Source organism: Microtus pennsylvanicus, chromosome 1 (genome assembly GCF_037038515.1).
Source record: "Microtus pennsylvanicus isolate mMicPen1 chromosome 1, mMicPen1.hap1, whole genome shotgun sequence".
Classification (NCBI taxonomy): Eukaryota; Metazoa; Chordata; class Mammalia; order Rodentia; family Cricetidae; genus Microtus; species Microtus pennsylvanicus.
In genome coordinates, this window is record NC_134579.1 from 144,052,051 (window position 1) to 144,306,953 (window position 254,903).

Sequence of the window (254,903 nt, forward strand, 5' to 3'; positions counted from 1 at the left end):
TCTGTGGCCATGGTGAGATCCGTTACTTCCAAAGCTGTTAAAAAGGAATACACACTGGTAGATTTTTTCCGTCACCAAATCAGAAGAGGATCATTAGTTATGTTATCTCACAAAAAGAACAGAATCCAAGACCTGTGCCTTTGCCCCGGTAGAGGGTCAGGGTTCCATCAACCCTGGTAGTAACCTGTTAGGAGAGATAGTAAGACTCTTCGCCAGATCTCCCTCTTGTGGCCCATGAGTGAACTGCAGGACACCTTTTGGACTTGTACGCTCAGCATTGCCTGTGCCCCCCCCCCCCCAGGTTCTCCGCCTAACAGAGAGGTTAAAAGTCTTCTGCCTGAAATCACACAGACAGGAACCAAAGGAGTGATTATTTCCATATTTAAACCCAGGTCTCGGGACTGGAAACATGGCTCCGCAATTAAGAGCTCTGGCAGCTCTCTCAGAGGACCCAGACTCAAGCCCCAGCACACACGGTGGCTCACAGCTGCCTATAACTCCAGTCTCTGAGATCTGATGCTTTCTTCTGGCCTCCAAGGGCTCCAGGCACGCACATGGTGCACAGTCATATATCCAGGCAAAACACCCACACAGATGGGATAAAAATAAGAAAGTAAATAAATAAAGATACAGATTTTAAAAAGCAAAACACAAGAAACTCGGGTCTCTCTGATAGAGCACTTCACACATATACTTTACAGGGGTCACAGCAGACAACTCTGTTGGCAAGGAGACACTCAACAGCCGGACAGCTAAGGTTGTCATAAATTATGTTCTGAGATGTTACATCCCAAGAATACAGTCCCATTAAATCCTCCTGATAATTTTTGGGAGAAAAATTATTGCAGTACCCATTTCACAGAGAAAGAGACTGAGGTTCAGAGATGCCTGTGAAATCCCTAAAGATCACATAACCAACAAGACTGGGAACTCGCCATAAACCTCTGCTCTCCCTAACACTGTTTAGGAAGGGACGTGGACAGTGAACCAAGTGTGAAGCTGACTCAATGTAAAAAGTGATCTCGGAGCTGAGAGTGGTGGCTCCCACCTGTTATCCCAGGGCTCAGGAAGCTGAGATAGGAGGATTGGCTGTGAGTTCAAGGACAAGGACTACAGAAAAAAAGAAAAGGAGAGGAAAGAATGGAGGAGAACACAGCAGAATTAGTAACTTGTATATATCTAATTTGCATATATCTAATTGCAGTGTACTATCAAGAATAGATTGTGAAACACTTGAGAGGTAGAGTCTCTGTGCATTCCAGGCCAGCTAGGGCCACACAGCAGGACCGTGTGTCAGAAACAAGCAAAAAGACTATATTGGGGGCTGGAGAAATTGCACAGTGGTTAAGAGCATTTACTTCTTCAGTTCCACTCCCAGAATCCACATCAGGTAGCTTACAACTGCCAGGTCTCATTATAGATGGTTGTGAGCCACCATGTGCTTGCTGGGAATTAAACACAGGACCTCTGAAAGAGCAGCCAGTGCTCTTAACCACTGAGCCATCTCTCCAGCCCCCAAAATTTTAGTATTGTATTTATTTGCTTTTAATTTGTTTTATATCTGTGTGGAAGCAATATGGACATGTGGCTGCTAGTGTCTAGAGAAACCAGAGGTGGATCAGGTGCTGGCTAGTTTTATGTCAACTTGACACAAGCTGGAGTCATCTGGGAAGAGGGACCCTCAACTGAGAAGATGCCCCCACCAGACTGGCCTGTAGGAAAGCCTGTGTTGAATTTCTTTTTTTTTTAATATTTATTTATTATGTATACAATATTCTGTCTGTGTGTGTATCTGCAGGACAGAAGAGGGCACCAAACTTCATTACAGATGGTTGTGAGCCACCATGTGGTTGCCGGGAATTGAACTCATGACCTTTGGAAGAGCAGGCAATGCTCTTAACCACTGAGCCATCTCTCCAGCCCCTGAATTTCTTGAATGATGATTAAGGCAGGAGGGCCTGGTTCACAGTAGGTGGAGCCATTCCTAGGGTGCTGATCCTGGATTCTATAAGAAAACAGGCTGAGGGGCTGGAGAGATGCCTCAGAGGTTAAGAGCCCAGGCTGCTCTACCAGAGGTCCTGAGTTCAATTCCCAGTGACTACCACCATCTATAATATCTCACAACCATCTATAATGAGATCTGGTGTCCTCTTCTGGCCTACAAGCATATATGCAGGCAGAATACTGTATATATACATACATACATACATAAATCTTTAAAAAAGATGTATTTACTTATTATGTATATAGTGTTCTGCCTGCATGTATGCCTGTATGTCAGAAGAGGCACCAGATCTCATTATAGATGTTTGTGAGCCACCATGTGGTTGCTGGGAATTGAACTCAGGACTGCTGGAAAAACAGGCAGTGCTCTTAACCTCTGAGCCATCTCTCCAGCCCAAGAAACAAAACTTTTAAAGAAAGAAATAATCTGCTATGACATTTGCTTAAAGAAACTTCCTTTTGGAGCTGAAGAGATGGCTCAGTGGTTAAGAGCATTGCCTGATCTTCTTGAGTACCTGGTTCAATTCCCACATTTACATAGCAGTTCACAAACATCTGTGACTCCAATCCTACGAGATTCAAAGCCCTCTTCTGGCCTCCTCAAGTACCAGGCATAAATGTTGTGCACAGAGATACATGCAGGCAAAATACCCACAGACATAGAAATAAATTAATAAAATAATTTTTAAAAACTTCCCTTTGACACCTGAGCCCAGGTGACCTCAGATTTTCAGACCTCTTGTTTCAAAACAAAACAAAAACTGAACATGGGATTACACGCTTTTAATCCCAGCACTCAGGAGGCAGAGGCAGGAGGATCTCTGAGTTCGAGGCCAGCCTGGTCTACAGAGGTAGTTCCAGGACAGCCAGGGCTACACAAAGAAACTCTGTCTCCAAAATAAAGGGAAGGGGAGACAAGAAAAGAGAAAATAAAAGAAAGAACAGAAACTGCCCCCCCCCAAAAGCTATCACACTCTCTTTTAAAGGTATTGTCCAGAAATTGGACATATAATTTCCACTTGCATACTTCAGTAGAATTCCATCTAGGAGTCACACCTAACTGGCAGGTCATTTGGGAAATGTTGGTTTTACGCTGGTTAGCAATGCAGCTAGCAAAACCATCAATTATTCTGGAAAGTGGGAGGACAAGACATCAGAGAAAAATACGTGTGCTGCTCCTGGGATCCCTCACAGCAAAGACTGGCAGCTCAAATTCAGGCTTAGAGCCGGAACATGACAGCCTCAGTAGAGTGTTTGCCTAGCATGCAGACGGTCCTGAGTTCAATCTAAGTCTTGATTAAACCAGGCACAGAAGAGTGAGAAGATCAAGATCATTTTTGATATGTTGTGAGTTAGAGTATATATATATATATATCCATGAGGTGCACACCTTTAATCCCAGTACTAGGGAGGCAGAGGCAGGGGGATTTCTGTGAGTTTAAGGCCAGCTTGGTCTACAGAGTGAGTTCTAGAACATCCAGCCAGGACTGTTAAACAGAGAAACCTTGTCTCGAAAAACAAAAACAAAGGGGGGGGGCAGGCTGGAAAGCCATAAGGAGCAAGCCAGGACAAGGGTTCCTCCATGGCCTCTACTTCAGTTCCTGCCCTGAGCTGTGGCTTTGACTTCCCTTCAAAAAGGACTGTAGCTAATAAACCCTTTCCTCCTCCTCAGGCTGCTTTTGGACATGGCCTCTATTACAGCAGTAGAAACCAAACTAAGATGCCATTATTCAAAAAGGTATGGGGACATTTTATTGGTTGTGAACCTAGCTTTTAACGACTGGGTCATCTCTACAGCCTGGAGGGCACAGTTTAATGGCATATCTCAGCGGTTCTCAACCTTCTTAATGCTGCGTCCCTTTAATACAGTTCCTCACGTTGTGGTGACCCCCCCAACCATAAAATTATTTTTGTAGCTACTTCATAACGGTAATTTTGCTACTGTTATGAATCATATGTAAATATCTGATATGCAACCCCCAAGGGGTCGCGACCCACGTGCTGAGAATCGCTGTCATATGTAGTCATTCTTGCGTTAGAGGCTGCGGTTTAAGCCCAAGATCCATCCCTCCTCCTCTCTGCCTCTGCTCTATGTCAGTTTATTCCCTTCTGCTCTAGACGTTTTCTTTCCTAAGATGAGAGCAGATTTGGGAGGAGGCCAAAGGCAGCATCTACAGAAAGAATGAATTCTCCCATGGCCTCCCTCTACCTCAAAAGAGAGATTTCTGATCCCAAAAGTTCCAGAGACAGAAATCCAGGGCAGGGTTCTCATTGGTTCAGCCTACATCCTATTCTGGATGGGGCGTTATGTTGTCTGACCAGATTAACACGTCTGTCTCTCAGCCAATCACAGTGGCGAGAAGCTGATGGACAACAAAGAGTCAACTCTGGCCGCGCAATGTGGTGCACACCTTTTCTCCCAGCACTCGGGAGGCCAGCCTTAAGCCTTATCTGCAGAGCGAGTTTCAGGACAGCTACGACTACACAGAGAAACCCTGTCTCGAAAAGGAGGAGGGGGAAGGAGGAGAGAGGAAGAATGAATGAATGAGGAGGAGGAGAAGAGAGAATTAATAAGAAGCAGGAGGTGGAGAGAAGGAATAAATGACGGGGGGAGAGAGAGAATGAATGAGGAGGAGGAGGAAGAGAAGGAGAGAGAATTAATGAATAAGGAGCAGGAGGAGGAGAGAGAGAATGAACGAATGTCACCTCCTATTCTTTTGTTGTTGTTTTTGAGACAGGGTTTCTCTGTAGCTTTGGAGCCTGTCCTGGAACTAGCTCTTGTGGACCAGGCTGGCCTCGAACTCAGAGATCCGCCTGCCTCTGCCTCCCGAGTGCTGGGATTAAAGGCACCACCACCGCCCGGCGTCACTGCCTATTCTAAACGAAGGAACTGTATAGTAGTTAGTATACGGTACCATATACTGTGCTATACAGTACAGTAGTCTCTGCTACCCTTATATAAGTTCTTTTCCCTTCTGTGTCTTGAATCCTAGAATAAGGAGTCACACTGTGATGTCCCCAGCCCAGTCAAGCACCAAATCTCTGCATACAGCAGTGCCCAATGAATGAATGAAAAGGTTTTGCATCCAGAGACTGTCCTGGGTACAGATCCTGAGAGGGTCAAGAGTCAAGTGGAGATTCCTACATATTGCTCTAGTGCACCTTTTAAATTCCCATGTTTGTTTACATTTATACAGCGTGCAAATGGAGGTCAGAGGAATATTTGTGGGAGTCTGGTTCCCCTTCTGCCACGTGAGTCCTCAGAATCGAACTCATATCATCGTACTTGACGGCAAGCGCCTTCACCCGCTGAGTCATCCCAGCATACTGTACCGGCAGAGGATGGAACCCTCAGGAGAGGGACGGAACCTAGAAGACCCAGCCACTGTGAAGAGCCGGGCCAGGCAAGGCTCCCAGACCCCAAGGTTTTGGATTAAACCATCTTGTATCTGCTCAAGGGGAGAGAGAAGAAAGTCCTGCGTCTTTCTCCAGCCTTTTTGCTACTTCCAAGCCTCAGAGACAACGTATTTGCGTCTGCAACACCCACATCGCTTCCGTCTTCGCCTCTTTATGCCGCGCGGCCCCACAGAGCCACACAGCTCCTGCAGTTCCCCCCACACACACCGCTCAGTGGCTCGCCCCGGTTTGACGCATTGCAGGGAAGGCCGGACCAATCGGCGTTGCGTTCTCATTTCCGCCACGAGGCGGGTCCAATAGCTGCGTGGCTCACAGAGGGACGCGTCACTCTCCGCCACCCGGTGCCCCTCCGCCAAAGAGGAAAGCTGAGCGGATAGAAGAGGCTGAGAGCGCGGAGACCGAAAGTAGTCCTCGTGGCGGGGAGCGCGCGTGCGCGTGCCCGGCGGCTAATTCCCGGGGCGAAGAGCGCGGTCCTGGCGCGGAGGGATCCCGAGAAAGCCGCAGTGCAGCGGGAGCGCGCGGGCCGGGTGGGGCGGGGCCGGGCGAGGCGGGGCGCGCGAGGCTGCCGTTGAGGGACCGTTGGGGCGGGCGGCGGCGGCGGCGGCGCGCGCTGCGGGCAAAGAGTGTGGAGGCGCGGACGCGCGGCGGAGCTCGAGCTGCTGCAGCTGCTGCCGCCGCCAGAGTAACCTCGATCCCCGAGCTCCGGACACCCGGTGCCTCGCCATGGTGAGTGAGGCGGCCGATGTCGGGAGGGGACCCCCCGAGATGACGAGCGAACCTTGGGGGACAGAGACCGGGCCCCTCGGGATCTCCCAGGCGGCCCTTGGGACTTCTAGAAGCTACTTTATCACCAGGTTGAATTGGTGGGACCCCCAAACAGATAATCTGAGACTTCAAATAGGGGAACACTGGACACCCTCCCCCCCGCGCGCGCAAGGAGCATTCGGATCTATCACGGGACGATTGATCTCAGAATCACATCCTTACCCCCCCGAGCAAGGGAGGAGAAAATAGAAAACGCCGGCGTTGAAGGCGTTAGTTTCTGGAAGAATGCAGGAGGCTGTTCCTGGAGGGGTGGCCGTGGGTAGCTGAGCCTGAGTGGGAGAGGGGGCCGATCGGCTCCTCAGGGGTATTCTGCATAGGAGAGAATAGATGGAGATGGGATCCGGGGTCACTTCTGCCTACTAGACCCCGGTGGGGGAGGGGTCTCTCCAAGGACAAGCATTGCCGAGGAGGAGGGTCAGGTGCAGGCTGAGGTAAGGAGGAGCCGAGGTGGGTGGCTGCAGAGGCTAGAAGATGCTCTTGGAGCTTGCGGGGACCCACATGGGGACTGAGGAGGATTGGGGTCTTAGAGATGTTTTAAAGGAGTAGGAATGTGATCAGGGGTAGTGGGGGAACCAGGGAGCCTTGTGGAGAACTTGGTAGGGGATAGCTAGGAAGGATTCTGAGGTTAAGGTTGTTGCACTACGAAGAGGGATTGAAGGGAGGGTTGATGAGGCGTGTTTTGTTTGGGTCGGTGAAAAACGGGGTTTCCAAGGTGAGGGATGGGGGAGGACTTGCGTTTGGGTGGTGGGGTGAGATTGGGCAGGCTTCTAGAGGAATGGTGGAGGAGACAATGAATGGTAACTGAGGTAGGCCTAGGTTTAGAGGTGGCTGTCTCCAGGGAAAGGTCCCACACAAAAGCTGATGTTGGTAGTGGGCTCCTGCAGAGGATCTGAAGGAATGGCTGCGCGCCCCCCTTTCCCTGGGAAGAATGGGGCTAGGCCAGGCTGAAGGCACCATGGCAGCAGGAGCGGGTGGGCGGAGTTGTTCGGATCCCTATTGCGCACTGAAACTGCGTGAAATGAGAGTGGGGTCAAAGTTTGGGGTGCACCAGATAAGCTATCTTGCTTAAGCCAGGAAGCCTGGCCCCCTCGTTGTCCCCTGTAAGCCAGGAGAACTGCCTTTTTCCTCCAGCTCCATGCACCTGCTTCTCCTCACTGTGCCAAATGACAGTGCAATACAGTACAGTGTGGTGTCAGTGACAGACGCCTAGTCCCATCCCTCAGGGTGGGGGCTGCAGTGCTTCTCCAGAGAAGACCTTCAAGGGACCCTCTCATTGGCTTGAGGGCCACTTGTTCTTTAAAGGCCTCTTGCCCAGCTCCCCACAGCTAGAGCTTCTAGAGGCAAAACAGCAGACTACTTCTCTCCTGGTCCTGCCACCCACAACATCCCCAGCCCCCCCAGGCTCAGCCTGGGAACCGTGTGCACCACCCTCCCTGGCAAAGCTGGGGAGGACAGGCAGCCGCCACCATGTATCAGATCTCATACTGCTGACACAGACCTGAGGGCTCCTCTTGCCGCCACCCCATTTCCCCCCCCCCAGCAGAACCTTGCTAAAGGGGCCCTGCAGCTTGGGCAGCTGCCAGCAACCCCCATTCCCCACCTCCAAAGGAGGGTCCCAGCTTTGGCCCTGACCAGCTTTTCTCTTTCTGTTTGTAGTCAGCAGGATATTGGAGGGAAGAATCCCTGGTAACTGGCCTTGGACTTTGGCCTGAGCTCTGTGGCTCCTCCTTGGCCCCGGTGAGGGGCCCTGGTCTTGGTTTCTGAGCTCATTTAACAGGGATTTTCTGGCACCCGCTGGGGACTGGGACAAGACAGAGAAATAATCCCCTCTTCCCTCCCCACCCCAAGTTGCTTTTTCTTGTCCAGCCTCTCTCTGGAGCCTGAGATGAAGCTTTGGGAAAACGCAGGGTTATTCTTCGGTGAAAGCCAATGATCTGGGCTGGGAAGGGCCTCCAGCAATAGTCAGCCTTACTTCTTGGGCCATTCGTTTTCCAGGCCAACAGCCCTGCCGGGATATCTTGTGGCCTTTCCTTGATGGAGCAGGGGAAAGGGCTCCCGGATGTCAGGGAGAGCGTCTGACAGGCCCTCCACAGAGCCAGAGCCACGCCTATTTGCAGCAACCGTGACAGTGCCTCTGCAGCTTCCAGCTCTTTGGGGAGAAATGGCACATAGCAGCCTCCAGGGCCGGGCATCCTTGGCTCTTCGGCAACCTGCCTTGGCCTTCTTGCCCCCATTTCCCCTTTAGTGTCACCAAAAGGGCGAGAAAGCAGGGCTTCTTGCAGACAGCACTGTGTGATGGGAAGGTCCCGAGTGGGCTGTCTTTTCCCATACTAGGCCCATGGAAGAGAATGAAAAGCAGATGGGCTCCATAGCTGTCCTCCCTGCTCCTCTCTGCTTCCTCCTCCCCTCCCCCAGCACAGACTGGCCTCGGTAACCAGAAGCCCATTCTCTTCTCACTTTCTGGGAGCAGCCAGCAGCAGTGTCCTCAGGTGTCAGAACCACGGGGTGGGCCTGGGTGCCTTCTCCAGCAGCAGTGTCCTCAGGTGTCAGAACCACGGGGTGGGCCTGGGCGCCTTCTCCCACTCTTGAGCTCCGGAGGGCAGCTAGAGCAAGGGCTCCTTGGCCCAGGCCACCAGGGCAGGGTTAGGAAGCCCACCACTCTGAGTCATTTCTGATAGCCTTTGCTATCTCTACTCCCCACTCTCACCCCCACAGGCATCTCCCCACTGTCTCCATCACTTTGACTCCTCTGATACTTTATGTTTGGGGCTTGGTCGCAGGTTCTCGTCCTCCAGATTAAACAGTATCCTCCAGTGTGCATCATTATGAATATGGAGTGGGGTGGGCTAGTGTTTGCAAGACCTGCTCAAGGGGTAAGGGTGGGCAGTGTTTGTGGCTTTGCTAGAAGCTCCAGAACCTTAGTAGAATGATATGTATGCCTGCCATAGTTCATTCTGTTTCTTGGGCCTCCAAGCTCAGGCTGGGACCCTGCTGCGGCCTTCGTACTCCTTGCCCTCATGGAAAAAGGAAAGGAAGTGTCGTGGACTACAGTGGCCCAGGGATTCTCACAGCAAAAATAAAATTAGCCTTATAGTTTAGAAGTTGGGATCCAACCCCCATTCACTCCTCCCTTTAGGACCTCTGCACTGCAAACAACCAGGGCTGTAGTGAGGAAGAGCTGAGCACTTTACCTCCTCCATGCAACCCTAGATGAAGCGGGTGCTGAAGCCTGGACTGAAAAGGGTTAAAAACTGCAGTGCTGAATTGGAAAGGCTGAAGCCCAAGCAGACTTCAGTCCTTTGCCACCGTGGTTGCCTGCTGCAGTCACTTCCTGTCGCTTGCCCCTCTTACCCAAAAGTAACAGAACAGAATGGTGCCCTGTTCCTACCTGGCACGTGAGTGGCTAGAGCAGCCTCTCTCCTGACCAGGGTTCTTTCAGGCCCTGGAGCAACTTGGAGACACCAGTTAAAAGAAGTGTTGACAGTCTAGTATCTCCAGATGAGAAGCTAGCGAAGATAGCCCCAGGCAGCTTCCCTCCACCCTACCCAAGGACTGGCCTGGAGCCTTCTAGAGCACTTGATGAGGCCTCTAGGGCAGCTGCTTCTTGCCTCGGCCTCTGGGGCAGCTGCTTCTTGCCTCGGCCTCTGGGGCTCCCTAAGCACAGCCTCAGCACTGCATGCTCTGTATCCAGGTTGGCGTTGGAGCAGCCCTGCTCCCGGGCTGGGTGCTTCCTCAGCCTGCCTGTGGTTGCAGCCCACCCTAGCACCTGACTTGTGGGTCCTGACTGTCCTAGGCCCTGACTCGGACACGCGCTTCCCTCGCCCAGCAGGTGCACCTTATGAAAGTGGCCTTAGCAGAGAGGTCTGGGCAGGGGCAGGATGCCACATCCCAGGTGGGTGGCTTAGCCCTGAGACTTACTCTCCTTCCTCCTTTTCCAGGCTGACCAGCTGACTGAAGAACAGATTGCAGGTGAGTGCCACTCTGAAGCAGGATCTTAGCTAGCCCCTGATCTGATGACGTGTGTCCAGGCCTGCAGCTAGAATGCTGGTGAACGTGCAGAAAAGCTTAGCAGGCATTGCCACACCTTCCCCACAGCCCTGGGCCAGGCTACAAGGGCTGTCCGTCTCCTCCTGGGGCCTTGAAATGACGTTCTCCTGCACACCCCACCCAGCTGGCCCTCCCAGTTCGGGCCAACCAAACTGAGGAGGTGTACCCCTACCTCCCTTGCTATTGGCTGGCCACTCCCACCTCCACTGCTCACTTGCTTCCTTTTTCCTCTTCCTACCCAGCCTCTGATAGATCTTAGCTTCCCTGACCCCACCTCAAGCAGGGCGCTTCTTTCTCTCCATCACTCCTGCCTGTGTGGTACAGGCCTGTCTGATGTTCTGTTTGTTTTTTTGTCCCTGTTATTGCCTGGCACCAGGAATCAGTTCCTAGAACATAGCAATTGGTTGTATTAGCTGCTACCATATCCTCAATGCCTGGAGCATAGTGGGCACCCCATAAATTCTTCCTGCATAAACAACAGTCTCCTGCCTCACATAAGCTAAACAACCCCCCCTAGACCCCATATGGCTTTATTTTTGTGGCTCTGCCCCCAACCCAAGCCCCCAGGAAGACCAGCTACAGGACTGATGGAGCTATGGACTAGGTTTCCATGCTTCTGCCCCTCCCCCTCCACAGCCTGAGGCACTCCTGGGATATCTCCTAACCACAGGTTGCCACACAACTGACCTGAGGCCAAAGTAAGAGAAGAGAAGGTCTCTGCCCTCAGCTTTGCTGTCCATGACCTATTAGAAGAGGACCTGTTTTCTCAGAGTCACACTTTGGCCCTGAGCAGCTAGAGACCCACCAAGGAAAGCTGAAAGATTAGAATTGTTTATTGGTCATGAGCTCATGGGTCACATGACCCGCTCTCGACTGCCTGCCCCACTACCAGCATTCCCAAGGAGACTTGGACTATTTCCCCAGCCCAGAAGCTCAGGTCACAGCTGCCCAGCAGTGTGTGTCCCTTCCATCCCCAGCCCAGCCCTCCTATAACACAAACACCTCGCTTTTCAACCTGAGCCCATTAGCAAAACGTCCACCACCCCCCTCCACCACCCCCGCCCCCAGCCCACACCCTCTTGAGAACAGGCTGCCAGGCATCTGTTCTCAGAGGGTTTGGGGGTGGGGAGCTCTGGGTGCCAAAGTGGGCCCAGTGGGAGGGCAGGAGCCACATGCTTCTCTCCCTTCTCCTGATGCGGCCCCAGCTGTGGCCTTCCCACTCAGCACCACACTCCTGGTCCTCCTGACTTGGCAGGCATCCCCCTTTGCCTCCCAGCCCCTCAGCCCCACATACTGCCCATCAACCAAGCCCTGCTGCAGACTGCCCCACATGTCACCGCCCCCACAGGCTTGACGCCTCCTCTGGAAGCTGGTAGCACCCACGGCTGGGGACTGGGCTGGCAGTGCACAACAGAAGGAATTTGATGTAACATTTCCCTTTGAGGTTGACACAAAACCTCTGCAGTCTCCCCTTCTCCTCCTGCCAGTTGACCATGGCTAGTGAACTTCAGATGGAGAATTGTCTTGCCTCTTATCCGCTCCATCACTTTGGTCCAGTGCATCATTTGAGAGAGAGGCCAAAGCCAGGGACCACAAAGAAATGGAGAACTATGAGAGGACAGCTGTCAGGCCAGATCACTTGGCTTGATGGGCTGAGGAGGAAAGAGTGAAAGAAGGCAGGGGTACACTGAAGAGTGGGAGCCCTGAGCCCTGTGTCTTCCTCCTCCATCTGAAAATAGGTGACTACTGTAACCCTTGGCTGCTGGTACATTCCTTTCTTTTCCCAGAGTTCAAGGAAGCCTTCTCCCTCTTTGACAAGGATGGAGATGGCACCATTACCACCAAGGAGCTGGGGACTGTGATGAGATCGCTGGGGCAGAACCCTACTGAGGCTGAACTGCAGGACATGATCAATGAGGTGGACGCTGATGGTGAGCTCCTAAGAGTGTGCTCACCCACTCTGCTCTCTTGTGACCTCGGGGAACTGTTACCTCTCCTACAGGGCTCTGGGTAACACCTACCTCTCTGCACTTCCAGGCAATGGGACCATTGACTTCCCAGAGTTCCTGACCATGATGGCCAGAAAGATGAAGGATACAGACAGTGAGGAGGAGATCCGAGAGGCCTTCCGTGTCTTTGACAAGGTAAGCAGTCAGTCCCTATGACAGATGCCTAAACAGTAAAGCCAGAGTCTCCTCTGCACTTCCAGAACCCCTTCTCCCAGTATGTGGGGGAGGCCACTACAGCTCTCCAAGCAGGGGAAGCTGAGTGACAAGCCTTGGTCCCCAAACCCCAGGATGGGAATGGCTATATCAGTGCCGCCGAGCTGCGTCACGTCATGACGAACCTGGGGGAGAAGCTGACGGATGAGGAAGTGGACGAGATGATCCGAGAGGCTGACATTGATGGAGATGGCCAGGTCAATTATGAAGGTGAGTTGTGTTGAGCAGGTCCTCCATGCCCTGGAGCTGGGAGGCTCACAGGGGTTTAGCTTGTGGTGGACTCAACTCCACATCTCTTGACAGAGTTTGTACAGATGATGACTGCGAAGTGAAGGCCCGGGCAGCTGGCCATGCCCGTTCTCCTGATCTCTTCTCGCGCTCTCCTCTCTTCAACACTCCCCTGCGTACCCGGTTCTAGCAAACACCAATTGATCGACTGAGAATCTGATAAAGCAACAAAAGATTTGTCCCAAGCTGCATGACTGCTCTTTCCCCGTCCTCCTGACTGTCCCTCCATGCCCCTCATCGCTTCCTTTGGCCTCCCCCCTTCCGTTCCCATTTTCCAGGCCTGATGCATTCATAAGGTGAACCCCATTGCCCTGGGGAGCCTCTGCCCTCCTCCTCCAGCCCGGATGGCTCTCCTCTGTTTTTGGTTTGTTTCCTTCTGTTTGCCCTTCTTTGGGTGCTGGGGTGACCACCATTCCTGTCCCTGCCCAGTGGGGAGGGGAGCCAGGCTTTTGCCATGTGGAGGAGCATGTCCTCTGCCACTGTTGCATGCACCCCAGCCCTGTGATTCTATGTGCAAACCCAGCCGTCTGTGGGGCGGGGTGCCAAGAGGGGGTGTTCCAGGACTGAGAGTCGAGGAAGTGTGGCAGTGACAGGATGGGACCCAGGATGGGGGGTGGGGGGTGGGAGGGTTGGGAAGGGGCAGGAAGGTCTTGGAAGCTAACATGCTTTCACTACTGGAGGGGGACGGACAGAGCGGACAGCACTCGGGTCTGTTCTGAAACCATCTGGCTGGCTTTCTGAGGTCAAGCTGGGTGGGGGACTGTCATTGGCCATGATGCCGATCACACTTGCCCTCATCCCTCCAGCGATCTCACGCTGTTCTGTAAATACCTGGTGCTAACATCCCATGCCGCTCCCCCATGGCGCCCCCAGCCACCTGCCCAGCTCAGGGCTGGTTCAAGAATGATGTGGGGGATGGTCGCTGTGTAATGTGCTGGTGATCTTTTTTCTTCTTCCCCTTTATGCCCCTTAAAACTTTGATTTTTGTCCCTAACATGCCGGGCCAACTAAAGGAAGGGTGGGGAGAGGGGAGATGAGCCCCACCATGCTCACAAGAACCAACCTGCAATAAACACTTCTGTGGGCCACCGCGCAGAGCACGCAGCGGGCACCTCCTGCCCCTCTGTGGTGACTTGGCATTGCTTTCTGCCCGCCTCTGCCCTCCTCACCCTGCCTGCCCCACTCCCCGGCGGAGAGCATGATCCGCGCCCTTGCTTCTGACTCTAGCCTCTGGGACATATGTCAGTCAACATGGGCAGTTCAGTCTGGGTTCGTTTCCTTTCTCTGTTCTCATCTGGCCCCCCAGGGCAATCACGTTGCTTTTGCTGGGACCTGCCCAGCTTTGAGACTCCTTTCCACCCCTTGGCACCAGCCTTGAGGGAGGGAGGGACAGGGCATATCGGGAGACCCAGCCAAGAGCTGAGGGTAAGGGCAGGTAGGCGTGAGGCTGTGGACTTTGCGGAATGTTTCGGTTTTTGTTTTTTTGTTTTGTTTTTTTATTTTTGTTTTTGTTTTTAAACCGGGCAATATTGTGTTCAGTTCAAGCTGTGAAGAAAAATATATATCAATGTTTTCCAATAAAATACAGTGACTACCTGTCTGGACTCTTCCTTCCATCTGCCCTCAACCTTCCTCTGTGGACAGGTCACCGAGGATAAGTACTACCCTGGCCCAGAAGTCTGGATCTGTCTGGGTGAGGACTTCAGCGAGAGGCCCACCATCAGGAGAGCTCCCAGAGGCACCTGACCCAACATGAAGAAAGGGTACTACAGGCAAAGGGAAGTAGGGAAGCCTTGTGACTGGGGAACAGAGGGTGACAGGTTCTTCATGGGTGAGTCTCCCTGGTGGCCTCCCAACTATGACACCAGTTAATCACTGGCAGCATATGTAATAGCAGGAGTGCCCCAGAGGATCTTGAGCAGTTGTGGCTCACCCCTAGGGCCATGTTCAGGGCCAGCCTGGACTTCAGAGAGACCCAGTCTCATTTGAAAAAACAAAAACTCCAATCAGTTGCAAGGCACAGCTGCTCACTGACTTCCTGCACTTTGTGAGGCTGTGGAGAGAGGCCTCCAGTTCTCTGGAGCTGCAGCAGAGGGATGTGGTAGGTAGGGTGTGCATAAAGAGCTCCCAGCTGCAGGCCCCTCTCGCCTCCCGATTTCAAGGGGGCCAGAGAGGTGGCTCAGCAGCTAAGAGCCTGACAGCCACATAAGCCCATTGCTGTAGGGCACGTCTGTAGTCCCAACACTCCTATGGTGAGATCAGAGAGTCTGCTGAGAGACAGGTGGAGAAGAACCTGCTGGCCACACCTGTACTCCTACAAGGATAGATGGGGCCACATCGTACTGAGTGGAGCAGTGGCTTTTCCCCTGGGCCTCAGTTTACTAAAATGGAAAGTAATTCCTGAACCACTAGAAATAAGCTCCAGGTTGTGCCACCATGTGTCCATATCCTCACCTGCTTCAGCTTAGGAGCTGGAGACTTGGTTTGTTTTTTCCCTGACAGGAAGCCTGAGCAGGTAAAGCCTGCCACTTGGAAGTGACAGTAGAATCACACTTTCCTCTTCTCACTGGGCTTCCAGATGCCGAGCGTTTGACCACAGCATACCCCCAGTCCACCCCCACCACAATGAATCCTTACCAATGTTTGGGAAAACTTACTACTTGAAGACAGGTCACATTATTAAATAGCCATCACACTGCCCCCTCTTATCTTTTACAAAACAAAGACACCCCACACAGAGCTTCTAACAGTCCCAGGGTGAACAGTGAGGCCAGGCAGCTAGCTACAACTCCAGGCCAAGGAAGCACTTAAGGGGAGCAGTCGTGTCCAGATCAGGCTCCCAGATCTAGGTCCCTGGCCTGAGACGGGGGAGCCAAGGAGGTGCCAGGCAGAGTCCCCTCAGAGTCCAAGCAGCCACCTCTGTCATTCTCAATATGATCAGCAGGTGGAGCCATGAGGCCAGAGGCCTGCTGCTCAGGCCCTTGGGACTGGTACTTATTAGTGTTGCGTTCTTTAACAGTTTTTTACAACTTAGCTCGATTAGCAACCTAGGAAGCCGTCAGCCACCACTGTCTGCAGTTCAGTGCAATTGGAAGATGGGTGGTATGACTGGCCTTGGAGCTGAAGCACATGCTCGCCTTGGCTAGGCTCACCCTCTGGCCTCGCTGGTTTCCTTCTCAGCAAACTGGCCCTGCACCTCAGCATGGCTCCTGCTGTTCCTGATGCGGGTCTGTTCTCTCTGCAATAGAGCCACAACTAGAAGATGCTAATGAGCCAGTGGCCGCTGCCTCCACAGCCTCCATCCATCCATCATGCTCCTAGAAAGTGGTAACTTCTGTGTACACGACCTTAGTCAGCTCCCCCATAGGTTCTGGGTCACTGTGGAGTTACTCCCATCAGGTCACAGCCCTGTCTGTAGTCTGTCCTTTTCTGTGCTGGGCATGGAACCCATGGTCACGAGCATGGGAAGCAAGCCATCTCCCTCTGAGTCACGTTTCCAGACCTTAGTGGTGTGCTGCTTTTTTAAAAAGTCATTTCTGTATTTGTTTGTTTTATTGAGACAGGGTTTCTCTGTATATCCCTGACTATCCTGGAACTTGCTCTGTAGACCGGGATGGCCTCAAACTCAGAGAGCTACCTGCCTCTGCCTCCCAAGCTCTGGGATTAAAGGCAGGTGCCACCACCACCCAGCTACTTTTTATTTTCTTTGGTTTGGTTTGAGAGCGGGTCTCATGTAGCCCAGGCTGGTCTAGAACTCACTATGCAACTGAAGATGACCTTAAACTCCTGATGCTCCTGCCTCTACCTTGAGTGCTGGCATTACAAACCTGTACCACCACACCCAGCTTCAAAAGGTGCTGGAGATGGAGGCTTTGAGTATTTGAGTATGCTAAGTCAGCAGCTCTATCAGCTGAGCCACATCCTCAGACTGCCTTTGATTTTCTTGAGACAAGATCTTGCTGAGTAACTTAGGCTAGCCTCCAGCTTCAGGCAATTCTGCCTCAGCCTTCCAAGTGCAGAAATGAAAGGTATTTGTCATACGCCCAGCTTGTACGGGTTGTCAGTTCAGTGCTAGGAAGAAAAGAAAGAGGGCTGGCAAGATGGTTCAGCAGATAAAGGTGCTTGCCACCAAGCCTGAAACCTAAGTTCAATTCCTGGAACCGACATAGTAGAGAGAGAATTGGTTCCTGAAAGTTGTTTTCTGACCACTGTATGCTCACTGTGGCATATGTACACACACACACACACACACACACACACGCATGCAAAGTAAGTCTAAAAGACTTGTAAAGAAATGACTAGAGAAGTCTTATCATTAATAAAGTCAAAGACATAGAATTGAAAGGGGTTAATTGGGAGAAGCGGGTCCAAAGAGTGGGAGAGGGTGAGAGAGGGTTCTGGGGTGAATTGACTGCGCTACTTTGTACATGTTATAAAATGGTGACAGACCCACCCCCAACAGGTGCCTGGGACTTTTTTCCCCACTATCCATGTCCGATGTCCTATCTGTCCACAGCACAACTTGTGATTTCATGTGTAAGATGCTTCCTCTAGCACATATTGATGTGATTATTCAGTCGTTGCCCCTCTGGACTGTGAGCAAAGTTAGGGCCAAGGCTCTGTTCTTTTTGCTCCATCAGACACTGAGTAGCCTCTGGCTCACAGTGGACCCAAGGGAAAGTATGACGAATTAGTAACACATGAGAGGCCCAAGAAACCGGTGAGGCATTGGATCTCAAAGTCAGAACTTACAACAAAACAGAAACACTCCCTGCTACTCGGCTGGATTGCTTCCTAAATCCTTAGCCCAGTGCAGACACCACCTCCAAGAAGCCCTCACTGCTGTCCTGTGCCCTTCCCGAGCCCTGACCACATGAACACAGGGCTGTGAGCCCCAGAAGAGCAGAATCAGGGTTGTGTCTGCCACTGGCGTGTCCCCAGCGTCACAACGGACGGGTCAAGATGGGTGAGAGGGTAGACGCAGGTATATCCTGGCAGGCTGCCATCGTGGCACTGAAAGGGGTCAGAAAGCGGTGGGGGAGGAAGCAAAGTTTAAGTGATCTTTTTTCCATTTTTTAGGGCGCTAAGCGTTGACACCCAAGGCTCACACTTGTGAAATGCACACTCCACCCCTGAGCAGGAAAGCCCCTCCTCCACCCAGTTCTGAAGATGAATATAGAGCCCAGGGCCCCAACTAGGCAAGCGGTGGCTACTGAACCACATTTTTGTTTGTTTGGTCTGGTTTTCGAGACAGGGTTTCTCTGTGTAACTTTGGAGCCTGTCCTGGAACTCACTCTGTAGACCAAGCTGGCCTCGAACTCAGATCCGCCTGCCTCTGCCAGGGCTGGGATTAAAGGCGTGCACCACCACCACTCCTCTTGAACCACATTCTTTCAAGCCAGAGCTGGCCTTACATTCTCCGTTGCTGGGGATAGACCTGGACCTCCTACTCTATTGCCAAAACCGAGACCACAGGTGTGCGCCACCCTGCTCTGCTGCTTTGTTCTTAGACAGTGCCTTCCTGTATAGTCTAAATTGGCTCAACCTCTCCAGCACTAAGACTATAGGTGTAAGCCCCTGTGCCCAGCTGCCCTTTTGTTTTGTTTTGTTCAAGACAGGGTTTCTCTATGTAACCTTCCTGGCTGTCCTGGAACTTGTTCTGTAGATCAAGCTGGCCTCGAACTCACAAAGATCCACCTGCCTCTGTCTCCCGAGAGCTGGGGTTAAAGGCATGTGGTACCACCACCCAGCCAGCTAACTTTATGTTAATAACTTCAGCTAATATACTGTGATTCTGCTGGGATTGATTTGAAGCTAGGCATGGTGACCTATACCTATAACTCCAGCCTAGGGAGGTAGAAGGATTGGGAATCCAAGCTTATCCTCTGCTACCTGGCAAGTTCCAGACTAGCCTGGGCTCCATGAGACCCTATCTAAAGATGTTTAGAGTGCTCTGGGATGATGGTTCAGTGAGTGAGAGCCCTGGCAGTGCAATCATGAGCTCCAGATGCTAGCACCCGCAAAGCAAGCTGGGGGTCCCAAAGCACCTGTAGCTCCAGTCCCAAGGAATCCAGTGCCCTCTTCTGGCTTCTGAACATGCAAAGATGCACAAATGCACACCCGAGCACATGTGCATGCATGCACACACACGCGCACACACACGCACATGCGCGCGCGCGCACACACGCACACACATGCTAAGAAAATAGCATGAACGTTTCTAGAAGCTTTCATTATTTTTCAGCATTACATTTTTTTATTCTGTTAAAATACCCGTAAATAAAAATGACCATTTTAACCATTTGCTATTCACAGACAACTATAGATTCAATGGTGTTTAGACCATTTACAGTCAGCAGTACTGACATCCTGTACCTTCCAGTACCTTCAGACCAAGCACCTCAGCCTAGTTGGTTTTATGATTTTGTTTGTTTGCTTATTTGGTTTCGTTTTTCGAGACAGGCTTTCTCTGTGTAACAGTCCTGGCTGTCCAGGATCTCGCTCTGTAGACCAGGCTGGCCTTGAACTCAGAGATCTGCCCACCTCTGCCTCCCAGGTGCGCACCACCATACCCAGCTTGTTTTAGGGTTTTATCCATTGCTACTTGGGTTTGGAGAGCGAGTCTCAAATGCCCCAGGCTGACCTTGAACACCCTATGTAATACTTGAGGATGACCTTGAACTGCACCCCTCCCGCCTGAGCACAAGCATGCTGGAATCACAGGCCTGCAGCTCTGCACCCAGCTTACCTGTTTCCACCTCTCCTGGCACGCCTGCCTCTTCCTGAGAGTGATCAGAAACATATTTACTAGGGGTAAGAAAAGTTAAAACAAATCCTTTTTTTCTAACTGTGCTTGCCCATTTGACAGTATTGACAGCAACTTCCTTCCAGGTCCCGTGCTAAGTTGCTGTTTTTGGGAGGAGGGTGGCATTCGATCCTCACAGCATTCCTGTCAGATAATAATGAAAAGGAAGCCGAGAGAGAGGCCTAAGAAAACGGTAGACATAGGCTACTCCACATTTCCGTTGTCTATTGACTATTCCACATTCCTGGTCAGGCTAGGAGACTGGCCTCTCTGGGCTTTGGTCCCCGCTGCCCCTAAAGGCTCCGTTAATATGGTTAATATGCTGCCAAGCAGATGGAGTGGGAGGGTGAATGACCTGAGTAGCTGAGAAATGGGAACCAGGGCAGCAGTGAGGAGCATCACTGTGCACCCTCCCTCCAGCTGACTGACTCACTTCCCTTCATGCTAGTCAACTCATTCCCAGGCTCCCTGGCTTCTTTGCTTGGAGGCCGAGGAGAGTGGATGCCTGCTACCTTCAGGCTCCCGCAGGAGTTTGTTGAGTGAATGAGTGAAATCTTTGTGGTGGTTCCGAAGATGGTGAGTTGAGGTCCAGTTCTAAAAAGAGGCAGTTGTTTGTTCCAGGATGGAGAGACGGGCTTGGGACATGCATTAGCACCATCTCTGGCTTGCCCCCTGCCCCACCCCCAAAGTTCACATAGCATACATCTCCCGAGCTGTGGTGTTTCTCAGGCCATTTCTGTGCCAGACACATGTCCAGCAATGTCACTGACAGAGCAGTGGCCTTCCCTTCTCACTTCCTTTTGCGGTTGAGGACCCCCAAGTCAGATAGCTGATGGGAAATGGAGGAGGGCAGGAACGGTTCTGAGAGAGGTTGCTGGAATGGCTTGGGACAGGGCATGACTGTGTGTCCCCTGGGGACCCGGGGTAGGCATCCAGGGGTCCCTTTGGTGGAAGTGGAGAGCAGCATACTGGAGTCCACAGAAGCCACTGGAAACTTTTCTGCTCCCTAAATATTTGGACAGTGAGATAGATGGGAGAGCTCAGGGCCAGAGCAGCCCGGCCAGGCCCCAGTTATTTTGAGAGAATCTTTCTTGAGAGCCACAGAACGTGCCTCCAGAATCCTTCGCCCTCTTCCCAAGGCCTCTAGCCTCTGTCCCAAAGGAGGAAAGCAGCAGCAGACACTCCCAGACTTTGAGGATTAGATATGTGGCGCCCACCATCAGTTGAGTCCCTGATCTTCTGGCTTCTGATCCTGTGACACTGGGCCCAGGATGGCATGCAGGACCAGCTTAGATGTCAGCAGAGGGAGCAAGCAACCATGGCTTCTCTTTTGGATGGCTTTCCCACGGAGCAGCTGTCGCCCCCAGACAGAGGCACAGCAGTCAATGGTGCCACCTGCCCAGTGCCCCAGGATGTCAGGGGCACCCAGTTCCCTTCCTTAGCCTGGAGAGCAGTGGGAGCCAGCGGGTCTCTTCTCCCCGATGAGGGCCGGGAAAGGGTTGTCTGTAAGTCCCCATGGACAGAACGGGCACATAAACAACATAGCCAGAGCTTGAGGCGTTGGAAGACAGCCTTTCGGAAAAGGATGAAGACCCAGGGGTCCAGGATGGGGTTGAAGGCATTGAAGCGGAAGGCGAGGAGGTCCCCCATCTCACTGCTGTCCGGGGCAATGGCCTGGGTGAAGCCTCGGATCTGAGGGGCAGGGCAGATGCATCATGGGTTTGTCCTCCCTCATCCCTGTACCCTGCCTCCCATGTCTTGCCCACAGGGATGAGGAGTTGTGGCAGGTCGGAGGGGAAGGAAATGAGATACGGTGAAGAAAGATGCAGACTGGATTGCCAGTGTGTGCATGCATCCGGAGAGCGGCAGACAGAAAAGCCCCCAGGAAACAGCTAACGGCAGGCAGAGGAAAGATGGGGTTGGGGCAAAGGTTACCCATCTACCAGACCCACCTTTTGCAGCTAAAATGACCTCCCCCAACCCTCACAGATGCCTAAGCCCTCTAGGGCTCCCCAAACCTCATGTAGAGCCACCCTTGGGGGTGGGTTTGGCAGTCACTGTTAGCCCTCAGAAGGTTGAAACTCTCTAAATCCATCCCAGTCCCCATTCTGAGACCCGGCCTGGAAGTGTGTCTAGAGGGTGTCACCCACACTGGCTGTTGTAGCAGGAGGGGACAGCACACGGTCCCTGTGGGGAGCAGCGAGAGTGGGAAGCCGAAAGGGTGGGGAAGACAAGGGTGGGGTCTGGGCTCAGAGAATGGGAGCTCGTGGTTGTATGGTTAGATGAGAGAGCAGGATGGAGGCTCCGTTCGTGTGATCGCGGGCAACACTCGCTACCATCCTCCTGTAAAAGAGGATGGGACTTTGGTGTCATTTCCTGCCTGGTGCTTCTGAAACGATTGTGCAAGGTCAACTTCAATTTATCTGAAGAGGCGTTTGGAAGCCTTTAAGCATTGTGTTGGCAGAAAGCAAGTGTTCATGAATTGTGTGGATCCTGTTCTCTCCATAATGGTGTGTTTGATCGGGAAGCGGGACTGGGGGGGGGGAGTCTAGTGGAGAAAAGAAAGTGGGGAGACTTCTTAGAGTGGTCAGTTGTTGGGTGGAGCACACAGTTACTGTCTCACCCTTTGTGAGCCTCGGTTTCCACATCTGCCAAGTGGGCGTGACAGATGAAGAACAGAGCTGCCCTCCTCCTCTCCTCCTGCACCTCAGTTCCAAGAGACACTCACCGTGAGAGGCAGGGAGCACACAGCCATGATGCCTGTCATGAGGGCCAGCAGAATCAGGTGGTCAACTTCGTCCTCCCGGGCCCGAGAGGTCGGCACCAACGAGCCATGGTGGCGTCTCTGCTGGCGGTACATGTGGCAGAGGCTGAGGGTGACGGAGCCATTGCAGAAGAAGATGGAAGTCACCAGCAGGGCCACGAGACTGGCATAGGCCAGGGAGAAGGCACAGCCACCAGGCTGGGTGGAGCGCATACGGATGAAGCACCAGCTCCCGGGACAGTACTGCTGATGCTCGCCCAGGCCCAGCAGGGGCAGAGAGCAGAAGAGGCAACAGAAAGCATAGATGGCAGGCAGGGCCAAGCGGGCACAGCGTGGCCCGTCCAGCTGGGCGTACAGGTAAGGATGACTGAGTGCCAGGCATCGCTCCACAGCCATGGCAAAGAGAATGAGCGTGGAGGCCAGGCCAAAGAAAGTCATGGCAAAGGCAAACGTGTCACACAGCGCCGACCCACCGTGGGCCAGGCCCAGCAGGGAGCTGTTTCGAGCATAGGCCACGAACACTGCGGGGCTCAAGAAGCACGTGCCCAGAAGGTCTGTCACCGCCAGCCCAGTGACCAGCACCGCAAAGGCCGATGGGTGTGACTTCCGTCTCGCACCCAGGATGCCCAGTGCCAGCCCGTTGCCCACCACGCCGGCCACGAACATCAGGGTGCTGGTGGCAGGTCCTACCGAGTCTCGCACGTAGGTGAGGTTCCGGCAAGAATCTGCCATACCCTGCCACTCTCTGACACCCAGGGGTGGCAGGTGGGTGAGTGGTACCAGGATGTCCACTGCTGGCCTCAGTCGTCACAGCAACCAGGATCTGCCAGTCGGTCCCCAGTTTCCCGAGTGCTTCTCAGTCTTCGTGTTTTGTCTTCTCTAGTGATTGTCACTCTCCTGTTTCTGCCCTTCCTTCTCCTGATGTCTCTCCCTCGTCCCCGTGTACACTTGAGTTCCCACTACCCCAGTCCCTCGCTCTACAGTTCTCTGCCTACGCTTTACATTTCTGCTTTCCGGACCCTTCAGCACTTCTGCCTTCTCTGCCGGTCCGGCCCCTCAGTCTCCTGTCTGCGGGTCTGTGTAGGTCTCAGTCAGCTTCTCCCTCCCAGGGCCCGCCCTCCTCCTCATCTTGCCTGCTGCCCCAGCTTTTTTTCATTTCCTCTCCGCCCCGCCCTCCTCCTCTGTGCTGGTCTCTAGAGGCCCCCTTGGGCTCCCTGCCTGCTTTCCCTGGCTTGTACCCCATCCCCTTCTCTGAGCATCCATCCCTTGCCTCTGTCCAGTCCCCTCCTCACACAATCCCCCTCCTCCGTGTCACCTGCTGCCACCACCCCACACTCAGCCTCTGCTGTTTTTCACACCCTCTAGCATCTGTGTGTGTCTCTGTGTGTGTGTGTGTGTCTCTCTGTGTGTGTCTGTGTGTGTGTCTCTTTCTGTGTGTTTGTATCTGTGTCTCTTTCTGTGTGTGTGTCTCTGTGTGTGTCTCTTTCTGTGTCTGTGTGTCTATGTGTCTCTGTGTGTCTGTGTGTCTCTGTGTGTCTGTGTGTGTGCTCTTTCTGTGTGTGTGTGTCTGTGTGTGTGTCTCTTTCTGTGTGTGTGTCTGTGTGTGTGTCTGTGTGTGTGTGTCTCTATTCAGATATAAGTCCCTGTTCATGTCACTGGGGTTCAGCGCCCCTGTGGGAGCCAGGCAGGCCCTAGTACTGAGTGGTTCTCCAGCTTAACTATGCCTGAACTGTCTGTGAGTGGCCTGTGAGAGTTATTCTGGGCTTCAGGCCCTGGGGTTAGGGCCTGGCCCTGGGATTGAGAAATGATCAGGAAATTCCTCCATGATGTAGTGTTTTCCAGGCATCACAGAGAGCCCTGGTCCCTGGACATAATTCACTCCTTCCAGGAGTTGAGGAAGGAGGCAGCCTGGCCAGACCTCATTCCGGGGTCCCTAGTCCTGTGTTGAGACACCATCTCCAGTTTACAGGGCTTTGGTGACCTCTTGCTTCTCATCACAGCACATTCAGGCCCCAGGCCAGGGCTAATGACACTGACCTCCAGCCATGACACTTTGACACAGATGGCCACCCCAGGCTGCAGCATTGATCCCACACACAAGGCTGCGCTCATCCTCCCTCAGGCCAGTGTGTCAGCCCAGCTGTTCTCCCTGACCGCACAGTTCCTGTCGTCTCACTGTTGAGGCACAAAGGGGACCTTGGAGACCCCCCCTTCCCCCGTCACCCTTGGTGGCTTTTTGTTTTGTTTTGTTTTTTTGAGACAGGGTTTCTCTGTGTAGCCCTAGCTGTCCTAGAACTTGTTTTGTAGACCAGGCTGGTCTTGAACTCACAGACATCCACCTGCCTCTGCCTTCTAAGTGCTGGGATTAAAGGCGTGCGCCACCTTTGTGGCTCTTTGATCTTTACTTGTTGTTCTGCTGTTTTTGTTTTTTTTTTGTTGTTGTTTTTTTTTTTTTTTGTTTTTTTGTTTTTTTTTTTGTTTTTTCGAGACAGGGTTTCTCTGTGGCTTTTGGAGCCTATCCTGGAACTAGCTCTGTAGACCAGGCTGGTCTCAAACTCACAGAGATCCGCCTGCCTCTGCCTCCCGAGTGCTGGGATTAAAGGCGTGCGCCACCATCGCCCGGCTTGTTCTGCTGTTTTTGAGACAGGATCTCATGTGACATAGGTTGGCCTCTAATTCTCTATGTGACCAAAAATGATCTTAAACTTTTTTTTAAAATGATGCATATATGTGTGTATGTATATACGTATGTATGTATGTATATGTTTATGTGTGGGTGCACCCATGCCACGTGCATATGTAGAACTCAGAAGACAGCTTGCAGGAGTCAGTTCTCTCTCTCTCTCTCTCTCTCTCTCTCTCTCTCTCTCTCTCTCTCTTCCCCGCCTTACGGGGATCAAACTCAAATCTTCTACTTGGCAGCAAGCCCAGTTTTGTTTTGTTTTCTGTTCTTGTTTATGTGAGGTGAGTTCTCACTATGTAGCCCAGGCTGGCCTCAAACTCTCAGCAATTCTCTTGTCTCCGTCCACAGCATGTTAGCATTAAAATTCTGCACCCAGCCCACCCGGGTGTGACCCCTTGTTTTTCAGGAAGACATTTACTAAAAAGATTTTAAAGCCATTTAACTTTCATTTCTATACCTTCCTGATGCATGACGGTTGGTACCAGGCAAGGGCAGAAGGCTGATTTGCTCCAGTCTCCTCCTCCATGGCACGGGTCCCACTAACTCCCGCCCCCAGGCATGTGGCTGAGTGTGGCCAGCCTCCCACCCACCCCAGGCTTGCCTTGTAGCAGGGAAAAGGCCTGCTCAGAACTGTTTCAGGAGTGTTCCTGACGCCAAGGCTAGACTTCAGGCCGCTGCTGCTTGCCCTCTGCGTCCCACCCCCATGACCACATCTTCCTATCACCCCTGGCCAGCTGCCACCCAGCTGGTATCCCTAGTTTCCGACAGGATGGATCCCCAGTCCCAGGCACTCTGGGGATCCCTAAGGACCACCCAGCTCTGCTCTGGGGGGTGGAAAGCCCGAGGCAGGGAGGCAGGCCCGAGGGCCATGTGGTCCCTGTCATAGTCTCTGGTTCCCAGGAAGAGCAGAGAGAGCTCAGGAAGTCATATCATATTAATGAAGGATGATGCCTGGCAGGCTCGGCGTCCTGTCTTGGCATCAGGGGAGTTCCTAGCAGGAGGTGGGACCTCCATTTCCCGGAGCTCTCTCGTGCCGATTTCCTGTCCCCATCACCATCAGCATTTGGGAAGTCCCCTGGCTGCTATGCCCAGGGACCTCAGTCAAGCCCCTGCACCCGCCTAGGCCATGATGTCCCCTCATACCCAGTGCATGCCAGCCTCTGCTCTAGGTGCCGCTGCCCTGTCCCTGGGTCAGAAGTAGATCTCTCAGGGCGTAGGACTGTGTACCCGTGATACTGCCCCTCCAGGGGTGTGGGAAAGAGGATCAGAAAAGTTCAAGGTCATCCTTAGCTACAACCCAGAGCATCGCAGGCCAGCTTGGGCTACACAGGGCTCTGTCTCATAAGGTCAGAAAATAAACAGAAGCAAGTAGGGTAACAGCAACCATAGCGCTCTCCTGATGAGGGGACAGAGGGGCCCGGGAATCTATGCCAAGGTTACCCATGGCTCTATGTACCAGATGTCTTCGTGTGAGGGGTGGGCCATCTGCACCCTCACGTGGCTTCTAAGAACAGAGCATGGTGTGGGAGACTACCCTGGGAGCGTGATTCAGCAGATCGCTTTCTGCCCACCACAGGCAAGAGGACTCAACCTCCCCAAGGGACCCCAGGGCTCTCAGAGAGGAAAGACAGGACAGAGAATGGTGACTGACTCAGAGACACAGTCCCCAGAGGTGAGGGAAATGGGAAATGGGGATCAAAGAGAGAGGAGGATGGGAGCCGGGAACTTGGCACGTGAGACTGTAAGTTAAGGTGAGTGGTGTGTGTGTGTGTGTGTGTGTGTGTGTGTGTGTGTGTGTGTGTTTGTGTGTAACACTGTACAGCTTCTATGGATGGTTTCTCCAGGTCTTCATTGGCCAGGTTCATAGCTGCCTACTTTGTGAGGTGGACGTAGGGCTCACAGGTAGGGTGTACAGAGATATGGCCAGATGGTACATAGGTATGGACAGGTATACAGAGATATAATTTGGCCCCCCAAATAGGTTTATTCACTTTTTGTTGTATGACTGTTTGCTCACTTGTATGTCTGTGCACCATGTGCTTGTCCGGTGCCCAATGAGGTCAGAAGCAGATGTTGGATCCCCTGGAAGTGCAGTTCCATGTGGGTGCTGGGAATCAAACCCAGGTACTCTGCAAGAACAAGTGTTCTTATCCGATGAGCCCTCTCCCCAGCTCTCTGTGGATATAGTTTTGCTTCTGTGTATTGTGCTTGGAGAGATATGTGTGAGGGTGTATATACTGCCAGTTCATAGGTATGTTTGCAGACATGTATCAAGATGTCATAGCTCACAATGTCTGTTGTTTCTTTTTCTTTGTTTAGTTTGGTTTTTCGAGACAGGGTTTCTCTGTGCAGCCTTGGCTGTTGTGGCACTCCCTTTGCAAACCAGGCTGGCCTCGAACTCACAGAGGTCCACTTGTCTCCCAAGTGTCGAGATTAAAGGTTAAATTTTATATCGTGTTTATTGAGCTTGTGTATGCTTTGGCATACTGAAGTCAGAGGACAGCTTGTGGGGTGGTTCTTTCATTACACCATGTGAGTCCTGGGAATTGAACTCAGGTCCCTGGGCTTGCTGGCAGGTGCCCCACCACTCACCACTCACTGCGTGATCTTACCACTCACTGCGTGATCTTAGGAAAAGGCTTCCCCTGATTTTCAACAAATGCCTAAGCTGTGGAGTATTATGTAAAATAAGACTCTTTATCCTGCCTTCTTCTCAGATAGCTGCTGGCACTATTATTGGCTTGACAAACCTAACAATCACTGTGTACCAAGGTCAGAGAGACAGAGGGGTTCGGAAGGCGCTGCACACTGAGGGTGTGCATTGCCACGTGGTGTATAGAAGCCCGGCTGAGCCATTTGCCCTGGGCCCACCTGTCCTGACTCCTCAGTCCCCGCCCCTTTCTTCCTGGTGCAGGCCCTGGAAGCTTGTGCTCCACTCAACCCATGCAGTCCATATCCACGCCACCAGCTGCCCGTGCCTGCTGTTAGGCCTGGCTTGTCTGGCTCTGCCCTGGCCCCACTTCAAGAAGCTGCTAGACCCTTCCGGGCTGTGTCTGCCTGGCTCAGCCTGATTTAGGGCTTTCCTATTCCTTCACTCCCAGGTCTCCCGAGCCAGTCCAGCAAGGCTCGGCTCACACACGGGGAGAATGAAGAGCAGGAAACAAGTGAGAAAGGACAAGGAGAGCCAAGGACGGGAGGCTGGGAGGGACAGATAGGAAGCAAGCACTACCACCACACACCTCTTGACCTGGGTCTGACCCCAGCTAGATCCTGGTCCCCAAAGCTGACCTCACAAAGCTGGTGGCAGGAAGGAGCAGGGGTGACCAGAGACAATACCATCAGGAGTCTATAGCTAATGAGATAATTAATCCAGCACTTCTGGCGGCTGGTAACTCTAGGACCAGCCTTGTCTCCCTGCCCCCACTTCAGGTTTCTGGATCTTCCCAGTTTCTATCACTCTTCCCCCAAGTCTCCTGGCTTCCCTTCTGCTGGCCAGCCCCCAGAGCTTTCTCAACAGCCTCACCAAGGCCAACAACATGCAGCAAGGAAGTTCAAACCACACAGATTCCAGTCTGGAAGGGCCCTACATCCCAATAGTCTACACTGGTGGTACTCAACATCCCTAACGCTGCGGCCCTTCAACATGAGTTCCTCATGTTGTAGTGACCTCCAACCATAAAGTTATCTTCGTGCCAGGTGGTGGTGGTGCATACTTTTAATCCCAGCACTTGGGAAGCAGAGACCGGAGGATCTCTGTGAGTTCGAGGCCAGCCTGATCTACAGAGCAAGTTCCAGGAAAGGCTCCAAAGTTACATAGAGAAACCCTGTCTCAAAAACAAAACAAAAAAAATTGTTTTCATTGCTATAATGTAGTTACTGTTATGAATTGTAATGTAAATATCTGTGTTTTCCGATGGTCCCAAAGGGTAGAGACCTACAGGTTAAGTAAGAACCAATATTCTAGGCTTCCTTCCTCATGGGACTGGAAGACCTGGAATGTAAGAGCCTGGTGGAGTCTACAACTCCAGTCCCAGCATTTGGGCTGGGCAGTGGTGGTGTACGACTTTAACGCCAGCACTCAGGAGGCAGAGGCAGGTGGATCTCTGTGAGTTCGACACCAGCCTGGTCTACAAGAGCTAGTTCCAGGACAGGCTCCAAAGCTACAGAGAAACCCTGTATCAAAAGAAAAAAAAGAAAGAAAAAACAGCATTTGTGAGGCTGAGGAGGCAGAAGGATTGCTCTGAGTTCAAGGCCAACTTGGGCTACAGAGTGAGAAACTGTCGAAAAGAAAGAAAGAAAGAAAGAAAGAAAGAAAGAAAGAAAGAAAGAAAGAAAGAAAGAACTGGGCAGTGGTGGTGCACACCTTTAATCCCAGCACTCTGGAGGCAGAGGCAGGTGAATCTCTGTGAGTTCGAGACCAGCCTGGTCTACAGAATGAGTTCCAGGACAGTCAGTGCTACCCAGAAAAACTGTCTTGGAAAACCAAAAGAAAAGGAAAAAAAAGATGAGGTATAATGATTTTATCTGTAATCATAGCATCAGTGAAGCTGAGGCAGCAAGAGGATTGCTGGGGGCTTTGAGGCAAACAAGACTACAACGCTAGATCCTACCTGGGGCGGGGCAAGATTTCTTACCCCCACCTGTAATCCCAGCATTCGGGAGGCAGAAGCAAAAGGATCCATGAGTTCTCTGTCAGCTGGGACTGCAGAGCAAGCTCCATATCAGCCAGGGCTAAACTGTAAAGTAAAACCTTGTGGAAAGAAGATGAGGGAGGGAGGGAGGGAGGGAGGGAGGGAGGGACGGACGGACGGACGGACGGACGGACGGACGGAGGAAAAATGGGAGGGCTAGTGAGATGGCTCTTCAGGGGAAGGCGCCTGCCACCAAGCCTAGTTAATGGCTTGAGTTTCATTCCTCTGGACCCATATGGTGGAAGGAGAGAACCAACTCTCACAAGCTATCCCGTGACCTCCATATATACTCTCATACGTATAAATTAAAATGTAAAATGAAAGAAACAAATAAAATTTGGGCTCAAATTCCTTCAGGTTCTAAGCTGCGAAGGGCTGGGTTTCTGGCGATCCAGAAGTCTTGTAGTCTGAGCCCTGTATCCTTCCCCACCCCCAGTTCATCCTTGGCTCTCTCTCTGTCCCCCTTCTCCCCTGTGGCTCCCACAGACATGATGCAAGCAGGCTGGAGCGGACTGAGAGGCAGGAGCAGGAGCGAGATGTAATTACAGCTGCTTCTGTCTCCATTCTACAGGAAGCTCAGAGTTGGGGCCCAGGGGACCCTAATCCGATGCATTTGCCAGACTCCCCCAAGACCTCCTGGGGAGGTAACCCCAGTAAGCCACTTCAGGAGTCTGAGAGTCCCGTCTCCATCAGCAAAAAATGCCTGATTCTGGAATGGGGTGGAGTCTAAGGGAGTCTGAGGAGAGTAAAGCCTTTTCCCCCTGGTTTTGTGTGTGTATATGCATATGTTCATGTGTGCATAGGTGCATGTTTGCTCATGCGTGCATGCATGCACACGTGCGTGCAAAGGTGTGCAAGCATGTCCTTGTGTGCACAGTAAATGTTCACGTGCAGGTGCATATACACACACGTGTGTGTGCATGTGGAGGCCAGAAAACAACCTCAGATATTGTTCTTCAAAAACCATTTCTTTTTTTTTTCCTTTGTTTTGTTTTGAGATAGGGCTTTTCTGTGTAGCCCTGGCTGTCATGGAACTAACAGAAATCTGCCTGCCTCTGCCTCCCTAGTCCTAGGATAAAGGCGTGCACTGCCACAGTCCCCCCCCCCCTTTTTTTGTGACAGGGCCTCTCCTTAGAACTAGGGCTTGCCAGTTTAGCTAGACTGCATGGCCAGTGAGTCTCAGCAACCTGTCTGTCTCTGCCTGGGATTACAACTGTGTTCCACCATTCCCAGACTTTTTTAAAATAAAGATTTATTTATTTATTATGTATGCATTGTTCTGCCTGCATGTATGCCTGCACACCAGAAGGGGGCACCAGATCTCATTAAAGGTGGTTGTGAGCCACCATGTTGTGGTTGCTCGGTATTGAACCCAGGTCCTCTGAGCCATCTCTCCAACCCCCTATTCCCAGATCTCTTTTTGTTGTTGTTGTTGTTTTGTTTTTGTTTTTTCGAGACAGGGTTTCCCTGTGTAACAGTCCTAGATGTCCTGGAACTAGCTCTTGTAGACCAGGCTGACCTGGAACTCACAGGGCCTCTCCCAGGTGCTGGGATTAAAGGCATGCGCCACCACCGCCTGGCCTCATTTCCAGCTCTTTATTGCTAGGGATTAAACTCTGGTCCATTTATTCCTGTGACAAACACTTCACTACCTGAGCCATTGTCCTAGTCCCTTAACTAGTTTCTTCTTCCTCTTGTTGTTCTTCTTCTTTTGTTTGGTTTGGTTGTTTTGCTTTGTTTGTTTGTTTTGAGACAGAGTTTCTCTGTTTCTCTCTGTAGCTTTGGAGCCTGTCCTGGAACTCGCTCTGTAGACCAGGCTGGCATCGAACTCACAGAGATCCTCCTGCCTCTGCCTCCCAAGCGCTGGGATTAAAGCCTTGTGCCCCTACTGCCCAGCCCCTCGCTAGTTTCAATGGCAACAGTTCCTTTTCCAGTCCACTGTAAGTCCTTAAGCAGCCCCCAAGGGGAATGACAACTCACGCTCCTCAGCCTACTGCTCTGTAACTCTTCCTCAGCCAAAGTCATCCTCCGGAGAAGGAGAGAACATCCTAAGACACAGGAAACTTCGAGGCACAGGAAGCTCAGAAACTCAGTAAATTCCCAAGGCCCCTCTGCGGGGAAGAGAAGAAGTGAACAGCTGCTGGGGAAGGAGCCCCTTCGTGGAGCTGACCACACATGGGGATGGGAGCTCCAGAGACACAGCTTTCCTGAGTCATCACCCACACCATGGTGGATTTTTGGTGATGTGGCCGGCTTTGAGTCACTAACGTTCCTGTAAGTGACCTCGATAAACTAATTGACTCCCCAAGCTAGATCCAGGTGCAATCATTTCTTTTGTCTGTCACTGATAAAACAGATATTTGTTTGTGGGTGCCTCCCAAGGAAGAGCCACATGGCAAGGGCTCACCGAGGCACCGTGGGAGATTTGTCCAGCTTGAAGCCTTATAAAGTTCCAGGGAAGGCCAGGCATGTTGACACACACCGGTAATCCTAACATTCGAAGGGTCGAGGCAAGAAGATAGTGAGTCTGAAGCTAGTCTGGACTGCATAGCAAAACCCCATGTTTTTTAAAAATAAAAAAGAACCTGGCAGTGGTGGTGCACGCCTTTGATCCCAACACTCAGGAGGCAGAAGCAGGTGGATCTCTGTGAGTTAGAGGCCAGCCTAGTCTGCAGTGTGAGTTCCAGGACAGGCTCCAAAGCTACACAGAGAAACCCTGTCTTGAAAAACAAAACAAAAACATTACCCTCAGGGAAGCCGGAAAAACGTACTTTGATGAGAAATATCATTTCTGTGTCGCAACCAAATCAACATATTTAACCATTATCCAGGCCAAAAATAGCCTCCAACCACAAGGGCAAGCCACATACATACTGCTCCAGAGAGTGCCTTGGGAAGTGCAGCAGGGGTCCTCTGTCCTCACAGTTAGAAAAAATAGCTGAGTTGGGGCCCACAGGACCCCAAATTAGGATAACAGCAGGGGGATGCAGAGGGGAGCTCGAGAGTGACTGTCTGTCTTCATTTGCTCCTCCTGTCATCTAACCACGTGGCTCTTATCCAGGTTCCCAAATTTTATCAACCCTGCACCCCAGCCCAGGACTATTCACAGAGCGTGTATCCAGGGGCGCTTTGGAAGAGTGGATGGGTGGGCGCGTGGGTGGATTGAAGACAGGAGAAGGTGAGAGGAGAGAGGCCTGCAGCACCAGCTGCTCCGTGAAACCCATCTCTAAACAAGAAGAGGAGAGCCAGTGTGTGGTGGCGCACGCCTTTAATCCCAGCACTCAGGAGGAAGAAGCAGGTGGATCCCTGAGTTCCGGGCCAGCCTAGTCTACAGAGCGAGTTCCAGGACAGCCAGGGCTATACAAAGAAACCCTGTCTCAAGAGAAAACCAAAACTGAAAAAAAAGAAAGGGTAAAATGAGGACTGGTAAAATCGCTAAACAGGAAGCGTTTGCCTAGAATCCCCCAGTGAGTCGCTATGGCATGACTCAGTAGCAAATAACTTACTTGTTTGCCCTGGGTTCAAATCCTGAGTACCTAGAAGTTGGGAAGGCTGGGCATGTTGGTGCACTCCTTTAATCCCAGCACTCAGGAGGCAGAGACAGGCAGATCTCTGTAAATTCGAGGTTTGCCTGGATTAAAAAGAAAGTTTCAGGACAGCCAGGTCTATGAAATGAGATCCTGCCCCCCAAAAGGGGGGGGGGCTCAGGAAAGTTTGTTCGGTGCTTAAGAGCAAATACTGCTTTTCCAAAGGATCAGGGTTTGATTCCCAGCACCCACATAGTACAGCTTCAGGGGATCTGACACCCTCTCCTCGGGCCTCTCTAGACACCCGCACTCATGTGCACATACCCCCCACAGACACACCTATGCATAATTAAAATATTTTAAGTAAGCCGGTGGTAGGTGCAACAAGATGTGAAACCTGGACGGATTTTTCAGGGGCTGAGCAGAGGTCCGTAAGTCCCCGCTAGGAGGGAGTGCGGGAGATGAGGCAGCTAGGCTACAGGGAACGCCTCAGTCTTGACCTCTCAGCTGTGAAACTAAGAGGACCGCCCTTGACTCAGTTCCTTCAGCTATTCTCAAGCTGATGGGAAACGAAAAAAAGGAGAAACGCTGAGTACTCGTTTCTTGTGGGGGTGCAGTGCTTCTCATCCACACAGCTCACACTCCACACTCGCTCAGAAAGAAAGAGAAGGGACGGACTCAGGCTCCCCCAAAGGTGGCCCCTATGCTCTGCCCGTGCCTCCGTTTCCCCTAAAGTGCAGGCACCACCAAGTCATCAAATTTATTGGATTCATACTTCGGCGGGGGAGGATAAAGCTGTCTTGAGGGCTCAGAGCAAGATGCAAAAGAGTCGCTTGTCACGGAAGGGATTCTCGGTGGCGGGAACAGGTGTCACTAGTGGATCATCCTTAGCGTGCGTCTCGCAGAAAGCCAGAAGCTCAGCAGCCGCCTGCGACACCTGCAGGCGAGGTGTAGAGATGCAGTTGACCCGCCCTAATGACTTGGTCCCTGGGCGAACGCCCAAATCCCCGCCCCGTATTTTGACCACGCCTTGTCTGACCACGCCCCCTGGCCTAGCCCCACCCTCCCACTCCTCATTTCCCAGGCTCCTCCCCCAACAGAGCCTGGCGCAGATCCCCACCCCCCACAACAAACGATTTCCCCCACGGTTCTGTGCACCTTCATGCGATCGATGTTCACTTCCAGCTTCAGCTGCTCCACGGTCTTGCGAGCTTCAGCGATTTTAGCCATGTTGTTGGACATGGCTGCAGCAGAAAAGGGGTTAAATGCCTGGCAGGAGTGGGGCCTGGGGCCTGGAACGCGTCTGGATTCCCCCGGGGAGTAGTGAGAAGCAGTGGTGCGACCCAGTAACAGGAGAAGTGGTTGGGGTGACGACTCAAGAGGAGGACAGGAAGATGGAGGGGTACCCGGATGGGGATACCCACCAAGAGGCCGCTGGAGGAAGAGCAGAGGGGCCGGGGAAGGAAGAAGGGAGACACAGATGGAAGGCTGAGAGGCAGGTGGAGGAGGCAGGGCCAGAAGGACAGGGCCACAGGTGCTTGATCAGAATCTACTGATCCAGGTGCCCTCACCCCCTGGGGATAGAGCTTGAGCGAGGAAGGGGGGTAGCTCCCCAGGCCAATTAGCCGCGACTCCAGGGAGAACTGAGAATTAAGATCTCGGCGGGAGGGGCGCAGAGGGGGCCTCATTAGGGCCTCAGCTGCAGCTGCCCCCCTCTGCCACCCTCAGGGACCCACCCCCGCCCCAGCCTTGGCTACCTCAAAGGCTCCTCTGCTCATTAGCAGGCCACAGAGAGGGCTGGGGCAAGTCAACCCAGCCAGCTCTGCAAAGGGGTGTTGAGGATAGAGAGAGGGACAAGAGGAAGAGCCGGGGGAGGGGGCAGAGTGACAAGACACACAGGCATGGAGAATAGACTGAAGATGGAGACAGAGATATTGGGGGAGAGATGATGAAGGAAGACGATAGGGAGAGGAGGGGAAAAAGAGGGTATAGGGAAGAAAGAGATACAGGGAAATCGGGAACAGAGGAACAGAGGAGACAGGGAGACAGGAGAGAAGGGACCCGGACAGAGGAGGACACGGCAGGGCTAGAAGGGAAATGGAACAAGGCTAGAGGAGAGAGGCAGTGAGGAATGAGTAGAAGGACAGAGAGGATGATGGACACACAGAACTATAAAGTCATTGATTCCTTCCTTCACCCATTCACCCATTCAATCGCGGACGGACAGATGGCAGCCACCAAGCAGCTACTGGACCGGGACAGGAGCCTCCTACCTGTTGCAGCTCAGGGTTGGGATGACTGGCGGGCGACAGAGGCTGAGAGAGGCAGCGGCTGGTCCCCTTCTCAGTCCCGCCCTCTCCCCTGGGGTGCAGGCCCTCAGGACCGCCTCCTTCTCCTAGGCACCACCTGTCTCCACGCCCTAGGTCTGTTTCTCTGGGTCCTCTCCTTGCTATGTATCTCCTTTTCTCCCTCTCTCTCCCTGTTTTCCCGTCACTCTTACTTCCCACGTGTCTTTCTCTGGAGTCCCTCTTTCACACTGGCAGGAAAAGATGCACCCTTTAGGTGTGTGTGCCTCTCCTGGGTGTCCCATGCAGCTTCTCAGTGCTTCACACGCAAAGCAGTCCCCTCAGCATCCCCCCATCTCAGTGACTCACTCAGCGGCACACAAACTCAAGTCACCCACACAGGGATGCTCACTACCTTGCTGGGCCACTGGATAGTGCTACCGTGCTCAACGCACGCGTAATGCCAAAGGTCTCGACTCATGATGTCTCAGAGCACAGCACACCATCGCCAGTGACGGCTTGCACCACTGCAGTCAGGTACCTATCTTAGAGTGTCAAGCATATGTGTTGTCACCCACACGTGCAGTTTTAGCTTCTCTTGAAGGTCCCATTCACTTTCTCAACATCTCACACGGTGACATACAATAACTCCTTCAGAATGTCTGCCAAGCGCTCCATTGCTTAATGTGGCACAGGACCACATGGTTTTCTTTCCACGGGTGCCTGTGTGTGGCCATGTTTACTCTTGGTCAGTTTCCTGATACACATGGCACACAGTCCTCACACACACACACATACACACGGGTCTTTGTTGGGCCTCACAGTCTGTATTACAAATGCTCACACGCTGTCTCTCTATTCCTCACTCACCTTTGAGTTCCTAACCACCACTTTTGCAAAGGCAATCGCAAACACAGGCCAACCTCTCGGTGTCACGTGATCACCAGTGTAGCAGACACACTTTTACATTCACACAGTTGACCACACCAGGTTCCCCTCGTGCCATCACTTGGGTGACTTCACTCTGCTCCTGTAACGCATGTGGATTTCCTTACATACAGATGACAGCACGGGCAGGCTCCAGGAAGTTTCTCTCTCAGACCCAGTGCCACACACAGTGGCCCACAGTCTCACCGATAATCTCAGTGTCACATGACACCTCACTCTGACAGTCCCACTTAATCCCTCCTTGTCATTCCTAATCTCACTGTGTCACACAGTCCCACACCACATCTGGGACGTGCCCTCACACTGGCGTGGGTAGCACTACCTCTGGATGTCGCGTGGGACACCACAGCCATCACTTGCTTAGTTGCTCACCCTCGCCGCCCTCAAGGCCCCACTGCTGGCCACACGGTGGCGCCCTCGAGCCAAAGTCACTGGAGGAGCACGAGAGCAGAAGCAGCTAAGACAAGGCATCTCCGGCCAGCTTTGCAGAAGATAGAAACCGGAGATCTGGGGGACCCGAGAAGCATGTGAGAGAGGGGAGGTGGGTTCCTACGAAGGTGAAAGAAGTGCGGGATTAGAGGGAAAGGAAGAGAACTTCAGAGAGAGGTGAGAGGGGCAGAGAAACTAAGTACGGAGAGAGACAGAAGGACAGACAGGAGGTACAGGGAGAGGTGGCAGGAGACAGATACACAGACTGGGACTTGGAGACAGACACTCAGAGAACGAGCCTGGCCGGCCAAAGGACAAGAAATTCATAGTGCGACTTCCCTGCCGGACCACACGGCGGGGCGGGGCTGTAGGAGGGGATAGCGTTGTGGGTGTGGTCAAGGGCGGGGCTTAGTTGGGTGTGTTGGGCGAGGCGTGGCCTGTAGGGGGTGAGGGCGGGGCTTGACGCTCCTTCCCTTTTTGGCTCTCAGGGATCCTGGAACCCTGGGAAGAGGTGGAGTAGGGAGAGGTGTCTCTGTACCGGGAAGCCAGACTGGTCGGGGGAAAGATATCAGTCTCTGATAGCTCCCGCCCTCCCAGTACTGGGGACTGACTCCAAAGTCTTACTCGTGCTAAGCAAGAGCTCTGTCACTGAGCTACATCTACAGCCCTCTGTTGACTTTTTCATTTTGAGACTGTTTCCTTTAGTTGCGCTAGAATGGCCTTGAACTCACTCTGTGGCCCAGGCGACCCTCCTGCCACGTCAATCCCTAGGGAGCTGGGATGACAGGCCTGAGCCGCCTTGATGGCTTTTTGGAACTGGGAGTATGGGACCCTGGCTCCCTGCCCCCTCCCTCGTGGGCTCACAGGGCCAGGTTGGAAGGAGAACACGGCCCACATCTGGAAAGCATCAGGCGCGCCGGACGTGCCAGGGCCCCAGCCGGGGCTGCGGGAGGGGGAGGGGAGCCAAGGAGCTCCCCCTCCACACACACACACCAGCCAAGCGGTGTCTGCCGGCGCCGAGGAGGGGCCTGGGCTTGCCCCGAGCCCGGCGCCTCCTGCAGCTGGTTTTCATCCCCAGATCTGGCCTAGGGTGCCCCAGAGGAGGAAACCTAGCTAGCTAACTTAATGCTGGAAAGACAGGGTGACGACCCCGTCTCCCGACCAAAGGCTAGAGGAAGAAGGGAGGACAGACGGACACGGAATGGATAACCTCCAGCTCCTTCCTAATCCACAGACCTCAGCAGCCTCTCCATTATTTAAATATATATATATTTAAATTATATGAACTTATATTTATATATATTTATATTTTACTTATTTATTGTGTGTATGCGGAGATGTGTGACTACACCACAGCCTCGGTGGTGTAGGAGTCAGGGTCACCTTGTGAACTTTAGTCCTCTTCCCATCATGTGGGTCCCAGGGTGGAACCCAAGTCCTCAGGCTGGTGGCAAAGGCCTTCAACCGGCTGAGCCATCTCCAAGTCCTTAAGTATTATAAGCATCTTAAACACATCCAGAACCCACAAACTCCCTCCAGCTTCACTCTTTTTTTGGCTCCCACATCTGGCCTTTTTCCTCTGACCCTGTCGGCCTGTTTCTTGCAGAGAAGTCACAAGGCCTTTGTCTCAAAACAAGTCTCAGGGTACCTGTAATCCCGGCACTAAAGGGCACTGAGGAGGATGAGCCTGGAAGTCTGGAAATCCCAGGATAGCCTGGACTACACAGTGAATCCCATCTTAGCCGGTGCTAGAGAGTGGGACTAGCCTAGAAAGGGTGGTGGGAGAGGGGACTGGGGGTGTGTCTCTGCAGGTAGAGTGTTTCCTAGCATGTAGGAAACCCTGGGTACCACATACCTGTAATGCCAGCATTCAGCATGGAGCCAGCCTTAGTTACAGTGTTCTGCCTGCATGTATGCCTGCAGGCCAGAAGAGGGCAGCAGATCCCATTACAGATGGTTGTGAGCCACCATGAGGTTGCTGGAAATTGAACTCAGGACCTCTGGAAGAGCAGCCAGTGCTCTTAACTGCTGAGCCATCTCTCCAGCCCCACATTTCATTTTCTTTTTTTTTAATATTTATTTTTATTTATTCGTTCATTCATTATGTATACAATATTCTGTCTGTATGTATATCTGCAGGCCAGAAGAGGGCACCAGACCTCATTCCAGATGGTTGTGAGCCACCATGTGGTTGCTGGGAATTGAACTCAGGACCTTTGGAAGAGCAGGCAATGCTCTTAACCACTGAGCCATCTCTCCAGCCCCCACATTTCATTTTCTTAAAGATTTATTTTATGTGTAAAAGCGTTTTGTTGTATATATGTATGTGCACCATGCAGGTACCCATGAACAGTAAATTGTGAGCCACCATGTGGGTGCTGAGAATTGAACCCAGGTCCTCTGCAATCACAGAAAGTGCTCTTAACCACTGAGCCATTTCTCCTTCCCCCAAAGATTAATTTTTTTAAATATTTATTTATTATGTATACAATATTCTGTGTGTATGTCTGCAGGCCAGAAGAGGGCACCAGACCCCATTACAGATGGTTGTGAGCCACCATGTGGTTGCTGGGAATTGAACTCAGAACCTTTGGAAGAGCAGGCAATGCTCTTAACCTCCAAGCCATCTCTCCAGTCCCCAAGATTAATTTTTATTATTAAATGTTTTTTTAGTTTTATTTTTGAGTATGAGTGTTCTGTTTGAATGTATGCCTGTGCACATGTGTGTCTCATGCCCATGAAGGTCAGAAGATGGTGTTAGATCCCCTGGAGCTGGAGTTATAGACAGTTGTGAGTCACCATGTGGGTGCTGGGAATCGAACCCGGGTTCTCTGCAAGAAGTGCTCTTAACCACTTAGCCAAATTTCCAGCTCCCATTGAAGGCTTAAGAGGATCAGAACAAGAAGTGTCATCAAGAGGCTGGTGAGGTGGCCACCCTGGAACTCACTGTGTACACTGGGCTGGCAATAAACTCAGGAGATTCTCCTGTCTTCACCTCCTGATCACTGGAATGGGCACCCACCGTCACTCCTGGTCTGAACTGTATACTTTATATGGGTGGATTTTATAGTGTACAAATTACATTTCAATGAGGCTTTTAATTTCTCTCACAAAACGAAACAAAACTGAAAACTGACTGGCAAAATGAAAAACAAGTTTCTCTTCCGCCTAGGATTCTCCAGTGTCTTCCATACTTAAAACTCTGTGTGTGGCCAGGCAGGGGTGGCACACACCTTTAATCGCAGCATTTGGGAGGCAGAGGCAGGCGGATCTTTGTGAGTTCAAGGCCAACCTGGTCTACAGAATGAGTTCCAGGACAGCCAGGACTGTTACACAGAGAAACCCTGTCTTGAAAAACTAAAAAAAGGAAAAGAAAAGAAAAAGAAGAATGAGCCCTGCCTATGGCTTCAGGTTCCCACTCAGTGCCCAACAAGGCTGGTGTCTCTTTTACTCCTCTTCATTCCTTTTGATTCTGACATCCTGGCCTTGGTGCCATCTACTTAATCTGCTTGGTACAGCATTGCCTCAGGGCCTTTGCACAGCCTCTTCCTGTGGAACCTATCCAGAGCCTGACTTCCCTAGGCAGCCACTCAAACGTTGCTGTGCCTCCTTTTGAGGGGATGGAGTATGGAGACAGGATCTCCCTGTGTGGCTCAGGCTGGCTAGCTCACCAAATTCAAAACAATTCTTCTGCCTCTGTCTTCTGAGTGCTGGGATAACAAGAACATGTCACCATGCCTATCTGCTGTCCCCTCCCCACGTTCCTCATCAACTTTTAAGTCACTCGTCCCCGCCCCCGCCTGAAAATTCCGCCCCTCTCCCCCTCCCCCCCGCCTGAAAATCACTGTGACCAAGGAAGAGATGAGTATAGCAGACATGTTGAGGGCAGAATCAAGAACATGGCCACTAGCCAGGCATGGAAATACCTCAAGAAGGTTGAGGCAGGAGGATTGCCTGTTCAAGGCCAGCCTGTCCCCAGAGTGAGTGAGACCCCATTTCAAACACATACATACAAAGAGGGGAAGGAAGATATGCTTAGCGGTATAAACCTACAATCCCAGATGCCACCAGCTGGGAGAGGGAGGAGGGAGGATCAGGAGTTTAAAGTCAGCCTCAGCTACGTAGAAAGTTCCATGGGCACTTGAGAAGAGGCAGGTGGATCTTTGTGAGTTCAAGGCCAGCCTGGTCTACAGAAGGAGTTCCAGAACAGCCAGAACTACACAGAGAAACTCTGTCTTGGGGGGAAAAAAAGTTCATTGGGGCTGGGAGGGAGTGGTATAACCATTCCTATTTATTTGGACCATCGCTAAGGACCTGTGAAATCCTGGCCAAGTCCCTTCCTCCTCTGACCTCAGCTGCCTCTCGGTGGAACAAACACTATCCGTGGCCTTATGAGCAACAACTTTTGAAAATAAACAGCGTTCCCACTCCCTAGCGCCGAGGGTCAAAGAAAAGGCCAGCATCTGCTAAATACGGAGTCTATCTTCGGGCCACACCTCCAGCTCCCAGCCCCTAAACATCCATCCAGCTACCTACTGACCTAGTTATCTATGAGTTTCAGGTAGCTGTGGCCAGCTCACTAGGAAACTGAGGGTGACCTTAAACTTCAGACCCTCCACCTCTCAAGAGCTGGGATTACAGACCTGGGCAGCCATGCCTGGTTTCTGGGTGCTGAGTTGGAGCCTAGAGCTTTATCCATGCTAGACAAGTGCTCTCCCTACTGAGCCCAACCCCAGCCCATCATTTCCTATTCTGGTCTCCTCTGTCCTCACTACAGTGGGGCAGAGACTCCAGGGTGTGGCAAACCTGGATCCTTTCAGTGCTGGAAGGGACATGAACCTTCCCGGACAGATACACATATCCCCCGACTGTGGAAGCAGGTGGGCATTGGCTCTGAACCCTGATGGTACTAAGGCCTTGTGCCAGGGCTAGTGATAGCCTCTCCAGGTGTCTGTTTACCCATCCATGAAATGGGCATAGTTTCTGGGCTTATTCAGTAGAAAAAAAATGTGTAAAGGATATGAACAGGCAAAAAAAAAAAAAGAAAAGAAAAAGAAAAGAAACACAAGGGCCAAACTCTGCAGATGGCTGTGCCAAAGCAGAGAAATAGGGGCTGGAGAGATGGCTCAGTGGTTAAGAGCACTGGCTGCTCTTCCAAAGGACCTGAATTCAATTCCAAGGGATCTATCTGATGACTTCTGGCCTCTGTGGGCACCAGGTATACATCAAGGCAAAAAACCCATATATATAAGAATAAAAAGGAAAAATAGCAGGGTAGTATAGTGTATCACTTTAGTCCCAGCTAGGGAGAGAGAGGCAGGCAGATCTCTGAGTTCAAGGCCAGCCTGGTCTATAGAGTGAGTTCCAGAACAGCTATGGCAGTTACACAGAGAAACTTTGTCTTGAAAAAAACAACAAAAGTAAAATGAAAAGCAGATTGGCAGACATGCTAGTTAACACAATACTTCCACCCCTATGAGATTGTCAAGATGTGGTGGGGGCATACCTGTGGTTCCAAACTCCAGAGGCTGAAGCAGGAGGAGCTCCAGCTTTGGGCCAATGTGGGGTATATAACAGGTTCAGCCAGCTTGGGGTGCCCAGGAACAACCCTGACTCAATAAACCAGCAGTTGATTACTATTATCATTATTATTATTATTAAATGTTATTTTGAGACAGGGCTATGTAGCCCAGGCTAGCCTGGAGCTCACTATGTAGCCCAGGCTGGCCTGGAGCTCACATAGATCTGCTCACCTCTAGCTCCCTAGCTTTTCCCACCATGCCTGGCTTCTACAAGAGTGTTAGTGATACAAACTCAGGTCCTCATGCTTGTAGAGCGGCCAGCTTCCCAGCCCCTGATGACTGCTTTATAACTGTGTGTGTGTGTGAAGTGCGCACAAGCAATGCTGCAAGCATGGAGGCTGGAGGACAATCTAGCATGTCAGCCCTTGGCTTCTCCCTTGCTCGTCTGTGTCACTGCACACACCAGTGTGGCAGGCTTTGAGCACTGGGGTCACTCTACAGACTGGGGCTTCCATGGGGCTTTCCAAGGGTTCTAAAGACCTGAACTCAGGTCCTCACACCTGAGAAGCCATCGTCTCAGTCCTGCCCTCCACGACTTGCCATTTTTATGAAAACATAACGATGTCCAAGTATAACTCAGAGGTCAGTCACCAGAGACCCGGCCCTAGGATACGCACGTCGCTGGTTCCACAGCAGACTGAAGATGCTCCAGGGACACTGGCTGGAAAGAAAAAGGTAACATCTCTCATTTTAACAGGGAACAAAAATCCAGGGAATATGTAACATTGTGCATTTATTTACAAAGAGGTTAGAGAAACACACAGAATCTGGCCCCCCATGCACCGGGGAGTCACCATTGTCATAATAAATACAGTAATTTCTTTTTAAATCAAAAAACAAATAAAAAAAACCCACTGGATTGGAACAGCTGAGGGTCATTCAGCTTTCCCCACCCCCCGTGGGGAGAGGCACGAGATTGAAACCATCTTCCTTCCTCTCTCTAACCTCCCAATCCTCCATAAATGTCCAGGGATGGAGCAGAAAGAGTCCTTTCCAGGTGTTGGCAACTCCTATTTGACCCTCAAAGCCCCTAAAACCGTGCCACTTCCAGGGCACTCTGCAGGCATAACCTGAGTCAGAGTCTCTGACCGGGGCCCCAGGGCATATCCTAAGGGTCCAGGGACATGGAGGGGGCACTTTGTGAATGAGAAGGGAGCCCTGTCTGGGCAAGGAAAAGAGGAATGAGAAAGCCATGTGAGAGCAATGGAGGGGGAACAGACTAAACCTCTGAACGAAAACTGGGTGGGGAACCCGAACCGAATTACTTCTTTTGCATACACGGACATCCATTGTACAGATGGGGAGAGCGAGGCCCACGGAGGGCACTTCCTGGTCCAAGACTTTGAAAACCAGCTGTACTCGGACAATCTGGGCTCCTCTCAGTGTGGGGAGAGGAGCAGCCTTCCCAGGACGGCTATGGATGGCGGGAAGAGACTGAGGAGGGTCTTTGGAAGCAGAGAAAACCGGTGGTCTTTGGAAGGTGGGCGTGGAGGGGGTTGAGGATGAGAAGTGTGGGGGTGAAGAGGCCATGGAGGTGGATCCCAAGCCCATGCACCCCCCAACTCACACAGTCGTCATGACCTTCAGAGAACCCGATCTGAAACGCAGGATCTTTTTCTTCAGCGCGTGCGATGCCTTGATCTTCACGAAGACCTTGGCGGGGCCCGCGGGGGTCGCAACACCTGCCGCACCCCCGGGCCCCGACGGCGAGGCCCCGGCGGCCGCCACCAGCTGCTGAGGCCACACGAGGCCTCCACTGCCGTCGGAGTCGCTGGAGGCAGAGCTGAAGGCAGGCGACTCGCCCTCGCTGGCGCTCGACTCGCTCTCGCCATAACCTCCCGGGCCGCACGCCGACGGAATCCGACGACCCAGGGGCACCGGCCTCCCTGCGGCTGAGCACTCGGAGTCGCTGCCCGCGCAGCCATACAGTAGCCGACGCGAGGGCGCGGACGGCGAGGGCACGGGGCCGCGCTGCGCGGGCACGCGGGCTCGTGCGCGCCGGCTGTCAGGCGCATCGATCTCTGCGGTGGAGCGCCACCGACGGCAGGCCTGGACGGTCGGTGTGGGTGCGGGACCGCGCCGGGGTCGGGGCGGCCGGGGCTCGTCTCGCTCGGCCGTGGGGTACTTGGGCGGCGGAGCGGCGTGCGCGCGGCCCAGCAGGCTGGTCTCGGACTGCGAGCGTGCTGCTTTCCTCGCCCTCGGTGATCCCCGACGCCCCGACGGCTCTGCCAGGCGGCCCCGTCGGCCCGCAGCACGTGGCCTCTCCCTGGGCGGGGACTGCTCCACGCTGCGACCTCGCGTGAGCGGCGGAGCCCGGCGGCGTGCGGCGCGGCCCGGGAGGCCCCTGGAGGCTGCAGGCGCGCCCGGGATGTACTGTGCCTTTACGAGACGACCCTCAGCCGGGCTGGAGGGCGGCGACGCGGCGGCTGGAGGCACGGGTTCGGGCACAACCTCCGCCTCCCACGCCGTGGCCCAGGCGCGCTCCGTCGACGGCTCCCGCGCGGGTCGCGCGCCTCCGGGGGGCGGGGACGCTTCGGGCGGCCGCGGGCGCGCGCCGTTCTGACGCCGCGCGCCCCCGTCCGCGCCCCCGGGACTCGTACGCGGTTGGCCCGCCCCCCGGCGGCGGCGCCTGCGCAGGAGCGCCGAGATGTAGCCGTCCAGGGGCCGACGGGCCGCCCCGTCGGGGGAGCCACAGGGCGCGCGTCCGCTTGGCCGTGGGCTGCGCAGTGCCACCGCGTGCAGTGGGCTGGGCGTCAGGAAGGGCCCCGCGCGCGCACGCCGCTCAGCGGAGGAACAGGCCTCGGCACCTGCTGCCGTCGGGTAGGGAGCTGAGAAGGAGCGAGGCACAGCAGCCCGGGCCCCCACCGACTCTGGAGCGCTGGGACTGGCGTCACCTGCGGGAGGGAGAAAGAGTGGGGCACTCAAAGGCCTTTCTTAAGAAGCCTAAAACTCAAGCAGCCGAGGCAGGAGGATTGCCTCCAGTTCCGAGCAAGCCTGAGCTATGTATTAATAGTGTTGTAAAATAGATAAACGAATAATGGTCTTGGTGGTGCACCTCTGTGATCCACCCAGGACTGAGGAGGTGGAGGTCACTCTCAGTTACTTAACACTTTGATGGCCACCTGAGCTACAGGAGACCCTACCTCAAAACACCCTCGCCCCGCCCCCCCCCCCAAGAAAAAACCCAAGATGGCCATAGTGGCACAAACTTGTAGACTCAGCACTGGGCAGATGGAGATAGAAGGATCAGGAATTTAAGGTCACTCTCAGCTACATAGCGAGTAAGTGGCCAGTCTGGGCTATATGAGAGCCTGCTTCACACAAACAGCAATAATAATTAAATTCGGTGTGGTGGCCCACATCTTAATCCCAACGCTGGGGAGACTGACGCAGGAGGATTGCTGCAAGTTCAAGTCCAGACAGGGCTACACAGAGAAACCCTGTCTCAAAAACAAGAAAAAGAAAGGAAGGAAGGAAAAAGGGACTCTCACTATCCTGGAACTCGATATGTAGACCAGGCTGGCCTCAAACTCTCAGAGGTCTGTCTGCCTCCCAAGTACTAGGACTTTTTAAATTTTTTTAAAAACTTTTTAATTTTTTTAAAAATTTTTACTTTATTTTATTTATTTATTTATTTATTTATTTATTTTGGTTTTTTTGAGACAGAGTTTCCCAGTAGCTAGGGTGGTCTTGAACTCACAGAGATATGCCTGCCTCTGCCTCCCGAGTGCTGACCTGTCCAAGTGCTAGGATTAAAGGCGTACACCAAAATGCCTGGCTGATGTAGACACTCTTAGGACCCCATTAGCTAAACAGAAGCCCGAAAGGAAGAGATGTTAAGACTACACCAAGACTGAAGGTCCCAGCCAGAACTTGGAGTGCAATGTAGACTTGTTTTCTTTTTTTTCCTTTTCTTTTTCTTTTTTTATGCAGGAAGCCATCTTCTGACTGTCACAGGGCCTCACCTCACCCACCTTACCTAGGGACTTGGGTCTCTCGCTGGCATAGATGCCCCGGGGGTCCAAGGGACCCAGGCGTCCATAGGAGCCAGATCCGGAGAAGCCACTGTCCCCACAGAAGGTAGATGGTGGTGAATCTGGGCCTCCGGCAGAACTGGGGTCTTCATAGAAGCCTGGATTCCAGGGAGAAGCAGAATGAATTAGGGAGCGGGGTGGGGGAACTGCTTTAGAGGACCCTAAGAGGACTGGGGCTTCCTGGAGAGACCCCACCCTGCCCCCATACTCACCTGAGCTGCGTCCACTCTCCTGGTCCAAGCCCCCAGACTCCAGACTCAGGTCTCCCAGCTGCTGGCCCAGGTCCCAGATGAGCCCAGGCAGGGCCTCCTGAGGCACAAGAATAGAGTGGTCAGAAGGTTCCAGAGCCCACCAGCCTGCTGTTCACAAGCTCCTGGCAGAGATCCGCTGGGAAATGTCAGCTCTGTCTCTTGTTCCTGTTAGGAAGTCCTATCTAACATTCAGCCTTCATGCTGTGGCCCCAACTATGTGTGCTGAGCGATTAGAAGGACCCATCTTTTGTGCATTCTCTGTCAGCTGTGCCCCCATCTGTGAGGACAGCGCCCTAACCCCTATAAAAATATTCCCCTTCCAGGGCTGGAGAGATGGCTCAGCGGTTAAGAGCATTGCCTGTTCTTCCAAAGGTCCTGAGTTCGGTTCCTGCAACCACATGGTGGCTCACAACCATCTGTAATAAGGTCTGGTGCCCTCTTCTGGCCTTCAGGCATACACACAGACAGAATATTGTATACATAATAAATAAATAAATAGGAAAAAAATATTCCCCTTCCAGTCTGGCCTTCAGGCATACACACAGACAGAATCGTGTATAAATAAATAAATAAATAGAAAAAAATATTCCCCTTTCAGTCTCACTTCACATCCTTGTTTTGCCTTTTTGTATTTTGAGACAGTCTTCCTATGTAGCCCTGGCTGTCCTGGAACTCACTATGTAGACCAGCCTGGCCTTTAACTCTCAGAGGTCCTCCTGCCTCTGTCTCTCCTCAACCCCAGGGCTGGGATTAAAGGCACCACCATGCTTGTCTTTATTAATTTTATTATTATTATTTTTTGAGACAGGGTCTCTTTATGTATGTAGTCCTGGTTGCCCTGGAACTCACTATGTAGACCAGGCAGACCTTGAACTCAGAGACCCTCCTGTCTCTGCCTCCCAAGTGCTGGGGTTAAATTTGTATACACCACCATTTGGTTCCCATGTGTCTGTGTGTCTGTGCATGATGTGCACCTGTACTTGAGTGTGGAGGTAGAGGAGGGGCATCAAGTGTATTCTACCACTCTTGGCCTGAACCAGGAGTTCAATTCCCAGTGATTTTCCTATCTCTGTCCTCTTCAGAGCTAAGGTTAGAGGCAGATGTGAACCACTCTGCTCACCTGTGGAAGTGGGATTTGAACTCTAGTCCTCAAGTTGCTCAGCAGGGGCTCTTAACCACAGAATCATCTCTCCAGCCCTTCCACTGTATTTTAATTTAATCAATTTATTGATTGATTGACGTTTCAAGACAGGTTTTCTGTGTGTAGTCCTGGCTGTCCTGGAACTCCACAGACTGGCATGGCCTTGAACTCAGAGGTTTATCTGCTTCTGTCTCCTGAGTGCTGCCCGACTTCTCTACCTTTTTTTTTTTTTGAGGCAAGTTCTCACCTGCTTAAACCAGCCTGACTCTGATGAGTCCTCCTAGCCTTTCCAGTACTATGAATCTCAGCTTAACCCAGCCTTTTATCTGGCTTCTTATGTGGGTACCAGGGATTCAAACTCAGATCTTCATGCCCAAGTGGCAGGAACCTAACTGAGACATCTTCCTAGCTGTCCATAGCTTTCACATAGCTCAGGTTGGCCTTACCCCAGCCCCTCACTCACACATAGCCCAGGCTGGCCTCAAATTTGCCATGCAGAAGAACATGTACTTGAATTCATGACCTTCCCTGCCTGCACCTTCTGAGTAGGGTATTCCTGGCAGCAACCACTACACTTGGGCTGTAACTTTTTGTGACAAGTTTCTTTTTGTTTTTGTTTTCCCCCAAGACAGGGCTTCTCTATGTAACAGCCCTGGCTGTCCTGGAACTAGCTCTTGTACACCAGGCTGGCCTCGAACTCACAGAGATCTGCCTGTCTCTGCCTCCCAAGTGCTGGGATTAAAGGCGTGTGCCACCACTGCCTGGTTTAGGTCTTGTAGGAGAGTTCAGTGCTAAAAGGGGGTATATGTAGGAGCGGGCAGAGCCAAGGGTGGCCATGGGGTTGCCTCCTCCTCAGTTTCTCCCTGGCATGGCCCCTTATGGAAATCTTATGTTCTTGTGAAGTCTCCTCTTAGTGCTTCCTGCTGCAGACTGGCTGTCTCACAGAAAATACACGCAGCATGGCTGGGCAGTGGTGGTGCATGCCTTTAATTCCAGCACTAGGACCAGCCTGGTCTACGGAGCTACTCCTAGGACAGCCAAGGCTACACAAAGAAACCCTGTCTCAAAAAGCCAAGAAAAAGAGAGAGAGAGAGAGAACAGAGAAAGACGCAGCAGAATCCACACACTTCCTTGTGTCTTTCCCTCAGGAAGAAAGTCGTTCTGCAAGCTAGCCTTGCTGGTAGCTACAACAGTGATCCCAGACCAAGAGCCTCAGGACTGTGGTGGGGGATGGGCTGAGTTGGCGGAGTGATTGCCTAGCAGGGAAACTCTGGGTTTAGTCCCTAGTCTTGCGTAAAACTGGGATGGTGACACAGACCTGTGGTCCCTGCTCTCATTAGAGGCAGGAGGATAAGAAGTTCACAGCCATCCTTGACTACCTGGTGAGTCTGAGGGCAGCCTGGACCCCGTCTCTCCAGGATTTCATCTTCTTTTGAAAGGCAGCAAGGCAGGGCCAGGGAATGTCTCACAAGACACTGAGTGAGACCAGAGACCAGAGGCTAGGGAAGGTCTCACAAGACACTAAGTGAGACCAGAGACCAGAGGTAGCAGGCTGCCGGGGCAGACGGTTGACCCTCAGACAAAGGCGGCTTGTCTGGCCGTGGTGTGAGGGCGGGGCCAGCACCCAGCTCTGCCTATTTAGGGCAGAAAGACTGGCCTGGCTCTGGGCAGCAGCCACAGCCCCCCCCAACCCTCCCCGCCCTTGACTCCTCCAGGTCTGCCCTCCTCCCCTCCCTGAACAGAAGCCCCATGTGGCCCTGTCTGTGTCAACAAAGCCTCCAGTGGGAGGCTTCTACTCTGGGTATGTGCAGATGCCCATAGCCCAATCAATCAACTTTAAGCAAAACCTAAAACAGAAGCCCATGCACACAGTATTGGGAAGTTTCTGTGAGGGGGAAAAAAGCCACAGGCTGCCATCAATGGCCTATGTAGGTCCCTAGTGGACCAGACTCTGTATGAGCATGAGCTCTGTACTTCTGCCCCCACCCTATCCTAATGCCTGTTCTTTTTTAATGGGATCCCCATCCCCCACCTTGCTAGATAGTTCTTTTGCCACTCTGCACCCTATCGCTCTGCCTTTTCTCCTGCCTCCTGATATTAAAATATTTTAAGGGTATCACCTGTTGGTTTTTTTTTTCTGTTGTTGTTGTTGTTTTAGTTTTTTGAGACAGGGTTTTGCTGTAGCTTTGGGGCCTGTCCTGGAACAAGCTCTTGTAGACCAGGCTGGCCTCAAACTCACAGAAATCTGCCCGCCTCTGCCTCCCAAGTGCTGAAATTAAAGGCGCGTGCCGCTGCCGCCACCGCCACCCAGCTATCACTTACTTGTTTATCTCTCTCACTAGGAAGTGACTTCTCACGAGGGCAGAGGTTTCTGACTGTTTTGTTCACAGCACACTCTTCTCCCTTGGACTTAGCACTTAGGATCACAGTGGAATACTATACAGCTGTTAAGATGGAGGAAGGCAGATTTTCTGTGGAGCTGTCACTAAGACACAGTACGGAACAGAAGAAGCAACGTGCATGGGACTGAGAAAGTCAGAATCACCATCACAGGGACACATTCCGAGAAATGTGTCATCCTGTGACTTCATCATAAGAGGGGCATTGCATACAATGCCACCAGGCGGCCATCCTTTTTGGGTTTGGAGAGAGTCTCGGGTAGCCTTGGCTGACTCCCAGTCTTCCTGCCATCACCTCCCAAATGCTCTCAAGTGCTCATAAGAGAAGCATGCATGCACGGCAGTGGTGGCGCACATCTTCAATCCCAGATCTCGGGAGGTAGAGGCAGGTGGATCTCTGTGAGTTTGAGGCCAGCCTGGTCTACAAGAGCTAGTTCTAGGACAGGCTCCAAAACTACAGCAAAACCCTGTCTCGAAAAAACAAGAAAGAGAAAGAGAGAGAGAGAGAGAGAGAGAGAGGGAGGGAGGGAGGGAGGGAGGGAGGGAGGGAGGGAGGGAGGGAGGGAGGGAGGGAGGGAGGGAGGGAGAAGCACTATTACACACAGTGATGACAAAATCTTATGGGGGCCACCATCCTATATGCATGCCACTGCTGGTGGGAGTCGACAAGGGTATTTTAAGCCTAACAAAACCTGGAGGGTCTGTAAAAACCAAAGTTATTGAGTCCCAGCTTGACAGCTTGTCTTGAAGACCAAGAGTAAAGCCTTGGGATCTCACCCAAGAAACTGGAGTTTTATAAGGCAGGCCAAGGGTGGGGTTTGAGATACTTCAGTGCTCTGGGAGGCAGAGACAGGAGTATACGAAGTTCAAAGCCTGTATAGGAGTCCAGTCTCAAAAAGAGGGCTAGGGCTAGACAGGGTAGTAGAGGCAGATGAATCTCACAGGGATCAACCAGGGCCACATAGAGAGACCTTGTCTCAAAATCTGAACCAAACCAAAACTAAACTAAAAGCAAACAAACAAAAATAGGGGGAGTGGGGACATTCCTCAGTGGTAGAGCCCCTGCCTAAAATCCCCCAGTGAGGGGCTGGGGGTGTGGCTCAGTGGTAGAGCCCCTGCCTAGAATCCCCCAGTGAGGGGCTGGGGGTGTGGCTCAGTGGTAGAGCCCCTGCCTAGAATCCCCCAGTGAGGGGCTGGGGTATGGTTCAGGGATACAGCACTTGCCTAGGCTGCTCCTAACCCTTAGTTCCAGCCCCTGTACTGGTAAATAAAAACGCAAAGCTTTGCCGGGTTCTCTTCATTTCTTTCCTGCCATGCAAACCATCAGAATGGACTCAAGCCAAGGTCAAATGATAGTGGCTTTCTTAACATAGGGAATCAAAGGAGAGATGAGGGGCCCTGTACAGGCTAATGCTATTTAAGGTGTGACTTGGTACCCAGTGGCCAAGATTCAAACTCATCTGTTCCACTGTGCAGCTGTAAGACCTTAGGTAGATGTCTTGACCTCTCTGGTCTTCTCTTTCCTCATCTGAAAGACGGGCATCATATAACCAGGTCTTTCATAAGCTCGCTGGAAGGGCTAAAATGAATTCAAAGAGCAGTTCTTTGTGCTTCATTAATGCTAGCTTACCTTGTCACAAGAAAGCTCAGTATCTTAGCAGGAATAATTTCAAATACCACTTGCATAATTAATAATATATGTAAAATGATGAATGGGGGATAAATTCCACAACTCTCATTTCAGTTTTTCCACTAGAGGGAAGAGTCAAAAGTTGGGGAACAGACAACCTGAGTTCCTTCATCTTTAAGAGACTCCTTTGCCCAAACTTCCCCATATCTTTTTTCCTTTCCAGGAGCAAATAGAGCCCCTCCACACACAACAACCACCCTTCTCTTTTCTGAAATACCTCTACTCTTTATTTGACATCCCACATCATGTCTAGCAGAGTTATCAAGTCTAACTTCGGTTTTTCTTGCTTCAAAGGGAGCGCGTTTCTGAGAGATGGATGGAGATGTAGGTTGTCTCATAAGGCAGGGGTTCTGGGATCAGAGGTGGCCCCATTCCCTCTTCAGAAGGACCCAGGGACCCTCGACACAGAGATGTTTATATTTAGCGCTTTCCTACTCCCCCATTAGCCAGGCTTCTGTCCCAGTCCGCTACCGCCTCCTCTTTGAGGCTGGGTCGAGCCTTGATTGCTGACAGTGGAGAAGGGGTGGAGTGTGAGGGGACGGTCCTCTCTTCCATCACCACCTCATGACAGCAGGGAGGAATGAGCAGTGAGAAGTGGGGCAGAAAGGCAAACACACACAGAAGGTGAGAGGCAGAGTGAGGAGGGAGAGACCAGCTACTACTGGGATGCTGTAGTGCGTCTCCCTCCCTCTCCTAGTTGGATGGTGGGGTCTGGCAAAGCCCAGGCAGCTTGGGGTGGGGGGAGCGACTGAAGCTCCCCCCGACGTCCTTAACTTTGGGAGGGGGCGGGGCCTCGCACAGCTGTTTCTGCTTCGAGAAGAATGTAAGGTCCCACTCCCTGCACGGTCAGGCCGGTGGGGGTGGGGCTGGGCGTCTGGCCTCAGCCCCTTTCCCCACTTCCCATCTGGGGAGGGGGCAGCCGAGGTCAACAACAGCCAGAGCCCCCTCCCCACCCCCACAGCCTCGGCTCAGGTTTCCCTAAACGGAAAGCTCTGACCACACACATGTACACACACGGAGGCTTAGGGACCGAGATGGGCCAGGGGAGTGGGCTGGGGGAAGGGAAGAGAAACGGAGACAGTGGGGTAGGGGAAAGCATTGAGAGACTAGAGCCAGACTACCGCCCCATATATGATATCCCCTGGTTCTGGAAGCTAAGCAGGTCTAGGAAGACCCGAATCAGGGACAGGGTTAAGAAAAGGAAACAGATGCTGTGGTATAGAAAGATGGGAGGGACACCCGGAAAGGGTCTCCAGACTCGAGCAGTGACATAGGGAGGGAGATAGAGCTGGGGCCTTTGCAATCTGAAAGTCATCATTAGACCGCCCCAGAGTCAGATGCTGCCCCCCACCCCCAGCCACTTTCACCTGGCCTCTGCTTATGTTACTGAGGCATGGGACCAAGTAGAAGAAAGAAGTGTCATCGGGTGGATCAAAATGCCTCCGAGGGTCTTCAGGGACTGTGAGCCAGTGGGTCCCTCCCTCCAGAGGCCAGAAGATTCCCCTTCCCCCATCCCGCCCCCTCCAGGGATCTCCAAGCACCCCGGGGACTTAAGGGAAGATGGAGCCTGGGTAGCGGGGCCCAGAGGGAGGTTATGTTTGAATACCGGCTGTGTGACCTTGGGTGAGTCTCTTCCTGTCTCTAAGCCTCAGTTTCTTTCTCTGTAAAATGGGGACTCTAAACCCCTCATGAGATGGGAAGATTGTAAGAACCGGAGTGTTGAGCTTGACACACACTAGGCGTCCAGGATGGTTAACAGGCTCCATGCGGAGGGTCTAGTGGAGGCCGTGCATCCTCCCCATCAGCTTGATTTGGGGGTGGGGGAGGCCAGGTCTCCAGTCTTATCTCTCGTCCTTTTCCCTTGCCTTTTCCTCAACCCTAGGATCGGTGTCCTGCGCGTACACTATCGAGATGGACAGACCGACACACAGACAGGGAGGTGGGGGAACGGATGGGGGAGGGAGGGATGCACGGATGGACGCACGGACAGGCGACCCCTCACCAGCTGCTCCTCCAGGGCTGCCGCGGCCCTGCGTGCCGCTGCCGCATCCTCGTCCTCCTCGGCGTCCTCCTCGTCCTCGGCTTCGGCGCCCCCCATCCCGGGCTGGGCCAGCCGCAGCGCCTGCTGCACGCGGTACTCCTGCCTCTCTCGGAGCCAATGCAACTCGCAGAGCCCGGCCAGGCTGCCTTCCAACCATCCCCGCAGCCGACCCCGCTCCGGGCTCACCGGGAACGAGAAGGCCCGGATCATGGCTGCGGCCCCCCGCCCCAGCCCGGCCGGGCCCCACGGCCGCCCCTCTCGCCGGTCCCACCTCCCCGCCCCAGCAGCCCGCCCGCCCGCTGCCCGGGCTGTCACCGTCTCATCTGCATAGGCGCCCGCCCATTGGGCCGCCCACCCCCGCCTCATCTACATGACCACGCCCCCGGCGGCACAACAACGACCATCTACTGGCTGCTGCCTTCCGTGACGCAACGCCCCTCCCCACCCTGCCCCGCCCCCACAACGCATGCTCGCGACTGCCTACGGGATCAGACTCGCCACGCCCCTTCGCGCACTGACTAAGGGGCTGTGGCCACTCCCTTCACACGTCACAATAAAACAAGCCCGCCCTTGCTCAAATTCCATTGGTGCCTGTCGCTCGGATTCTGAAGCTGGTCCCGCCCTCTTGCGGGCCAGCTCTTGCTGCTATTGGACTGTCTGGGTAGAGGGGATGGCTGGTCTATAAATAGAGACTGGATCCACGTGACAGCTCCTCAGCTGCTCCTGTCTACCCTCCCGAACTTTAAGCTTCTGAGTCTGCGCAGAAGGAGAATCATCAGCGAGGAGGAAATTCGGATCACGCCTCCTCTCCTAGGAAGCTTTCCCAGACACTCAGAAGTAAAATGAAGTGGTGGACATCTTATGATACAATTATGATGCTTTTATGCAGGACCGGCTCAAACCAGCTCTGTGATTTCATACAGGGGAGGCTAAGGCAGAAGGAGAATTGGGAGTTCGAGGCCATCCTGAGCTACGTAAGTGAATTTCAAGCTAGCCTGGATTACACAGCGTGTTTCCATCTCATTAAAACAACACACTTCTGGAATTACAAAATCCGGGATGAAATGTTCAATGATTTGACCAGAGAAGAATCTGAGGTCTTTTGTCTCCCAGGTGCTGTGGGGCTGTGAGTTCCACCAGTCTTAGATGGCAGGGCCTTTTGTTCCCGGTTTTAAAAGGCTTTGTTCTCGGTCTTCTGAGATGCTCTATTCTCAACGTTCTGTGGTCCTGAGTCTGAGTGAGCCTCTCTGTTTTCTAAGGCTGCCTTTCCTCGCTGGGCAAGCGGGGCTAGCGCCCCCTCAGGCGGCCAGCCTGTGTCACTACAGTGTGTCTGCAACTTTCAGCAAACCCATTTCTCAGACAGACATTGGACACCTTAAAAGTTGCTAAAAGCAGTGGTGGCGCACTCCTTTAATCTCAGCACTCGGGAGGCAGAGGCAGGCGCATCTCTGTGAGTTCGAAGCCAGCCTGGTCTACAGAGTTCCAGGACAGCCAAGGCTACACACACACAAAAAAACCCAGTCTCAAAAACTAAAACCCCAAAACAAAGCTCAAAAGATCTGGTAGGCGGCTGGGGCAGGAGTTTGAGGCTAGTCTGGGATAGCAATGAGAGCCTGTCAGGAAAAGAAAAGACTAGTGTGAAACCTTCCACCTTTTATGATCTTTGCTGCTGTAAGCGCCCAGGATATGGTGGGTGAATCTGGACACTGCCATTTTAAGGCTGAGTTGCACCAGGAAATGTATGTAGTCTCTCTGTCTCCTTTTCTCATCAGCATCTCAGAGAGTTATTCTGATCATTAAATGACATTATTAGGTTTTGTTTTGTGTCTTGAGAGTCTTACTAAGTAGCCCTGTTGGCATGGAACTCACTATGTGGACCAGACTGGCCTTGAACTTACAAAGATCAGCCTGCCTCAATTCTCCCCGCCCCCCAAAGTGCTTACATTAAAGGCGTGGACCACCACACATGGCCTTGTTTATTAACTTTTTTGGAGCAATGGCTTCTACCATTCATAAAATCTGAGTCCTGGGCATAGTGGTTCATGCCTGAAGTCCCAGAACTGAGGCTGGAGAGATGGCTCAGCAGTTTAGGAGTGCTTGCTGCTCTTCCAGAAGACCTAGGTTCTGTTCCTGCACACATTCACAGCCCCTGTAACTCCAGCAGCAGTGGATCTGGTGCCCTCTTCTGGTCACCTCATGAAACTGCACTCTAGCAAAGACACATATGCATATGCTTAATTTAGTTAGATCTTATATAAGACACTATACATAAATAAAATTAGATCTTAAAAAATTCATCACTGGAGAGATGGCTTAATGGTTAAGAGCACTGGCTGCTCCAGGGTACCCAGGTTCAGTTCCCAGCACCCACATGGCAGCTCACAGCTGTCTGTAACTCCAGTTCCAGAGGATCTGATACCCTCACACAGACATACATGCAGGCAAAACACGAATACATGTAAAAATAAAGTCTTTGCCAGGCAGTGGTAGCACACACCTTTAATCCCAGCACTTGGGAGGCAGAGTTAGGAATATCTCAGTGAATAAATTTGAGGCTAGCCTGGTCTACAAAGCAAGTTCTAGGACTGCCAGGGCTACACAAAGAAACCCTGTCTCAAAACAAAACAAAACAAAAACAAACAAAAAAAACCAACTCTCATGGCTCCAAGTATGGCAACTCAGGCCTTTAATACCAGTCCTGTAGATGATGAGGCACAAAGACCTACAGGTCCAGGTTAGCCTGGGCTACATAGCAAGACCAAACAAAACAAAGAACAAGGTGGTAGAGGGTTTGTCTAGAATCCACCAGTGAGGGGTTGGGGCTTGGCTCAAAGTAGAGCCCTTGCCCAGAATATGCCATGTGCTGGTTTCAGTCCCCAGAGCTACAGTAATAATGGACAATAAATGAATGACCATGTTCAGATGAATCCTCAGTTCACCCTTGGCTGTAGAAGGATGAAGGCCAAGAGTCAGGGTGACCAAGCACCTGGAGAACTGGGCAGGCATCCAAAGTTGGAAAGGATAACATGATGGCACCCCTTTAATCCCAACCCTGGAGAGGCAGAGGTGGATCTCTGTGAGTTCAAGGCCTGCCTGGTCAACGTAGTGAATTCCAGGTCAGCCAGGGCTATGTAGAAAGACCATGTCTTTAAAAAAAAAGAAAGAAAAAGAAAAGAAAGAGACAGTGGTGGCACACATCTTTATTCTCAGCACTTGGGAGGCAGAGGCAGGCAGATCTCAGTGAGTTCAAGGCCAACCTGGTCTACAAAGCAGCCAGGGCTACACAGAGAAACCCTGTCGTGAGAAACAAAAAGACATAAAAGGTGGATGATCCTTTCCCTACAGCCTCAGGGTAAAATTCGAGGGCTCCCCTAGACAAGCCTACCCATGCTCTCAGACTGCTTCAGGCTGCTCTATTTCTGTGTTCCCCAACCCTGCCTTGCTGGCCCTTCCCTGTCCACTCGGGACTAACACTATCCCCAGGACTGGTCTATGTCTCCATGCCATGGTTGCAGGACCTGAGGTGTTATAGTCACGGTGTCTGCACAGTGACAAAAACGAACAAGAGTGAAGGATCACCTATAGTGTGTCAAGAAGTCATTGCAGCCGGGCGGTGGTGGTGCACGCCTTTAATCCCAGCACTCAGGAGGCAGAGGCAGGTGGATCTCTGTGAGTTCGAGACCAGCCTGGTCTACAGAGCTAGTTCCAGGACAGGCTCCAAAGCCACAGAGAAACCCTGTCTCGAAAAACCAAACAAATTTAAAAAAATTAAAAAAAAGAAGTCATTGCAATAGAAAGGGAAATACTAGGGCTGGGAAGACAGTTCAGTGGAAAACATGAAAGCATGCGAAGCCACGTTCACACTCGCAGGACCCATGCAGAGGCCAGATGGAACGGTTCCACACTTGACTTTCTAGTGCTGGGTATGGACACGGGAGGATCACTGAACCGTGATGGCCAGCCAGTCTAATCAGTTAGTGAGCTTGGGGTCCAGCAAGAGATACTGTCTCGAGAAACAAAGTTGTTGGTAAGATGGCCCTTAGTGGGTAGGAGAACTTTCTGCCGAGCCTGGTGCCCACATGGTAGAAGGAGAGATGATCTTTGCAGGCTTGCTGCAGTATACCCTCCAACCCAAATTAAAATATAAGGCAGAGGGTGATAGAGGAACACACACACATGCCCACTCCACATATGCACACTCCACACACACGCACACATGACTACACTAGCTGGCAGTTGGTGGTGCAATGCTTGCCTGGTATTTGTAAAGGCCTGGACTCCACCTCCAGAACCACAAATGGAAGGGAAGGAAGGAGGGAAGTTTCTGACATTATCATGGTGCAAAAGTGGTGAAAAATTGCCTAGTGGGGTTATGTAGTGGTTAAAGAGCTTGCTGCATAGCACAGGACTGGGTGTTTGGATCTCCAGAAGCCATGTAAAGGACAGATGCACATGGCAGCTTGCCCGTGTCTCCAGCACCCTGGAAAGCAAAGACAGAGGAGCCGGAGCCAGCTGGAGAGATAGACTAGCCTAATGGGGGAGCTCTGGACTCAAAGACATCCTGCTTACAGGGGCTGGAAAGATGGCTCCGTAGGCACATGTGGAGGTCAGAAGACCGCTTTGGGAGCAGTCTTCCCCTTGTAGCGCAGGTCCTGGGACAGAACCTAGGTCGCCATGCTTGGTGACTGGCACCTTTACCTCTGAGCCATTTCACTTTTCTGTATTGTATTCAAAGACCAGAATCTCAAATTAAAATATAATAAAAAAATAAGGTATGTAACCAAAGATGATACTGAACTTAATTTTTATTTTGCCGTTGTGTGTGTGAGTGGAGGGGGGAGCTGGCATGCACTGCTGTAGTTATCAGAGGACAACTTCCCAGAGTCTGTTCCCACCTCACCTTTAGGCTGGGTGCTTGAACTCAGGTCTGACTTGCTCTGCAAGGACATTTACTTCCAGAGCCATCTCATCCGCCTGTTAATCTCCATGTCTAATCCTCCTGCTTCTCTACCTAGTGTTATGACTGCAGGTGTATGCCACCTGCTTTGCTTTGCTTTCCTAGGTGCTAGGTGGTGGAACACAGGCCTTGGCACATACTAGACAAATGTCCTACAGCAAAAGCAGGCCCCCAGCCTCTCACTGGTGGGATGTAGGTAAGGGCTCCACTGGCTGCCCCTTAAATGCACTTATGACTTAAGATAGGTGTCTTGGGGCTGGAGAGATGGCTCAGTGGTTAAGAGCACAGCCTGAGGTCCTGAGTTCAATTCCCAGCAACCACAGAGTGGCTCACAACTACCTGTAATGCAGTCGGGCGCCCTCTTCTGGCCCTCAAGGATATATGCAAATAGAACACTATACATAATAAACCTTTTTTGCTTGTTTTTTGTTGTTGTTTTTTGTTTTCTTTTCTTTTTTTTTTTTTGAGACAGGGTTTCTCTGTAGCTTTGGAGCCTGTCCTGGAACTAGCTCTTGTAGACCAGGCTGGCCTCGAACTCACAGAGATACGCCCGCCTCCGAGTGCTGGGATTAAAGGCGTGAGCCACTACCACCCAGCTCATAATAAACCATAAAAAAAATAATAATGATCCTGAGAATTGTACCCACTCACCTGTCACGATGCTTCCTCCTCCTCCTCTTCTTGAGGCAGGGTCTCATTGCAGCCCAGGCCGACCTTGCACTCAGAGATCTACGCTGGGATTTAAGGTGTGCAGTCCATGCCTGGCTGCTTGTTGGTGAACTGCCATTTCCAGCTTTGGACCTGAACTCTTCCTTCTCGAGGCTACACACTTTCTCCCTTCCTGGCACAGGTGATGTGTCCCTCTTGTATTCTACTCCAGGGAGTCACCCTCTCCAAACGCTTCCCCTTCTGCCCGTCTTCCTACTGTCTGTAGCACCCACTTTGATTTGGAGACAGGATCCTTTTCAATTTTATGTGCATTGGTGTGAGGGTGTCAGGTCCCCTGGAACTGAGTTACAGACAGGTAGGTGTAAGCTGTTATGTGGGTGCTGGGAATTGAACCCTGGTCCTCTGGAAGGGCAGCCAGTGCTCTTAACTACTGAGCCATCTCTCCAGCCCTTGAGACAGGATCTTAACAGCCCACAGTACCCTGAAACTCACCAGGTATCTAAGTATGACCTTGAACATCTAGTCTTCTGACTCCACTTCCCAAACACTGGAACCACGACATAAAGACTGTCCTTTTGAGACCAAGCTGTACTCTGTATCCCTGGCTAGCTTTGAACTCAAAGCAATCCCCCTTCCTCAGCCTCTTTAAGGGCTGGGCTTATAGACTCGCATCACCATGGCCAGTGGGAGCCTCACTGTTTAAAAAGTACATTTATTTATTCTGTGTGTTTGTGTGGGCACTTGTGGTGGTCGGAGGACAACAGGCGGGAGTTGATGCTCTTCTTCAAACAGGTGTGTCCAAGGAATCAAACTCAGGTTGTCAGGCTTGATGGCAAGTGCCTTTAGCCATAGAGTTACCCTCCAGCCTTGGAGCCTCCTTTTCATACAGTCCTTCTTGTGGGCAACAGTCTAATGACTCTAGGGCAGTGGCATCAGAGACTGAGACCATGGCCCCCAGAAGAGTCTATTCCAATGACTGAAAGACAGCTCCGGTGACTGATGCCCCATTCCCCTGTCCCCCTGCATAGTGCCTCATCCAGTCTGTGCAGGAAGCCATTTCCCCTAGAACAGTTTGCTTCAGGGATGGAGTGCAGGATTCCGCAGAAAGCAGCCCAGAGGGAAACGCTGGCCTTAGAGGATGCTGATCCGCTCAGCCAGCCCCTGCATCTCGTGGTCCTGCGGCAGACGGGCGCCACTCAGGTCCCCTTCTGCAGATGTCCCATGCCGCTCTGTCACAAACTGATCCCAGCGCGCGTCGTCACTCTCATGTGTAATATATCGCTCGCCCATCTTTCTCTCCAGCTCTCGGAGGTCAAGCCACGTTTGGTACTCCTGGGCGGTGAGAAACCCGGTTAGATTGGGCACCTCACGCTGAGCAGAGTACAGCAGTCTTAGCAACAGTCTGGACTCCGCTGGGACCAATGATGGTAAAGCGCCACACCCCACAACCTGCTCGGCCAATAGTGGTGCAATCCCCTCTCCAACCACAGCCCAGCAATAGGCTAGTCAATCAGCCAATTAAAGACCTAGTTCTGCTGCTTTCTAGAGCCCCCACCTCCATACGTCACCTGTAACCAGGGGTGGCTGAGAGACTTGTCCACGCTGTAGCGCTTGCGCATTTTCACCTGCAACAGGTTATTGATGAGGTCGATGGCTGTGGGGGGGAAAAGACATATGAAGCGCTACTGGAGTGACAGGTGGCCCCTTCCAGCAGGGCACCCCACCCTACCTGCCTCAAGGGCGTTTCTCCAGCACTGGCCCAGGTGACCAAACACTTATCCCTGCTTTTCTCATTAAATTCCTAATCTTGCCACTCATGGTGGCCCACACCGGCAATTCCAGCACTTGGGAGGTGGAAGCTAGAAGATAAGGAGTTCGAGGCCAGCCTGGGCTACACCTGGCAATTGCTGGGATTGTAAGTATATGCCAGCATGACCAGCTCAAATTTTTAAAATTATTTTTGGACTGATTGTCGTGGTCCACACCTTTAATCCCAGAGGGAGAGGCAGGTGAGTTCAAGGACAGACAGCCAGGGATACATAGTGATACACTGTATCAAGAAACAAAACTTTTATTTATTTGTATCAAAAGCCAAACAAATTTTATTTTTATTTATACGTATGTATATGTCTGTGTATATGGATGAAGGTGTCTTCTTAGGCCAGAAAAGAGAATTGGAATCCCCTGGAGCTGGAGTTACGGGCAGATTGTCAGCCACTTAACCTGGGTGCTGGGACCCAAACTCCGGATCTTAACTGCTGAGACATCTGTCCAGCCCTTCTCACTCCGTTTTTTTCCTTAATTTTTTAAAATAAATCTTTTCTTAAAATATTTATTTATAAATATATGTGTTCTGTCTGCATGTATGCCTACATGCCAGAAGAGACCATCAGATAGCATTAGAGTTGTGAACCACAATCTGGTTGCTGGGAATTGAACTCAGGACCTTTTGAAGAACAGCCAGTGCCCTTAACTGCTGAGCTGTCTCTTCAGTCACTAGTTCCGCTTTTTGAGGCGAAAGCATATTTATTTCCAATGGAATACTGACATCACTAACAATAACATGACATATTGGCAAAAGGAAACTGGGAAAAAAGTCCTGCCACTCGCTGAAGTCACTGTTGCCTGCAGAGACCCAGTGACAGAAGCCAGGTCATTGTGAAAAAGAAGGCACTGAATGTCAGGTTTCCAGCCGAGGTCCCCTGAGGCTTTGTCACTGGCAGTGCATCTTGGAGAACAAGGCTTCACTTGCCTAGGGGCAATATCCTCAAGGATTCCATGGATACCAAACTCCATAGATGCTCAAGTCCTTTTTATAAAACAGCAGAGTATTTGCTTACAGCCTCCGCATATTCCCCCTGCTTGCTTTGAACCATTTCTAGATAACTTATAATAGTATTCTTGTGACATTGCTATGGCGGGAACCTAGCACTTCACAGGTACAGGGAAAGAGAACTTCCACTGACCTGGCCACACCCCAACCTTTCAGGATGGTTTCTAGACCTGTGCTCCAACGCCACGCCATGATACCACCAGCCCCTCACTGGGGGATTCTAGGCAGGGGCTCTACCACTGAGCTGCACCACCAGCCCCTCACTGGGGGATTCTAGGTAGGAATTCTATCACTGCCCTATACATTCACATAGATTTCTTTTACTAATACAATGGATTGTTATGTAAATAATTGTCATATTGTGTTGCTCAGGAACAATGCTAACAAAGCCTTACCAGGTTCTTTGAGCATTAGTCTCCAATCCCAGCATTTGGGAGTGAAGGCAGGAGGATCAGGAGTATAAAGTCCACTTCAGCGACATAGTCCAAAGCCAGCCAAACCAAACCAAACACGTCCACCCATGACTGTCATCCTCTCAAATGTTCTACCCCATACCTCGCCCCAAGCCCCATGCCTCAGGGTTTATCTCTCAGGCCCAGTGGCCAGCTGATGAACTTGTCTTTGCTGGACAATCCAATAGCCACATCCCTAGATTTTGGACACATTTCTAAGCTTCAGGCTCCTCTCCGCTCCATTGATAGAGTCTGGCTCCAGCCACTGTCTAGAGAGGGGTTGGGGACCGGCTCAGTCACAGAGCACTTATCTACCATGCTGGAGGCTCTGGGCTCAATTTCTACTGCTGCAAAAGAAAAACAGTACATCTGATGGGGCTGGAGGGATGGCTCAGTGGTTAAGAGCACTGGCTGCTCTTCCAGAGGACCTGGGTTAGGTTTCCAGTACCCACATGGAGGCTCACAACTACCGGTAACTCCTCTAGTTCCGGGGATCTGACACCCATATCTAGCCTTCCAGAGCACCAGGCATGATGCATATGATGCACATACATACATGCAAGCAAAAGAGCCATACACATGAAACAAGATGACAGGAGAGACTCACACACACACACACACACACACACACACACACACACACACACACACAGAGAAGAAAAAGTACTGTCTCTCCAGTACTTGTTTCTGTACTTGGCTCAGAGTCTCAAGCCACCATGACACCCTTGGCCAACAGGGTCACCCACAAGTCACCTTCCCCTCCACGTTTCACTCTCAGCTCTACTCATTGACCCAGCCCTGCCTCTCTGACCACCCCTCTCTTACAGTCCCACCTGTGGGGATATTTTGTTTGTGTTTTAACAAATAAAGCTTGCCTGAAGATCAGAGTGCAGAGCCAAACCACTAGAGGCCAGGCAGTGGTGGCATACACCTTTAATCCCAGGATTTGGGAGACAGAGGCAGAGAGATCTCTGTTAGTACAAGGCCATCCTGAGCTACACGAGATTGAATTCATCTAAAAGAGAAACATAGTTCACCCAAAGGTGATCCCACGCCTTTAACCCCAGCACTAGGGAGGAGGAGACAGGAGCGGTATGCCTGGGCAGAGAGAGGACTAGAAGGCAGGAGGAGACAGGAGCTCAGGGCACTCTGAGGTTTGGTGGAGACAGCTGCAGTCTGAGGAGACAGTCTGAGGACAGGATCGGCCCTTTGGTGTGAGCATTGGTAGAGGTAAAGGTCTCTCTAGCGGCTGCACTGCTCCTCTGATCCTTCAGCATTCACCATCTAATATCTGACTCCAGGTTTTATTTATTAAGACCAGTTAGAATTCATGCTACACCCACCCACATTTTGTCATGGGCTCACGCCCACCCCATCTGATAGTCCACCCACCCAGGCCCAGCTTGGCCCCAACTATCTGACAACCTCACCCACTAGCTGTGGCCTCACCCCGTTGTGCTTGCGCGCCCACACTTGAGGCCGGCTCCATCCCCAGCTTATGTGTCTACCGAGGCTCACCTCCTGATGAGATGTGGCTCCAGGGGCTGGCCGGGTACATAAAGGCTGCGTTCTGGATCTGGTCATTGATGTCCTCATCCTCATTGAAGGGGAAAGTGCCACTGAGGCTCACGTACATGATCACACCCACGGACCACATGTCGAGAGAGCGGTTGTAACCCTGGTTGAGCAGCACCTCGGGTGCCAAGTAGGCGGGTGTGCCCACCACGGAGCGCCGGAAGGATTTCTCACCAATGATGCGAGCAAAGCCGAAGTCACACAGCTTCACCTGAGAGGGTGGCAGGTCAAGGTTGTGAGCAATGACGGTGTCACCTCCCCCACTGTGTGTCCACTCCACTGCCACCTCCGTATTCCACATGCAGCTCACTGAACTGTGCCCAGTATGGAGTGTTCTCTAAAGTCGTCTGTGCCTCCTAGTTTGGGTTGTGGCCTCTGAATGACCCTTTGTAGATGGTTCCTACTGGACAGGTGTATGGACTGAAAGAGACACAGGCAATGTTCTAGAAGCTTCGTCCAGCTGGAATGAACACGTGGTTTCAGACAAGGGCTCTGGTCTCTCCACACTGGGAATGGGCTCACTTCTAGGGCTTTCTGGGGATTAGAGAGGAACAGGCATGCAGGACCTGCAGGTGTAGGCACATAGTCTCAGCTACCTATAGGCAGAGCCAGGAGGATCACAAATTCAAAAAAAACAAAACAAAACAAAACAAAAAACCAGTTGAAGGCTAGCCTGGAGTACAGACTGAGTTCAAAGTTAGCCTGAACAACTCAACTAATTTATTTTTTTAATGTAGAACATAGATTAAGAAAAAGAGCTTGAGCCGGGCAGTGGTGGTGCATGCCTTTAATCCCAGCACTCAGGGAGGCAGAGGCAGGTGGATCTCTGTGAGTTTGAGTCCAGCCTGGTCTACAAAGAAGGAAAAAAAAAAAAAGAAATCCTGAGCATGACAGGGGGTTTCAAGGAAAATACAGATTGAAAATTAAAAATGATTGAATTCTCTTAATGATAAAAAGCACTTATCTAAAACCTCCCAATAAGGATCTTGAGGGTAGTATGGCAATAAAGCACCCACCTAGAATCCCCCAGTGAGGGGCTGGAGTGTGGCTCAGTGGTAGAGCCCCTGCCTAGAATCCCCCAGTGAAGGGCTGGGAGCGTGGCTCAGTGGTAGAGCCCCTGCCTAGAATCCCCCAGTGAGGGGCTGGGGTGTGGCTCAGTGGTAGAGCCCCTGCCTAGAATCCCCCAGTGAGGGGCTGGGGTGTGGCTCAGTGGTAGAGAATCTGTCTGGAATCCCCCAGTGAGGGACGGGGCGTGGCTCAGTGGTAGAGCACAGGCCTAAGTTCCATCCCTAGAAGGTGAGAGGAGAATGGGGTGTGAGGGAAGTGAGGTGGGCCACTTTCCCTACTATGTCAGTGAAGGAAAGGGATAATATATTTCTTGTACCTCTTGTCTTTCTTCCTTTGTTCTAGCTAGACCATGGGCTGTGAAGGCCAGCAGTGCCACCAAACCATCTTAAACATAACAGCCAGGAAAAGGGTGCCCAAGGCTATGTAGTACCTTTGCAGGCTGAGAATACCTAGGTCAGATGCAATCCGATGGGATCAAGCCCCTGTCTTAAGCCGTGTCACCTAAGGTCTGAAGCTCACCTGCAACTAGACTTTGAGTCACTGCCTACCCCTTGGCTGTCAGGGCTAGGAGGGGACATAACGGACCTGAGGAAATGGATCAGCAGATGCCAGCAACACGTTCTCTGGTTTCAAGTCACAGTGGACAATGTTCTTGAAGTGCAGGTGTCTCAAGGCCACCAGGATCTGAGGAGAGGAGGCAGGGCCAGTGAGAAAGGAGATAGAGAACCAATCCTGAAGTCTACCCATGAACCCCACCCAGGTCTTCCCACTGCTACCTGGGTGAGGGAGTCATTAAGGAAGGAATCCAGAAATGGTAGAACCATTTACCCTCCAGAGTTAAGAGCCTGATGTCGAACTCTAGAAAGACCCAGCTTAGAATCCTTGTGAGCTATTAAAACAGCAGGGGCTCCCAAGACACTTCCTTTATGTGGTGCAATTAAAAAACATTTTGAGGCTTGATGTTGTGGTGCACATGCCTTTAATCCCAGTACTTGGGAGGCAGAGGCAGGCAGATATCTGTGAGTTCAAGGCCAGCCTGGTCTTTGGAAGGAGTTTCCCAACAGTCAGGGCTGCACTATAAAAAGAAAACAAAACAACAAACAGAAAACCTTGTTTTGGTTGGCAAGATGGTGGCTCAGCAGTAAAGGAGCTTGCCACTAAGGCAGATGACCTAAATCCAATCCCTAGGACCCATGTGGGGGAAGGAGAGAAGCAACTTTTGCATGTTGTCCTCTCATCTCCATGTGTGTGCTGTGGCATGTGCCCTTCCCCTACCTCACACAATTAAATTTTTTGACTTTTGTTTTGCTTTGTTTTGTTTTTAGAGACATGGTTTCTCTGTGTAACAGTCCTGACTATATATTCCTGTAGACCAGGTAGGCCTCAAACTCACAGAGATCCACCTGCTTCTGCTTCCTAAGTGCTAGGATTAAAGGCGTGGTCCAACACTGCACGGCCTGTTTTATTTTTAAGATAGGGTCTTATGTATCCCAGGCTATCCCCAAAGTCACTATATAGCCAAAGCTAGCCTTCAAGTGATTGATCCTTGTACCTCTCGGATTCCAGGGTTACAAGCCTGTGTACCATACACTGTTGAGCTCGGGGCTTAATAATACCTACCTGGAAGGGTAGTAGTGGTGCCTAAATAAGTTCCTGAGGCAAAGAACAGGGTCCAGCACTTAGAGGTGGAGCAGGCAAGAACCCTGAAGACAGAAATCTGCAGGAGAGAGAGAGGGAGAGGAGAGAGAGGAGAGAGAGAGAGAGAGAACACAGGACAAAATGGAAGACCGTAGAGAAACTACTTTGGTTGCTGACAGCATTTAGCCCCCTCTTCCACAGTCAGGAAGTACATCTCCCAGCATGCCTAGCGAATCCAGGCATACTGACGGGGGTGTGGAGACAGAGCAGCAGCACAGTGCAGGATGCCTAGTACCAACAGAGGATCTGTCCCAGAGTGAAGGAAGGCCCAGATAGAGGGGAGGCCTCTCCGGGGAGAACTGAACCTCTGAGCACACCAGGGAATGTCCAGCACCGCCAAGGTTAAAACTCCATTGTGAATGAAGGCCATGGGTGGAGCCATGGCCTGGCTAGAATGCACAAAGCCCTGGTTCCACCCCCAGTATTGCGTATGGTGGATGTGATGGTTCATGCCTGGAACTTCATCGGGAATTCAAGGTCTTCTTTGACTGCACAGCAAGTTCAAGGTCTCGAACAACAATAACAATAAAAAGGGCTGGAGAGATGGTTTAGTGGTTAACAGCACTGGTTGCTCTTCTAGAGGACCTGAGTTCAATTCCCAGCACCCATGTGGCAGCTCACAATTGTAACTCCAGTTCCTGAAGATCTGACACCTTTATACCAACGCACATAAAATAAATTTAAGAAAAGGAAAAAAGAGCTGGGTAGTGGTGGCACAGGCCTGTTGTGGCAGCTCCTTCAGCCAATAGCCTTTAAGATACCGGCCCACTTTGGGCGTGGTCTCATGTAGCGTAAGTGCAGGTGAGAAGTGCCCTTTCTTCCGCTGGATTGCTGGATTCGGTTCCAGTTCCCAGCACTCACAGAGGACTGAGGATCTCTATCCTACTGTGAGTTTATCCTCGCATAAACAAACCTTTGTTATATTCGATTCTGGACTACTGTGGAACTCTTGATACCACTACATACACCTTTAATCCCAGCACTCAAGAAGCAGAGGCAGGTCAATCTTTTGTGAGTTTGAGGCCAGCCTGGTCTATAGAGGGAGTTCCAGGACAGCCAGGGCTGCTACACAGAGAAACCTTGTCTTGGAAAACAAAACAAAAAAGAAAAAAAAAAAAAGAAAAGAAAAGAAAAGAAAGAAAAGGAAGGAAGGAAGGGAGAGAGAGAGAAAGAAAAGTTGTAAATAAATATCGGGATAAAAAGGATTGAATAGACGAGGAGAGATGGCTTAGTGCGCAAAGGCACTGGCCACTAAGCCTGACAGCCTGCATTCAGTCCCTGGGATCCACCTGGTGGAAGGAGAGAACCAGTTCCTACAGGTTGTCCTTCGCTCTCCATGTGTGCACTATGGCACATGCATGTCCACACACATGCAAACTTACATAGTATATGTAACAAGACACTGATCATCATAAAGGACAATGACCTCACATCTGTCATATGCAAAGAGCACTAACAATGCAATAAGCATACTTCGTGACCCATGCCTGTAAGCCCAGTTGTTTGAAGGCATAGGCATTGCTGCAAGTGGGAAGCCAGCCTTGTCTAAACAGAGAATTCCAGATCAGCCAAGGATACATATTAAGACCTGGTCTCCAAAAGCAAAAACAAACAAACAAACAAACAAAAGGGCTGGGGAAGCAGTTTAGTTTGCTAGGACCACTATCCGCTCTTCCAGAGGATCAGGATTAAATTCCCAGCATACACATGGTAGCTCGGAACACAAGTGGGGGGAGAGGGGGGAAGGACGATCTGATGCCCTCTTCTGGCCTCCTCGGGTACTGCACATACCACACAGGGTGCAAATACATATATAAGGTAAACATTCACACACATAGAAAATAGTAAATCTGTCACGGTAGCATATGTCTTTAATCCTAGAACTTGGGAGGCTGAGGAAGATGGATCTCTATGAGTTCCAGGGCAGCCTGGTCTACATAGTAAGATTCTGCCTCAAAACGAAAAAACTTTTTTTAAAATACTAATTTGACGTAAAACATACAAAAATAATAACGAATGTGTGGCGCACACGTGTGACCCCAGCAGCAGTAAGGATGCAGGAGGAGCACGTGAGGCGAGCAGAGGTGAGCATGAGATCCTGTCCCCAAAGCCAAAAGCTAGTATGACATCTTCCGAGCCTGGCAATTATTTTTATCCAGCATCTGTAAGAAGTGTGAAAGTATGCATCCTCCCACTTAGTTGTGGAAAAAGATGGAAAAGGTTTCAGACAATAAACATTGTTTTTACTTTTTGAGACAGGCTCTCAGGTAGCCCAGGCTGGCCTTGAAAACACTACATAGACAGGTTGGCCATGAACTCCTGATCTCCCCGCCTCCTGTAGCGGCCATAATCCCGACACTCAGGGAACAGAGACAGGAGCATCCAAAGTTTAAGATCATCTTCATCTACACAGTAAGTGCCAGGCCGGCCCGAGCTACAGGAGACCCTTTCTCAAAAAAAAAAAAAAAAAGCCAGGAGAGGTGATACAGAACTTTAGCACTCTGATTAAAATACTGCCAATGATATTATGGAAGGGGGAAACTGGCTTCCCCTCCTCTTTCTCTCAATCTTTCAGTCCTTCCAGTAGGCTCTCTAGCCGACATTCCCCCAGATGCTGCTCCATGTTTGACTCAGGTTGGGGTACTAGACACGTAGTGGTTACAAGATAGCCCTTCGCCTTGGATGGCGGTGTTGTCGCCACAGTGAGCAGGGCTGTCACAGGAAGGCTAGTTATGATCAATAACGTGTTTACTGAGCCCTGGTTGTCCTTTTTCTTTTTCTTTTTGACATAGGGTCTCACAGTGCGACTCTGGCTGTCCTAGAACTCACTCTGTAGACCAGGCTGGCCTTGAACTCACTGATATCTGCCTGCCTCTGTCTCCCAAATGCTAGGATTAAAGGTGTGTGCCATCATACCCAGCTTCTGTCCCTCCATCTCTTATTGCTGTTAATAAGATTTCCATCTGTTTCTCTAACTCTGCCCTCTTGACTTCCCAGTGCACTAGCCTGTTCTCCAGGCCTCCGCCAGGGGGCTCCCGAGACCAAGGCGCACAGCGCACCTGCGTGATGAGGAACTTGGTGAGGCGCTCAGGAAGCCGGCCCTTCTCACTGGAGAGGATCATCTCCAACATGTCTCCATGCAGTTTCTCCATCACCACGAATACCTTCTCAGGGGTCTCGAACATGCACTCGAGGTTCACGATGCCGGGGTGCCGCAGACTCTGTCCGGGAATGAGGGCTGAGGATCAGCATGGCAAGAGGTGGAAAGCACTTGGAGAGGTCTTTGCATGGGAACTCACAGGGAGGGCCTGGGCGGGAGGAGAGTACAGCAGGACGCTTGGGAAAATAGCAAGCTGCGCTGCTTTGGTTTCTATTTGCTTTTCTTCTTCAGGTTCTCGTGCATGCTAGGCCAAGTGTTCTACCGGCGATCCCCAGCCCGCGAGATCTTCCTATGGCTCCTTTATTAGAAAGCCCGCTGGTATCTTTCTACCCTCCTCCCTGGTCTCACTTCTTTCATGGCTCTAGGGTTCCCTGTCACATACACAGGCTGGTCCTGGCCCCTCTCTGCTCAGAACATCCCTCAGTTCTGACATGTACACCTTCTCTTGTAGGAAGCCTAGCTTGATCACTCCTAGACTGTGGCTCAGGTTGTACATAAAAGGGGTACGCTGGAAGGGCATGGCTGCATCATGGTCCCCGCGGTCACCTGGAGAATGGCCACTTCATTCCTGAGCTGGCTCTCTTGCTTGGTGGGGAAGCGCAATTTGTCAATGACTTTTACTGCAACGTCTCTGCCAGTCTTCCTGTGTTTTCCTGAGGGAGGGCATAGGAAGGGGAAAAATCAGAGATCAAGGCCTCCCAGTTCCTTCTACCCCTCTAAGGAGACCCAGATACAATTGACCAAAGATGTTAGAAGCCTCCAAAGTTTCTCTGAGGAGTTCTCAATATGAGGGGTGGGAGGGCAGGGCTAGTGAGTAAAAGTGGGAGGGGCGGAGGCAGGGTTCAGTGGTAGAGCCCCTGCCTACCATTGAGGGGCTGGGGGCGTGGCTCAATGGGACAGCACCTGCCCCGGGTTTCACCTCTAGGAAAAGAAAGACAGAAGAAAGATAAATGAGCTAGGCATGGTGGTCCAATCCTGTTATCCCAGCATTTGGAAAACTGAGGTGAAAGGATCCCAAGCTTGAGACCACAATGAGTCTCAAATGATAGGAACAGAGAGAGCTTCAATAAGGGCAATGTAAAGCCAGACACAATGAGGTAGAGGCAGACAGATCTCTGAGTTTGAGATCAATCTGGTCTACAAAGTTCCAGGACAGCCAGAGCTATACAAAAAGAAAAATCTTGTCTAGGGGGAGGGCAACGGATAACATGGGCAACTACACTCATAACCGAGCAGAAGCCAAAAGGTACATCTCCTTTACTGGGTGTCAGCCTGACACAAGCTAGAGTCAGCAGAGGAAGCCTCAGCTGAGGAAATGCCCCCATGAGATCTAGTTATAAGGCATTTTTTCATTTAGTGGTCCAGCCCATGTTGGCTGGTGCTATCCCTGGGCTGCTGGGGAAGCAACTCAGTGACCAGCTCTCTTCCGTGTGGCCTCTGCACCAGTCCCTGCCTCCAGGACCCTGCCCTGTTTGAGCTCCTGTCCTTCAGTGACGGAGTGTAAGTCAAATAAACCTTTCCTCCACACCTCGCCCACACCTCGCTTTTTAGTCATGGTGTCTCTCGCTACAGCAATAGAAACCCTAGGACATCTCCTTTAACGACAGGCAAGCAGCCCCCTGGTTTTCCTGATGAGAAAAGGAACTTTCAAATCCCATACTTGGGATCTAACTTTCCAACCCCAACAAAACAGGAGGCCGGCAGCAAGGGGGGCACAGTGCCACCTGACCCTGGGCAGCCTCTGGGCCAGGCCTGTGGCATCCTTACCTCCATAGACAACTCCAAACTGCCCAGAGCCCAGCACCTCATCTGGGAAGATCTGGTAGACAGTGGCGATGTCCTGTAAGGTGGAGACAGCAGGGTCATGGGTGCAATTGGAGATGAAAGAGCGTCAGGGAGACAGGAGGTCAGACGAGAACAGACAGGCCCAACACTTTTCTCCACTGAGAGATGGTCCAGACCAGGCTGGCCTGAGGCACGGGAGCTGTCTTATAATGGAGGTGGAAGACCCAGGAAACTGAGCGGCACCAGTCCCTGGCTCTGGCTCCTCGACTACACGGTGGAGGAGGAAGTGAGCTGAGCTCCAGCTGCCTCCAGCGACTGACTGTATTCTGAGCCCAAATAACACCTTTCTCTCCTAAGTTGTTTTGAAATCTTTTATTTTATTTTATTTTATTTATTTATTTTTTTTTTTTGGTTTTTCGAGACAGGGTTTCTCTGTGGTTTTGGAGCCTGTCCTGGAACTAGCTCTGTAGACCAGGCTGGTCTCGAACTCACAGAGATCCGCCTACCTCTGCCTCCCGAGTGCTGGGATTAAAGGCGTGCGCCACCACCGCCCGGCTTATTTTATTTTTTAATTAGGCTTGCTTTATTTTAAATTTGAACAAGATCATCACCTCAGTTTCTACTTTTAGTGAAATGAAAATTGTTTTATTTTTAGTCTATCTTAAATATGTGTAAGCACATGAGTGCAGGCCGCTGGGCAGGCCAGGACAGCACATGGGGTTTTCCGGAGCCGGGAATCAAACCCCAGTCCTCTTCAGGGCAAGTGCTCTTAACTGCTGAGCCATCTCTCCAGCTCCCCAAGTTTTGCTTTCAGCAGGATATTTTGACATAGTGTCCTAAAATGAAATTCATTCAGGAGGAAGGTGCCCCAGGCTGGCAGAAGACTTACCACATTCTCCTGGATCTGACTGTTGGACACAGAAATACTCAGAGAAGCTCGTCCTAGGAGGAGAGGAGAGACAAGTCAACAGAGCCATCACCTGTACCTCCCAAGGCTACACTCGGAACTTTAATTTCCTCATTTATAAAATGGGACTACAGGGGGCTGGAGAGATGGTTCAGCAGTTAAGAGCACTGGCTGCTCTTCCAGAGGTACCTGAGTTCAATTCCCAGAAACCACATGGTGGCTCTCAATCATCTGTAATGAGATCTGGTGCCCTCTTCTGGCCTGCAGGCATCCATGCAGACAGAACACTGTATACATAATAAATAAATCTTTTTTTTTTTTTTTTAAAAAAAGAGGGGGAAATACAAGAGTCGTGTCAGGACAGGGAGATAAACCAGATGCACTGAGAGACTCCAAATGGGACCTTGCAATCCTACACCTGGCACTGTACCCAGTGTCCTCGATGCCCGGGAAGGGAGGCATACTGATCCCACTTAAAAGAGCAGGAAACTGAGGCTGGGAGGTATAACTTACCCCAGACCCCAGACTCTTCCTTCAATCTTGCGCCTTTCCTACTCCTCTTTTTTTTTTTTTTTTTTTTTGTTTTTCGAGACAGGGTTTCTCTGTGGTTTTGGAGCCTGTACTGGAACTAGCTCTTGTAGACCAGGCTGGTCTCGAACTCACAGAGATCCACCTGCCTCTGCCTCCCGAGTGCTGGGATTAAAGGCGTGCGCCACCATCGCCCGGCTACTCCTCTTTTTTTTAAGAGATTTTATTTTTACCTTTAGGGGTGTATGTGTGTGTGCACGTGTGTGTGTGTGAGCATGCTCACACACAAGTACAGTTGTCCACAGAGGCCAAAAGAGGGCCTAGAATTCCCTGGAGTTACAGGCGGTTGTGACTTGCCCAATGTGGGTGGTGGGAACTCAACTCGTCCTCTATAAGAACAGCGAGTCCTCTTAACCACTGGGCCGTCTCTCCAGGCCTTTTCTCTCCATTCTTCTTCCCTCTCCTACTTTTTATTCCTTGCTAGAGTCTTGCAGTCTGGCTTTGAAATCAGTGCTCAGCCCAGACTGATCTCAAACTCACAGCAATCCTGCCGCTTCTACCTCAAAAGAGCTGGAATACCAAGCGTGTGGTGCTCTCTATGCCTGACTAATCCTGTTCGTTTCCGTATACAGCCAGAGGGCCCTGGTAAAACACACACTGGACCCTGGCACTCTTCTGCACTCTGCCGTAGCTGCTCCATTCCCTCAGCATTCGCTCAGGCTCCTTGTGACAGACACATAGGCTGATGCAGACATCACCTGTGGTGTGTGTTCCTGACATACTGGCCTCCCTCTGGCGCTTGTGCGCAGAAGGCTCTCCCCGGCTTCCTCTCTGTGGTCCACACTGCCAGAGATGGGATTTTTCCCAGTAAAGTGCCTCTGGCTTCCCAGCTTCTTCATCTCAGTCCGGCCCTACTGACTGTCATCTCAGAGACGACACACTCCGGGCAGGTAAGGGCTTCACAGAGACCCACATCCAGGTCTGAGCCCACCCAGCGTTACCTAGGTTTCCCCAGGCTACCCATGAGCCTTTGAGTGTCACCTCTTAGCACCCTGGATAGGAACTTACTGTGGGGTGTGTGGCCTGGGGCAGTGGGTGCATCTTGGAGGATAACAGGCATCAGTGCTTGGCGGATAGCTGTCTCCCAACCTCGAATGGCCTCTGTTCCCTGCCCACTCGGCCCTCCTGGGGCGCCGCCAGGTGTCTCGCCCACAAAGTAGATGACATTGGCCGTGACGATCTCGAAGCAGTGTGGGTTGGTGCCCGGAGGTACAAGGCTGAAGTTTTGAGCAGACTCCACTGCAAGGATTTCCGATAGTGGGATTTCCTGGCAAGGGATGGAACTGTCAGGACAGGCAAGCCTAGTAGGCCATCCCTGAAGCATTCATGCTCCTAGAGGGCCACATCAAAGCCAGGATCAATAAGGACAGGCCTGGTCTACATGGAGAGGTCGGGAGAGGTCTCCAGCAGTACCCACATTAACCGTAAGAACAGTTAGCTAGCTGGCAGGAGACAGGGAACAGCATGTGCAAAGCTGAAGAAAGCTTGCTGTGCCCATTACATGGGACAGTACCTGGCACGCTGTAGGCACCTAACAAGTGTCAGACGTATGTATAAATGAAGGCCATGAGGCTCCACAAGGACATCAGGAGCCATATAAAGGAGCCTGATTTTGTCTAAGGGCTCTAGGGAGCGATAAAAAGGTTTGGAGCAAGGAAGTGCAGTTCATGGTTCCATGCAGAAAGTCCATGAGACAAAATGAGGTCAAAACAGCAGATGAGGAGGAGGCTGCGAAAGAGGAAGTGCAGGGACCGTTGTGCAGGCAAAGCATCGAGGAAGAAAGGAAGGGAGAAAAGAGTAGAGGACAGCCAGGCTCAGTGGCACAGGCCTATAATCCTAGTCACAGGGAAGGCAGGAGGAACCTAAGCAACTTGGTGAGACCCTGCTTCAAAAACAAAAAGTAGGAAGAGAGTTAGGGGTGTGGCTCAGTGGTAGAGCCCCTGCCTAGAATCCCCCAGTGAGGGGCTGGGGATGAGGCTCAATGGTAGAGTGCTTAAGTTGGACCCTGGGTTTGAAAAAGTGACTTGCCAGGAGGTGGTGGCACACGCCTTTAACCCCAGCACTCGGGAGGCAGAGGTGTAGTGATGAGGTGAGCAGGCCTGCTTTTCGTCCCGCCCAGTTCCCCCATGGCTAGCTTTACACCCGAAATAACAACACACAAATTGTATTCATTTAAACACTGCCTGGCCCATTAGCCCTAGCCTCTTACTGGTTAACTCTCATATCTTGATCAACCCATTTCTATTAATGTGTATAGCACCACAAGGTGGTGGCTTACCAGGAAGATTCTAACCTATGTCCGACTTGGGCTGGAGCTTCATGGCGTCTGCCTGGACTCTGCTTTCTTTCTCCCACAATTCTGTTCTGTCTTCCCCACCTACCTATTTTCTGACCTATCAGGCCAAGCAGTTTTCTTTATTAATTAACCAATGAAAGCAACAGATAGATAGAAGACCCTCCTACATCACAGAGGCAGGTGGATCTCTGTGAGTTTGAGGCCAGCCTGGTCTACAAGAACAAGTTCCAGGACAGGCTCCAAAGCCACAGAGAAACCCTGTCTTGAAAAACAAAACAAAACAAAAAAAAAAAAAGAGAAAAACAAAAATAAAAAGTGACTTATAGTCAGTGGTGACACACGCCTTTAATCCCAGCATTCAGGAGGCAGTGGCAGGCAAATCTCTGAGTTCAAGACAAGCTTAGTCTACAGAGCAAGTTCAAGGATAGCCAAGAGTACACAGGGAAACCAGGCCTTGAAAAACCAAACAAGGAAAAATGAATTACGCAACAACAAGCTATGTGGTGAGCTAGAGGAGTGCAAAGGTAAGAAGGAAGCAGGCCTGGGCATGTCAAGGAAGACATGGCGGAGGCCGGGAAACCTGATCTGTATTCCAAAATCAGTGCAGCCACTGGAACACTGGTGACAGGGTCTCATGGAGCCCAGGCTGGCCTTGAACTCTCCCTGCCAGAGCAGAGATCACTTATCATTGTGTCCGGCTGCCTCTGGCTGCCGAGACAAAGTCACACTACAGAGACGACTGTGAAGAGCCACGCAGAAGCAGTGGCAGCAAAGACAAAGAGGCATGGTGAAACACGTCTTTAACCCTAACCCTCAAGAGACAGAAGCAGGCAGATCTTGCCCCAAGCTCACGGTTCTCTACGGACTGCTTTTGACTTCTCTCTCACACTGGCCCACGGGACTCTTTACAGGAGACACAGGAGGCCTAAGACGCTAATGAACCAACCCTGCTCCCTGGGCTGGAAAGCACCCAGGCTGGAATCAAGTGGACAGTGGGTAGGAGATTGTGGGGTGGTCACTGGAGGAGCAGCAAGGGAGGACATAGGCCCACCTTGTAGTATCTGTTGGTCGTATTGTTCTGGAAGAGGGTGATGCATTTGCAGTCTAGGCGCCAGTAGTGCCGCTTCCTCTGACAGAGAGACGCGGACAGGGTGAGGTGGACAGTCCGGCGGTTTACAAGCGCAATACCCAGCCTAGCTTCTCCCAGAGAACTCAGTCGAACCTGGGACTGTGGTTCGACTCAGCCTTACCCACCCGGCTTTACATCCTGCCCAGCCTCCTTCCTCTAACATATCCTTGATTCTAGCACTGCACAACCCCTGTTCCTATACCCAACTTAACCTGGACTTTCCCAGCCCTCCCCTCTCTAACTCCACCCACCTAGGCCCCACCCATCTGGCTACTAAGTTCTCCATCTGCTCAAGCTTTTTAACAAACCTTTAAATCTAGTCACGCCCAACTGGCCTCACCTACCCACTTTCCGGCCTGCCCATAATTCTGACCACGCCCACCGAGAATCTTGCCCACATAGGCTTCAGGACCCCTGTCAACTCTAGTTCTTCCAGCCCACCCAGAAGTTTAACCACGCCCACTTGCCTACTCGCACCCAGAACAGCCATGTCCACCCCCCCAGCCCCAACTCACCAGTGTGTCCTTATTGCTGTAATGAACCAGCCAGCCCTCCCTCAGGGTAGTGCTTGATTTCCGGGTCGTGTGTCGCACAGACTGTACCACCCGCATCAAGGGAATATACCCCAGTGAGCTGCAGGGAACAGGCCAGATGTTACAAGTCACATGTCCTGCCTGGGGCCACAGGGACATCTTTGAGCAGTCATGTGAAAATGCTGTTTCTTTCCCTACTGAGATTTTAGATTTTCATAGCAAAGGGACTCTCACTTTTTTAATTAAAAAAAAAAAATTTTCGGAGTTTATGTAAATGTATGATGTGTGTGGGTGTGGCTGAGGGCAGAGGAGAATGTCAGGGGGAGCTACAGTTATAGTCATTGTAAGCCTCCGGATGACCTTAAGAAACATCCCCATCTGCAGAAGGACGTAAACCACAGGATACGGCAAAGGCACCCGAGATGCACTGGCCATGTCCTGAGAATGGATGACGGCAGATCCCCGAAGATAGCACTGCTTGGAGGAGTGCACGGGATAAGGTGAAGAGGAAGGTCCAAAAAACACTGCTAGACAGCATAAAGGAAGACTGTGGAACCGTGGGCATGACAATAACACAAGCATCTAGGACTACCCAGGATAGCAACAACTTGAAAACCGCCCTAAACGGGCTGTCCGTGTGTGCTTAGCATTGCCAGGCATAGATGATGATGATGATGACGACATAGGAGCTGGCAACCGAGCCCAGGTCCTCTGCAAGAGCAACAAGAGCTCTTAATCACTGAGTCACTCTTCAGCCTCTCCCCCCAATAAAGATTCTTTTAACTTGTTATATTATTTTGTGTGTGTGGGAGAGGTCTGAAGGACAATTCTGTGAAGTCTACTTCTTCCTCCTACCTTTATGTGGCATAAGGGATTAAGTACCTTTACCCACTGAGCCATCTTGCTAACCTGGCTATATTTTTTGGTTTTTGGTTGGTTGGTTTTTGTTTTGTTTTGTTTAGATTTATTTATTTTAGTAGGGCATAGTGGTACATGTTCCAGGACAACCAAGGCTATACACAAAAAGTCTAACCTAAAAAACAAACAAAAAAACCCTTTTATGTTATGTGTATGAGTGCTTTGTTTGCACAGCGTGGTACCTGAAAGAGCCAGAAGAGGGTGTCAGAGCCCTTGAAACAGCAGTTACAGACAGTTGGCCATATGGGTGCTAGGAACTGCACCCAGCTGCTGAGCTCTCTCTCCAGTCCCCGACTTTGCCTTCTGAGTTAGTCTGAGGTATCCTGAGCTAGTCCTGGTCCTCCTACCCCAACCTTCTGCGTACTGGACTACAGGTATACTCTGCCACACTTTGTTTAAACAGTGTTGAGGGTTCCCCAGGACTTCCTGCTGGCCAGGCAAGCACTGTACCTACCTGAGCCACGTGCCCAGGAGGAGGGTGACTCTTTTTTTAAATATTATAATTATATTATTTTCTATTTATTTATTTATTATGTATGCAACATTCTGCCTCCATGCATGCCCACATGCCAGAAGAGGGCACCAGATCTCATTACAGATGGTTGTGAGCCACCATGTGGCCACAGGGAATTGAACCCAGCACCTCTGGAAGAGCAGGCAATGCTCCCAACCACTGAGCCATCTCTCCAGCCCCGGAGGGTGACTCTTGAGAAGGCCATCTTACTAAGCTAGTTTAAGTTTAGGCTTCGGCCTGGAGGCAGAGCGCAAGCCTACCGTGCAAAAGGCCCTGGGTTCCAATCCCAATCCCACAATTTTATGAAATCAGGCTGCCTAGCAGACACCTAACCTCTGTGTGTCTCCAGCTCCTAGAAGCTTGGCACAGAGCCTGGCGTACAGAGGCTCTCCAGTAAGTGCTAACTGGCATCTAGACTCTGACCTGCAGGCTCCGAAGGCCTGCCTCCCCTCTGACCACTCAGCTGTGTGTTCACCTCTGTTGCTGAGCCTGCCATCTTTCTTGGATCCTAACTCAAACAGGCACAGCTCTCCTCTTTTCTACCTAACCTCGCAGGGCAGTGGATGAACTTACGGTTTACTGTGCTGTTTTTCTTTCAAACACTAATACATTGCCCTTGAGCTTTAAAAAGAGAGAAAGCAAAACAAAATCTTTTCAATGATGAAGGAAGAAGCCAAGGCGGTGGTGGTGCACACCTTTAGTCCCAGCACTTTGGAGGAAGAGGCAGGAGGATCTCTAAACTTGAGACTAGCCTGGTCTACTGAATGAGTTCCAGGGCAGCCAGGGCTACATAGAGAGAAACCCTGTCTTGACCCCCTCCCCAAAAAAAACCACCCCCCCAAAAAATATTTTTTTTTAAAAAAAAGGAAAGAAGAGAGAGAACCCAAAGATAAAAGGCTGGGGCTCAGGAATTGAGAATATTTACAATCATACACGAGCACCAGCCCATCTTAGAGACAGAAGCAGAGGCTTGCGGTGGGGAAGCCTCCTCAAGGGCCCTGGGTACCTCTGCGCCTTGCCTCCCTCGCCTTCCTCTTCCTCGCTGGCATGGAGAGCATTCTCCGAGTGGGAGCCTGGGATGACACCCGAGTCATCCAAGTCATCTGAGAGGGAGCTCTTGTCAGACTCACTGTAGTCGGCGGCCTCCTCCATGGGCACATCTGTGGGGACAGGGGCATCAGAAGAGCCTCCACCCAGTCCCACCCTGTCTCTCTTATGTGGAGCAGTGATTCTTTGCCTGCCTAAAACACCTGATGGTCTAATAAAGAGCTGAATGGCCAATAGCAAGGCAGAAGCAAGGACAGGAAGGGCTGGCTGGTGGAGAGGATAAACAGAAGGGGAAATCTGGAAAGGAGGAGCAAGAAAACAAGGAGGCAAAGTGGGACATCGGCGGCCAGCCACCCAGCTACACAGCAAGCCATGGAGAAAGAACTAAAGAAAGGTATATAGAATAGAGAAAGGTAAAAGCCCAGAGGCAAAAGATAGACAGGGTAATTTAAGTTAAGAGAAGCTGGAAAGAAAGCCAAGCTAAGGCTGAGCATTCATAACTAAGAATAAGCCTCTGTGTGTGTTTTCTTGGGAGCTGGGTGGCAGGCCCCTCAAAATGAGTAAGATGTAAAACAACTCGCAAGAAGAGTCTTACCTCCGTTGATGAGAGCCTCCCCCAGACAGTCGTTAGGGACACGGGTAGCACATCGCTTGTGACAGTTAAACTTGCAGTCTGAGGAGACAGGAAAGGAGTTGCTGTGTTTGTATGTGTGTGTGCGTGTGTGTGCACGTGTGCGCGCACAGCATGTGCATGTGTGTGACAAGGTCTCACTACGTAGTTTAGGTGGTCAGCATCTAATTCCTGTCATCCTCCTGTGCTAGGATTAAGGTTTGCACTGTAAAGATTGGGGAGATGGCTCTACAGGTGAGAGCCGAAAGGACATATTTTTACTGTTGTTGTTGTTGTTGCTGTTTGGAGACAGGGTCTCTTATGGTTCAGACTGGCCCAGAACCTTCTATGTAGCCAAGAACAATCCTCTCGTCTCCAACACCCAAGTGTTGTGTTCGTTTAGATGCATGGGCCATCAGGTCTTTCTTCCAGATGTTTTTGTTGTTTTGAAGATCTCCTGCAGCCCAGTTTTGTCAGGAACTGGCTAAGGAAGGAGGTGACTTAACTGCCAGGCTGATTACAAGTCTGTGTGCCACCATCTGGCTCAAAGGTGTGGTACCAGAGGAGGGCTGTGGTGGTGCACACCTTTAATCCCAGCACTTGTGAAGCAGAGGCAAGCAGATCTCTGTGAGTTCAAGGCCGGCCTGGGTTACAAAGCAAGTTCCAGGGCAGCCAGTACTATTACACATGGATACCCTGTCTTGAAAAATAAAAAAAAAAAGACAGAAAGAAGGAGAGGAAGAAAGGAAGAAAAAAGAAAAGAAAAGAAAAGAAAGAAAGAAAGAGGAAAGAGGTAGTAGGAATACCATGAAGGATGGAACCCGGGCCTCTGGTATGCTAGGTGGGTATTCTACTCTGTGAGCTGCATCTCCAGCCTTCTCACACCATTTCATGTAGTTCAGGTTGGCCTCAAACTATGTAGCCAAGGCTAGTCAAATTCCTGGCCCTTCTGTCTCTACATCTCAAGTGCTGGTGGGATTACAGGTGTCTAATTCCAGAAGTTGTGAATACATATTCGTATATATATTTGGTTTTACAAGACAAGGTCTCTCTGTGTAACAGCCTTGGCTATCCTGGAATTCACTTTGTAGACCAGGCTGGATTCACAGAGATCTGCCTACCTCTCTCCACAACCCAAGTGCTGGGATTAAAGGCATGTACCACCATGGCTAGCTTCAGAAGTCTTCATCTCTGCTCCTAAGCTTCCCTGATTTTCAGATTCTTGGGTTTTATAGTGAGAATTCTATCCTGTTCTAGGAATCTAGATTTCCAAGAGTTTAAGGTTCTAGAACTCCAGAGACCTCCAGGATGGCCTGGATTCAAAACATGGACCCGAGATTCTGTGCTCCTTGGGGGGAGGGGGGAGGCATTTTCAGACCCACAGTCTTCCTAGTTGGTCCCACTGACCTTTGCACTGCAGGCCCTGGCGGAACAGACCCTTGAGCAGCTTCTTGCATGCCTGGCAAACAGTGGGTCGTGTGTAGCTGTGTATAAGGAAGGTGTGTGGCACCTTGACCTTGGACATCAGCATCTTGTCCAGCTCAATGGGACGGCCTGTGTAGAAGGAAGAGGAAGAGGACGACGACGACGACGAGGGTGGTCGGCGAGGAAGGAGGTCTGTGGTGCTACGGCTCTACCCAGCAGCGAGGGTGGAAGGAACGGATGAGTGAGTTAGCACTTGTCTGACTCCATCAACCCCCAGACTCCAACCCATCCCCACTCTCCAGCCCCTCACCAGCTCCTCGGCGGTGCAGGGTAGGGATTCGGAGCTGCCTAGGCGCACAGAATGTCCACTGGCCAGAGACGTAGATGACAGGCGGCGCTTGCGAGCACCACTGCAGTTGTTAGGGATGCTGAAGGCACAGCGTTTGTGGTAATTCAGCCCGCAGCCTGTAGGGGGCACAAGACCATCAGAGCCAAAACCTGTACTCACTACTAGGCCTGACCCCCACCTAAAGAAACAGTCCTGTGCGGCAAGCACACAGGTGAGAAACCCTAAGACTCAGTGCTGCAGGTATTTTGTGTAATGGATTCAAGTCCACATCCTGTTGATGAAGATGCCTGATTTTCACTAGACCCGAAGCTCTAAAGAGCTGTAAAGATTCCCAAGCCTGTAGAATTCAGCCTGTAGCGCCTGTGATCCCAGACAGGCTGCCCTGAGGACTGTAGAGCTGCCTGGCCAGCCTCGAAGTCCTACAGGCCAGTTCCTCATAAATCATTACTATTTCTCTCCTCCTGATCTATTTCTTTGCTTGACTGACACGTGCTCATGCTTCCGTCACCACACCTCAAGACCTCAGCGGTTAGAGCATTTGTTACTCTTGCAGAGGACCCGCTCCAGCTCCCAAACCCCATGCATGGGGTGCAACAGACACCCATGCACATAACATAAACATAAGTAAAAAAATCTCCCCAAGTGCTTACTCTGGAAGTGCTTCCTATGCTGCATCCAGGCCTGAACTCGGACCCCTTCCCTGCTCTGTAACTTCAATTATCACCCATTCCAGAGCCTGGGGCCCATATTCCCCAACTTAGCCCTAGAGCCTTAACCTAGTCCACTAATCCCACCCCTTGGGCTCTGCCCACAGACTTGTATCCCATTCCCTCCCAAGTTCTCCCTGAGAGCTTACCTCATCTACCACTTAAGCTCCACCCCTTGACCCCAGCCTTCCCAACCTCCCCGGCTCTGCCCAGTCCCTTTGCCCCTCACCATCGCACTTGAGGCCCTGGCGCACAAGACCAAAGAGCATCTCCCCACAGTGGTCGCAGAAGGCAGGAGCTCGGTACGAGTGCACAGTAAGAGCATGTGGACGGATCTGAAAGTCCTCGAAGGTGGCCGAGGCTGTGGGCAGCAAGGAGGGACACACCTTGAGCCAAGAGGGTAGATGCCTGGTCTACAGAGTGAGTTCTAGGACAGCCAACGATACACAGAGAAACTCGGTGTTGGGGAAAAAAAAAATCAAAAAGACCTACATGCCTCCAGATAGGAAGGAGTTAGTGGGGGGTTGTTTAATGGGCAGAACACATCATATTTTTTGCATTATTAAAACAGTCCTGGGTGTTGGGCAGTGGCACACGCCTTTAACCCCAGCACACAGAGGCAAAGCAGGCAGATCTCTGTTAGTTTGAGGCCAGCCTGGTCTACATAGTGAGTTCCAGGTCATAGTGAGACCCTGCCTCAAAAAAAAAAAATACAAAAAACAAATAATAAATAAATAGACTAGAATAGAATAAAACAATCCTGGAGCCAGCAAAACAGCTCTGCAATTAAAAGGTGCTTGCTGCCAATCCCAATGACCTGAGTCCCAATATATAGGCACCATGTGTTGCATCAATTCCCAGAAGTTGTACTACACATACACACATATACACATACACACATACACACACACACACACACACACACACACACTGTAAAACAGTTTTGGTGGGCTGAGGGTATAGCTCACTATTGTAGTGCGTGCCTCACATGCACAAGGTTCTAGGTTAAATCCCCAGAGGAGGGGCTAACTATCTAGGTCCAATGGTACACCATTTATTTATTTATTTATTTACTTATTTTTTAAAATTTGATGTGCACTGGTGTTTTGTCACGGGTGTCGGGTCCCCTGGAACTGGAGTTAAGATAGTTTTGAGTTGCCATATGGACGCTCAGAATTGAGCCTGGGTCCTCTGGAAGAGTAGTCAGTGAACTTAACCACTGAGCAATCTCCCCAGCCCCCGGTACACATCTTTAATCTCAGAATTCCAGAGTGAGATGCAAGAGGAGTTCTGTGAGTTCCAGGCCATCCAGGGCTACATCATAAAACCTTATCTCAAATAAATAAACAAATAAACATAAATAAGCAAATTGTTTTCCCCAAGACTTCCAAGGGGCACATCTCTTGATGAGTCCCTCCCCCCTTTTAAGATTTGTTGACTTTATGTTTTTGTGACATGGTGTTTTGTCAGCATGTATACCTGTGCCTGTAGAGGTCAGAAGAGGGCGTCAGATCCCTTGGGACTGGAGCTGCTATATGAGTGCTGAGACTCAAACCCCAGTGCTCAGAAAAAGTAACAAGTATTCTTAACTACTGAGCCAACTGTCCAGCCCGAATGTCTCACTCTTAGCCCAAGATGGCGTGAAATGTGTGGCCCTTCTGTCTATGCCTCGGAAATGTTGGGATCACAGGTGAGCCCCCTCCATGCCCACCCTCAGTCACCTCTTCCAGAGACCTGGCCCCACGCCCGAGCCCCCACCTCCGGGGTGACAGCTGCTTCTCACCCGACAGAACCACCTCCACCAGGTCGCCCTCCTGGATGTCTGCAGCTGATCGCACCAGCTGCAGGAGGTTGGCCGATGTGGGGTCATGTTTGAAGAGCAGGATCTTGTCGTACAATCCGTAGAAGCCACACTCTGGGAACTAAGGGGAGGGGGAGGTAGCAACAGAAAAGCTCAGAGCAGCCTGTAGCAGCGGCAGCCAGCAGCCTTCTTGAACCCTCCAGGGGCAGAACCGGTTATTTCCCCCGGAAACCGAGACCCTACAGCCCACCACTTCCTGCTTGGCCCCTCCCAACCCTAGCTTGAGCCAGTGGAGGGGGGGCAGGTGTGCCAGGTGGGGGTACAGGCACTGGCCAGAGTCTGGTGGCGGGACTGTCAAGAGAAGAGCTGAGGGGTAAAGTGTGTGTGTGGGGGGGGGGGGGGGGAGGTTAAAGGCTCCAGGAGCAGAATGGACACTGACATTTCCAGAGCTGGTGGGGCACTGAGTGATCACCCCCTTCTCTTCTGGCCATATCTCCACCCCAGCTTCCTTCCTGACTCTATTGTCCATTACCTGGCTCTTAGCCCAGCATTGGGGCAGAATGAACTAGAAAGGAGGGGGTGCTTTGGGAATTTTGAGTGGGGGTGCTCGAGATAGCTAGAGGTAAAGAGGTCTCCCCTCATCCTGTGCTCTAAAGACCCAGGTGTCCCGGTCCCAGCTTGAGAAGGGGGGGCAGGAAATGAAACACCGTAAAACAGAAAGTGAAACTGCCCAGGTGTGGCACAGGGAAGGAAGGCAGACAGGAAGGGGCCCTAAACAGCACCTGTACCCCAGGAAGAGCAGAAAACAAACTGGCTGGGCCTGAGGAGGGGAGGCTGGGGATCTGAACTCTCGCACCAAGAATTTCATGCCAGGGAATTCAATGTACAGGAGCCCCAATCCTGCTTCCCATAAGGCCAGCTGGTTTAGAAGTGGCAGCTGGGCTGGTCTTGGGAAGTTGGTGGTCACAACCCCCCATCTTCAACAGAAAAGCAGTACTGCCTTGGCCCTCATAGTAGCTTAATCTTCTTTTCTTCCTTCCTTCCTTCCTTCCTTCCTTCCTTCCTTCCTTCCTTCCTTCCTTCCTTCCGTCCTCCCTCCCTCCCTCCCTCCCTCCCTCCCTTTCTTCCTTCCTTCCTTTCTTTCCCTTGAGACTAGGGAATGGAGATGTCCTAGCCTGACGTAAATCTCCTGATCCTCCTGCTTCTGCCTTCCCAGTGCTGGGGTTACAAAAGTGCCAGACCTGGGAGGTCTTTTTCTAAACTAGTTTCACCCCCTAGGGAAAATGGGGGAGGTGACCCTTTTCCTACTGCTTCCCCAAAATCCAAAGAATCCATTTCCAGGAGCCTGAGAAAAGCTAAGTCCGGATGTTTTGAATTCCGATGTGCTCTCATTTTAGATTATACATTCTGGGTTCCAGCTGTGGCTGCCCCACTGTCAGTGCCATCTAGGAGTCTTATGGGACAGCAGCATAGTAACTTAAGACTCTAATGTTTGGATGCCTTAGTATGAAAAGATTTCAATATCCAACTACTCAGGACTCAGGTTCTGACATCTTCACAATCAGGCACTTGAACTTCACAAAAGCATCCCCCACCCCAGGATGAGAGGTGTAGGGTGGGGTGGAAATGGAACTTGTGGCTTTTGTTGCTAGACAAGGGCTCTACCAGCCTGGTCATAACTTTTGTTTGTTTTTTGACACAGGGCTTCTCTGTGTAGCTCTGGCTGTCCTGGAACCCACTCTGTAGACCAGGCTGGCCTCAAACTCACAGAGATTCACCTGCCTCTGCCTCCTGGTGTGGGCCACTACCACCTGGCCTGGTTGTGATTTTTAATGTTCCTAGGATTTGGGCATCTAGTCCTACAGGTTCCCTCTTGCCATGACTCTTGGGAAGAACTCTGATAGCTAAAGCTAAGAGTACCAACAGGGAAACTGTGATTCGGAGAGCAGATAGAGTCTGCAGGATTTGGGGGGGTGCCTTGCTCCTTCACACCCCATCTTAGGCCTGGAAAGGGTAGAGATTGCACCCTGAGCCTTTGCTTGCCCCTGGCAGCTAGTCCACACACCCCATCTTAGGCCTGGAAAGGGTAGAGATTGCACCCTGAGACCTTGCTTGCCCCTGGCAGCTAGTCCACACACCCACACATGTCACCCGATCACCATGGCCAGCACGGCTTCAATTTCTACAGTTTCCAAAGAACGGAGGCCAAGAGTGAGACCATAAGAAGAGGTCCCCCTGATCCGCAGCTCCCACTTGCCCCTTCTTCCCCACTCCACACCTGGCAGGCCCCTCCCTTCCTCCCTGCCCGCTGCAGAAAACAACAACAAGCAGCAACACGCAATTTGGGGAGGCCTCTGAGGCACCCCACCCCTACCCGGGCCTCTCTCAAACCGGTGGTAGGGTGAGGACACAAATGGGGAGTAGTGCCCCTCCTCGGCTGTTACCTAGGAACCCTCTCTCCCCTCCCAGCAAGCCCCAGGCCACCGCTGAAGTCTCTTCTTCATGAGGAGAGCCCCTATGCCCTCACCTTCTGGTCCACAATAGAGCAGGCGAGTTGCTTCACATGAGCCAACTCTGAGGCGGCCGGCAACAGCACGAACTCTCGGGTCAATCCGATCTGGATGTGGAAGGAGACCCCCGAGCCTGGGGTCGGAATCTGAGGCAGCAGAGGTGGCGGCGACTGGAGCTCCAAGCCACCGGGGGGCGGAGGAGACCCGGGCCCAGGAGAGCCCGGGAGTCCGGCAGAATGGGAGGGGGCGGCGGCCATGGGGGCCAGACCCTGACCTGCCGCCTGGAGCTCGCCGAGGAACCTGGGACCTAGATCCGAGAGCTCTCGTGCGGTAGTGGTAAGAACGTAAGCATTTGAGAGAGAAATCTGTCAGGTTAAGAGACTGAAGGATGGCGGGATCCTGGGCAATGAGAGAAAAGGAATCTAGTGGGTCAAACGCCGGGAGTCAAGGGAGCACAGCACAGAAAGAAAAGCAATGGTTTGAAGGAGGGCACCCAGATATTGGAAGATGGCAAGAAACCAAAAAAGAAAATCGGGTAGGGCAGGGTCTCTAGAATCAAAAGACCCCCCACAATCCAAGGCCCCTGGGAGAGAGAAGATTGAGAGCGGAGCAGGGGGATCCCAGGATCCAGTAGGTTTGAGCGGGCCTGAGGATGCCTTGTGGGTAGAAAGCAGTCTTTGGTCAGGGACCTAGTGGATCATAGGGACCCGATTGGCTCAGGGATGGGGAGAGAGGGGGTCCCCAGGGCCAGGGCTAAAAGAAGAGACTCTCAGAGGTCGCGAAAATTGGAGAAAAGTTGGGTCAGGGGCGGCGGAGAAGGGCCATTACCGGAGGCGGGGCTGGTGGGGGGGCAAGGGAGGGTCGCACAGCGCGGCGGCTCTTTTTTTCCCCCTTCAAAGTTTAAGTCAGCAGCAGCGGCCCAGAAGGAAGTCTCCGCAACGATGGCGCAGCCGGCCAATCAGCACGGGGCCCCGTAACGTCACAGGGCGGAGCCTTTATCGAGGGGCCTGGGGCGGAAGGGGAAGGCGGGACCCTGTGTTTCAGGGAGTTTGGGGGTTGGGGAGGAGTGGTATCTGGTGGCTGGGGTGGGAGGAGGGCGGAAGGGTCAGTGCTTTCTCCGCATGCTCCAGTCTGAAAAGCTGACTTTTCGCTGCAGTCCACTGTGGCAGGAGGGAGAGGCAGCGCTTGGTCGTTGAAAGAAGGAGCTATCAGGCTGGCCGGCATCCGGCGCCCACCCCAGGGAAAGGGTCGGAAATCGGTGTCAAGTCCGGTGGCTTTCCTGTTCTTGTTCCGATTCCCCCCACCCCAAGTCCCCAGCTCAACAATACACCCAGTACACAGGCGGGAGACTGAAACACGGGAGAGCTTAAGCCTCGGGTCTGTCTCCAGTGAGTTGAGATGGGTACAGAGCCTGAAACCACAGCCAAGGTGACACGCCAAAGGTCAAAACTACTTCAGAGACCTCTCAGGAGACCTAACCTACATCTTCCTGGCTGTGTGACTTGCGGTATGGGCTTCTCCACTGTGAACCTTAGTTTCCCTATCATGAGGCTGTATTCCAGAGATGGAATACGGGCGTCTGGCACACAGCTAAGGTAGAGTTGATGTGGTTGCCCTTAAATTTTGCAGAGAAAAAAGACACCAAAGTCACTCAGGGGTTTCTGGCTGATTGTGTTAAGGGAAACATGCAGCATCTGGAAGTGAGATGGCTCAGTGGGTAAAGGCACTTGAAGTCAAACTCACTGACCCGAGTCCTGGAGACCCACACAATCAAAGGAGAACGAGCTCCTCTGGGTTATCCTCTGACCTCTACCATTCTCCGAAACAAATAGTGCAATACCAGTTAACTTAAAAAGTTAACATCTATTGAGAGTCTGTCGCCAGGACTGTGTAATCAACCCAGCTCCATCAGGGGAAATTCGGACGACTATTCTAATAATCAGGCAGAGGGGACCAGTTAGTTTTCACATCCAGAAAGCTGGAGCTTTAAAGGGGAGTGACTTGTCACAAGAGCCCCCCTTACTGGTTCAGTGCTGCTGGGGGCAGCTGAGGTCTGTACAGTGTTGGCTGTCACCACATCCGGGGGACAAGGGTTGGGGAAGGAAGTCTGAGGCTGGAGTAAAAACCCAAACTACCACCTGGGGAAGCTGCAAAGAACCCAAAGGGAAGGGGGGGGCAAGGCCACGTGGAGCTCACAGCTTGGCCACTTGAATGTCACCTAAATATCACACACCCACCTGTGCCTTCTCCTAGATGGGCATGACCCCAACACGATCGCAGGCCTACCTCTGGACCTGGACTTACAGCCCTTTTTACCCGTGACCCTTGTAGAGGGGCTGGCAGGTTGGAGTCTCAGCCTGAGATCCTTGAGCAGACCTCACTCTCTTCCTCTACAGTATGGACTCCCAGCCCTCCCCCACTGTCGGAGCCTAGGAAGATGGGACGAGGACTCTGCACTGCTGTGAGGACCAGATCCCTGCATGTGCTCTACACCCTGCCTAGGCTGCTGGTCTACCAACACTCATCCTGTTCTGTCAGTCTACGACTGGGTATGGGGTAGGAAAGGGGCTTTAGTTCTTAGTTCCTGAGCAGGCATGGGGTCTTCAACTAAATTGTTTATTGCCACAACACAGCATCTGTTAACCAGTTTACTGCCCCTGGGGAAGACATGTTTAGTGACAAAAAGGAAGGGCTCACAGAGATTCAGTCCCATGTTCCACTTCTGCCCTTCCACTGGCTTGCCACCCAGCTCCACCCCCACCCTGTTCTATGACAGAACCCCAATCCCATCATCTCTCTCTCCCCAGATTCCACTCAGCCAAGGCAGAGAGAGTGACCCTCCCCCAACACCCCCTACCCTCTTGAAAGATGGCCTGGGGAACCTATCTTACTCCAAAGGGTTTATTGAGACAGTTTTTTTTCACATACAAGTTGGGGGCAAAAGGGATGGGGCTTATAAACAGGAACCTGAAGGGGGAACCAAGGGCACAAGGTAGAACCCAAATAAAGAGTGAAATAAATAGAGGCAAAAGTGTGGAGTTGGAAGGAGACTGACAGACTATCACACAGTGATAACGTGGGGTGGATGCCATTAAAATCCCATTTATACAGATAGACAGCGAGCTAGGGGCCAGGGGCCCATTCCACCCTCTATATCTCAAGGAGGGCCTGTGGCTGGGAGCATGCCCCAGAGGAGTGGAGGCCCTTTCCAGAAGACCTGGCCCCAGATGCTTGTTAGTGTTGGAAAGCAGAAGGAAGGGACTGAGGTCCAAGAGGACAGCCTGGGGCCCACACAGGAGGGCCACAGGAGACCCCTTTCAGCACAGTCCTTCACCTGATGGGCAGGGGAAGGGTGGCAATCTAGGGTAGAGCCTGGCACCTTCTATTGTCTTAGAAAAAAACAGATCCCCAAGGACACCCAGCCCGGGCTGTGCTGAACTTAGGAGGACAGCTGTATCAGGAGTTCGGGCTGGGGCATGAGCACAAATCCCAGAGGCCATCCTTGAAGGGCGATTCCTGGGGAAAGGGCCATTAGCACCACCAGGCTCCAGGAAGATGAAAGAGGCCGAGACTCTGAGCCTCTCAAGGGAGGCTTGGGGCTGCCTGCAGAGAGAGGGAAAGCAACTGGTTAGGCTAGAGTCCCACTCTAGCCCCCATTCCTCCCATCTTCTCAGGGAAGTCTCATTCTCACGGGACTGTGGGCTTTGGCACAACTCAAACTGACAGGCAAGTGGGATATCTTCTGGGGCAAGGATGCTGGGTTTCTGCATTCCTACCTAGAACACAAATGGCCTCTGGCCCTTACCTCTCAGCCCCACTGGCCTGGCCCCGCTCCCTGCCACTGTGTAGCCAGGGCGAGGCCAGGTGGGATCATACGAACACCTTGGCTAGGGCGTCAGCACCAGCACTGGCGATAAGTGCCTTGCTGGGATGGCAGGCCACTGCATGGATGGCCTCCTCATGCTTCTTGCGGTGGGCCGTGATCTCCTGCACACATGTCTTGTTGTCTAGGCTCCATAAACGCAGAGAACAGTCATGGCCTGCACAGGCATGGAGCAGATGAGGCTGTTACCAAGCCTGAGCTCAGACTTGGATTCTGAACCCTTCACCCGGCCTCATGGTGGAGGCAGCTTAGCCCTAAGTGTAACCCTTCTGTCACCATCCTGCTAACCATTCTGCTAACTGCCAAGTATATGTAAAGACCTGGGGAGGAATGATGCACACAAACACTGAGCAAGAACAGCTTAAAGTGGTAGGGTGTGGCTCAGAGGCTGCCAGCCCAAGGTCCTGGGTTCTATTCCTAGTACAGCAGGGAAGAAAGAAAACAGAAGAAACTAATTCCAGGTGATAGGCAAAAAGTATCAGTTCAAGGAGGGGAAGCCTTCCAGGTAGAGGGATGGCCAAGGAGGGCCTGGGGCAAGCAGCCTATGAGGCCTGAGGACTGCAGGGAATTGAGACTGGCTCAGCTAGGGACTTTGCTGGGCTTGAGATGGCATGACTAGCTTGAGGCTCTGTTCCTCAAGTCAGCCCAGCTAGAAGGACTCAGCCCAGAAAGCAGTGCCTCTGATCTTAAGCTTGTCTGTACCACAGCTGGGTCTGATACCACTGGCCGGGAGCAGGAGGTCTGCGGTGTAGCTGTTCAGCCAGCACATGGCAACATCAGGCAGAGCGAGCTGTGATCTGCTCACAGCCTCCACCACCACTTGCACATCTGCAAGCACAGGTGCACACACTCATCACAGCTGACACTGGTCTGAGGGACCCGTCTACCATTCTAGGAGATGGCTGAGCCTATTATCTGAGAGCAGAGAGGGACCAAGTGCTCAAACTCCAAGGGGATCTGGGTCCATCACCATACACCTGTAACATAGGACAAACCCCCAGGCAGGAATACCAGGGGCAGTCGATGAAGATGAGGCAGGAATGGAGTTGCCTGCCATGGCTGAAGCCCCTTCTCTTTGCTTCCAACCCTCCTGAGGAAGGAACAGCAAAGGAGGCCCAACTTACTTCCTGACATCAAGAACACGCCATTGGGGTCCACGGCTAGGCAGGTGACTGCGTCCAGGTGGGCAACCATGGAGTGCACAGATTTACCTGGAGGGAGGGACAGAGAGTGGCTGGCAGTGGCTTCTCTCTGCAGGCCTTATCTGGGAAGGTGAAGCTGGGGGGTTGGGGTTGACAGCCTATAGTATAAATATCAGGATAAAGGCAGTCCAAATGTGTTCCCAAAAACACAGTGAGGGGACAACTAAGGCTGGGCCTCACCTGTCCGATTGTCCAGGAATCGGATGCCCCTATCGTCGTGCGCAGTAATGGTGAGGGGCTGATTGGGGTGACTCACCACCTGGTTGATCTGTGTTGGGCCTGGAAAGTAAGTGGGGAGAGGGGAGGGGACAGAGGAGGAAAATAAGAGGACTGGGACAGAGGAAGGAGGAGCAGGCCACTTCTGCAATTGGGGACATTCTACCCAGCCCACTATGTCAAACTGGCTGGCCACCACTGAGCCTTGTTTCCTTCCTGCTTGTGGGCCCAGAGGGCACATTGGTAACATTCTGATCTCACTAATGGCTAGGTCCCCAAAGCTACAGGAGGAACTGGGGTCCTATGGGCATTCAAATCCCAGTCCCATTGGCCTGCCTGGCCAAAAGCCCTCACCGCTGCTCCCTCGGGACTCCAATGTGAGGAGGGCACTGCCAGCTTCCAAGTCATAAAGAACAGTGTCACCAGAACGAAAGGAGGCCACGACATGGGCAGACTCGGTGCTGGTGAAGGCCACTGAGGTGGGGATCCCGTGTTCTGAGAGCACAGGGGAGAAAAGGATACTTAAGGGGTCAGGCCCGCCCTGTGGCTGGGGGCCTCCTCTGGAGCCACCCCAAGCCCTAGGCTCTGCATCCTGTTGTGAGACACTGGCACAACGCTCACCTCCAGACATGGGGAAGGTACAGAGGCAGCTTGGACTACTGCTGCTGGGGTCCCAGATGCGGACAGTGCCATCAGCGGAGCAAGATGCCAGGCGGTGGGAGGTGGGACTGAAAGCCAGACCCCACACAGCATCCCCATGGCCTTCCAGGACGTGGCTCAGCATGCTTGGGTCTGGGTAGGCCAAGAGGAAATAGGCTATTAGTGATGTCAGCCCCACCAGACAGCCCAGGGCCTGCAGCTCTGATGGGACCTGGGTGGCTGCCCACTGCCCATGAGCTCACCTGGGCAGATTCCTCATTTCAGGAAGCAGCTCAACAGCTTAAAAAAATGAAGCTTCCGAGTTCACTGTCTCCCCAGGGCCAAGGTCAGCAGCTCGGGGCACCAGTGGAGCAAGAGGGACAATGCTGTCTTTGCTGACCAAGGTTGGCCCCCTTTAGCCCTGGAATGTCCTTTCTTGCTAGTTTCTCACAGCCCCTGCTGCTCAAAGACCCTTCTGTAGCCTCTCAGGCTGTTGGACTCCACACAGTTCTGGGTCAAGTCCAGCTGACACCTGAAGTATGGGCAGTTCACTTAGGACTGACCCTTGACCTTCCAGATAACTGTTATCTTGATGGTAAACACAACTCCATACTCTGCCACAATATTCAAAAGTAAAGCAGCACTGGAGAAGCAAAGGCAGGAGGATTTTTGTGAGCTGGAGGACAACCTGGTCTACATAGAGATTTTCAATATGGACAGAACAACACAGTGAGACCCTGTCTTTAAAAAATGGGGTGGCAGAGGCAAGCAGATCTCTGAGTTTTGAGGCCAGTCTGATCTACAAAGCCAGTTCCAGGACAGCCAGGACTACAAAACCAAAACCAAAAAAAAAAAAAAAAAAAAGAAAAATGTGGTGGAGGTGGGGCTGGATAAATAGCTCAGTGGGTAAGAGCTCTTATGCCAGGCTTGGTTCCCAACCTTGGTTCCCAAATGGTGGCTCACAACCATCTATAACACATACAAATACATGTAAAAAGAGTAAAACAGGAATCAATGAGTAGGGCAAAGGCACTGAGTATGAGAAACTCTGGGTACCTTTTCACTTAGGAAAAAACAATTAGCCAAGCAAGCAGTAATGGCAGATGGCCTTTAAAACCCAACACTCGAGGGCAGAGGCAAGATCTCTGTGAGTTTGAGGCCAGCCTGGTCTACAGAGCGAATGCCAGAACAGATTCCAAAGCTATACAGAGAAACCTTGTCTTGAAAAAACAAAAACAAAAAACCAAGAAACCAAAAAAATTAACTACTTAAAAATTTTAAAAACTCTTATGGCCAAGCAATGGAGGTGCACTCCTTTAACCCCAGCATTCAGGAGGGAGAGGCAAGTGGATCTCTGAGTTTGAGCCCAGCTTGGTCTAGAGAGTGAATTCCAAGTCAGCCAAGGCTACACAAGAGACACCCAAACCAAACCAAACATTTTTAAGCAAGCATACCTAGAGTTGCTTTCTTTCTTTCAATTATTTAGCCTTATTTTATATGCATTGGTGTTTTGCTTGCATGTGTGTCTGTACGAGGGTGTCAGGTACCCTGGAACTGGAGTTACAGTTGTGAACTGCCATATGGGTGCTAGGAATTGAACCCAATCAAAATAACAAAAACAAAAAAATGGGGTGGAGGTGGGGTTGGACACTCAGTATCATTTTTAAAAAATGTCTTTTAATAAACTCCAGCCCTGGTGTGTAGTTAAGAGCATTGGCTGCTCTTCCAGTGATCACATTCTTTTCTTCCCCAACTCTTCCCAGATTCTCCCACCTCCTTATCCACCCAACTTCATGTTCTTTCTCTGTCTCTCTCTCTCAAAAAAAAAGAAAAACAAAAACAAAAATCAAAATAGTTAAAGACAGAGGATAAAAAAACAAAAACTGCCAAGAAGAAACAAAACAGACAAACAAACAAACAAAAGAATCAACAACCCTAACAAGGAGTTTATTTTGTGCTGTTCAACTATTCCTGAGCATGGGGCCTGCCCTGGAGTGTGACTGATACACCCAGTGACACTGATCAGAGAGACTCACTTTCCCTTTCTCAGTATGATTCAATTGCAATAGCTTCTTACTTAGAGACGGGATTTGGTGTTCACTTCTCCTAGTGAAAGACATTTTTGTTCATTGTATTTGAGATAGGGTTTCTCTGTGAAACAGTCTTGGCTGTCCTGGAACTAGCTTTTGTAGACCAGGCTGGCCTCCAACTCAGAGATCCGCCTGCCTCTGCCTCCTGAATGCTGGGATTAAAGGTGTGTGCCACCAGCTCCTGGCTCCTCTACTTAGCTCTTAAAGGGCTAAAAGTAAAGCCTAAACTCCCTGCCATATGGTCCCACTAATGCCTCTCAGCTCACTTCCTCTGCTCCTAATAAACCCCTCCACTGACCCATGATAAGACCTTGGCTGGGCCCCAAGAACAGAGTCTACCAAGCTGTCCAATCCACTGGGGCCCTGACTTATGCTCTCTTGCTAATTCTCAGTTGTAGCCCAGCCTTCCCCTCACCACGACCACTCCTGCTTCAACTCCCTCTGCCCTACCCACTAATGCTAAATCAGATTGGGAGCTCTATAGAGCTGTTCCCCAGGGTTGTGACATGAGGTGGGTGTGGGAAGGGTCTGTCCTCACCGTAGCCATCATATGGGTCCATATTGAGGTCAGGAATCTTCCAGCTGTGGATGCGGGCATCAGCCCCACCGCTGTAACAGTACTCGCTGTTGCTGCCCATGGTGACTGCCAGCACAGGGCCCCTGCAGGGCGCAAGGGTAGGTGATGAAAGGTAGCTATGGCTCAGGCCTTCCTTGCTCATAGGAGCTTGAGGGTTTCTCCTAGCTATTTGTCTATTTGTTTTTTGAGACAGAGTTTTTCTGTGTAGTCCTGGAACTCACTCTGCAGACCAGGCTGGCCTAAAACTCAGAGATCTGCCTGCCCCTGCCTCCCAAGTGCTGGGCTTAAAGGTGCGTACCACCAGCACCCAGTTTCTCCTACCTACTTTTAAAAATAGTTTAAATTTATTTATTGTCCCATATAACACTGTGCATGTGGAGGCCAGAATACAATTTTGTGATTCTTTCTCTCCTTCCTTCCTTCCTTCCTTCCTTCCTTCCTTCCTTCCTTCCTTCCTTCCTTCCTTCCTTCCTTCCTTCCTTCCTTCCTGGTTTTTCGAGACAGGGTTTCTTTAGCTTTGGAGCCTGTCCTGGAACTAGCTCTTATAGAGCAGGTTGGCCTCAAACTCACAGAGATCCACCTGCCTCTGCCTCCCAAGTGCTGGGATTAAAGGCATGTGCCACCACTGCCCAGCCAGAATACAACTTTCTGGAGTTGGTTCTCTCTTCTCACCAGATGGACTGTAGAGATCAAACTTAGGTTGTCAAGGTTAGTAAAAGGTACCTTTAACCACTGAGCCATCTCATCAGTCTCCTTTCCTAGGTATTTTTTAAGGATGTCACAGGGAATTTTGCATCCATGCTCTGGTTGAGCCATCTGGGAAAGCTGTCCGTCTCCTACTCTCTTCCTTTATTGCTCAGAAGGGCCTCAGTGAAACCTCAGTGGGAATGAACATGTCCCTGAGTAAGGGATGTGCTGAAGATCCACTGTACAGAGGGACCAGGGTGGAGACTGCTGTTCCAGGTCTCCAGGGTAGCAGACATCAGCTTAGCCCATGCTGCTGGAATGCAGGGCTTACAACAGGCTCAGGTGCCTCCCTACCTGTGAGCACGGAAAGCGTGAATCGGCTCCACGTCCAGTGCAGCATTTCTGTGGGAAAAAGAAGAACCCGTCACTAAGACCCCAGGTCCTAGGGCTCTGCCCCTTCCAGGATAGCATCCTTACTTCTTGGCTGTAACTGCCTTCTGTAGGTTCCACAGTTTAAGTGTGCCATCCTCAGAAGCAGTGAGCAGTGCTGACTGGCTGTGGTGGAAGGCCAGTGAGCGGATACCATCGTAGTGTGAGCGGAGGGTAAACTTGGGGTTCCATGTCTTCTTGAAGGCGTCTTTGCTGTCAGACAGCTGGGGATGGGAAGCTGCCTCAGTATCCTCTTGTATATCCCAGTACTCATACAGACAGTGACACCACTCCTTTCAGACTGAACTGACCAGCCCCGGTCTGATCTCCCTTCCGCAGGCCAGAAAAGCCCTTCACATACTCAGCAGGTCTCAGCAACATGGAAGGCTTGAAGGGGTCAGGGAGCCTAATTCTTTGGGGCTTCACAGTTCAGAGGTCCCTCAGGGAGACAGACAGGTCTTAAATACACAGAACCAGGAACTCTGAGCCTGAGGCAGGGACACCAAGGCAGCCTAGCCTCCTCTGCAGGGATCAAGAGGCCCTGGTGAGATAGTGACAAAGAAGGATTTAACTAGCACCTGGTAAAGCAAAGGGACTGAAGAAAGAGCTGTGTGTGTAAAGGCCCTGAGGCAGGAGGCAGCAAGACCAGGATACACACCAAAAGTGTTGCACGAGAGAAAGCCAGCAAGGTCAATGGCAGGCAGAACAGTGGGTTTCACTCAGAAATTTACAATTTGTTTCATCCTAAGCAAAAGCTCCAGAAAAATGGGAAGCCACATGAGGTTGTAGAACCTTAGGTCTTGGCCTCTCTAAGGAGGCTGGGATTAGGGGAAGGTCAGAGTTACTGCAGATAGGTCCCTAAGCTACAAAGCCCTAGGGAACAAGTCTTGAAGTCCCTGACAGGGAAGCAGAGCCATTGGGTCCCAGGAGAGATGCTCTGAGAGCATGGGTCCTACAAGATGAAGCTGCTCACTGCAAGGGGACGGCCAGGTTTGGGAGACACCGAGCTGTCAAGGAAGCCTCAGCACCATCAGACCCCCTTCACCTGGGCTCAGCAGCAATTTCTACCATGATTATCAGGAACTGGAGGGAGGATTTGTGCTCAAGCGGGTTCCCTACTCCCCGAAGCACCCATGGGGCAGGTTGAGGAACCCTGCAGTACACTCCCAGTAGACCCTGCCCAGCCTCACTTCTGCATTCTACACTAGCCTCCAACCTCACTGGAGCCAGTAACCTGATCTTCTGCCCTGAAAAGCGCATCCAACCCCACCACAGAAAGTCCCAGTGACCAAGATGCACAGCACAGATGCTAGTCATGAGGCCCCTTCATTCTAGCCCCTGTTCCACTCACAATAGAGGTCCTGAGTGGGGAAGCATGGCTGGCAATCATCTCCCCACATCACCTAAGAAGGCATGAAACTAAGAAACTCCTGTGTTTTTCAGAGCTTGCACCTAAGTGAGGTGTTTGCCAGGTACCCCTCTGTAAGGTGTGTTGAGGTCTCCTGCTGGGGTATGGAATGACCTCTCACAGTCCTCATATGAAAGGGAAAGAACCCAGACCTGCAACATGCTCAGAGCTAAGAACTGAAGGGGCACCCCAAAAACTTACATCACAGCTGAGGTCGTTGTCATTGGTGACGGTGAGATCTGCCAAGTCCCCCAGGCTCACCTCCCCGCCCCCGATAGTGTCCATGATGAAGACGTCTGAGGAGAAGCCAAAGGAACCTGGTAGGGGGGAGGGGTAGGTGGGGGAGACAGGGCCAGGGAGAGAGAGAAAGGCAGAAAGAGGCAGAAAGGATGAGGAGCAAGGAAGAGAGGCAGGAAGACAGGATCAAGAATCGCAGCTGGAAAGGAAGACAGGGACGGACAAACAGACAAACAGGGGAGGACAGACAAAAAGAGAGGGAAACAGACAGACAGACGACCTTTTGGGACAGGTAGGCTGCAGATTGGAGACTGGGCCTTACCTCTGAGGACACAGAGACCCCGGGCTTAGCTCTGCAGCACCCCCTCTGTTATGGACCCCAAGGTACTGGCATGTGGGGCTAGAGATTACCTTCATGAGGCCGGGGCTGGGGTGTGCCAGGAGGTGGAACGGTCACTTTGGGGGGCAGCCCGTCCACATCCCGGAGGTCAGCAAGAATTCCCTGGAGTTTGACCCGACGGCTTTCTGCATGAAAGAGTCATAAACAAGAATTGCCCACCAGTTCTACCCAATCTTTCAGGGAAGCCCACCCCACTGCTGCTGGACACAGACTGAGGAAATAGACTGGCAGGGACCCAGTGAGAGATGGCAGGCATCTCTCTACCCTAGGCCCAGGGGACCCCCAAGGCCCTTCTGGTTGGGAGTCACAAGGTAGGAAGAGACACAGCCCCACCCCCTCTCCACCGTCAGTTTTCATCCTACCCCCACTTGAGTTAGATAGGCCCTGGACACTTGCTGTGAGGACCGGAGCTGGCTTCTGGCAGGGCCACTTGAATACAGCTCAAAGGGACTTTCCAGGGAAGGGTAAGGGCCTGGACCTGGCTTGGGGCTTCAGCTATCCTTGACCCACCTCAGGAAGTACATCCGCCCGGGCCTGGACAGGAAGCACCTGAAGCATGCAGGGTCAGATCCTGTCTTAGCCAGGCCTGTCAGTCAGTCTCCGACTCACCCAGCTCATGGGGGTTCCCCTCTGCAGCACAACGTCGAGGATCTGGAGACCCTTCCCCATCTTCTCCTGAGCCCAGGAAATCAAACTCATTGATAGCATCTTCCGAGTCATCTTCCTCATCCTCGTCCTCCATTTCAGGCACTAGGGCCTTGGATGGGAGCTAGGGTAGGGGAATAAGTGGGAAAAGGAGCTGGAGTTCAGAGATCAAACCCAGCTGGTTCCCGGGAAAAGGCAAGTCATCAGCTCATTTCCCAAAGCCTAGATCTGGGGACTGCAGAGGGCCCTCCTCTACCGCCAGCACTGGGCACTCTCATCTCTCCTCAGCTTTGTTGAGCCCCTTCCCAGCACATGGCTCTCAGGAAGTCATATGATACAAGCCCTGGGAGTATACAGACATTTGCAAGGGGATGAACAGAACCTCTATTTCCACTCTGGGCATAAAACTTACAGTGATAATATACCCTTGTCACTCAGCTGTGTGCTTGAGCAAGAACTAGTGGCTCACAGATGAGTTTACAGACATGACTTCATTTTAATCCACAATCCTGTGAACAGTGACCCAAACTACTATCCTTCTTCCTATCCTGTATGTGTAGGAATAAGCTATACAGAATGAAGCCCATTACCCAAGGCCCCCAAATTCAAACTGGGCCCCAAAATGGGCAGCACCAACAAATTGTGGAGCCCAGGACACAGCTGATTCTCCAAGGTGGACATCCAGAGGGTCTGAATCTAGAACTAACAACTCTCAGGCATCCACACCAGGGAGTCCACAGGGCATGGGGGACAAGACAGTGAAATGCACAGGCCTCTTGGTATACAACAGTGAGGGGGAAGATGGAGGTGATGCTCATGCCTGATTTAGTACTCAGAAGTTGAGCAAGGCCGAAGGTGGCCAAGAGTTCTAGACTAGCCTCTACTGTAGTATGAAACTCTGCCTCAAAAGGAAACAAAAGAGCTGGGATGAAGCTTGGGCACAGAGTGCTTGCCTGGCATTTGTGAGACCATGAGTTTGAGCATGAGAACCACAGAACACACACACACACACACACACACACAAAATAAAGTGAAGAATCATTTCTGCTGTGAGGCCTGGTTCCTAGAAAAAGAGTCATCCAGGCTCAGAAGAAGAGTCCTGAGAGGCTGGGGAGACAGCTCAGTTGATTGCCTGCCAAACAAGCCTCAGGTCCAAGTTCCATCCCCAGCGCCCAGATAAAAAGACAGGTATGGCAGTGTGATGCAGGGCTGGGGAGAGGAGACAGTGTTTCTGAGGTTTGCTAGTCAGCCAGCCTGGAGGCTCATCAGCAAGTTCACGCCAATTGTCTCAATAACACAAACTAGACATGGTGGTATAAACCTTCAATCACAGCACTCAGGAAGCAAAGGCAGGAGTATCTGTAAGTTCCAGGCCATCCTGATCACAAGCTCCAGGACAGCCAGGACTACACAGAGAAACTGTGTCAAAACAAAACAAAAATCAAAAAAACCAAAATACAAACTGTAATGGCTGTTCTTGTTGTCAACTGACTACATCTGGAATTACCTAAAGCCCAAGCAGCTGGGCACACCTGTGAGCAATTTTCTTAATTAAATCATCTGAAGTAGGAAGATCTGCTGCAGGAAGGCTGCTTGTTCGTCCCAGCTGCCCAGAACCGAAATAACCACACAGAAACTATATTATTTAAATCACCGATTGGCCCATTAGCTCTAGCTTCTTATTGTCTAACTCTTACATATTAATTTAACCCCTCTCCATTAATCTGTGTATTGCCACGTGGCTGCAGCTTACCAGCTAAAGTTCTGGTGTCTGGCCTACATGGCTTCTCTGACTCCACCCTTCTTTCTCCCAGCATTCAGTTTAGTTTTCCCTAACTATCTAAGTTCTGCCCTATCACGGGCTCAAGACAGTTTTCTTTATTCATTAATGGTAATCACAGCATACAAAGGGGAATCCACATCAAAGACCACTTTGAATTCGGATCTTTTGAGGTGGAAGGATCCACCTTTAAATCTAGACCACACCTGCTGGTGCGTATAACAAACAAGGACATGAAAAAAGCAGCTTGCTCTCTACCTGTTGGCCCTCACTACTAAGTCCATTACTTCACTGGCATTAGAGTCTACTTCTTCAGGATTCTGGCATATACTGAAGATCAGCTGGGACATTCAGCCTAGTGGACAGAGAAACTACTGGATTCTTTTTTTTTTTCTTTCTTCCTTTCTTTCTTTTTTAAGTTTCTCAAGACAGGGTTTCTCTGTGTAATTGCCATGGCTGTCCTGGAACTTGCTTTGTAAACCAGACTGGCCCTGAGATCTGCCTGCCTCTGTCTTCCGAGAGCTGGAGAGTAAAGGCGTGTGCCACCACTGCCAGGCACTACTGGATTCTTGAAACTTCCGTTGGTAGATAGTCATTGTTGGACAAGTGGGACCACATTCTGTAAGCCATTCTAATAAATCCTCTTTCTATCTAAGTATCTATAGATTTATATATATCAAGCTGGCTATAGATTTATTCTATCAGTTCTGATCCTCTAGAGAACTCTGACTAATACACAAATAAATACCAAAAATGGAAACAAACAAATCCAAAGTCACAAGGTAGACAGCTCTTGAGGAAGTAGACCTCCATATGAAGCATACAAATATTCCCCCTCTTTCTTTTTCTCTCTCTTATACACATACAAAAGAAAAGACAATCCCAAGTGGGGGTAGGGAAGAACAGAAGATTCTAACATCTAAACCAGGACGCCAAGTTAGAGTGCCCACATCAAAGATACACTTTAGCCTTTTGCCTCCTCCAGGGCTCCTGGTCTATCATTTGCTCCACCTGGACAGGACCCTGTGCTAAGTCATGCCAGGGACCCTAGGGATAGAGTGGGAGCCAAGACCCTCCCACCACCACCTCAAGAGTTTGTCAGGGTTCAAATAAGGGAACCCGGAGCTCTAGAAGCTGACAAAACACATTCTCTGTGGTCCCAGGAGACCCAAGGCAAGATAGAGAAAGTGTGCCTAGACTAAATAGAAAAGAGCTGCAGAAGCCACATCTGGGAAAGTGGTGTTCAGGGAAAGCTGAGACTTTTCCCACAGCTGATGTCTCTGCCTCCACCTTAGCATGTCCTGCAGGTGGCCATCTACAAAGCCACTACTGCTCCACTTGTGGTCTTGTCCCATGACCTGCTCAGAGCTGGGTTGTGAAGGGTTCAGCAGGTGTTAATGGGCAACTAAGGTCATATCACAACCAAGGACAGAATCCTGGAAACAGCACAGGACCATACTGGGTGCTGGGAGGAAGATGTTAGGGCATGCTGATAAGGTCAGGATGCTACATCAAAGTCACACAGGCAAGGGCCCTGACCACACAGCAGACCAGAACCCCCAAGATCATACTGACTCCCCAGACCTCACCCAGGCACATTTACTCATTCACAATTTTTTACTGAGAGCCTGTGCTTCACACCCTTTTCAGAACATGGGGATAGAAAGCAAGAGTCACAGGTAAAAACATTTCACTTAGGATTGGGGACAGGCTAGCTGAAGGGAAGCAGCTTTGCGTGGGTCAGGGCACTGAGCTGTCCTGCAGAATCATAAATGGAAAGGTAGGATGGGGCATTATCTAGGGCCAGGGAAGGCCCGGGGCAGAGGCTAGGACAGCAGTGGAAGATTCACCCTCACACGCTGCTTCTTGTGTTGAACACTGTCTAGCTCATCATCCTCATCGCTGTCCTCATCCTCGCAGTTCTGCAGGAAGGGGATCTGCTCCAGTACCGAGCCACCCAGGCGCTCCTTGCCATCTTTGCCTGCTGCGTTTCTGCCAAGAAAGGGAAACAGACAGAGGGATGTCAGTCCTGTCAGGTGACAAGAGGCCAGAGATAAGATCCCAGACATAGCTGAGCTCCTAAGCCCCAAGAAGCCTTGGCTTTGAGCATGCACAGCCTCTTATTCCACCTCTGTCGTGCACTATCATCCCTGGGGTCCTTATACAGACCTAAAGCTATGCCTCCCACCCACTGAATTCCAACTGTAATTGACAGAGCACCCCTGCATATGCCTGTTCTACATCTGGCCAAGTCAGACATGAGCTGGGTAGGAAGACATCGCTGCCCAGTGCCCCTACCTTAATCAGCCCAAGCAGTAGCCACTCTGCAACACTCAGACACTTCGAACTCTTTACTATCAACTACCATGGACACGGGAGAGCCTCGTACCATCAAATAGGTAGCATTCCTTCTCTGCCTCCTGGCTCCCAGGGAAAACAGACCCCAATACCAAGTGCAGGCAGCATAGACAGACTTGAATGCCATCCCTTCCTTACAGATATCCACCCTTCCCCTGCTGTCCACTGTCACACCAGAGTTGTCAACTGCCAGGACACAGTTACTACTTTTCTAAAGAGATCAATTTAGCGTACCCTCTCTGGCCATCCCAGAACACTTTCCTTTGAGGACTTCCTCCTTCCACATCCACCTCTGCCTCCTCTCTGACTTCCGCTTCCTCCTTCAGCTCTCCTCATCAATCTCTAGACTTAGGAGCCCTCGGGGTCCACAGTTAGATCCCTCCCCCAAACATCAGTGTGTTGTAAACTAGAGAGATGTTTAGGGCTCCAAGCTACATGTAGCCTTTTGATGTGGGGCACACAGATACTTTACCCTCAACACAACTGCACAACTGCATCAACTCCTGCTGTCCCTCCTCCTCCACCCAGGTTCCTGGCTTCAGAAGGTACCAATCCATTCCTCAGACTTCTTTTCCTCTTCCTCCCCCTAAGTCCTTTACAAGAGCCCACTTCTTACCTGTTCATTGCTAAAGTCCATTAGCTCTGGCCTAGACCCCACGGTAAGCCCCCAGCTGGTCTCCCTGCTTCCGTAATCTCTCCTCAAAGCAGACTAAGATGTCAGATGATATACCTCTGCTAGAAACCACTGGCTTCCCACAGCCCTGTGGGTAAGCATCCACTGTTTATCATGGCCTGGGAGGCACTCCGTGATCTGCCTCCTGAGATCTGGCCTCACCACAGACCACAGGCCACAAGGCTCATGTGTTTACTGCAGCAGCCATGCCACACAGGTCTCCTGCTTCCCATACACATGAAGCCCTTTCTGTCTCAGAATCCGGCTCTCAGTACTTCCCTTGCCTGGAGAGCACTCTTTCCTGCTACTCTCTGGCCAAATGCTACCTCCACAAAGTGGTCCTCCCTCCCAGGTACCAAGCAGGGCACTACTTCTGTCACTTTTTTTTTTCTGGCCAGGCTGGTCTCCAACCCCCTGGGCTCAAACAATCTCCTGCCTCTGCCTCCTGAGCAGCTGGGACCACAGGGGCGTGCCACAGTACCTGGCAATCTCCTGTCACTCTCTTCACATTCTTCATAGCACTTAGCATCACCTAATGATGATGTTACTGCTCCTCATGAATACCAACTACTGATGGGAAGATGAACAAAATGAGGCCCCTAAGACAAGGGTAGAGGCCTCACGTTTCCCTCTGCAACCAAACCACCCGAGGTCTATCCTCAGCTAGGAAAAAAGACCATGTGACAACCTAAAGGGGAAGCCTAGCAATGGTGGAGTCCACAACATAATCTAGAAGGGCTGGCATAATAGCTGGAAACAGCTGATTTACTGCTCAGCCTTCCTCAAGGGGAAAGAACAACATTCCTGCTCAGGGTCTCACCTTTTGATCTGTTCCTCGATCTGTTTTACCAGCAGAGACTCGCCACCACTAAGTCCCCCGGGGCCTGGTGAAGCCCTGGGAGCCCCCTCGATAGGCTCAGTGGCCCCATTGAGTTCCACTGAACGGCCCAGAAGGGAACGCACTCGCTTGGACCGCATGTCCAAGATGGTATCTGTGTAGCCCACCTCTTCCAGGTACCTGTGGAAGCAGAGCCAGGTCAGGAAACACATGGCACGCAAAACCCAGCAGCCTTCCGAGGGGCCACCAAAGAGCAGACGGCAATTTTTCAGAAGCAAGCCCTGAGCAGCAGCCTGGCTTCTGATACTTCTCAATGGAAGCCCTGGTCCCCATGCACGCTGTTATGGCACACTGTGTCCCCGACATGTAGGGGAGAGCCCATGTGCAGGAAAAGCCAGATGTCCACTGATGGACGCTAGGCAGAAGGTGACGAAGGCAGAGAGCCACAGAAAGATGACTATGATCAGCAGCACAGCGAACATGGTGTATGTACCATGCTCCATGTGATTCCAGGCTTTATAAAAATGGAAAAAAGAGTGTGAAGGTGTGTGTGTGTTTTCATCACACACAGACACACACTTGTGCTTGCTTCTGGGATGCCTAGAAGACAAACAGAACTGAGCAACAGTGACCTCTGCAGGGAAGGATCCAGGACACAAGAGTACACTGTTTTTTTCTGCGGTACTGGGGATGGACCCCAGGGCCTTGAGCATGCGAGGCAAGCGCTCTACCGCTGCGCTATATCCGCAGCCTGCAAGAGAGCGCTGTGGATTGTTCTACTTACTTCTACACCTGAGCATTTATTACTTCTGCAACTTAAAAAACTGAAGCCAGCTGAGACTGGCCTAAAGGAAAAAGAAAAAGAAGAGAAAAAGATCAAAAAGTCAATCATGGGTATCTGCAGCTTCCAAAGTTAAGGGGCAATACTGCCTTGCTGCTCTGCTAGAGGCCCCTTTGGGTGCCTGTGCCCTCCTTTGCTTGTCTCATCTCTGTAATGCCTGTGTGTGGCCCAGGCTCTTATCTCCCAGGGGACAAGAGAGGTAGAGAAGCCTGGCAATCTGGAAGGTGAGCTCTAGAGATGACTGCCTGGGAGCCCACTGTAGGCCCTCCTTGTATTTATTAAATGGTCTCTGCACCAGTGAATCGGGGCAAGCCCGCAGTTACACAGTACAGACACTGTGATTGGCTCTCATTATATTTGTTTCAGCCCTCTGGGGTTATTTGTGCCCACTTACGTTAGCATTGGTTTGCAAAGACTGAGCTGAAAGCAGTCAAGGTCAGCTTCCTGAGGTCTGTCACGAGTCCTAAGCCTCACAATGGATTGGCTCTCGAGACCTTTGGCTTTCCAGAAGGGTGCCTATTAAATGGTGGTGATTTCTGCGGTGCTGGGGATGGACTTCAGGGCCTTCCCTGCAGTAAGGACTCAACCCTTAAGCCACACTCTACCCACAAAATTTTTAACATTACATAACCTAGCTAATTTATACGGAGGATTTAATAATAAGTCAAAGCATTACAAAGCCTAAGAACAGTAAAAGGAGAGTCGCGGCTCTTAACACAGCACAGACTCAGGGCACCCCTCCAAGTGCTGGGGCTGATGGTGGAGATGTCAATATGTACAGGGTCACATTTCCTCAGAAATGGGATTATTTACTGGGACTATTTACTTCTCAAGTATCCTAAAATGCTAAAATTTTTAAAGTAACAAAAATACTGACTTGGCTAGAGGCTGGTGGCCCACTTATTCTGTTTGGGGCCTCTCTCCTCTCAGGAGGCAGGATAGCTCACCTCTCAGAGGGCAAGACAATAGGGCTCACCTTCTCTGAGGTCCTGGGTTGAACCCACAGCACCCAGGTACTAATACTACTATCATTTAATTTCACTCTTTGAAAAAGAATTTTTCCCAACATTATTCTTTTAAAAGGAAATGTCAGAGAGGCATGCAGGGTCAAGTTCAGGATGTGGGAGGGTGCCCCCTGCTGCAAGCCTTCCCTCTAGTTCCCATGGGCTGAGGGGTCATTCCAGATCTGTCTGGGTGGGATCCTGATAGTTCACATCCCAGTGGGGACAGGAAAGACTGTGGATTCCTTGGGTTTATCTTCTGAGCCAAGTATGCTGTGTGTTTCGTGCCCCATCCTGTCCCCCCCCCCCACTCACTGTCGCAGAAGCTGTCGCCCCTCCTTCCACACCAATGGGCTGTTCTCTAGTGTGACCGACTCCACAGGGCCATTGGAGACTAGAGAGAAAAGAGGAGGGAGTCTCAGTCAGGACCCCGACACTTTCCTGTAACCCTTCCATCCTCTCCCATCAAGTCCAAATCTGCTACCATCACAGGCCTTGTCCCTACTTCCTGAGTATGCTCCACCCACTCTCCCACTCAGCATGACTCCTCTTTTGGAAGTTCTCCACGCTGCTAGGCTCTTGACTGGCCGCTGCCAACCATCACCACCCCCTATAATAGCAGAGCTGTGCCTCCACACGCATGGCTGGCTGCTGTTTTCTTATGCAAGGAGTGGGAAGTCTGGCTGTACTTCCTGGAGCAGCTCTGAGCGCCTATGAGCCTGCCTTCCATGCTACAGCTTTCACCTCTCACGATGAGGTGAGGCTGGCTGAGAAACCTGTTCTGTGAATTGCTCATCAGGTATCCACTGGGCATCTGTAAGGCCGCGCTACATGCCTGGGCCACACCAATCAAGAGCTTATTATCTCGGTAGGAGAAGCATGGCAATAGCTGATGACCTTTCTTAGCCCTGCAGGCAAGGCCTTTATAGAGCCCTGGACCAAGCTCCCAGCATCACCAGCACAGTCAAGCACACTGCCCTTGCCACAGGGTCTACCTACACTAAGTACTAGTGCCTCACATGAAAACATCCTCTTACTCCCATGGGCATCTGATCCCTCCTTCCAGAAGCTTAAGCCACCAGTGCCCACAGAACAGAACCACATCTATTCTGCTCTCTGCTGTGAGCCAGCACATCACATATCAAATTTTGAGGGTAAATGACTGAATGACAGCCCAGTGCAAACACCAGCTCTTCGATGATGGCCTTCCCACGCTTTCCACAGCATGCCACAAATAGTCTCACTCACTCTCCTAACAGGAGGAGGCGGGAGCTGCTGAAGCACCCATAATGTCCCTGAGGACAGCAGGATGGCAGACAGGTAGGGCTGAACAGTGTCTGATAAACCCCACTGCAACCCTATGGCCACTGCTGCATTTCATGGAGCAAAGTAAGAAAGCGCAGGCCATCTGCAACTTCTCTATGCCAAGCAGCTGCTGTGCCGGGGGGTGGTGGTGGTGGTGGTGGTGGTGGTGGTGGCCAAGGGAGGATGCAAGGGCGGGTACCTTGTTCTGACAGATCTGCCTTCTTCTCCCCCTGATTCAGGTCTGTCCCGAACTTCAGTTTATGATACTTGGCCCTAAAAGAATAAATAACAAATGAGTAGAGAAGAGCAGACAGGGAAAGAGACTACCTCAGAAAGCCCAAGTTCCAAGGCTGCCTTCATTCACACCCTGCCCCCAAGCACCAGCTCTAAGATTTTCAGTTACCCTCCTCCTGAAGCCTCAGTTCCGTCCCTGAACCATGGCCAGCAACACCATCAGACTATGGCAAGAATAAGCAAGGTAGCAGCTGTTCAGAATTGGTGCACACAGTAGGTTTGCCATAGCCCCAAATGCTGCTGCTGGCATCTGAATCCCACCCACTGCAATCTGCTTCACCCACTCCTAGGGATGATGGGAAGAGGAAGGTGAAGAAATTTCCTTTACTGGCAGGAGTGAGCTAGCAGCCTGCCACCCTCTCTGGAACAGTGACCTCTCTGGCAGGGGCAGGGCTCACCTCTCCTGCTTCAGCGCATACTCCAGCATCTTGATCCGCCGCACCAAGTCTGTCTTTAGATTCTCTTGGCCTTTCCTCTCACCCTGGAGGAAAGCCACCTGAGCCTGGGACAAAAGGGAAAGGAGGACAGCAGGGACTAAGGGTCACTGATGCTGTGTCTCCCTCCCCATTCAGGCACAGCTTCAGCCTCTCCCCCATGGATGCCAGGATTCAGTAAGAAGTGAGGTCAAGCTGAGTCTTCCTCCAGAATCTCTAGGTGTATCACCCATAAAAGAGCTCTGTCTATAATCTCAGCACTCAGGAGGCTAAGGCACAGGGATTGCTATGAGTTCAAGTCCAGTGTGGGCTAAGATAAGACTTTACCTTTAAAAAAGAAAAGAAAAAGCCGGGCGGTGGTGGCGCACGCCTTTAATCCCAGCACTCGGGAGGCAGAGGCAGGCGGATCTCTGTGAGTTCGAGACCAGCCTGGTCTACAAGAGCTAGTTCCAGGACAGGCTCCAAAACCACAGAGAGACCCTGTCTCGAAAAACCAAAAAAAAAAAAAAAGAAAGAAAAGAAAAAAGCTGAGGAGCCATTTTTAACCCATGAAGTTCAAACAGGGACAGCCCAGCCTGACTTGACCGTGGCCTTCTGAGGAGTTAGGTCAGGGATGTGTTGGGGGTGTTAAGCATTAACAGCCCTGAATTTTCCCCTTCCCCCATCAGCTGCTGTCCCTATGGTTGCTGGTGGAGGTGGTATCCCACTATTCCTTCAGAGCATCTGTTGCTGGGAGGCGTAGGAAGCTACTTCTGGCACTCAGGGACAAGAGTAGGAGGCTGGGCTCAGCTCCCGCTGCAATGCAGAAGCAGTTTGAAGCTTTATGCTGCCCAGGGCATGAGGAGATAGATGTGTTACAGACATGGCGTATGGTTCCTGCTACCCTCTCCTCTCTGACTGCTAGCTGGGATGCCCTAGTCAACTCCAGTCTGTCAAAAGACCATTTAGAAACATTGAGCCAAAAGCCTTTGAGGCACCACCAATCATGTTCTGGAAGCCCTTCTACCAAAGTCCAGAGCATGGGCTCTTTCTGGCTTTCCCAGAATGGCTCCACTGTTCTAGCCCAAAGCAGCCTGAGAGCCAGGTCTGGCTCTGCCACTGATTTGCTGCAGACACTAAGTAGTTCATCAAGCCTTCCTCTTTTAAGAGAATAGAGCACCATGGGCACTGTCCCTCATATGTAGCTCTAATCTGCAATGAGGGCTGCCATACCAGTCCCTGCCTTTGCCTCTCTTCATTTTTCTCTCCCTGTCCACTAATTCAAAATTCCAGCTAGTCAAAGGGATCTAATCCTTAAACCAAGACGCATCAGGGAGAAAGGCTTGGGAGGCCAGGCCCTTGTGGATGGCTGTCTTCCTGCACATCAGTTTTGAAGTGCTTCCAGGGCTCCCCCAAAAACTCACAGGCTGACCTGCCCGGTTCCTCCAGGGAATGCTCAAATGCCTATTCAAGCTGCTCATTCTCCTCAGGGCTAGCAGGGTCCTTGACCTATCTTTCCCTGTCTCTGTGCCCAGGCTTGCTATCCCTCACCTCCGTTTTTTTACCCAGAGTTAACAGAGGACTGAGGCTGATCAGAAGTTAGGTAAGGAGATAGTTCAGAAGTTAAGAGCACTGGCTGCTCTTCCAGAGGTCCTGAGTTCAATCCCCAGCAACCACATGCAGAAGTTAGGTAAGGAAGCTGCAGGCAGAAAACAGACAACAGGGCAAGGCAAACTAAAGGTACTCTTAAAAGTACAGCAAGGGTACACCAGAATGGGAACTAAGGTGAGTGAACAAAATGGGAGACAGTAAACATCATGGGCCACAGAGATGAACATGATGTCTACTGGAAGAGCACAGGGAGGCCACAGAAGAAAGCTATAACCAGGTGTGTACCAAAGGCATTACAGCTACAATGTGGAGAACCAAGTGTGAATTTAGCAAAGCTCAAAGAGGCACCCCAATTAAAAAAAACAAAAACATAGAACTCTGGAACTGGGCTGAGGATGTCAGAGTGCTGGCCTAGCACACATGAAGCCCTGAATTTGATATCCAGCACCACATAAAATTGAGCATGGTAATATTAATGCCTGTAATCTCAGCAAACACACAAATAAATCCAATAAAACCTTTTTTTTTTAAAACCCAGAAGTACTGAGACTAGCTGAGTAGGGGCCTCCCCAGCACCCTCTTGGTCTGCTGTCCTCTTCCCAGTTCCTCTGGTAGAGAAGAGAGGAAGGAGAATCAGGAAGATGTGGCTGAAGTGTCTTAGGTTGGTGGAATCCCACCAAAAATGGGAAATGTTGGCACCAGCCTGTCAGTCTCCTACATGAGGGCAGCAGGGGAGCTAAGAGCTAGAAGTGCCACACCCTCCAGCCACAGGGCCCCAACACCCTGAGCTCTGACTTGGGGCTGCCATCTCTCCCAGGCTGCTCCTCTAAGGCAGCATCCTTCTGGAACACAGAGCCACTCCTGCTGCACATCTTCCCATCCTCAAGCTCCCCATTCAGTATGTGGCCTGGAGCCTATAGCTCACACAGCTCCTGACAGGGCGAGCTTTCACTGGATCCCAGAGTGCCCAAGAGGCTGAGTGGAGGAGGGAACTGCACACTTTCTCCCTGGAGCCTCATCTACTCTCTCCATTGCAAGAACAGCAGGTTCAGATCTCTCCCCAAGGACTCCCTTTTCAGAAGCACATAGCAGAATCCCACAATCAACTATGCAAGAGTACTGACAGTTCTCTGCAGTCTCCTGAATAAAGCAGCCTTTTCTGCTGGTCTAAAGTTTTTGAGGGGCCATATCCTCTGCTCCTGAGAACTCTGCTCTGAACTCTGGAGTTTCCTGGCCAGCCCTTTTCCCACCTGTGTCCTGGACATTGTATCATAAACAGCTAGGGACAGCTCCTCAGTACCAACACTGCCCGTCATGAAGGTTCTCATGGAAGTTGCCCTTCAGAAAGTCTGAGTGCTAAATGGAAGAAAGGTGAGTGAGAAGGGATGTTGCTTGTCAGACGTGTTGATGTACACCCATTACAAAGAATGGGACTATTCCTGTAACAGTGCAGACCTGCAGTTCCAGCACTCCAGAGGCTGAGACACAAGGATTGTGAGTTCGAGGCCATTATGGCTACAGAATAAGACCTGACTCACAAATAAAAAGGGGCCAAATGTGGTCAGTACCAAGTGCTTTTAATTCCAGCACTCAGGAGCTAGGTGTGTGCTGATGTGTGTGAGGGGGGTATTTCTGTGAGTTTAAGGCTAGCTTGATCTACATATGAAGTTCTAATACTGCCACAGCCACACAGCAAGACTCTTCCTCAAAAATAAATAAACAAATAGACAGACAGATAAATAAATATTTAAAATAAATAAATGGAAAGAGTTGCGTGAGCCAAGGATGATTCAGTGAGTAAGGATGCCAACTGCCAAGTCTGCTGCCTGAGTTCCATCTCAGAAGCCACATGGTCAAAGGAGAAAATCAACTCCTGTGATTTGTCATCTGACCTCCACAATAAACAAACTTAATTTTAAACTTAAAAATAAAATTTAACAGGTGATGCAGAGCATGCCTTTAGTCCCAGGACTCAGAGGCAGAGGCAGGCAGATCTCTGTGAGTTCAAAACTAGCCTGGTCTACATAGTAAGTTCCAGAAAAGCCAGAGCTACATAGTGAGACCCTATCTTGAAGCAAAACACATTCATACACCATAAACCCAGTCAGTTATCAAAGCCATAGTGTGTGTGTCTATGAATGCATGCATTATCTAGAAGTACCATTCTCTAGGCACCCTCTACCCTGTTTTTTCTGAGACAGGACCTCTCATTAGCCTGGAGCTCTTAGTGGGAAAGCTAACTAGCCAGTGAGTCCCAGGAACCTGCCCGTCTCCACTTCTCCACTACCGGATTCCAAGTGTGTGTCACCATGCCTGCCTTTTACATGGGTTCTGGAGGATCAAACTCAACTCCTTTGCTCAGCAAGTGCTTTACCAACCGAACTGTCTCTTGAGGCTTCAGAGATATTTCTGACAGGGTTGGAAAGGTGGAAACAATCCTAAACATCCATTGACAAGGGTCAAAATAAGTAAGTGATGGTATAAATACTCAAGGGAATGCTATGCCATTATCAAAATAGAGCTCTCTGTGCAGATAGGAAAAGGAGACTTAAATGTATGACTTATGGAAAGTCACAAAATGGTATAAGCACATTTCCATTCATTCTGTGCACGCACACACACACAACCCTAATGTTTGATTTAATGTAACAAAAGTACAAAGTGATGATGCTCTTCATGAGTTCCACAAAACTGTGGGGACAGACATACACCTCTCATTAAGAGGTAGCACACACCTGTAATCCCAACACTTAGAATGCTGAGGCAGGAGGATGGTAAGTTTTAGTTGAGCTTGGGCTACACAGCAAGGGGACAGGATGTTTGTTATAGTGGATGCTGTCAGTTGTGCCCATGTTAAGTGCTGGAGGTCAAGATTCAGCCCTCACTCTGCTATGATGGCTTGGGTGACCTGCTGAGGCCTCTAAGCTTCCCTGGAGACTTTCCTCACCTGTGCTGAGTAAGGGAGAGAGAAAAGATCAGCACTACCACTCACTGCTGTGATCCTCAGTGTTCGCCTTCTCAAAACCCCATTCCTCCTCCGCTTGTTAAAAAAGAGAGGAAGGGATACCATTTCCCCTCTCAGAATGCTACAAAAATTGTGATAGCACGTATCACAGTACTTAATACAGTGTCCAGCAGATAATATGCCCTGAATAAATAGCAGTTGCTGTCATTATTGCTGAGTGAGGTAATGACATGGCCTGCCTACATAATGGGGTATTGAGAAGATCTGATGAAATGTGTGCTGGGAAAGAGCCTTGGTTATAGTGTTAGGCACAACACGAGGAGCACTTACATAAGGATTTCTCCCCACCACAGCCTCAGCGACCACTAGCTAAGGAAGGGAGAAAAGTAAGATGCTCTCTTAGTTCATCCCATGGACAAAATTCGAATCAGTCCCTTATTTGGAGCCCTACTTCAATTAGACAGGAACGAGCACTTTGCAAACACAAAAATGATTTGCCAGAAGCCAAGTACTGACTATTTCTGCTAATAACATCCCAGCCTAGGAACCATTTGACTCCCGGTGGCCCGTCCCTGAAGGACTTGAAGTGCTCACCTTTCTGATTCTTGGATCTGAAAGACCACTGTCCACAAGCAGGACCTTGTTCAAGGTCACAGAGCCCAGCCCAACTCCTGTTAGGTGAACCATCACCTGGTACATTTCTTCTCCACAAACCATGAAGTCCCTTTTCAGGACCTTGCACAAACACTTCTTTCATGGGGTTCCCCCTCATGTTGCCTTCCCCCTGTTCCCCATTCCTCTGTCCATCACAGATGCTCTTGTCTTCACACTGCATATATCCAGCAGATGCCTCTGCAGTTCAGGAGAACTACCTAACATCTTCACATCTTCATACCAGAACCATCACTCCACTCCCTCCAAGCCTCCAAACTGTCGCGCCCCACTCTCAAGTTCTCCTAGAGATTCCTAGAGTAAGTCCTCTGCACTCTCCGTGAGTCCACCCAAATGACCCCTTCCCTACATGATACCCACACATCCCCAAAGTGTCCTTCTTGAACAAGAGGCTACAGACTTCATCCTGGGACACCTCCCATAAAGCTTCCTCCCACCCTCAGAAGTCTTCACACAGTCACTTTTCAATTCCTTCAGGCCAGACACTCCCCCCAGGTACCCATCCCAGCTCTCAGACTTTCTCTCTTCACTCCTGACACCCAGTGGATGTCAAACATGTGTCGCGCCAAAAAGCACCTCGTCCATCCCACACTGACAGCTAGCATCTGGTTAGGATACGGATGCGAGGCATTTTTATTCGCCCAGACCCCATCCACTTTCTCAGCACCATGTCCCCGAGGACCCCGACTCGCGTCGCTCAGGCACCCGTAGGCTTGGGGCCGACGCTCCCACTCGCGGCTCCCTGCCGCCTCGGCCCGGCTCAACTCCTTCGGCCGGGCCGGGCCGGCGTCCCGCCCCGAGGCCCCGGGGACCCCGCCGCCGGCCCGTTGCTGTCCCCGCCCGCCCCCTCCCGGCCGTCCCGGCGGCCATTGCTTCAAGATGGCGGCGGCGGCGGCGGCGGCGGGTGAGGCGAGGCCGGGCCGGGGAGGACCGGGGCGGGGGGCGCGGGAGGGCGGCGGCGGCGCTCACCTGCAGCTCGGCGCGCTCGGCCTCCCAGCGGGCCTTTTCGGCTTCGAAGCGTGCCCACTCGTGTTGGATAAAATGCAGGATCCCAGGCAGGCTGAGGGGCTCCGGACCCGCTGTGGGGCCCGGACTGCCACCACCGCTACCTCCTTTACCTACCGGGCCGGGCCCAGGAGCAGGGCTGGAGGCCGGGGCCGCCGCCGTCGGGTTGGGAGCTGTGCCCGAGCCCAGAGGGCGACAGGAGGAGGCGGCCGAGGCGACCGCGGCGGCCGCTCGCTCCTCCATCATGGAGGCCCCGGGGCCGGCCCGCGCGCCCGTTCTGCCTCGCGCCTGCGCGGACGCGCAGCTTCACACATACACACCCCCACCTCGCGTGCGCGCGCGCGCTCTCGACGGGCGGGCGAGGGGAGCGGAGGCGAGCACAGGGTTAGGCGCGAGCCTCGCCCACCCGGGGTCGACCCCGGTGGTGTGTGCGTTCTGGGATGCTGACCGGGGAGGGAGGAGGGGCTGCCTCAACTTAGGCAAAGGACCTAGAGCCCCTAGCAATTGTCCCCCTTGGAGGAGTGAGACAGAACTGGATTTCTTTCTTTCTGCCTTCTTTCTCCCCAGTGTCAGAGCCCTAGCCCACTCCAGATGCAAATAACACCCCCCACCACTTTCACTCATTAAGAGGAAAAAAAAAATAGACGACCTGGGGTGATTTCGGGAGTGGGATCTGTCCTAAGTCCTGACCAAGTCTGTTGTCATAGCAACCCTTTCCAACCTGGAGGCCTTTTCCAACCCCCTCCCATTTTGCATATGTGGAGCCCCGAACCTACTGTCTTTGCACCAGGAGGCGGTTGCTAAGGTAACCCAAGTCCCTGGTGGTTCTTCTGACCCTATCCTCATCAGTTACCATGGCAACCTCTCCTCACCTAGTGCTCAGGTAGAAAAGAACTCAGCCCCAAAGATATTCCTCTAAGAATGCCTCTGCCCCACCCCTCCCCCAGCCAACCCAGTTGGCATTACCATGGTAACCATAGCCCCTTCCCATATGGGAGGTCCATGGACAAACCAACCAGGTGTTTTTATTTAGAGAAGTGCTGCTGTGGGACCGTTGCTATGGTTACAGGGTCTAAGCCATTTCCAGGGAGATAAGAGACAGTCAAAGCCATGCCCTGGCTACTATAACAGGGCAATCTCCCACCTTATAGTGATCCAGAAAGATAGGGGATGTTTTAGGATTATCTCCAAAGGATGCATGCGTCTAGGGAAGAGGTTGTCATGGTAACAGCTTCCTTGGGACACCACCATGGAAGAGGGATAGTTATAGCTTACAACTGATATCTGACGCACCTTCTACCCACCCACCCCACTCCTGAGACAACTGAAGTTGTGACCCAGCCTATGGACTTCAAACAGAAAAAAGAGTCCTTGACTTCTTTTGTGGGTAGGATGAAACTGCACTTGGTTGCATGGAGTTGGCTCATTGGTTGTTTTCTGGTTCCTCCGCAGCAGAGATGACTCAAGGTGGAGCCACCATCCTTGATTACCCTCAGTCTGAAACCTAGGGAGGTAAGAAGTCTCCTTGATATCACGAGAATCACATAGATGCTGCCCTTTCTATGTCCTTAAAGGCGTTCCTGAACAGACCTCCTTTTTTTGTACCTGGGTGAAAAGGCTCAGGCCACATCCAAGTGATACACTTACATACACTTTAAGTTTTTCACTTATTTATTTATTGTGTGCGTGGGCATGTGTAGAGGTCAGAGGGTAGCTTGCCGGTGTTGATTTGTTCCTTCTATTGTGTGGGTCCTGGAGGTCAAATTCAGGTCAGACTTAGTGTCAGGCACTTTTACCTGCTGGGCCATCGCACCAGACTTTGTGCACCGTTTTGTCGTTGTTGTTGGTGGTAGTTTGGAATTTTTCTGACAGTCTAATGGAGCTCAGACTGGCCTCCAACTCAAGCAGTGGCCAAGGATGACCTTGAATTTTTAATCCTCTTGCCTCCACCTCCTATGAGCTGAGATGACACACATTTAACACCACTTCTAGCATGTAAAATGTTCAGGGGAAGAAATGGAAAGCCAATAAGGTCTCGGCTTCACTCTCCCTTCCCTGACCACTTTTCCTAGGCAAGGTCCTATATTACTCACTCATGCCCCCTGCTGGCCTCCTACCTAAGTTGTTTTGGTTGCCTGTCTGCTCAGGCCTGCTGAACACAGAGGCTGGGATTGGGGTTTGGGCTCAGGGCATAGTTTAGCTGGTAGAGTGCTTGTGGAAGATGGTAGCACATGCTTGTCATCCCAGCCCAGTCTTTGGTAGGTAGAGGCATCCTCAGCTCTATGCCTTGTTCAAGGTCAGCCTCGCCCACATTAAACCCCTGTCTCAAAAACAAACAGCCTGGCACAGAGTACTTGATTAAGTACCCACTTAGTATACTGACTTCATGTGCCATATTCAGCCTTTTGAGCTCTGAAAGAGATGTAGTGAAAGAGTTGGGCTATGTGATTGATTGAAAAAAAAAAACAAAAAACAAATAGAACTGAGTTGGGTGGACATAGTGGCCTATAATCCCAGAAGTCAGATGAGCAAGAGTTTCTTAGTTCAAAGCCAGCCTTCAGTACACAGTGAGATCCCATCTCAACAAAACAAAACAGTTTATTAGGGTGTTTCAGTTTTTGAGACAAGGTCTCATTGTGTACACCAGGCTGGCCTCAAACTCATAGAGATCCTCTTGTTTCTGCCTCTGCAATGCCGAGATTAAAGGCGAGTGCCACTGTGCCTGCTGGTTTACTGGATTGAAGCAGGATTCTCAAACTAACTTCTTTCATCAAATCCCATGTCCCTCTTCTCTGCTGTGTGACTTTGAACAAGTGACTTCACCTCTCTGTGCTTCAGTTTCCTCACTCTATTTTTATTTAAATGTACAAGTGTTCTGCCTGTGTGCATGTCTGTGTACTAACTACATGCATGCCTGGTACCCATGGAGGCCAGAAAAGGACATCAGAGCTCTTGGCACTGGAGTCACAGACAGTTGTGAGCAGCCTCAAGAGTGCTGGGATTCGAATTCCAGTGCTCTGGAAAAGCAGCCAGTGCTCTTCACTGCTGAGCCATCTCTCCAGCCCTGATTTGTGTTTGTTTGATTGTCGTGTTCCGCGCCCCCCTCCCCCGCTTCCTTATTGTATTGGGAATGAAACATTTTTATGCTATGCAATTATGCCACTAAAAGCCACACCTCAGGGGAGCAGGCTACTCGATGGTGAATTCTAGGCTAGGCTTCTATTGCTAAGCTAAGCCCCCAGCCCTCTTTAAAATAAAATAAATAAATAAAAACAGGGCCTGGGGGCTGGAGAGATGGCTCAGCGGTTAAGAGTACTGGCTGTTCTTCCAGAGGTCCTGAGTTCAATTGCCAGCAACCACATGGTGGCTCACAACCATCCATATAATGAGGTCTGGTGCCCTCTTCTGTCCTGCAGATGTACATGCAGACACTGTATACATAATAAATACATACATACATACATACATACATACACACACATACATAAATAAATACATAAATAAATATTTAAAAAAAACAAAAGCAGGGCCTGAGCCCTGGTTGTCCTGGAACTCACTATGTAGAGCAGACTGGCTTTGAACTTGTGGGGATCCACCTGCCCCTGCCTGAGTGCTGGGGTAAAGGGCAGCAAGCTGCTGCTTCTTTCCTCCTCTTCCTCCTTTTGGACCTTTGTTTTGTTTCTTGAGACAGAAAGTCTCCCAAGGAACCCCTTGCTCGCCTTGAGCTCTCCATCCTCCTGCTTTTGCTTTCTGAGGGCTGGATTACACAATGTACTATGGCTTTTAAAAAACGGTGATCAAATACACGTAACATCAAATGGATCATCTTAACCAGTCTTGCACACACAGCTCCTTGGTACATTTACAACTATGTGGTGTCCCACACCTGTTGTAGACTCAACACTGGGCGGTAGCTGCGAAAGATCAGCGTCCACTTAGGAAGTCCTGGAGGGCTAGTCCTGAGATTAGATCCAGGAAGAAGGGCTGAGGGTTTGAGGGAGGGGGCTGCTGAAAACCTGCACCAGCCTCCCTTTTTATCCTTTCTCTCCAGGATGTCCTGGACGTCCGGACTAGAGTCTGACATCGGGCCCCATGCGGCTCACCCGCTGCTGGGCTGCTCTGGCAGCCGCCATCATCCTCAACCTCTTAGTCTTCTTTTACGTGTCATGGCTACAACACCAGCCCAGAAACTCCCGGGCACGGGGCCCCCGCCGGACTCCTGCCACTGGACCCCGTGTAACCGTCCTGATTCGGGAGTTTGAGGCCTTTGACAACGCGGTGCCAGAGCTGGTGGATTCCTTCCTGCAGCAGGACCCAGCCCTGCCTGTGGTAGTGGCGGCTGACACACTCCCTTACCCACCCCTGGCCTTGCCTCGCATCCCCAACGTTCGCTTGGCGCTGCTCCAGCCGGCCCTGGACCGGCCAGCCGCTGCCTCGCGCCCAGAGACATATGTAGCCACCGAGTTCGTGGCTCTGGTCCCTGATGGAGTGCGGGCCGAGTCACCAACCCACCTGGAGCGTATGGTGGAGGCGCTCCGAGGGAGCAGCGCGCGCCTGGTAGCCGCCCCAGTTGCCACCGCCAACCCAGCGCGGTGCCTGGCACTGAACGTCAGTCTGCGGGAGTGGACCGCGCGCTACGGTCCAGCACCCAGCGCACCGCGCTGTGACGCCGTGGATGGCGACGCAGTGCTGCTACTGCGCTCCCGTGACCTCTTCAACCTCTCGGTGCCCTTGGCGCGGCCTCTGGCCACCAGCCTCTTCTTGCAGACTGCTCTACGGGGCTGGACAGTGCAGCTACTGGACTTGACCTTCGCCGCGGCGCGCCAGCCCCCTCTGGCTACGGCTCACGCGCGCTGGAAGGCAGATCGCGAGGGGCGCTCGCGGAGGGCGGCGCTGCTGCGTGCTCTGGGCATCCGCTTGGTGAGCTGGGAGGGCGGGCGGCTCGAGTGGTTTGGCTGCAGCAAGGAGAGCGCACGCTGCTTCGGGACTGTAGCAGGCGACACACCTTCCTACCTGTACGAGGGCCGCTGGACACCGCCCTGCTGCCTGCGCGCGCTTCGAGAGACTGCGCGCTACGTGGTGGGCGTGCTGGAGGCCGCAGGCGTGCGATACTGGCTGGAGGGCGGCTCGTTGCTGGGTGCGGCACGCCACGGTGACATTATCCCTTGGGACTACGACGTAGACCTGGGCATCTACCTGGAGGACGTGGGCAACTGCGAGCAGCTGCGGGGCGCCGAGGCTGGCTCGGTAGTGGACGAACGCGGCTTCGTGTGGGAGAAGGCAGTGGAGGGCGACTTCTTCCGAGTGCAGTTCAGTGAGAGCAACCACCTGCACGTTGACCTGTGGCCCTTCTACCCCCGCAATGGGGTCATGACGAAGGACACGTGGCTGGACCACCGGCAGGATGTGGAGTTCCCAGAGCACTTCCTGCAGCCGCTAGTCCCCCTGCCCTTTGCCGGCTTCATGGCGCAGGCCCCTAACAACTACCGCCGCTTTCTGGAGCTCAAGTTCGGGCCTGGCGTCATCGAAAACCCGGAGTACCCCAACCCTGCACTCTTAAGCTTGACAGGTGGCTGAAACCCCGGTGCTCGCATCTGGGGTTAGGGGAGCGGTAATTTACAGGAAACAGTTCTCTGCCTTTGGAGGCCCTGTGGGTCTGGACATGCTTATTTGATTGAACGGTGAGGCTGTGCATTGGAGGGGAAAAAAAAAAAAGGTGAACTGCCCAAGGAAGACTTGAGGGAGCCCACAGGAAAAGTCCGGCTTTGGCAGAAAGCAGAACCCTGCGGAAGATTGGAGCAACATACATATTCTTGAGCCCTGAGCTGGGGTAAGTGTGGAGACCTTCTACTCCATCCAAGTAATGGAGGAAAGTGGTGGCCTTTGATGGAAAAGCCCGGGGATCAGAGCCCATCGTCAGGGCTTCACACAGTCTCTGCCCTATTATGTTCCAAGATCCTTAGACCCTTGTAAAGTGAGGTCCGGAGGACAGACCAGCCAGCCTCAGTCTACCACACACAACTTAGGAGGCCCTGGACCAGGCACAGTCTTGCTTTCGGCCTGTTTTGTGAATGCCTCCAAATTGGTGTCTAGAATCCCTAGGATCCTTTGCTGTAGTGTTTGCTTCCTCCACCAGAGGGCGCATCTGTCCGGCCATCATCTCTGGTTTTCTTGGCTTGGCTCTGGGTGGTGGGACAGCACTGGCCACCTCCCCTCCTCCTCTGAGAGAACTCTGCGTGATGTATCTGCTGCTTCTAGCCCCTTCGTGTACCTGGAAGACTAACCAGGGCTCTGGTTTGGGATCCTGGCTGACATCTTGGCCCCCATTTCCCCACTTGCCCTGAGGGGTGAACCTTCGCCATAGCTCGTAGTTAAGGAGAGCTTACTGGGGCCCAGGCATACACACGAATGGATTCATCCTCACTCCTACTCCCTGAATTGACAGCTGCTATTACATCCATTTTCCAGGCAGGATAACTGAGGCCAAAATGGCAGTTATTTATCCATGACCAGATAGTTTAGGAAGTGGCCAGCCAATAGGAGACTTGAATTCAGGCCATCATTTCAAAGCCCATTTTATGTCTCACTCTAGAAATAGTACCCAAGTGGGACCTTGCGGTAGTTGTGTCATTTAACAGGTTAAAAACAATAACTTTCCTTATTTAATTATACATGTAAATTATGGTCAAACCACTACGACCAACTGTATATTGTTAAATAATGCCTAATTTATATTACTTTAAAATTAAAATAAAAGATGAATAGAGCCTTTTGTTTTCTTGCTTTGAGGATTTCCTCCACATGCTTCCTGGCTGTGCCTTCCCCATCCCCCAACCCCCCATTTATTTTATTGGGAAGAGCAGGGGTTTGAGACAGGGTCTAACTTTGTAACCTAGGCTGGTTTCAAACTTTTGATCCGCCTGTCTTCGACTCTGGAGTGCTGGCTAGGATTGTAGGTGTGTACCAAAATGTCTGGGCCAATGGAGGATCCCAGGCTTGCTATGGATCCCAGGCTGCAATTTATCTAATTCTCCTGCCTCAGTGTTCCAGGTGCTGGGGTTATAGAAATATGCCCCCCCCCTTGCCGGGAGGTGGTGGCACATGCCTTTAATCCCAGCATTCGGGAGGCAGAGGCAGGCGGATCTCTGTGAGTTCAAGGCCAGCCTGGTCTAGAAGAGCTAGTTCCAGGACAGGAACCAAAAAAGCTTCAGAGAAACCCTGTCTCGAAAATCAAAAAAAATAAAAAATAAAAAAGAGACAGGGTTTCTCTGTGTAGCCCTGGCTGTCCTGGAACTCACTCTGTAGACCAGGCTGGCCTCGAACTCAAGAGAGCTGCCTACCTCTGTACTGGGAGTACTGGGAGTGTGCCACCACACTTGGCTGGGTAAAGAAACTGTTGAGGGATATCCTGAGGTCACACAATAAAATGATGAGATGGGGCTGGAGAGATGGCTCAGAGGTTAAGAGCACTGACTGCTCTTCCAGAGGTCCTGAGTTCAATTCCCAGCAACCACATGGTGGCTTACAGCCATCTGTAATGAGATCTGGTGCCCTCTTCTGGCCTGCAAGCATACATACATACAAAAAAACACTATATAGATAATAAATAAATAAATAAATCTTTAAAAAAAAAATGATGAGATGATGATGGCAGCTAGAAGGTGCAGCAGGTAAAAACTTGCGGCCAAGCCTGAGAGCCTGAGGCTCCCACATGGTGAAGAAACATTCATTTCTCCCCCAGGAAATTAATAAAGAATATGTAAGTTTACTACTTACCAGTTAATTACCAGCCAGAAGAGGAATTATTTCTACATTTTAATAATCTATACATTCAGATCAGACCAATTAAATGTTAGCCTTCCTTGCAGGCAGAAATACTGTTGACCTAAGCCCCACATGAAGTCACCATTGTAAACACAAGGCCTCTGTGAGGCTCTAACTACCTCTGGATGTTCCAGGAAATACAACACCCATGTAAAACAAGGGAAGCAGCTTTCATTAGACACTTGGCCAAGGCCTGCCAGAACATTTTCCAACACATCTGGATCTACTAATTTAGTGGGTACCAGTATCGACCTCCTGGGGTATCAAGAACGGGTGGGGCGGGGTGTGGGGAGCACACATTTACACATTAAAAATGACTAGCCTTTGCTGGGACTATAGTCAGCCATAGAGCGGCAGTGGGTTTGCTTAGCATGCAGAAGGCCTTAGGTCCAACCCCCAGCACTAAGGAGGTAGAGGCAGAAGCAGCAGGAACTCAAGGGCAACCCCAGCTATATAGAAAATTCCAGGCCATCAGCTGGAGACTGGACCCTGAGTAGCAGGCAGAGTGGGCTACGCAGGATGATGGAGGGAGATTGGAGGAGGCACAGGTGATGACGGATGTGGTAGGGTGAATGTGCAGAGATGAGGACCTCAAAAGCCACAATGAAGAGTCTGCACTTGTTCCTGAAGAACAGAGAGGCCCTGAAGTCTTATGAGCAAGGCTACATTTTAAAAAGCAACACGGGCAATTGTTCAACTGTTAAGCTCTGTGGAAACTAAGCGTCCCTGATAATGACCTCTCAAGTCTGCCGACCTCTATTGCTAGCTTAGTTAATCTGAAAGAATCATGAAGTCATGTAATATAAGCCCTCATTAACTTTCTTCTTTATCATAATCATACAAGTTAGCAGATGCCTTTTACTTTTCTATATAAATTTCACAATCAGCGTCCCAGTTTCTTCAAAGATATATCTGATGGGATTTTGACAGGGATTGCATTGAATCAGTTGGCCAATTTGGCTAGAACTAATATCTCAGAAATATTGAGAAACTGAAATTTGAAAATGTTTCCAAGCCTTTTTCATATCTTTTAAATTTTCTTTATCCATTTTGTAGATTTTCCACATGCAAATAATACATATTTATTTGTATGAGTTTGCATTTTATGCTATTGTGGATTATTTTTATTGGTTCATGTGTTTTTGCCATGTATATTAATGAAATGGATTTTTGTATATTTGTGTTATAGCTTGTGGAACTGCCTGGGCTTTGTTTCTTGATTCTACTGGATTATTTCTGAACATTTGGAGAGAGGTTCTGTGTGGGCAGCCGTGTTGTCTGTGAGTCTGTCGTGTTTCATTGTTTTTATCTACTTGCTGAATATTGACTTTTCTTGCCTTATTTGTCTCGTGGGGAAAAAAAATTAAAATAAAAATCAAGGCCAGCCTGGACTATATGTTGAGTTCTCAGCTAGGTGACAAAGCAAGACCCTGTCTCAAAAACCAAACCAAAACAGGACCTGAAGGAGAGAAATGGGATTTGTCCTTTGACCTCTGCATGCATGCCACATGCGCAGAAATCAATAATTAAGTATAAAAATTAAAACAAAAACTAAGTAACTAGAGAAGGTGATGGGTGAGTAAGTGATGCACAGAACTGGGATGGGGACTGGATTAAATTTCCTGAGAGAAGACCTTGCTGAGGTGACAGTTGAGAAAAGATTCAAAAGAGCTGAAGAAAGATCCAAGTAGGGATTTGGGTCAAAGGTGTCTAGGGGAAGGAACAGCCAGAGAAAGGACTCTGGAGCAAGAGGCAGCCTGGCATGAGCAAGAAATAACTAGTTTAGGCAAGACTGGGTCAGAGTGCTTGCCACGAAGCCTGAGTTCGACCCCCAGACCACACATAGTGGGGGATAAAATTGACACACTCACACATACATTACACACGTATCTGCATGCACATGCCACATATACCTACACACATCATATATATATATATATATATATATGTATATATATATATATATATATATATATATATATATAGTTGTTTTGTTTTGTTTTTTGTTTTTCGCGACAGAGTTTCTCTGTGTAGCCTTAGCTGTTCCTGCAACTCACTTTGTAGCCCACGCTGGCCTCAAACTCACAGAGATCTTACTGCTTCCCTGCCTCTGTCTCCTGAGTGCTGGCATTAAAGGCTTGCATCACCACCGACTGGCTTCTGAAAAAAAAAAATTAAAGAAAGCCGGGCGGTAGTGGTGTGCACTCCCAGCACTCGGGAGGCAGAGGCAGGCGGATCTCTGTGAGTTTGAGGCCAGCCTGGTCTAGAAGAGCTAGTTCCAGGACAGGGTCCAAAGCTACAGAGAAACCCTGTCTCAGAAGAAAAAAAATTAAGAACTAACAAAAGCTGGAGGAAGGCTAGGACCTGGAGTTCCAGGCTAGCCAGGACTATGGAGTGAGACCTTGTCTCCAAAACCAAACGGAACAAAGAGAGAGACCGACCGGTGTGACTGGAGTGAGTGTGGGTGGATGGGTGGACTAGGTAGGCTACAGAAGTTACTGAAGGGGGGTGCTGTAAGGTCTCCTGGGCTATGAGGAGCATCTGTCTGTAGAACACCTCTGAGCTGGGAATGGGAGCTCCCAGAAGTGGGAACTGATGCCCTCTTGTGGACATATGGGGAACAGTTCAATCGGGAGAGCCTCTTCTGAGGCAAGGTCTGATGTAGCATAGGCTGGCCTAGAACTCACTATGTGAGGCCTAGCATTCCTACCCCCTCCAGTACTGGAATTATAGGCATGTACTGCCATGTGTGTATTCTCTCTCTCTCTCCTGAGTAAGCTGGGGGGTAGGTTGTGGTCAGAGGACAGTATGCAGGAGTTGGTTCTCTCCTTCATTCTGTGGATCCTGGGGACTGAACTCAGATTATCGGTCTTGGCAGTAAGTGCCAGAACCCACTCAGCCATTTCACTGGCCCTAGGTTATTTTGGCCTTATTAAGATTTTATGTGTGTGGGTGTTTTGCTTATGTGTATGTATGTGCACTGTATGTGAGTGTGGTGCCTATGGAGGCCAGAATAGAGGCAGCTCTCTTGGAACTGGATTCACTGGTGTCTGTGAGCTGCACTGTGGGTGCTGGGAACCAAACCCGAGTCCTATACAAGAGCAGCAGTGTTCTTAATCACTGAGCCATCTCTCCAGTCACACACCCCCTTTCCCATGCCTTTTGGTTTTTGTTTTTTCATTTTGTTTTGAGACAGAGTCTAACTCTATAGCCAAGGCTGTCCTCAAACTCACAGCAATCCTCCTGGCTCAGTCTTCCAAGTGCTAGCATTTATTTCAGTAGCTCTCGCTTTGTAGCCCTGGGTACCCGTATACTGGGGATCCTTCTGCCTCCCACGTGCTGGGATTACAGGCGCATACACCCAGCTCTGTTAAAATGCTCTTACGCTTTCATTACAACACAGTAAGGGGTAGGACATAACAGAGAGCATTTAAAAAGCCCAGGTTCATAAGGACCCAACATCAAACTCATTAGTAATGTTTGTGTATACCACAGGATGGGGCATGGAATCAGGTATGAACCATAATGAACCGTGGGGAGTAACAACCAAAATCATGCTGAAGAGACTCAAGACTCCTCCATCCTAGCTGGGCGGTGGTGGCGCATGCCTTTAAACCCAGCACATGGGAGGCAGAGGCAGGCAGATCTCTGAGTTTGAGGCCAGCCTGGTCTACAAAGTGTGTTCCAGGATAGCCAGAGCTGTACCACAGAGAAACCCTGTCTTGAAAAAGCACACATATACACACACAAAGATTCCTCCATCCTAAGACCCAGGTTGGCAGAAGATCCAGGGAAATGGAATAAATCAACAGTGACCTACAACAGGAAGGACAGCAGCTGTGTCTAACACGCTAGACTCAAGATCAGGACCCCATTGAAACAGGTGCCAGACTGCAGCAGAGCTCACAGCCTGCACACACACAGCCTTAACAGCAGCACAGCTGGGCATATGGCACACACCTGTAATCCAGGCACTCAAGGCTGAGGCCATAGGATCCAGAGCTTCAGGCCAGCATGGGTTAAAAAGGTGAGTATCCCCGAAACACAGCAAGATTCTAAGTGACATAGCAGATTTGGGGTTTCCAAGAGAAAGAATAAAAGAGCCAATCAAAGTCAGGTGACTGGTCAGTACCATTAATTCCACCACTAGGAGATGCTAAGGCAGAAGGATTGCTTTGTTTGAGGTCTGCCTGGGATACATAGGAAACCCTACCTCAAAAATCCTAAAACAAGGCCAGGCAGTGGTGGTGCACACCTTTAATCCCAGTACTAGGGAAGCAGAGACAGGCAGATCTCTGTGAGTTCGAGGCCAGCCTGGTCTACAGAGTGAGTTCCAGGACAGGCTTGAAAGCCACACAGAGAAACCCTGTCTTGAAAAACCAAGAATGACCTAGCATTACAGATGGCTCAGCATTTAAGGGCACTGGCTGCTCTTCCAGATGATTGGGATTCAATTCTCAGCACCCACATGGTGGCTCACAATGACTCCAGTTCTAGGGGATTTGTTACCTTCTTTTGGCCTCTACAGACACCACACACACACACACACACACACACACACACACACACACACAGCACACAGATATATATGCAGGCAAAACCTGTTAAAAAGAAAAAACAATCCTAAACCAGGCTTGGTGGCAACACCTTTATCCCGGTATCCAGGAACAAAAACAGGAGGATCTCTGCTAGTTCAAGACCAGCCAGGGCTACCTAGAGAGACCCTGTCTCAAAAGAGAGAGAGAGAGGAAGACAGAAGGAAGGAAGGAAGGAAGGAAGGAAGGAAGGAAGGAAGGAAGGAAGGAAGGAAGAGAAGAATTCTAAAAAGAAAGAGCCAATTATTCTATGGGAAATATTTGGATAGTGAGAGTAGCAGGAAGTCACAGGGGTGTATGAACTTTCCAAAAATTGTACATGATCACATCCCCAATGCTGGGGATGAAGCCAACAACCTTTGCATATTAGAATGGCTCTACCACTGATCCATGACCCCAGCCCCTCACTGGGGGATTCTGGGCAGGGGCTCTACCACTGGGCCACACCCCAGCCCCTCACTGGGGGATTCTGGGCAGGGGCTCTACCACTGAGCCACACCCCAGCCCCTCACTGGGGGATTCTGGGCAGGGGCTCTACCACTGGGCCACACACCCAGGCCCTGTACAAGATTTGTAAGTAGAACACAGAGAGAACAAAATGCACTGATTTTTATAAGCACAGGCTCACTCATTTCCCCAAAGGTAATACATTATTCATTTTACGCAAGAGGCTGTAGTACCACTGTCAGCAAGCCAGGATCAATGGTGATTTTAAACAACAAAATTTTAAGTATAGTGGTGCTTGCCTTTAATTCCATCATTCAGGAGAGAGGCAGGTGGATCTCTGAGCTCAAAGTCAGTCAGGCGTACACAGTGAAACCTTGTCTCAAGAATATTTTAAAAAAATACTATAAGCCGGGCGGTGGTGGTGCGCGCCTGTAATCCCAGCACTCGGGAGGCAGAGGCAGGCAGATCTCTGTGAGTTCAAGGCCAGCCTGGTCTACAAAGGGAGTTCCAGGACAGGCTCCAAAACCAGAGAAACCCTGTCTCGAAAAAAAAAAACAAAAAAAACTATAGCTGTGTGGAGATCAGAAGAGAACTTTGTGAAGCTGGTTCTCTCCCGCCTTCACTGGGATCCAGGGACCAAGCTCACATTGTCTGGAACTGGAGTGACCGACGGTTATGAACCATCCTGTGTAGCTATGCATGGAATCTAGACCCTCTAGAAGAGCAGCAGCCATCTCTCCAGCCCCAGTTACATGTTTAAACTGATTCCTTTATACATAAGGCAATATATGTAAAGAATGCCTTGCCTTCATGATTGCATGTGCACCACAGGAGCGCTTGGAACCCATGAAGGTCAGAAGAGGACATCTGATCCCCTAGGGAGGTATGGATGGTTGAGCCTTTCTACCCCTTACAGTTGTGAGCTGCCATGTGGGTGCTGGAGATGGAACCAGTTCTCTGAAGAGCAGCCAGTTCTCTTAAGCCCCCTTTAATAGGTATTTTACATAGTATTTGTGTATACACATTGGGATGATGTGTGGCTTGCAGGAATGTGTTCTGTCCTTTCGCCTGGTAGGTCCTAGGGACGAAACTCAGGTTCCTGTCTTTGCAACAGGTTCCTACACCCTCTAAACCATCTCCCCGGCTACATGATCGCTGGAGTTCAGTGAAGCCTAAACTTGTCTTTGGCATTGAAATGCTCAGTGTGTTTAGTCAAAATATACTTTTAAAATAAATTTATGCATTGGTGTTTTTCCTGCATATATGTCCCGTGAGGGATCCGATTCCCTGGAACTGGGGTGACAGACAGATGTGAGTTGCTAGGATTCATAGTGTGTCACTATGTCTAGCTAAAAATTTATTTATTTTCTTGAGGCAGTGTCATAGTCCAGGCTGGCCTTTAGCTCCTGATTCTTCTTCCTGTGTCCTTTCCCAGGTAAGAACCTGGAACCTGCTTCCCAAATGCTGGGACTGCAGATGAGTGCGGCACACCTGGTACTAGCCAGATTCTTAGAACACCTCATCCCATACACTCGACACCATTTTATTGCTAAAAAAATGTGCTCTGGAGTGACAATATTTATCTTTGGCTTCCCCTCAGGACTTGCGGGTAAGTGCTTGTTGTCATGGAGAGACTTGGGAAGGTCAGAGAACTCACACACATGCATACACACACACACACACACACACACACACACACACACACACACACACACACCCCTACGGCCACTACATCACAATGCATTTGTCTTCAAAGGACAGAGAACTCTATGCGGTAGACAGGTAGGCCGGATGGGTGACATGGGTGGCAAAGAAGGAACCAGGATGGGGGGCAGATCTGTGGACACGTTCATATAAAGCACATACACCCCAGCAAGGAGGTTCCCAATACCCACTGCAGGAAGGAGGAGGGACCCCTAGAGCTCACGGACTGTGTAAACAGTCCATCAGAGTCCACACCAGCCTGTTTCTCCAGCCTTCATTATCCCCACTTCCAATGCGATGCCAAAGCATATGAAGTCCTGAAATTCACATGACAGACTCCTTTTCACAGGAGGCGGCGTCCCCGGCGGGTCCCCGGTACTGTTTGAGAAGGGGGTTCCCCTCCTCTGTGGTGAGGGGCAGTGGATTCAGAGGCATTTCGTTCTTCACCTGGATCAATTCAGGCTCAGAGCTTGGCGTCTTGGTACAATCCACATAACTTTGAAGCAGTCCTGCCCCAAACGCGTCACCTTCCACATTGAGGATGGTACAGGACCTGTCCCTAAAGGGCACAAGCAATGACAAAGTGAGAGGGCAGGGAGAGGAGGCAGGAGGCCAGGGCCCAGGCAGCCTGTCTTCTTGCACTAGGAAAGCTGTTCCATGGGGTCTCTCTACATAGCTGTCCCGGAACTCACTATGTAGACCAGGCTGGCTTCAAATGCAGAGATTCGCCTCCCTCCCTCTGCCTCCTGAGTGCTGGAATTTAAAGGCAGGCACCACCACACCTGACATCCTTATTTTTTGAACACGATCAGTCGGGCAGATTAGCTGGCCAATGAGCTAGCTGTCTGTCAGGCCCAGGGTGTACACGGGTGTTAGGGATGCAAATTCAGGGCCTCAGACTTGTGCAGCGTGTACCTCACTCTCTTCCCATTGTACAGATGGGGAAATTGAGACACACGAGGATTAAGATCACAAGTTTATGACAGACTGAGCTTAAGCTGCATGTCCGCCTGTCCTAGGAGTCACGATTGCAAAGTACGATGGCTCATTGCTTTTCTGGGGTTCCTTATGAAACCCCAAAGGTTGGCCAAGCACAGTAGCCAAGCACAGTGGCTCACACATGTATTTCTAGTACCCTGAAGTCTGAAGCAGAAGGATGATGCAAGATAAAAGTGCTTGTTGTAAGACTGGAAGCTTGAGAATGAGTTCCAGAATCCACACAAAAAGTGAACGGAGCAAAACCAACCATATCATGAAACATATCTCATCCCCTATCATGTACACACAATAATACATAAATTATTATCATTATTTTTGTTTTGTTTTTTTGAGACAAGGTTTCGCTTTGCAGCCTTGGCCATCCTGTAACTCTCTTTAGAACAGGCTGGACTTGAACTCAGAGATCCACCTGCCTCTGCCTCCCGAGTACTGGGATTAAAGGTGTGCACCACCACAAGAACATAAGGATTAGGGCCCCCACATGCTCCCTCTAGACCTGCCTCATGTCTTTCTTCCTGTGCTCAGAAGTCCTTATCCTCTTTCCCAGGATACTCCCCAGCCCCGCCCCCCAAACTCCCAAGGCCCCACTCACACTAGCCAGTCCACGGCCAAGATCAAGGAGATGTCCTTCACAGGGAGACTGACAGCTTCTAAGATGATGGCGAGTGTGAGGACACCCCCTGCAGGGATGCCTGCCGCCCCCACACTGGATGCTGTAGCTGTGACCCTGGGGAGGGAAGAGAAGTGAGAGAGCTGCATCCGGGATGGGAAGGAGGGGGGCGGGGCTTCTGTCACAGCTCTGCTGCACTCACAAGATGGTGATGATCTTCACGAAGTCAAGGGACACGCCATTCAGCTGAGCAATGAACACCGCGGCCACACACTGGAACAGGGCCGCCCCGTCCATGTTGACCGTGGCGCCGATGGGCAGGATGAACCGGCTGATGTGTTTGGCCACGCCGTTCTTCTCCTCTACACACTTCATCATCAGAGGCAATGTGGCAGAGCTGGTGGGGGGTATCAGGGTGAGCCTGGAGGAGCACTGCTGGACCACAAGGGCTAAGCCCACTCCCAAGCTGAGGTTGTCACTACAATTCAGCCCCACCCACATCATCGGAAGACCCTGACCACCTGCCCAAACTCCCTTTCCTCCAACATCCGAAGGATCTTCTAGCTCTCCAATGCCCTTCTCTTCCCAAAGCTGGCACCCAGCGTCCTACGAAACAGAGGGATCCTGAACAGTACTTGGAGTATAGCATGCTATGCATGGGAGGACTAAGGTCTCGCATGCACCCTCTAGACCTGTCTTGTCTTTCTGCCTGTGTGCGGAAGGCCGCAAACACCCACAAGAAGCTGCATGTAGTGACACAGGTTTGTAACCTCAACACCTGGGAGGCTGAGAACCAAGTTTCTTTGTGTGTCTGTGGGTTTTTTTTGTTTTTTGTTTTTCTCCCTCTCTCTGAGACAGGGTCTCTCACTGTGCAGCTGCAGCTGGCCTGGAACTTGCTTTGTAGACCAGACAGGCTGGCTTCAAATAGAGATGGACCTGCCACTGACTCCCAGGTGGTGGGATTAAAGCACCGCCACACCCAGCATGGATTCCAAGTTCGAAAGCAGCCTGGGCTAACATAGTGAGACCTTGTCTCATAAAAATAAAGAGGGCTGGAATGTAGGTCAGTGGTTAAGCACGTGGCTAGATTCCTCCAGTTAGGGGTCATGGGTGTGACTCTCTGGGGAAGGCTTATCCCTGGCATGCTCAAGGTCGTGGTTTCAATTCAAAGCACCACAAAAAGAGAAAGGGGTGCTGACTAAGGGTAAAGGTTTTTGCTGCTAAGCATGACACTCCTGAGTTCAACGCCTAGTGTAGGAAAAAGGACCCGTTCCTTCAAGTTGTCCTCAGATCTCCACAGATGTACAAATACACATGAGAATAAATGTCTTTGTTGTTTTGGTTTTTTGTTTCAAAAGGGGGGAGGCTGCTAAGGAAATGGCTGTAGTTGTACAGACATAAAGATCAGAGTTCAATTCCCCATTTCTATGTAAAACAACAACAACAACAAATCACACAGTACAAATGTCTGTGTAGCACCCCTACGGGAGGTGGGGATCCCAGCAACTTGAAGGCCAGCTAGCCTGAGCACACGGGAAAATCAAAGCGGATGTTCTCTGATTACACACACCCACACATATATGGCACAAGAGACAGAAGAAAAAACGAGAAAGAAGTCTAAGGAGTTCTCTCATTTCTTTCAAGGGCAGTGGAATGAATCCAGGACCCCAAATAGCTGATGAAGGGGTCCGGAGAGGTGGTACAGCAGTTAAGAACATTGGCTGCTCTTCTAGAAGACCGGGGTTCATTTGTCAACATCCACAAGGCAGCTTAGGGCTGTAACTACAGTCCCAGGGGAATCAAACACCCTCTTCTTGCTTCTGCAGGCACCATACCCACTGCAGACATACATGCAGGTAAAATGCTGATACACATAAAACACAAATGACCCCAATCACAGTACTTCACAGGTCAAACCCTGATACCCACTCCCAGGTCCCTTGGTTACAACTGGTAACAGGCCTCACCTAGAAGAGGTCCCAAAAGCTGTGGCCAAAGGAGTCATGATGCCCCACAGAAACCGATAGGGGTTCTTGCGGGTGAAGATGAAGTAGATGAGGGGCAGAACCAGGAGCCCGTGGATGGCATGGCCCAGAAGGCAGCACAGGATGTATTTGCCGAGGCGGATGAAGAGTTGGCGGACATCTTTCATCTCCACAATCTTGCTGGCCACCAGGAACAAGATGCCCACAGGGGCGTACCTGATCATCACAGAGACAGGTTACGGCTGCCGATCACAGGACTCACAGCCAAGTCCTGTGCTCAGCACTTCAGCTGAAGTCTGGAGTCGCCCACGTCTGGCCTGGGGAGACCCAGCTACCTATAGACGTGCCTTTTCCCTTTGAAGGTAGCATGGCTGTGAGATAAAAGCCAGGGTGTGCTCCACAGCAGCCAGAGCAGCGACCTTGGACGTAGACCTGACAATGAAGTACTCAGCACTCTGAGTCATTTTCTTTCTGGGTTTGCTTGTTAAAGCAGCTGCCGCCAGAAACACATTCAAGGAACAGAAAAGAAAAGGGCCTGACTGGGTGACGCGAACCCCCAGGTCTGTGTCATTTGCCACATGCCCCGAGCTTTTGATCCTGGCTGACTGACAGCCCACTAGGGAGTTCCTATTACAAGCATGTCAGTCACAGCTAGTAGAGCTAACACTGAACATGCGTATAAAACGGACTACAAAGCTGTCATCCCACTTAGGTATTAATTAAGTTATAAGAATCAAAACAACAAGGCCAGGGGTTGGAGAAGATGGCTCAGCAGTTAAGAACACTGGCTGCTTTTCCACAGGATTCAGGTTCGGTTTCCAGAACCCACATGGTGGCTCATAACGGTCTAGAATTCCAGTTCCAAGGGATCTGGTGTTCTCTTCTGACTTCCACAGGATCCAAATTCACATGGTGCACAGATACCATATATGCAGGCCAAACAAACACACACATAAAATTCTTAAAAAAAAAAAAAGTTCAAGGACACAAAACCCTATCTCAAAAATTAAAGAGGGCTGACAGGTGTGGCTCAGTAGTAGAGCCCCTGCCTAGGATCCCCCAGTGAGGGGATGGGGGTGTGGCTCAGTGGTAGAGCCCCTGCCTAGAATCCCCCAGTGAGGGGATGGGGGTGTGGCTCAGTGATAGCTCAAAGTCCTGTTTTTAGTCTTCACCACAAAATAAAACAAACACCAAGCAGACAACGTAATACTACTAACTTACAGAATTGCTACAGGATGAAGTGAGACACTTGCTGGAACGTATTTGTACACAGTCCTACTTCTGGTTCAACAACCATCCCCGTCTCCTACAGCAAAGACCCCAAAGTACACCTGCTGCTGGCTAGGCTTCCCAATACCCTCCTGCCTAGCTGCCACGGCTGACTGTTTTCTCAGTGCTTTTTCCATTGCACAAAGAAAGACACCAGTCCCCAGTCACCTGTGCAACTATGGAGGGCCAGTTGGCCAAGTGCTAGCCACTCAGACTTGCCCAGAAATTTTATAAGCGCAAATGCTTAAATAAATATTTGCCATTGTTTACTCTGAGCATGGGACAGACCAGCCACTGTCCTAAGAACAGTTCATGTATTGACTCTTTGGTGACCTCTGAAGCAGCTGTCACAGGCCCCACTGTCTACAGAGAAAATCCGGGGCACAGGGAAGTTCTAACAAGAGAGAGCACACAGCTGGGAACAGGCAGCAGCAGCGCAGGAAACCAAGCTATCTTAGAAGCTGTCCTCACCCACATCATCTCTTCACTACTCCAGCGCAGTGATCTTACTGATCAATACATACTAGGAGTGTGGACTTGGCTCAGCAGTAGAGCCCAGAACCCCCTCCCCAGAGAAGGCTGGGGGTGTAGCTCAGTCAAGTGCTGGAATTAAAAGTGTGCAGCACCTCTGCCCAGCTTGTTTTGTTTTTTAAGATATTGTCTCACTGGTTTGCTTGTCTGCTCTGGTACTGGCTATGTAGAACAGGCTAGCCTTAAACCCACAAAGATCCATCTGCTTGCCTCTGCCTTCTGAGTACTGAGATTAAAGGCATGTACCATCATGCCTGTCTAAAATTTTTCTTTTTTTATTTTATGTGTATGAGTGTTTTACCTGAAGGTATTCCATTCATCATGCACATAGCTGGTACCCTAAAATGCCATTAGAGGGGGTCTGATCTCCTGGAGGTGGAGTTACAAATGGTTGTGAGCCACCAAGTGGGTGCTGGAAATCAAACTTGGGTCCTCTGGAAGAGCAATGAGTGTTCTTAATCCCTAAGCCATTTCTCCAGCCACCGGAAAGTTACTTTTCTTAAAGATTCATTTTTATGTGTAAGGAGGTTTCGCTTGTATGTATGTCTGAGCACCACATGGGTATAGTGACCATGCAGGCCAGAGGGGGACAAAGGATCCCCTGGAATTAGAGTCAGAGATATTCACAAGCCACCCTGTGGATTCTGGTTGCTTGAACCCCATCTTCTGGAAGAGCTGCCAGCCCTTCACCACTGAGCACTCTCCCCAGTCCCAGAAAACATCTGTGTTATGGGTTTAGTTTTGTTTTAGTTTTTGGAGACAGGGTTTCTATGTATAACAGTCCTGGCTGTCCTGGAACTTGCTTTGTATACCAGGCTGGCCTCAAACTCAGAGATCAACCTGTCTCTGCCTCCAGAGTGTGTCTAGGTAGTTTTTCTATTTGTTCGTTTTTGTTGTTGTTGTTTTTTTAATATTTATTTATTTATTATGTATACAATAGTCTATCTGTGTGTATGCCTGCAGGTCAGAAGAGGGCACCAGACCCCATTACAGATGGTTGTGAGCCACCATGTGGTTGCTGGGAATTGAACTCAGGACCTTTGGAAGAGCAGGCAATGCTCTTAACCTCTGAGCCGTCTCTCCAGCCTGCTGGGTTTTTTTTGTTTTTTTTTTTTTAAGTAGCCATCTTGTCTTTTCTCTCAATTTCTGATCTTTAGATCCAGGCCAGGTGGGCAGAGTCAATGTGAGACCAGATGGACAAGGCGGGAAACCAGAGGCATCTGCGTGTGGTTTTTGCTTTCATTTCCTGAAGTCATTTAACGAAAACCAAAGTGCAGCCCTCCCATCAGTGGGTGCTCACTAGTTAGGAGCCCGACACAGGGGATGGGATGCAGGTGCTCTTGGCAGCTGTAGACAAGCTGAGCGAGACCATGGCCCCCAATCAACCTCTTTTCCTATGTTTCTATGACAACAGGGTAAGGCAGGCACTCTTTCAGAGACTTAATTCAAAAGGAGCCATGTTATAAAATGGGAGGCTGTGGTATATGAGTTTGGCTCTCTTCTATCACCTTTTAGTAAGATCAAGAAGGCAAATGTATCAATCCTAGCAGTCATGAAATACAGGATGGTCACCATTTTATAGATGGAGAAACTGAGGCACATTGGGAGGCTCCCCCAGATCATACAACAGACATGTTCACCCCTTGTGCCCACCACCTACCACATAATCCAGGAGACCAGGACCATGGTGGCATCATTGAAGGAGTTGAAGACACGAATGAGCAGTTCACCATCAGGCCCCAGCTTCCTCAGGGCCACACCAAAGATGATAGCGAACACCACCAGGCCCAAGATGTTCATGCTCTCTACCTCACATCCCAGCTGTGGGAAAGGAACAGAGAGCATTAACAATCTACACAGCCACTTGTCCTAGGCCCTGCCAAGGTCACCCAGAGGGGGTGGGGCTGGAACTAACCAGCCCTAGTTATTTTTTATCAGCTTTACACAAGCTGGACTCATCTGGGAACCCCAGTTGAGACAAAGCCTCTATCAGACTGGCCTGTAGGCCAATCTGTACAGCATTTTCTTGATTAATAATTGATGTGGGAGGGACCAGCTCAATGGTAGGTGCTGCCACCCCTGGGCATGTGATTCTGGATTCCATAAGAAAGTAGGCTGAGCAAGCCATGGGAGCAAGTCAGTAAGCAATATTTCTCCTCGGTCCCTGCTTCCGTTCTGCCTCCAGGTCCTGCCCCGAGTCCCCTCATGATGGACTGTATAGAGCTAAGGGAAAACAAACCCTTTCCTTCCCATGTTGCTTTTGGTCACGATGTTTCTCACAATAGAAAGCAAATTAAAAGGGTACTCAAGCAAGACTGGAACTGAGAGGAGGTGCCAGCTGGGAGTAGCTGGGGCTGGGATGGAATTTAGGTCCCAGTATTCAGATCATAAGGCGGATGTCCTGCAAACACCCCTAACTCCAGTCCCAAGGGATCAACTCCTCTGTGAACCTCTGTGCTTGACAACACACACCAATCAGTCTTTAAAATAAAGTGGGGATATCACAATAGCTCAGTGCACCAGACCTGACTCCAGGAAGAAGCTACATGGTGGAAGGAAGAACCAAGTCCCACAAGCTGTCCTCTGACCTCCACATGAGCACCCTGGCATGTGCCCTCTCACACATACACACGCGCACAATTTTTAAAAGCAATAAAAGGTTCTGGAAAGGACCTAGAAATGAGTGTAAATTGAGCACTCAGAGAACAAGAAGAAATCTACCCACTCTGGCCAACTATGAACTAGGCGGACGAAGTTTCAAGATGAAGCTGAGGAGGCGGAGAAAGTCAACGTTCTAGAGGAAAGGGGGACATGAGCACTGGGGATTCTGGGCGACGGAGAGGGTAAGATTGGCACTGTGGACAGGTGGAAGGGAGGATGGGATCAGGTAGGGAAAGAGTGAGGAGCTGGGGATGGGGCACTGCTGGGGGACTGCCTAGCAATTGGGGAACAAACCTCAGTAGATATAGAACTATGGAATTTCATGGGGTCTCTTATAATCCAAGCTGGCCTCTGAATTCCATATGTATAGAGATAACCCTGAACTTTTGACCCTCCCGCCCCCACATCCCTAATGTGGAATCACAGGTAGGCACCACCACTCCTGGTTTACATGGCGCTAGGGACCAACCCTGGGACTGGTCACATTCACACTAAACAAACGCTCCACCCACTGAGCTATATCCCCAGCTCAAAGGAAAGCAGACTTTAAATCAAATTTCACACTATGCTTTTTTTGGGGGGGAGGGGACTCAAAGCAGCAAAGTGTGGGAGGCAGAATGGAAAGCCACAATACAATGGGCCTGTGGTGTGGCCTCCTCAGCCCTTGCCCCACTCACCTGGACCATGGTTGCGTTGATCTCTCTTTTTGTACAGGGTACGGCTTGCTGTAGACAGGGATGGAAAGATCAGTGCCATGTATAAGGGTCAGCATGGCTCCCCGGTCCCGTGCTGGGGACAGCAATGCCTTTCCCTGCTCACCTGGACCATGGCTTCGTAGATCTTGCTTTGTATACAGGGGGCATCTTGCTGTAGACAAAGTTGGAAGATTAGTGCCAGGTCAAGTGTCAGTATGGCTCCCAGGTACCATACTGGGGACAGCAATGCCCAATAGCTGCTCCACCAGCCCCTCTTTTGAGAGAGTCTCTTGTAGCCCATGCTGGCCTAGAACTCCCTATGCAGCCAACGATGACTCAGGTGTGTGCCACCATGGCTTATGCAGGGCTGGCAAATGAAACCCGGGGCTTCGCTCACACATACCAGGTAGGCACTCTACCGATGGAACCACACCCCAGTCTCAAGGAATGCAGATTCACAAGACAGAGGGCAAGGAGGGTGGCAAAACTGAAAAGCTACCCTGGACCTGTGGCAAGGCTCTATAGGACCCCGACCCTTTGGCTCACCTGGATTGCAGATGTGTTAGTGGTTACGTACGAGGTAGCATACTGCAGATGGGGCGGGGAAAAAAAAAAACCACTGTCAATTGTCACCAAAGCTGCTACACACCATCCTGGGAACAAAGCCACAAACTGGGCACGGGCATCCCTCGTTCCTCCCTCCCTTTATCTTTTCAAAGACAGGGTCTCTTGTGACCCAGGCTGATCCCTAACTCCCTATGTAGCCAAGGATAACTCTGAGCTCCTGACTCCTCCCCACCCACTTCCCAAGTACTGGGATTATAGGTAAGGGCTGTCCTGCTCAATTTCATTTATTACGACAGTGTCTCCTTGTGTAGTCTCAACTCTCAATCCTCTCCCTTACCTCAGCCTCCCGGAGCTAGTATTACAGCCTCCACCAAGCCTCTCCCACATTCTCACTTCTTTCTTTTTAAAATTTAATTTAGTGTGTGTGTGTACCCAACATGTGCATGTTCCCCATTGCCCCCCAACCCAGTGTGTTTGGAGGGCAGAGGACAACTGTGTTCCGGGAATCAAACCCAGGTTCTCAGGCACCCACAGCAAGCCCTTCCTGTCTGCTTTCTGTTCTACCTGCTGTCTAGCCAGCAAACCGCCCCCATCTCATTGGGTGAGTCTCCGTGGCAACCCCAAAGCCCCGTTTTCCTCCCCCCCCCATCCCCAGTCCCTTAGTATACCCCAGAGGACTCACTGAGCGGAATGCAGCAGACACCAGATTGGAGGGGAAAATATTCCTGTAGAAATAGACGTTGTTGTTAGGTACTGTCGTGGGAGGGTGGGGAGGGGGCAGGCAGGAGAGGGACAGGAATCTCTTGGTCTTGATTATTTAAGGAAGTGTTCATGTAGCCCTGGCTGGCCTCAAACTTAATATGCACCTGAAGGTGACCTTAAACTTCTGATTCTCCTGTATCTACCTCCAAAGTACTAGGATTACAATAAAGATTCTAACATACACCCCCATCCTGTGTACAATTTTTTTTTCTAGATAATATCTTACTGGGTAAACCTGGCTGGCCTCGAACTCAGAGATCCACCTCCCTCTGCCATTGCACTGGGATAAAAGGTGTGGGCCACCTTGCCAGGCCATAAACATTTATTTACTGGGGGGAGGCGCACGTGTGCCCCCACTGCTCTCATGTGCGCGGGCATCAGTTTTCTCCATCTGTTGTGTGCGTCTCAGAGATCAAACCCAGGTCATCAGGCTTGGCAACAAAAGTACCCTGAGCCCCTGAGTCACACACTCCCCACATCCTTTTATTTTATTTTTGCCATAATAGAGATGGAAACCAAGGACCTTTGAATACCCTACCACTGAACTACATTCTCAGCCCTCTTTTTATTTTTTGAGACAGAGTCTTGCTAAGTTATCCAAACTGGCTTTAAATTGTGTAAGCCCAGACTGACTCAGACCTGTGATACTTCAGCCTAGAGCAGCTGAAGGGATAACTGAGTCCGGCACCACCAACCAACCACCAGGATGTGGGAGTCTCAACTAGCCTCTTCTGGCCCCAGGAAGCTGGTGTTTCAGAACCAAGGGATTGTGGCTTAGAAATAAAATTAAAAAACAAAAAAACAAAACCTGGGCTTTTGAGAGAGAGAGGTTTTGGGTAACACCAGGCCTCAGCTCCACCCCCTAAAATCATTTAACCAGACGGGAGTCTTGCATCAGCTACTTCCTGGAGGGCTGAGGACCGGGCAATCCCTAAGGGGCAGGCTGGTGGGTCGGAATCGTGGCAGTGAGCGGTTAAGATCTGGTGACAAGGGATGGTTGTTCCGGTCATGAATATGCATCTGTCCTTGCATGGCCACTTGTGTGTGGCGGGTGTTTGCCATATGCCAGGTGGCACAGCTACTGTTTTACATCACCAACTCCTTTTGAACTGAAGGGGACGGCAGGTGTGTGGTGCAGGCATGGGAATTGCTGCTGAGAGAAGGCTACACAGGGTGACCCCTTCTCAAAACCCATAAACACACACACACCAAAAACAAAAACAAACAAACAACAACAAAAAAAAACAAAAAAAAGGGAAATATTGAGGCACAGAAAGGCAAGAAACTTGCCCATGGAAGTGATAGGTGGGATTCTTGTTTGTCCTTTTTTTGGTGGGGATGGTGAGAGAGAATCTATCATAGCCCAGGGAGACCTATAACTCCTGGTTCTCTTGCCTCCACCTCACCAGTGTTGGGTCTTAAGAGGCGTGGGTCACCACGTCTGGCTTGACCTGCCCTTTAGAACATGGGCTTAAAGCTTTTACGTGGCTAGTGACATCATGGAAAGTGGCTCCAAACTGGGCTGTAAGTGATGGTGCACAGCCTTTAATCCCAGCTCTCCAGAGACAGAGGCAGGCAGATCTCTGAGTCTGAGGTCACCTGGTCTACAGAGCGAGTTCCAGGACAGCCAGGGCCACGCAGAAGAGAAACAACAAAGTGGCACGTGGCAGCTCACCACCACCTGTAACTACAGTCCTAGGGAATCCAGTAACCACGCTCATGTGGTGCACAGCACACACGCCGGCAGGCCATTCATACACATAAAATAATAATAAAAATGTGGAGTGCCTAGTCCCCTGTATGTGTGCTTCTGTGTGCCCGTTTACCTGTATGCCAGCTGGTCGTGAGGTGTTCTTGGCTAAGACTGAGGGTGGCCAGCCAGCCAAGCGTCCAGCTGCTTTGAGCTTGGGAGGGAGGGAAAGGCTCCGTTCATAACAAACAGCCTGAAGGTGGGTGTGCCTGCTCGCCACCAGGGCAGGGCCCAGGAACCAGCTAATCTCCACCAGCCAGGAGGCACACGAAGTATGGACAAGCAGAGCCCAGTCCTCCATCTCAGCCCCTACTCCCTACTCTGACCCAGAAATAGAGGATGCTCTGTTTTCTGACTCACTTTTTCCCCCCCGCCCCTCAGCTTTTCCTTCCAGGAAGTCCCCAATCTGAAGACATTGAATCAGAGGGCCTCATGAGGAGGCCACGTGGACCCGGAATCTAGAGTCCTCCGAAGTGGGGAGGACCCTGGAGGGATAAGAATCACTCCCCACGTTGGGGGAGGCACTGAAGGAGCGTGCAGGAGGAAGTGAGATGGTAAAGACAGAAAGGCCGCAGCGGAAGGCTGGCTGGCTGCCAGGGGTTAGAGTGAGCAAGCTGTGTCTGGGTGACGTGGGAGGACACTTATCTGAAAATCAGGAAGCCCCTCACACCCACATTGGAAGTCTTGACAGAGAAGTACAAAGGTCTCATACCTCGGGTCCAAATCTTTGTGCAGGAGCCCCATCTCTATGCCCTTCACCACCCAAAAGCCCCCTCCCAATAGTCTGCACAGCTGTTCTTTTATGGAGCGGCAGACCTTCATTCTTTAGGAGGGGGCTTGGCTCTGGCTCTTTTCCTTAGACCTTGTATCTCTCTAGACTCACCGTGCAAGGGGAGGAAGGAGGCTGAGGCAGGACTGCTGGGAGAGCAGCCTGAGCTATGTAGCAGACTTTGTTTTCAGTAAGCAAAATGAAGCCCTGTTATCCCAGTCACTTGGGAGGTGGAGACAGAAGATTAGGAGTTCAAGGCCATGTTTGGATGTATGAGACCCTGTAACCTGTCTCCAAAAACAACAAAATTAGGAAGGGTTACTCTTTTTTCTTCCTCTAAAAGTCCTCCAAGTCTAGACCTGCCCCCAAATTTAGGTAACTTCCGTAAAAATTCACCCTTCCAAGGTCCTGTTAACATTACCTTGGGTTTTCCTAGATCCTAGAAGGCGTGCACCACTCTGGAGGAATCTAAAGTCCCACCATTAGTGGTGGCACGCACGCGTGATCCCTGCACTCGAGAGGGCAGAGCAGGAAGACTGCCGTGAGTTCAGGGTCATCCTGAGCAACAGAGACTCAGAAAAGAGTCCTTCCTCCCTCGTACCACCGTTGTCACTAGCACCGGACCCTTCCCACCCCAATCCCCTGCGGGAACACACCTCACGAGATCCAAGAAGGAATCCAGCACCTCCTTGGTGGGTCCACTGTGGACACCGGTGTCTCCGACTGAGCCGTTGATAGCGGTAAAGGAGGCGCCCGGCTTCAGCACCAAAGCCAAGGCCACGCCGAGCCCAGACGCGAGCAGTGTGGTAACCAGGAAAAAGAGCAGCGCCCAGGCGCCCACACGGCCGAGCGCGCTAGGGTCCAGGCTGGCCGCACCTCCGATCAGGCTGCACACCACGAGCGGCAGGATGATCATCTTCAGCAGACGCAGCAGCAGTTCTCCCGGGAAGGCGAAGGCGGTCAAGCGCGCCGGGCCCAGCGCTTCAGCACCGCCGGCCGCCAAGACCCCCAGCCCTATCACCACGCCGGCCACCACCGCCGCCACCGTGAGCAACACCAGCAGGTTGGCGCGAAGGCAGCGGCGCACCTGGTCCCAGGAACGGCAGCAACCACCTGCTTTCGCGCCTTGGTCCTCTCTGGAGCCCAGCACCGCACCGTTCGCGGTGGAATCCACCGCCATGACCCCTTTGGGGTCGGCCTTGGGGGGATCCACCGCCATGCTGAGCCGCAACTGGGGGTTCCTTACGCGCCTAGAGACTAGGTGCAATGTTTTCGGGACGGAGAGTCGAGGCTGGAACTTTGCAGGGGTCCTTGAAGTTGTGTGTCCACAGGCTCTCGGAGGCTGGCTTATCCTAATCTCTCTGGGCTGTGCGCCGAGACCCCTTTACTTTTCCTGGTGATGTCGGATCACCGAAAACTGGGAGCTGAGAGTGTCTGGGTTGGTTTTCTTTTTTCTTTTTTTTCTTTTGGTGTGGTGGTGGGGAGGAGAGGCAACTCTTCAGACCAGGACGTGGGGATCTTCGATTCCGGGAAAGGCTTGAGGCCGCCCAAGTGGCCGAGGTCTTCAAGAAACTCAATCCAGGTGGCGGAGATCCGGATGCCTGACTCCGGTAGACAGGGATCCGGGATCCCAGGGCTAGGGCGCCTGGTTCTCGGTCCCTGCGGTGCGTACTGGAGTCCTAGGAGGAGTAGACTGAGGGTCACGGGTCCTGGAGAGGAAATCAAATTCTCAAATGCAAATAGGCAGCGGCCCGAGGATGTGGAAAGTGGCGCCAAAAAGCGTAGAAAACACCTCCCAGGCCGCGCCGCGTGGCTCTGAGGCTGCTGGACGGAAGCGATTAGGATTAAAGACGGAGGGCGGGGCTTGAGAAGGCGGAGGCCAGTCCGCGAGCGCTGATTGGTTACGGAGCATTCGGCGCCAGGTGGTGAGCGAGGGACTGGACCAAGATCAAAGAGGGGCTGGTCACCCAACCAAGGCTGAATAACAATGCCTAGAAGGGGTGGGGCAGGGGAGGGGGCGTGGCCAGAGAGGAAGGGGCGGGTCGTTGGGAAGTTATACCAACCCACACCCACTTACATGCATCTCCTGCTAAAGAACTCTTATCTGTGGACTGTAGTGGATAAAACAGCCGGACCTCTTGAAATGGCAGGTGCCTAGACATTGAAAGGTTAGTTTCCTTTTTTGCAGTTTTTGGTTTTGTTTTTATTTTTCAGACAGGCTTTCACGTTGCCCAGGCTGACTTTGAAGTGTTCTTGCCTCAACCTCTCAAATCCTGGGATTACAGGCCTGGACACTCCTCTCCATTTAAAAAGTACTTTAGGGGGGCTGGAGAGATGGCTCAGCGGTTAAGAGCACTGACTGTTCTTCCAAAGGTCCTGAGTTCAATTCTCAGCAACCACATGGTGGCTCACAACCATCTGTAATGAGGTCTGGTGCCCTCTTCTGGCCTGCAGGCATACACACAAACTGAATATTGTATACATAATAAATAAATAAATATTCTTTTTAAAAAAAGTACTGAGTAAAAAAGGGCTGAGTGTCACACTCCTTTAATCCCAGCAATGGGGAAGCAGAGGCAGGCAAATCTCTGTGAGTTCAAAGTCAGCCTTGTCTACAGAGCCAGTTCCAGGATAGCCAGGTCTGTTTTACAGAGAAACCTTGTCTCGAAAAACCAAAACAAAACAAAGGATTTCCGGAGGATAAACCAGGTGGTGGCGCACTCCTTTAGTTCCAGCACTCAGAAGGCAGAGGCAAGCAGATCTCTGAGTTTGAGTCCAGCCTAGACTACACAATGAGTTTCAGAACAGCAAGGGCTACACAGAAAAACCCAGTCTCAAAAAACAAATGAAAGAAAGAAGGAAGGGCCAAGGGGTGGTGGTGCTTTAGTAGAAAACCATCTCCCTAGCCAGGAGAAACGATCTTTTGCGTTCTGCTTCCTCAGACAGTCATAGATTAGGTGCTCTCCATAGGAGCGTGCAGGATGCAACCACACACACCCAGGCACACACACACATTCATGCACACACGTGTATGCATGCACAAACACACAAATAAATGTAACAATTTTTTTTAAAAAAATATTGGTCTCAGGCCAATTCATCCCAAAATACATTCTTGGTCTAGACACTGTCAGCCTTCCAAGGGTAAGAACAGTAGACTCGGAGAAGGAGAGTAAAGAAGCCTCCTGAACCCAGACTCTTGGGGATTTGGGACTGGTAGGGTGAACCTCAGCCAGGAAAGGTTGAAGGGTAGGGATTAGGATTGGCTGGGAGTGTTCTGCCCCACTGCCTGTCCCCTGTAAAAGAAGAAACACACAAACTGGTTCCAGCCAGCTCTCTTCTCTTTGGCCGAACCTCCTACCAGGATTCCTTCAGATTTCATCAGTGGGAGAAAAGCCTGGGGCTTCCCAAGGGGTGGAAAGGGCAGTGAGAGGTTGGGCTGAGCCATGGGGAGCCAAGAAGCCCTGCCTGGGCACTGTTGACCACCATGGGCAACCAAGAAGCCCTGCCTAGGCTCTGTTGATCACCATGGGCATAGGCAACCAAGAAGCCCTGCCTGGGCTCTGTTGACCGCCTGGGAAATGCCCTGAAGGGTGGCTCTCTTAGAAAGTCTGCTGTCTGCCTGTAGGAGGAGCAGAGGACAGACACTTTAGGGCTCGGGTCTGTTCTAACAGCCTTCTGGGCAAGACCTCATTCACAGCTCTTGTTCAGGCCTGCAATCCTAACTATGGGAGGATTCCAAGTTCATGACCAGCCTGGGCCACAGACAGTGACATCAAGAGTAAAGATGGGCATGAGGGGCAGGAGGGGAAGACTAGCCTGAGCGATAGAGACAGGGCAGGGAGGGCTTGCTGGCGGAGGAGGCATCCATATCAGTTTTTGAAGGATGGTGCCATTCAATTGGAATCTCAGCACTCAGGAGGCTGAAGCAGGAGGATTGCTGCAAATCTGAAGAAGTTACCCTGGGCTACTAGTAGTGAGTGCCAGGCCATTCTGGGCCACACTGTGATACCCTGTCTCAAACAAAAAAGTGTATGGAGGATGTATAAATTTTATGAAAATATTACACCATCTTTTCATTATTAAAAAGTTCTTAGCTGGACAATGGTGGTACACGCCTTTAATCCCAGCACTCGGGAGGCAGAGGCAGGCAGATCTCTGTGAGTTCGAGAACAGCCTGGTCTATAAGAACTAGTTCCAGGACCGGCTCCAAAGCTACAGAGAACCCTGTCTCATCTTTATTTACTGTGTGTGAGTGCATGCCCGTCAATGCCTTGGAGTCAGAGGACAACTGGCACTATTAGTTTCTCTTGTTCTATCTACCATGTGGTCCTGGGGATTGCACTCAAGTCTTCAGGCTTGGCAGCACAGCCTTCTCTGCCACCCTGTTTCTCTACCGTCTTCCCAGCAGCCACCGCACATGGTCCTGCTGTGCATTTGTTTCACTTCCCCTAATTCATTAGCATAAACCCAAGTCCACGGCTATAGCCGTTCAGTTGCCAGAGGCACAGGAGCTGGGAGCTAATTTCATAAACTATCCATTTCCTGCTGGCCCTGCAAACCTGCTCTGTCACTACAAGGGTCAATAGCCCCTGCTGGGAGACAGGAAGCCCCTGTAGCACAGGGTTCCGGCAGAATGCGTAGAATGCTTTGCGTACAGACAGCGCTTTTGAATTCTGCAACAGACAGAAGCCAAGGACTGAAAAATGAGGCTGAAATGTGAAATCAAAAGGGACCCATTTTTACCAATATTGAATTTTTTTAGGAATTTAACTGCACATACTCTAAAAGGGAAAAGACAAGGAAGGGGGGGAGGAGAAGGAAAGAAGGAAGGAAAGAAAGAAGCCAGGGAGGGAGAGGCAGGACAAATCTATTAGAATCTGGACAGGTAACATCAGTGAGTATTTTATTTAATGTATTATTTTATGTGGATGGGTGTTTCACCAGCCTGTGTGTCTATGTGCCACATGCATGTCTGGCATCCTTAGAGGCCAGAGGAGAGTGTCAGATGCCCTGGAACTGTAGGCAAAGACGGTTGTGAGATGCCATGTGGTGTTGGGACCTGAAACCGGCTCTCCAGCTTCCAATTCTTTGCCATTCCAGCGGGCAGTCAGGACTGTTTGTGATTGCTGTGCAGCCTAACCTATCCCCACTGAAACAGCCTGATGAGGGAGGAAGAAATAACTTACTTTAAATTTTTATGAGGACATTTTCTTTAGATTAATTTATGTGTGTGTGTACATGTATTCACAATGTATAGAGGCCAAAAGACAACTTTAAGGAGCTATTTCTATCCCCTGTGAGTCCTAGGGATTGAATACAGGCTTGGCAACAAGTGCCTTTGTCCATGGAATCATCTTGTTGCCCCCCCCCCTTCTTTCTCACTCTCTTTAAAAATAAAACCAAACAAAACAAAAACAAAAAACAAGAAGCTGGGCAGTGGCCCATGCCTTTAATCCCAGCACTTGGGAGGCAGAGGCAGGCAGATCTCTGTAAGTTTAAGGCCAGCCTGGTCTACAGAGTGAGTTCCAGGACAGTTGGGGCTACACAGAGAAACCCTGTCTCAAAAACAAAACAAAACAACAACAAAGCCAGAGTCTTTCTATATATCCCTGTCCTGGAACTCAATGTGTAGGCTGGCTTTGAACTTGAATCCTCCTGCTTCTGCCTCCTGTTTGCTAAGATTACAGATGTGTACGACCAGGCCTAGTTTGCAACACAGTTCTAAGGTTAAGCTGTGGATGTGTGTGAGCTGTCGTTAACAACTGTGTGCCCCAAGCTGGTACTACAGTGTTTCGTCTTGTCCCTTGACACTAATCTATACACGTGTATTTTCATTCTATTAAACATTACAAACTAGGCATAGCCAAGCACTTGGGAGGCCGAGATAGGAGGACTAACACAGTCTAATCTGAACTACACAGTGAGTCTCTGTTTCAATCGATCAATAAACGGGATTCAGAAACACAGCTCAGTGACAGGATGGACACTTAACATGCACAAGGCCCTGCGCATATCATTTTCAGAACCAGCTAAATAAACAACTAACAAAGAACATAAATAAATAAAGAGGCTATTGTTTCAGACTAGGCTGCTGCCTTGGGTCCCAAAGACCCTAACGGAAATAAAATGGTAAGATTGGAAAGAGGGCTCAGTGGGTAAAATGTGTGCTGTGTGCTTACAGGAGGACCTGAGTTCTAGCCCCAGTGCCCAAATGAAAAATTATGGGGCTGGTGGTGCACACTCGGATCCTGGTACTGGGGAGGCAGAGAACTCAGGCCGTTTAGTAACCTGGACTCTTCGGCTACTACACTGCTCACCTCCAGAGGCTGCGTCTGCTCATTCTGCAGGACTGGGGGTGGAGGTGGGGACTCTTCCCATGTCTTCTGTGTCCCCTGATATGGGTCTGCATTGGCACAGGTACACCAAGGTCAGGTGTGGTTCAGAATTGTAATCCCAGGACTCTGGAGGCTGAGGCAGGAGAATGACTGTAAATTCAAGGCCAGGCTGAGCTACAAAGTAAGACTCTCTTTTTCTTTTTCTTTTTTAAGCTGTTAGTTATGGTGGTGACATCCCATAATCTCAGCACTTAGGAGTTAAAAACAGGGGGATCAGAAGTTCAAGACCAGCCCCAGCTACGTAGTGAGTCTGAATCCAGTCTGTGTTACGTGAGATCCTGTCTCAAAACAAAGCAAAACCAGGCAGGAGCAGGGCTGTAGCTCAGTTGGTCACGTGCTAGCCGAGCATGAGGAAGCCCCGGGTTCCGCATACAGTACCCCCAACACTGGATAAAACTAACACTGTGGTGCACCTCTTTTGAGCCAGCACTTGGGAGGTGGAAGCAGCAGGCTCAGGAGTTCAAGGTCATCCTGGGGGTGGGGGTGAAGGAGGCAGCAGGTGTAGCCAGAGAGTTCCTGCAGAGCCCTGCAGCTGGTTTGATTCCAGAATGTTAGCACTGGGACAAAGAAGGGACATGACAGGTAGGAGCCTTGGTTTGCTTGAGTTGAAGGCCTGGAGCTTCCTGCCCCTGGCCTCTGAGTCTGGAAACTGGAGAAGGTCCCACCCCGCCTTTCCTACCTTCCTACTTATTTATTTACAAGCTGGCTCTCCCAGCTGTAGCCTGTCAGGCCCGGTGGTTTGCGGCACGGCACTGGTCACTCCTCTCTAGGCCTGGAGGCCCAGCCTTTCCTGGGGCCTGTGCCCTTGCCACCACTCCAGACGCAGGAGTGGACCCTATAGGTGTCTCTGGACTCGGATGACCTGGATAGATAGATGTATGATGCTTCTGAGAGACAAGACACGATAATGGTAGAGAAGTGAGGGTCAGGCACAGGCCGTCAGACTCGGGGACCTCGATGGAGAGGGAGTCACCTGACCCTCAGGTCCTTATCTGTGTGGCTTGGGAGGACAGCAATAACTATCCCAGGTAGTAGAAGGACAAAACAAAACCACTGCTTAGCTTGGGGTGGTGGTATACCCCAGTAATCCCAGCACTCGGGAGGCTGAGGCAGGAGGATTGCTGGGAATGTCAGAGTAGCCCAGGCTATACTGAGATGCTTTTGTCTTCAAAAGAAAACAACAAAACTGGGGGCTGGAGAGATGGCTCAGTGGTTAAGAGCACGGCTGCTCTTCTAGAGTTCCATGGTTTGATTCCCAGCCCCCACATGATGGCTCACAACTGCCGGTTCTATGGGATCTAAAACTCTCTTCTGACCTTCGGGGGCACCAGGCATGCAAGTGGTGTACAGACATCCATGTGGGCAAAGACCCATACCTATAACATCAAATGAAAATAAAATTAAAGACAAAACAACTACATCAAACCCAGGAAGCTGGAGAGTTGGCTACGAGTTCGTACTGCTTCTGCAAAGGACCTGAGTTTAGTTTCCAGCACTCAAGTCAGGCAGTTCACAACCACCAGGGGATCCTACACTCCTGTGTGAGTATAATTCCCTCTTCCCCCCCCCCCCCACACACGTACACACACCAACAATTACAAATCTCCCAGCCTTCAGGCCTGATTACATGGTTCCGAAGGTAAAGGGACTTACTGCCAAGAGTTCGATCCTGAGGACCCACATGGCAAAAAGAGAGAACCAACTCCAGCAGTTGCCACCTGATCTAACATTTTACACTTTGGCATGCATGTGCTGACAGACAGACAGACATAAACAAGAGTTAGAGACCAACCTAGCACCCTGTCTGAGCGCTCACTCCTGTGGCAGTGCTGATGTAGCTGTTGCTCTGCCTTTGGGTAAAGACATACTCTGTCATTGGAAGAGGAAAAAAGAAAAGACTGGAAGAAACAGCTAGCACAAAGTCCAAATGCTTACTTCATGGATGTAAAATGGCCAGGTTGCTACAGGGGTGCCAGGGTTTTCAGCCATGCTGAGAGTGGCTCTTTGAGTAGGGTGTGCCAGTCCAGAGGAAGAATCGCCAGGCTCACAGGAGGCTGTGTAGGCAGCTCACAAATACCTGTAACTCCAGCTCCAGGGAATCCCATGCCTCTGACCTCTATGGGAACCTGCACTTTGTGTATATAACCCCCACATATACATAATTTAAAATGGAAATCTTTAAAACAAACCATTGTAAAGCAACACTAATGATCGATACAACCTCCTGAATTTGTGTTTTCTCACAGAAAGTCTGTCTTTAAGTTCAGCTACTCTACCAACATGATATTATGTTTGATTTTATCATACACATGCATACGCACACACAAAAAATGGTATATTTTGGTGTCAGTTTTTCAATAAGGTTTTAATTGTGGGCAAAACATTTTGAAGAACACAGATACCACATGGATGGATGTGGGTTATTAAATGAAGAAATTAAAAAAAAAACAAAGCCAAAAAAAAAAACCCAAAAAATACTCCAGCCTGATCTCCATGGTGAGTTCCAGGACTGTTTCACAGAGAAACACTGTCTAAAAAGAAAAGAAAAGAAAAAAAAGAAAGAAAGAGAGAAAAAAGAAGAAAAAATAAGGTCGCATATCTCATGTAGTCCAGGCTGGTCTTGAACTTGCTTTGTAGGCAAAGACTGAACCCAGGGCTTTGTGCATGTTAGGCATGCACTCTCTCCCAATTGAGCTGCATCCCTAACCGATTTGTTTGTTTTAGTTTTATGTTTGTTTATTTGGTGAGAAGGGATATGTCACAGTGTCCATGATGTCAGAAGCAAACTTGGAGAAGCTGGTTCTCTGTCTCCATTATTAATCCTGGGGATTAAGACATACATACACACACACACACACACACACACACACACACTTACATGTGCACGAATTCAAATAAGTAGCAACTTTTTTTTTTTTTACAAAGTTCAATAGTTTCTCAGTGAGGTGGCTGTTGGCAAAGGAAAGCAGGCATCTGAATTTATTTCGGCCTCCGTCACAGATATGGCCCCGCCCACTCGATGCTGTTCAGAGAACAAAGTTGGAAAGCTACCTACCCAGAAGAGGCTGAAATCACTGCTTAACTTTCCCTTTAGAAAACAGGGCATGGTGGCGTGTGCATGTGATCCTGGCACTTAGGAGGTGGCGTCAAGCGTCAACTTGGGCTATGTAATGAGTTTGAAACCAGTCTGACTCAAAAACTCCTAAACCAACCAACCAATCAGACAAACAAGAACAATTTTCCTTTCCAAAGCAAGTTCAGAAGCAAGTCAGGCCATGTGTGTGTGTGGGGGGGGGACGACACACGGATGGACACGACACGACACCACACGGACAGACGGACACATGACGCGATGGGACTCTGAGAGGATTCAATCCTATGTAGTGTCAGGTGTTGTGTGGAACAGGGCTCTGTTCTGGGGATTCTGAGGGAACACAGGTACCTGTCCTGAGTTAACTCAAGGACTATGACCTTGTTAGCAGTGAACTCAGAGAGCAGACACCAGACCCATTCAAAGCACCTCTGTGGGTTTTCCCTGAGGGTCAAGCCTGAAGAACCAGGACATTTTCTATCTGGGAGGCACTTGCCTCAGACTGCTGCAGCACCCCAGGGAAAGATGTCACCGCCATTGTCTCCTTCTCCCTGCCTCTCTCCCTCCCTCCCTCCCTTCTCCCCCCCCCTTGTGTGTATGTGTGAAAGTGTGGTGTGTGTGCCATGAATGAGGATGGATTTGCCTGGATGTCCATAAGAGGGGTCTGGAGTAGGGCATTTGGTGTCCTCTTTTTTTTTTTTAGTGATTCATTTATTTTTATTTTATGTGCATTAGTGTTTTGCCTGCATGTATGTCTGTGTGAGGATGTCAGATCTTGGAGTTATAGAGAGTTTTTAGCTCCCATGTGGGTGCTGGGAATTGAATCTGGGTTCTCTGGAAGAGCAGTCAGTGCTGTTAACTCCAGCCCTCTGTGTCCTCTCTTACTCCAAAGTGTTTATTTGAGGCAGGGTCTCTGTAGTGGTCTGTGCTGTCCCTTGAAGAGACAAGCCATGCCCACTTCTTCTCCATCTCCCCCCCCAATCTGCAGAGGCAAGCTGATCTTCAGCTTCCAGCCTAACTTCCTTCTTTTCCTTCTCTCTCTCTCTCTCTCTCTCTCTCTCTCTCTCTCTCTCTGTCTCTCTATCTCTCTCTATCTCTCTATCTCTCTCTCTCAGAGGCAGCTCCTGTCTCTCCCTTCTCCCCACTTTACCCTTCTCTCCTCTCTGTTCTCTCTCTCTCTCTGCCTCTTTCTCTGCTCTTCACCTTTCTCCCCTTCCCTTCTGTAATCCACTAAATAAATATCCAACTTCACTCTGCGTGGTGTGCCTATCCGTCTTAGTCTCTCACCTGCTATGCAGCTTCCTGCCTGGAACCCGGCTGCCTTTGTGGCCTGCCGTGGTCTTGGGACCCGCTGCCCACTGCCTACCACCACTCAGGGACCTACAGCATGGCCTCATGGCCCACTGCCCACTGTCGCCACTTGGGAACCTGCAGTGTTTTACTCAGACCATTACATTGGTGCTGTGGGACTCAGTAGGCTCTCTCGCCCCTCTCTCAAGGTTGTGATCTGGAATCGGGTATTTTTTCCACAACAACCACATGTTCCATCTGCCTGAGCGCTGACCTCTATCTACACACACCAAAAGCTTCGGTGTCGAGTTTTCCCCTTCCAGTCCCCAACCACAGCCTTCACAGCTACAGCTGAGCCCTTCGCTGCTTTCCACAGCTAAAAAAGTGACCAGACGAACCAGGGTCAGTCCTCCTGCGCTAGCACTGCACACGCTGTTTGGTGCATTCAACTGGGGACCCAGGGCCCCTTGGATTTTTCTTTCTCCTTTCTTTTTCTTTTCTTTTGGACTGCTCATCAGTTTTCCCCGCTGTGAGAGACCACTTGGAGCAGCCTCTAGCCTCTCTGGCTTCTGAGTCGCCCTGACCGGAGCCAGTCAGGCTTTAACACCCACCTGTAGATAGAGGACGCTCTTCTACAAGTCCTGCAGTGTTCACCACCATTTCACTCACCACCTATAGAGGGGAGACGTCTTGTGGTGTCACCGTTTTCGTGGGTTTTTACATTTTCAGCTATGGTATAAACCCTCATTCTGCCAGTGTCCTTCCGGCTCCACTGGCTCCACTTTTCCTCAAACTGTCCCTGCCACCACTACTGCTGTCAACAAGATTGGTCGGATCCATGAGGTGGCTGTTTTCAATTCTAGCCTTTTGCTCCCTGCCATGGCCTGTGGCATGTTAACTCCACAAAAGGGCAGACCAAGCCTCTAGGTCTCTCTTCCATACAACATGTAACTGCTGCCATTTTGACTGAGGTCAGGTAACCTTACCACCATCTTAACTGAGGTAAGGTGACCAAGTTCTGCCATCTTTACTGAGGTATTCCCTGCCTGGTTCTGGTTTACTTATGTTTTTGTCTCTAAATTCCTCTTGCTGACTCTGTCACATGTGTGTTTTGCACAGTGGCATGCCTTTGGAAGGGCCCACCAAGAGCATCCACTTCACCTATCCTATTCACTCTGTGTGTGTGTATTCATACATGTATCTTAAATGCATCTATGTTTACTGAATTGTCTGTTCATTGAATCTCATTTCAGACTACAAAACAATAAGTCTCATGTTTTAAACTGGTATGTACTTTTAAGTCTCTTACAAAAATACTTTATATTTAATCCAGTCCTGCTTTACCTGTTGAGAGCCACTACAGTCAAGCTTGGACCCAGCTCTCCAGGCTGATTCTGTATTGTGGCTGTACCTGATAAACAGCCCTCAACTGCTCAAAGATCTGGGAAGTATGACATTTAAATATTTAATTATTAAAAGACTTTTCATAACAAAAAGAGACAAGTTGGCTCCTAGCAGCAGCACTCTATTTCCTCCAAAGCAGACAGAAGACAAATGGCACAAAACAATGTCTATCTGCAATTTGCTTCAACTGCCAAGTGCTGACCACTGGGCAAAACTGCCTTTCATCTAAACTGAAGATCTCCAGACAGTGGACAGAATCACTGGAATCAGCAGCCTAGCTGCTCTGGTCAAGGCAGGCCTGTCTTCCTACAGATTTCTTAGCCCACAGGATCTTTTGAAGCCTGGCAGGCCCTGAGCTAAATAGCAAAAGGCAAATACGACTTCAGCAACCATGGAGGACCCTGAGGAGTATCTCTTGGTGCCGACCAAGTAAGTTCTCTGTTGTTTTTAAACCAATAACTCAAGTAAAATTTTATCTTTCTCAAAGATCTCTGATGCAGTTTGATAGCTGAGAGGTTTTGTCGTTTAAAAGGACAACTTCACCAAACAAATTTCAACAAAATACAAGTCATTAAGGTATATACCTATAAATTATAAAGGTGTGAGAACAAATACACGCTATGAAATTTCTCTCTCATACTGCCTTCCATAGTCTTAAAATACTTTTCATTGTGCAAAAACATCTGTTCACAATCATTCTACTGCTGTCTAAAACTTCTGTTTTCACAAACCCATAGAATTCTTGTGAGTTCCAGGGAGCTGAATTGAAAAATCCACCTTAAACAGGTCAGATACACCCCTCTCAATTCCCTGGTCCTAAAATTTTTTTTCCCTAAACTTTGTCCTCTGTTCTGCCAATACCTTAAACATGTATAAGAAACACAAGACATTTCCATACCACAAACACTGGACAGGAACAAAGAGACCAGCTACCCCAGGATGTGACCAGCACCCAGCCTTCTCAGGTTTGCTCCCAAGATGATGCCCACATATAAGTACGAAACAGTCTTGAGAATCTGCCATCCCAATTCTTTTAACCTGTTGTGCCTAACCTCCCACCTTTTTATTATAAAAAAGATATGGGAATGTAATGATCTGTCCTGTCCCTTTAAGAGATAAGCCACACCCATCCCTCCCATCTGCCAAGGCAAGCTGATCTTCAGCTTCCAGCCTGAGCCCCTTCCTTTCCATCTCTCCCCAGAAGAGGTAGCTGCTGTTGTGCCCCCCCCTGGTTCTCCCTTGCATGCTCTCTCTCTGCCTCTCTCTGCTCTTCTCCCTTCTTCCCTTTCCTCTTTTCCCTTCCCTTCCATAACCCACTAAATAAATATCCAACCTCACCCTGCATGGTGTGTCTCTCTGTTTCAGTCTCTCACCTGCCATGTGGCTCTCTGCCTGGGACCCAGCTGCCTTCGTGGTCCTGCTGTGGTCTCGGGACCCACTGCCTGCTGCCTGCTGCCTGCTGCCTGCTGCCGCTCAGGGACCTGCGGCATGGTCTCATGGCCTGCTGCCCACTGCTGCCACTTGGGGACCCGCAGCATTTTACTTAACCATAACAGTCTCTCCCTCAACATGGAGTTCACACTTTTCTGGTTAGGTTGGCAGCCAGCAAGCCCTAGTGATTCAGCTTTCTCCATTACCCCACACAGTGCTGGGTTGTAGAGGTGAGTGAGACCACACCCACCTTGCTGTATGGGTACCAGGAATGAAACTCAAGTCTTCATGGCTGCTCAGCAAGTGCTTCTAACCACTAAGCCATCTTGGTCAATCTGTCTTCCTTCCTTCCTTCCTTCCTTTTTTTCCTTCCCTCTCTTTCTTCCTCCCTCTCTCTATCTTTCTTTCTTTCTTCCAACAGGACAGCATACCTGTGAACAACTTGTGAGAGTCAGTTTTTTCTTTTCACTGTGAGGGTCCCAGGGATTGAGCTTGGGTCATCGGGCTTGGTAGCAAGCACCATTACCTGCTGAGCCTTCTCACTGACCTGATCTCACAGAGTGCTCCCTCCCTCCTTCCCTCCCTTCTCACTGACCTGATCTCGCAGGGTGTTCCCACCCTCCTTCCCTCCCTTTCTTCTTTCTTTTCTCTCTTTCCTCCTCTGCCTTTTTTCATTTTCTTTTTTTGAGGTAGGGTCTCATTATATCATCACCCTGACTGACCTGGACCTTCCTATGCAGACCTGGATGACCCAGAACTCTCAGAGAGTGGCTTGCCTCTGCCTCCTAAATTATGGGATTAAAGGCATGAGTTACCATGCTCAGCTCTCCTCCTCATCTTTTGAGATTTTTTAAAAACATTATTATGTATAAAGCGTTTTGCCTGCATGAATGGCTGCACGCCAGAAGGCACTAGATCTCATTCTAGATGGTTGTGAGCCATCGTGTGTTTGCTGGGATTTGAAATTCAGGACCTCTGGAAGAGCAGCCAGGGGTTCTTAACCTGTGAGTCATCTCTCCAGCCCCCCCCTTTTTTTTTGGTTTTTCGAGACAGGGTTTCTCTGTGGCTTTGGAGCCTGTCCTGGAACTAGCTCTGTAGACCAGGCTGGTCTCAAACTCACAGAGATCCGCCTGCCTCTGCCTCCTGAGTGCTGGGATTAAAGGCATGCGCCACCATCGCCTGGTTCCCCCTTCTTTTGAGATTTTTTAAATTGTATTTTTATGTTATAGTGGTTTGAACAAGAATGACCCTTGCATAGGCTCATAGATTTGAATGCCAAGTCATTAGGAAATGGAGCTATTTAAGAAGGATTAGGAGGTGTGGCCTTGTTGGATTAGGTGTAGTCTCATTGGAGGAAGTGTGTTACTGGGAGTGGGCTTTGGGGTTTCTGTGGGAGTGTCATATATCAATCTGTTGATTTCATTGGTTAAGTAATAAACAAACTGCTTGGGCTCATAGCTTAGAACATAGGTGGATGGAGTAAACAGAACAGAATGCTGGGAGGAAGAGAAAGGTAAGACGCCTCAGACAGAGATGCCATGCTCCGCTCTCCCCGGCAGACGCGATTCAGCTCCGACCCAGGATGGACGGATGTAGGCTAGAATCTTCCCGGTAAGCGCACCTTGGGGTGCAACACAGATGATTAGAAATGGGCTAAATTAATATGTGAGAATTAGCCTAGAAGAGGCTAGATAGAAATGGGCCAAGCGGTGTTTAAAAGAATACAGTTTCCGTGTAATTATCTCGGGTAAAGCTAGCCGTGGGGGCGGCCGGGTGCAGGGGACGCAGCCTGCTGCTCCTACTACAACAGATTTCAAAAGCCCAAACCAGGTCCATGCTCTCTCCCTGGTCCCTGGAGATCAAGGTGCATAACTCTCAGCTTCCTCTCCAGCACCATGTCTGCCTTGGAGCCACCATGAGCCACCATGCTTCCTGTCCTTCCAACGATGGACTAAACCTCTGAAACTGTAAGCAAGCACCAATTCAATACTTTCCCACGGTGAGTGCCTGCATGTGCACCATATGGGAGGCCAAATCCCCTGTGAGCTGCTCTGTGAGCGCTGGACACTGAGCCCTGGTCCTCTGCAAGGGTAGCCAGAGCTCATAACCATGGGGAGCCACCTCTCCTGCTCCCTCTTTCTTTTATGAAAATAAGGTTTTGTTGGACTCTAGCGTCCAAACACTGAGGAGGAGTCGCCCCCAGAGACCACCTCACATACTACAGCCGATGCAAAAGCATGAGGATTTTATTAATTCTGTCATGACAGGGTCCCCCAGCATTCGGGAAGCCGAGGGACCTCGAATAGCTGGTACAGTCTACTTTTAAAGGGGCCACAGAAGCAAGGGGGTTGTTCTTTGACTATTCTGATTGGCTTATTCGAAAGGGCTAGTATCAATAATTGGCTGGAGAGCTGTTGCCAGATCAGATGAGGTAAGAGGTCATTTTGACCCCGTTTCCCAGGAGACTGAATCAAAACATACGTATATGGGTAATTGTTCAGGAATTGAGTACGTGTGAGTGTAGCTGTTAGGGCCTTGGTTCCCAGGGGAGGAGGGGAAGCACTATGGCACAGAGGCTGAGAGGATTCAGAATTGTCAGAAATGGCTTCAGGATTGTCTTAAAGTCTTACAGTTTCATGATAGCTCAGACAGGTCTGTGATTTGGACTCTTGGGTAGCCAAAGATGACCTTGAACTTCTTATCCTTCTGCTCACTCACCAAGGCATCAAAGGCATGAATCACCACACCTGGTTTGGTGGCTATGCTTGGTTGTCAAGTTGACTGCATCTAGAATTAACTAAAATGCCAAGATGTAGGAGATTTTTGTTTAATTTGAAGTTGGAAGATAGACTTCTAATCTAGATCTTTGAGGTAGGAAGATAAGCCTTTAATCAAGATCATTTGGACTGGGAAAACCTACCTCTAATCTGGACCACACATTCTGCTGAAAGTCTATTGAAGGACAAGATGGAGGCTTTTGCTCTTTGCCTGCTTGCCCTAGTCTTGCTCACAAGTCCATTCCTTCACTGGCATTAGAGCCTACTTCTTCAGGGTTCCAGTGTCTACTGAAGACCAGCTGAGCCATCCAGCCTCGTGGACTGAGAACTACTGGACTCTTGGACCTTCTGTCCATAGGCAGCTATTGTTGGATTTGCAGGACCCCAGCCTGTAAGTGGTTCTGATAAAACCTCTTTCTTTATACAGTGAGACTCACTCAGTAAGTTCTACTACTCTAGAGAACCCTAACTAATACATGTGGTTTACACCGTGCTGGAAACGGAGCTCAGAGCTTCATGCATGCTAGGTGAGCTCTCTACTAATTGAGCTACAATCTCTCTCTCTCTCTCTCTCTCTCTCTCTCTCTCTCTCTCTCTCTCTCTCTCTCTCTCTCTCTGAGACAGAATGTCGTGTATCCCTGGCTGGCCCCCACTGCTTTTTTTTCCTTCTTTTTTGAGTTAGGATCTCATTCTGCAGTCCTGGCTCACAGAGCACTCACTATCAAGTTCACCAGACTGAACTTGAAGTTTTGACAATCGTCCTGCCTTAGCCTCCCAATTGCTGGCCTTGAACAGTAAGCCAGGTTCCCATCTTGCTTTCCATGGGCGAGGAAGACTAGTAGAAGGTGGGGACTGGATTTGAGGTGTTATAGTTTGAACCCCAGCCTGTACCAGCTGAGGTTGTAACCCAGTGCAGACTGAAAGGCCCTGAGCAAGGTCCTCCCAGTCCTTAGGAGAGGAGTGTCTACATTCTGATGTAGGGAGGGGATAGTAAGGGCGGGCTTCAGATTCTGGCCTAAGAGAAGCCCAAGGACATGTGGCCTGTGGGCCTTCAATCTGTTTTCACACAAATGAGGAAACTGAGTCCAGAAAATCCTGGCCATCAGAGGACAACTTTTGGAAGTTGATATCACCAAGTGGGTTCCAAGGATTGAACTCAGGTTATTGGGCTTGGATGGCAGTGTCTTTACCTGTTGAGCCCTCGGTTTGGCCACTTTTTTGAGTGTGTGTGTGGTAGACACATGTGTTCATATGGTGCAGGTGCATATGAAGGCTAGAGGCTGCCCTTGACGTCCTTAATCACTCTCCACTATTGTTTTTTGAGGCAGAGTCTCTCACTGAGCCTGAAGCTTGCCTAGTCTATTGGCCATAGTTATCATGGCGTTTTCAGCTTTGCAAACAGGTCCAAGTGTGGCAGGGTTAAATGGATTCAGCCTGCTGAGAGGTCATAGGAAGTAAGGTCCTGTACCCTCTACCCCCAGAGAAAGACACGAGCAGCCAGAGTGGTGGGGACACCATCTATTTCTGAGAAGAGACAGCCGGTCTTCTGGAGCTGTCCTGTGGAATTTAGAAGGAGTCATGATGAGGTCTTAATGTAAATTTGCAAGAAACAGGGACAAGGCAAGACTGTGAAAGCCTGTCTAAGGGCTTCGGGCCACGAACCATCAAAGGGTCTGGGCAGTGAAGTTGGCCTCAGTAAACGCCCGTGTCCTCTGGCATACTTGCTGGTGGGCGTGGAAATGGACACAGCCTCCTTCGCTGGCTGCCTGCGGGGCAGGGTTCCCAGCAGGGCCTCCCACACCCTTTGACACAGCAGTTCTTTGCAGGATGGCTGTTGCAGCTGGAGTCTGTTGTGTGAGCCATTCCTGAAGCCCTCTTTGTGTGAGTAAAAGGCTGGAAACAAGGGAAATCAGAAAGATCCCCAAGTGTAATTCCATTACTCAGGAAGCTGAGGCAGGAGGATGGTGAGCTCGAGGGAAGCCAGTGGTGGCTCATGCCTTTAACTCAGGAGGCAGAGACAGGTGGATCTCTGTGAGTTCAAGGCCAGCCTGGTCTACAGAGCAAGTGCCAGGACAGCTCCAAAGCTACAGAGAAACTCTGTCCTGAAAAACCAAAAACTCAAACAAACAAAAAACAGAAACAAAACAAACAATAACAACAACAACAACAACAAAACTGGCTACAGGGGCTGAGGATGTGGCTCAGTGGTAAAGGCTGTTGCCTCACAAGCCTGAGGACAGGAGTTTGGATCCCCAGAAACCCAAATAAATGTCAGTGTGGGTGTAGTGACCCACCTCTAATTCTAGCTTCAGAAAACAGGTGGGGATCCCCACAGAAAAATGGCTACTTAGACAGGTGTAGGAGCAATTTCTGGGCTCAAGGGGAAACCCTGCCCACAATGAATAAGGTGGGCACCAAGCCACTGAGACTGATTTCCAGTGTGTCAATCTTAGGATACACACGCCCACATGCGAGTTCATACACAAAAACATGCACTCACTACACACACACACATACTCAAGCCCACAACGTGTTCATCCACATGCTAAAAAGCATGTACTCACTGCGCATACACACGCATATAAAAAAGGAAAAAGTGGATGCAGTGGTTGCATCCAGATTCCCAAGATTCTTCCCCAAGGAGGGAGACAGAGACAGGTGAACTGCCCAGAAGATGGGGCGTAGAGCAGTAACCTGGAGTACACGGTGCAGTAGCAGAAACAGAGACCCAACTTCAACATGGCAGAGGCAAGGACTGACTTCCTGAGTTGTCCTCTGACTGCATGCGTACTGTGAACAAATGGATGTAATAAAATAAAACACACATCTTCAAAAATGTAATCAAAGCCACTCCCTGCTGCCGCCTTGGGAATGGAGTAAAGAGAACTCTGGCAGAAAATCTGAGTTTGATTCCCAGAACTTACTGCCTGTAACTGTAGCTCTGGAGGGTCGGAGTTACCCTTGGGCACCTGTAAACATGTGCATACACCCACCCCACATCATTTTTATTTTTAATAAAATTAAAGACATTTTCTTTATTTTGGACATGGAAATATGATCATATCTATCCTCTTATTTCTCCTCCTAACCTTGCTCATGTCCCCTTAACATATCCCCCTGCCCCCCTTCCAACTTTCTTTTTTTCTTTCTTTCTTTCTTTTTTTTTTCAAGACAGGGTTTCTTTATAGCTTTAGAGCCTGTCCTGGAACTTGCTCCGTAGACAAGGCTCGCCTCAAACTCACAGACATCTGTCTGCCTCTGCTTCCCATGCTGGGATTAAAGCCGTGCACCACCATGGACTGGCCTTTTTCTTTTTTTGACTAAGTTAGTACTGTCCATATGTGCATGGGTGTAGTGAACCTTTCTCTGTACTGCCAGCCAGCTCCCAAATAACTACATGGAAACATGGAAACTTACTGTTAATTGTGAAAACTTGACTGGTAGCTTAGGTTTGTTTCTAACTAGTTCCTGTAGGTTAAATTAACCCATTTCTATTCATTACAAGCAGTCACATGGCTCATGGCTTGTGACCTCATCTCCTACATGTCATACTTTCTCGGGATCTTCCAGACTCTGCCTTCTTCTTCCCAGCATTCTCTCTGCCCCCCAAATCCTGCCTAGCTATTGGCCATTTAGCTTTTTATTAAACCAATCACAGTGACATATCTTCACACAGTGTAAAGGAATACTCCACAACGCATGAGGATGGGGCCATCCACTGGCTCGTGGGAATTGTGCTAGTGATCATATCCTCCAAACAGAATGATTCTTCCTCCTCATTGAGATGGGCTCGGTGGGTGAAGGTACTTGCCTCCAAGCCTGAAGACATGAGTTTGATTCCCCAGGCTCCACATAGTGAAAGGAGAAAACAGACTCCTGCAAGTTGTCTTTGGATCTCCATGTGCTGAGGCCACATATGTAACCTAACATACACATGCACAAATAAATAAATATAATAAAACTTCAAATCACCAAATAAAAATATACACACACAAACACGCATACATACACATGCATACATACAACACACACACACATACACACACACAGGTCTGGAAATGTGTCTTAGCTGTTAAAGTGCTTGCCTAACATGCAGGAAATCCTGGGTTCCATCCCAAGGATGCATAAACAGTAATGTTAGCACTGAGGAGGCGGAGATAGGAGGATTGCTTTGAGTTTAAGTCCAGCCTGTGGTATGAAGCAGATATGTAGAAGGACTCTGTCTCACTAACGTTCCTGAGAAGCCTTAGCTTAAGTTCCTAGGAACATACATTGAAGTTCTATCAACATACAACGCTCACACACAAAACACACATACACACACAACACTCACACACACATACACACACAACACACATGGACGCACACACACACACACATACACAGTTGGATTGCAGATCAGGTGGTCAGAAGAGTGACTGTTTTCTTTTTCTTTTCTTTCTCAGTCTATTTTTTGGGGACAGAGTCTCATAAAGTCTAGGCTGAGCTTCCTGCCTCTGCTTCCAGAATGTTGGGATTACAGGTGTGAGCCACCATAGCTGGTTCAGAACAGAGCTAGTCGTGAGACAGAAGCTGGGGTACGAATCTCAGAATTTTTTTTCTTTTTTAAAGTGGTCAGAGAAAGCTTAACCAATGTACAGAGGCCACAAGGAAGAGAGAAAGTGAGCCCAGGGGGTTATCTGGGGTAAGGATGGGCACAGGCCCAGGATGAGTGCAAAGGTCCTGGGGCAGGAAAGGTCAAGCACTGTGGGTAAAGAAGCCCGACAATCCTCAGGCAGCCCCAGCATTTGGTGTGGGGGCTGGGAATGGAGCTGAGTAGTAGGGAAAAAATGCTTCCCTGGTATGCATAAGACCCCAAGTTTAACCCCCAGCACCACTAACAAAACAAAACAAAAATGACTGGCATTTGCTTTCTTATCCTGGAGCTCTGTCACCATCTTGGCATGTTCTGGGATCAATCCTTAGCTCTAGAGTGGATTGCTCAACTTTGGGATTTCACAGGCCAGTTGGTTGCTTTTCTGATTTTCCCCCTTTCCCTTGTTATGGAACCCTGGCTGGCCTGAAACTTGCTTCAGACTAACTACAAACTTATGGCAATCCTCCTGCCTCTGCCAACTGAGTGCTGGAATTAGGTGTGTACTAACATGCTCATTTTTACAAGCTAGTAGAAAAAAATAGATCATTGTTTTGAGACAGGTTCTCATGTCACCCAGGGTGGCTTCAAACTCGCTCTGTGGCTGCGATTGGCTTTAATCTCCTGATGATCTTGCCGTCATCCCCAAGGGCCAGGATGAAGGTTTGAGCCACTATCCCTCCGGATAAACTTCCCATGAGGGTTGAAGTCTGAGGACAGCTGGTCAAATCAGTGCTCTCCTTCCACCCCATGGATTAGACCTGGACCATCAGACTTGGGAGCTATCGCCTTTGCTCGCTAAGCCGTCTTGCCAGTCCATATTGTGTTTAAGGCAGGAACTCAGAAGCTAAGGCTGGCTTTGAGCTTCTCCTGTTCCTCTTCTTCAGCTCCCAATTACTGGCAGGACAGGTGTGTGCCACTGTGCCTGAATTAAGTACACTGTTTTTATTTTTTATTTTTATTTAATTAAAGTTATTTTATTTTGTGTGTGTGGATGTTTGGCCTGAATGTAAGTTTGCTTACCACATTTGCCTTGGTGCCCACAAAGGCCAGGAGAGAGTGTTGGGTCCCCTGCAGCTGGAATTACATCTAGATGGTTGTGAGCTGCCATGTCGAACCCAGGGCCTCTGGAAGAGCAGCCAGAGTTCTTAACCACTGAGCCATCTCTCCAGCCCCAGCAGCAAGTGTTAACTGCTAAGCCATCTCTCAAGCACGAATCCACCCTTAAGTACAAAAACAGTAAGGCCTAGGGCCTGTGAGTGTTCTAAGTAAAACTTTCTCCAGCTGTGCTTACATAACATCGCTTTGTGAGAGAGAAAACACAGAGCGCTGGAACCCTGGCCTGGGGGCTGGTCCTCAGCTGCAGGCTCCACCCTTCCCCACTTGGGGCCCTCTGAGCATCCTGCAGGGAGGTCCTGCCTGAGGCGGCTGGGGGCCTCTGATGTGGCCACTTCAGAGCCTCCACCTCCGGTCAACAGTCCACCCGGCTGGAGCCCAGAGTTCTCCAGATGAGCCTTTGAGGATGGGATAAAAGAGGCTAGGGTACCTCCTGGGAACAGGCTAAGAAGATGGGAGAGGGGGAGGAGAGATAGGTGGGTTTTCATCATCTCTTCCTGTCCGGTGCATGTCATGTGCCTTCAGTTATCAATTCCCATATACATATATTCAAAAAAAGTACCAGCCGGAGGGGTTGTGTCAGAGAACAGGAAGGGGGGGGGAGGGAGGCTAGTCCTGAAGGAGGAGGCAGCAGCTGAGCAGCAGAGGTTGCCAAGCTTCCTCAACATGTTCCAGAAGGTCCAGCAATGGAATGTTCTTCGGGCAGCCCATAGAAGGCTCTGGGAGGCGAAGGCTGGGTCTCTGGAAACTCTTGCAGAGTCTTTCAAATTGACAACGGACACCCTCTGTCCCGAAGTAAAAAGATCCCCTGTCATTCCAGCTGCCTCCAAGTGACCCGCGCGCATGAAGGTTGTGTCTGTTTCAGGCTCTGTGAGGGAGGCCCTGACCCACAGCTCCCCTCAGCTTCCCAGCCCCACCCCTACCCCAGCACTCCCTGCTCCCCGTCCTCTGTTCTTCTCCCTTCATCTTCCAACTCTTCCTCTCCTATCGTCCCCTTTCACCCTATCTCCTTCCTTCCCCCATTTTTTCTCTTTCTCAAATCTTTTTTTTTGGGGGAGGGGGAGCATGTGGAGTGGGGGCAGAAGCAGACAGATCTCTGTGAGTTTAAGCCAGCCTGGTCTCTGTATTGAGTTCCAGGCCAGCCAGAGCTACACAATGAGACCCAGTCATTAAAATAATGTTACATATTTATTATAAATAAACAACATACATAAAATATAAAATATGATCTCCTTACATAGCCCAAGCTAGCCTGGAACTCACTATGTAGCCATGGATAACCTCTAACTTCTCATCTTCCTGTCTCCATCTCTCCAGTGCTTGTGACATAGGCATGAGCCACCATGTCCAGTTTGTCGAGGTGCTGGGGAGTCAACCCAGGGCTTCACACACATCAAGTAACTGCTCTACCCACTGAGCGACATCCCCAGATCTTCTCTGAGAAAAGGTCTTGTGGCATCCAGGCTGGCCTCAGATTTGAAGCCACACTTTCATCTTAGCTTCTCAAGGGCTGGGGTGACAAGCACAAGACACCAAGCCCAGGTTTCTTTCCATTTCCAATCTGTTCCTCATTTCCAGCAGCCGGACCTCCCTCTGGACCTGGGCAGGGTCATCCCTGCACGCTCCTGTCCTAAGCCTCCTCCAAGCACACACTGTCTCCTCTGGACCTCCCTTCTCCACCTGTGTCCCTCTGTGATTACCTTGTGGCCTGACATCCGCTCTCGGGCACCTTGCCAAGGCTGGAGCAGAGGGAAAGCAGAGCCCACATCCTACCAGGAAGGCTGGAAACAAAGGGATGGTGATGAAGAACTTCTGCAGGCAGTCACGGTCTGTGCCCTGAGAAAGGTCCCAGGACTGGGAAGGGAGAAGTGGCAGAGGCAGAGGGTCAGGAGTTCAAGGCCAGCCTCAGCTGCATAGAATGCTTGAGATAAACTCGGGCTGGCTATATGAGACCCTGTCTCAAAAACCAAAGAGAGATAGAGAGAGAGGGAGAGAGGTGGAAAGGTGGGCTAGTAGGGTTTTTTTTTTTTTTTTGGTTTGTTTTTCAAGATGGGGTTTCTCTGTAGCTTTGGAGCCTGTCCTGGAACTAGCTCTTCTAGATCAGGCTGGTCTCGAACTCACAGAGATCCACCTGCCTCTGCCTCCTGAGTGCTGGGATTAAAGGCGGGCATGCACCACCACCGCCCAGTTGGGCCAGTAGGTTTGGAAGTGTGAGGGACAGAGTTGGGGTGCTCTCTGGCAGCAACAAGCTACACAGCAGGTAACAGAGTGAGGCTGTGGAGCCTCCTGGCCAGGGCTTAGTTCTCTGCACTTCTATTTTTATCTCACATCATTTTAATGCTGCCCAGTGGGTATCTGGATGTGGGGTCGCCATGGCAACCACATGTTCATCATTTTGGACTGAAGGATGAAGCCTGGCATTTATCTCCATAGAAACGGGCAGATCCACATGGTGGAGGGAGAGGTCTCCACCTGGGTAAGGATTGTCTTTTCTTCCTTCCTCCCTTCCTTCCTTCCATGTGTGTATGTTTGTGGTACATGTAAATGCTCATGTGCGCCTGTGGTGTAAATTCACCTATGTGCCTGGACACACGCTTGTGGAGGCCAGAGGTTAACACTGGGCATTTTCCTCAATCACCCTCCACCTTATTCTTTAATTAAAAATTATTATTTATCAAAAAACCCTAAATTTATTATGAGGCCAAGTGGTGTTAGTGCGCGCCTTTAATCCCAGCACTCGGGAGGCAGGGGCCAGCCTGGTGCTTTCCAGGATAGCCAAGGCTACACAGAGAAACCCTGTCTCAAAAAAAATATATTTATGAGTATGTTCCAATCATGGGTATATGGAGGTCAGAGGACAGTTTTGTGGAGTCTCTCTTTCCATCTCTTCATGGCTTCTGAGAACCCAATTCAGGTTGCTAGGTTTATGTAGCAGGTGCCCTGTGCTGGTTGTTTTCTGGTTTTGTCAACTTCTCACAAGCTAAAGTTTTCTGGGAACATGGAACCTCTACTGAGGAATTGCCTACATCAGACGGTTGAGGCTGTGGGGCATTTTCTTGACTGATTTGGGAAGGCACAGCCCACTAAGGATGATGCTATTCCTGGGCAGGTGGTCTGGGTGAGATAAGGAAGCAGGATAAAGCCAGGCAGTGGTGGTGCAGGCCTTTAATTCCAGCACTTGGGAAGCAGATCTTTGTGAGTTCAAGGCTAGCCAAGTCTACAGAATGAGTTCCAGGATAGCCAGGACTACACTGAGAAATACTGTCTCAAAAAACAAAAACAAAACAAAATAAAAAAAATCCCTAAACAATGGTAGCAACAAAATCCCCTAATCATTCATTTATTTGTTTTTGGTACTACTGGGGATTGAACCTAGGCATCAAGCATCAAAGGCAAGTGCTCTACCACTGAGCCACACCCCCAGCACCTCACTGGGGGGTTCTAGGCAGAGACTCTACCACTGAGCCATACCCCCAGTCCCTCACTGGGGGATTCTAGCAGAGGCTCTACCACTGAGCCACACCCCAGCCCCTCACTGGGGGATTCTAGCAGGGGCTCTACCACTGAGCCACACCCACAGCCCCTCACTGGGGAATTCTAGCAGGGGCTCTACCACTGAGCCACACCCACAGCCCCTCACTGGGGGATTCTAGCAGGGGCTCTACCACTGAGCCACACCCCCAGCACCTCACTGGGGGATTCTAGGCAGGGGCTCTACCACCGAGCCATGCCCCCAGCCCAGTGGGGGGGCGGGGGTTCTAGGCAGGTACCTCCTCTACCAGGAGGTTGTATTGGATCATTTAGGGGTAGGGTCTCATTTCACTACAGTAACATAGCTTGACTTCCTCATTTACTCCAGCCGGAAGAGGTCACTTTCCGGAAATACAGGAGCCTCCCATCTGGCCAAAATGGGATTCACCTTCAGTGAAGAAATGAATTTCAGAGAGAGAAATCCATGAAGCAGAGCTGTTGTTTTATTTTTTTTGTATTTTATTTTATTTTAATATTTATTTATTATGTATACAATATTCTGTTGGTGTGTATTCCTAAAGGCTAGAAGAGGGCACCAGACTTCATTACAGATGGTTGTGAACCACCATGTGGTTGCTGGGAATTGAACTCAGGACCTTTGGAAGAGCAGGCAATGCTCTTCACCACTGAGCCATCTCTCCAGCCCCCTGTTTTATTTTTTTTAAAGATTTATTTATTTATTATATATACAGGGTTCTGTCTGCATGTATGCCTGTAGGCCAGAGAGGGTTCCAGATCTCATTACAGATGGCTGTGAGCCACCGTGTGGGTGCTGGAAATTGAACTCAGGACCTCTGGCAGAACAGCCAGTGCTCTTCACTGCTGAGCCGTCTCTCCAGCCCAAAGACAGTGTTCTTGAAAGAGAACCAGTGTGGCGGTACACGACCATAGGATGTGAAGAGAAGGCAGGGCATCACGAGTTGGAGGCCATCCAGGGCTACACCGTTTCCTTTGGGGATGGAAAGATGGTTCAGGGGCGAAGAGCTGTATTGTTCCTACAGAGAACCCAAGGGACCTGACACCCTTTTCTGACCTCCTCTTCCTCCCAAGTGGTGGTGTGAGGACCTTTCCGTTGGCAGCTGGTCTGGCAGGAGATGATGGTGCCGGAGTAGCTATCTGGGCCAGCCTCTGTGTTTCCAAGGCTGAATCCACAGGATTTCCTGCAGGATGCGATGTGGAATGTGAGTGTCAGGAATCCTCTCAGAGACTCCAGGCTGAGGGCCAGGAAGGTGGTTCCTCTGTAGCTCATCAGAGTAGGCCCCACCCCATCCTGGCTGTGCAGTTGGCAGAGGGAGCGCCCTACCTGTGAGCATCCTGTGTCAATTCTGGTGGATGTTGCAGCCAATTTGGGGATTGCATCATGGTTGGGAGCCCTTTGCTGACTCTGGTTAATTTTGACAAGGCTCCAGCAGGTGTCGGGCCTGAGGTTAACCTTATCTCCAGTCTCACATTCCCTGTCTGGCCTGGGTCTGATTCTCTCTTCCCAAGGCCCAAACCAAAGTAATGTTTTCCATCTTCAGCTTGGATTTGCTTTCAGCCATGTCAAAGGACTCCCAGGCCTTTCTGTTAGGCCTACTCTTTTGTTGTTGTCGTCCTAAAGGATGGAGTCCAGGCTTCTACAATGTAGACATGAGCCTTATTCCCAGCCCTTCGCTAGTGGATCCTAAACAGCATTCAACTGCATGCCTGTCTCAACAAAGGAGAGAGGACCCGGTTCAATTCCCAGCACCCACATGGCAGCTCACAACTGTCTGCGATTCCAGTTGTGGGGAACTTGACACCCTCTGATGGAGGAAGGTCATTGGTTAAAAAATAAAGAAACTGCCTTGGCCCATTTTATTGGTTAGAACATAGGTGGGTGGAGTAAACAGAACAGAATGCTGGGAGGAAGAGGAAGTGAGCTCAGAGACGCCATGCTCCCCTCTCCCGGGCAGACGTGATAGCTCTGCTCTCTGAGGCAGACGCAATCAAGCTCCGGCCCAGGATGGACGTAGGCTAGAATCCTTCCGGTAAGCGCACCTCGGTGCTACACACTTTATTAGAAATGGGCTAGTCCAGGTGCGAGAGTTAGCCAAAAAGAGGCTAGATATAATGGGCCAAGCAGTGCTTAAAAGAATACAGTGTCCGTGTAATTATTTCGGGTAAAGCTAGCCTGGTGGCAGGACACAGCCCCGCCATTCATATTACTACAACCCTCATACTGATAACTGATATACATACAGGCAAAACACCAATGCACAGAAAATAAAAATAACTAATTAAAATATTACTACTACTACTATTATTTGAGACAGGATTTATCTGTAGCCCTAGCTGTCCTGGATCTCACTTTGTAGACCAGGCTGGCCTTGAACTCAGAAATCCACCTGCTTTGCCTCCTGAGTGCTGGGTTAAAGGTGTGTGCCACCATCACCTGGCGAGATTTTATTTTTAATGTATGCGTGTGTTCAGGTGCTAGCCTCCTGCCATGTGTGTGTTCAGGTGCTATCCTCCTGCCATGTGTGTGTTCAGGTGCTAGCCTCCTGCCATGTGTGTGTTCAGGTGCTAGCCTCCTGCCATGTGTGTGTTCAGGTACTATCCTCCTGCCATGTGTGTGTTCAGGTGCTATCCTCCTGCCATGTGTGTGTTCAGGTGCTAGCCTCCTGCCATGTGTGTGTTCAGGTGCTATCCTCCTGCCATGTGTGTGTTCAGGTGCTAGCTTCCTGCCATGTGTGTGTTCAGGTGCTATCCTCCTGCCATGTGTGTGTTCAGGTGCTATCCTCCTGCCATGTGTGTGTTCAGGTGCTATCCTCCTGCCATGTGTGTGTTCAGGTGCTATCCTCCTGCCATGTGTGTGTTCAGGTGCTATCCTCCTGCCATGTGTGTGTTCAGGTGCTAGCTTCCTGCCATGTGTGTGTTCAGGTGCTATCCTCCTGCCATGTGTGTGTTCAGGTGCTATCCTCCTGCCATGTGTGTGTTCAGGTGCTATCCTCCTGCCATGTGTGTGTTCAGGTGCTATCCTCCTGCCATGTGTATGTTCAGGTACTAGCCTCCTGCCATGTGTGTGTTCAGGTGCTAGCTTCCTGCCATGTGTGTGTTCAGGTACTATCCTCCTGCCATGTGTGTGTTCAGGTGCTATCCTCCTGCCATGTGTGTGTTCAGGTGCTAGCCTCCTGCCATGTGTGTGTTCAGGTACTATCCTCCTACCATGTGTATGTTCAGGTACTAGCCTCCTGCCATGTGTGTGTTCAGGTGCTAGCTTCCTGCCATGTGTGTGTTCAGGTGCTAGCCTCCTGCCATGTGTGTGTTCAGGTGCTAGCCTCCTGCCATGTGTGTGTTCAGGTACTATCCTCCTGCCATGTGTGTGTTCAGGTGCTATCCTCCTGCCATGTGTGTGTTCAGGTGCTAGCCTCCTGCCATGTGTGTGTTCAGGTACTATCCTCCTGCCATGTGTGTGTTCAGGTGCTATCCTCCTGCCATGTGCGTGTTCAGGTGCTAGCTTCCTGCCATGTGTGTGTTCAGGTACTATCCTCCTGCCATGTGTGTGTTCAGGTGCTAGCCTCCTGCCATGTGTGTGTTCAGGTGCTAGCCTCCTGCCATGTGTGTGTTCAGGTGCTAGCCTCCTGCCATGTGTGTGTTCAGGTGCTATCCTCCTGCCATGTGTGTGTTCAGGTGCTAGCCTCCTGCCATGTGTGTGTTCAGGTGCTAGCCTCCTGCCATGTGTGTGTTCAGGTACTATCCTCCTGCCATGTGTATGTTCAGGTGCTATCCTCCTGCCATGTGTGTGTTCAGGTGCTATCCTCCTGCCATGTGTGTGTTCAGGTGCTATCCTCCTGCCATGTGTGTGTTCAGGTACTACCCTCCTGCCATGTGTGTGTTCAGGTGCTATCCTCCTGCCATGTGTGTGTTCAGGTACTATCCTCCTGCCATGTGTGTGTTCAGGTGCTATCCTCCTGCCATGTGTGTGTTCAGGTGCTAGCCTCCTGCCATGTGTGTGTTCAGGTGCTAGCTTCCTGCCATGTGTGTGTTCAGGTACTATCCTCCTGCCATGTGTGTGTTCAGGTGCTATCCTCCTGCCATGTGTGTGTTCAGGTACTATCCTCCTGCCATGTGTGTGTTCAGGTGCTATCCTCCTGCCATGTGTGTGTTCAGGTGCTAGCCTCCTGCCATGTGTGTGTTCAGGTGCTAGCTTCCTGCCATGTGTGTGTTCAGGTACTATCCTCCTGCCATGTGTGTGTTCAGGTACTATCCTCCTGCCATGTGTGTGTTCAGGTGCTATCCTCCTGCCATGTGTGTGTTCAGGTGCTATCCTCCTGCCATGTGTGTGTTCAGGTGCTATCCTCCTGCCATGTGTGTGTTCAGGTGCTAGCCTCCTGCCATGTGTGTGTTCAGGTGCTAGCCTCCTGCCATGTGTGTGTTCAGGTACTATCCTCCTGCCATGTGTGTGTTCAGGTGCTATCCTCCTGCCATGTGTGTGTTCAGGTGCTATCCTCCTGCCATGTGTGTGTTCAGGTGCTATCCTCCTGCCATGTGTGTGTTCAGGTGCTAGCCTCCTGCCATGTGTGTGTTCAGGTGCTAGCCTCCTGCCATGTGTGTGTTCAGGTACTAGCTTCCTGCCATGTGTGTGTTCAGGTACTAGCCTCCTGCCATGTGTGTGTTCAGGTGCTATCCTCCTGCCATGTGTGTGTTCAGGTGCTAGCCTCCTGCCATGTGTGTGTTCAGGTGCTAGCCTCTTGCCATGCCATGCAAACACCACTTTCTCTTGGTTATGAAGGCAGAATTTTAATTTCTGGTTGGGTAATCTGTCTTGTATTTGGCCTTAAAAGGACGGTGCCTTTCTTTGAGGCTTAGTATTCCCACAGGTCTGTTTCCTTGGATTGCTGCAACAGTTCCCAGAAACATGTGGCTTTGACCACAGGAACTTACTGACTCCCTGTTCCGGAGGCTACAAGTCCAAAATCTGCAGGACCAAGCAGCCACCCCCCCCCCAAAGAAATTCTGTGAGACAGATGTGGTGGCCAAGCTCCGTAATCCCAGCACTTGGAAAGCTGAGGCAGGCAAATGATGAATTTGAGGTCAGCATGGGCCACACAGCGACATCCAGTCTCAGAACAAACTAAGCCTGGTGGTGCAGGCCTAGAATCTCTGCACTTGAGAAGCTGAGACATCGGTATCACAAAGTCAAGGGCAGCCAGGGCTACAAAGTGAGCCAAGGGCCAGTCTGGATATTTAACGAGACTTGTCTCTAAAAATAAAAATAAACCAATAAAAGAAGGAAAATAAAAGGGCTGGGTATATATAAGAGGGTTGGGTATATAGCTTAGTTTAGGGCATCTGCCTGGAGTTCCCCAGAAAGGATAAGAAGGTATTATCAATTGCTCAGCCCACATAGGGCTGTGTTCAGTCCCTATTACCGAATAACACAAAATAATCCTGTGCATTAAGCTGTACTCCGTTACTTCCTTTCTCTCCCCCAGCCTTAGGACACTGCTGGTCAGCTTTCCATTCTGTTCTGGACTTCTGGGCATTTCATATACTTGGAACAGACACTACATGGTGGGGAATCTTTGTCAACCCATTATCTTTAAGAGATGGGACCAAGTAATAGTATGACTTTCTGGGACCGTGAGAAAAATGGTGGGTAGCCCAGGTGTGCTCTCTCTGTGTGGAGTGCAGCTGAGCTTCGACTTCTTGTTTCTGTTTCGTGAGTTTGCCCGTTATAATAAATAAAAATATAATTGTTTTATCTTTTAGCTAGCCTGGTTATTTCAAGAACGAAGATAATTCAACAACTACATAGTATTTTTTTTTCTTTTTTTGGTTTTTTGAGACAGGGTTTCTCTATAGCCTTGGCTGTCCTGGAACTTGCTTTGTAGACCAGGCTGGCCTTGAACTCACAGAGATCCACCTGCCTCTGCCTCTTGACTGCTGGGATTAAAGGCCTCCACCCACACCTCTGCTGGGTGGTCTCCTGTGTTGTCCCCCTCCCATCAGGTGACCTGTCCATGCTGTCGTGTGTGTGTCCGCGTCATTTCTTTTTATGGCCGGATGGTTTCTGCCTGTGTGGCTTGATGCTTTCCCTCACTGATGGACTGGCATCCGGGTTGGCTTTGCCTTTTGGCTGCTGTCAACAAGGCTGCCATGGACACATGGGCACAAATGTGTGGACACAAGCCTTTATTTCTTTTGGGTAAGTCAATAGGAACAGCCTTGCTGAGTCACAGGGCGTGTGTTTACCTCTGTAAGAAGCCACTTGGCCGCTTTCCAGCCTGGCTGCTCAGTTTTGCACTCTCGCCTCTGAGGAGGCCCGAGGGGTGAGATGCTCAGCTCACGTGAGGTTACTGTGCTTGCCGCTGTGTATTTTGTGTGTGTGTGTGTTGTAGCACGAAATATAGTTGGTCTTAATAAGAAAAGTCCAGAGTCAGACACAGGGTTAATGCTGACGATGATCAGAGAAGCAAAGCAGTAAGCCACTAGAGTTTTCCATCAATGCTCAGACCAAAGAGGCGATCCGGTCCTCAGACTGCACCCTCAGATTCAGACTGCATTGAGCTCCTGTCTCCTCCTGCCTCATATTCTTCTCTCTGCCCAGCTATATCCCTCCTGTCTCAACCTCCTTAGTGCTGGGATTAAAGGTGTGTGATCCCAAGTCCTGGGATCCCTTTGTGTGAGCTTTTTCTCTTTTAGACAGATTCAATTTTGTATAGCTCAGGTCTCTCTGCCTCTGTCTCCCAAATCCTGGGATTAAAGGTGTGTGCCACCACTGCCTGGTCTGTAGTGGCTTAGCTCTGTACTCTGATTTTCAGGCAAGCTTTGTTTAAAAAAAAAAAAACTAACAAAATATCACTACAGTGTGTGATATGTATACATGTGTGTACTTGCCCATGTGGAGGTCAGAGGTCAGCTCCTTCCACCTTAAGGCATTTGTTTTGTTTCTGCATACATACTCTGCGCTAGCTGGCCCATGAGCTTCGCGGTTTGTTTTGTTTCTGCATACATACTCTGCGCTAGCTGGCCCATGAGCTTCGCGGAGATTCTTGTGTCTCTGGCTCTTATCTTGTCAAAAGATTATAGATGCAGGCCCACTGCACCAGACTCCCCAACCCCCCGGGATCCAACTCAAGCTTGCTCAGGAAGCACTTACTGGCTGGGCCATCTGGCTGGCCTGGTTTTGATCATTGGAATAGGTTTGTGGTAATCTCAATGGCACTTCTAAAAATGCTTCAATTTCTAGGCAGGGTTTCACACATCCAGGCTGGTCTTGAATTAGCCATGTAGAACTCGAACTCCTGATCCTCTTGTTTCTACCTCCTGACCTAGTGCTGGGATTACAGATGTGGGCCACCACGCCCACTTTATCTGGTACTGGGTACTGACCCCAGGGCTTTGTGCATGCTGCATGCCGGGCAAGCACTCTACTAACTGAGCTTGTAGCCCCAGTCCACTTTGTCTTTATAGTTAGTTACCTTTGAGGTCTCTGGGGATGCTCAGCACACTGCAGTCACAATGTCTACAAAATAATGTGTTTACTCATGGAACACACACAAACACAGATGAGGAAAAACTGTTACCACCAGCTGAGCATGTCAGCCCAGCTCTGGGGAAGCTGAGGCAGGGAGATGGGAATAAACACAAGGTCAGTTTAGGTTACAGAGTGAGACATTGGCTCAAAACACCAAAAACAAAACTAAAAACAAACTGTCACCAACATATTTTCCAGGCGAAGAGTCTGAGGCAAGGCAGGCTGAGGGGCTTTCCTGAAGGCCACGCTGCTAAGTGGCCATGCTGGGGGTAAAATCAGAAAGAAAGCAGTGTGGCATACCAGAGCTGTCCCTGCTTGCCTATGGTACCAGTCAGAGGTGGAGATGGTGGTCATCACAGTATGCTCTCAGAGGGCATGGGTGGATATACTGCTCAGAGATTAGCACCCATGGCCCTGTTTCTCCTCTATGCTTTTAAGTACTTTTTTTTTTTTAACTTACTTATTGGGTGGGGACAGGGCAGGAACACATGTGCCATAACATGCTTGTGAAAGTCAAAGGACAACTTGTAGATGTTGGTTCTTTCTACCATGTGGGTCTCAGGATTACATTTAGGCCATCAGGATTGGTAGCAAGCATCTTTATCTGCTAAGCCATCTCACCTTCTCACTTTCTCCAAATTTTCCTTCCTCTTTTTTTTTGGTTTTTCTTTTTTTTTTTAAATTTTTATTTTTTTAAAATATTTATTTATTTATTATGTATACAATATTCTGTCTGTGTGTATGCCTGCTGGCCAGAAGAGGGCACCAGACCTCATTACAGATGGTTGTTAGCCACCATGTAGTTGCTGGGAATTGAACTCAGGACCTTTGGAAGAGCAGGCAATGCTCTTAACCTCTGAGCCATCTCTCCAGCCCTTTTTTGGTTTTTCGAGACAGGGTTTCTCTGTGGTTTTGGAGCCTGTCCTGGAACTAGCTCTTGTAGACCAGGCTGGTCTCGAACTCACAGCGATCCGCCTGCCTCTGCCTCCCAAGTGCTGGGATTAAAGGCACCACCACCACCCGGCTCCTTCCTCTTTTTCATATAGGGAATTAATCTCAAGGTCTCACACATGCTTAAGCAAGCAATCTATCTAGGAGCCATTCCCCATCCCCCTCACTGGGGGATTCTAGGCAGGGGCTCTCCCACTGACCCACACCCTAGCCCCTCACTGGGGAATTCTAGACAGGGGCTCTACCACTGAGCCACGCCCCTGTCCTCACTGGGGGATTCTAGGCAGGTGCTCTACCACTGAGCCACACCCCAGCCCCTCACTGGGGGATTCTAGGCAGGGGCTCTACCACTGAGCCACACCCCAGCCCCTCACTGGGGAATTCTAGACAGGGGCTCTACCACTGAGCCACACCCCAGCCCCTCACTGGGGGATTCTAGACAGGGGCTCTACCACTGAGCCACACCCCAGCCCCTCACTGGGGAATTCTAGACAGGGGCTCTACCACTGAGCCACACCCCAGCCCCTCACTGGGGGATTCTAGGCAAGGGCTCTAACCATGCTACAGCTCTTTTTACTTGAGATCTGGTCTCACTTATTTCCTTAGACGGGCCTTGAACTCACTCTTTAGCACAGGTAAGCTCTGAATGTGTGATCCTCCTGGCTCAGCCTCTTAGGTATCTGGTATTAGAGTAACCTGCCCCCAGGTCTGGTTTCAGGGCCATCTTCCACTGTCACACTGGCCAGAGGGTCTACTGTGGTGCTCAGTGGGTAGAAGCTGGAGTCTGCCTAGGCTAAGGATTATCACAGTAGGAACTGTCCCAGCCCACTTGGCAACAGGGCTGTTGATGAAGAAACTAAACCATATGTACAGTGCCTACATTCCCAGCGACCACAGGATCTAGCAGGTAGAAACAAACATTCTAGAACCACCTTCCAGGTCTTGAAATCAGCTCCATATCCACCTAACACAGGCAATCAACTTTGGTAAGTCTGGTCATCTTCCTGGACTCAGTCATATCCCATGGAAAAAGGGACAATTAGGGTTCCTTCCTAATAATCTTGTAAGCACAAACTGCTCAGAAGCTGGGTTTGGAGGACACTGCATTCCCTGACCTTGGGGGCCAAAAGCAAGACTCCTCTCAATAATCCAGGGGCTCAACTAGACCTGTGGCTCTCACCTTAATCTCAGCACTTGGAATGGAGAGGCAGGTGAGTGCCATGCCCGGCAAAGCTACACAGCAAGGGCATCTCTCAAAACAAAATCAAATCTCAGGGCTGCGTATGTAGCTTGGTGCTTGGTATGCAGGGCAGTTAAGTCTGAAAACTGAGTAGGAATTTAGAGCAAGTTTCATGTGCTACCCCTCAGTGTTGGGAGCCCTTTGTGGGCAGAAGCAAGTGTAAAGTATGCTTAGGTCTCTGCTTTCCTTAGACCAATGAGATGTGTTGTTGACTAACTCATTGACGGAGCAAGCACAAGGCTTCCTAAGGCTCCATGGTTCCCTGGGAAGACAGACAAGAGCTCAGAGGCAGCTGGACCAGGCAGGACCACAGATTTATTGGGGGCTGCACACACACACACACTCACAGCATCACACAACGATGGCACAGTTACTCAGGACATCAAGGTGGCCTTCTGCCATCAAAGTAGGGCCCAGAGGCAGTGGGTTGCAGCCTCCTCCCAAGCGGCCTAGACCCTGCTGGGTCCTTCCTCTGGGGCAGCTGAGGAAGGGAAGGGGCTGCTGGGGTGGGCCTTGGGCCTGGCAGGGGGTGAGCAGGCAGGTTGGCCCAGCAGGCCGGGCTGGGCAGAGGCCACCTCACTCCAGGGACTGCAGCATCAGCAGCTGCTTCAGCACCTTCGTCTGGCTGGTCTCTCGGATTTCACCTGCCAGGAACATCTCGTCTACCACCGTGTAAACCTGGGCAAGGGAGGGAGGCCGGGAAAGCTGGAGTGAGGGAATGAAGGGCTGCTGCAGAAGCCAGCCCCTGGGAGCCAAGCATCGAACCTGAGCAGGAAAGCAGCAACAGGGGGCCAGGCAGATCTCTAGTGGCTATAGCCACACCCTCCACCCCATGGCTGCTTCCTGCCCATTTCCCTGAGAGCCTACCTTGTAGAAGTTGAACACCAGGTCCAGTTCACAGACATTGTGGAAATATTCATTTAATACCTGAGAGAGGAAGATGAAGAACAGCGATAAGAGACAGGCACAGACAGGCCCGGCACACAGCTGACTTGGTGGGTAACAGTGCTTACTGTGCAAAGCTGAGTTCAAACCCTATATCCCATGGCAGGAGGAGAGAACCAACTCTCAATGCTGTTCTCTGACGTCCATGTGTGAGCCGTGGCACATGTATGCCTGCATGCATACACATACCACAGACATTATATACACATATGATAATACTAAAATATGAAATAAGTCAGGCAGGGAGGCCTGGGGAATATAACTGTGTTTGTCTAGCATTCATGAAGACCTGGGTTCTGTCTCCAGCACTGCATAAAACCCACTTGGAGGACCACATCTGTATTCCTAGCATGTGGGAGACAGAGGCAGGAGGATCAGGAATTAAGGTCACCTCTAGCGATATAGCAAGTTTGAGGTTGGTCATGGCTATATGAGACCGTGTACCCCCCAAAAGAGGGTGTGTGCATGGGAGAGACAGCTCAGTGGTGAAGAACACAGGTTGCTCTTCTAGAGGACTTAAGTTTGGTTCCCAGCACCCGTGTCAAGTGGCTCACATGGCCTTCTGCATCCTTGGGCACGTGCACACATGTCACACTTGTATGCAGACACACAAACGAAACAAAACCACAGTGGGTGGTGGAGGAGGCAGCTGTGCTGCCTGTCATCAAGCACTGGGGAAACCAGATCACGAGTCCCGGGCTATCCTGAGCTACATAGTAGTCTCACACAAACAGACCAGTTATCAAAGAGAGCAGCCAGAAAGTGACAGAAGCAATGAGGATAGGAATATTGGGCAACAGACAAGACAATGGAAGACCTCAACTGTGACATCAGACAAGGGACCTGCAGGAGGGCTCAGCACGTGAAGGCACCTGCTGCCAAGCCTGATGTCCACGCCCTGGAGCAGGCTGGAGCACCGCTTCCCACACGTCATCTTCTGACCTCCACACGCATGTACAGGCACACTCACTGACAGCGAGACTCATGTCAAAGGCAAAGTTGGTGGCGGATGGGCAGAGAGGGGAGAAGTTGGCTGCAGTGGATGAGAGAGGTGATGAGGACAAGGCAGAGAGCGGAAGGACAGACCCATGCACACAGCAGGAGGCTGAGGAGAGGCCCAGTGGCCACCCCAGCCCTCTGGGGTCCCCTAGGCCGGCACGTGACTGACTCACTTCCACGAAGTTATGGATGGCCTCGAGATAGGCCAGATTGTTATCGTTGACGTCCACGCAGATGCAGAAGTAGAGGCCAGCATAGCGTCGGTAGATGATCTTGAAGTTCCGGAACTATGGGCAGAAAGGAGTCGGGACTGAGCCTGGCGGAGGGGGCTGGATGCCAGCTGTTCCACTGTGTGTGTGACCCCAGCCCCCCTGTTCTGGCTGGGGGAGGGGCAGTACTGGCAGAGCCAGCTTTGGATCATGGCCCAGCCGAGGGTGACTCCCCCAGGCAGTGGGGTGGTGCCCAGGGTGGGCAGGGTTGGGTTTTGGTGGTTCAGAGTGGAGCCCTAATCCTTTCATCCTGGGAGTGTGGGGGGGGGGGAGCTTCCTGACAGAGGGAACTGCGAGTTACAGCTGAAGACGGTCAGGGGAGTTACAGGAACAGAGAACAGACTGTGAAGGAGCCAGGCCAGGTACTGCAACCAGGCCTGGCAGCGGGGATCCCAGCACTGGGGCTGGGGGACGGTAGGGGTGAGGCAGGAAGATCACAAGTTTAAAGAAAGTCTGTGCTGTGTAGTGGACCCTATCCCAATACAAAGCAGAAATGAAATTTCAGGCTTTTTTTTAAAGACAGGCTCTACATGTAGCCCAGGCTGGACTTGAACTGGCTGTGTAGCTGAGACAGCCTTGAACCTATCTTCCCGCTCCACTTCCCGAGTTCAGGAGGTGCATGCAGCACCACAGCTGGCTCAGAGCTGCAGATTCTGAACTGTGTGTAGTGGTGCAAACCTTACATCCTAGCTACTCAGGAGGCCGAGAGGAAGGAGATCGCTCCAGCCAGGCATTTCAGACCAGCCTGGGCAACACTAACAGACAAACACAGACGTTTCTTATTTGGGGCTATTTTGGATTTTAGAGTTTCAGGTAATGGAAGCTCAACTGATAGATTGTAAATATTAGAACAATGTTCACAGGGCTCACAAGTTAGACATCTATGCTAGGGGTAGACTTAATTCTATGTATTAATTAACATATATACTAAATAAAGACAGAGATGGGCAGGGTCTGGGGGCGTGACTCAGTGGTAGGGCACCTGCCTGGAATCCTCCAGTGAGGAGGAGCTGGGAGAATGGCTGAGTGACAGAGCCCCTGCCCAGCATGTAGGATGCCCTGGGTTCTGGTCTCAGCAGTGAAAAGACAAAAGGAGGAGTGCATGGCAGACAGGCAGATAAGGAGGTAAATCCTGGTTCTCTGGGATGTGTGCGGAGCACCACCTGGTGGTAACTTGGGAGACCTGCATATTTTGTGGGTCCTGGAATTTTTACTATTTTCAGCTCAACTCATCCTTTTTATTATTTTGCTTATTTATTTATTTATTTATTACTTTTTGAGCTTCTCTATTTAACTCTGGTTGGAACTTTATATACAGAGCAGACTAGCTTCAACATTTTTCTGATCTTTCTGCCTCAGCTTCCCAAGTGTAGGGAAAACTGTCACCTCAGAGGCAAAGACAGGAGGATAGTCAGGGCTGGAGGTCAGCCAGGGCTACAGAGTGAGACTTTGTGGATGTTGGAGAACAGCTCCTCTCTAAAGTGCTCACTATGAAAAAAAAAAAAAGAAGTGGGGGCACATCCCAGCGGCTTGCTGGAGTTTTCTGGCCAGTCAGATTAGACTAATGGTGAGCCCCAGGCCTCGATGACAGACCCCTATCTCAAGACACAAGGAAGGCTCCTGAGGGATGACCCTCAAGGCTGACCTCTGGCCTCCACATCCTGCCCTGCCACAAACTTGAACAAACACAAGAATTCAATGGCTGGGCTACCGTGCAAGGCTAGCGTTATGGGTATGCAGTGCAGGGCTAGGGTTACGGGCACGCAGCGCAGGGCTAGGGTTACAGGCAAGCAGCGCAGGGGTAGGGGTACGGGCAATCAGCGCAGGGCTAAGGTTACGGGCATGCAGTGCAGGGCTAGGGTTACGGCATGCAGTGCAGGGCTAGGGTTACGGGCATGCAGCGCAGGGCTAGGGTTACGGGCATGCAGTGCAGGGCTAGGGTTACGGGCATGCAGCGCAGGGCTAGGGTTACGGGCATGCAGCACAGGGCTAGGGTTACACGCATGCTGCACAGGGCTAGGGTTACAGGCATGCAGCACAGGGCTAGGGTTACGGCATGCAATGCAGGGCTAGGATTACTGGCATGCAGTGCAGGGCTAGGGTTACAGGCATGCTGCACAGGGCTAGTGTTACGGGCATGCAGCACAGGGCTAGGGTTACAGGCATGCTGCACAGGGCTAGTGTTACGGGCATGCAGCACAGGGCTAGGGTAACAGGCATGCAGCACAGGGCTAGGGTTACGGGCATGCAGGAAGGGCTAGGGTTATGGGCATGCAGGAAGGGCTAGGGTTACTGGCATGCAGCACAGGGCTAGGGTTACTGGCATGCAGGAAGGGCTAGGGTTACTGGCATGCAGCACAGGGCTAGGGTTACAGGCATGCTGCACAGGGCTAGTGTTACTGGCATGCAGCGCAGGGCTAGGGTTACGGGCATGCAGCACAGGGCTAGGGTTACTGGCATGCAGCACAGGGCTAGGGTTACGGGCATGCTGCACAGGGCTAGGGTTACTGGCATGCAGCACAGGGCTAGGGTTACAGGCATGCTGCACAGGGCTAGTGTTACGGGCATGCAGCACAGGGCTAGGGTTACAGGCATGCAGCACAGGGCTAGGGTTACGGGCATGCTGCACAGGGCTAGGGTTACTGGCATGCAGGAAGGGCTAGGGTTACTGGCATGCAGCACAGGGCTAGGGTTACAGGCATGCTGCACAGGGCTAGTGTTACTGGCATGCAGCGCAGGGCTAGGGTTACGGGCATGCAGCGCAGGGCTAGGGTTACAGGCATGCAGCACAGGGCTAGGGTTACTGGCATGCAGCGCAGGGCTAGTGTTACGGGCATGCAGCACAGGGCTAGGGTTACAGGCATGCTGCACAGGGCTAGTGTTACTGGCATGCAGCGCAGGGCTAGGGTTACTGGCATGCAGCGCAGGGCTAGGGTTACGGGCCTGCAGCGCAGGGCTAGGGTTACGGGCATGCTGCACAGGGCTAGTGTTACTGGCATGCAGCGCAGGGCTAGGGTTACGGGCATGCAGTGCAGGGCTAGGGTTACGGGCATGCCACGCAGGGCTAGGGTTACAGGCATGCAGCGCAGGGCTAGGGTTACTGGCATGCAGGAAGGGCTAGGGTTACGGGCATGCAGTGCAGGGCTAGGGTTACGGGCATGCAGCGCAGGGCTAGGGTTACGGGCATGCGGCAGAGGGCTAGGGTTACGGGCATGCAGCCCAGGGCTTGGGTTATGGGCATGCAGCACAGGGCTAGGGTTACTGGCATGCAGGAAGGGCTAGGGTTACGGGCATGCAGGAAGGGCTAGGGTTACGGGCATGCAGCGCAGGGCTAGTGTTACGGGCATGCAGCACAGGGCTAGGGTTACAGGCATGCTGCACAGGGCTAGTGTTACTGGCATGCAGCGCAGGGCTAGGGTTACTGGCATGCAGCGCAGGGCTAGGGTTACGGGCCTGCAGCGCAGGGCTAGGGTTACGGGCATGCTGCACAGGGCTAGTGTTACTGGCATGCAGCGCAGGGCTAGGGTTACGGGCATGCAGTGCAGGGCTAGGGTTACGGGCATGCCACGCAGGGCTAGGGTTACAGGCATGCAGCGCAGGGCTAGGGTTACTGGCATGCAGGAAGGGCTAGGGTTACGGGCATGCAGTGCAGGGCTAGGGTTACGGGCATGCAGCGCAGGGCTAGGGTTACGGGCATGCGGCAGAGGGCTAGGGTTACGGGCATGCAGCCTAGGGCTTGGGTTATGGGCATGCAGCACAGGGCTAGGGTTACTGGCATGCAGGAAGGGCTAGGGTTACGGGCATGCAGGAAGGGCTAGGGTTACGGGCATGCAGCGCAGGGCTAGGGTTACGGGCATGCAGCGCAGGGCTAGGGTTACGGGCATGCAGCGCAGGGCTAGGGTTACAGGCATGCTGCACAGGGCTAGGGTTACTGGCATGCAGGAAGGGCTAGGGTTACTAGCATGCAGCGCAGGGCTAGGGTTACAGGCATGCTGCACAGGGCTAGGGTTACTGGCATGCAGGAGGGTTATGGGCATGCAGCACAGGGCTAGGGTTACTGGCATGCAGCACAGGGCTAGGGTTACTGGCATGCAGGAAGGGCTAGGGTTATGGGCATGCAGCACAGGGCTAGGGTTACTGGCATGCAGCACAGGGCTAGGGTTACTGGCATGCAGGAAGGGCTAGGGTTACTGGCATGCAGGACAGGGCCAGGGTTATGGGCATGCAACGCAGGGCTAGGGTTACGGGAATGCAATTTTTTTTTAGACATAGTGTTTCTGTAGGCTATCTTGGACTTAAACTCACTATGTGGTTGAGGACAACTTCAATCTTCTTAACCTCTCTGCTTCTCAAGCACTAGGGTACAGGCATATGTGTCCATGCACATGTTATGTTGTTCTGGTTTGAGCCCAACACTTCATGCACTCCAGGTAAGCACTTTATTAACTGAGCTTTATCCTCATTTTATCCTTTTTCCCCCCTTTCTTTTTCCTTTTTCTTTTCTTTTTTTTTTTTTTCAATTTTAAGACAAAGTTTCAGGTTTCAATCTGTAGTTCTGGCTGGCCAGGAACTCTCTATGTAGACCAGGCTAGCCTAGAACTAGAACTCACAGAGATCTGCCTGCTTCTGCCTCCTCAGTGCTGGGATTAAGGACACGAGCCACAGGCCCAGTACCCACCAGTTCATTAAGTTCATTGGCCATGTCCCCTTTGCCATGCAGTGTCACATACTCATAGCTCTCAATTAGGATGGGGTTGACTCAAGTGGCAGCTGCTCAGTGTTAGCCCAGTACAAGGTAGCACAGGAACACCGTGGGACAGGCTCAGCTTCTTTACAGACTCAAAATGCAGTGGGGTTCCTGCGCTGTCCCTAGACTGTGAGGACTTGGAATGAGATGGAGTGGTGATTGGTCTGTGCTTCTTCACTGTCCCAGTGAGCTCCTGAGCCCAGATGCCTCCAACAAATCAGAACTTTATTTCTGTTCCCCTCCCCAGCCTCTCCCTTATTGGTGACTGTCACTCTCTCCTAACACCTCCATGGAATGAGAGCAGACACCCTCCTGCTCTGCACCCCAACCTACTCTTTTGTGGGAGCATTGGAAGAGCAGGGCTGTCCAGCTGGGAGCTCAAACAGAGCCGCCCACCTCTAGTTAGAGATGCTGGCTCAGCACTAACATCCTCTGCTGCCATCCCACCAGTACCACCTTGAGGGTCTCCTGCTTTTGTTCTTGCTCCCTAAGGGGGATACTAATCAGGTGTCACCACAGTACAGGCCTGTAATCCCAGCACCAAGGAGGCTGAGGCTGCAGATTATGAGTTTCAAGCCAGTATGTGTTCCCTGCAACCATGTGATGGAGGCAGGAGGATTGCTTCAAGTTCAAAGCAAGCCTGGACCACACAGTGAGTTTCAGGCTAGCCTGGGCTACAGAGTAAGTCTCAAAAAGCAAAACCAAGGTAATTCAAACATTTGGGAGGCAGGGGCAGGAGAATCTGAAATTCAAGGCAGCCATTCTCAGCTAGATAGTGACTTTGAGGCAGGCTGGAAGCACCTGAGGCCCTCTTTTCAAAAACAAACAAACAAGCTGGGCAGTGGTGGCACACACCTTTATTCCCAGCACAGGGGGATCTCTGTGAGTTCAAGACCAGCCTGGTCTACAAGAGCTAGTTCCAGGACAGGCTCCAAAGCTACAGAGAAACCCAGTCTTGAAAAACCAAACAACAGAAAGTCAAATTAAACCTAAAATATGGCCAGCAGGCAAAGGCGCTTTCCAAGCCTGGCCCCTGAGGTCTATCCTTGGAGTCCACATCAAGGTAAAAGGAGAAAATGACTCCACAGAGTTGTCTTCTGACCTCCAAACACGTGTATCCGTGGCATTCAAGCTCTCCCACAATAATAAATAATACCCAAACCTATGGGAGATCCTGGAAGCTTCTGCCAACCCACAAACCCTTCTGTGGCTCAGGACCTTAGCCACACTGATTCTCCCTGTAGGCTCACCCTGGAATGCTCCACCTGTGCTTCTGTCTCAGGGCCTCTGCAATGGCTGTTCCCCTGGGGCTTGGAATGTTCACTGGTCTGGAAACTTCTCCTACCCACTCAGCCCTTTATATCTTGGCTGAAAAGTCACCTGAACAAAGTTGTGGCTATTGAGGACCCAAAGTCAACTCCTCATGCTATGCAACAGCACTTTACTTACTGAGCCATACCCCTAGCTCCTGAAAAATAAAAAAAGCTAAAAGCATGCGGGGTGGATTAATAGAGGGGAGGAGATCTGGGCTGGGCTGCTATAGAGGCGGGCAGGAGGCAGAGGCTCCAAGGAAGTAGGGGGCTGAAAGAGGAGTGGGAAGGGTGTCAGTCACCTCCACAAAGTTGGTGTGCTTGGCATCTCTGACGGTGACCACAGCGTGCACCTCCTCAATCAGCTTCTGCTTCTCGTCATCATCGAACTGCATGTACCACTTGGCCAGACGTGTCTTGCCTGCCCGGTTCTGGATGAGGATGAAGCGGATCTAGAGCAAGCAGGAGAGGAAGTGGGAGAGGTATGAACAAGGCTCAGGGTGGGTACCATGAGATACCATATAGGGAAGATGGTGGGGCCCAGGGTCTCCCTGTAGCCAACTTTCTATGGCTGCCTCCCTGGGCCCTGCTGGGTCACACCAGACGCAGGCTTGATCCATGTCCCTGCAAGCCCCTCTTCCATTGAGCAGCTGACCAAGTCCCAAGCTTTAGTTCATCTTATATGCATCTTGGAAGCCATTTCCGCACATTCAAATCAAGTTTCCTAAGATGCCCCAGCTTATCAGAGACTGGGGGGGGGAGGGGGACACCCAGGTCCTTGTGCAAGCCAGGAAGGAACTCTAAGGAACTCTCCTGCTGAGCCACACCTCCAGCCCCTCACTGGGGGATTCTAGGCAGGGGCTCTACCACTGAGCCACACCCCAGCCCCTCACTGGGGGATTCTAGGCAGGGGGCTCTACTACTGAGCCACGCCCCTGACGGGGGAATGATAGGCATTAACACTGAGCAGCAAGTTATTACCCAAGCTCAACGATGGCTAACTAGATGTTCAATAATGTCTGTATTAAGCCTTCTTGAAGCTGAGGATCACAATCTACTCCATTTGCTTGGGGGAGGGGTGCTTGCTTTAGCCACCAAGCCATTTCTCCAGCCTACTTACTAAATATAATTCACATGTCAGCTGACTTTGCTGGTGCTTGATGGAATCCCAGCACCTTGGAGGCAGAGGCAGGAGAATTACTGTAAGTATGAGGTATAAGCTTGGTCTATATCCTCAGTTCCAGACCAGCCAAGCCTACATATCAAGACCTGGTCTCAAAAAAACATAACAAAACAAAAATCAGGCACCAGAAACTCCACCCCTTCCAATGTTCTAAGGCTAATTTAGGGTGACCCCTTAGTCTCTTCACAGCTGTGCAACTGTTACCACCAATTCTAGTATGTACTTTCCCTCCTCTCATTCAGATCCTCCTACCTCAGCCTGAAGGCACGAAATTACAGCCCTATCCCGCCCACTTCTGTTCTTTAGAGCCAAATGCTTTTCTACTGTATAATCTACAGCATTTCACTTCTTCATTCTCCATCTGATGGACAACTGGACAGTTTCCACTTCTGGGCTACCGTGAAGTGTCCTACAAGTCCCTGTGTGTGTACTCCTTGTTTTGTGGTTGCAAACCTAAGAGCAGGATTGTATGGAAACTGCCTATCCTTTCCAGGAAGTGTTACACTGTTTCCCAAAGCATCTGACACTTGTTTCTCTGTGTGGAGGTCGGAGGATTTTGAAGGTGGCCAATCGCCCCCTCCACCTTGGGTTCCTGGTAAAACTCAGGTCATTAGGCCTGTGTGGCAAGCCATTTCAGCCCATGACTGTGTTTCGCTGATGGAAACAGGGATGGAACCTGGGGTCTCACACCTGCTATGCAGCATAAGTGAGCCTTGACATTTAAGTATGGTAACTGCTTGGGGCCTCAGAGTACTGCAGGCAGTAAGTCATGTATGATATCCACCCATGGCTCAGACCCCATACACTCTGTGTTAGACTGATTTTTTTCTGTCTGGCTCAGAAGTTGGTTAGTAAGATCCCAAAGCACTAGGTCACCTGTCGCAGGGCAATTCTGAAAGCTGAGTAAGTCAAGCTGTCATTCCAGCTTTTTGGGTGGCGGAGGCAAGAGGATCACAACTTCAAACCCTGCGTAGGGAACTTGGTGAGACCCTGTCTGAAAATAAAGAAGATGGACTGAAGAAACAGAGAGCTTGCTTACAACGCTCAAGGTCTGGTACTCAATCCCCAGGACCACAGAAATGAAACAACTGGAGGAGTTAAAGTCACAAGTGCTTAGCACAGCACTCAGTACCCACTGAGTGCTCAGTAAAACTAGTATTCAATCACATAGCTACGGGCATGCATTCCTGAGCTAGAAAAGCATCGTAGTACTATTAGACAGTGGCTATATGCTCATGGGCAGAGCACTTAACTTCCAAAGGCCTCAGCTTCCCCTTCTATGTAATGGACATAAACGGGATTCTCGCCTTCATTAGAGTAATGAGCAGGGTAACACCTATAAGGGGTGCATATGCATCGTAAACCATAAAACCCAACCTCCTAGTAGTATTACAAAGTGTGTTGCCATTTCCCTTTCAGAAACTCAAGTCCAAGCCAGATAGTGATATCCATTTGCAATCGCAGCTACTGTGAAGGCTAAGACAGGGAGGTTGGGAGTTCAAGGGAAACCTCAGCTACCTGCAAGACCCTATCTCAAAATGAAAAATAAAAGGGGGGGGGGGTGGAGAGATGGCTCAGCAGTTAAGAGCACTGTTCTTCCAGAGGTCCTGAGTTCAACAGCAACCACATGGAGGCTCACAGCCATCTGTAATGAGAGCTGGTACCCTCTACTGGTGTGCAATCAATCATTCATAATAAATAAATCTTAAAAAGGAAAAAAGGAAAAAGAAAAAAGGGGGCCAGTGAGATGGTTCTGTGGGTACAGGTCTACAGGCCTGGAGACCCGAGTTTGATCCCTGATACCCACATGGTGGAAGGAAAGAACTGCCTCCTGCAGGTTGTTTCTGACCTCCACACACATAATGTAAAATAACTAGCACAGTAGAAAGGGCTGAAGTACAGTTCAGTGTCAGGGTGCTTGACTACCATGCACAAGGCCCCGAGTTTCATCCTCAATACAACAACAATGGGAGGAGGAAGAGGAGGAGGAGGAGGAAGAGGAGGAAGAGGAGGAGGAGGAGGAGGAGGAAGAGGAAGAGGAAGAAGAAGAGAAAAACCACATGATTGGAAATTTAGCTAAGGGCAAAGTACTTATGTAGCATACCCAAGACCCTAGGTTCAGTCCTTAGCATCGAAGAAAAAAAATGAAAAAAGAGAAAATTATGGTTTAAAGTTTCCCTACTGGGAAGCCTGGCTTTGAGCCCTATCTGTCCTACACAGGCACGCTCCTGCCCATTTTACAGATGATAAAGCTAAGGCCCAGGGAAAGCAGATATCACAACCAGAAAGCAGAGACAGCAGCTGTAAGTCTTTACCCTGAGCCCTGTTTTCTTTATGGACCTTCACTCCCCAAGCCTTATTCTCCACTCAAATCTATTCGCCTTACCCAACCTAAGCAGAGAAACGGGAACAGGATGTTACATGCTCCTTCTAAGAACTCCTTCTGCTGAGCCAGGGAAATCCAGTTCTGGGCAGCCCAGGGAGGCAGGCAGGCTAAGGCAGAGCCAGGCACAGGCCCACAGGGGAAGGCAGCGGGAAGGCCGTGCCGAGCTGAGCCCTCTGTGTCCTTACACACCACCCAATACTTCTTTTGGTTTCCCCCAGTGAGAATCGTTCTACCCCCAATCGAAATACAGCCGAGAAGACTCTTGTCCCTGCATCCATCACTTCAGGGAGCTTCCCAATCATCTCCCCTGTGTTCCCTGTCACCACCACCCCCAGCCTCCTGCCCCCTCCTCATCCCATGAAGCTTCTTCCAGCCTTCAGTACAGCATCCCTTCTCCCTTTCCAAGACTGGTCTCCCTTGTTACAAAGGTCAAACTGAGTCTCCAAGTCCCCTATTCCTTGGGGGAAGACTCATGTCCTGTTCTGACATCCCCCTACTATTCATCTTATTTCCCAAGTCACCATCCAAAGAACTCTTAGTTCCAAAAGCCCCATCTGGGAGGTGGTGGTCTCCGCTAAATCCATTGCTCGGTCTTTGCTCCAATACCCCCTACACCACATATCCAAGCCTATTCTGCACCCCAGACCTCTCCTCTATAGAACTCTGTTCAGCTGCTCCCCATTTTCTTCTAGATCCACTCTCTACTTTCAAAGCCCTCTATCCTTTTGCAGCAACCTAATCCTAATCCTACGGGGGCCGACTTCCGGTTTCCAGAGTCCTCTTCCTCCCTTGAGAGAGTCTCTCCCCCTGGCCATATCTACCTTGTCTCCAACACTCGCGCTTCCTAAAACCAGCTCCTTCTCCATAAGGAAACCTCCCAACCCTCTCTGTAGAGTCTCTAGTTCTTCTCCATCATCCCTTTCTCATCTCCAATGTCTTCTCCCGCCTCTGTAGTTTCAAAATCTTCCCCAAATGTCTCCCACCAGGACAGTCCTTCCCCTAGACACTCCCGTTCGTATCCTCTTGCTTGGAACCCAAGCACACCCCACAGTGCAGCATTCAGGCCCCGATCCCCCTTTCCGACCCCAATTCCGAGAGCCTGAGTTCAGCCCGGACCATCCACGGCAGGGGGAAGCTTGTCAGCTCCGAATCAAAACTCCGCAGGCCGTGCGTGGACCTCCCTCAGCCCGTCCCAGGTACAACGCTCCCCCTCATTACCATGGCGACCCCTGTCCGGACCCCAAAGGCCCGGGTCCCGCAGAAACTGGGCGGCTCCGGGTTTGCTTGCAGTTGTGGGGCCCAGGGTTAAAGCTTACTTCCGGCAGGAGAACCCGCCTTCCTCCTCATGCACAGCCCTCTGGGAGTTGTAGTTTAAACTCTTGCGTTGGCAAGTAAGGGTCGCCCAGGTCGAGACGTCTTCCCAGCATACTCTGCGGTTGTCCTTTTCCTATCGAGAAAGCTAGCCTCCAAGTGCTTGCCGGGCTTTGTACATAAAGATCTCTTTATAATGACAATTCTCAAAGGTTAAAAAAATGGGCGAAATGAGGGTTGCATTTCGGGAAATGAGGCACTACGGCTACCCACTCACCTCCCTATCCCAAAGTTCCCTCCCAAGGGCATGCTGGGAATAGTAGTTTTTCTTTAGAGTTTTTAAAAAATTCATAATTTCATTCATGTGTAATGTATTTTGATAATATTCCCGCACTACCTTCTATTACTCCCTTCTTTCCCAAATTCCTACTTTCATGTCTTTCTTTCTTCCTTCCTTCCTTCCTTCCTTCCTTCCTTCCTTCCTTCCTTCTTTCCTTTTTTTCTTTTTCTCTCTCCCCAACCCCGCCCAGAGACACGGTTTCTCTATATCTCTGGCTGTCCTGGAACTCACTCTGTAAACCAGGCTGGCGTCAGATTCATGGAGGTCCACCTGCCTCTGCCGGTTAAAGCACCACCACCGCCCAGCAAGAATAGTAGTTTAAATAAGGAAACACTGTGGACCTAAAAATGTACCTGTCTTTCCATGTTCATGCACTATTCTATTTAAAATAGTTGAGGTTAGGGATTAGCTCTGGCACAACCTTTCACATACATATAAATACATATATACATAAAATAAAATTAAGAATCAGTCCAGACACGGTGATTCCACTGAATTGTGAAATTGAAGTGTATTGCTATGGATTTGAGGCTCTCCTAAGTTATATGGTGACTCTCTGGCTGGCCTGGTCTATAGAGTCAGACTTTGTCTCAAAAATCTCAAAAAAACAGCACTAGGGAGATGGGTCAATGGATAAAGACACCCTACTGCCAAACATGACAGCCTGAGTTCAGTCTTCAGAAGTCATGGAGGAAGGGGAGAACCGACTCCCTCCATTGTCCTCCGACTTCACACACACACACACACACACACACACACACACACACACACACACACACACACCAGTCCAGTTTGTATTCTCGTTTTATACCCTAAAGCCACAGGCGGGGCAGACAAGCAACGTTTCACAGAAGCCTGTGTGGCCCTCTCATCGTTTCCGCTATGTCTCCAGGGCACTCTGTTCCAGGTTGTCAGCGAAGTCACGCTCTGGCAGACAGGCAGTACGAGCAGCGCTTTGTGCAGATCACTAAATAAACTGATCAGTCGGTATCTATTAATTGGTCTTTTCTATCTTATTCTACTTCATACTCTCCTTACCTTCATAAGACCCACGTGCCGATCCTTAAGATATGGATGGCTACTCCTGGCCTGTCACTTCCATTCCAGTTCTGATGATCCTGAAAAGACCAAGACGCATGGTTCTAATAAAAGTCCTAGTTATCATCATAAGAGGTCCCATAGCAGAGCCAGCCAGGGTCCCCATGTTGTCCATATCGTCCTCCAGTGGCTCTCAATTGTACTCTTGCCTTAACCCTTTCTTATAAAATGTTGGCATTTTCTCATACTGTTTCTGATTAATTAGCATTGAGACGGCATTCTTCATTTCAAATGGTGGTTATGCCTCCCTCTTTGGTGGTTTTCAAATCTAAGCTCTATGGTTTTGGAGGAACATTGCCACCAAAGAATCTCTCTGATTCTGGAAAGTGACTAGGCTTTCCTGAGCTGAGTAGGGTCCTGGCTGTTCTGAACTTGTTGGATGTCTATTGCAGAGACCGGGCCATTCCTACAAGGTCTGGTAAAAGTACAGGAGTTTTCTTTTATTTTTTTTTTGACTCTCAGGGATGTAAGTATTTCTGGACTTCAGTTCCTGTGAGCACTTTTAAGTAGGGTATTGGTATGCACCTGTCTCCTGGGTATCAGGTGTAAATACCTTAGGAGTAGGTGAAGTATGTACTACTAGAAGATACTGGGTTTTTTGTTTGTTTTGTTTTGTTTTTAACTAGGACCAACTAAACATGCCATTTTGTGTTATTAGTCAGGCTTTGGTTAGCCGTTCCTACCCCAGTGTAGGTACCCTGGCCTTCATACAGGCACACCCAGCAGGTCTGACTTAAAGATGGATCCATTAGGTTAAGGAACTTGAGACTAGCATTTACAAAAGCCAGAATTTTGAGGCAGGGCTTCTCTATGGTCAGTTCCCATATTATTCCTCCCAGGTTTCCTCACAATGACTTATTGTAGCCTTAATTCCTTGTTCCTCTGTGGGAGGTCCCTTCTAGACCCCTTTCATGGCAAAGTCACACATGACCAGTATTTAAGATAACTCCAATAGATTCACCCACAATCATTGTTTTGCCCTCTGGCCCCTCATCTTTGAGGCTATCTTCAAAATGAATCTCAATCAGCTTTACTGGTGTGGTTAGTTCCATTACAGCATCATGAGGTCTGAGAGATGATCCATGGCTGACCTATTCGCAAGTGGTACCACCCAAAGGAGAAAAGACAAAACCCCTCAGGGGAGCAGTTAGTTACATAATGGGTGTCCAGGAATTGGAGCTGCCCTGGGACAAATTGGGGAACTGGCTCGAATGTGCATCTACAGTATCAAGAAGGAGCTGGCAGAGGAGCTGAGGATCAAGATCAGGAATTGGTGGATTTGCAAACTCAGAAGTGAGTTCATACTTTTCTCCCTCCAGTGAGGAGACACTCCAACAGGTATTTCCTTGTTCTTCGTAATTATCTTCTGGGAAAAGACTCAATGGGTAACATATAAAAAGCAGCTCTTTGCCCAGTAAGAAAAGAGCAAATATTACAGATCGGTATCCTATACAGTATGTATTTTATAATCAGAGTGATAATAGTATATAGTATGGCTGAGAATAAAGAGTCATTACTCTGCTTCTCAAGTAAGTTGAGACTTTTGCTGTTCTTCAGTCCTGTGTCCCTGGCCTCCTCGACCCCAATCTTTCATGGGAAATTGATGACTTCACAGCTAAAACAGCATCCTGCTATTTGTGCAAATTGACACCTGTCTAGTGTAGCCAGAGGGAACTTTCTTGCATGGATAAACATATGTCCTTAGTTTTCCATGGTGGATCAATTACAGAGTTCATAAGATTAACTCTGCCAGGAACCTGACAGTACCTGATCACCTAAAAGACATACTGGCGGTAGACTTTCCTTTGTTTTAACTTTGGCTAAGTGTCCTGAGAGAAGCTTACCCAGAATGAGTTGACATGAGTACGTGCCCTCAATAAAAGTGGCTGATATGTGGGGGCTGGAGAGATGGCTCAGAGTATAAGACCCCTGGCTGCCCTTCCAGAGGACCTGAGTTCAATTCCCAGCAACCACATGGTGGCTCACAACCATCTGTAGTAAGATCTGGTGCCCTCTTCTGGCCTGCAGACATACATGCCAGCAGCAATACACTATGCATAATAAATAAGTTTTATTTTATACATTCCGGCTCAACCGTACTCTTTTCCCTGGGATGGGACATAGAGACCCCACAGGAGTAAATTTATGCTAGCCTTGTCATGGGGTAAGGAAGCATGGGGACTCCCAACTGTACAGGCTGGCGTATAGGAACCCCCTCACCAGCAGGGATGGTCTCACATGGCGGGGTAATAGAGGCTCACCTCCCCCATCCATGTCTCAAGCAGCAGAGATGTTGCAGTCACTCAGTACTCACTGTGTCCTGAGCTGACAATGGTGCTGTGGACACGACAGCTTTCCTCAAGCCACACCCGGCTGGTCCAGGACCCTCGCATTGGTCCAACTGCCCATACCCTTTACCATGGCCTTTGGCCTTTAGTTCTCCTCTTAGCAAAACTAATCCCAAGGCTGAGAGGCCATTACCCGGTCCTCTGGTATCCACCCTGACTCTATCCCAGGGAGTTGCAAATGAATTTAAGGCTGAAAATCAAGTAGACAGACTGTCCTCTGGTGGTCAGCAGGAGACAAGAACATAAAATAAACAACAAAAGATGTACCAAGTGTACCAGGGATGGCCTTTAATGAATATCTAGCCAGCAGAATGCCGACAACAGAGTGGCTTGAGAGAACAGAATCACACTTTGTATGAGGCTAACAAAAAAAGACAGATGCCACATCCAGAGAGACAGAAGAAGACTGACCGTCCCAGAGGCTGTGGCTTGGAAATGGCCTAGAAACTGACAGTCATGGTGTTTATACAGTGATATAAAGACGCTTTATGCCAGTGAACCGGACACTTCAAAACAGCTAAAGTGGGAAGCCATTTAAATACATACATGCACACATGTGTGCATGCACACACACAGGCTTGGCACACGCCTAAATCTTGTTAACAGAAAAATCAGGGACACACTGTACATGCCAGTCTCAGGATAGAAACAGCCCAGCTGGGCCTTTACACCATGGGTTTTACATCTGTGGATGGAAAAAACCGTGAATTAAAAGTACTCAGAAACAAGGTATGTCCTCAGTGAAACACGGGCAGTTCCTTCTCCTGTCACTCTTCCTCACTTCATGTGGATGAATGGTGTCCAGGCAGCATTGGTGTGGGCATCAGAAATGACTTGAGCCTGTGGGAGGATACGTCTGCTTCTGTGCAGACACCGCAGCACAGGGGATTCAGAACATCCAGAAGTCTGGGGGCCCTTAATTAATCCCCTTTGTAGTTTTGCTTACTATATTTTTTTTTTTGAGACTGGGTTTATCTTTGTAGCTCTCGCTGGTTCCAATGCACATTCCTCCTGACTTTGTTTAATCCGGGACTACAGATCTGTGTCGCCATGCTGGCTGCCTTATGGTCTTCACTGATTTCCCCCTAGAACGCTTCTCCATTTTCCATATCGTTGGCAACCCTCCCCCTCCGCCCTGTGGTGCCTGGAGAGAGGACAGGTCACTCACTGGTCACACACATTTGGACTGGGGGACTCATCTTAGAACTGTACCCATTGGAGACCTCACACTGATACTCCCCAGCATCCTCCATCCTGACCGGATCTATTACGAGTTGACTGTTTTTCTGGGACAGCGTCATCCTGCTGTTGAAATACAGGCTCTGGCGATTGAAGAGCCAGCGGATGGAGAGTCCAGAGTTTTCTGGGAGGCAGGTGAGGGTCACAGAACCATCTTCTGTTACTGTGGTTTTGTCTGCTTGGAGGGTGGGCTGTGCCACAGGCTCTGTGAAGGAACAAAGGAGAGGACCGAATGATGGAGGTTCATCCTCAGAGCCCAGCCAGCCCTCTCTGGGCCATGGACACCTGGTAAGGCATCCAGGGTGGAGAAGTTGGTCCTGAGGCTGTAGACAGACATGTACTGCTTCAGATCTGCCTCCTACAGTCTGTGTGGCCCTAATTCCATCACTGTGCTTCCTGTATGTATCTCTGTTTCCACATAATAGGGCACATGGCTTGGTAGTGTTGGCATATGCCTTTAATCCCAGCACTAGGGAGGCGGAGGAAGGCGGAGGTCTGTGAGTTTGAGGCCAGCCTGGTGGGTTCTAGGATAGTCAGGCCTACACTAAGAAGCCCTGTCTTGAAAAACCATAATAATAATAATAATAATAATAATGCACATGACACAAATGATCGCTGCCATGTCTGTAAGGTGACATATTTAAGGTGACTTAAATATGAACTAAGACCTGATCTTCAGAGGTGGGGGCTTCCCAAACATCCGAGTCTGTTACTCTGCCTACAGGAGAGAGTCAACTGGGATGGATAGTTGCCAGAAGGACGTGTGTCCCCATGAACCCCTCAGAACAGCGGGACGCTCCATGCTGAGACTCAGAAGATGTCCAGGTGACCTAGCCTAACTGTGACCCTCTATCCAGTGCCCAGCTGGTCCCACCTGATATGAGACAAACAGTTAACAAAGCCTTGTCCCCTGTCATCTCTAACAGGAAGTCAAAGTCCAGCCCTGGAGGAAAGATCCCTGGGTCCCCTGGAGACGAGTCTGGCACAGAGATCTGGAGTCAGGACTTTCTTGTGGTCACCTCATTGTGAGAACCCCATGGTTCCTCATCAGGCCCTTTCTGAATCAAAACCATCTTTTTCAGGGCCATGTTCATGGTGAAGCCCCAAGGGTTTAGGCTAAGGGTGACATCCTCAGACTGAGTTACATAGCACATGCCCTGCTCTCTGGAGGCAGTCAGGTAAAGGACTCTGACCCACTGCTGTTTTTCCTCCCCAGTGTGTGTCCCATACTAAATGCTCAAACGCCAGTGAGGGAACCCACGCAGAAGATGGGCATTGTCTATGCCTGATGGGTCCTGTGTGTTTAAATAGAATGAGCCCCACCCCGGCACCCAGAGGTCACATGATCACTTACTGTATACTTCCAGATGTACGTGTGTGAGTTCACTTTGCATTTCTGTGTTGAACGTCAGTAAGGTGTAGAATCCGCTGTCAGCCTGGGTGACGTTTCTGATCAGCAGGGATCCACTGTAGAATACCGTTTTCCTACCACTGTGTTGAGGCATCTTCGACGTTGTGTTATCGGGTGTTAAGTAGCGTGCAACTTCGTAGCTCTTGGTCGCATCTTTCTGTTTGTACCAGTAAAATGCCTGGACGTTCAGCGGCATTTTATGCACAAATAGGACGGAGTTTCCACCTTCAGCAACCATGGGGGGCACTAATTCAATAGTGAGTTGGGCAGTGGTGGGTGCGTTCCAGCAGGTTAAGAGGAAGGCTAGGAAGAAAGAGAAATATCCATCAATATGGGGACCTTAGTGTTTGGTGGAAAGATGAACCCCAGCTCCTGAGCAGGAGTGTTCCTCTCTCAGCCGAGGTGTGTGGTGGGGGCGTGCCCCTCCCACTCAGCGCAGGGGCTGTGCCTCTCCCACTCGGTGTCCTTCAGTCTCTGCATGGCCCGCTTACTGCCCTCATCTCTCTGCTCACAGCCACGAGTATATTTGGGGTTGGGGATGGCTCCCCTGACCTCCTCCTCTGGAGACCCTGGGTCATCACTACCTGAGAGTTGGTGGTTTGTTCCCTGGGTTTGCAGTCACCCCCTGTCTGCACCTTCCATGAGAACTAGGGCTTTGTGAAGGCAGGGGCTAGGGAATGGCCTTTGGGAAGGCCATGTGCCTGAGAAAGACTCAGACCTCTGCGGAAGAATGAATGAATGAATGAATGAATGAATGAATGAATGAATGTGCAGAACAGGGCATGTCCAGGGCTTATTATGAAATTTTCAGCTTTAGAGCTAATGAATGTGCAGAACGGGGCATGTCCAGGGCTTATTATGAAAGTTTCAGCTTTAGAGCTAATGACAGTGTTTATTACCCCAGTTTGACTTAAATTGTTTTTTGTAAATTTATTTGGGATGTGTGTCTATGTGTGTAAGTGTCTGTGTCCGTGTTTCTCTCTGTGTATCTGTGTGTGTCTCTTTATCATTGTGATAAAATTTCACAAAGCCTAATTAATATGCAAGATCAGATCAATTCCTTCCCAACCAGCATCCTACAAGGCAGGAGAGGCTAAGATTTCATGGTGACAGAGAAAGGAGTTTGCCTTTTTCTAAAGCAGTGGTTCTCAACCTTCCTAATGCTGTGACCCTTTAATACAGTTCCTCATGTTGTGGTGATTCCCCAACCACAAAGTTATTTTCTTTGCTATCTCATAATTATAATGTTGCTATGTAAATATCTGATATGCAGGTTACTGCTCTGAGATCCCTGGGAAAGGAAGACATACAGGGGTTGCAACCCACAGGCTGAGAACCACTGTTCTGGAGATCAATGGATACTACACGTGAACCCCTTGGGCCTGGCCAGAGAAGGAGCAAAGAGGCCAGAGGTTGCCAGAGGCTCCGACAGCATTGAAACTCCACACGGCTCCTGGCAAGCACCAATACGACTCCTCTAATATAACCACCCCAATGCTCCTCATATCCCTGGGTTCCCTCCTCAATGCAGACTTGAATCAGTTCATCTATAACACAGTCCAACAGGCTGCTCAGATTCGTGGACAACACCCTACTGACTTGAGAATGCCTGCAAGAGCCGTGACTCAACAACTGATGATCCACTGAGGGTCAAGGAGTCATCTTTCTTCATCCATGTCCAGCTCGTAGAAGCCAGACGAGTGAGTATCTACGAACCATCTTTCGGACAATGCACACTTCCCCTCCCCTCTCTCTGTGGTGTGTGTGTGAGCAAAGAGGCTGGAATGTCAGTTTAGAGTTAGTGGTTAAACAGAACACATTCCCCCGGCGTCTTACAAATGCTAGCAGGCAGTCCAAATCAGGAGCAGAAGGAGAGGGAGCATGAGCAAGGAAATCAGGACCGTGAGGGGTGCACCCACACACTGAGACAATGGGGATGTTCTATCGGGAACTCACCAAGGCCAGCTGGCCTGGGTCTGAAAAAGCATGGGATAAAACCGGACTAGCTGAACATAGTGGACAATGAGGACTGCTGAGAATTCAAAAACAATGGCAGTGGGTTTTTGATCCTACTGCACGTACTGGCTTTGGAGGAGCCTAGGCAGTTTGGATGCTCACCTTACTAGACCTGGATAGAGGTGGCCGGTCCTTGGGCTTCCCACAGGTCAGGGAACCCTAATTGCTCTTCGAGCAGATGAGGGAGGGGGACTTGATCGGGGGACGGGGAGGGAAATGGGAGGTGGTGGCAGGGAGGAGGCAGAAATCCTTAATAAATAAATAAATTTAAAAAAAATTAAAAAAAAAAAGAAAAACTAAAACCAGAAAGAAAAAAAAACAAATGCTAGCAGGCATGGACCTGGGATCAAGTCTGTCACACAGCCCTGGGCTTCTGAACTTCTGGAAAATTTAAATTCCCTTTCAAGTAATTCTGGGCGCCCCTGAAGCTGTGTGGAGAAGGAAAAGGCCTGTCTCAGTGTGTAAGACCATCTGCTTCATAGGTGTCCTGATGTCCTGAGTGACAGGCACCTAGGAACATGTGCCCTCAAACTTCACTGGGTTAGGGCACATCCCCTGCTCACCCAAGTGAAAGCACCTATCATACCCTTCCTTGACCCCTCCTCCACTCCTGACTCCCCCACAGTGACAATCCCTTTGCCCCTTCCCAATGTCCTTAGAGCATCCTCCCTCACCTTTCCCAGCATGCAGAAATCCTCTGCCGCCCCACCCCACCCCACCCCACCTCACCCCACCCCACACCACACAGGTCCTCTCTAGCATTGTACAAAAACCATGGCTTCACAAAAAAATCTTTGTCTGTTCCTGTGCCGTATCTCAGGCTCTCAGCTCTCTCTTCCTTGAAGAGAATCTCTCCAGGGCTGTCTCCTTCCCACTCCCAACATTTCCTCCCTGCCCATAATGCCAGCTCCTTCTCCTCACACAGAGGAGACGTCTGTGCCCTCTGTGGAGTCCCAGCACCTTCTCCATCATCCTTCCAGCTCATTACCTGTCCCACTGCTTCTGTTTTAAAAGCCCCAGCTGCCTAGGTCTCCTCCAGCACAACCCTGGCCCCTGCACTCCCTCCAAGCACAGCATCAAGGCCCTGACCCCCTTCCAGAGTCCCTGACCAGGACATTTGTGGTCCTCTTGTGTGCCCCTCACTGGTAAATCCCCAGTGGGAAGCACACCCCCATGACCACAGCCACTCCTGTCAGGCCCCCTGTGACTAACTTTGTATAAAGAATGATCTGGCTTTTCCTCTCCTCGGAACACTCCTTTCTCCCTGAGAGCTTCCAGCTGAGCAGCCTCTGTTCCCCCCTTGTGTCCTCTCCCCTCAGCCTGAAAAAGAAAGAGAGTCCCCCCTCCCAGGATCCCTTCCTGCCAGAGAGCCCTCCCCACACCACTGCAGGACTGATCTCACCTGTGAGCAGGAGCCCTTTGCAGAGAAGCAGAGAAGAGGTCTCCATGGTCTCCGGTCCCCAGTGTGCTGCCTGGTGTCAGGCCTTCTGGTGTCCTCCTCTCTTATTTCTACCGTCCTTAGCCCCCAGGGGCATTTCCCAGGAGTCACAGGGGCTGTGGGCAGGGTCTCTGCCCAAGGCCACGGTCTGTGTCAACTCTTCTTCTTGCTGTGGCCTGGACTTCCTGCTCTCCCCCCCACCTGTCCCAGAGATCCATCCTTTAAGATTTATTTGTTTGCTTTTTTTGACACGGGGCCTCATTATGTAGTCCTGGCTGTCCTGGAACTCACTATGCAGACCAGGTTGACCTTAGACTCACAGCAAATGCTGGGGTCTGACTCAGGACATACTAGGCAAGCCCTCTGCCTACTGAACAGTGTAGACTTATAAAGACCCAGGCACAGGGAACTCAAAAACTTTTGGAAACCTTCCACAAGAAGAAGACACACATCCTCTTTCTAGGACACAGGTCACTTCCTCCCACATACACCGAATGTCCCACTCCTGACACACCTGCTCCTGGGTACCTGTCCTGGAACTGAACTCTGATCTGTGACACCCGTGATCATAGATAAGGTCCCTTACACAGTCATCAGCCATTAGTCCCTTAGCCCGGGGAGAAATCCTTCACCTGCGTGCTGGGTGTAAATCCTACCTTCAGGGCAGCCCGGATGAACAGGGATTCTTATCTCATAAAGATCACATAGAGAGGCCAGTGGTTTCCTGTGGTTCTGACAGACCAAGGCCAGGACTCAGCAGAGGTCTCTCAGGGCACAGACACTTCTCAGACTTGCTGCTCACTGTGTGGTGTGGAGACTGAAACACAAAGGGGGAGAAGGGGAGAGGGGTGGGAGACAGCACTGAGAGTGGAGGGGACAGGGCAGTGCCTTGGACACAGACACACCCAGTCTGTGATTCTGGAAGATGCTCCTGCCTGGGAGGAGGCTGAGCTCAGAGGCAGGAAGATAGCAGAAGGGAGAGCAGAGCTTGGAGCTGGGGAGCAGGGCTGAAGCTGTTCTCCACAGACGGAGGACTGAGTAGGCAGTAGAGACCATGAAGCCCCTTTCCTGCCTTCTTCCCTTTCTCCCAGCCAACGGCACCCTAATGGCAGGGACTTCTGTTTACAGTGTCTTAATGAAAGCATCAGGGTGGGAGATTCCCCCAGGAAGCTGAAACAACTCCCTTTAGCAGGGTTTGTTATGACAAAGGTGTTCAGCAGGAACCTCCAACTCACCCCTGCATGATCCTAAAGCCCATTACTGTCTCTCCAAACTCTGTCCTCTCAGAGAATCACCCATAAAGAAAAGGCCCCAGTCATCCATAAAGAAAAGAGTCCAGTTCCACATTCTTGGCCATTACAGCAGCTCTTCTCCTGAAGTCTCCACCTAAAGCCATCAGCTTTTGATCATACGTGGCATAAACTCAGCTTGGGGCAGACATCATCACCCTGTCTACAAGCTATAAAATCTCCGTGCTTTAGTTCAGGTGTGCAGCTTCTCCAGCCTCGATCTCCAGGACTGAAGAATCCACCTGGGAGTTGCTTTGCTCAAAAAAACTTCTTGTTAAACCTTTCCGATTTGGTTTGATCTGGCTGTGCCTTTTGAAAGGAGTAGACCAATTACTGTCCTCACAAAGTCACAGTTCTAAGAGACTGTACCACCATCAAGGGCATTTTGAAGTGATATCAGGGGTTTATTGGAATCACAAGCGCACAGAGACTAAGAAAGAGAGAGTCAAGAGCTAGGGTCTGGAGAGAATGAGCTGGGGAGGAGGCATCCACCCCTTCCAAGGACTGACAGTGGCCAAAGATCTGAGGGCACTGAGTAGTGAGCCAGGCAGAGTCCCAAGGAGAGAATCCACATAGGTGAATAGACAGGTTGGGGCAACAAGAGAAAGGAGGCCACGTTGCTTTCTCCACCTAGGACTCACTCTATAGACCACACTCAGGCTGAGTTCAGTGCACACTGTTCAGGACACAGGGCTCCATCTTTCCCCCAAGAGGAAGGTCTCAGTCTTGATGGATTTCTCTCTATTTCTAGCCTCATGTTTAGTGGCTTGATTCTTCCCACCCGCCCCCACCCCCAGAATACCTGCCTCCCAGTGCCTCCCAGTGCCTTCCAGTGCCTCCCATGCTGCTGACCCACGTAGCTGAAGGGGAAACGTTCCTTCCATGTGTCCTTTCTCTGCCAGACAATCACCAAGACTTGTCCTAGCACCAAAGGGTCACTGGAGGCATGAGTCAAAGTTGCATGATGTATAATAACCATTGATTTCTGTGGCCTACACACAGGGACCCCCCCCCATTCTAGAACAATATCCAGAAACATGCTGGATTCCACACCCTATGAAGTTTAGGAACATACATTAAGAATGAGCAAACATGTGTGTTCATTTGTACCAGACTTTTTCTTTGGGGCACAACCAGCTCCCAAATCATGACACAGAGTTTTCTTATTGGTTATAAGTGCTCAGCCTAGCCTAGGCTCATTATAGGCTAGGTTTTTTTTTTAACTTAAATTAATCTCTTTCTCTTTATCTACCTTTTGTCTCAGGGCTTTTTACTTTTTTTCCCCTTCTGTATATCCTAATTTTACTGCATTTTATGTCTGCCTGGCTGCTTGCCCCGGACATGTCCCCTCTTTTCCCCTTATTCTCTTCTTCTTCTCTTTTCTCTCTCTCAAGCCTGGATTTCTCTTCTACTTATTCTCTCTGCCTACCAGCTCTGCCTATCCTTTCTCTGCCTAGATATTGGTCATTCAGCTCTTTATTAGACCATTCAGGTGCCTCATGCAAGCAAAGTGAAACAGATGCAACACATCTTTACATAATTAAACACACATCCTTACATCATTAAACAAATGCAGCAAGAGCAAATGTAACACACCTGTACACAGCTGAAGTCATATTCCATAGCCTAAACAAATGTAACACACCTGTACACAGATGAAGTCATATTCCATAGCCTAAACAAATGTAACACACCTGTACACAGCTAAAGTCATTCCACAGCCTAAACAAATGTAACACACCTGTACACAGCTAAAGTCATATTCCGCAGCCTAAACAAATGTAACACACCTGTACACAGCTAAAGTCATTCCACAGCCTAAACAAATGTAACACACCTGTACACAGCTGAAGTCATATTCCGCAGCCTAAACAAATGTAACACACCTGTACACAGCTGAAGTCATTCCACAGCCTAAACAAATGTAACACACCTGTACACAGCTAAAGTCATATTCCACAGCCTAAACAAATGTAACACACCTGTACACAGCTAAAGTCATATTCCGTAGCCTAAACAAATGTAACACACCTGTACACAGCTAAAGTCATTCCACAGCCTAAACAAATGTAACACACCTGTACACAGCTGAAGTCATTCCATAGCCTAAACAAATGTAACACACCTGTACACAGCTGAAGTCATATTCCGTAGCCTAAACAAATGTAACACACCTGTACACAGCTAAAGTCATTCCACAGCCTAAACAAATGTAACACACCTGTACACAGCTGAAGTCATTCCATAGCCTAAACAAATGTAACACACCTGTACACAGCTAAAGTCATATTCCACAGCCTAAACAAATGTAACACACCTGTACACAGCTAAAGTCATTCCACAACCTAAACAAATGTAACACACCTGTACACAGCTGGTCATATTCCGCAGCCTAAACAAATGTAACACACCTGTACACAGCTAAAGTCATTCCACAGCCTAAACAAATGTAACACACCTGTACACAGCTGAAGTCATATTCCGTAGCCTAAACAAATGTAACACACCTGTACACAGCTAAAGTCATTCCACAGCCTAAACAAATGTAACACACCTGTACACAGCTGAAGTCATATTCCGCAGCCTAAACAAATGTAACACATCTTCACATAGTTAAATAGTCCACAACATTCATCCGTGTACACGGCAAGTGTTTCTCTGTGCTCTCTGGGTGCTGGATGGGTTAACTCTAATTCCACACTCGGTACAGTCAGGCCTGTCTTTCTCTCTCTCTCTCCCTCTCTCCCTCTCTCCCTCTCTGTCTCTCTCTCCCTCTCTCTGTCTCTCTCTCTCTGTCTCTCTCTCATACACATACACACATGCCTAAATGTAAAAATTAATCTGTAAAATTCCTTTAAAAAAAGATAGCCATAAATTCCTGTGACTTTGGATTAGAAAACATATTTGACTTCAAAACTGCAATTAATACTGGAAAAAGGGTAAGTTAGACTTCATCAAAATGGGAAATTTTTGTATTTCAGGAGACACTGACCTTCAAGAGTAGCTCAGTAGTACAGCATTTCTCTGAAATATGCAAGCTCTTAGATCTGATCTCAACATCACAAAAATAAGACACAAAATAAAGAAACTCCCAGTAAAGGAAAAAACTTATTGAATGGCAGAAAATAGTCACAAATCTAGAATAACAAATTTAGCCAGGTGGTGGTGGCACATGCCGTTAGTCCCATCACTTGGGAATCAGAGGCAGGCAAATCTCTGAGTTTGAGGCCAGACTGGAGTTCCAGGTTCCAGTACAGCCAGTGCTACACAGAAACAGCCTAAACAAATGTAACACACCTGTACACAGCTGAAGTCATATTCCGCAGCCTAAACAAATGTAACACATCTTCACATAGTTAAATAGTCCACAACATTCATCCATGTACACAGCAAGTGTTTCTCTGTGCTCTCTGGGTGCTGGATGGGTTAACTCTAATTCCACACTCGGTACAGTCAGGCCTGTCTTTCTTATGTATTATGTCTCCGTGTGTGTGTTGAGCATTTACTGCAGGATACACATGGCAGTGACAAACTGCAGTAGGTTTCAACCCTTCGCCTGATTCCACCCTGCAGAGAGGAGGGGCTTTGGTAGGTAACTCAGCTCCAGGACACCGACTGAGCTTAAACTCTTGGGTTTCACCATGAACATGATCCTGAGAGAGTGTGGGCATCAGGTAGGGCCTGGCTGAGGAAAGCATGGCATCCTCTGCGATGAAGCCCTGACCGCATGTCTTGTTCCAGTTATGAGCCCAGGCGACCCTGCTTGGATTTTCTCCAGGGCTAGAATCAGACTTCCTGTTAGAGCTGGAAGTGAACAAGGCTCTATTTAGCGTTGACATCTTCATAGCGTGTGGAACCAGCCATGCCCTGCAGCGTCAGCCACATACAGAATAAGTCACCTCCTGAGATGCACCATGGAGATCACAACTGGACAGGTGCCCAGGCCATCAGTCAGCTGTCCTGATGGGTTTGTGACACTTCATAGGAAGGTCAAGGTCCCCAAGCAGAGGGACAGAGATGCAGGTCCTCCTGGGAAGGCCTTGTCCTAGGAATTCAGCACAAGGGGTTCTCTCGAGGAACCAAATAGTAACAGTTTCTGCCAATGTGGACAGCTCCCAGACATGAGCTGCAGTTCTCCCACTGACCACCAGGGGGCAGCATCAGGACACATCATCAACACTCGGAACAGTATTTGCCTAGGTCAGGAACTCACCTTGCGACTTAGCTTCCACTGGTCCCAGCTGAAGGAGGAGCTACCTCCCACAAGTCTGTGTGATCTCCCGACCTTTTCCTGCACTTGAGCACTGTGCTGTTCCAGGGACCTGTGCAGTCCCCACTAGGCTGGCATCTTCCATGGGGAAAGACAGGGTAACCACAGGGGGATCACCCAAAGAAGACAAGCTTCCTGGAGGGAGGGAACGGGTTGGCCAGATGCATAGCTCAGCCAACACTGGCAGTTGCATTGGCTCCCTAAAGCCCTTCATAGTAAGACGGAGCCACTCACACCCTCTTCCAGGTCACTCACACCCTCGCAGCTGTCCCCCAGCCTCTGTCCTGGACCAGAGCCTCACTGGTGACTCCAGTGACAATGGACCAGATCCCTTTCCTGGTCACCTCTCAAGCGGTCCCATGCTTTCCCATCATTCATCTCTGTCACTTTCCTGCTGGAAGTAAATGCCACCTTCCCAGAGCATTGAGGGCACAGTTCAGACTGGGTGCCCGCATGGCTCTCTGTACCACACGGACACATAGGGAGGACAGGGGCGCCCTCTTTGGTGCCGACAGACCAAGGTCAGGACACAGTCTAGTTCAGCTGCTGTTCTCTTGGGAAACGGTGCTTTTCTGCCTTGTTGCTCAATGTGTGGTCTCCAGGACTGAAACATAAGAGAGAGAAAAGGGGAGAGGGACAGAGGCAGCATGGGGCCTTGGGGTGGGGCGCAGGGCAGTGTCTTGATTCTGAGAGGTGCTCCTGCCTGGGATGAGGCTGCGCTCAGAGGCAGGAAGGGCAGCAGGGCTGGGGCAGACGTGCTCCTCCTCAAGACAGAGCAGGCAGCAGCAGTTATGGAGGCCCCCTTCCTGTATGGTCCTGCAGAGGGCGCACCACCAGCTGGGTGACCTGCCTGCAGGTGGGCAGGCCGTACTTGGACCACGTGTGTAGGAGCAGCGCTCAGAGACCGTAGGGGCTGAGCTGGCAGGCCCATATTCCTACATTGTCTGGCGGAGAAGTCTGAGCCACCTACAAGGCGCAATTTGCACCTGCCACACAGAAGGTGGTTGCCTGGCTTTTGACAGTAAAAACCACCTGCTGCCATCCTAAACAAGAGGTCAGGATACGCTAATGTCGTTCTGCTCCTTCTATTGTAATTTAGGAGGTCATCTGGGGAAGAGGTGTTTTTCAGTCTACGTGACAAAATGGGCATAGATAGGCAAGACGTTACCTAAGTCATCCCCCCCCCCCCAACAGAATGCTAACGAATTTACCCCTCGGTTTACATTTTGATATAAAAGCTGTTTGAAAAATAAATGCGGGTGAATTCAAGATTCTTGAAGGATCACTGAAACTCCCTCCCAATATAGTCCTGTGAGTTGTGTTTTCATTCCCGCAGCTCCACTCTGGTACGAGAAATGATTTATGTCCAGCTGGTCCCCGACAAGAGACTCTAAGGAGCAAGAGAACTTGAGAGGCAAATTGGGGTTTGTGTTTGAGCCCACGGGGAGACAGAGGCTCAGTAGCGGGAAGCCCTTGGTGAACAGGGAATGGTAAGTGGTGGGGGAGGGTGCAGAATGTTTTCTACTCAAAGTTGATCACCATTGGTCACTATATTTTGAAGACCGATGCTTCAAATCATCACAGGGTGACTCTCCAAATATCGGGTTCTGGACCTCTGTCTCAGTCCCTACTCCAGATGGGTTTGGGAGCTTTTCTCCAGGATTGGAATTGACTTCCTGCATTAGCTGATAGGGAGCAATGCTTTACTGTTTGCCGAAGTCTCATGGAGTCAGGAGCCAGCCTGTGTACTATAACTGTTAGGCTACCTAGGTCATCTGGGCATGTCCTCTGAGTCCCAACATGGAGATGAAAGCAGAAGAGACACCCAGACTGTCAGCCACCTGCTCTGATGGCTTTATGAAATGTCACGGGAAGACAGGACAGGTCCTCCTGTTTAGTTCTTATCCTTACCAGTCCATTTCAGGGACTTCTCGGTAGGCAGGTAGCAATGATCTCTGCTGATTTGGGCAACTCTCCTGCTCTGAGGTCAGGCCTAAGGTCACCTTACAGACATGGCAATGGTCAAGTACCATGTGTTTGATTTTGGGTAGACAGACACATAAAATAACAGTGACCAGGCCAGGTGGTGGTGGCACACGCCTTTAATTCCAGCACTTAGGAGGCAGAGGCAGGTGGATCTCTGTGAGTTTGAGGCAAGCCTGGTCTATAGTGAGTTCCAAGACAGCCAGGGCTACTCAAAGAAACCATGTCTGGAAAAACTGAGAGAGAGAGAGAGAGAGAGAGAGAGAGAGAGAGAGAGAGAGACAGACAGACAGAGACAGAGACAGAGACAGAGAGAGACAGAGAGCACTTAGGTTCTGAGTTCTGCGTCAAATACATTTAACCCTCAGAATCCACGGGAAACTGCTTCCTGGGGCCTTTCCAAATTCTCTGGGTCCCAGTTTTACAAAGGTGCAGTGAGCCAGGCATTGGTAGCACACATCTTTACTCTCAGCACTTGGGGACAGAGGCTGGTGGATTCCTGTGAATTCCAGGTCAGCCTGGTCTACAGATTGAGACCCTGCTTCAAAACAAACCACAGTGCCATGTGGCATAGAGCTGAACACATCCTCTTAGAAGCTCAAATTATTTCTGCTACCTGAGACCAATGCTGCCTAGACGACAGCCATCCATGAGAAGCTGGAATGATGATAGGAAATTTGATTAGACATCTTTCACTGGGACCATAATGTGTTCTGAACAGTCAGATCCAGTTTGTTTTATACACAGATGGAAAAATCCATGCAACACAAAGCCCAGCTGGGTTGAATTTCTCTCCTGACCCTGGCTTTTACAGTGTCAGCTTGCACAAGATTTTTTTTTGCAAGCCTGGTGGTGATGGCTGCAGGGGTAGTTTATCCTTTTAATCCCAGGACTTCGGAGGCAGAGGCAGGGGAATCTCTGAGTTTGAGGCCAGCCTGGTCTATAGAGTAAGCTCGAGGACAGCCAGGGCTACACAAAGAAACCCTGTTGTAAAAGGAGGCTGTGCTTTGTTTTTCCTGGTCACCAGACCTGAATAATCAAACAGAAACTATATTAATTACAATACTGTTTGGCCAATGGCTCAGGTGTATCCTTAGCCAGCTCTTACATCTTAAATTAGCCCATTTCTATTAATCTGTGTATTACCACAAGGCCGTAAGGTAAATAGGACGTGCATTGAAGCAACTTCCAAAACTCTAGAATTAACAGAGACCTCTCACTGCCTGGACAGTGACCCAAAGTTCTTCTGTACTGTTGTACCTACCCAACTGAAATATACCTCTATATATCCAGAAAATCTAACATCACTGCAAACTTGACTATTATAGATGACTATCTATTAACCTATGTTTCTTAATTATACATTACATTTTTAACTGAGCTGCACAAACACAATACCTTAATCAAGAGCAGAAATGTACATATAACAAAATTGACCTTAAATTTGTATCAATAAACCAAGATCCATACCAATGCAAATCTCTATAGCATATCCCTCTTTAAATGTAAACAAACATTTATAGACAATATTTGGGAATATGGGCATAGTCTTGTCCATACTGCTTCCTGCTGTTTGGGAGCACTGTTAATTAGGTCTTTTATGGTGTATCCTGTGTGCTAGGTTCATCTCAGTCAGCAGTTGGGCGGAGTAATTTTTTGAGGGTGTTCATGGTGATCTTTAAGGGGGTGTGGTCTACAAACCATATTTGTCTGGAAGTATTCCACAGGTTCTCATCCTCTGTGGAAACAAAAGAAAAACCTCTTTTCCAAAGCAACATATCCTTAGACTCAAATTTTGGAATCAAGATACCTTTAGAACATATATGCTGATTTAGCTTAGCAGTCCAAATAATGAACTGTCTCTCTGTGCTTAGTTCCTCCACTGTCAAAAAATTCAAAGAAAATACAACATATATAATCCAGACTCTCTATGAATTTTCTATTTTTATGTGTCTTATTTTTCTTTTTTTGGTTTTTTCGAGACAGGGTTTCTCTGTGGTTTTGGAGCCTGTCCAGGAACTAGCTCTGTAGACCAGGCTGGTCTCGAACTCACAGAGATCCGCCTGCCTCTGCCTCCCGAGTGCTGGGATTAAAGGCGTGTGCCACCACCGCCCGGCCTTCTTATTTTTCTTTACTCCTTTTAATCTATGACTATCTGTACTCTGTCTCTTTAAAAGACTTTACTCTTTTTTTAAAGTATTAACTTTAATTTATGACTCTCTATACTCTTTTTCTTCTCTCTCCCAAACCTATGTACATTTATTCAACACTGTGACCCATTTAGAGGTCTTTTTGTTTGTTTGTTTGTTTGTTTTTGGTTTTTTTGGATTTTTTTCGAGACAGGGTTTCTCCATAGTTTTTGGTTCCTGTCCTGGAACTAGCTCTTGTAGACCAGGCTGGCCTCGAACTCACAGAGATCCACCTGCCTCTGCCTCCTGAGTGCTGGGATTAAAGGCGTGTGCCACCACTGCCTGGCCCATTTAGAGGTCTTTTATGTCTGAATCTGTCCTATTGTGAACCTGTAATTGTTTACTGTCCAGAAGCACTTTTTAAAATGCTAAGCACTTCTTAAAAAACTTAAGTTGTGCCATTAGTAGGGGCAATATGGTACTACCTGTTTGCCTGCCCAGTCTAAAACTTAAGCTGTGCTATTACTATGATAAATACTGTAGTTCCTGCTTGGCACTCTGCACAGTCAAGTATGGCTGAGGAGCTGCTTGTGCCTCTGAGCCATGTGCACTGCCCTGCTTCCAGACACACAACGAGTCCAGTTGCCATCAAGCAAGCCATAGCACTTTACTCACAAACCCCATCCAAATGCTCTGTCTCCTACGAGAGCCAGAGGTCATGTTAGCAGCATAGCCCAGAAATCTGGCATTTTTAAACAGTGTGGCTTTTTTTTCTTTTGCTATGGCTGAGTCAGGAATACCTCTCTTAAAGGAGCTTTGGCATACCACCAGCAAACAGCAAAAAGCTGGGTTAAACTCTGTATTTTTGTGTTTAAAATGAAGTTCTCGGGTTTTTAAGTGGATTTAGTCCACCATGTTGACTTGTATTGGTTACTGAATAAAGAAACTGGCTTGGCCTGATACAGCAGAACTTAGGTAGGCGGAAAAGATAGAGCTGAATTCTGGGAGGAAGAAAGCAGAGTCAGAGAGATGCCATGGATCCTCCTGAGACAGACACCACTGCCATGTGGTGTTATGCAGATGAATAGAAATGGATTAAATTAAGATGTAAGAGTTAGCCAATAAGAAACAAGAGCTAATGGGCCAAGCAGTGATTTAATTAATACAGTTTCTGTGTGGTTATTTTGGGGCTAAACTAGCTGGGTGGCCAGGACAAACAAGCAGCCCCTCCAATGCAACAGCCTGGAACCAGATCAATGATTCTTTGTGGTGAATGCTTGCATGTGAAAATGTATGGACACCCACTGTGTCACAATGCAGCTTCCATGATGAGATTTCCCCCTTCTTTCTTTTTTTCTCTTAAATTTTATTTTGTTTTATTTCGGCAAATGAAGGTTGCAGGGAAAAGGGTGGATGCAAGAAGACAGAGATGGGTAGGATCAGGATGCATGATTTAAAAGACACAAAGAATAAATAAAAAGAAAGTTAAAAAATGAAAACACTAACTTTGTAGAGCTATAGTCCACCACCCACCAAAGCCTCATTCTCTTTAAAAAATAAAAAAAACCCAAAAGTCTCTTTTAAATTTCAAAGTCTTCTAAAATCCATAGTCTCTCTGGCCATCTTAACAAACAAACAAAACCCCTACAGATTCAATGCAATCTCCATTAAAACAATTCTTTACAGACCTTGAAATAACAATATTCAACTTCATATAGAAAAATATTCAGGATAGCCAAAAACAATCCTGTACAATCAAAAAACTTCTGGAAGTATAACTATCCCTGGTTTCAAGTTCTACTACAGAGCTATAGTAACAAAAACTGCAAAGTATTGACATAAAAACAGACAGGTGGATCAATGGAATCAAACCAAAGATTCTGACATAAATCCACACACCTCTGGATAGCTTACTTTCAACAAAGAAGCCAAAGTTATACAGAAGAAAAAAAAAGAAAGCATCTTCAACAAATGGTGGTGGCACAAGTGGATGTCAACTGTAGAATGCTATGAGCCACAGGATCATTCAGTAATTATCAGCCTCATTTCACAAGGTCAACCCTCAGAGCCAAGGACTTCGGAGGATTAGGCCAAAATGCAAGACAGGTTTGCCTTGAAAACAAAGTTGCTCTTTCTTCCTGTATATTTCTCACTGAAGCTTTTTCTCTCTATTAGAAATTTGGGATTTATCTCCCACAGTTTGGCACTATTTGATCATTTCCTGAACACAATTTCCCCTATGCATTTGGGGTTTACTGATTACATCACATAACTATGTGTGAAAACAATCACACAGTCAAGAAACCTACCACACATTCAAGAAGCCTGTTTTCCTCCACCAGGTCTCTGTTCCTCTCTCCTATGTACAGTAGAGATCTGCCTTCCTGCAATTATCTTTACTGGCAGGCATTTGCCAATGTTTAGGATCCAGGCAAAAGCATTCCATTTAAGACATTCCTGGATATCAAAGGATATAGAATTGCTACATGACCAAGCTGTTGATTCATAGTTGCTCAGATAGAAAAAATAAGCATGCCTTGGTTTTACCTCACTTGTCCATAAGAAAAACGATGACCTAAAACTAAGCTTGCGTTAAGAGATTCCTAACTTCTCACCTCACCTTCATCTCAGTTTACTGATGTTTTTAGTTCAGGAGACCTACTGCTTGTGTCTTACTCTCAGGAAAAAATACTTAACCATCTACCCATAGCCTGGAGGAAGACAAACTTCCATTAGTACCTCTGATAAGCATCGAGCCCTGACACTTGGGTCTCCTCTTTGTTTCAACTGCTTAGAGCAATAGGTGTAAATTTCAGATCTAAAAGACCCTCAGAACTTGCTACAATTTGAAGAATGTGCTAATGAGTCAAGGGTCATAAACTTCCCTTGTCTATTTATATAGGTTGCCTGGTTACTCTCTATGTGTGTAAGATTTTATGGGTCCTTTATAGCTGGCTAAGAATAAAGAGTGTTAACAGAAGCTAAAGCAGAAGCAGCCTAGAAATTAGCAGAGATAAAAAAATGAAGAAGGAGGAGGATGCTGTGGGACAATGGTTTGTATCCTGTAGATTATATTTTAAATAAATGCTGATTGGCCAGTAGACAGGCAGGAATTATAGGTGGGGCTACCAGGCAGGAAGTAGAGGCAAGGCAATGAGAACAGGAGAATTCAGGGAAGAGAACACAGTCTACAGCCGTGACCTTGCCACAGAAGAAGCAAAATGTGACTGCCTAGCTGAATAAGGTCACTTATCCCCCAAATAATCACACAGAAACTATATTATTTAAATCACTGCTGGGCCCATTAGATCTAGCTTCTTATTTGTTAACTCTTACATCTTAATTTAACAAATTTCCATTAATCTGTACATCACCTTGAGGTTGTGGCCTACTAGCAAAGTTTCTGGTGGCTCCATGGCTTCTCCCTAACTCTGCTTTCTTTCTCCCAGCATTCAGTTTAGTTTTCCCTGCCTACCTCTATTCCCTGCATAGGCCCAAGACAGTTTTTTTTATTAACCAATAATATTCACTGAAAGACCCTCAGAGAGGACCTTTTTCTCCGGTGAAGACCCCAGAACCAGGACACTCCGAGACCAGGCCACAGGATGCAATTAGCAAGAGGTTTATTGAGTAAACACAGGTACCTGTGGGCAGCAAAGTCTTTCGGAGGACTTTGCGCGCCTGCAGACTGGGGGGAGGTCTTTTTATAGGGAAGAGCAAAAAGCAAGTTTACAGAAGCAAAAGCGTGGTTATTGGTCGATCGGAATGAGGGGGGCGGGGGGGGCATGAATGGTTTCCTCTCTCAGCATGGATCCTGTTTTGCAGTCAACCTGCTTTGTTGATGTCCTATCTTACTGACATCCTGCCTTGCAGTCTTCCTATCTCATAGACATCCTGCTCTCTCAAGCACATGGGATGTTCTTACAAGAGCAGGCTGGCTGCTGATCCAGAGAATTTTTTTTTTTAAAGCAAACAGGACGTTCCCCCGGGAGCATGCTAGCTGCGGGTTTTGAGGAGGGGGTCTGTAGGGTCTTTCATACACAGAATACAAAGGAAAATCCTATATCACTCCCTTTTTCTATTTAAATAAAAAGGAAGATTTTAAATTTAATATAGTAAAATTACATATAATAAAACAGGTGTCAAGCAAAAATTATAGTTATAATATTTATATCTACTTTATTTTTATCATAACTAAGGAAAACTGTAACTATAACTATAAATTCTTCAACTCCATCAAATATAATATTACCTAAGTAAACAGGAAGTACATTGTCAGCAACTTCCAAAATTCTAGAACTGACAAAGACATCTCACTATCTGGACAGTCACTCAAAGTTCTTCTGTACCCTTGGGGCATCCGTCTTCAGCCTACAGGCCCATACTATCCAGCAGACTTTTCCATGAAGCAGGAAATTTCAGAGACAGTTTTGCCTGTATTGGCAGGTTGTTATTAATTTTCTTTTGTGTTCTGCAGAATGTCTAAAAGACTCTTTCATGAAGCAGGAACCCTGAAGAACTGTCTAGCCTTTAGGCATATACAGCCCTGCCTGTTTGCTCCACACAGTCCAACATGGTGTAAGTTTGTTCACCACCTCTGCAAGCTGTGCACATTGCCCCAGTTCCAAGTATGCAGCAGGTCTATGTAGAGTCATTAAGCAGTTTGTAACATGCTGCTTACAAACCCCATTTAAATGCTTAGTCTCCTAAAAGAGCCAGAGTTCACACTGGCAGCAAGGCCTAGAAAGACTGAATTTCAAAACCACAGCTTTTTTCTGCTACCGCTGAGTCAGGAAAACCTTTCTTAAAGGAGCTACGGCATGCCGCAAGCAAACAGCAAGAAGCTGTGTTAAACTCTGTATTTTTGTCTAGAATTCCTTTTCAAGTTTTTTCAAGTTTTAAGTGGATTTTAGTTGGCCATGTGAGCACCAATTTGTTTTAATGAGGCGGCTTGTTGGTTCCTGGCTGCTCAGCCCCGAAATAATCACACAGAAACTATATTATTTAAATCACTGTTTGGCCCATCAGCTCTAGCTTCTTACATCTTAATTTAACCAATCTCCATTAATCTGTGCATCACCACGAGGCTGTGACCTACTAGCAAAGTTTCAGCATGTCTGTCTCTGGCCGTGGCTCCATGGCTTTTCCCTGACTTTGCCTTCTTTCTTCCAGCATACAGTTTCATTTTCCCCACCTAGCTCTATTCCCTGCACAGGTTATTAATCAATGATATTTACAGCATACAGAGGGGAATCCCACATCAGGTCCTGACAGGGGCGGCTATGGTATTTGGTGTGTGCTTCCCACTGGGGATTTACCAGTGAGGGGCACACAAGAGGACCACAAATGTCCTTGGTCAGGCCCAGGCTCTTGTGTTTGTGACCCATCAGGGGCTCTGGAATGGGGGTCAGGGCCTTGATGCTGTGCTTGGAGTTTCCAGGGAGCAGTGAAAGACACTCAGAGAGGACCTTTCCTCTCTGATGAAGACCCCAGAACAAGGACACTCCGAGACCAGGCCACAGGATGCAATTAGCAAGAGGTTTATTGAGTAAACACAGGCACCTGCGGGCAGCAAGTCTTTCGGAGGACTTGAGCGCCTGCCAACTGGAGGGCGGGCTTTTTATAGGGAAGAGCAAAAAGCAAGTTTACAGAAGCAAAAGCGTGGTTATCGGAATGAGGCGGTGGCATGAATGGTTTCCTCTCTCAGCATGGATGCCTGGCAACAGTCATCCTGTTCCTATCTTATAGCTAACCTGCTTTGTTGATATCCTATCTTATTGACATCTTGTGATGATAAGATACCTCGGGTGAGCAGGGGATGTGCCTTAATCCTCCGAAGTTTGAGGTCACATGTTCCTAGGTGCCTATCACTCTCAGAAATTGGGACACTTTGGAAGCAGATGGTCTTACAAACCAAGACAGGCTATTTTCTTCTCCACACAGCTCCAGGGAAGCCCAGAATCTCCTGCAAGGGCAGCTGTGGGAGATTGGGAATTTAAATTTTCCAGAAGTCTGGAAGACCTGGTTCTAGTTTACAGACACAACCCCAGGTCCTTGCCCGCTAGCACCTGATTAACCACTAATACAAAATGAGCATTGTCTTCTCTTGCACTCATGCTCCCACCCGTGCATGCGCACACACACACACACTCACATACCCACACACGCATGCGCATGCACACACACACTCACATACCACACACGCATGCGCATGCACACACACACTCACATACCCACACACATGCGCACGCACACACACACACACACCACACACACTCACATACCCACACGCATGCGCGCACACACACACACATTCACATACCACACACGCATGCGCACGCACACACACTCACATACCCACACGCATGCGCACGCGCACACACACACACACACACCACACACACATGCGCACGCTCACACACATTCACATACCCACACACGCATGCCACATAAGCACACATGCACACGCACATGGTCGGGCAGTGGGGGAGAGGATGAAAATACAGATTATGAGAGAGGAGCAGTCTTGGATGTTGACTCATCTCACTTCTACAAGTGGGACAGGAACGAAGGAATTAGGTGACAGAAGTTCTCTTTCTCCTCCATTCCGTGCTCCTTGTCTCTGACCTTTCTTCTTCCTTCTATAGCACAGGAAGATGCATGACTTTTTTTTAAGACATAAGAGACCTAAGATTAAAACAGAGTAAGATCCTGTGCCCTATTTAAAAGCTCATGTGTAAAGAACACGTTTCCATAGGTGGCTACACGTACAAGGACCCTGGGAGGCTTCCCTGATCCATGCTTATCACTACATGAAAGTGTCTTTATTGTCCTCCTTTCTCACTGCGGCCAGGAATCCTGATTTGGTCTGAGTCAGGAAAGCACAGAATCCACCATTTTGTAAACTGACTGCTCTCTGTGGATTAGAGGTTGTAAAATTTTTCTTACTCTCACCAAATACAAAAATAACCCCCAAAAATAAAAAAAAAATCAAACTGAGGCATTAAAAACTTCCATTAGTTAGCTGGTTGATGGCACATGCCTTTAATCCTAGCACTCTGGATGTTATGATACAGATCAAGGTTGGACCTTGGTGGTGGGCCCAAACCACTGATGGTGAAAGACAAACATGCCATGCAGACAGAGCTTAGTGGGGAGTTTTATTGGTGGAAGGGAATTAGAGGGGAGAGAGAAAGGGAGCACAGAGCTGTTTGTGGGGAGGGGAGGAGGGAAAGAGAGACAGAGAGATGCTGAGAGGGGAAGAGGAGGAAGAAGAAGAGAAAAGGGTAGGTAGATTTCTGCCTTTTAAAGGGACAGAGTACTATACGGAGCCAGGTCAGGTGACCAGGTTCTCCCATCTTTACTGAAGTATATCCTGCCTTGTCCCCCGGTTTTTACTAAATTCCTCTTGTTGACTCTGTTGCATGTGTGTTTTGTGCAGTGGTATGCCTTTGGCAGGGCCCATCAAGAGCATCCACTTTCCCCAATTCCTGTTCACTCTCTGTGTCTTCATATATGTAACTTAAATGCACCTATGCTTAATATTATAATTGTTCATTACATCTCATTTAAGACTACAAAAACAATAAGTCGCATGCTTTAAACTGGTATGTACTTTTAAGTTTCTTGCAAAAATACTTTATATTTAATCCAACCCTCATTTAAAATATATTAAGCTGTTCTCTACTATTGTCAGTTCTGCCATTAACCTTCTATTGCAGGCAGCTTTTTCTTTTTTCTGTCTTTTTATGAATGTAAATCTTACCTGTTAAGAGCCAGTACAGTCAAGCTCAAACCCAATTCTCCAGACAGATTCTATATTGTAGTTTTACCTGATAAACAGCCCTCAACTGCTCAGAGATCTGGGCAATATGGTGTTTAGATATTTAATAATTAAAAGCTTTTCATAACAAAAAGAGGCTCCTAGCAGCACTCTACTTCCTCCAAAGAAGATAGAAGACAAATGGGTATACAACAATGTCAATCTGCAATTTGTTTCAACTGCCAAGTGCTGACCACTGGGCAAAACTGCCTTTCATCTAAACTGAAGATCACCTGACGTGGACAGAATTGCTGGAATTGACAGTCTAGCTGCTCAGGTCAAGGTAGGCTTGTCTTCCTACAGATTTCTCAGCCTACAGGATCTTCTTGAGCCTGTCAGTCCCTGCTAAATAGCAAAAGGCAAACGCAACCCTCAGTGACCATGGAGAATCCTGAGGAGTAGCTCTGGGTGCCAACCAAGTAAGTTCTCTGTCGTTTTTTAAATCAGTAATTCAAGTAAAATTTTATCCTCCTCAAAGATCTCTGATGCAGTCTGACAGTTAGAGGCTTTGTCAGTTTAAAAGGACAACCTCACCAAACAAATTTCAGTAAAACACAAATACAAGACCTGCAAGTTATAAAGGTGTGAGGGCAAATCCAAGTTATCAAACTTCTTTCTCATGTTGCCTTTCATAGTCTTAAAAATACTTTTCATTGTGCAAAAAAAATAATCTGTCACAGTCATTCTGACATAAATATGCATATATGTGTGTGTGTCTAAAACTTTTGTTTTCACAAACCTAAAGAATTCTTGTAAGTTCCAAGGAGATGAATTGAAGGATCCACCTTAAACAGGTCAGATACATCCCCTTCAATTCCTGGTTCTAATTTTTTTCCTTAATTTAACTTTGTCCTCTGTTCTGCCAATACCTCAGACAGGTGTAAGAGACACCATGCATTTCCATACTACAAACACTGGACAGGAGCAAAAAAATCAACCATGCCAGGATGTGACCAGCACCCAGCCTTCTCAGGTTCCCCGCCCCCCCAAAGACGACACTCACAAATAAGCAGGAAGAAGCTTTGAGAATCCGCCAACCCAATTCATTTAACCTATGGTGCCTAACCTCCCGCTTTTTATTATAAAAAAGAGATGGGAATGTAATGATATGTCCTGTCCCTTTAAGAGATGAGCCACGCCCACTCCCTCGCTGCTTGCAGCCTTGGTCCTTCTTCTCCATCTTTCTCTGGGAGAAGCAGCTTCTGCCTCTCCCCACTTCTTCCCTTCCCCCCCCTCCCCTCTTCTCCCCTTTTCCCTTCCCCTCCACAACCCACCTATTAAATGTCCAACTTCACTCTGCATGGTGTGCCTATCTGTCTGCCCCTTATCTGCCCGTTACCCACATGGCTAGCTGCTGGGGCCGCTGGCGACCAGCCACCTTTGGAGATATGCTGCGTGGTTTCGTGCGCAGTCCCTAACTAGGACTGGCTGCTCCGGAGACCCACTGTCTGCTGCCACTAGGATCCTGCAGCAAGCTGCCAGGGACTTGCAGCATGTGTTGCCCACTGCCACGTGTCTCCCTGCCTGGGACCAACCATAGCTCAGGGACCTGCAGCTGCCCCTGCCTGGGGCTGGCTACTCTCATGGCCCACTGTCTGCCGCCACAAGGCCCACTGCCACTACCTGGGGACTTGCAGCAATTTTTAATAATGCGTTACACTAGGTGACCACCTTCTGTGTGGGTCGAATACAAGCCCTACTCTTAGGACCCATGGGAAACAGTTCAGGCACTCCCTCCACACCAAAAGCTGCCTGTTAAAATGGTACAGTGATTGCGCAGAGCTAAACACACCCTCTCACATGCTCAAATTCTTTCTCATATCAAATGCCAATGCTGCTAGACATGAGTCATCCATGTGCAGTTGGAATGCTGAGGGGAGATTGGACAGGACATGTTCCACATGTAAAATGCCTTTAAACAGTTCTGGTCTGCAGATGTTTTCATCCACATATATAAATTCATAGGTGAGAGGAGGGAGTTGGCTGAGCTTCCTGCCCAAGGATGCCCTTTACAGCGAGATCTTGCCCAAGATCCTGTTTTGTCTTTGTTTCCCCCCAAGACAAGGTTTCTCTGTAGCTTTGGAGTCTGTCCTGGAACTAGCTCTTGTAGACCAGGCTGGCCTGGAACTCACAGAGATCCACCTGTCTCTGCCTCCTGAGTGCTGGGATTAAAGGTGTGCGCCACCACCGCCAGGTTCCTGTTTTGTCTTAACAGTCCCTGGTGTGGTAGGTTACATTTATAAGACTGGCTGTTTTGGCCATTTTGAAGCAAAGAGTTTATTGGTGTCAAGCACACTCATGTAGTTCTGTATGAAGGGACTCTAGCCAGCCCAAGCAAGGCAAACATGGTTCTGGAAGGCCTTGCCCTTCTCCCCCATTCCCCTAAAAGCAGATTACATTCCTAAAGCTAGTCACCAAAGTGTAGTCTCTTATTTGACCACTTCTTCCTGCTGAGACTGACTACAAGGCTCAGCTCTCAAAGTATTGAAGTCCAGCAATCAAAAGTTCCCTTTTGCTCAACTAATTAACATGCCTAATTAAAATTAAACATCTCATCCTTGTACCTTTATAAACCACCATTTGCCTGTGTGCTAAGTCTCTATCCAGAGGTAGTCCTTTGTCATGCCCCCCTCTATCCCCAGGACAAATACCTCTCCCTCCTCTCCCTTGTTCCCTTCCCCTTCTCTCTCATCTTCTATTTCCCATCTTTGTCTCTTATTCCCTGTCCTCTTTCCCTCTGGGGCAAATAAATTTCCTTTGTGCTGAGAACTTGGTCTTGGGGTGTCATGAGCAGACTTAGAGGTTCCCTATAGTGTAAGCATGAATATTGTCTATTTACAAATGTTCTAGACCTGTTCTGTTCCCTTGAGATCCATGTAACTGACCAACATGCTACTTTCTGTCCACAAGTGTATGACAAAACGAATCTAATTGTTCATGGTTAGTATCAGCGCAGAGAAACACATCTCACCCAAGTCTGTTCCTTTGTTTTTGCAGAGTTTGCTCATTAGTCTGACAACCTTTTGTGAAATCTTTAGGACCCTCTACAGACAAGTTCATGCCATTTACATTAGTATTTCCTGGACTTGAAGTAGTAGATATGTACTACAGATACAACATACATATAATACATTTTGCTAATTGTGGAATTTTTGTTATTCTGAAACACAGATAGCAGTGTTGTCAGAGGCTGCTAGCTCATTTCCCGACTGCCCCGACTCAAAATAATCACACAGAAACTATATTATTTGCAATGCTGTTTGACCAATAGCTTAAGTGTATTTCTGGCTAACTCTTCCATCTTAAATTAACCCATTTCTATTAATCTGTATATCGCCATGTGGTTGTGGCTTACCAGCAAGGTTCCAGTGGGTTCCGGCAGAGGTGTCTGTCTCCTGCAGGTGGCTACAAGGCTTCTCTCTGACTCTGCCTACTCTCTCTATACATATCTCTTCCAGGCTGGCTATGTTCTGTTTAAGCCATTGGCTGGAAGCAGCTTCTTTATTAACCAATGGCAATAAAGCATATTCACAGCATATAGCAGTGTCTCAATTTTCACTTCTAGTCTTATTTATATCAATCCATTTCATTATTAAGTCCATCTAGTTAAAAGAGGTCAATATTAGTCACTCGTCAAAAACCAACTTTCAGTGGAACTGACTTTTCCATACTGTTAATTTATTTATATTCACTCTGTATTTATTTGCTCCTTTCAATATGGGCCAAAGGGCATGGGGTGCTTTTTCCCTTTGGAGATAGTGGGGAGGGTTCTCACATTTTTGTTTTAAGGACTTAATATAAGAATCAAGAACCCCTTTAACAAAAATCTTCACACAGAGGGACTGTTTCACAGGTCTTAGCTATAATTGTGAGCACCATTAGTGTTAGAATTGAAGTCAGCAGCTGGGTGGCTCTGTGATTGTTATGCTCAGTTTGTGGGGACCCCAAAAGACCACAAGAGAGACGGACTTACCCAAATTCAAAAGCAAGGTTTATTGTGTATGCATTACAAGCAGCAAGAACCTCCTCAGTGCAGCAGCAAGAGGAGGTACCTTGCCTTCTAGAGGGCATTATTTAAAGGCAACGACCAGAAAAGTTGCATTAGCAGGATGTGTGCTGGCAGGTGATCCTATCTACAATGGTTGGAAGTTGGAACGTTAGGAATTTCCTTTGGATGGTCTGCTCCTGGGTGGTGCCTGGTTGGTCTCAGTTTGTGGTCTTTCTTGCAACCAGGTATTGCCCTAGAGAAAACTCCTGAGACCCAGACATCTATTGAGCTTGTCATGGCTGGGTCCTGCACTGATAAACGACACAAATTTTAGTAAGATTTTTAATCCCATTCTAAACCTCAGTTTTTCATCTTAATATAGAAATGATATCCTTATAACAGAAAGAAAAATATATCCTGAAGTCAGACAATGGCGGTGCATGCCTTTAATCCCAGCACTTAGGAGGCAGAAGTGATGGAGGAGGATCATCTGTCTATGTGTTACTTTCATTGGTTAATAAAGAAACTGCCTTGGCCCTTTGATAGGACAGAAAATTAGGTAGGCGAAGTAAATAGAACTGAATGCTGGGAGGAAGAAGACAGTGAGGCAGATGCCTCAAGAAGACGCCATAGCTCTCCTCTCCAAGATGGATGCAGGCTAGAATATTTCCGGGTAAGCCACCACCTCGTGGTGCTACACAGATTATTAGAAATGGGCTAAGCAAGATGTGAGAATTAGCCAATAAGAGGCTGGGCAGTGTTTAAATGAATACAATTTGTGTGTTGTTATTTTGGGGCATAAGCTAGCCAGGCGGCCAGGAGCCACCTGCTGCCTCATAACTACACAGAAGCAGGTGAATCTCTGTGAGTTTGAAGCCAGTCTGATCTACAAAGGTAGTTCTAGAACAGGCTCCAAAGCTACAGAGAAACCCTGTCTCACACACATACCCACACATGTATACACACACACACATATATATACATACATAATACACACACACACACACACACACATATATATATATATACACACACACACACACACACACATATATATATATATATATATATATATCCTGAAGAAACAAATCATCTGCCCTACAGTGTCCCCCAACTTCAGGAGCAAAGGCCTGTGTGTGGAGGTAGTCGTCACAGTATCAGTTTTGGCAAAGCGACTCAGCCTCGAACCTCATTCACACAGTGAGAACTCGTGTTCTACAGCTGGTCCTGCTCTGACAGGAGATCCTGGGCTCACTGACTACTCTCTCCTTCCTATGTGTTTACAGAGGGGATCTCTACTTCCCAGACCTATTCACATTCTTTGTGACTATAAGAGTTGCCTGAGATAGCCCTGAAGGAAGCTCATTCCACCCAGGCTAGGAAACCCTAGGGAATCATGCTTCCAGGGATCATCCCAATGCTTCCCTCCTTTCCTTAGCTTCTGAATGGCTCGGGTGCTGTGGCCTTTATGTTTCTCCTTGTCATTGGAGCTTATTGCTAAGTTGGGAACATAACCCTCAGCCCCTGGCTGGGGAGTTGCTTTGCTCTGGACTCCAAATCCCAGTGTGCCAGGTCCTGACCCTCCCCCTCCCACAATGTATTTAAGTGAGCTTCCAAAGGAGAAACTTGTGGTCTCTTTCCGCCCTACCCCCCCCCATCACATTTGTGGCCTCCCGGTTCCCCCTCGGGGCCACCTGAGAGCGCAGGAATCCCATTAAACCTGGATATTTCTTAATTTGGCTTTTTATGATTTGGCTTGATTGGGATTTTTGCACAGGCAGAGAGCTGGCGTTAGGAAATATTACTAACATCTTGGAGGTCCCACTGAGATAGGGCGGCCTTTCTGTGTGGCCCTAGGCCACGTGTTGAAAGCCCCCTAGGCCACAATCTGAGCTCTTCACACCATGCTAAAAACGGCTCCTGGGCTACAGCGGCTGCATCTTGGTGAGTCCCTTTTCTTGTCTCTGCTACAGGGTTTTGGGGGGATCCATTTGTACTTATTTTTGTTGATTATTGGACTCTGCAGCCGCAGAAGGCTGAATTCATCCTTAGAGTGCCTCTGCATCCTCTTTCCACAGACCTGCGTGAACCCACATCAGATCTACGGCAACAAGCAAAAATAAAACATCCGACTAATACACTTCAGCTTGGTGTGTAGCATCTGGCATCCCAACACTAGGGAGGTGGAGGTGGGATGTGTTATGCCCAAATCTACAAAGTCCCCGCAAAAGCTTAAAAGGAGACCAAGTCCCGTATGTAAAAGCAAAGAGCCTTTATTTTAATCAAGTTTTAAAATATTTATTTATTTATTATGTATACAATGTTCTGTCTGTGTGTATGCCTGCAGGCCAGAAGAGGGCACCAGACATCATTACAGATAATTGTGAGCCACCATGTGGTTGCTGGGAATTGAACTCAGGACCTTTGGAAGAGCAGGCAATGCTCTTAACCACTGAGCCATCTCTCCAGCCCTTTAATCAAGTTTTAAACTTGGTCTCTCCACATGTCCAACATATTGGAATAACCAGAGAGGCCAAGCTCAGTTAGAATTGGGTTTTTATAGTAGTAAAGGTAGGGGTGAGGGGTCTCTGAGGTTCAGGACCCCTGACTGATTGACATTTGTCTAGGAGTGTCCTGGTGAATGTGTGACAGCCGCTGATCCTATTACAGTGGTTGGAATGTTAGGCATTTCCTCCGAATGATATGTTCTTGGGTGGTAGTTGGATAATCTCAGCTTGTGATTCCTCCTGCAACCAGGTATTACCTCAGGGTAAACTACTGAGACTCAGGCCTCTTATTAAATTTATGGATGGCCAAGTTCTACTCTGGCAGGTGATAATGGTTGGAAGTAAAGAACTTCCTTTGGGTGACCTGCGCATTCGTAGCTTATCATGGCTGGCCCCCACAGGACGGACAGGAGTTCAAGGGTAGCCTGGACTGTGTAAGGAATCCAGGAAGAGCCTGGGCTACAGAAAGAGATGAGATCTCTTCCAAACAAAGCTGAGTGTGGTGGCCTATACTTCAAAGCCAGCACTCAGGAGGCAAAAACAGGTGGATCTCTGGATGTTCCACGCCAGCTGGGACTACAAAATGAGACCCTCTCTCACCATACAATAGCAATAACAAAAATCAAACATACGCAAATGAACCAATCAATAAACAAAAACACTAAAAACTAAACTCTGCCTCAAACCAACAACAACAAAAAAAAAAATCAAAGAAATAAAGAACCCCTAAACTGGGAACTAGAAGAGAGCTCCTGGGTAAACTGGAAGCAGGCATAGAGGGGATGGGAACTTGAGGGAGTGGGTTGGGCAGGCTGTGTGTGGGAGGCGGGTTAGAGGCAGGAGTGAGGGGGAGAGTAACCAAGATGTCTTGATGGGGGGGCATTTTTGGGTTAGGGAGAAAGTTGGTGACAGGGAAACTCCCAGGATTCCACAAGAATGACCCCAGCTAAGACTCCGAGCAATAGTGGAAAGGGTGCCTGAACTGGTCTCCCGCAATCAGATTGGTGACTTCCCTAATTGTCATCAGAGAGCGTTTATCCAGTAACTGATGGAAGCAGATGCAAGCATCCACAGTTAAGCAGTGGGCCAAGATCCAGGAGTCCTATTGAAGAGAGGGGAAAAGGGACTGGGGTGTGTCAAGGTCATGACGAGGGTAACGCACAGAGACAGCTGACCTGAACTCTGGACCAGCAGTCAGGACCTAGGCCCTCTGAGTGTGTGATAGCTGTGTAACTTGGTCTGTTTGTAAGGCTCCTGGCAATGAGATCAGGACCTGTCCCTGGCACTTAGCTGGCTTTTCAGAACCTGTGAAAGACCTCCGAAGTGGGGATACTCTCACTCAAGTCTCAGGATAACACGACCCCCCCAGGAACTCACGAGAGACCATCCTTGCTGCAATCACACGAGGTTTATTGACAGAAGAGGAACCAGTGCACTGGGGCCAAAACTCATTTCCCACACAGGGGTAGAGAGTTCGACCCCGAGTAGCTGGGAGAAGAGGTATTTAAGGGAAGAAACCACAACCCAGTAATCCAAAGGGGGTAGGGAGGGCATCATTGGAAGATTCCACAAATACTAGTGATCATTGAAAATTCCAAAAATACCAGTGATAATCACAAGGGGGTAACTCCCTGTTTCTCAAGATTATTTTTAACATTATAATCTAACTTCATCTTCAGCTAGTTTCTGAAACAGAGTCGCTGAACCGGTAACCTAGATTTTTTGCTCTGTTTTTTCTGCTAGATTTTTGGCTCTATTTTTCCTGCTAGAGGGGGTCTGGATTTATCCAGGTCTTTCACCTGTTCCCTATGCTGGATTACCTCCTCTCAGGGAGAGGAACTCAGTCTTGCCTCAACTTGATGTGCCTTCTTTGTTCAAGTCCATGGGAGGCCTGTCCCTTTCTGATTGAAGATGAAGGAGGAGTGGCTAGGGAGAGGGGTAGATAGCAGGTTTGGGGGGGTGAGGGATGGGAGGAGAGGAGGGAGGGGAAACTGGTGGGTGAGTAAAACAAGTGAAAAAAAAGTTAAATAAATAAGAATCCCTAGACTTCACACTGCCTCCCCCCAGTGTTGGTCAGGGAGTGTCCCAAACTCAGTTTGAACTACAGAGTGAGCCCAGGCCAGCTTGCCCTTTGGCCTGGCATGCCCTAGATAAAGAGGGGCTCTTAGTGACATCCCAGGCCACTCACTGTCCTTGAAGCTTGCCTGGCTTAGCACTTTCCTGTGTCTGAGTGTGTCAGCTCCTAGAGAGCAAGGACTGTATTACACTGTATTACGTTTCTGTTTCCTACATTCATGCGTCCATGACGGTGGGGAGGTCACAGCTGCAGGAGCTTGGAGCAGATGGTCACATCACACCCACAGTCCACCATCTCCATCTGCACAGTCCAGGAAATCCTGGCCAGGGGACAGTTCCATTCACACTGAAGATGGGACTTGTCACTTGTACTGCGTGACCTAGATATTATCTCCAGACAGTCTCTGAGGCTACCCCTATGTGGGTAAGCCCTCACAGGTATGCCTGTGGCTGTCACCGTAAACCATGACAAGTGCCTAGCTAGGGCAGATGATGAGAACTTACCCATGCTTGCATTCAATTACAGAACAATTAAATTGGAATTTGTGAATGGGGCCAAAGCATCATTTCTTTGAACAAATGTCTCAGTGATTCCAAGGTGTGGTCATATTTTCTGTTTTCCATTAGATTAAGATGTCTTCTGGGTCCCTCTTCCTGGCTGGGAACCAAATACGGGGGCTTACCTGAGGTAGTAACACACCCATTTGATGCCAGACTGGCATGCACATTTCTCTGAGCCCAAAGTCACCCTGGTCTCCATAACAAGTTTAAGTCCAGACAGGGCTACACAGTGAGACCCTGTCAGAAAAAGAAAGTTAGCTTAGCGATGGCTCAGTGGTTAAGAGCACTGGCTGTTCTTCCAGAGGACCCAGGTTTGATTCCCAGCACCACACAGTAGCTGACAACCCTCTATAAATCTAGTTCCTGTGTCTACGATGTCCTCTCTTGGCCTGCATATGCACTAGGCGGGTATACAAGTGGTACACAGACTTACACGCAGGTAAAATAAAATATTTCAAAAAGAAGACAGAGCTGGGATTTCAAATGGAAATCTTGGCAGATACCTGGAAAGGGAGATGGAAATGAGGAACAGAGAAGCAGGGTACCTGAGTCAGGCACAGAGGTCAGCACAGCGCACCACCACAGAACAGACTAGCAACCCCACTGGGGAGGAATGGGGAGGAGCTTCAGAAAAGAGCGCAGAACCCCAGAGTGCCCAAAGAAAGCAGGATCAGGCCATACCAAGAGCCTGGAAGAAAGAGAAGCAGCTAAGAGCAAGGGAAAAGGAAAAGCTATGCATGTTATTCTTTTGGTCCCTGCCCTAGCCACGCCCACTCCTTTTTAACCTCTGCCCTCCACAGGCCACTCCTCTCTCCCTGTGTTCTCCCCTGGTGTACACACGGAGCTCTGTCTCTTTCCTCTCTCTCTCCCTTCTTCTCTTTCTTCTCTCTCTCTCTCTTTCTCTCTCTCTCTCTCTCTCTCTCTCTCTCTCTCTCTCTCTCTCTCTCTCTCTCCTTTCTCCCTCTCTCCCTCCCCCTTTTTAATAAACATTTATGGCTATTTTCTGTGTTTATATGTCTGACCCGCCGCCACCGCCGCCGACTGTAGCCGCTTGCTGGGGTGCACTGGCGCCCGGCACTGCTGGGACCCGCAGGAGTTTGCTGTGAGCCCGCCGGCCGGGCGGGGGAACCCCAGAGATATTTTTTTTTTTTTATTTTATTTTATTTTTTTTGGTTTTTCGAGACAGGGTTTCTCTTGTGGTTTTGGAGCCTGTCCTGGAACTAGCTCTTGTAGACCAGGCTGGTCTTGAACTCACAGAGATCCGCCCAGAGATATTTTTTAAGAATAAGAATGCAGGGCTGGAGAGATGGCTCAGTGGTTAAGAGCATTGCCTGCTCTTCCAAAGGTCCTGAGTTCAATTCCCAGCAACCACATGGTGGCTCACAACCATCTGTAAAGAGGTCTGGCGCCCTCTTCTGGCCTGCAGGCATACACACAGAATATTGTATACATAATAAATAAATATTAAAAAAAAATTAAAAAAAAAAGAATAAGAATGCATCTCTGGATGATTTTAGAAAAGCAGGCAGGGTCAGCCTCACCTCGTGTCGATGGATCTGCACACGGCTGTGTTGGGAGAACACTCTACATGAAACAGATTAACACATTTGTGTCATTCCACAATGTCAGAATTAACTGAATAACCATCCACAACATGTAAGGGTTTCAATGACAGCAATTTGTCACCTCTTCCACCCACCTTGGTAGCCTGGCTGAGGAGAATGAGGGTTCTTTTATTCTTATCTTAATTATTAATAGGAGCTCTCGCATCACCCAGCGTGTGGTAAATGTATCTGTGTGTCTGTGTGCACATATGCAGATGACAAAATGACACATGTTAGAGGCTGCAGACATGGGCTGGAGAGAATCCACACAGATAAGGAAGTAGACGGGGTGCAGAGCAAAACTCCTGGGGAGCACATGATGGACGATCTGACTTCCTGCCACCATTGCTCACTTCACACGCATGACTCTTAGGTAGTCTAATCAGACCAAATCAAAAATGCCCATGTTTAATAAAATGCCTTTACTCCCGGGTGACCCCTAGGGAAAGCATGGCAAGGGAAAGAGAAAGAAGGGGAGACCACACAAAACCCAGAGACCGTATATTTATTCCCTGGGGGGCAGTTTAAATAACCCGTGGGAGTGTTCACAACCTTCCCTGGGGAGGGGTTACCATTTGGTGGGCTTTAGACTGAGGCAACTCCCAGGGGAGGGAGCTTATTCGAGGAGCTGGGGTGAAGTTCCCAACCAAACAATGACCATTGTCTAGACAGTATTGCCTAGGTATCAGGTATCAGAAGTGATTGGAGCAGATGAGGGGATGTGTTTAGCTCCATGCAAACACAAATTCCTGGTTTTTGTTTTGTTTTGGTTTGATTTTTTTCTTGTTTTTTTTTTTTTTGAGACAGGGTTTCTCTGTGTATCTTTGGCTATCTTGGAACTCACTCTATAGACCAGGCTGGCCTTGAACTCACAGAGATCTGTCTATCTCTGCCTCCTGAGTGCTGGGATTAAAGACACGAACCACCACACTTGGCTTCACTATACCCTGTTTAACATGGGACTCAGAGCTTCCACAGATTTTGAGGTGTGTTGGGCTCCTGAGTTCCATTCCCCATGAATTCTAAGGGTTGATTATGCATCTGATACATGAAATTACCTGGCATAAATAAAAAAAATATGGAACACACAGCAAACCCACTCAGTGAGTTTATTAGAGGGGGCGTGTACAGGCCTAGGGAATCCGTGTGCAGAGAGAGAGAGAAAGACGGTGCATCCAGCTTTTTAAAAACTGCCCAGCACATGCACACAGGGGGTTGGCCTGACTACGTCATATGCAGATGATGCGGATGACAGGCTCATGCATGCACACAAGGGCTTAGCTGAGTCATAGTGGATGTAATCACGCATTCTCGCATGTGGGTCATGTGGGGCCCTTTAACATTCAGGCACTTCTGCCTGAGGGAGTGCATGACTCTAGAGCCTCAGAAGTGCATGCGGCCTTATTTGTGGCTGAAATCATTACAATACAGACCCCCCCCAGGGTCTTCTTTTTTTTTTTTTTTTGGTTTTTCGAGACAGGGTTTCTCTGTGGTTTTGGAGCCTGTCCTGGAACTAGCTCTTGTAGACCAGGCTGGTCTCGAACTCACCCCAGGGTCTTCTTAACCCCTTTGCAATTCTGTTTTATGCTTGTTTTTTAAAAGGCTTAATAGTTTGGGCCAAGAACATTTCTCCATTTTTCAAGCCATTGACAAAGAGTTTCCCCCAGAGTGGTGTATGAAGGTAGGAGAGCTGACTCACTGATCATGGACATGTAAACGCAGTTGCTCCCCTTGGACACGAAATGTTTGAAGGCTTTACACTGTTATCCTCGGCACCTGCCCTCAGATAGAGCTGTGCTGAGCCTGCAGTTTTCATGAAACAGCCTTGTCCTCAAGTTCATTTCTGAGCTCTGGTTATTGAAGATGCAAAGGTTGTAGATTCCAGTGTAAGATGAAAAGCAGGTAAGAGAAACAGAGTCCCACTCTTGGACTATGGTTTCAGTGATTTGGAGGGAGGGTTGTGCCATAGGCTTTGTGAAGGAAGGGGAGGGGACTGAATGGAGTAGCTCCTGGTCATCTCTCTCTGGTCCACAGGCATCTAACAAGGCCTCCAGGTGGAGGAGCTGCTGCTAAAGCTACATGTAGCATCTCCTGCATCATTAGATCTGCTGGCTATGATCGTTGTGGTGGCTATAAGGTAACCTTCTCTCTCTCTCTCTCTCTCTCTCTCTCTCTCTCTCTCTCTCTCTCTCTTGACAAGGTTTCTTTGTGTATCAGTACTGGCTGTCCTGGAACTTCTTTTGTAGACCATGCTGGCTTCAAACTCATGAAGATCGGCCTGTCTCTGCCTCCTGAATGCTGGGATTAAAGGCGTGCACCACCACCACCCAACTATAAAGTAACCTTAAGTATGAACAATGACCTGACCTTGTAACAGCTAAGCATCCCAAATTGGCAGTCTGTTACCATTTGCCTAGCTGTGAGATTTCACTGAACTGGAGCCCTGAGTACAGCAGTTGTCAAGAGGACATGTTTCTTAGAAGTCCACCAGAGCCTTAGGCTGATGGCCAGAGGACCATGTTGGCAGTTTTCCTGTCCTGACTGCCTGTTCCAAAATACCCAGCAGTTATTTCCCAAATAATTGACTTGGAGGCTTAATGTAAATTATAAATGCTCAACAGATAGCTCAGGCTTATTACCAACTAGCTCTTATATTTCAAGTTAGTCCATATTTTTTTATTTATGCTCTACCACATGGTGGTACCTTTATTTGCCTGGCATGTTCATCTCCTGCTCCCTCTGCATCTGGCTGGCCAGCCCTTGACTCTGCCCTTCTTCCTCCCAGAATTCTCTCTGTGTCAGGCTGTCTCACACAATCTCTTCCTACCCAACTATCAGCTAATCACCTTTCTATTGACAATGAGAGCAGTGCACATTTAGAGTGTACAAAGATTGTTCCATACTGGGCGGTGGCAGCGCACGCCTTTAATCCCAGCACTCGGGAGGCAGAGGCAGGCGGATCTCTGTGAGTTCGAGTCCAGCCTGGTCTACAAAGGGAGTTCCAGGACAGGCTCCAAAGCTACGGAGAAACCCTGTCTCGAAAAACCAAAAGAAAAAAAAAAATTGTTCCACAGCAATCTTGTGTGGCTGTCATGGCAGTGGGCTGGCTGCCTACACAGGCCAATAAAACCTCGTTCCTATCAGCCCTAAAAGGAAGTCAAATTCTGCCCTGAAGCAACCGTCCCCATTGTCACCTGGAGTTGAGTCTGGGACAGAGGTCAGGAGCCAGAGCTGCCAGGCACACATCCCTCTGTGAAGATCCCATGACTATCTCAACCAGGCCCTTCCTGACTCTCACAGGGGCCACGTTCATGGTAAGAGTCCCCAAGAGTGGGCTGAGTTATCTAGCACACACCGCTTCTCTGCAGGCTGGAGTCAGGTGAAGGAGTCTGATCCACCCCCACCATTAAGTGCTCACACTCCCATTACAGAACACAACACAGCAGGCAGGGAGACCCAGACCAGGCCTGATCTCTCTAGCATCTAGTCATCAAAAGAACCATTCACTGTGTGTTCAGAGATACGCACATGTATTCAAGGTTTCTTCAACGCACAAGCCTGTGCTTTCCAGAGCAACAGCGACCTAATGGTGTGTAATCATCTCTCTATCTCTCCCTTCAGGCCCCTAAATGAATTAGTGACTATTTCCTAATTTACAATCTCACGACCTATATGAACGTGGGCTACTTTGTACAAGCACAGGGCTCAAAGAGTCTGACTGATTATGAGCAAAATCCCTCTTCAGCAGCAGAGAATCGTATTTCTTTAATAATTCGCTGGGCTGTGGTAGCTAAGTTCCCATAGGTTAAAAGGGAGGCTAGAAGGAAAGCAAGAACATCCATCAATACTGGGTGCATTGCGCTCATCACCCAGTCTAGGTATGTGGGAGGAGGTGTGTCCATACTGCTTGGTGCAGAAAAGCAACATGAACCCCATTCCCACAGAGCCCTTTGTAGGACCCAGCCATGACAAGCTCAAAAGAGGACTGAGTCTCAGTTTACCCTGAGGCAATACCTGGTTGCAAGAAAGACCACAAACTGAGATTACCCGGTTACCACCACCCAGGAACAGACCATCCAAAGGTAATTCCTAATGTTCCAACCGTTGTAGATAGGATCACCTGCCAGCACACACCCATCGCTTTTCACCAGGACCCCCCTAGACAAATGTCAGCCAGTCAGGGATCCTGAACCTTAGAAATCCCTCACCCCTACCTTTGCTACTATAAAAACCCAAGCCTAACTGAGTTCAGAGCTCTCCTGATCCGAGTTTGCAAACTTGTGTAAGAATAAAGGCTCTTAGCTGGGCGGTGGTGGCACACGCCTTTAATCCCAGCACTCGGGAGGCAGAGGCAGGTGGATCTCTGTGAGTTCGAGGCCAGCCTGGTCTACAAGAGCTAGTTCCGGAACAGGCACCAAAGCTACAGAGAAACCCTGTCTCGAAAAACCAAAAAAAGAGAAAAAAAGAAAAAAAAAAGAATAAAGACTCTTTGCTCTTCCATACAGGACTTGGTCTCCTGGTTGGTTTTGGGGACCCTTGAAGCTGTGTCCTCTGCTTGGAACCCTTTCCTCAGGTGTCTGCCCTTTATATTGGGGGTGAAGAATGCTTTCCCTGTCCTTGTCTTCTAGAGACTCTGGGTCAACCCTTCCTGTTTTATTTCTGTTCCCTGTGTGTTTGCCCCTGGCTGCACCTTCTAGAAGCCCTCGCTGCTCTGCCATCCAGTCCACTAGAACCAGGGCTTTGTGGGGACAAGGGGCACTCAGCAAACACTAAGTGGTTCTCTGGCCAAAGAAACCAAAGCAAAGGAACCCAAGGAAACAAGCAAGCCATGCTGACAAGTGACATCAGTGGGGACAGGCAGGAAAGCCTATCAACCAGATGGATCTCAGCAGGACCACTCAGGAATGTCAGCCCCCAGGGGACAGAGATGCCTGTTCACATTGTCACCCTCCCCCTAAGCTTTAGGGACCAGGTTCAGGACAAACTGGGATTCAAGGCTTCAATCCTGAAAGGAATTTATGACTGGCTTGTAAAATAAAGACAGTGTCTGTCACAAGATTTAAGTGTGAGAGAGGAAAAGAGAGAGAGAGAGAGAGAGATGACCACGTTCCATGTGAGTGTGGCTTCCTGAGGGATCATGACCTTTACAAAAAATAACTCTTTTTTCTGGACAGGATCTCTCTATGTATCATCTCTGGCTGTGCTGTCCTCAAATTTGCTATGAAGATCAGGCTAGCCTTGAACCCACAGAGCACCTGCTTCTCTGGGGTTAAAGACTTGACCACCATGCCTGGCTACAAATGAGAAATTTCAATATTGCTGGAATCTCTCCCCCTCCCCCGCCCTGCCTATTTGTTAAGATAGGACATGCATTTCCCTTTAATGTAGAATTTAGTAGAAAATTATTCCCAGAATTTATCTTTGCTTTTGTTATAGCCTCTAAAGTATTTTCAAAATATGTTTATCACTTTTAGTATCTACTTTAAACTCATGTGTAGTCTTTAGAAATCTTATTAACTACTGTGAATTAGCAACTTAAAATTTTATTTGTAGATGCACTTATTTTTATTTCCTGTGAGTGTTCTGCCTAAGTGTGTGTGCATGCCTAGTTCCTACAGTCGCCAGAAGAGGGCACCAAAGTCCCGGGATCTGGAATTATGAGCCACATGGGTGCTGGGAATTGAACCTCCCGAACCCTGGTTCCTACCAAGAATAAAAGTGTTCTTAACCACAGAGCCAGCTCTCCAGCCCCTATGACATCTTTTCTGGATCCTTTAACATTCTAACTAAGGCAGGCTGCCCACTTGTGACTTTTATATGTGTATGTGAAAGCCCCCCCCCAGTGGGGAGACTCTCATGACCCCCTAGGAATTCACGAGAGACCATCCTTGCTGTAATCATACGAGGTTTATTGACCGGACTGGAACCAGTGCACTGGGGCCGAGACTCATTTCCCACACAGAGCTAGAGTTCGACCCTGAGTAGCGGGGAGAAGGGGTGTTTAAGGGAAGAAACCATAACCCAATAACCCAAAGGGGTTAGGGAGGGTGTCACTGGAAAATTTCGAAAATATCAGTGATAATCACAAACAAGGGGGTAATTCCCTGTTTCTCAAGATTATACTCTAACTTTATGGTCAGCTAGTGATGTGGGAATGTCATATATCAATCTGTTGGTTTCATTGGTTAAGCAATAAAGAAACTGCTTGGCCCTCATAGGTTAAAACATAGGTGGGTGGAGTAAACAGAACAGAATGATGGGAGGAAGAGGAAGTGAGCTCAGACTCGACAGCTCTGCTCTCTGGAGCAGAGACGCCATGTTCCCCTCTCCTAGGCAGACATGCGACGAAGCTCCGACCCAGGATGGACGTAGGCTAGAATCTCCCTGGTAAGCCACCTCGTGGGCTACAGCAGATTATTAGAAATGGGCTAGTCCAGGTGCGAGAGTTAGCCTAGAAGAGGCTAGATAGAAATGGGCCAAGCAGTGTTTAAATGAATACAGTTTGTGTGTTGTTATTTCGGGGCATAAGCTAGCCAGGCGGCTGGGGTGCTGGGGACGCAGCCCCGCCACTCCAATTACAACAAGCTAGTTTCTGGAACAGAGTCACTGAACTGGCTAACCTAGATTTTTGGTTCTTCTCTTTCTGCTAGATTTTTCTGGCTCTACTCTTTCTGCTAGAGGGGTCTGAATTTATCTGGGTCTTTCATATGTATGCAGAACTTTATGTCAAGTATGCAAAACAAACTAATTTACAGGTAGTAAGTGTTCCCCTTAGAAAGGGTCTTACATGTATTTAGAATTTCCTATTTTTGTTTTCAACATCTTGTCCGGCCTCTCTTTTCTCCAAATCCCCGCAGACATTCAGTGCCTCCCACCAGTAAACAGTCCCTTCCACCATGGTCTCCCGCCTAGAGACAGCAAACATAGACCAGACTGCAACCACGAGGCTCTGGTCCTCACAGACCCTGACCAGCTCCAATCCAAGATCCTGCCCCTGAGCCAGGTCAGCTGCAGTTCTTAGGAGTACCTCCTCCACCCCCAGTCTCTAGTTGGAAGTGTACCCCCACCCCAACGCCACCTTTTTTGTGGGGAAATTCAAGACAGGGTCTCACTATGTAGCCCTGGCTGTCCTGGAACCCATTATGTAGACCAGGCTGGCTTCAAACTCACAGATATCTACCTGCTTCTGCCTCCCAAGTGCTGTGGCACACCTGTCTGGACCCCAGAGGCCAGCATCCAGGGAAAATACAGCAGGCAATGGCGATTATCACTGAAGAAAGTATAATCTGGCTTCGACCTCCCCCCAATACTTCCGGTTCCCTGGAGGGTTCTGCTGCACAGCCTTTGTCGCCCCCCCCCCCCTTCCCGCAGCCCTCTCCCTTCGGGATTCAAGCAGAGAGTGAGTCTCCTCTCAGGACCTCTTCCCCTCTGAGGTCCCCTCCTCCCAGCCTCTCTCAGGACCTGTCTCACCTGTATGCAGGAGCCCTTTGCAGAAAAGTGGAGAAGGGGGCGCCATGGTCTCGGTGCCTGCTTGCCTCAGCTCTGCCTCACACCTGGGGCACGGGAGCCCCTCCCGGAGTCACAGTATTCTGATCATGTTGTGCTGTGGTCCGCAGGAGTTATGTAGTGAGAGTTCGGTGGATAAGGCAGAAGGCTGACCCGCCAGAGCTAATGCGTTCTGATGCGGGCAAACCCAGTTCGCAAGGTGCTGAGACTACCACCTTTTGCTTGTGGATTGATTCTCACAGTGGATCTCCTGTGGAGCCATAAGCACTCTCCCTTGGTGCAAGACTCAGCAGGGTATGGATAAGTGGACACAACTTTTTCCAATGTACTGATATATTGGGCCATCCCCCCCACTCTGTGAGACTTTCAGTGGGAAATTCAGTCACGCAGGTAATAACCTTGGTTTCGACAGTCTAATCTCTGCTTTGTTCCCTGAGACAAACTCAGTAGCCAACTCCCTGCAATTATCTTCTACTTGGCAGGACATTTGGTCAGGAGAGGAGTCCTTCCTATGGCTCACTTCCGGACCTTCTAGATAGGGGTGGCACGTCCCAGTCCCGGCTTGTTTGATTCATAGTCCTTCCTGAAAAAGAGATTGGTGCCCTAAATTCTCCTACAGCTGACTTAGGAAAGTGCTAACCTCAGTTAACCGCCCCCCCCCCTGCCCCCAAAGCTCTTAAACTCTGCTCCCAGCCGCTGCAGGCGCTGGATGGTGTGCCCAGAGAGCACAGAGCTGCTGCGTTCCCTCCCTTTTCCTACATTGATTACAAACTTCTAGCTTAACTAACCACATTTAAGTGTGCAGTTTAACATACGAATTCCCCTTCTTCCCCTTTTTAGAATTTAGAAGCCTCCTAGGTGCTGCCTGGGCATCTTTTCTGGCCACACCTCCCCAGGGCTGTAAAGGTGCTGACAGTGTACCCAGGATGGCTATTATCTGCCTTTTGACCCTGAGAAGATTCAAGCTCAGAGAACTGCCTTTGTTTTGTTTGTGTACATATAGGGGAAAACTTAGCAGGAGGGGTAGAATAAAGAAACTGATGCAGAAAAGTATGTAGTGTAGAGTTCATTTCGCTCTCAGACCTAAGTCCTGCGCTTGTTATAGGTCTTCTTCTGAACCCCAAAGGGGACACTGAGGCTGGCACTCAGAGGTCCCTGATAATGTTGTGTCTCATCCCAGCCTACTGCTGCTACTGGTCCCTTCCAGGCCACCACCACCACCCTCTCTCTCTCTCTCTCTCTCTCTCTCTCTCTCTCTCTCTCTTCATTCTTAAAGATTCTTCCTTCCTTCTTTCTTTCCTTCCTTCCTTCCTTTCTTTCTTTCTTCTTCCTTTTCCTTTTTGTTTTTTTGAGACAGGGTTTCTCTGTAGCTTTGGAGTCTGTCCTGGAACTCATTTTGTAGTACAGGCTGGCCTCAAACTCACAGAGATCCGCTACCTCTGCCTCCCGAGTGCTGGAATTAAAGGTGTACACCACCACTGCCCGACTGCAGTTATTTTTATGATGATGGGAAAGTTACATATTATGAGTCATGTTATGGTCAGTTAAGTTATTGAAACATAGCATGAAACATCTTATGGTCAGTTCATCCTCAGAACATATCATGAAACAATGGAAACCATTTACGATGTGTAGCTCACAAGGTTATGGAGGAAGAACAAGTTGACCTTCTGCTTGGGATAGGATTAAAGACAAACATTATGTTTAGTTAGTCAAAGGAAGAAAAATGGCATCAGCTGGCCCCTAACAGTGAGCGCCAGCAGAATCTCCCTTAGCCTTTATCATCTATGCCTGATTCACAAAAGAACCTCTTACCACAGACACCCAGAATGATCTGTATCGCAAGACCCTGACTTCATTACATCTGCAGCGTTCTTCTTGTCAGTGTTCCCAGGTAACCTAACACAAGTATTCCCTCCTCCTCCCCCCCTCTCCTCCTCCTCTCCCCTCCTCCTCCCCCTTCCCCTCCCCTTCTTCTTCTTCTTCTTCTTCTTCTTCTTCTTCTTCTTCTTCTTCTTCTTCTTCTTCTTCTTCTTCGTTGCTGCTGTTGTTGTTTTTTTGAGACAGGGTTTTTCTGTGTAACAGTCCTTACTGTCCTGGAATTCACCTGCAGGCCAGGCTGGCCTCAAACTCACAGAGATCTGCCTGCCTCTGTCTCCCCAGTGCTGGGCTTAAAGGCCTGTACCACTACTGCCGACCCCAGGGTGCCCTTTCTAATCTTCACCAGGGGCATAAACTCACCTGCTGTCCTCCTCTACCTTTCACTTGACTGACTGGTAGAGAAAGAGAACAGACTTGGAGGCAATGCTCTGTAGCTCTGGCCAGACGACCCTGGGCAGCACCTTCACCTCCTCCACCTCATCTGTAGCACAAGGGTCATTCTTAGCATCAGAAGGTGACAGGAAGAGAGCAAATAAAGCCACGCAGGTGCCTGGGCTGTGGTCGTCCCCCACAAGCATCCTTGTAGCCCTCTCCTCTCGCCATTCAGTTCTCTTTTTCCCTTTCCCTTAAAGGACATCCTTGCTCTACCCTGCCGTGTGGCACAGTCCTGCCTCTGCCTCCTGATGTGACTCTTCTTCAGGGTTTTCTCCAGGGAGTCTGCTGTCATCTCAGGTTCTCAGTGTGTTTATATGAGGGAATCCAGCTTTAAGAAGTCCTTTTTATGTTCAAATAAAATACATGCTCCCTCTGCTAACATACACCAGCCCCAAACCTGTTCTGGTGCACACATCCATTTCCTTATTGGAGCCTTCTTCAGTCCTTCTCTTTACACCTTATAAATGAGAGCAGTACACATAGGTGGAGTTTTCCTGTCCTGACCACTTCCCAAATAACTGACTCGGAGACTTAATATAAACTATAAATCCTGGACCAATAGCTCAGGCTTATTACTAACTAGCTCTTACAACTTAACCAATTTCTATTGATCTATATGCTACCCTGAGCTCATGACTTTTACCCAGTCCCAATGTGTATGTCTGATTCATTCTCCATCTGGCTGGTAACTCCTTTGACTCCACCCTTCCTCCTCCCAGCATTCTCCTAGTCTGGCCCTCCTGCCTAATCTTATCCTGTTCAACTATTGGAAGTCAGCTGCTTTGTTAAACCAATCACAGCAACATGTATCACACAGCTTAAAGGAATAATCCACAGCAAGTACAAAAATAAAAATAATGACTCTGGCCATAATAAAGAATTCCCTTAGCCAGACGAATGGTCTTTGCAAGACATTCCCTGAAACCTGTGTCTAGGCCTGACAAGCCTATATGATTTTAGGGTACACACCTAGACCTCCAGGAGATTTCAACTGTTTCCCCACCCCTCACAACCTCCTGTTGGCAAAGGTATTTTCCTAGAACTGCCTAGTGAAACCTGGAATGTCCACCTCCCTGAACCATTTCACCCCCAGCTGGCCAGCCAAGGCCCTACCACAAGCAACCATCCCAGCCTAGACACCCGGGCTGGCAACTTTGCTGTTTCCATAACAACAGCTCACAACCAGCACCCACTGTGTGTGGTTACCACCTAAGGCTCTGCACAGAACTGCACAGTATCGAGAGATACTGTGTTGTCATCCCCATCTTACAGATTAAAATGTTGAGGCAGAAGAGTCAAGTAGTGTGCCCAACATGACCCAAGTCCGTCATTTCATTTCATTCCCACTCCATCTGGGAAGAAGATGTTGCCAGGTTTCTGAGGTCTCTTGGACAGAATTCAGCCTTCCCAAATTACGTTTGTCCCTGAACAGCAGCATCCACTGTTGCTGTCTCACTCCACACAGACCACTTCACAGCTCGTTGTTATCCTTGTTTTTATAGACACTAGCATCTTTTAGGAAAAGACAGAACCAGGTTCCCTGTCTTCACAAAAGGATTTGTTTTTTGTTTTTTTGTTTTGTTTTGTAATGTGTGAACTATTTGCACAGTTATTTTGTGGCCATAAAAGGGAGAAATGTCACTCAGGTAGAAAGAGGAAAGGTCCTTGCAACAGTCACCAAGAGGAGAATTTTTAAACCCAGAAACCTTAAAAACAGCCAAGCCCATGGCTTCGGATCAGTGGTGACTTCTCAGCTCCCTTCCCTCCTCACTTTCACAGACCGAAGGACCTTACTTACTCACACGGTTTCAAAAGACCCGAGCTCTCCTGGGCCACATATTAGTAAAGTCTAACAAAGTAAGAGGACTGATCTAAGTGTACCCAGTGTCGAACTCCCTCGGACTTACCATATTTCTGAGAGGAAAAAAAAAATGACCTGCACCATTGTGTTGAAAGTCAGGTGACGGTGGTGCACACCTTCAATCCGAGCACTTGGGAGGCAGAGGCAGGCAGATCTGTGAGTTCGAGGACCGCCTGGTGTACATAGAGAGTTCCAGGCTAGCCAAGGCTGCATAGGGAGCCCTGTCTCAACAAAATATGGAGGAGGATGGAACCAACTTGGACCCATGACGCTTGTGCCTCACCTGGAGTTTACCTCCCTCCCATCATGCCCTGCTTCTGAGGTTCAGTCAAGAAACTTCTTTGTCTTGTGGAAGCAGGATTTAGAATGACTCTGGGCTTTTTTTTTTTTTTTTGGATTTTTTTCGAGACAGGGTTTCTTTGTAGCTTTTTGGTTCCTGTCCTGGAACTAGCTCTTGTAGACCAAGCTGGCCTCGAACTCACAGAGATCTGCCTGCCTCTGCCTCCCAAGTGCGGGGATTAAAGGCGTGCGCCACCACCGCCCGGCGACTCTGGGCTTTTTGTCTTGACTTTTGTAACTGGTTTTTCTTTTGTTTTTTGACCAGGTCTCACCTTATTGTGTAGCCCAGGCTCTCCTTAATTTTGAATCCAGGCTGGCCTTGAACTCCTGATTGTCCACCTCCACCTCCCGAGTGCTGGGGTTGTCCTTATGTTGCCCTGCCCCACCCAACATTTTGTTGTTGCTTTGTTTGAGATAGAGCTTCATTAGGTCGCTCAAGCTGGCCTGGAGTCTGTGAGCCTCAGGCCCCCAATGTGAGGATGTGGCTATTACCCCCGCTCTTCAACATTTTTGAAGAATCGGGTTTTTTGTTACGTTTCTGTTCCTTTCTGATAACCTTTAATTTGGGCTCACCTAATGGGCCTGCATGACTAAACCTTGTGGTGCGCTTCGGCCAGACAGCACAGGAGTGGTACGAGGCTTTTCCGCCCAGCACGTTAGGAGCCCAGAATTGTGATGCCTCCCACTTCTGCTCAAGGGAATTTGTAGAGAAAGAAGGAGGAGAGAGAAATGGAAAGGAGGCTTTCAAGCTCCCACCAGAAGAATTAGAACCTTTGTTTAAACAATAACCTTTTGGGGGCCAAGAGATGGCTCAGTGGCTAAAAGGCTATGCTGTTCTTCAGAGGTCCTGAGTTTGAGTCTTGCTCCCTCACAACAGACTGTAACTGAAGGGACTCTGATCGGCCTGGGCACAGCAAACATGGCTCTGCCAGGCCTTGCCCTTTGCCACCATTCCCTCCGCCTTTCTAAAAACCATTAGATTACATTCCTAAAGCTAGCCACCAAGGTCTATTCCTCTATTTGGCTACTTCCTCCTCCTGAGCCTGACTACCAAGATTCAGCTATCAAATTATTGAAACCCAGCAATCAAAAGCCCCCTTCGACTCACCTAATTAACATGCCCAATTAAAATGAAACACCACATCCTAGCATGGGGTTTCCCCTCCTACCTTTGTAAACCGCCATTTTCCCATGGGCCACATCTGTCTCCATCCAGAGGCAGTCCTTTGTCCTGCCCCCCCCCACCACAAATATCTCTGACCTCTCCCTTGTTCCCGTCCCCTTCTTCCTCATCCTCTGTCTTAATTGGGATTTCTATTGCTGTGAAGAGACACCATGACCACAGCAACTCTTATAAAGGAAAACATTTAATTGAGATGGCAGCTTATGGTTTCAGAGGTTTAGTCTTTTACATCATTACAGCTGGGAGCACAGCCGTGTGCAGGCAGAAAAGGTGTTGGAGAATTCTACATCTTCACCCAAAGGCAACAGGAAGTGAACTGAGACACTGGGCAGTATCTTGAGCATAGAAGACCTCAAAGCCCTCCCCTATAGCAACACACTCCCTCCAACAAGGCCACACCTACTTCAACAAGGCCACACCTCCTAATAGTGCCACTCCCTTTGGGGACCATTGTTTTTCCGAACTGCTACATCCTCTATCTCCTGTCTTAGTCTCTTATTCCCTGCCCTTTGTCCCACTGAGACAAATCTCCTTTGTGCTGTGAATGTGACAGTCTTGAGGTGTCCTGAGCCAATATGGATCTCTTACAGTACCGTCATCTCTGTTGAGATCCAATGCCTGTAGCATCTGCAGGCACCTGCACTCATGTACACACCTATCCACACCCACACAAACACAAACACACAGAGGCACATACACACAATTAAAAAACAACAAAAGCAACTCTTATAAAACTAAAGCCAATAAGCTGAGCGGTCAGTCTGTAAACACACTGAAGTTCCACAAGCTCGCCTCTAAATTGCCTTCCAGTTCTAAAAGCAAGTGTTTCACGCTCACCTCAAGATGGTCATTTTGCAGAGCACAGGATGAAATTAATCCATGAAGTATAGGTCGTTCTTAGGAAATACTATGGTGCTGTGCTGCCACCTAGTGTCCATGATTGATAATCACACTTAAGCATCCTCAAGAGAGGAATACCAGGCTGCAGGAAGGTGATGTTCAAGCCACAGATGTGCACAGCAACTTCAAGGGACTGTTAGAAGCAGCCACGTCCACACTAATGAGAAGCTCCATATCAGAAACTGAAGTTTATTGGCCTCAGTGGTAAAGGCACTGCCCCAAACCCTGAGAACCTAGTTGGATCTGCAGGACTCACAGGGTGAAAGGAGAAAACTCTCAAACGCCGTCTCCTGACTTCCTTTCAATGCAATGGTATGTGGGCACTCCCCCATATAACAAACAATAAATGTTGCACAAAAATGAAGTTTAAGTTTTTGATAGCCTAGCAGTGGTAGTGCATACCTTTGATCCCAGCACTCAGGAGGCAGAGGCAGGGGTATCTCTGTGAGTTCAAGGCCAGTCTGGTCTACAGAGTGAGTTCCAGGACAGCCAAGGCTACACAGAGAAACCTTGTCTCAAAAATAAAATATATATATATTTTTAATTTATTTCATGTGTTGCATTGTGCACATGTCCTATGTGGTGAGTGCGGGTCATAAGACAACCTGGAGTCGTTCCACAGGTGTCTCCACCTTTTTTAAATTTACTAGTTTGAGAACTCAAGAACAATGGCAATGGGTTTCTGATCCTACTGCACGTACTGGCTTTGTGGGAGCCTAGGCAGTTTGGATGCTCAACTTACTAGACCTGGATGGAGGTGGGGGTTCCTTGGACTTCCCACAGGGCAGGGAACCCTGATTGCTCTTTGGGCTGATGGGGGGGACGTAATTGGGGGAGGGGGAGGGAAATGGGAGGCAGTGGGGGGGAAGAGACAGAAATCTTTAATAAATAAATAAATTAAAAAAATAAATTTACTAGTTAATTTTTATTTTATCTTTTACTTTATTTAGTTTTTTTTTTTTTAAGACAGGGTTTCTCTGTGTAGCCTTGGCTGTCCTAGAATCTGCCTGCCTTTGCCTCTCGAGTACTAGTATTAAAGGTGTGTGCTGCCACCACCCGGCAACTTCCACGTTTTTTTATGAGTCCAGCTCCCATTGGCTCAAAACTTTGCCAAGTAAGTTAGGGTAGTTGGCCAGCTGCAGTAGTCCAGCTGTCTCAGTGCCCATCTCAACATGGCCAATATTAACAGGGACACACCACCATGCCCACAGAAGATAGAATTTACAGGAAATGGAAGCAGAGGAAGAGGCCCAAAACATTGTGGGCATGGACTCAGTTTACCTTCATTCCAAGACAAGATTTATTTTTCAGTGTGTGTGTGTGGTGTGTATACGCACACGTGTGCACGCTTGCATGTGAGTACCAGTGCCTTCAGAGGTCAGAGGCTTTAGTTCCCTTGGGGTTGGAGCTTAGGTGGTTGTAAGCCACACAATGTTCAATTCCCAGCCAGACATGGTGGCTCACAGACATCCGTAACTCCAGATCAGGCACCCTCTTCTGACCTCCAAGGTTACCCGGCACAAATATGTGCATACAGGCAAACCAGTCAGAACACATCAAATAAATAAGTCTTAATAATAAATAAATAAAAGGTTTTCCAAAAAAGTGCCCACTTCCTACTCAAGACGCTGCAAATGTAAAATGTAGGTCAATTTCTTTTCTCACTAGCATTTATCACTTTCATTGCCACCAATCCACAGCACAATTCCTTCATTGTACTAGAGCCGGCTCTCTGTCCTTCTGTCCCGCGGCACATTTAAATCTTTCCTCAAATCGCCTGGCAGTGGCACTCGGCAAGCAGAGACAAGAGGAGCTCTGTGAATTCGAGGCCAACCTGCTCTACAAGGCGAGTTCCAGGACAGCCAGGACCACACAGAGAAACCCTGTCTTGAAACATAAAAATCAAAAACAAAACAAAACAAATTTCCTCAAACTGTTTTCTGCTGTGCAGACTCGTCCACACCTTCATCGAAAGCAACCTGTGCCTTTCTACAGAGCAACGACTATGAATGGGAGTGCGGGACATACACTAGGCACCCTAATATCGTCATGAAATGCCGGGCGGTGGTGGCGCACGCCTTTAGTCCCAGCACTCGGGAGGCAGAGGCAGGCGGATCTCTGTGAGTTCGAGACCAGCCTGGTCTACAAGAGCCAGTTCCAGGACAGGCTCCAAAGCTAAAGAGAAACCCTGTCTCGAAAAAAAAAAAACTAAAAAAAAAAATGAATTAATTAATGATAAAATAAATGATTTACTTGAAACAGGGCACAGTTGTGTACACCTGTGTTGTGGGATAATTGATCCCACTGTGTGAAGATGGGACTCTGTCCGTCCTTACCTGCCTAAGGCAACTACTGATTGGTTGAATAAAGAGTTGAATGGTCAATAGCTAGACAGGAGATGATAGGCGGTACTTCTTGGCAGAGCTAGGAACTCTGGGAAGAATCTGAGGCAGGTGATTCACCAGCAAGCTGCGGATGAAGTTGAATGTACACTGTATTAAGAGAGGTAATGAGCCATGTGGCAGAATGTAGGTTAATATAAATGGGTTAATTTAAGCTATAAAAGCTAATTGGGAACAAGCCAAAGCTAAGACCAAGTTTTCATAATTAATAATTGTTAAGAATTTTTCCTAACGCAAGCTCTCTGCTGACGCAAAAATCCCAATCAAGCCAAATCACCACAAGCCAAATTAAAACATACCCAGTTTTAATGGGATTCCTGCGCTCTCAGATGGCCCTGAGGGGGAACTGGGAGGCCACTGAGGTGACCACCAAGGAGAGAAGAAAGAGACCACGTGTTTCTCCTCTGGGAGCTCACTTAAATACCCTGTGGGAATGGTCCTGACCACCCCCCCCCAGGGCTTGGCATGCTGGGATTTGGAGTCCAGACCAATACAATTCCCAGGCCTGGGGGCTACGCTCCCAATTTAACAATAATAAGTCTCTGTAGCCAGGCAGTGGTGGCACAGGCCTTTAATCCCAGCCCTTGGGAGGCAAAGGCAGGCTGAACTCTGTGAATTCAAGCTCAGTCTGGTCTACAGAGTGAGTTCCAGAACAGGCTTCAAACAGAGAAATATTGTCTCAAAAAACAAAAAACAAAACAAAAAACTCATGTCATTATATGGGAGTTCAAGGCCAATCTTAATACTTGGAGACACCAACTAACCAAAAACTAAGACAAAAAACATTACATGCCATTACATGACTCATTGAGTCTGTTGATCATGCTGGCCTGGTATTCACTAAGTGGACCAGGCTAGCCTCTATAATTTGTGATGATCCTCCTCCCACACTCTATAGTCCTGGGTGAAAATTTCATATATGTGTATATATACATGTAGATGAAAAAACAATAAAAAAATAAAAGTAGGCTAAGTGTGGTTGTAAATTTTTGTAACTTATTATTATTATTATGTATAGTATTCTGCCTACATGTATGCCTGCAGGGCAGAAGAGGACACCAGATCTCATTATAGATAGTTGTGAGCCACCATGGGGTTGCTGGGTTTTAAACTCAGTACCTCTGGAAGAGTAGGCAGTGCTCTTAACCCCTAAGCCATCTCTACAACCCCCAAATTTTCAAGTGAAGGCAAAAGGGTCATTTAACAGTAAACATAGGTGCATTTAAGTTACACGTATGTACACACACATACACACACAAACACAGAGTGAACAGGAATTGGGCAAAGTGGATGCTTTATGTGGGCCCTTCCAAAGGCATGCCACTGCACAAAACACACATGCAACAGAGTCATCACTGGGGATCGGGCAGCGAATACCTCAGTAAAGATGGCAGGACTTGGTCACCTGACCTGGCTATCAGTTAAGATGGTAGTGAGGTCACCTGACCTCTGTTAAGATGGCAGTAGTAAGGTCACCTGACCTTAGTCAAAATGGCAGCCATCACGTGTTGTATGGAAAAGTCACGTTTTTTTTTTCTTTTTTTCTTTTTCTTTCTTTTTTTTTTTTTTTGGTTTTTCGAGACAGGGTTTCTCTGTGGCTTTGGAGCCTGTCCTGGAACTAGCTCTATAGACCAGGCTGGTCTCGAACTCACAGAGATCCGCCTGCCTCTGCCTCCCGAGTGCTGGGATTAAAGGCGTGTGCCACCATCGCCCGGCGAAAGCCACGTTTTTTGAGCTGCAGGAGTTTTAAATATAATAACAAGAGGGGGAGGGAAATGGGAGGCGGTGGCGGGGAAGAGACAGAAATCTTTAATAAATAAATAAATAAATCAAAAAATATATAATAACAAGAGAGACCTGGAGGTATGATTCTCCCTGTCGCTGAGCTGTTGCACCGTAAGTCGCAATGAGGAGCAAAGGCTGGAATTGAAAACAGTTGCCTCGCAGATCCGACTAAAACTGTCAGTTTCCGTGAGGCCAGTGGTTGTGGTGGCAGGGATAGTTTGAGGAAAAGCAGAGCCAGTGGAAAACCGGCAAAGCATCCACAGGCGGGTAGCTGATAGTTTGAGGGTTTATACCATCGCTGAAAATGTGAAAACCTGTGAAAACAGTGAACAAACACTGCAAGGCCTGTAGAAGGTGGGGTGTTAATGAAACAGTGACACCACAAAGCCTGTAGGAAAACATCTCTTGACAGGCAGGGTATGAATGAAGTCTGGCTGGCTCTGTGTCTGGGCGATTCGGAAGCCGGAGGCTAGAGACCACTCTAAGCAGTCTCTCATGGAGGGAACTACTTATGAGTGGTGCAAAAGAAAAGAAAAGAAAAGAAAAGAAAAGAAAAGAAAAGAAAAGAGAATAATCCCAGGGACTTCGGGTCCCAAATCAAATGCACTCCCCCTAGTGTGGGAAGACTAACCTGGTTAGCCCCGTCACATTTTTAGCTATGGGAAACCACCAGAGATGAATGTCAGTGAAGGGCTCAACTGTAGCCGTGAAGGCTGTGGTTGCTGATGTACATAGAGGTTGGTGGTCAGGCAGATAGAACACGGGGCTGTTGTGAAGAAAGCCAGCTCCAGAGCCCAGGGTTCCAGGTGTCCTCAGGCAGGACGGAATGTGGAGAGAGCCTGGCTGAGTCACAAGCACCAAATGTTATGGCTTAGATAAAATGTGGTTCCCTAGTTCCCTGAGGGATGCAGTAGCAGGCAATGAGGACCAGTGGGTCCCATGCAGGGAGCTACGTGGTGGATGAGAGAGTCAGATAGGCACGCCATGCAGAGAAAGTGGATATATATTTAGTGAGTTATGGAGGTGAAGGGAAAGAGGGAAGGAGAGAGGGGGATGAGCAGAGAGATGTTGTCTGAGGTTTCTGCCCTGCCCGTTCCTCCAGTCATTCAGTTCCAAAGAATCACACAGAGGTCTACATCAATTATAAACTGATTGGCCCAGTATCTGAGGCTCCTCTTACTAACTAATTCTTACAGTTTATAGTAGCCCATAATTCTTGCCTATGTTGGCCACATGGCTTAGTACCTTTTTCGACAAGGCAGTCACATCTTGCTTCCTGTGTAGCTGGGTCATGACTGCAGATTGTGCTTCCCTCTTCCCAGCATTCTTATTGACCTGTCTCTACTTCCTGCTTGGTGGTGATGTGGGATTCCCCTCTGTATGCTGTAAATATCATTGGTTAATAAAGGAACTGCTTTGGGCCTATAGCAGAGCTATAGGGGAACAGAACTAGGTGAGGAAACTAAACAGAATCCTGGGAGAAAGAAAGTGGAATCAGGAAGAAGCCATGGAGCCACCAGAGACAGATGTGCTGAAACTTTGCTGGTAGGCCACGACCTTATAGTGATGCACAGATTAATGGAAATGGGTTAAATTAAGATGTAAAAGCTAGCCAATAAGAAGTTAGAGCTAATGGGCCAACAGTGATTTAAATAATATAGTTTCTGTGTGATTATTTTGGGGCTAAGCTACCAGAAATTAACTACCAGTATCCTCTTACAGAGAGAGGCAGTGAAAGAGAAGCGGGGGTGGGAGGGAGAAGAGAGGAGCCACAGCAGCAGCCACCTCTCCCAAAGAAGGAACTCAGGCTGGAAGCAGAAGAAAGATCTGCTTGCCTTGGAGGACAGGGTAGGGAGTGGGCAGGGCTTGTCTCTTAAAGGGATAGGACAGACCATTACAGTGACTGGTGGAAGGAATGCTTCATAGTATTTATGAAACTCTAGATTCAACAGCCAACAGTGAAAAACCAGAAACACAACACCAAAAAGAGGGTTAAGATGGCACAGTGCTTGCCAGACACACACCATCTTATGCATGAAGCCCCAATGGTTCCATCCTCAATGGTATGGAGATGCAGTTTTGGAATCCCAGAACTTGGGAGGAAATGACAAAAGGATCACAAGTCCAGGTTCATTGTTGGTGTAGTGGTTTGAATGAGAATGGCTCCCATGGACTCTCATATGTTTGAATGCTTGGTCCCCAACTCTTTGGGAAGGATTAGGAGGTGTGGCCTTATTGAATTGGGTGTGTTCTTGTTGAAGGAAATATGTCACTGGGGGTGGGCTTTGAGGTTTCCAAAGCCCATGTCATTCCCAGTTATCTCCGTCTCAAACATAAACACTCAATTATTGCTCTCCAGTACCATGCCTACCTGTCTGTTGCCCTGCTTCCCAACCTGATAATCATAGATTTGCCCTCTGAAACTGTAAAGTAGCTCCCAGTTAAATGCTTTCTTTTATAAGTTGTCTTGGTCATGGTGTCTCTTCACAGCAATAGAGAAGTAACTAGGACGTTTGGCTACATATGGATTTAAGAGGCTAACAAGAAAAACATCAAACAGCACTGGTGAGATGGCTCATCAGGAAAAGGCTCTTCCTGTCAAGTCTGATGACCTGAGTTCGATCCCCAGGACTCATAATCAGTGGAAAGAGAGATGGACTTAACAAAGTTGTCCTCATGCAAAGCCTCCACATGCATGCCCTGTCATAGGTATGCACCACAGGAAAAAAAAGTGGCAAAAGTCCATCAATACTACAGTACTGACGTCATATGTGCAGTGCCCCAGCAATTGCACCATAGCATCCTTAGCATCATAGCAACGAGGTAAAGTAAGGAGACAGACAAAAGGTTTGGACAAGCACATCATGGAAGAGGCTATTCAAACGGCGCAATAAAGATGGGATGTGGTGGGGAGGGGAAGTGGGTCTGTTTAGTACAGCTTGTGTATAAAGATTCTAACATGAATCCCATTATTTCCAGTTGGGATGGCTCATGCCTGTAAGTCCTGTAACTTAGGAGTCTAACTCTGACTCCTCGTGAGTTCAAGGCCAGTGTGTGCTACAGACACCCAGTCTCAAAACAAAACAAAACAAAACAAAAACAAAAACATAAATAGGAAAGAAAAAATGGTGGTGGTGGAGGTTCAGTGGTTAAGGGGGCTGTTACTCTTCCAGAGGACCAGACTTTAGTTCCCAGAAATCTGGTAGAACAGCTCACAGGTGTTTGTAATGCTAGGTTCACAGGTTCTCATAGCCTCTTCTGACCTCTGCAGGCACCTGCACTCATGTGCTTATGTATGCATACACACACACACACACACACAATTTTTAAAAATATTTATCTATTTATTATGTATACAAGATTCTGTCTGTATGTATGCCTACAGGCCAGAAGAGGGCACTAGACCCCATTACAGAAGGTTGTGAGCCACCATGTGGTTGCTGGGAATTGAACTCAGGATCTTTGGAAGAGCAGGTAATGCTCTTAACCTCTGAGCCATCTCTCCAGCCCCCACACAAAATTTTTATTTTATTTTTAAAAGGAAGAAAGCTGTCCCATTATCCTGGGCAAATCCCATCATTCCAAGGGTAGACCCAATCCCTCTACATAAGTCTCTTCATGACTCCTTTGACCTGCAGTTTTCATACCGTGAAAACCAGCACAACATGGGACACTCTTACATATGACCAAGTCCTGCTTCCTGTTTGAGATGCAGTCCTGGCCCCTCTGGACCACAGCCTCTGTGTGCTGACCCTGAGGAACCACTTCCCAGACTTCCCAGATTTTCCCCTTAGTGCTGCTGGTCCCTTGTTAACCACAGCTGATTCTTCATCAACAGAGCCAGTAAGAACATCAAAGAATAATTCCACAGATTTGGGGAGGGGGCGTGTTTGAGACAGGTTTCTGGTTTTTTTTGTTTTGTTTTGTTTTTGAGACAGGGTTTCTGTTTGTAGCCTTGGCTGGCCCGGCTGGCCTTGAACTTGGAGATTTGCTGCATTCCGACTGCTAGAATTAAAGGTGTGTGCCACCGAAGGCGCCACCACCTAGCCAGCCCTAATTCCACCAATTATTTATTTCCTTATTTAACATATTCTTAATTTAAATAAACCACACACAAATGGCCCTGACAGTGACACACACACACACACACGCACACACACACACACACACACACACACACACACACACACGCTGCAACCTTACAAGTCAGGCCACTATCACTCCCAGCATTATCTTCCTAGTTCCCACAACAGCTCAACAAGCTCTGAACACTTGGTGGCTTTTCGAGCCTAGAGCTTGAAAAATCCTTCCTCCCGCAAAACTTCTAAGGCATAAACACCACATGGTGAGGTCTCTCACCACAATGCCTATCCTCCATAGGGATTTCTATCCTACTTGGCTTCTGTTGCTGTGATTAAAAACAAACAACAACAACAAAAAAAAACCAGAAAAAAAAAACAATGGCCAAAAGTAAGTTGGGGAGGAAAGCCTTAATTTAGCTTACAGGTCACAGCCCACTGTTAAAAAGAGGCCAAGAAGGAACTCAAGACTGGAATCTGGACAGAGGAACTGAAACAGAGACCCTTGACTGCTGTGTACTGGCTTGCTTCCAGGTTCCTAGTCCTTTTGCTTTCTGGTACAGACTAATTCTCCTGCCCACCCCTATCCCTACCCCACTTCCACCCTTATCGCCCCCAGGGTGCGCTGTGGCTGGGCCCTCCCACACCGATTAGCAATCAAGATAATGCCCTGCAGACATCACCTCAGGTCAATCTGATAGAGGAGATTGCTCAATTGAGGTTAACAACCAAGATTAGCAGTCACAGGCTCACTGGCCAGCCAGTCTAGTCTTTCTACTGGGTGAGTTCCAGACCAGAAAGAGACCTTGTCTCAAAAAAAACGAAACAAGGTAACAAAACTCTTAAAAATGGGCTTTTTTTTTTTTTTTGAGACAGTTTCTCTTTGTAGCCCTGGCTATCCTGGAATGAGACCAGCCTGCCTCAGAAGGATTAAAGGCTTGCACCACCACACCACCCTGCTAAGGCTGACTGTTGGGACTGGAGAAATGGCTCAGTGGTTGAGAACACTAGCTGCTCTTCCAGAACTCAAGGTTCAATTCCAAGCACCCCTGTGGCTGCTCAGAATTGTCTGTTAACTCCAGTTCTAGGGGGTCTGATGCACTCCCCCCCCCCAGACAGCAGGCAGACACATGGGTGCACAGACATATATGCATGCAAAATACCCATATACATAAAATAAAAGGAATGAATGGCCAATACTAAGTGTTTGGGAAATAATGAACAACTGAAATTCCCTCCCATCCCTCCTTTCCTTCCCTTTTCCCCTCACCTCTTTTTCTTTCTTTAATATTTATTTATTTATTATGTATACAATATTCTGTCTGTGTGTATGCCTGCAGGCCAGAAGAGGGCACCAGACCCCATTACAGATGGTTGTGAGCCACCATGTGGTTGCTGGGAATTGAACTCAGGACCTTTGGAAGAGCAGGCAATGCTCTTAACCTCTAAGCCAGATATCTCTCTAGCCCCCTCACCTCTTTTCTTGACAGGGTCTTATGTATCCCATGCTGACCAGAACTCGGTATGTAGTCAAGCATGACTTTGAACTTTTGACACTCCTGCCTGTACCTCCCAAATGCCAAGATTATTGGTGAGGTCCATGATTTCAGGCATGCTAGGTGAACAGTCTACCAAGAAAATTAGGTTTCCCAGCCCTAAAATTCTTAAATGACTTTGTTTTTGTTTTTTCATTTTTTTTTTTTTTTTGCTTTTCTGTTTTGATTTTTCAAGACAGGTTTTCTCTGTGTAACAGCCCTGGCTTTCTTGGAACTCATTCTGTAGAACAGGTTGGCCTCAAACGTACAGATATCCTCCTGCTTCTGCCTTCCAAGTGCTGAGATTAAAGGTGTGCACCATCACTGCCAGCTTTAAATGACTTTGTAACTGTGCATTAATTAAAGCTGAGCATGGTGACACACACCTACAACCCCCTAGGGAGATGGGGGGCGAAAGAATCAGGAGTTCAAGGTCATCCTCAGCTGTGGAGAGACTTCAAGTGCTTCCTTAGCTTTTTATCTTATACCCTTCTCTGAGCCTTAAAACAAAACAAAACATGGAGCAGGTGAGACAGCTCATCTAGTAAAAGTGCTATAGCCACACAAGCCCAGGGACTATAGTTCAATCCTGGAATTCCCCTCAACAAGGTGGAAGCCAAGAACTGATGTGCACACTTACTTAATTTGAAAGAAATCAGGGCTGGAGAGATGGCTCAGTGGTTAAGAGCATTGCCTGCTCTTCCAAAGGTCATGAGTTCAATTTCCAGCAACCACATGGTGGCTCACAACCATCTGTAATGAGGTTTGGTGCCCTCTTCTGGTCTGCAGACACACACACAGACAGAATATTGTATACATAATAAATAAATAAATATTTTTTTAAAAAAGCTGGGCGGTGGTGGTGAACTCTGTGAGTTCGAGACCAGCCTGGTCTACAAGAGCTAGTTCCAGGACAGGCTCCAAAACCACAGAGAAACCCTGTCTCGAAAAAACCAAAAAGAAAAAAAAAAAGAAATCAGTTGGAACACCCACTTTCCCACTTTACAAAACTTCCTTGGAAAGACATTCAATACTCATCCTTTGAACAGAACATTCATTCATTCATTTCATTTTTTTTTTTGAAACAGGGTTTCTCTGTGTAGTAGTTCTGGCTGTCCTGGAACTCTTTGTAGCCCAGGCTGGCCTTGAAATCGCAGAAATCCACCTGCCTCTGGCTCCTACCTGCTGGGATAAAAGGTGTGCACCACCACCACGCAGCTTGTTCTTTTTTTTTCTGTAATAATATCTTATTGGATAGAATTGCTGACATGGATTTCTCTCCTTTCAAGGAATTTTTAAATGCATGAGTGTTTTGTCTTTGTGTATATATGTGCGCCACATGCCTGCCTGGCTAGAAGAGGCAGTGTATCCCCTGGAATTGGAGGTAGGGGTGCTTGATGCTTGTGAGAGTGCCCGGGATTGAA

At 49.6% G+C, this 254,903-nt stretch overlaps 10 protein-coding genes across 14 annotated transcripts; 2 read left to right on the forward strand and 8 right to left on the reverse strand.

Annotated features, from left to right (window-relative positions):
* Positions 1–5,944: 5,944 nt before the first annotated feature.
* On the forward strand, positions 5,945–14,399 carry Calm3 (calmodulin 3). The gene is made up of 6 exons (XM_075990633.1): positions 5,945–6,147; positions 10,185–10,215; positions 12,081–12,224; positions 12,331–12,437; positions 12,590–12,725; positions 12,819–14,399. The coding sequence occupies exons 1-6, from the start codon at positions 6,145–6,147 to the stop codon at positions 12,845–12,847; spliced, it is 450 nt and encodes a 149-aa protein (XP_075846748.1). The 5' UTR covers positions 5,945–6,144; the 3' UTR covers positions 12,848–14,399.
* Positions 14,400–19,048: 4,649 nt separating this feature from the next.
* Positions 19,049–23,472, reverse strand: Ptgir (prostaglandin I2 receptor). The gene is made up of 2 exons (XM_075990645.1): positions 22,337–23,472; positions 19,049–21,300 (listed from the first exon to the last, which is right to left on the reverse strand). The coding sequence occupies exons 1-2, from the start codon at positions 23,102–23,104 to the stop codon at positions 20,905–20,907; spliced, it is 1,164 nt and encodes a 387-aa protein (XP_075846760.1). The 5' UTR covers positions 23,105–23,472; the 3' UTR covers positions 19,049–20,904.
* Positions 23,473–34,048: 10,576 nt separating this feature from the next.
* Positions 34,049–35,796, reverse strand: Gng8 (G protein subunit gamma 8). 2 transcript variants are annotated; one of them, XM_075958856.1, is made up of 3 exons: positions 35,547–35,796; positions 34,432–34,517; positions 34,049–34,210 (listed from the first exon to the last, which is right to left on the reverse strand). In XM_075958856.1, exons 2-3 carry the CDS (start codon positions 34,513–34,515, stop codon positions 34,082–34,084), a joined length of 213 nt encoding a protein of 70 aa, XP_075814971.1. In that variant the 5' UTR covers positions 34,516–34,517; positions 35,547–35,796; the 3' UTR covers positions 34,049–34,081. The 2 variants fall into 2 exon arrangements, with proteins under 2 accessions (XP_075814971.1, XP_075814981.1); XM_075958866.1 differs by lacking the exon at positions 35,547–35,796 and adding an exon at positions 34,698–34,811.
* A 7,437-nt stretch (positions 35,797–43,233) lies between these two features.
* On the reverse strand, positions 43,234–54,380 carry Dact3 (dishevelled binding antagonist of beta catenin 3). Its single transcript, XM_075990702.1, has 4 exons — positions 54,035–54,380; positions 46,764–46,860; positions 46,497–46,649; positions 43,234–45,411 (listed from the first exon to the last, which is right to left on the reverse strand). Exons 1-4 carry the CDS (start codon positions 54,281–54,283, stop codon positions 44,081–44,083), a joined length of 1,830 nt encoding a protein of 609 aa, XP_075846817.1. The 5' UTR covers positions 54,284–54,380; the 3' UTR covers positions 43,234–44,080.
* A 6,011-nt stretch (positions 54,381–60,391) lies between these two features.
* On the reverse strand, positions 60,392–88,544 carry Prkd2 (protein kinase D2). The gene is made up of 18 exons (XM_075990657.1): positions 87,622–88,544; positions 85,077–85,215; positions 83,523–83,654; positions 82,548–82,702; positions 82,220–82,445; positions 80,798–80,875; positions 80,162–80,315; positions 77,706–77,823; positions 77,113–77,190; positions 74,774–75,032; positions 73,160–73,212; positions 72,253–72,325; positions 71,032–71,138; positions 70,385–70,546; positions 66,213–66,311; positions 64,503–64,770; positions 61,268–61,353; positions 60,392–61,031 (listed from the first exon to the last, which is right to left on the reverse strand). The coding sequence occupies exons 1-18, from the start codon at positions 87,859–87,861 to the stop codon at positions 60,831–60,833; spliced, it is 2,628 nt and encodes an 875-aa protein (XP_075846772.1). The 5' UTR covers positions 87,862–88,544; the 3' UTR covers positions 60,392–60,830.
* A 1,945-nt stretch (positions 88,545–90,489) lies between these two features.
* Strn4 (striatin 4) lies at positions 90,490–116,072 on the reverse strand. 3 transcript variants are annotated; one of them, XM_075990678.1, is made up of 18 exons: positions 115,738–116,072; positions 109,506–109,609; positions 109,013–109,086; positions 107,824–107,902; positions 105,649–105,846; positions 103,648–103,789; positions 99,982–100,141; positions 99,384–99,497; positions 98,937–99,031; positions 97,376–97,551; positions 97,253–97,300; positions 96,173–96,294; positions 93,527–93,697; positions 93,260–93,400; positions 92,870–92,968; positions 92,612–92,698; positions 91,410–91,644; positions 90,490–91,207 (listed from the first exon to the last, which is right to left on the reverse strand). In XM_075990678.1, the coding sequence occupies exons 1-17, from the start codon at positions 116,017–116,019 to the stop codon at positions 91,475–91,477; spliced, it is 2,262 nt and encodes a 753-aa protein (XP_075846793.1). In that variant the 5' UTR covers positions 116,020–116,072; the 3' UTR covers positions 90,490–91,207; positions 91,410–91,474. The 3 variants fall into 3 exon arrangements, with proteins under 3 accessions (XP_075846793.1, XP_075846784.1, XP_075846802.1); XM_075990669.1 differs by having other exon boundaries at positions 98,937–99,052; XM_075990687.1 differs by lacking the exon at positions 115,738–116,072 and adding an exon at positions 115,436–115,555 and having other exon boundaries at positions 98,937–99,052.
* On the forward strand, positions 115,625–122,785 carry Fkrp (fukutin related protein). Of its 2 annotated transcripts, none has more exons than XM_075990738.1 (3): positions 115,625–115,672; positions 117,226–117,285; positions 119,825–122,785. In XM_075990738.1, the coding sequence occupies exon 3, from the start codon at positions 119,866–119,868 to the stop codon at positions 121,348–121,350; it is 1,485 nt and encodes a 494-aa protein (XP_075846853.1). In that variant the 5' UTR covers positions 115,625–115,672; positions 117,226–117,285; positions 119,825–119,865; the 3' UTR covers positions 121,351–122,785. The 2 variants fall into 2 exon arrangements, with proteins under 2 accessions (XP_075846853.1, XP_075846844.1); XM_075990729.1 differs by having other exon boundaries at positions 115,630–115,672; positions 117,229–117,285; positions 119,825–122,536.
* A 7,497-nt stretch (positions 122,786–130,282) lies between these two features.
* Slc1a5 (solute carrier family 1 member 5) lies at positions 130,283–144,771 on the reverse strand. Its single transcript, XM_075990716.1, has 10 exons — positions 143,598–144,771; positions 140,343–140,385; positions 139,640–139,681; positions 139,218–139,265; positions 139,076–139,123; positions 137,398–137,558; positions 133,920–134,153; positions 132,155–132,349; positions 131,935–132,069; positions 130,283–130,902 (listed from the first exon to the last, which is right to left on the reverse strand). The coding sequence occupies exons 1-10, from the start codon at positions 144,158–144,160 to the stop codon at positions 130,668–130,670; spliced, it is 1,704 nt and encodes a 567-aa protein (XP_075846831.1). The 5' UTR covers positions 144,161–144,771; the 3' UTR covers positions 130,283–130,667.
* A 33,828-nt stretch (positions 144,772–178,599) lies between these two features.
* Ap2s1 (adaptor related protein complex 2 subunit sigma 1) lies at positions 178,600–191,485 on the reverse strand. The gene is made up of 5 exons (XM_075990751.1): positions 191,362–191,485; positions 186,877–187,026; positions 180,422–180,535; positions 179,172–179,231; positions 178,600–178,982 (listed from the first exon to the last, which is right to left on the reverse strand). Exons 1-5 carry the CDS (start codon positions 191,362–191,364, stop codon positions 178,881–178,883), a joined length of 429 nt encoding a protein of 142 aa, XP_075846866.1. The 5' UTR covers positions 191,365–191,485; the 3' UTR covers positions 178,600–178,880.
* Positions 191,486–196,400: 4,915 nt separating this feature from the next.
* On the reverse strand, positions 196,401–201,354 carry LOC142841792 (cell adhesion molecule CEACAM21-like). The gene is made up of 3 exons (XM_075958879.1): positions 201,309–201,354; positions 197,834–198,193; positions 196,401–196,684 (listed from the first exon to the last, which is right to left on the reverse strand). Exons 1-3 carry the CDS (start codon positions 201,352–201,354, stop codon positions 196,401–196,403), a joined length of 690 nt encoding a protein of 229 aa, XP_075814994.1.
* Between the last annotated feature and the right edge of the window lie 53,549 nt (positions 201,355–254,903).

Coding starts and splice junctions, on each gene's coding strand:
- Calm3 (XM_075990633.1), top strand. Junction 10,216..12,080: donor GACTGAAGAACAGATTGCAG/GTGAGTGCCACT, acceptor TTCTTTTCCCAG/AGTTCAAGGAAGCCTTCTCC. Junction 12,225..12,330: donor CAATGAGGTGGACGCTGATG/GTGAGCTCCTAA, acceptor CTGCACTTCCAG/GCAATGGGACCATTGACTTC.
- Ptgir (XM_075990645.1), bottom strand. CDS start 23,104: ATGGCAGATTCTTGCCGGAACCTCACCTACGTGCGAGACTCGGTAGGA. Junction 21,301..22,336: donor TGTGCTCCCTGCCTCTCACG/GTGAGTGTCTCT, acceptor CCTGCCCCTCAG/ATCCGAGGCTTCACCCAGGC.
- Gng8 (XM_075958856.1), bottom strand. CDS start 34,515: ATGTCCAACAACATGGCTAAAATCGCTGAAGCTCGCAAGACCGTGGAG. Junction 34,211..34,431: donor TGAACATCGATCGCATGAAG/GTGCACAGAACC, acceptor CCTCGCCTGCAG/GTGTCGCAGGCGGCTGCTGA.
- Dact3 (XM_075990702.1), bottom strand. CDS start 54,283: ATGATCCGGGCCTTCTCGTTCCCGGTGAGCCCGGAGCGGGGTCGGCTG. Junction 46,861..54,034: donor CAGCCCTGGAGGAGCAGCTG/GTGAGGGGTCGC, acceptor CTTGTGCCTCAG/GAGGCCCTGCCTGGGCTCAT. Junction 46,650..46,763: donor GGAGAGTGGACGCAGCTCAG/GTGAGTATGGGG, acceptor CCTGGAATCCAG/GCTTCTATGAAGACCCCAGT.
- Prkd2 (XM_075990657.1), bottom strand. CDS start 87,861: ATGGCCGCCGCCCCCTCCCATTCTGCCGGACTCCCGGGCTCTCCTGGG. Junction 80,876..82,219: donor CCAGGGCCTGCAGTGCAAAG/GTCAGTGGGACC, acceptor CTGTCTCCTCAG/ACTGCAAGTTTAACTGTCAC. Junction 70,547..71,031: donor ATGAAGTGGCCATTCTCCAG/GTGACCGCGGGG, acceptor ATTCCCGGACAG/AGTCTGCGGCACCCCGGCAT.
- Strn4 (XM_075990669.1), bottom strand. CDS start 116,019: ATGATGGAGGAGCGAGCGGCCGCCGCGGTCGCCTCGGCCGCCTCCTCC. Junction 97,552..98,936: donor ACAACGACCTCAGCTGTGAT/GTAAGTTTTTGG, acceptor TCCCATCCCCAG/CTGTCTGACAGCAAAGACGC. Junction 96,295..97,252: donor CACGCTTTCCGTGCTCACAG/GTAGGGAGGCAC, acceptor TGCGCCCTGCAG/GGGCCCTGTGCTGGCAGTCA.
- Fkrp (XM_075990738.1), top strand. CDS start 119,866: ATGCGGCTCACCCGCTGCTGGGCTGCTCTGGCAGCCGCCATCATCCTC.
- Slc1a5 (XM_075990716.1), bottom strand. CDS start 144,160: ATGGCGGTGGATCCCCCCAAGGCCGACCCCAAAGGGGTCATGGCGGTG. Junction 139,682..140,342: donor TGTCTGCTGCATTCCGCTCA/GTGAGTCCTCTG, acceptor CCCCATCTGCAG/TATGCTACCTCGTACGTAAC. Junction 139,124..139,217: donor TCTACGAAGCCATGGTCCAG/GTGAGCAGGGAA, acceptor CCCTGTCTACAG/CAAGCCGTACCCTGTACAAA.
- Ap2s1 (XM_075990751.1), bottom strand. Junction 179,232..180,421: donor CCATCCATAACTTCGTGGAA/GTGAGTCAGTCA, acceptor TTCCTCTCTCAG/GTATTAAATGAATATTTCCA. Junction 178,983..179,171: donor TGGTGTTCAACTTCTACAAG/GTAGGCTCTCAG, acceptor TCCCTTGCCCAG/GTTTACACGGTGGTAGACGA.
- LOC142841792 (XM_075958879.1), bottom strand. CDS start 201,354: ATGGAGACCTCTTCTCTGCTTCTCTGCAAAGGGCTCCTGCTCACAG. Junction 198,194..201,308: donor CAAAGGGCTCCTGCTCACAG/GTGAGATCAGTC, acceptor CTTTCTTCCTAG/CCTTCCTCTTAACCTGCTGG. Junction 196,685..197,833: donor CGTACATCTGGAAGTATACA/GTAAGTGATCAT, acceptor GTTCCTTCACAG/AGCCTGTGGCACAGCCCACC.